At 40.8% G+C, this 288358-nt stretch overlaps 1 protein-coding gene, 1 long non-coding RNA gene and 1 other non-coding gene across 5 annotated transcripts; 2 read left to right on the top strand and 1 right to left on the bottom strand.

The window, feature by feature from the left end:
- Positions 1-48317: 48317 nt before the first annotated feature.
- On the top strand, positions 48318-48389 carry Trnaq-cug (transfer RNA glutamine (anticodon CUG)). Its single transcript has one exon. It is a non-coding gene; the product is annotated as a tRNA-Gln (tRNA).
- A 27116-nt stretch (positions 48390-75505) lies between these two features.
- Positions 75506-241385, bottom strand: LOC126457005 (triokinase/FMN cyclase-like). Of its 2 annotated transcripts, none has more exons than XM_050092973.1 (14): positions 241291-241385; positions 162513-162644; positions 156717-156786; positions 151060-151170; positions 149232-149320; positions 144529-144630; positions 122610-122727; positions 120587-120672; positions 111192-111351; positions 110544-110773; positions 103983-104148; positions 98071-98318; positions 81511-81647; positions 75506-75804 (listed from the first exon to the last, which is right to left on the bottom strand). In XM_050092973.1, exons 2-14 carry the CDS (start codon positions 162636-162638, stop codon positions 75651-75653), a joined length of 1797 nt encoding a protein of 598 aa, XP_049948930.1. In that variant the 5' UTR covers positions 162639-162644; positions 241291-241385; the 3' UTR covers positions 75506-75650. The 2 variants fall into 2 exon arrangements, with proteins under 2 accessions (XP_049948930.1, XP_049948929.1); XM_050092972.1 differs by lacking the exon at positions 241291-241385 and adding an exon at positions 216945-217088.
- Positions 241386-241518: 133 nt separating this feature from the next.
- LOC126457006 (uncharacterized) lies at positions 241519-273902 on the top strand. Of its 2 annotated transcripts, none has more exons than XR_007585426.1 (3): positions 241519-241615; positions 242987-243042; positions 273373-273902. It is a non-coding gene; the product is annotated as an uncharacterized LOC126457006 (long non-coding RNA). The 2 variants fall into 2 exon arrangements; XR_007585425.1 differs by having other exon boundaries at positions 242987-243075.
- The last annotated feature ends 14456 nt before the right edge of the window (positions 273903-288358 follow it).

The raw sequence follows: 288358 nt of genomic DNA, 5'->3' as shown, positions 1-288358 counted from the left end.
CAGGTGGGCCATATAATATAGAAAACGAATTCTTTCTTTAATTAAATTCCACAGGGACCAACTTGAGCTTAAAAGCATTCAGTTTTTCATCAAAGTTCATATTCAGATTTTGTGGTAACAATAAGTTTCATAAAGGACATGATTTCCTTAGAATTCTCGCAGTTAGATTTCTGTAAGCATTCTCGCAGTTGACCCTGGCCACCAACAGTTGGCATTACACGAGCTGTCAACTTTAAGGTCTGGTATGCACACCACTCAAACAGTAAGCCCAAACTTTAGCATTAACAGACAATTCAAAATTCAAAACACAATAAACATTACAGATCCACTTTCACTAAAATAAATTTTGAGCAGATAACTTTCATCCTAATCTTACCTTTCTACAACTGTGGAAATTAACAGTTGCTTTTGTGGTATCTCCTTGCAAAACAGCAACTGAATTTCACATACTGCAGTCAATAATGCGTTACCACATTAAACAAGATGTGAAAATGAAAGTATTTAAACCAGTTACACCTTCCAGCTGTAAAAATGTTAATTACATAGAACTGGCCATTTTATTGTGATGCTGATGAATATTACAAAGAAAACTGAAACTTACTATGGAATAGTCGCAAAAGTAAATAGATAATCTTGTTGAAACTTGGGTGGTATGTAGAACATTCAAAATAAGCTAATACACATTTAATCGTTTTTGCCCAGTTTCCTCCTTAAAAGGCGAAACACACTCCAAAACCTAATTTGGCATATTGGGTTTAGAGGGAATATCATTGAAACCATAATGTGTAAAAAATGTGTTTCATATAGAACTTGAAATGTAGTTAACTTTCTTAAAAGTTGTGTAATCAACTTTTCTAATAATTTTAAATTTTGCAAAATACTGAATTAATGTTATTTAAGTATGAAACATGAGAACTTCTATTACAATATAATTTGAAGAAGCAATCATTTGGCCCCATCCATATGTCATAAAGCTTGTTCCTATTTGGAAGATAAGCTGTACACAATGTACTGTTGGGATATTTTCAACATACCTAATTAAAATATCTAAATGTTCATTATTATTTTAATATTTGTTTTACTTATTTTTGTTTTATGCTTTAAATTGTTATTTTACGTTATAAATTTATGTTTTTTGGTTTTTCAGTATATCATTTCAAATACACATATTTTGTTAAAAGAAAATAGTACATAATTCATTATTACAGTACAAAATGAACACATTAATCATAACTTGTAAAGAAATGCTTAAAACATAACGTTTTTAACACCATTCTCATAGAATTAACGAAGTTTCTTCACATAATACACATGATGGACAATGGAATATAAAACAAACTCATCAGGATTTTACATAGTTTTAAAGGAAACTAATGGAAGGTTAGACTGAGAATTCGAGAATCTCTTTTTGAAACCCCAGATGTTCTTGTGACATCACTGAAATCTGATAAGTTTACGTTTTTTCTTCAAAATGTAGATTTTTATCGATGGTTTTGTTGAGATTAGAGTCTATCGTTTTTTTCTTTATTTATGTTAATAAAGAATTTGGTGTTAGAGGAATTTTTGAGAAGATCTAATTCTGTGGAATGATTACAATGTCGTTCTCTGCTTGAGAAACTATAAAATCAAACTGAAGTCACAAGTACATAAGCAGTTCTCTTCAGCAAGATTTTTCGATTTACTGAAATAGAGATGATACAAATCGTGATATTTAGGGGACTGAATGCCACAATTTGCAAATGCTAATGAGTTTTGCTTTATATTGTGTTGTCTGCCATATAGCAATAATGGATATTTAGACATTTTAATTAGGTATGTTGAAAATACTATGGCAGCACAATGTGCACAATTTATTTTCCAAAAACTATATTTTGGAAATTAGATTTATTGCACAAGGATGGATGTAGTATGAAAATGTATTTAATTTTTGTCTTAAGTTTTCATTTTTCAAAATTAATTAATGGTAGTGATGTATTGTGGAATATTTCAAATTATCACAAAAGCTAATTATTCGGTTTTCAAGAATGTTAGTTACATTTCAACTTTTATATGAAACACAGTTCCTATGTTTTATGGTTTTGAAGATTGTCCTCTAAATTTATTATGTCAGATTATCTTTTGGGCTGTGTTTTACCCCTTAAAATTGCACAAAGGAATAAACATCTGTTGCATGATTTTGACCTCTCTATATATTAACAATATTACAAACAATCCTGCTGGAAGAACATCCGCAACTGAGCATTATAGCAGAGGTTGAAAATACCACTTCAGTTGTAAATTTCCTTATTTTCACACAACCGATTTCGGACTGTTATAAGCCTGTCTTCACGTGTCACAGCTGTGCTGCGGTCCCAGAGTGCCATGTGTACCAGCCGCGGTGTGCTGCTTATGCGTGCAGAACTCCCTGTTACATAATATGACAAGAATGAAACAATGTAGTAAAAATATCATTCAGTCATACCAGTTCAGTGCCTTACTTCAGTTAGTTTTGTAAGTGGTAGTGGCTGAAATTTATCCTTGAGCTTTGTTATAATGTAATTTGTATACAAATAATGACAAATTTTGTAAAGAGTATGAAACACGAAAGTGAGGTCTACTCAGGAGACAAATTCCCACAACTTAGCGAATGAAAAGTTAAAGAGGGTATCTTCATTGAACTGTAGATTTGACAGCTTATGTTAGACAAGCAATTTAATAAAATATTGCATGGTGATGAGATGGTCTCCCAGGAAAATAATAAAAATGTTTGTTTATCATAGAAAATAATACAGCACAAGATTGTAAGGAGTAAGTGTGAGATTTCAGAATAAAAATCAGTGATCAGTTGAGATTTCGGAATAAAAATCAGTCATCAGTTGCAGAGATATTTTCAACAAATTAATTTGTTCAAAATTGTACATATTGTATGTGATAAGATTTATGATTTATAGTAAACGGATCACACCTATGTACATGTCAAGCTATCATGTCTGCAGCAAGAAAAATACGTAAAAGCATATGGAAAGTATAAATAAATTATATAGGAAAATTATATATAATACATTTGAAAACATGGCACATAATTGTATTATCTGAAAGAAACGGGCTGATTTTCACATTTTATAATGGAAGCTGTATAACTAAAATAGTGAGAGTTGTTGTCACGTTATGAGGAACTTGGCTGCAACATGTATTTGAAAAACAATTCCTTCGTGCCCATTTTGATTCCTTCCCTGAAAATAGGAGAGATGTTCATGACGAACATGGCAAGCAATTACATGGTGACTAATTTCGTCAAGATTTGCAGTCATGGAGAAGAGATACGATATTTTGGCTGTCTGCTGCTGGGCTATAGTTAGAATGCACCAGATGTAACTTATAAGCCAAGTGGAAACATTTGTCTGATGAATGTGCGACGCATCGCATTTCACAAAGGAAAAATGTCGTTTCGTGGCCTAAAAAAATCCCCCTTACCTTTAGGAGGTGAAAAGTAATTCGCCTAACATTGGGATGTGAATTGGGATATCATCACAATACCTGTGATGATAGTCGATAATTTTTTGAAGGGTGTGTGAACAGATCTGTTGCAAATGTTGTTAATATAAAGGAATCGTGGACCATTTTTCGTTAAAGTTGGATGGAACTTCAGGATCCTTTACTGTTCAGGTGCATGAATTCCTTGACGACCAATTTCAAGATCATTGGACTGAGTAGGTTTCGGCATCATTTCCAGAACCATTGAAATGGCCACACTGACGCCTGAACCTTACTGTGGTAGGCAACACATTTTGGGGATTAATCAAGGCCCATAAAACTCAACGTCAGCACAACACTAAAGGAGAACTGAGAAAAATCTTGGATGTGGAGAGATTTTATAAGTAAGTAATCCAATACACAGTATACTGATCTCACCTATGGGTATGGAGCTTCTCAGACACATTGTTCAAACGATGCCGCATAGCAGTTGCAATGCTATGAAAGCAGCATGCAACAAACGTGAAACTGGCATGAAGTAAAATACATGCTTGAATATGCATTTGATCAGCATTTCACCACAACTGCACGAAGTATTAGAAACAGCGCCATCTACAGTATGTATTTGAGGGAAGGTTATGGAGAGGCTATCTCACTAAGAAATCGCCTTATAACGTGCATTTTTGTGAGAAGATCGCGTCATGCTTTGTGTAAGAAGTAGAAACGTCTTCTAGCATGTGTCGAAACTAAATAGTGCCAGGAACATCGTGGACTGTCGAGACATGATTTATGATATTGTGATATTGCTGCCGGCGTTTCCCAGGATCTGAAATTGATGGGTTTAGGAGGAGCTTAATGGTCCCCTGCAACTAGCGCCTGCGAACACAATTCACTTGGTCTTGGAGGATCAAACAGCCATGTTATGTACATTGAGTCGGAAAATAGGCTTGTTTGCAGCAAAACAAGTAACCACAGCAGTAGTACGTCTGAAGCACCTCGAACGTCTGAAGCACCTCACCTAGAGTTGAAGTAGCATGGAATAACATACCCATAACTGTCATCCAAGCTTAGTTCAACTCAATGCCCATGAGAGTAGAGTCATTTCGTTTTTGCTGCCAGAGGTGATAACACAGAGTAGTAAATTTGATACCATGCACACCCCCAAAATAATTACAGGTTTAAGGTACTCCTTTAATATGCTTCATAAGAACAATTAGTAAAATTATGTTAGTTGCTATCCATCGCCATGTTGTTATTTTAGCCTCCAGCTGTGTATAAAACCAGTAGATTGGTACTATTACTAACCATACTTTACACTAAAAGTCGTCTATTATTATGTTGATAATATCCTGGCAGGGTGAGTTGAATGAAAGTAGTCCATTACTTAAGAATATGTGGGGGGGTACTAAGTAAGCCGTTAGGGTGAGTTAAATGAAAGTGATCTATTATGGGAGACCATGTAAGATGTAGCTATTCATCTCTTCTAATTAGTCGATACAAGGTTCACCAGATGTCTGAGCATCAATGATTAATACAAAAATTAAGGAACGTATCCTATGGACTTTAGACTGATCGGAGGCGATCTGTTATTTAGAAGAAGATTTACACCACAGAACTGTCAAAAATAAAGTGTCCCTCACTTATAAGTATGGCTGATGTTTAATCTACAGGGTGGTACAAAAAGGTACGGCCAAACTTTCAGGAAACATTCCTCACACACAAAGAAAGAAAATATGTTATGTGGACATGTGTCAGGAAACGCTTACTTTCCATGTTAGAGCTCATTTTATTACTTCTCTTCAAATGACATTAATCATGGAATGGAAACACACAGCAACAGAACGTACCAGCGTGACTTCAAACACTTTGTTACAGGAAATGTTCAAAATGTCCTCCGTTAGCGAGGATACATGCATCCACCTTCCGTCGCATGGAATCCCTGATGTGCTGATGCAGCCCTAGAGAATGGCGTATTGTATCACAGCCGTCCACAATACGAGCACGAAGAGTCTCTACATTTGGTACCGGGGTTGCGTAGACAAGAGCTTTCAAATGCCCCCATAAATGAAAGTCAAGTCGGTTGAGGTCAGGAGAGCGCGGAGGCCATGGAATTGGTTTGCCTCTAACAATCCATCGGTCGCCGAATCTGTTGTTGAGAAGCGTACGAACACTTCGACTGAAATGTGCAGGAGCTCCATTATGCATGAACCACATGTTGTGTCGTACTTGTAAAGGCACATGTTCTAGCAGCACAGGTAGAGTATCCCGCATGAAATCATGAAAACGTGCTCCATTGAGCGTAGGTGGAAGAACATGGGGTCCAATCTAGATATCACCAACAATGCCTGCCCAAACGTTCACAGAAAATCTGTGTTGATGACGTAATTGCACAATTCCGTGCGGATTCTCGTCAGCCCACACATGTTGATTGTGAAAATTTACAATTTGATCACGTTGGAATGAAGCCTCATCCGTAAAGAGAACATTTGCACTGAAATGAGGATTGACACATTGTTGGATGAACCATTCGCAGAAGTGTACCCGTGGAGGCCAATCAGTTGCTGATAATGCCTGCACACGCTGTACATGGTACGGAAGCAACTGGTTCTCCCGCAGCGGTCTCCATACAGTGACGTGGTTAATGTTGCCTTGTACAGCAGCAACTTCTCTGACGCTGACATTAGGGTTATCGTCAACTGCACGAAGAATTGCCTCGTCCATTGCAGGTGTCCTCGTCGTTCTAGGTCTTTCCCAGTCACGAGACATAGGCTGGAATGTTCCGTGCTCCCTAAGACGCCGATCAATTGCTTCGAACGTCTTCCTGTCGGGACACCTTCGTTCTGGAAATCTGTCTCGATACAAACGTACCGCGCCACGGCTATTGCCCTGTGCTAATCCATACATCAAATGGGCATCTGCCAACTCCGCATTTGTAAACATTGCACTGACTGCAAAACCACGTTCGTGATGAACACTAATCTGTTGATGCTACGTACTGATGTGCTTGATGCTAGTACTGTAGAGCAATGAGTCGAATGTCAACACAAGCACCGAAGTCAACATTACCTTCCTTCAATTGGGCCCACTGGCGGTGAATCGAGGAAGTACAGTACATACTGACGAAACTAAAATGCGCTCTAACATGGAAATTAAGCGTTTCCGGACACATGTCCACATAACATCTTTTCTTTATTTGTTTGTGAGAAATGTTTCCTGAAAGTTTGGCCGTACCTTTTTGTAACACCCTGTATATTGAAATGACATGGGATTAATTAACTTCCAAAATTATGTTAAGAAGAATTCGACTGTTACACATTGTTTTACAAAGATCTACACAAATGGGGTAAACTATACAAAGTGGATGTATTCATTCAAAAATAACAAGAAATACATCAAATAATAAACTGTCTCCGTTACAACTGATGTATGTGTGGCGGGTCTATGAGATACCGGGAACCACAGTGTAAAAGCGGCATTATTTCCAGAGATCGTGACTGAAGCGACCCAAATGGTGTAGCAGAAATAACTGTATTACCCACGGTAGAAAGGAGAGGTTAGATATGCAACCAGAATTGATAACTGCAGCGGGCAAATTAATGAGCAAGTCATGGGAACTCAAGATTCACGGCAACGGTCGTTAAGCCCCAAGTTGTGAAAGAACTGAAGTGATGAAATTAAGAGTGATGACTACAGTTGCAAAACGCCTCTAACTTGTTATCAAAGGTTTCTTAAACTTAACACAATGCCGATCTCCGTTAGATACTGATACTGCAGCAAGAACACACCATTCTTGCTGCTGCCTCGGATCTCTAACGATCGTCAACTGCTCTCCATCGGTCTCACAATTGGAAATCTGTTCTCCACTGATCTGTGACACCCAACGTTCTCTCTGCCGTTCGCCACAACAGAATCTTCTCTCTCCCGCTCTCTGAAACTGAATGCTCTTCGCCAGCCTCTGAAACCAAATGTCCTTTGTATTCTTTCGTTTTTCTAACTCTGGCGTCCCAACAAAAATAAGTTCACCAAGTACCTGCACCACTCGTCCAGGGCTCGTGCTTGTTTTTTCACCTATCGGAAGAGAGAAAATTTTCCACACGGTTCTCTTCCTCTCATCTCATGAGCCTCTGAAAGATCTACGCCATATATTAGCGACCAATGAGAGTTCTAGTCTCGGCGTTAACCTACGAGACATCAACAATCTACAGTTAATCTGTGAAGTGTCCCCCATGGTTCATACCGCCGAGAACGGACCATAGCGAACAGTATCGGGCCTGCAAAGTGACCGACCGAGCTCTGCTGTATACACCACATGAGCTCTCTTTGTCCACCAGGTACAAAGTAGAGAGCGCGTGTGACTCGCGGGTGAAATTCAGCCATCCGATTCATTACCTCATACGAATGAAAACTGTTACTTCAATAAAAACTGATTTGCTTTCTGCTTGACTGTTAAGAGAAGTATCAAACTGTCTATCTAGATTCTGTTAAAAGGATTTAATTACGGAAGTGACTGCAGCTGTTTCTGTTCTGTTCACTCTGAAACTGCTGGTGGATCTGATCTTAACCAACTTTTAATCACAGCAGACGGATGTCTCGCTCAAGGTACAAGCAGTGAGACACGCTCCAGCAGATCCTCATGCTATTTGCCTACCTCTTTGTCGTCTGTTTTCACATTAGTTGGTTTGGGAAGGACGTGAGGAGTGCAGGCCCAGATTATCATTAATTGAACATGTACTCCTAAAGAAAACAGAACTTCCTTCTGCAAGTTTGGCTGTATTCGCAAACATTTAGCAAGTGGCAAAAGCCAGCGAACAGTTTAGAAAATAAAAAGCTATGAGAGGGATCTGGCGATTTGACAGGTATGTCTCAACTCCTCAATGTCTTCTGAGACGATTGTATGTCTGTTGCAGTACAGAGAGTTTCCAGTTTCTTCACCACCTTAAGCAAATACAGATTGTGTCACACACTGTCAAGCACTGATCATTTCTTCCACTTTTTATGAAAAATCTCTTCCCAACATGTCACGCTTTCAATTTAGATAGAGCACAACAAGAAGCAGAGTTCAGTCAATATTAAAACTGGGAAACAAGGTGAATGAGGTGTCAATTAAAACCTTGTCTGATACACTTTCACTGTTGTAGCCGTTAGCAGTTGGCCGGAGTGGCCGTGCGGTTCTAGGCGCTACAGTCTGGAGCCGAGCGACCGCTATGGTCGCAGGTTCGAATCCTGCCTCGGGCATGGATGTGTGTGATGTCCTTACGGTAGTTAGGTTTAATTAGTTCTAAGTCTAGGGGACCGATGACCTCAGATGTTAAGTCCCATAGTGCTTAGAGCCATTTGAACCATTTTTGAACCTGAAGGAACTCTCACATGTGTCCCAGTTCTAGCAATATTTATTATAACTTATGTTTCAACCACTCTAAAGATAATTGTGACAGAACCCAGCTATCGCTTTCTATTTGTTCATGTACGCTGTCAAGACACAAAACGACATGATTAAATAAATACGCTTACGTCCACACTGTGCAAGCCACCTGATGATGTGTGGCTGGTGGTGCTTAGAGTACCACTCTCACTTCCCACCTTTCCTGTTCCAACCATGAATCGTCTGCAGGAAGAACGACTGTTAGTAAACCTACGTACGAATCTTTCTGACTTTATCATCAAGGTCTTTTCACAAGAAAAAGGTGTAAGGAAGCAATTCGTTGGTTGAAACTCTCTGGCAGATTAAAACCTTGTGCCGGACTGAGACTCGTACTAACGCGATTAGAATAACTGACTAATACTGCTCTTAACACCGCCTCTCCACTATGTATGTATGAATAATGGACTAATTGTCAATGTTCTTAGCTAAAACCTGAATGGGTATTCCAACACTTGCTACTGTTCTATTGGAATAGATCAGAGTTGAACCAATGCCTACCCTGAATTAATATGCATTAATATTAATATTTATGTAACAGTTCCATTTTAAGTTGTTCGTAATTGTAATTCCTAGACCTTCAGTCGAATTGTAAGTCTTTAAAGTTGTGTGATTTATCGTGTAACCGAAATTTAAGGAATTTCTTTTTGTATTCATGTGGATGACCTCACACTTTTCTTTGTTGAGAGACAGCTGCCACTTGTCGCGTCATACAGATATCACATCTAAGTCATTTTGCAATTTGTTTTCATTTTCTGATGACTTTACTAGACAGCAAATGACAGCATCATCTGCAGACAATCTAAGCAGGCTGGTCAGATTGTTTCCTAAAACTTTTACGCAGATTAGGAACAGCAGATAATCTCCAACTCGTCCACGGGGAACGCCGGATATCACTTTTGTTTTACTTGATGATTTTCCGTCGATTAATACGTACTGTTACCTTTCTGACAGAAAATCACGAATTCAGTCGCACAATAGAGACGATACTCCATGGCATGCAATTTGAAGTCTCTTGTAAGGAACGGTGGCAAAGCCTTCTGTAAATCTGGAAATATGGAATCAATTTGACACTCCCTGTCGATAGCACTCATTACTACGTGCGCATAAAGAGCGAATTGTGTTTCACAAGAACGACATTTACTAAATGTGACTGTATATCAATAGACCGTTTATCTTCGAGGTAATTCATAACGTTCGAATTTAGTATATGTTCCAAAACCCTACTGCAAATCAACTTTAGCGATATGGGTCTGTAATTCAGCGGATTACTCTGATGGAACCTTATTAGTAAGCTACCTGGACCAGCAGACTTGCTTTTATTAAGTGCTTTAGGCGCTTCGCTATACCGAGTGTACCTACTTTGTAGTTACTCATGTTGGCTGTAATACTCGATTCGAATTATGGAATATCTACTTCGTCTTCTTTGATGAAACAACTTTGGACAACTGTGCCTAATAGCTCCACTTAACCACTGGTATCGTGCGTGAAGGTATTGCTTGTGTCTTCCCACATATACACTGAAGCTCCAAAGAAACTGGTATAGGCATGCGTATTCAAATGCAGAGATACGTAAACAGGCAAAATACGGCACTGCGGTCGGCAATGCCTATATAAAACAACAAGTGTCTGGCGCAGTTGTGAGATCGGTTACTGCTGCTACAATGGCAAGTTATCAAGATTTAAGTGAACTTCACCATGGTGTTATAGTCGGCGCACGACCGATGGGACACAGCATCGACGAGGTAGCGATGAAGTGGGCATTTTCCCTTACGAATATTTACGGGTGTACCGTGAAAATCAGGGATCCGGTAAAACATCAAATCTCCGACATCGCTGCAGCCGGAAAAAAGATCCTTCAAGAACGGGACCAACGACGACTGAAGAGAATCCTTCAACGTGACACAAGTGTAACCTTTCCTCAAATTGCTGCAGATTTCAATGCAGATTGCGAATCATTCAACGAAACATCACCGATAATGGCTTTCGGAGCCGAAAGCCCACTCGTGTACCCTTGATGACTGCATGACGCAAGGCTTCACACCTCGCCTGGGTCCATCAACACCGATATTGGACTGTTGACTGGAAACACTTTGCCTGGTCGGACGAGTCTCATTTCAAATTGTATCGAGCGGACGGACGCGTACGCTGGAGGAGGCTCTGTAATGGTGTGGGAAGTGTGCAGCTGGAGTGATGTGGGACCCCTGATACGTCTAGATACGACTCTGGAAGGTGCACTTACAGAAGCATCCTCTCTGATAACCTGCATCCATTCATGTCCATCATGCATTCCGACGGACTTAGTCAATTCCACCAGGAAAATGCGGCACCTCACACGTCCTGAATTGCTACAGAGTGGTGCCAGAAACACTCTTTCTGAGTTTGAACGCTTACGCTGGCCTCCAGACTCCCCAGACATGAACATTATTGAACATATCTGGTTTTCCTTGCAACGTACTGTTCAGTAGAGATCTCCACCCCCTCTTACTCTTACAGATTTATGGACAGCCCTGCAGGATTCATGGTATCAGTTCCCTCCAGCACTACTTCAGACATTAGTCGAGTCCATGCCACGTTGCGGCACTTCCGCGCGATCGCGAGGGCCCTATGTGATGTGAGGTAGGTGTACCAGTTTTTTTGGCTCTCCAGTGTATTTTCACAACTAATTTCGAGACGTTGTTTCGTTGTGGAAGCTATTAAAATAATCTCGCATTGAAGTCCGAGGTAACTTTCGAGCTCCAGTAATACGTCGCAAACCTTAGAGATTTTGTGTTCTTTTTAATTTTGCATGCATTTTTCGTTGCTTTGCAACAGCGTTCTGAGCTGTTTTGTGTACCATGGAGCATCGACACCATATTTTATGAATTTATTCCGTATTGTGTGTGTGTGTGTGTGTGTGTGTGTGTGTGTGTGTGTGTGTGTGTGTGTGTGTGTGTGGTTTGAGGTTTTCGGGCGCTAAGCAGCATGGTCATCAGCGCCCAAACGCATAGAAACAGGAACACATGCGGTGAAGGGGCGAAGACGGACAGCGAATAAGGAGAACGACTAAAAGACACAGACCTGACGTAGTTCCAAATCCTCACACACAGAGGCAAAACAAGAGGAGAAGAAACGCACTAAAAAAGGAAAGGAAACACAAGGAAAAGAGAACAGAAATAGAAGCGAAACAAGTAGGTAATCGTGACTGGCGGACCTCTTACCTAAAACCTGGGTGAGCCGTATTAATCTCTCAACTGCATCAGATAATATTTCTTTGAATTTAAGGTACATCCGGTCTACATTTATATAGTGATTTAGGAATGAGTGAGACTGTCTCTTACGAAGGCATTAAGCGAACTTTTATCTGCTAAAAATAGAGATGTACCGCCTTTACTTTTGGTGTATTTGGATGCTGCGGTGGTCAGTGTCACGGTAACGAGTATATGGCTACTAATACCTGTATCCGTCATGTTGCTCCTATTTGTTCAGAATTATTTGTTCCTAAGCGATAAAGTATGGTTTCGCAACCATTTACACTTCGAGTGGGCTCCTGAACTACTTGCTCAACATAATTTTCAGAGAAAGCATTTAGTACAATCTATGACGATGTTGTATACCTACCATCGTCACTGAATATGTATTTTCCGCAACATATCGAGTGTAAACTGTAGGCACAAACAACCATAATTTTGTGAGTGGTGTACCTATTTGAAATGAGACTCAAGTTTTCTTCGATCTATGCAGAAGCTAAATAATCTGAGTCGGTGATCGATAAAAGAAACCAATTATTAGTTTATTCCGGTTGTCAAATATAACCTCTACCCATACTATCTCACAGGAGCAATCTATTTCAATTTCGCTACAAGATAAACCACTTATAACACCAATAAAGATGTCGCCCTCGGCTGTATTTAATCAGATCTTTCTGAACACCGTTATGTACTTTGTAAATATTGCGGGTGAACTTGTCTCCGGCTTTGGTCATATTTCGGTAGTTATAATGATTCGAGCCTCAGTGGTTTTTTTTTTTTTTTTTTTTTCGCTTGGAGCTCTCCTCCAACACGACTACGACAATTTACAACTTCAGTAGTGATTCTGGCTGTGTCTACCCTATTCGTGTGTTCGTCCTGTCGTCCTGCACTCTGTGAAACTGAAGCCCTTTCTGCACTTTCCAGAGACCCTCTGACTTAAAAAGCCATCCAGTCTATTCCACACAGCCCCCACCACCTGTGTAGCCCATCTTGAGTCCAGTAGACACCTGGCCTATTAAGCAGAACCCGAAGCAGTGACCACCCTATGGCGCAAGTCTAGGACTCTGCAACCTACACGGTCCCGGAACCGTCTGGGCCTCTGGTTCAGACCTTCCACTCGGCACTGTACGAAAGGTCTGCTACACATGGTGAGCTCTGCCTTCTTTTCGCAAGCAAGACTGGCAGTCTTTACCACATCAGCTCTTTACCGATTCAGCTGGGTGCCATATGGGCCACTACCAGTAGTTGGCTGCACTCTGAGCTCTTCACGGCATCTGAAAACACTCGTTCCACCTTTGGATTGAGTACCAGAACGGGTCTCAGACACGTAGATTTTTAATGTGGGCAACAAACGTGCGTGGGTGGCACAAATGGTGTTGCCGTTTTTCTAAGGCACATGTTAATGAGAGCTATCCCCCCATCCCCACCTCTCCCCCCCCCCCCCTCCCCCCGTCCCCGGCGTGTTCACGTCACAGGTCGGCGCGAAACAGGAGGACTAAAAAGCATAAACACCATTTGCTGCTTCGTATCACGTTCAAATATTGTGGAATGGTTTTGAACGGTCCCTAGTGGATCCACCCCGTACACTAGAGCAAAAATTGCGGTCGCACTACACTGCAAAGAGGTCAGATTACATTCGGTGGTGTTGCTGCCCCACGATGTCCTAAGAGTAGTGTTGAATAGCTCAGAGGGTGGCAGCATTGTAGGACTTTGTCAAGGGCATCTTCCTGTTGCTCTTCGCACTACGAACTTGAGCCGTGCTGCAGCTCGCGTTGGTGCTGTTTGTAGGTTTCCGCCCTCTGTTGGAGGCCAGACGGTATCGTTTAGTTGGCATGGTTGCGGTTGTTTGTCTTCTTCTCGTGTTGATTTGCGCCACTCTATTTTGCAAGCGTTGTCTGTCCGTTAGTGTCAGCACGGCGGTTATCGATATGAAGTAACTGTTACCCTATCTTTGGGGCGACGTCGTTGTTTTTCCGGGTCGTGTGAGTGCGCCAGTTCGGTTGGGGACTCAGGAGGAGCCAGGTCCGCACAGTGCCAGAGCACGACAGGACCGCTGGCGGCACGCGTGGACTGCCAGATGGAAGGGTTCCGCTCAAGAGAGCACACGACCTCGTCGTAAACCAGATCCAGCAAGCTTTAAGTTGAGTGCATTTGAATCCAAGTAGAGGAAGCTCCACCCTTGTGATATCTCGCGATTCTACAGTGACTTGGGTTCGTGTTGCTGCTCGTAGTGTCGCCGAGGCCAAGAGCAGCGAGTGGAGTGCTTGGGGAAGGCAGATCTTATTAGCTTTCCTCGTCTTCTTATTACTATTTACTGTGTTCAGCTTGTTACAATTAAGTTCAAGCAGCGGCAATTTTTCTTGCCTGGTGGCCGCTGACGCCCCTGTTACCTGCCCTGGAGGCCGATTGGTGTTTCTTCTACTTAACATAGACAAATGTAATGTATTGCGAATACATAGAAAGAAGGATCCTTTATTGTATGATTATATGATAGCGGAACAAACACTGGTAGCAGTTACTTCTGTAAAATATCTGTGAGTATGCGTGCGGAACGATTTGAAGTGGAATGATCATATAAAATTAATTGTTGGTAAGGCGGGTACCAGGTTGAGATTAATTGGGAGAGTGCTTAGAAAATGTAGTCCATCCTATACTTGAGTATTGCTCATCAGTGTGGGATCCGTACCAGATCGGTTTGACGGAGGAGATAGAGAAGATCCAAAGAAGAGCGGCACGTTTCGTCACAGGGTTATTTGGTAACCGTGATAGCGTTACGGAGATGTTTAATAAACTCAAGTGGCAGACTCTGCAAGAGAGGCGCTCTGCATCGCGGTGTAGCTTGCTCGCCAGGTTTCGAGAGGGTGCGTTTCTGGATGAGGTATCGAATATATTGCTTCCCCGTACTTATACCTCCCGAGGAGATCACGAATGTAAAATTAGAGAGATTAGAGCGCGCACGGAGGCTTTCAGACAGTCGTTCTTCCCGCGAACCATACGCGACTGGAACAGGAAAGGGAGATAATGACAGTGGCACGTAAAGTGCCCTCCGCCACATACCGTTGGGTGGCTTGCGGAGTATAAATGTAGATGTAGATGTAGATGTACTCTGGTGGTAGTGATTCCTTTCTCGTTCCGAGCGCTCTAGCACAGTATTCTGTGGACATAGTGCAGAACACCGGTTCCGGCTTTGGCGTATTGTTCCATCGTTGCATTTGGTTTATCGGACGTCAGGTAGCTTAAGCAAGATCATCGTTAGTCATTCGTTAGACTGCCACTAGTCTAAGTTACCATCTTGTGAAGTGAATGCAACTCTTGGCTGCCTATCTCATCGCTCGCGAAAATGTTTGTTGCCGGGCCTTCTTAGAGGTCGATTCCTGGAGCACCGTCTGAGGCTCCTTGGTTCTTGTAAGACATGTGTGTTCTAAAAGGAGGTCTGATGGCCAGTAGTTCAGTATAATGCACCTTCAGTCCACGCCTTCTGCGGGTATCATTTGCCTCAGTACCCTTTAAGGGACTTATGTACTGGTCCTTGTGTTTTATTATTGTTTTACTTATTACAATACCTTGTAATGCCTACAGTAAAGGTTATATATGTCTAGTTAATAGTTCTGGTCACCTTTTGGAATAAATCGAGCAGTGTAGTGTTCAGTGGATGTTAAGGGTTGTGTTACAAAGTTTACCATCATCTTATTTCACCCGTTTGGTGATCAGTTGCTTGTTTTTTTAATTAACCTGCTGTATTTGCTGTTTTACAGCAGGTTTCTAATTTTCTTATATTATTGCCATTCTTGGCGTGTAAGGCCTTCAGCCGTGTTTGTGGTCACTTGCCTTAAAATTCTAATTTGGTATTTGTATTTACGCAGTAAGCCTTTAAAACCTTATTTACTGCCATTCCTGGCGTATGATGCCTTCTGCTGTGTTTGTGGCGACTTGCCTTTAATATTTCAATACATGTAATTTGTAAGTTGCAGAGAGTTTTAAACAATTCTTAATTTAATGCCATTCCTGGCGTGTAAAGCCTTCTGCCCAGATCGCAGTGGCTTGCTTTTAACACATTATCTGCTGTACCTGTATTTAATGGTGATTTGATAAATTGTAACTCACTGAAAACACTATTATTTACACAGTTGTTTATTCCTTCATTAATAACGTGCGGTATTTTTTATTTATTGTTGAGTCTGGAATAACTAGTTGAAAATAAATTGTGTGCTACAGTAAAAGGCAACCAATAGTAACTGATTACGGCCCAGTCCACAATCGTAACCGAATCCTGCCTTCCCTTGACTACCAGCTTTCAGAACTGTCATTTTCGATTGCGAAATGTTTGGAACTCAACGCCTCAGGGAATGTAGTGGTTTCATTGACGCCATTTATATCGCATCGTGTGGTCCTTTTATGCTGATTCTGAGCGGCGGTGTGTATGGAATGTTTTCTTCGGCTACCCTCACGAAAACCACATGATTTCAATGCTGGGCGTCGCGGTCCTAACCTCAATCGCAGAGGTGTCAAAAGAAGGGGTGAAATTTGGGTAAGAGGAGCGTGACGGTCGTCAGATCGTGTGACGCGTCCACAATGGCGTTGGGCAGAATTGTGGTGATATCTGGTGCCAATGTATCATCATTAACCCAGCTTACACCTCACATATACTTCTGAGCTGTGGTCTTTCTTCGCTTGTATCGACACCTTGCTGTTTGAAGTGTCGCCGAGCACGAGGGTGACATCGCAGGCTCCATGCTACTGCACGATTAGAGGAAGGCTGTAGTCAACTTTGAGCCAAAATTCGAATTTGTGCGGTGCGATGGCAGACAATTATGGGTTTTCGAAAAAGCGACTTGCGCACTGTAGTCACAATCTTTTGTGATATATTACCAATGTACGGAATGGACAGTGTCTTGAAAGGAGGATATAAGATGAACATCAACAAAAGCAAAACGACGATAATGGAATGAAGTCCAGTTAACTCGGGTGATGCTGAGGGAATTAGATTAGGAAATGAGACGCTTAAAGTAGTAAAGGAGGTTTTCTATTTGGGGAGCAAAATAACTGGTGATGGTCGAAGTAGAGAGGATATAAAATGTACACTGGCAATGGCAAGGAAAGCATTTCTGAAGAAGAGAAATTTAACATCGAGCATAGATTGGTTGGTTGGTTTGGGGAAGGAGACCAGACAGCGTGGTCATCGGTCTCATCGGATTAGGGAAGGAAGTCGGCCGTGCCCTTTCAGAGGAACCATCCCGGCATTTGCCTGGACTGATTTAGGGAAATCACGGAAAACCTAAATCAGGATGGCCGGACGCGGGATTGAACCGTCGTCCTTCCGAATGCGAGCCCAGTGTCTAACCACTGCGCCACCTCGCTCGCTAACATCGAGCATAGATTTAAGTGCTAGAAAGTCGTTTCTGGACGTATTTGTATGGAGTGTAGTCGTGTGTGGAAGTGAAACATGGACGATAAATAGTTTGGACAAGAAGAGAATAGAAGCTTTCGAAATGTGGTGCTACAGAAGAATGCTGAAGATTAGATGGGTAGATCACATAACTAATGAGGAGGTATTGAATATAATTCGGGAGAAGAGGAGTTTGTGGCACAACTTGACAAGAAGAATGAACCGGTGGTAGGACATGTTCTGAGGCATCAAGGGATCACCAATGTAGTATTGGAGGGCAGCGTGGAGGGTAAAAATCGTAGACGGAGACCAAGAGATGATTACACTAAGCAGATTCAGAAGGATGTAGGCTGCAGTAGGTACTGGGAGATGAAGCAGCTTTCGCAGGATAGAGTAGCATGGAGAGCTGCATCAAACCAATCTCAGGGTGAAGACCACAACAACAACAACAATATTACCAATGTATGGAATGTTAGATGCACTTTTCTCCTTATCTTTTTCTTCTGTAGTGTGGTTAGTATCTATATCTTTCTTTACTTTGCCTAGCATTGCGTCAAGCATGGAATCAGTGCAGTCATTGGTAACTGCAATCTGTTTTACTATGTTTATTTACTGTTGCACTTTCTCTTGGTTCAAAGATATTTTATTTGCCCTGTGTACAACTGGTCTACACGATATTAGTTTATGAAAATCGTGATTGGCAGCAGAAAGTTATTCTATAGACAGACCTAAAATATAGGAATAGATAATGCACTACAGAGAAAAGTTCTCAGCTACTGCTAGGAGGTTATGTACACAGTAGGTATGTGCCACAAGGTACCTAACATTTCAGTTTAGGTTTGAATAGTTGCGAATTACATCTAGTTTTCAGTTCTCCTGGGAGTCTACTGAAAATATAATCGCCGGCTGAAGTGGCCGTGCGGTTAAAGGCGCTGCAGTCTGGAACCGCAAGACCGCTACGGTCGCAGGTTCGAATCCTGCCTCGGGCATGGATGTTTGTGATGTCCTTAGATTAGTTAGGTTTAACTAGTTCTAAGTTCTAGGGGACTAATGACCTCAGCAGTTGAGTCCCATAGTGTTCAGAGCCATTGGAACCATTTTTTTGAAAATATAATCTGCTGAATAACGCACACTTTTCTTTACAATACGTAAAGAAGTGTTATCCAATTGCAAATCGTTTTTCCTTCCAATGTTCACTGAATGAATGCTGCGGTTTCTTCTGAATGATTCACTGTGGTCAAAAACGAATCCCATCATAGGGTATATTTACAGGGATTGCGGAGTTAGAACTACGAGTGAAAATAAGCAAAGTGAAGCAGCACTCGCGTTTCAGTGTCCGATAGAGTGGAGATTATTCTTATACTGAAGACAGCAGCATTCAATTTCTGAACAAAATTTCGGACGTGATAACATCCAAGAAAGATTTTCATATACCCTCAGGCCCAAAATTTTAAATTGGTCCACTTTACTGACCGTTTGGCGACTTTCGAACAAAAGCGTTTCGTCTTTACAAGAATCCCATGTCAGAAACTGAATGCATCGCGCTTTGTTGTAGTTCAGAATTAAATTGTTCTCCGAAAGCCACGTTCTGATGCTACCAAATGTCCTACTACCTAGATCATTTGCTTTTCATTCACTTCTTTCACAATAACACTTGTGTCGTCAAAGACAACTGTTTTGAATCATCTCTTATGTTTGTGTGTTATGTATTGAACCGGGGACCTAAAAACGACGGAGAGGCTTCGCCCCGCCATCGCCCTTAGTGGTTCACAGCCCCACAACAGGCCACAGCAGTCCACTAATCTCACCGCCGCCCCACACCGAACCCAGGGTTATTGTGCGGTTCGGCCCCCAGTGCACCCTCCCTGAACGTCTCACTCCATACGAGTGTAACCCCAAAATGTTTGCATGGTAGAGCAATGTTGGTGTACGCGTACGTGGAGACAGTGTTTGCGCAGGAATCGCCGACGTAGTGTAACTGAGGCAGAATAAGGGGAATTAGCCCGCATTCGCAGAGACAGATGGAAAACCGCCTTAAAAACCATCCACAGGCTGGCCGGCACACCGGACCTCAACATACAGGGTGTTTCAAAAATGACCGGTATATTTGAAACGGCAATAAAAACTAAACGAGCAGCGATAGAAATACACCGTTTGTTGCAATATACTTGGGACAACAGTACATTTTCAGGCAGACAAACTTTCGAAATTACAGTAGTTACAATTTTCAACAACAGATGGCGCTGCGGCCTGGGAAACTCTGTAGTACATTTTCCACATATCCACCATGCGTAACAATAATATGGCGTAGTCTCTGAATGAAATTACCCGAAACCTTTGACAACGTGTCTGGCGGAATGGCTTCACATGCAGATGAGATGTACTGCTTCAGCTGTTCAATTGTTTCTGGATTCTGGCGGTACACCTGGTCTTTCAAGTGTCCCCACAGAAAGAAGTCACAGGGGTTCATGTCTGGCGAATAGGGAGGCCAATCCACGCCGCCTCCTGTATGTTTCGGATAGCCCAAAGCAATCACACGATCATCGAAATATTCATTCAGGAAATTAAAGACGTCGGCCGTGCGATGTGGCCGGGCACCATCTTGCATAAACCACGAGGTGTTCGCAGTGTCGTCTAAGGCAGTTTGTCCCGCCACAAATTCACGAAGAATGTCCAGATAGCGTGATGCAGTAATCGTTTCGGATTTGATAAATGGGCCAATGATTCCTTTGGAAGAAATGGCGGCCCAGACCAGTACCTTTTTAGGATGCAGGGACGATGGGACTGCAACATGGGGCTTTTCGGTTCCCCATATGCGCCAGTTCTCTTTATTGACGAAGCCGTCCAGGTAAAAATAAGCTTCGTCAGTAAACCAAATGCTGCCCACATGCATATCGCCGTCATCAATCCTGTGCACTATATCGTTAGCGAATGTCTCTCGTGCAGCAATGGTAGCGGCGCTGAGGGGTTGCCGCGTTTGAATTTTGTATGGATAGAGGTGTAAACTCTGGCGCATGAGACGATACGTGGACGTTGGCGTCATTTGGACCGCAGCTGCAACACGGCGAACGGAAACCCGAGGCCACTGTTGGATCACCTGCTGCACTAGCTGCGCGTTGCCCTCTGTGGTTGCCGTACGCAGTCGCCCTACCTTTCCAGCACGTTCATCCGTCACGTTCCCAGTCCGTTGAAATTTTTCAAACAGATCCTTTATTGTATCGCTTTTCGGTCCTTTGGTTACATTAAACCTCCGTTGAAAACTTCGTCTTGTTGCAACAACACTGTGTTCTAGGCGGTGGAATTCCAACACCAGAAAAATCCTCTGTTCTAAGGAATAAACCATGTTGTCTACAGCACACTTGCACGTTGTGAACAGCACACGCTTACAGCAGAAAGACGACGTACAGAATGGCGCACCCACAGACTGCGTTGTCTTCTATATCTTTCACATCACTTGCAGCGCCATCTGTTGTTGAAAATTGTAACTACTGTAATTTCGAAAGTTTGTCCGCCTGAAAATGTACTGTTGTCCCAAGCATATTGCAACAAACGGTGTATTTCTATCGCTGCTCGTTTAGTTTTTATTGCCGTTTCAAATATACAGGTCATTTTTGAAACACCCTGTATAATCCGCCAGGCGAATCCGTGCTGGGGACTGGCACGCCTTCCCGCTCGGGAAGCAGCGCGTTAGACCGCGCGGCTATCCGGGCGGGCTCTCTCATATTTACTGGTAGATAATTTCATATATTGTACTTTAATACATGCACACATCATTGTGTTGGTTGTGATTTCTCTGCGTCGAACAGTCTCCCCACAAACACGTGACAAACCTTGCGACCTAATGCATTTTGCATGGTCGTACTGCACCACTAAGTGGACTACGCTTGTCGATTTAGACTCACCGTTTTGCGTCTAAGTGTCCACACGTCAACATCTTGGCTGATGGCCAGGGAAAAATAAGCATTAATGGCTTGCTCTTGCCCCATGTACTTGGAGGTACTAACCAACTTAAAAACCTACGACTAGTAATGGCTGTAATTATTATTCTGCCAATGACGTGAATACTGATGTAATGTTGTTCGGTACATCATCCTCAGTCCCCAACATAAATATTTGCACTTACTGCAGTTACACCCTGTATATCAAAAAGACAACAAACCCAGAACAGACTCCGATGGCACACTTGATTCCAGTCAGATTTAAAACTCTTCCCCATTTGTTGGCACTAAAGGACAACCTTCTGCTTTCCAGATATGAAATGAAATATTGTTGACCTTGTTCCCTGATGCCATTATGCATTGTCGACACTAGCATTTGCGTATCTTAAATCAAACAAAATGCCTTCTGTCCGTGACTCATCGTTTAGCTCTGCCAGTGGATCACACACAAAAAAATAATTTGAATTTTCTGTTCATATTCCTTTCGTGAAGTGAAACTGCGCATCTGATAACAAATTATCTGTACTTGGGTGTGCCTCCTCTCCCTATAAAGCTGTTGCCTTTAAACTAAATAATCTAGTCCAGTAGAACAATGACTTATTTTACGACACATATAGACCATTAACTTCCAGGATGAATTATATAAAAATAATGACATATTTTACGTACTGAGTCAATTTATATTTGAGACAGACCTTAAAAGGTTTTGGATAGTACAAATAGAATAATTACACAGCGATACGAAGAATACAAAAAGCAATCGACACATTTTACAAATAATTACTAGATTATCGTATTGGAGAGAAGAACAGAATAAATACGGATTTTTAAATTTTCATTCTCATTCTTTTTTCTTTTTTTTTGTATTGTGTCAGGTCTGTTGCTGAGTTGGATGTGTTAGTAATATACGATTTTTCAAACATATCGCTGGGCAAGTCAGCCTTATCTTCTAGTTTATATTTGGCGTGCCTGTCTCTAAAACTTCTCTCTTATACTGCTTCTAGCACCAAGCGAACTTTTATTGTGTGTCTTAACAGATGTCCCACTAATCCACACATCCTTAAAGTATTGATTTTCGATAGACTTCTTCCCTCGTCTATTCTCTCTCATTCTTCAATTCGCTCTTTCTCTGCCCATGTAATTTATGACATCCTTGTGCAGCACCTTTCAGGTGTTCCCAGTTCCTTCTTCTCTACGTTCTCACAGTATAAATTTGATAATACTTATGCTTCAGATGTAATGATCAGTAAAATCCTCTTGAAATCCAATATTTTATTTCATTTGAATTCATTTGTTGAAGAAAGCCTTCTTAAATAGTGTCAATCTGATTTTCTTGTCTTCTTTGCTTCGAGTTTTGTGTTGCTATGGTTTCTATTTAGTGCAATTCTGCTATGTATTTTCACTTTTGCTACTGGAGAAGTTGCTACTCCCTTTTTATTACTCTCCATCATTTTAGAATTTGCTTAGTTTACTTTTAAACAAATTTCTGTGTTAAGCAGACTTTTCATTCCCTTGAAATGTTCCACGAAGTCACCTTAATTTCGACCAGAAGAATTAAGTCTTCCGCGGTTTCGTTACCTGCTGCTACAGATACAACGAATCGGACCCTCGCTACACCACAAGGTCGCGTGAAGAGGTCAGCTGTTTTCGCCGGCCAGCACCCCGTCATCAGTGACGTCACGTTTCCTGCGAATTCACGTGCCAGCTATCGACCAGTATATCTCGGATAGTGCGCGTGACGTCAGAACTGGTGTCTGGCGCCACCCTCCGCCAAACAAAAGGCCAATGACCGGGGGTCGACCGCACTTTGCAGCGCCCAAAACGGTGTGGGTGTGCTGTTTATGAGCTCTAGGTGTCTAATAGCCCTCCCACTCAGTGTCAGTGGGACAAACTGCTTGCTGTGGTACACACGTAGGAGACCCACGTTGGCAATGGCATCCAGGTAACAAATACTCATTACTTCTATGAGATACGCCAAGCACATTCGCATCAATCTTCTGCCATATATCCCTATCCGTATTATTGCTGTATGTATTTATAAATATTTTTGCGTTTTATTGTTGCGAAAGCGTATAGAAATAACTCAAATATATGGAATTGTGAAAAAAATCAGAAAAGTTCCATCTTATGTTGGAGGCTCAATTAAATTTACGGAATCTCATTAACAGAACTTCGAAAAGCGGCATTAAAGAGACGTGTTGAATATGAGGAAATGTTTTATGGACGAATGATATACAAAAACGTAAAACATAAAACAATCTAGTACTGTGGAAATCCTGAGTAGGTAACAATTAAATGGAAGCAGCATTGATGTACTGAAGCAGAAGACTGAAGTTAAAGCCAACGTGCAAATACGTAACATTTAAGAATCGTGCAGCGTGGAGAAAGCATTTGCTTGGCAAATTTGCTGATGAGCTTCAATTAAGAGTCGTTAGCAGATATTGTGTGGATTGAATGTATGTTTAGTATGTGGTAAAAAATGAAACGAAAAATTAACTCTGTTGTACTTAATAAATTCTAAAAATGATTATTGATGTACACAGACGTAGTGCCAGTAATGAAACTATTTTCTAGGACTATGTTCTTTTATTTGATTATGTTTATTCACTAATTTTGTAATGAAATTCGAAATAATGATGCAAACTAGTGATTTTCGAGTCATTTTAGAATAACAGAGATGGCACTTAATATTTTAATAAATTGTGATAAGGACTGCTTTTTGTTAAGCTGATACAGACCACATTTGTGGATCCAATTGCAACTGGAGCTGTCGTATTCGTCATTATTGGATTACGGTTGCGTGTCAGCACCTAAGTTCTCATCATGGAGAAACTTAAATTCAAATTGACCACCACTGTATTATAATTTCAATGCGAGATATATGAAATGTGGTGAGAGATAAAAAAATGAAATTACTTCGAGGCACATCTCAGCTGCTATATACCTCTATGAAATCTCTGAAAATTAGAGGCGAGGAACAGTGCCGTAATATTATTATATCTGTATAAATAGAAAATTATTTGAATTACACTATCAGTGTATGAAATATTCTTCGACACTGTTATTCCGTTTTTTTGTCTTCTTTGTTTCGGGTCTTGTGATGCCATAGTCAAGACAGTTGACAACGGTTTCATATCCTGTTCAGCAACCAGGTAAGAGTTGTGTGAACGTTTTCCTAACTACACTGTTGATAACGTATTTCTGAAACAATATAAGATATCGTAATTCTATTTTTACTCAGTTAAACTGTAAGAAACTCCTCAATACGCAATTGATAATGTCTTGCCTGAGCTGAGTTAGTTACAGATGTATCGGTATCAAGTTCACTTTAATAAATGAAACTATAGTGATTTCTCCTGCTTGTATTGTAACACTCAAAGAGACCTATTCAGACGCATTTCAGTCTTCGAAGTCCGTTGAGTAGTTGCGGCGGAATTACAGTGAATGCTAACTTAGGATTATTTGTTTTGAACATCGAATCGATTGCTGCCGTGTATAGAAGCTAATTTTATTGCACACAGCTGTCGCGTTTAGCTGATGGCACGCTCCAGTTGACGCAGCTAAGAGCCTAATTACAAATTCGGAATGTCTGAGGAAAGCTTAGTTTAAAACAGATAATAATCTCGCATGGCTACATCTGTCTGGACAGGCTTACCAAATGGTAGACAAGAACGTAAGCTACCTTTACAGTTCTGCTCTTGTTTCTGCAACAGGGTTGTAGAAACATGAATTCCATAAACTGAATGGATTTATGAAAGGGGAGATATTGGTATAATGATTTTTAATAATAATTTCACTAGTACAAACAAAGTTTCGATGTGAACACATAGTAAAATTACACTAGAGTGACAGAAGTCACGGCATACCTCCTAATACACTGCCGGACCTACTTCTGTCGGGCGTAGTGTAGTAGCTCGACGTGGCATGGACTCAGTAAGTTATTGGAAGTCCCCTGCAAAAATATTGATCCTTGTTGTCTTCATAACCACCCACAACTGCGTAAGTATTCGCGGTGCAGGATTTTGTGCACGAACTGACATCACGATTATGTCCCACAGATGATCAATGGGATTCATGTCGGGCGATCGGGATGGCTAAACCATTCGCTCACATCGTCCTCAATGTTCTTCAAACTAGTAGCGAACAGTTGAGACCCGGTGATTTTGCGCATTGTCATCGATAAAAATTCGATCATTGTTTGGGAACATGAAGTCAATGAACGACTGCAAATAGTCTCTAAGTAGTCGAACATCCAAAGGACCCAGTCTATTCCATGTAAAGACCCACACTATTACGGAGCCACCAACAGCTTGCACAGTGCCTTGTTGACAAGTTGGTTGTGGAGTCTGCGCCACACTCAAATCCTACTATCAGCTCTTACGAACTGAAGTCGGGACTGATCTGATCACGTCACGGTTTCCCAGTCGTCCAGGCTCCAACCGACATGATCACGAGCCCAGGAGAGGCACTGCAGGCGATGCCGTGGTGTTAGCAAGGGCACTCGCGTAGGTCGTCTGCTGCCACAGCCCATTAACGCCAAGTTTCGCACACTGTTCTAACGGATACGAACAACGTACTCGCTCATTGATTTCTGTGGTTATTTCACACATTGTTGCTTGTCTGTTGGCACTGACATGTCTACGAAACGCCGTTAAGCGAAGGCTGTCGGCCACTTTGTTGTCTGTGGCGAGAGGCAATGGCTAAATTTGGTATTCTGTGCAGGCTCTTTCCGAAATGGAATGTCCCGTGCGTCTAGCTCCAGCTTGCATTCCGCATTCAAGGTCTGTTAATTCCTGTCGTATGGCCGTAATCACGTCGAAAACCTTTTCCCATGAATCACCAGTGTACAAATGACAGCGCCGCAAACGTACCGCCCTTTTACACCTTGTGTGCGCGATACTACCACCATTTGTTTATGCGGACATCGCCATCCCGTAACTATGTCACCTCAGTGTACAGCAGTAATGGCAACAAAATAAAGACACAAAGTAGAGGTGTCATATGCACTTCCATTAAAACCCATTTGCAACATCAAGATTGTGTTTGCTCCATATCCGTCGTGACATATTCCCTTATTACGGTGTGCAGTCATTTTCCATTCTTTACAGACGAATGGAAAAACTGGTGGAAGCCGACTTCGGGGAAGATGAGTTTGGATTCCGTAGAGATATTGTAACACGTGAGACAATACTGAACCTACGACTTATCTTAGAAGATAGATTAAGGAAAGGCAAACCTGCATTTCTAGCATTTGTAGACTTAGAGAAAGCTTTTGACAACGTTGACTGGAATACGCACTTTCAAATTCTGAAGGTGGCAGGGGTAAAATACAGGGATCGAAAGGCTATTTACAAATTGTACAGAAACCAGATGGCAGTTATAAGAGTGGAGGGGTATGAAAGGGAAGCAGTGGTTGGGAAGGGAGTGAGACAGGGTTGTAGCCTCTCCCCGATGTTATTCAATCTGTATATTCAGCAAGCAGTAAAGGAAACAAAAGAAAAATTCGGAGTAGGTGGTGGTGGTGGTTGTTGGATGTTTAAGGGGGACTAAACAGCGAAGGTCATCAGTCCCCCATCGGAGTAGGTATTAAAATCCATGGAGGAGAAATAAAAACTTTGAGGTTCGCCGATGACATTGTAATTCTGTCAGAGACAGCAAAGGACTTGCAAGAACAGTTGAACGGAATGGACAGTGTCTTGAAAGGAGGATATAAGATGAACATCAACAAAAGCAAAACGAGGATTATGGAATGTAGACGAATTAAGTCGGGTGATACTGAGGGAATTAGATTAGGAAATGAGACACTTAAAGTAGTAAAGGGGTTTTGCTATTTGGGGAGCAAAATAACTGATGATGGTCGAAGTAGAGAGGATATAAAATGTAGACTGGCAATGGCAAGGAAAGCGTTTCTGAAGAAGAGAAATTTGTTAACATCGAGTATAGATTTAAGCGTCAGGAAGTCGTTTCTGAAAGCATTTGTATGAAGTGTAGCCGTGCATGGAAGTGAAACATGAACGATAAATAGTTTGTACAAGAAGAGAATAGAATCTTTCGAAATGTGGTGCTACAGAAGAATGCTGAAGATTAGATGGGTAGATCACATAACTAATGAGGAGGTTGTTGTTGTTGTGGTCTTCAGTCCTGAGACTGGTTTGATGCAGCTCTCCATGCTACTCTATCCTGTGCAAGCCTCTTCATCTCCCAGTACCTACTGCAACCTACATCCTTCTGAATCTGCGTAGTGTATTGATCTCTCGGTCTCCCTCTACGATTTTTACCCTCCACGCTGCCCTCCAATGCTAAATTTGTGATCCCTTGATGCCTCAAAACATGTCCTACCAACCGATCCCTTCTTCTAGTCAAGCTGTGCCACAAACTTCTCTTCTCCCCAATCCTATTCAATACCTCCTCATTAGTTACGTGATCTACCCACCTTATCTTCAGCATTCTTCTGTAGCACCACATTTCGAAAGCTTCTATTCTCTTCTTGTCCAAACTGGTTATCGTCCATGTTTCACTTCCATACATGGCTACACTCCATACAAATACTTTCAGAAACGACTTCCTGACAATGAAATCTATACTCGATGTTAACAAATTTCTCTTCTTCAGAAATGATTTCCTTGCCATTGCCAGTCTACATTTTATATCCTCTCTACATCGACCATCATCAGTTATTTTACTCCCTAAATAGCAAAACTCCTTTACTACTTTAAGTGTCTCATTACCTAATCTAGTCCCCTCAACATCACCCGATTTAATTTGACTACATTCCATTATCCTCGTTTTGCTTTTGTTGATGTTCATCTTATATCCTCCTTTCAAGATACTGTCCATTCCGTTCAACTGCTCTTCCAAGTCCTTTGCTGTCTCTGACAGAATTACAATGTCATCGGCGAACCTCAAAGTTTTTACTTCTTCTCCATGAATTTTAATACCTACTCCGAATTTTACTTTTGTTTCCTTTACTGCTTGCTCAATATACAGATTGAATAACATCGGGGAGAGGCTACAACCCTGTCTCACTCCTTTCCCAACCACTACTTCCCTTTCATGCCCCTCGACTATTATAACTGCCATCTGGTTTCTGTACAAATTGTAAATAGCCTTTCGCTCCCTGTATTTTACCCCTGCCACCTTCAGAATTTGAAAGAGAGTATTCCAGTTAACATTGTCAAAAGCTTTCTCTAAGTCTACAAATGCTAGAAACGTAGGTTTGCCTTTTCTTAATCTTTCTTCTAAGATAAGTCGTAAGGTTAGTATTGCCTCACGTGTTCCAACATTTCTACGGAATCCAAACTGATCTTCCCCGAGGTTGGCTTCTACTAGTTTTTCCATTCGTCTGTATAGAATTCGCGTTAGTATTTTGCAGCTGTGACTTATTAAACTGATAGTTCGGTAATTTTCACATATGTCAACACCTGCTTTCTTTGGGATTGGAATTATTATATTCTTCTTGAAGTCTGAGGGTATTTCGCCTGTCTCATACATCTTGCTCACCAGATGGTAGAGTTTTGTCATGACTGGCTCTCCCAAGACCATCAGTAGTTCTAATGGAATGTTGTCTACTCCCGGGGCCTTGTTTCGACTCAGGTCTTTCAGTGCTCTGTCAAACTCTTCACGCAGTATCTTATCTCCCATTTCATCTTCATCTACATCCTCTTCCATTCCCATAATATTGTCCTCAAGTACATCGCCCTTGTATAAACCCTCTATATACTCCTTCCACCTTTCTGCCTTCCCTTCTTTGCTTAGAACTGGGTTGCCATCTGAGCTCTTGATATTCATACAAGTTGTTCTCTTTTCTCCAAAGGTGTCTTTAATATTCCTGTAGGCAGTATCTATCTTACCTCTAGTGAGATAAGCCTCTACATCCTTACATTTGTCCTCTAGCCATCCCTGCTTAGCCATTTTGCACTTCCTGTCGATCTCATTTTTGAGACGTTTGTATTCCTTTTTGCCTGTTTCATTTACTGCATTTTTATATTTTCTCCTTTCATCAATTAAATTCAATATTTCTTCTGTTACCCAAGGATTTCTATTAGCCCTCGTCTTTTTACCTACTTGATCCTCTGCTGCCTTCACTTCTTCATCCCTCAGACCTACCCATTCTTCTTCTACTGTGTTTCTTTCCCCCATTCCTGTCAATTGTTCCCTTATGCTCTCCCTGAAACTCTCTACAACCTCTGGTTCTTTCAGTTTATCCAGGTCCCATCTCCTTAAATTCCCACCTTTTTGCAGTTTCTTCAGTTTCAATCTGCAGTTCATAACCAATATATTGTGGTCAGAATCCACATCTGCCCCTGGAAATGTCTTACAATTTAAAACCTGGTTCCTAAATCTCTGTCTTACCATTATATAATCTATCTGATACCTTTTACTATCTCCAGGATTCTTCCAGGTATACAACCATCTTTTATGATTCTTGAACCAAGTGTTAGCTATGATTAAGTTATGCTCTGTGCAAAATTCTACAAGGCGGCTTCCTCTTTCATTTCTTCCCCCCAATCCATATTCACCTACTATGTTTCCTTCTCTCCCTTTTCCTACTGACGAATTCCAGTCACCCATGACTATTAAATTTTCGTCTCCCTTCACTACCTGAACAATTTCTTTTATCTCGTCATACATTTCATCAATTTCTTCATCATCTGCAGAGCTAGTTGGCATATAAACTTGTACTACTGTAGTAGGCATGGGCTTTGTGTCTATCTTGGCCACAATAATGCGTTCACTATGCTGTTTGTAGTAGCTAACCCGCACTCCTATTTTTTTATTCATTATTAAACCTACTCCTGCATTACCCCTATTTGATTTTGTATTTATAACCCTGTTATCACCTGACCAAAAGTCTTGTTCCTCCTGCCACCGAACTTCACTAATTCCCACTATATCTAACTTTAACCTATCCATTTCCCTTTTTAAATTTTCTAACCTACCTGCCCGATTAAGGGATCTGACATTCCACGCTCCGATCCGTAGAATGCCAGCTTTCTTTCTCCTGATAACGACGTCCTCTTGAGTAGTCCCTGCCCGGAGATCCGAATGGGGGACTATTTTACCTCCGGAATATTTTACCCAAGAGGACGCCATCATCATTTAATCATACAGTAAAGCTGCATGCCCTCGGGAAAAATTACGGCTGTAGTTTCCCCTTGCTTTCAGCCGTTCGCAGTACCAGCACAGCAAGGCCGTTTTGGTTAATGTTACAAGGCCAGATCAGTCAATCATCCAGACTGTTGCCCCTGCAACTACTGAAAAGGCTGCTGCCCCTCTTCAGGAACCACATGTTTGTCTGGCCTCTCAACAGATACCCCTCCGTTGTGGTTGCACCTACGGTACAGCCATCTGTATCGCTGAGGCACGCAAGCCTCCCCACCAACGGCAAGGTCCATGGTTCATGGGAGGAGGTATTGAATATAATTCGGGAGAAGAGGAGTTTGTGGCACAACTTGACAAGAAGAATGGACCGGTGGTAGGACATGTTCTGAGGCATCAAGGGATCACCAATTTAGCATTGGAGGGCAGCGTGGAGGGTAAAAATCGTAGAGGGAGACCAAGAGATGAATAAACAGATTCAGAAGGATGTAGGTTGCAGTAGGTACTAGGAGATGAAGAAGCTTGCACAGGATAGAGTAGCATGGAGAGCTGCATCAAACCAGTCTCATGACTGAAGACCACAACAACAATAACAACAACATGATAGCAACCGCTTTGATGTGCAGAACAGATAACCTCTACGGTCTAATATCGGAATTTCTCCGAAATTACTTATCGAATTTAGTAGACTGAAAAGAGGTTGAATTCGTCACTTTGATCTCTACGATACTAGTAGTAGAGATTACTATAGTTTTATTTGTAAAAGCCTAGTTGTTATTGACATCTCTGTAACCAATACAACTTTGACAAAAGACTGTATGTCATATAGTGATGACTTCCTTATTCGTCTGGGCTGGCTAGGCACAGCTGCAACGTTTCTGCTGCTGACGAAAACGAATTACATCTACGTCAACATCTATATACATACTTCACAAGCCACAGTACCACGAGTAGTCGTTTTCTTCCCTGTTCCACTCACAGATAGTGCGAGGGAGAAACGACTGTACATATACCTCCGTATAAACCCTAATTTCTCGTATCTTATCTTCGCGGCCATTACGCGAAATTTATGTTGGTGGCATCATTCTGATGTCAGCTACAAATGCCGGTAGTCTAAATTTTCTCATCAGTGTTTCTCGAAATGAACGTCGCCTTCCCTCCAGAGATTCCCATTTGAGTTCCCGAAGCGTGCTCGTAACATTTGCATGTGGTTCAAACCCTGCGATAACAAATCTAGCAGCCCGCCTCTGAATTGCTTCGAGACCTTCCTTTCGAACAAACTCTCGAGCAGCATTAAACAATAGGTCGCACTAGCGACCTACAGGATAATCAGTCTCTTTTACAGATGAATCAAACTGCTCTGAAAGTCTCCCAATAAACCAAAGTCGACCATTCGCTTCTCTATCACGATCCTCACATGTTCGTCCCATCTCATACCTCTTTGCAACGTTACGGCCACATATTTAGACAACGTGGCTGTTTCAAGCAGGACACTACTAATTCTGTATCCGAACATTACGGGTTTGTTTTTCCTACTCATCCCCATTAACTAACATTATTCCATTTCTAGAGCCATGGGCCATTCATCACACCAACCAGAAATTTTGTCTAAGTCATCCTGTGTCATCCTATAGTCACTAATCTTAGACACCTTCCCATACACCACAGCGTCATCAGCAAACAACAACTCGCCGTCGAGGAAAACATAGTGGGTTCTATTACTTAATAAGTCTCCGAGCCAGTCACATATCTGAGAACCTCTTCTGTATGCTCGTACCTTTGTTAACATTCTGCAGTGGCGTACCGTGTCAAATACTTTTCGCAAATCTAGGGCTATGGAATCCGCCTGTTGCTCTTCATTCACAGTTCGCAGTATATCATGTGAGAAAAGGGCAAGCTGAGTTTCACACCAGAAATACTTTCTAAAACCTTGGGGATTCGTGGACATAAGGTTTTTGGTCTCAAGGAAATTTATTATATTCGAACTCAGAATATGTTCTAGAATTCTGCAGAAAATCGACATTAAGGATATTGGTCTGTAATTCCGAGGGTCCGTTCTTTTATCGTTCTTATATACAGAAGTCACCAGCGCTTTTATCCGGCCGCTTGGGACTTTGTGCTGGTCGGGAGGTTCGTGATAAATGCATATTAAGTAAGGGGCGAATGCCGTACAGTACTCTTTGTAAAACAGAACTGGGATTCCATCCGGACCTCGCGACTGATATGTTTTCGACTCTTTCAGTTGTTTCTCTACGTCAGGGATGCTTATTACTTTGTCATCCACACTGAACTCTGCGATGGTCAAACAATGGTATGTTTGTATGATTCTCCTGCGTGAACGATTTCTTAAACGCGGAATTTAAAATTTCGGCTTTCATTTTGCTACCTTCAACAGCCCACGCAATGGTCAATAAGTGACTTGATGGAAGCATAAGAGCAGAATTTACTCGGGTTCTCGGTCAGATGTTTTGCTAAGGTATGACAGTGGTAGTTGTTGTATGCTTCGCACAGACATGTTTTCGCAGACGCACGAATCGCTAGTAACGTTTGCCCGCCGTCATTTGTGCGTTCTTCTTTGAACCGCGAGTGCTACAGAATTTGCTTCTTCAGCATTTTTCGAACTCCGTTGTTAAACCACGGTGGTCTTTTCGTCCTTAATCCACTTTCTCCGCACATACATGAACCACAGACCTTCCCGTTGGTGGGGAGGCTCGCGTCCCTCAGCGGTACAGATAGCCGTACCGTAGATGCAACCACAACGGAGGCGTATCTGTGGAGAGGCCAGACAAACGTGTGGTTCCTAAACAGAGGCAGCAGCCTTTTCAGTAGTTGCAGGGCCAACAGTCTGGATGATTGACTGATCTGGCCTTGTAACATCAACCAAAACGGCTTTGCTGTACTGGTGCTGCGAACGGCTGAAAGCTAGGGGAAACTACAGCCGTATTTTTTCCCGATGGTCTCCAGCTCTGCTGTTTGGTTAAATGATGATAGCATCCTCTTGGGTAAAATATTCCTGAGGTAAAATAGTCCCCCATTCGGATCTTCGGGCGGGGAATTTCTCAGGAGGACGTCGTTATCAGGAGAAACAAATCTGGCGTTCTACGGATAGGAGCGCGGAATATCACATCCCTTAATCGAGCAGCTAGGTTAGAAAAGTTGGAAAGAAAAATGGATAGGTAAACTTAGACATAATGCGAATTAGTGAAGTTGGGTGGCAGGAGGAACAGGACTTTAGTCAGGTGAATACAGGGTTGTAAATAAAAAATCAAATATGGGTAATGCAGGAGTAGGTTTATTAATGAATAAAAAAAAGGATTGCGGATAAGCTACTATAAACAGCATAGAGAACTCAGTATTGTAGCTAAGACAGACACGAAGCCCACACCTACCATAGTAGTACAAGTTTATATACCAACTAGCCCCGCAGATAATGAAGAAATTGAAGAAATGCAGGATGAGATAAAATAAATTATTCAGATAAGGGGGACGAAAATTTAATAGTCATGGGGGACTGGAATTCGATAGTAGGAAAAGGAGTAGAAGAAGAAGTAGCAGTTGAATATGGATTGGAGCAACGGAGTGAAAGAAGAAGCCGCCTGGTAGAATTTTGCACAGAGCATAGCTTCATCATATATAACACTTGGTTTAAGAATCATGAAAGAAGGTTGTACACGTGAAGAGACCTGGAGATGCAGGAAAGTTTCAGATTGGTTATATAATAGTCAGACAGAGATTTCAGATGCAGGTTCTAAATTTTAAGACATTTCCAGGGGCAGATGTGGAGCCTGACCACAATTTATTGGTTATGAACTGTAGATTAAAACTGCAGAAACTGGAAAAAGGTAGGAATTTAAGGCGATGGGACCTGGATGAACTGAAAAAGACAGTGGTTGTAGAGAGTTTCAGAGGGAGTATTAGGAAACAATTGACAAGAACAGGGGAAAGGAATAAAGTAGAGGAAGAATGGGTAGCTTTGAAGGATGAAATAGTGAAGGCAGAAGAGGATGCATATTTAAAAAGACGAGGGCTGGTAGAAATCCTTGGGGAGCACAAGAGATATTGAATTAAATTGATGAAAGGAAAAAATATAAAAATTCAGTAAATGAAGCAGTCTAAAAAAGATATTGACAGGAAGTGCAAAAAGGCTAAACAGGAATGGCTAGAGGAAAAATGTAAGGGTGTAGAAGCATATATCACTGGTGTAAAATTAAAAAGATCTTTGGAGAAAAGAGAACACCTGCATGAATATCAAGATTTCAGACGGAAAACCAGACCTAAGCAAAGAAGGGAAAGGAGAAGGGTGGAAGGAGTATGTAGAGGGTCTATACAAGGGGGATGCACTTGAAGGCAATACTATGGAAATGGAAGAGGACGTAAATGAAGATGAGATCGGAGATATAATACTGTGTGATGAATTTGATAGAGCACTTAAAGCCTAAATCGAAACTAGGCCCCGGGAGTAGACAACATTCCTTTAGAACTATTGATAGCCTTGGAAGAGTCAGTCAGCACAAAATTCTTCCATATCGTAAGCAACATGTGTGATACAGGCGAAATACCCTCAGACTTCAAGAAGAACATAATAATTCCAGTTCCAAAGAACGCAGGTGCTGATAGGTGTAAAAATTACAGAACTATCAGTTTAATAAATCACAACTGCAAAATAGTAACACGAATTCTTTACAGAAGAATGGAAAAACAAGTAGAAACCGACCTCAGGGAAGATTAGTTTGGATTCCGTAGAAATGTAGGAACATGCGAGACAATACTGACCCATCTTCTCATAGAAGATAGGTTAAGAAACGGCAAACCTACATTTATAACTTTTGAAGACTTAGGAAAAGCTTTTGACAATGTTGACTGGAATACTCTCTTTCAAATTCTAAAGGTGGAAGGGGTAAAATATATGGAGCGGTAAGCTATTTACAATTCGTGCAGAAATCAGATGGCGCGAAAGGGAAGCAGTGGTTGAGAAGTGACTGATACAGGGTTGCAGCCTATCCTCTGTGTTATTCAAGCTGTATGTTGAGCAAGCAGTAAAGGAAAAAAAGAAAAAAGTTGGAGAAGAAATAAAAACTGGAAGAGAAATTGAACGGAATGGATAGTGTCTTGAAAGGAGGATATAAGATGAACATAAAAAAAAAAAAAAAAAAAAAAAAAAACGAGGATAATGAAATATAGTCGAATTAAATCAGGTAATGCTGAGGGAATTAGATTAGGTTCAAAATGGTTCAAATGGCTCTGAGCACTATGGGACTTAACATCTGAGGTCATCAGTCTCCTAGAACTTAGAATTATTTAAACCTAACTAATCTAAGGACATCACACACATCAATGCCCGAGGCAGGATTCGAACCTGCGACAGTAGCGGTCTCGCGGTTCCAGACGAAACGCCGAGATCCGCTAGGCCACACCGGCCGGCATTAGATTAGGAAACAAGACACTTAAAGTAGTAGATGAGTTTCGCTATTTTGGCAGCAAAATAACTGATGATGGTCGAAATAGAGAGGATACAAACTGTAGAGTGACAATGGCAAGAAAAGTGTTTCTGAAGAAGAGAAATTTGTTAACATCGAGTATAGATTTAAATGTCAGTAAGTCTTTTCAGAAAGTATTTGTGTGGGGTGTAGCCACGTATGAAAGTGAAACATTGACTATAAACGGTTTAGACAAGAATAGAATAGAAGCTTTTGAAATGTGGCGCTACAGAACAATGTTGAAGATTAGATGGGTAGATCACGTAACTAATGAGGAGGTACTGAACAGAAATGGAGAGAAGAGGAATTAGTGGCACATCCTGACTAGCAGAAGGTATCTGTTGGTAAGATACTTTCTGAGGCATCAAGGGATCACCAGCTTAGTACCGGAGGGAAGCGTGGGGGATAAAAATCGTAGAGGGATACCAACAAATGAATACAGTCAGCTGATACAGAAGGATGTAGGTTGCATTAGTTACTCGGAGATGAAGAGGCTGGCATTGGATAGAGTAGCATGGAGAGTCAGTCTTTGGACTGCAGACCACAACAACAACTTGTGCAGAGCATGACGTACAATCTGTTTAAACTTTGCCCATATTTTCTCTATGTCCATCATCGTGAAACTAAATGATTGCAAACCATTATATATGTCTAACATCTGCTTATTCGGTCGTTCTAGTAGAATCACTCCCCTAGCCTTTTTGATTGATTTATTAACTTTCGCAACCCTAGTAGCTATGATGACATCATGACCACTAATCCCCGTCTCTACACTGACGCCATCGATAAGCTCCGGCCTGTTTGTAACTACAAGGTCTAAATCCACTCGCGTGGCTTGCCGAACTAGCTACTCAAGACAGTTTTCGGAAAACGTGTTCTAAAGTACTTCGAAAAACTGTCTACACTTCCTGCAACGAATCCATAGATGTTCCAGTCTATACTTGGTTGGTTAAAGTCGCCTCCAGTTAGTATTGCATGATCTAGGTATCTACACGCTACCACCGTAGACTTTCTTTGATTGACTCTAGAACTGTCCGAGTGGAATCGCGTGGCCCGCAAGAACATCGAACAATTAACTTGATTTCCCCTAGACTGTTATACGTGACCAGATAGCTTCACTGTCACACTCAGTTTCAGCCTCAAAAGAGACAGTATTTTTGTCAACAGCTATGGACTCACCCGCTCCTATGGCGCCTATTCTGTTCTTCTGGTAAATGTTCCATGATTCACTAAATATTTCAGAACTTTTTATTTCGGGTTTTAGCCAGCTCTCGATCCAAAGAATAATTTGAGAGTGAAAAATTTCATGGAGGACAGCCAATTCGGTAACTTTGTTACGAACACTTCGACATATTAGTGATAAAATTTTGACAGTTGAAGTAATTTTATTGCAAACGCGATCTGATGTCCCTAAACTGCGAATCCACTGGTGAGTGTTCATCAGAGTATCTCAAACTACCATCTAGCCTAAAAGATACCCATGTGCATCCACAAGTGCTCTGCCACACGAGTACCTGATTCCTTTGCTTTCTCGCAATGTAATTTTACGGTTTCTTAAAATTTAATTCTAATGAAGACATCCTTGGAAGCGTCGAAACCTAGGTCAGTCTACCAAACAGTTATTTGTAATCTGTTGGCCTGTGTGATTCCTACGCTGAAACCTATACTATTGCTGAGAGCAGCCATGTTTAAAACTGCAGCATATGTAAATGCTAGTGAAACGAGCAGCAATTACATATTCTTGATCCTCACGAATATTTCACTGTTGATTTCTGTATACGTTGCGATTTCCGAGGGTGTGGTTAGGCAGGAACCTAGACCACACAGTGGTACGTACACCTCTCTCTTACGAAGTCAAAGGAAGCCGCAACAATGGCGAAGGTTCCGGTCGAAAATGTGCATGGTCGGAAAGTACACGGAGCCATCTCACAGACAACAGTCTGTAGTTCTTTCAGGGCCGGTTCGAGAACGTTTTTCCACACGAGCGACTTTTCGTTTGGTGCTTCCCTCCCCCTTATTCCTAGTCCACTTTTCACCAGCGTCTGACTTCGCTACTAACAGTGATATGCATTGTTTACTAATCTTGCTCCTGAATGACCCTGGCGCTCCTCTCAGTTGGGCGCCCCAAGCGACGGCTTGTTTCTAAAAATGGTTGGTTCAAATGGTTCTAAGCACTATGCAACTTAACTTCTGAGGTCATCAGTCGCCTAGAACTTAGAACTAATTAAACCTAACTAACCTAAGGACATCACACACATCCATGCCCGAGGCAGGATTCGAACCTGCGACCGTAGCGGTCGCTCGGCTCCAGACTGCAGCGCCCAGAACCGCACGGCCACTCCGGCCGGCGGCTTGTTTCTCTTAGACCTTAAACTAGCCCTGTCATTATTATCATGCATAATTGTTTACTTGTTTTTCATACGATTTTTCTTTTACCTTGACTGAACTAAACGTATTCTGAACTCAGACATAATGAGATATCTTGAATAAAGTAACCTCTTCCACGCTGAATTTCGAAAACACCTATCATGTGAAAGCCAATTACTACTCTTCTCAGATGACGTCCTGAAAGGCACGTGTCAAGACAGTCAGATGGACACAGTATCCTTGACTTCCGAAAGAGAGTCGACTCACTACCACACCAATGCTTATTAGTACAACACTATATTCATATCGAGTATCAAACATTACTTGTGACTGGATTGGTCGCAGCATTCCATCTCGGGTACGGAGCTGTTGACAGATGTAGAAGTAACTTTAGCTGTGTGGCACAGGGAGGTGTGTTAATAATAACCTAAGACTTTCGCAAATTTGAAAATTTGTGGAAGGTCGTATGGGACCAAACTGCTGACGTCATCGGTCCCAATGCTTACGCACTACTTAATCTAACTTAAACTAACTTACGCTCAGGACAACACACACACCCATGCCCGAGGGAGGACTCGAACCTCCGACGGTGGGACCCGCACGAACCGTGACAAGACGCCCTAGACCGCGCAGCTACCCCGCGCGCTTGTCTGTAGGTAAATTCTGCCAGGAGAAAGCTGAACATATATTCAGTCATATCTTGATAAGAGTTAACAGTGATGCAGAAATTAGTAACTCGTTTTAAATGTTCAGAAATATAAAGCTTTACAAATGCAAAAACCCGGTGCCGAAATTCTTTGACTACAGTATCAGTGAATCGCAGTTGGAATTGGTCAACCCATACATATGCCTGACTCTAACAATTCATTCTTTTCAAAATCATCACTCTTTTAAGGCTCGTTCTATGATTGAAAGCAATGACAACTTTTCTCATCTGCTGGCCTGCTACGCCTAATCCGAGGATTTTCTTTCAGGGTTTACTCCATCAGCTTTTGAAGATCCCTCTTCACCACAAGACAGTGGTTCCACTCCTCATTTGCCCTTAGGAGTAAAGGGTGCCTCCTCCGCCAGCTGCGCCATACCAAAGATGTTCTCCGCCGTAGCTTCCGTTAAGGACTTCGCCATATCCCTGGCAAGGATTTCATAATGGTAAGGAATAAGGAGAGGTTTAGGATAGGGGACAGGCTAATGATAGGTCATTGTGGGACACACTTCGTCTGGCTCCTCCCTTTGGCCTATCCGGCATGGGTGACCCTGCTGGTTACTACGCTACCGCCAGCATAGCCCTCCGGATCCAGAGTACGCAAACCTCCTCGCCCACACGGATAGTGCTACGTTAAGACGGTGTTCCCTGAGGAAGTCCCTCAAAGAGCCAAACAGACCATGTATAAAACTTATCTCCTGCAAATCATGATGTATAGTCTAGAGGCATGTGTCTTAAATAAAAGAGAATAGAGTCAAATACAGGCATGTGAAATCGAGAATGAAATTTTCACTCTACAGTGGAGTGTGCGCTGATATGAAACTTCCTGGCACACAGTTTTAATCTGCCAGGAAGTTTCATGTGAAATCAAGTTCCTTAGGTCAGCTCTACAAAAAACTAGGAGAGACAGAGTCAGGAATGATTATGTCAGGAGAGACCTGCAAGCGACATTGACTACAGAGGAAAGAATGAGTGCTTTGAGATTGAAGTGGTTCGGTCATGTGAAACGAATGCACCCGACTCGAACTCCACGCCAGTACTTGGAGATGGAGATGCCAGGAAGAAGACCAATTGGGCGGCCTAGGAGGAGATGGACAGACCACGCTAAGGAAGATCTCAAGAGGAGAGGAGTGGGGGTGGATGGGTGTTTTGGAGGAAGAGACTAAACATCTAGGTCATCAGTCTCATCGGATTAGGGAAGGACGAGGAAGGAAGTCGGCCGTGCCCTTTCAGAGGAACCATCCCGGCATTTACCTGGATCGATTTAGGGAAATCACGGAAAACCTAAATCAGGATGGCCGAACGCGGGATTGAACCGTCGTCCTCCCGAATGCGAGTCCAGTGTGCTAACCACTGCGCCACCTCGCTCGGTGGGAGAGGAGTAACATGGGATGTAGTGGAGAGGGAAAAGCAATGCCAGCACAGAATCCAATGGAGGCATATCGTTCACAAAGTTCCTACCTGGCTCGCTGGAAGGAAATCCTGATGATGATCACTCTTTTGACTGGTTTGATGCAGTCCACCACGATTTCTAAGTAGTGCTGCCACATTTATCTCACTCTTCCTTTTTTTTTTATTGGTACCTTTTGGAAAGGAGCCTCTCACATAGGTTAAAAATTGCGAGTGGCTGACTACACCCTTGTCTGACCCTCTTGATTTACTTGGATTTTTCAGATATTTTGATATCTATAGTTGTATTTGCGCAGTTCGTTCCAGAAGAAATGGTCAGTATTGAGGGATATGACAGGAACCATCATGGGCTCTAAAATGCATACCTTAGAAGCTAAGAGCACTTCTTCATATTTGATACTATGAATCAAAGCTCTTCTATTTCAAATTCTTTCCTTTCCATATTTTGAGATGTGGCAGTATGGACAAAAAGAAAAAGAAAAAATGTCCGGTAAACCTGGGCTACAGTGTGCATCCCGGTACCAGAACCTAGAGAGCAATGAATACTTGTTCGTCTTTGCTACAGTTAAACACGTAAACACGTATTTTCTACGGCACAAGCGCTCATAGCTCTTAAGATATTCCTATGCATTTCAGAGCCCATCTTTGCTAGACATTTTTTGTTTTGTTTTGGTCCATAGTATCTACTCCCAAAATATGGAAAGCAAAGAACTTTTAGTAAAAGAGATTTGTTTCACAATACTGGTTTGGAAGATGAAGTTTTGATACCTCTTACCGTATGCGGATTAGAGCTCATGTTTATTAAACTTTTATTTGTTTGCTATCCCTGCAAACTGACCATTCTCCTGGAACACCAAATCTTTTAAGAAGATTACGAGTACCGATACTGATAATGGTATCCATTCTTCCATTATATTCCATTAAAGTCTTCTATCTATTAGGTCAAACGCCTTCATGTAAGTATTCTACACTCCTGGAAATGGAAAAAAGAACACATTGACACCGGTGTGTCAGACCCACCATACTTGCTCCGGACACTGCGAGAGGGCTGTACAAGCAATGATCACACGCACGGCACAGCGGACACACCAGGAACCGCGGTGTTGGCCGTCGAATGGCGCTAGCTGCGCAGCATTTGTGCACCGCCGCCGTCAGTGTCAGCCAGTTTGCCGTGGCATACGGAGCTCCATCGCAGTCTTTAACACTGGTAGCATGCCGCGACAGCGTGGACGTGAACCGTATGTGCAGTTGACGGACTTTGAGCGAGGGCGTATAGTGGGCATGCGGGAGGCCGGGTGGACGTACCGCCGAATTGCTCAACACGTGGGGCGTGAGGTCTCCACAGTACATCGATGTTGTCGCCAGTGGTCGGCGGAAGGTGCACGTGCCCGTCGACCTGGGACCGGACCGCAGCGACGCACGGATGCACGCCAAGACCGTAGGATCCTACGCAGTGCCGTAGGGGACGGCACCGCCACTTCCCAGCAAATTAGGGACACTGTTGCTCCTGGGGTATCGGCGAGGACCATTCGCAACCGTCTCCATGAAGCTGGGCTACGGTCCCGCACACCGTTAGGCCGTCTTCCGCTCACGCCCCAACATCGTGCAGCCCGCCTCCAGTGGTGTCGCGACAGGCGTGAATGGAGGGACGAATGGAGACGTGTCGTCTTCAGCGATGAGAGTCTCTTCTGCCTTGGTGCCAATGGTGGTCGTATGCGTGTTTGGCGCCGTGCAGGTGAGCGCCACAATCAAGATTGCGTACGACCGAGGCACACAGGGCCAACACCCGGCATCATGGTGTGGGGAGCGATCTCCTACACTGGCCGTACACCACTGGTGATCGTCGAGGGGACACTGAATAGTGCACGGTACATCCAAACCGTCATCGAACCAATCGTTCTACCATTTCTAGGCCGGCAAGGGAACTTGCTGTTCCAACAGGACAATGCACGTCCGCATGTATCCCGTGCCACCCAACGTGCTCTAGAAGGTGTAAGTCAACTACCCTGGCCAGCAAGATCTCCGGATCTGTCCCCCATTGAGCATGTTTGGGACTGGATGAAGCGTCGTCTCACGCGGTCTGCACGTCCAGCACGAACGCTGGTCCAACTGAGGCGCCAGGTGGAAATGGCATGGCAAGCCGTTCCACAGGACTACATCCAGCATTTCTACGATCGTCTCCATGGGAGAATAGCAGCCTGCATTGCTGCGAAAGGTGGATATACACTGTACTACTGCCGACATTGTGCATGCTCTGTTGCCTGTGTCTATGTGCCTGTGGTTCTGTCAGTGTGATCATGTGATGTATCTGACCCCAGGAATGTGTCAATAAAGTTTCCCCTTCCTGGGACAATGAATTCACGGTGTTCTTATTTCAATTTCCAGGAGTGTATAATGCTATTTGAGTCGCTTTTCATATCTGTTGTTTAATAATAGATACCAATACGTTGTCTGTGCAACAGTGGCGGTGTCAGGGGTGCACCAGAGCCCACTCAAAATTTTCTTGGCGCACCCTCAGGCCCACTCAATAAAGACGGACAAATTTCATAATCAAAGTCCAAAGCCAAACGTTATTTTATAAAATTAAAATAATTTTTACACAGTTATAGACACACGACAGATCACTCCGTTAATTTGTTAAGCAATTTTTTAATATCCCATATTAAAGCCGTAAAATAAAAGAAACACATTCTAAATGGATTTTATGATGACATTGTTAACATCGACCTGTCCGTTGATCCGTAACTGTTGAACAACGCGTGAACGAACTAGTCGATCGATGTATCGAATTAACGGTTTTTCCCCTCTGTGTGTTTTGTGTTTGCGCCTGTGTTAGTTTGCATTAACGGCAAACAATAAAAACAAATTGTTTCATTGTGGTCTCCGTTTTGTTTCTACTAGTGAGTTGTTCGTCATGTGGAAAGTGAACGTATTAACGTGGCAAACTGTCCTAGAATATCAGATTTCCTTAGTCGGCAACAAAAATTTATTTAACCAGATGAGGACGTTATGTACATCTCTGTCTGTGAATGCAGAGGTTGGTTTCCACGATTTAGAAAGTGATATGGAAGAAATTGTGTTTGATGAAGAAGAAATGGATGTCGGAAAAGAATTTAAGTAGTTGGGAAATGAAAAGCACGGTGTAAACAAAGGTAAAGATTTATTTCTATTCCTAGCGATAACACTAGCAGCCTTAATCCATCTGCTTCCATTTTGTGGTATGTCTACGAAACCTACTGACAAACCAAAACAGCCTCTATAAAATCATTTTCTTTTTCGCGTGTTTGGAGACAGAAAAAGAAATTTCAAGCCAGCTTGGTACAAAATTCATCATCCAACGCTAGAACGTAGTATTGATGATGCATATTTTCCTGTCTGTCGACTTTTTCGACCCCGAATTCAAGGCACAAAAAGAGAGTTGCATAGTTTTGTAAGTGAGGGTTTTACTAAATGGAAAAGAGCACCAGAGTCTAATTCCGGCTTTAAACAGCATGAGAACAGCTTCACACACAAATATCTCTGTAGTTGCTTAGGAGCCTTTCAAAAATTTAAAATGTAAGTTTGTGTTTTTATGAGTGGGTCGGCAGTGCATCAAATGTTTATTGCAACAGAAATAAAAATGAAAAGTGGAATTAAAAAGGTTACTAGATGGGACTGTCAATATACTTCATGTCTGGATGTGAAGAAGACAACTGAAGCTATAGTTGTAACCCGAGTAAACATTAAGGCATAAATTTCAAAACGAGCTGCAGAAACATCTGGATTTGGTGCAAGGCTGAATTGTTCTTTTGTTTTTCATGTATGCCTGTTCACATGCTTGATAGAAAAGTGCATGTCACGATCTGATTTTCTTCATGGCAAAGACTTTGTGATATTGTTGCTTCAATCAACGTAGTAGAAGCTACAAGGGATCAGTTCAGTCAAATGCGTAGATCAGACTCGGATTTCACTTATGTGTGGAAAGAAAGTGTTCTTGTAGTTTAATTCGAAAGTTGCCATAACATCTTGAGTAAATAAAGACAGCCTGTAAACTATACAACCAAATGGCTTCAAATCTTTAGTATTTGATAAAGCTTTATGTATGATAGACACTGAACTAGGGAATAATTAAAGGACTCAATATAATAGTCTAAACCTGAAAAGTGAATGTTTTATGGATAAACGAAATTATTCATAGAAAACTGAATCGTTGGAGGCACAAGTTAAGGTATTAAAAAACCTTATCGTTAGACAAGAACAGCAAAACGGAGTGAAGAATGGCAATTTACTTGCATTGCTCCAGTTGTTAGAGCAATATAAATTTACTTAACATGATTTATACAAATTAAGTCAAATAGCAGTGGCTATTCCAGCTTTCTCTGCAGCACGTGAAAGAACATTTTCGCGTATGCGACGTGTAGTAAGTCATGTAAGGAATTCAGTGTCTGATTACCGCCTGAGTTATATGTGTATTCCAGAAATAGAAGAACTTTGACAAAGACTTGATTTGCAAAGAGTGGTTGATGATTTTGCTATCTGTCACAAAAGACGGATTAATCTGTTTCAAAAATAAGTAAACACCGGTTTCGTATTTGTATTTAACAGTTTTTCCATTTTTTCTCAGTGGTGTCTGTTTTCCAGCTGATCATAAAAAATATATACTCTCGAAGACGTTTGTTTTGAGGCATAATTTGTTTTTGTTGTGTGGCATATCGAAAAGGGGTTTCATTCGTATCGGAGTATGTTATATGTGGACACTATATAGTATATATAGTTCCTAAACTCACCGCCAGAGGTCGGGCCAAAACTACACTTTTCCGATACTATCAGCTTTATCAAACAATTGCCTGTGGCCCTGGCGAATGTTTTGTGCACTCCGCTTTGCTTTGTGTTGTGTGTTGATCGTTGTTTTGTGTTCACAGTTTGAAATGACTAAATATGGTCAATGATGGCGTTAGAGTGCGACCTTGGCAACACCACAAAATACTGGCGATCCGCCGGCCGAGTGGTCTAGCGGTTCAGGCGCTCAGTCCGGAACCGCGCGACTGCTACGGTCGCAGGTTCGAATCCTCCCTCGGGCATGGATGTGTGTGATGTCCTTAGGTTAGTTAGGTTACACTAGTTCTAAGTTCTAGGGGACTTATGACCTCAGAAGTTAAGTCCCATAGTGCTCAGAACAATTTGAACCGCCGGCCGAAGCGGCCGTGCGGTTAAAGGCGCTGCAGTCTGGAACCGCAAGACCGCTACGGTTGCAGGTTCGAATCCTGCCTCGGGCATGGATGTTTGTGATGTCCTTAGGTTAGTTAGGTTACACTAGTTCTAAGTTCTAGGGGACTAATGACCTTAGCAGTTGAGTCCCATAGTGCTCAGAGCCATTTTTGAACTGGCGATCCCAAATGAGCATATTTTAGTTATGCTTTCGCAGGATCCAGAACGTGGACGTAGGCTGACAGTCCTTACCCGCTTTTTTAAGAGTGGAAGGCGTGCCTTGTTCCCCCTGCTCCGCCAGCACAGCCTTAGGAGGAACTGGCTCCGACCCTCTCCTCTCTGGCCGACAAACATTCTCGTTAGTTTATGCAGCAGCCTACAACCACGATATAGTGCCCGAATATATCTATAATAGCGTATATGTGTATCGGAAAATATAGCTATTCTGTAATTCATTGTATTGTAAATCACTTGATTGTAACTTTGACGCAGTCTGTCCAGCCATGGCTGGTAGGTAAATGACGAAGACCTGGTAATAAATGGCAATGTATATAGGAGTACTATAGTTTTCAATACAAGAACGGAAATATTTTTTCAGTGTTACGCTGTTAATGAGCGATTGCGTGTATTAAAATATGGTTTATGTATACTGGTTACCGTACTGAAGTTTCTGATGGAAAGAAAATGTCAGGCTATGTAGATTAAGGGGAGGCTGGCATTTTTGGAAGTGCCCGGGTTTTATTCATCCAGAATTTGAGAATGAGAGCGCACAGGGACTTCCGATAAACTTTCAAGTAATTTCAAACTTTTCGAAACTTTTTCTCGCTGAGTTAGTAGTGAAGAGATAGCAAATTAAAACTTCATGCCTGATGCTGCCGTTGTACTGCATAGACGGTGGAAACGTTGTAGATGATAATTTTTTTTCCCATTTGGGGGGGGGGGCAAATGATGAAGGAAAAAAATTTATCACTGTCTACGTTTCCGTCGTCTATGCAGTACAACGGCAGCAGCAGGTATGACGTTTTAATTTGCAAACTCTTTACTACTAACTCTATTCGCAATGCGCTTTGCAGACAGTATCCACATAAACCACTAACTGTCCCTTCAAAATTATGATACAAACGGTTCAGGACATACGTCACAAATATTGAGATGTGTGAAAAACTAGCTTTTGCTTCAAATGTGGTGCAAATTACCCAGATTATATTCATCCAGTATTTGATAATCAGAGCACGTAACGACTTCCAACAAATTTTAACCATAATTTCAAACTTACCGTAAGCGTAGTTTTCCTTTACGTGCTTAATGTAAAATATTCAACTCATTAACTCGATTGGCAAGCGCTCGGATGTATGAAGCTATTTTATACTTGGGGGTTGATTCTTTCACAGGTTTTCACTAAAACTGAACTTTTCACTGCCACTGTGCACAGAAATTAACATAGTTCACTGTTTTTGAAGGAAAAACAATAGCATGAGCTATTTGGACTTAGTAAAAGGCATGGAGATACAATTTTCAGGTAGAAAGGGGGGGGGGGGGGGGCGTGACAAAGCAATGATGCCCTAGACTAGGAAAAAAAAAAATTAACTCGATGCAAATACATAAATGTATAAAAGAACTACAAGCATACAGCGATAACAGCACATGGACTAAATTTAATCTGTACTGCAAACCAAATATGGCATTTTATGATGTCTATTATAATGAATTTATGGGCGGAATGATGTAAGGCAGGAAATTAATGTTTCAAGTCACATTCTGCCCTTCATATTTATTCGCGTGAACTCAAGGCTAGGCCCAACCATTTTATAATGTGACGCACCTTTGTGACACATGGTAGAGCCACCACTGCTTTGAAAGACACCCCATGCCCTTCCTAAACTATTCTGCTCCTATAAATGAAGAGTTTCATTTATTATTGATACTCTATTACAGTTTATTTTGTATATATCATATATGGCACATCTACCAGGCTTATATCTCTGCAATTTCCTCCTCCTTTTTTGAGAGGTGTAACAATGACATTCTTGCCTGTGCCTGGAATTTTTCTTTGTAGCAAGCTTCAGAAACATAACACCATATTTTATGTGACTCTGCATTACCGGTACGTAATTCTGTCTTTTCCTCTTCCCTTGCGGTTTTTGCTTTTTGAAAGTGCTTCATCAAGTTTTTGAACTATAGGCAGGCCTTCTGAATTTCCTGTATAAGCAACTTTTGTTACCTCGATATCTTCTGTAGTTATAGGTATTCATCACTGGTCGTAAATAAAACGCAACGAAGAAGTATCATATTGTTGCTTTATATTTGCCGGTGTGTCACAGCACAGATCTCTTTACTGATATTATATTTATTTTGGAACTATACAGCAACCATTTGATTCTTCAACAGGTCTGTAAAAAAACACAATTAAAAAGCTTATCGAACATTAATTACCGTACAGACGAATAGCGAAATAACAGACATCTACTGCAGAAGTCTAAATAACTATCGTAGTACCTACAGTGGGAAATAACTAATGAAAACGTAGAAGTGAAAGAACTTGAAAGGCCACATTTGTAATACCCCTTAAAGCTGACGCAAAAATCTAAGGATACACACATAAAGCAAAAGTAATAATCACTACATATTTAACACAGTACTAATGTCAAGGTCCCATGGTGTAATGGTTAGCACTCTGGACTCTGAATCCAGCGATCCGAGTTCAAATCTCGGTGGGACCTGATTATTTTTTTCCCTTTCCTGCCATTAATTTCAAAGGTCATTAATGATATTCTGTACTACAAGCCGATTCATAACATGTATTCTACATCTACGTTAGCTTTTCTTACGGATGATACCAAATGAAGATTCGTCTTGCATCAGTCAATGTTCCGTTGTGATGAACACTGGGCAGTGCCTTTCAGGGATGGTATTTTAAAAGAAGGATATTAAGATGAAGAAACTGTAACACGAAAACCTCCGAAACCGAAGGTCGAAGTGACAACGTTTCTCTTTCCACAACAGTACAATGAGTACGACTAAACCTTTAACACTGCCTGATAGACATCAAAGAAAACCAGAGTATCTTCACGGTAAGGGGGGAGGTACATTCACACAACACAAGAAATAAACATTACATTGACACGCCCCAGGTAAGGCTGAAGAAAACCCAAAGGTGCCATAACTACATGGGGATTAAGCCATTCAACAAACTGCCTATAACACTGAGGGAAATGCCGGTACAGCAACTAGGGAAGAAACTAAAAAATTGGCAGATTCTGAATACAACCTACAATGTTCTGGAATTCAAAGAAAACTTGAGACGCCTCCAGAATGAATGATGATTATAGCATGTAGTGAAAATATAGGCGGTATCAGATTTTGTGACAAATTTGATCCAAGGAGATGTATAACTGTAAATACTTTTCTTTTCTGTATATTTAAAAAAAACTAATTGGTACCTTTAAAAAAACCTGTATGTATGTACTGAATTGTGTTTTGGTGCCTTTCCTTGTACAACACTAAGTTGTTTAACGACAATAAAATTTGATTTGATTCAAAAGTGCTAGTGAGCGGTAAGAGCGTGAAGTAAAATTGTGGATGGAAAACCAGACTTTTCAAAACAGACTCAGCATCTCTTTTGAATTTAGTTTGCGGTACCTTCGGAAGAAGCGACTGATATCTCAATTGGCAGAACAGACATCGACGCTCTTTTTTACTTTTATTTTAATCCGCACGTAGTTTTATATTTTAAAAAAATACCTAGCGCTTTAATATGCCGAAGTAACAAACGTTTGACATTATTGCATCAATATGCATGAAAATTTTGTTTTCATGACAATCCCTTTGTAAAGGACGAAATGTTGAACAACGGTGCTGTGAATGACAGCGCACCGAAGTTTCATTTTACGTTAGATTCTCGGTTCTCCCAGAATTGTCTAGCGTCGGAAACGTGAACTACAATTAGACACACTACATGCGAAAACTAAACTGACACTCGGTGTGGTGGTGGCTGGTGTGATCGGCCGGAAAAGTATTTTCCGTGTACTGTCGCTCCCATCAACCAGTGCGCGGTCAATTTTGCGCGTGTAGCAATAATATATTAGCCCGGGGTGAAATATTTGAGTACTTGCGCCTGCCTTGATTTGTTCAGTTCCATTCAATTTCTTTATATGCCTTGTGTGGACGTCGCCGATTCTTAGCCATCTATATGACTGCCTTGATCCAGAGCTTTAAGTATGTCATCTGAGAAAAATGTGAGTTGGGTTTGACCTGATAGACATTTTCGAAATCCATGCTGGTTGGCAAGACATTTTCGAAGTCCATGCTGGTTGGCATTGAGTTCAGTTCAAGATATATCATTACATTTGAGCTCAGATATGTCCTAAAGTTTCACAACAAGTCAGTGTCAAGGATATTGGACAATAGTTTGGTGGATCTCTTATACTATCCTTCTTGTAGACGGGTGTGACCAGTGCCTTTTTCCAAGAACTGGGCATGGTTTTTCGTTCAAGGGATCTACGAGAGATTATAGTTAAGTGCAAACTCAGTATAGAATCTGACAGGGATTCAATTGGGCCCTCGAGCTGTGTTCAGTTTTAACAATTTCAGCTGTTTCCCAACACCACTGACACTAATTCTTATTTCATTCAGGGGAATGAGGATTAAATTAGGGCAGTTCTCCTGGGTTTTCCTATGTAAAGGACATTTGGAAATGGAGTTAGCCCTAAGCATTTCAGCTTTTGCTTTGCTACCCTCAACTTCAGTTGCTTTCTCATTCACTATGGACTGGACACTAACTTTGATGCCACTAGCAGCCTTTACATACGACCAGAATTTTTTTGGGTTCTTTGAAAGATCACCTGACAGTGTTCTGCTACAGCAGTCATTGAAGGCATGCACTGCTGTCTTAACAGCCAAATGCATTTTATTCAGCACCTCTCTATATACTATGCTTTGCTGTGGGTGGTATAGAGGTACTTTCTCAGATTCAGATGAAGGCTTGTATCATGAGCACAGTTCAGCACAGTTGTAAGTGACTTACATGCTCTTTAAATGTATTCAAGAAAACAAGAATTTCATCCAGCTAGCAAAGTCACACATTTAAGATGTTGAAGCAGTTTGTACACTAGTCTTTCATAGGTGGCTAGAGCACTGCACAGACCACACAGCATGACTGAACTTATAGAGGCCTTTAGGTGTTATGAAGGCAGTCCTTTTCTTATCAATATCATCAGAGTCAAACTGCCAATAGCCAATGTACGTGACCATAGTGGAAAAGTACTTTATTTCCTTCAGATAATAAGAGTTGTCAGTTCATGGCAGAGGGTATACACCCCATTTGGTATTTCTTTTCTTATGACAGTAATCAATATAGAAATGGCATTGCATCCATTTGTCTTTTTGAGTACCATGGGAGAGGAACAAGGACTGTTAGGTAGCTGAAAAATGTAGTGTTGAACATGTTTTGCACTTCTCAACTGGAGACTCCCAAGATGAGTGCTGACTGATGAAGGATAATAGCTAGTGTTGTTTTGGTGTTACTCATTGCGTTGTCTGGTGTGCTTTGTTTCCATTTCACATTTGATGCAGAAAGGCTGACACTTACCAATGTTGGCCTTTAGTCACGACAGGACATATTGCTCGCTGGATAATAGATTCCTCCTGTGGATGGTCCATAATGGTGTTGTTCCATAATTCTCCATTTGTGGCTCTGAGTTGGCGTTTCTAGCGGACCATATGCACATACCATTTGGTATGCATAGTGGATGTTAATGGCACTTGTTGACCTAGAGCTTTTCATGCCCACTTGAAGTGGTTATGACCATTGGTGGCATATAGATTTCTTTTGTGAGGCTAAGTGCCCTTTTGCAGTTAAACTGAGCATCCAACCTGTTTAAGTAGAACTTGTCTCATTGATTACATGGGGAGGGGGCGAAGTGCATCTTCCACTGAAAACAGTCACCCACAACAATCGCTACTGTGGAAACTCCTTGAAGTAGCTTAATCAATCTAGAGCTCTAATCTTCCACAGTCTATGATTTGTCATGATGCTTGCAAGAAGATCGATCCAAGGATAACATTATGCTTGTATTCTGGTAAGCAAAAATTCAAAGGACTTTGTTTTGACAGTGATAATTATTCTTGCAAGACAGGTTCCTGTCAGCTGGACATATTATTTATCAGCATCGTGGCCCTCGAATCTCTGGACAAAATCCTCTACAGCTAGCAACAATAAGCATCTATGTCACAGAAAATAAAACCCCAGGAATCAACAAATGCCTGGACAGAATGGTTATTGGTACTAGTGTCACTATGCTTTCCTAATATATTGGAAACTGTCATCTAGTGAGGATTTTCATCTGTATTACCCCTATCTCTATAAATTGTGATCTCATTTGGTTTACCTAATTTCAGCAGGTGGCCATGGGGATGTCCAATGAAAACATACTGGTCTGTTGCTCTACAGTCTGTAAATGATCCTATTAGTGCGCTGCATTTGAATTGGTGTAGGAGCTGATTCTGTCTTGTGTTTTAGACATAGTCTGATAGCTGCAGGATAAGTTTGTAGTTTTCTACTGCATTCCTCAATGTTGTTCTGTCCTGTTATAGGTAGCCATTAGTGATCAATGAACCTATTCTGAAATTAGCTAAGTACTGAACTTTTGTAAATTATGCAAATTATTCCATAAAAATTAGTACCCAGGCATTTTTGGTTCACATTCTTTTCCTCGACGCATCCTCCACCCCTGTTTTACGAGTCTTCATACTTGGTTCTTGCTTCTCCTTGTGATAGTCAGGTCCTATTTCAATTGGTCATTACTTTCTGCTCAGCTGAGCTCGGCTGCCACAGAATCCTGCTCTCTAGTGGTAAAAAAATTCCAAATGTGGTATTCCATTGCACCTGCTTCTTTATTTTCACAAGGGTCACACTTTGAGCACTTGTCTAAATATTCAACTTAACTGGCTGCTCTCTACAAGACAAAATCTCCAAGCAAAATTTGCTCACAGATATTATCTCCTAAACTATTTACAAAACTTTAAAAAATGGAAGCTTCCCAGGTACAAACAAAGGAAATACAAATAACAAGTTCACAGGAAGAAAATTTACATTTATCTTTACATAAAGAATGTTAAATTGTCATCTTCCCAGATACATGGAATGGAAATCCATACAACTGTATACAACCAATATACCAGTATTAATTACAGTAATTCATATATTCACATAGTTATGTTTCAAAGTGATGTAAATTAATTATACTTTAACAAAATTCAAAATAGTTATGTCATGAGCTACAACCTGTAGTAACAGATTAACTACACAACACATGAAATTCATACGTACTATAAATGTGAATACCTGTGTGTGTGTGTGTGAAATTTATTCTCACTGACAGTCCCTACAAAATGATGAAAGGAAAAATGTTTATGGTATACTACTTTCCCACACATTTTACAGACAGTATGCACATATACCATAGAATGTAAGTGCAAAATTATATCATTATACAACGATTGGTTCAGGAGATGACATTTAAATGTATTGCTTCTTTGCTACTAACTCTGTTCACAGTAAACTTCACAGATAGTATCCACATATGCCCCTGAATGTAGCTACAATTTTATGCCGAAGTATGATACATAAGTCATGAGATATGACTTCATGAGCAGTGACATGTGTAACTAACTGTTACAAAAACTTGAATTCAGTGCTAGGTTATAAAAAAATTAAATTCTGGAAAACCCTCTTGCGTACATCACTTCACTTTTTTTTACATACTTTTTTTGCATATTCATCACTGTCCCATCACTTAAATTTGTCCATTAGGCATGCCATTACTCTCAAAGCATTAAATTTGCACATATATAAAAACAATAATTAAATATAATAGGAAAACCATAAGCAATGTGACATCACTTTTTCAGTAGTATTGGTTGGTTAGTTGCTGGAGTTAAAGGGACCAAACTGCGAGGTCATCAGCCCCTTCATCCTGTATGTATTGAACCAGGAATAACTCTAAGAAGAATGACACAAAAGGCAAACCCTGGCAAGTGTGATTGTAAGCAAGATACAATAAGACATAGATAAAATCAAGGAGAAGTAGGAGGGCTGTGAGAGGAGGTAAGGTGGGTGAGCCACTTTGCCAAAATTCACTTGGAGGTCTGCAGAGCATGGTATGCAGTGGAAGACGCCCCCTGTGCATTCCACCAGCACCAGCTCACCATCCATTACCCCAAGCAACAGAGACAAGATGATGTAAGTTTAGGAAAGATAAAACATTAAAAACAGTGAACATAAAAGAGCAAGGTGAATAAGAAGGTGGGAAGGATAGGGGACAGACCAGATTGCCAGGTTGGGGGGGGGGGGGGGGGGGGGGGGCTGCAATGGTACCCTTGGGCCAGAGTAGGTGAGGGATGCCCGTTCAAACCCTCAGGAAGTCTATGAGGCCCAGAGTGCCCCAAAGTAGAAACAACCTCCATGGGTGACATGTAAAAGCAGGTCAGTTGCTTTGGCAATGTTTTCTGTCACCAGTGGTAGTGTGTCTGGCAGTTTAAGATAATGCCACAAAGCAGCCAAATTTGGGCAGTCTGGTAGGACATGGATGCCACATTGGCAGTAAGGTGGATCCTCACATCGGAGAATGTGGCTGTGGGTCGTAGAAGGACTGCCAAATGGTCGTGGCCTCCTTATATTGCCCTCTGTTTGTTTGGGGAGTCCTGGGTGAACCATTCTGAGTTCCAGACATCCAAAAAGATGGTGTAAAGTCAATCAAAGGTCCAGTTGTAGGACCCCTATGACAAAGTTGGAATCCTGGTAGCCAACTTTTCCAAGCAGTTGGAATGCTCATTCCATGAAATCCCAACATGTCCAGGTGTCCGAACAAAGATGACTGGCTGTCCAGCTTGGTCAGAAAGAAGACCCTGGATAGTCGTGACTAAAGGGTGATGAAAGTAGCACTGGTCTGTAGATTGAAGGCTGTTCAGGGAGTCGCTGCAGATTAGAAGCGTCTGCCGGTGCAAGAACAAGCATGGCTACGGGCTCGTTTGATGTCAAGCAATTCAGCACTGAAGACACTTCATTCATTTGCCAAAGAACATAGTTCACTGCAACTTGATTGTGTGTATGCAAAACTGACTCATCCATTGGCCATTGAGCCATCTGTGTATACCACATCCAAACCTGGGAATGAATCTTTTGGTCCAAAGGAAAAATCAAGACAGATCCGAGGTTGGGGTACATGCCATGGGGTCACACACGAATGCTGAAACTTCCTGGCAGATTAAAACTGTGTGCTGGACGAAGACTCGAACCCGGGACCTTTACCTTTCGCGAAAGGCAAAGGTCCCAGGTTCGAGTCTCGGTCCGGCACACAGTTTTAATCTGCCAGGAAGTTTCGTATCAGCACACACTCCGCTGCAGAGTGAAAATCTCATTCTGTCTAGGCACAATTGCTTCTTGACAAGAGGCAATGGGGGGGTTAGAGTTCAGAACAGACACACTGTAGGTGTGGGTGGTGGACCTTGTAAAGGACATGGTAGTTTAGATGCTTAGGGAAGCTGTAAACATGTATAGCATAATTGAGTCGAAGGCTCCAGCTGCAAGTCGGACCACACAGTGATGTATCGGATCCAGTGACTGCAATGCTGAGGGCAAAGCCAAACCATATGCAAGACTCCCATAATCAAGACAGGACAGGATGAGGGCTTTGTAAAGCTGCAGAAGGGCAGTGCAGTTTGCATCCTGGTTGATGTTACTGAGGCAGCAAAATGTATTAAGGTGTAGCCAGCATCTTTGCTTAAGTTGGCAAAGGTGGGGAAGGCACATCAGCCTGGCATTGAATACCAGTCCCAAAAAGTGATAAGTCTCCACTACATTGAGTAATTGGTCATCAAGGTAAAGTTCTGGTTGTGGATGAATCTAATCTTGGTGGGAGAAAATGGAAAGCTGTGACTGAGGGCATGATTGCGCCTTTCAAATGGCGTTAGTGTTCAGCAACATCCACGCAAGAAGAACAATAGTAAAAGCAAAGTGTTTGGCATACAAAGAAGATAATACTGAAGACCCCGTAGATGCTATTAGACGATTGACTTCTAAAAAGAGAGGGACACCTAGTACACAGCCCTGCAAGACACCATTCTCTTGTATATGGGGGAGGGAGGAGGGGGGTGTACTATGGGAAGCACCAGCTGGAACATGGAAAAAAGTGACAAGATGATGTAAGGTAGTGAGGATGGGGTGTTGTCATGTGATAAGTCTTTTGCAATTTGAGGAAACAGCAATATGGTGTTGATGTCAGTCAAAAGCTGCCTGGTTGGAAGACTCCAAGCAAAACAAATTATCAGCAGTAGAACAACCATGGCGAAAACTACCCTAGGACAAAGCCAGAAGGCCCCGAGAGTCAAGGAGCCAACACAGCTACTGGCTCACCATGCATTCAAGCAACTTACAGAGAACAGTGGTGAGAGTAACTGGGTGATAGCTGGTCATCTCTAGGGAACACATACCTGGTTTCAGTACTGAGACAATAATGCTCTCCCTCCATTGAGATGAGAGCTCACCCTTGCTCCAGATACGGTTATAGTTGGTAAGAACATAACGCTGTCAATCCATTGATAGATGTTTGAGCACTGTGCCAATTTTCAGCACAATTGTGTTCCGGCTGCGAGTGTTAGGTTGATATTGGTCTCGCCAGAGATACTGGGGTGCCAAGTTGACAGGGAGTGGCCCTCTGGCGACAAGGAGTGGAGGGTTAGAGAGTACTGAGCGAGAAGGGCAGAACAGCAGAGTGGTGGGGTCCAGATGGTCTGAATTGTGCATTAATAATTTTGGTACTCTGTGGTAATGAACTGTTGGTGAAACCAAGACACTTAGGAATTCAACACTGATGTTGAACGAGAAGCCATGGACTCTGCAATTGTATGGACGCAATTTACAGTGAGCTGTGGCTGATGTCATTTGTGAGTGTTTTGCCATGGCAGATAAACAAGACAGCGTGGGTCTAACCTGAACACGCTGTGCTGTAGCATGTTTGCCCCAATAAGGATGTCATGATATTGAAGAAGAAAGCAGTGGAATACAGTATGTGTATTAGCCTTCAGTGACTTCTGTGGTGTTAATTTACTTAACTTGTGGAGACTGAGCAATAACTGTCACTTTTCAACAGAATTTACGATTGTGTAAAAGTGTGACCAATGCCAGATGGGTGTTGTCATAAAGTTATTGTATTTCTTATTTGTGAACATAATTTTCTGATATCAGAATTACTCATTGGTCAGATTTGAAATTGTCAGTTCTGTACTGTAGTTCAGCAGGTTATAAGTACTGGAATTTGACAAATATTATAACTGTGAGTTTTGAATATGTTAATTCTGAAGTTTGTAAGGTTTGTTTGGCCTGTTGGGAATGGTCATTGATGTAACATTAGAGGACTAGCGGCTATTTGTTAAGCTGTAGCAATGCTGATCTTACTGTTTGTTGTTCTTGTTGAAGTGTCTATTCACCCCTAAATTAAATACTAATTCCGCACAGAACTTTGGTTGTGGATCCGGTCTCATTTTGGGGCTGTATCAGGGCAAAGGGTTAGGGCACTGAAGAATTCCCATTCACTGAATGGAGCATTATAGGGCTCCAGGTTGCATGTAGAGAAAGATAAGTGCAATTGGTCTAACTGCTGTTTAAGGACAGGAAAGGCAGGTTGACAGTTCTCAGATACAGAGGCTCAATGATAATGCAGAGCAAAATGTTTGGCTGTACCATCTGGGTCAGTAAAAGCAGCACTGTTCAAGGAAATACAAGCATACCTGCTGAGGACTGGCATCCATAAAGGCATCTGATATTCGTCCAAGCCTCCAAAGGAGGTGTACGTGGTCCAATGTTTGAAATATACTGTTCCCGGCCTTCTTTTTGTCGAGGGACCCCAGAATGCCCTATCTTCCCAATGTTAAAATAGTGCTTATAAATTACATGTTTTCTCAGAAAGTATTTGAACTGGGAAGTTGAAATTTTTACAGGTTATTTATTGGAGTATTGGCTACAACTTAAGACAGGGATTTTTAAAAATTTGAATTCAGTTGTTAGACATTAATTTTTTCTCTTGTAATGAAAATTCACTACTTTTTGTGCCATTTTTTGTTTATAAATTCAATGATATGCAGATTTTCGGCAAAAGGCTGTATGAAGTTACATGGAAGAGACTGTGTAACATTTCCTGAAAATTTGAAGCAAATTTGTTTGATAGATCCTGAGAAAATATGTAATTTGTATAAAAAAATAAAGCTTTTGGGAATCAAGTGACAAAGTTTGGATTAACTTTTTGGTGCAGCCCAGGTCAGTAGGATGGATTATCTTCATCTTCTGCAAACTTCTCCTCCAGCTTCCTCCTTCTATTTACTCTGGCTTGTATTTACACGCTATTTACAGCCCTGTCAGCAGCCCGAAGATGTTCCTTGTCTAAAGCAAGCATCATTCATACCTTGTTGAAACCTATCTTCATTCTCGTATTTTGAAATACTTACAATGTTGTCATCATTGAAAGTAGCAATGGCATTATACACACGAAAGTGAAGTGGTTCTATCCCAACAAACAAAGTCTTGGGGATTCTTGACCATATAACTCTATTTACAATACCAGGGAAGGATTGTTGATACTCACCATATAGCGGAGATGCTGACTCGCGATAGGCACAACAAAAACATTCATACAATTTTTATTTCTTTTTATTTCTCTCCTTTCCGCTACTTACCCCTCCCCCCTCCGCACCTTCTCTCCTGCCCTCTGTCTAAACTACAATATTTCACTGTCCACCACTCCCACCATACTATCCCTCCCCCTCCCCGCCCCAGCCTCCTTTTTACCCCCACCCAGTCGCCACTCCAATCATGCACTGGTGCTGCTGTTCGCATTGTGGTTTCAGCTCTCTGAGACTGCAGACATGTGTGCAAGTTGCGTTTACGTGAGTGTGTGTGTGTGCGTGTATGTGTTTCTACTGCTGACAAAGGCCTTAATGGCCGAAAGCTTTAATTGTGTGAATCTTTTTGTTGTGCCTATCGCGACTCAGCAGCTCCGCCATATGGTGAGTAGCAACTTTCCTTCTCTGGTATTGTTACATTACATCCTGGATTTTCCATTGTTTGATTTTTGCCTTAACACTATTTACACTTTGATTGTGGTCATCAGTTTTTCCATGAACACATTTTTCAATAGTTCGGGTGCTGCTAAGTCTCTGAATATAGGTTTTATCACCTCCATTACCACATCAGGCAGACCATGTTTGTGAGTGTACACTTAGTAGTTAGCAATACCTTGTTATACTTACACCAACTGTTTTCTAATTTGGGACACAAGTAATGATCGGGACATTTATTGGTTGAAGAAGTATGAAAAAAAGAGCCCAAACACCCTTCTTCATGTCACTTGTGATGTTGGAGAGCCCATCTACAATCTCCAATGGCCTTGGCGATTTCTGAGTTCCACCAAGGTACTGTCTTCCTATGGGGGGATCCCAAAGAATAAAGGATCGCTAAGTCGGCTGCCACCAGAATAGCTGCTGTTGCGTTCTGCACGGCCTCATCAATGCCTCTATTTAGCGGGAAGCTCAGATGGACATTGGAGGTGAAAGCATCCCAGTCAGCATAGTGGAGAGCTCATCTAGGCATGTGCCACGGGAGTGACACTGAGGGAGGGACAGGAAGATTGGGAATCTGTTGCTACCATACAGGTCATTGTGGATCCTTCAGTGGAAAGACCAACGGTGCAAATAAAAAGATCAGTGGCAGAGTAAGTTGCACGTGTGATGCTGAGGTATGAGGAGGCACCAGTACTCAAGAGAAAGAGGTTGAGCTCTGCCAGTAAGTTTATGGTGTCTTTACTGTGGCCACCGATCATGGTTCCACCACAAGAAAGGTCAGGGGATTTGAAGATAAGGAAAGGTGGAGGAGCTGAGAGCAAGCAATGCAGACAATGTGTTCTGAGGTACTCTACCATCAGGAGGAAGATAAACATCACAGATGGTAAAATTCTGAAATGCTCTTACCGAAACTGTCATGTACCACAGTGTTGTAGCAAGAGGCACAAGTTCCCCTATACACAGAGTCCATAACATCTGTGCAGACTCCACCTATCATAAGCCGCACGATTCTTCAAATATACCTGGTAGCTACGAATGGCAGGGGTCACCTCTGCTGTAAACCACGTTTCCTGAAGGACAGCGCAGAAAGCAGGGGAGAGCTTAAGAGATTTCGTGGCTCAGCCAAGTAGTGATAAAAAACCACTAGAATGCCACTGGAGAAGCATGCTGTCAGTGTACCATGAGGGTGTGAAGGGACCAAGGAGGCAGGCTATGATCCAGGGTCACCTGCTGCTACTGGTTGAGAGGGTATAGTATCAAAGACACATAGGTTCTGACATAAGTTGCGTGGTGCAATCTGGAGTCTCGGGGGTCACCAAGATAGTTGCTGTGGCCACAGAAGCAAAACATGTGGGATCGGTGGCTTGGCCACCACAATTCCCTTTACTTTGGAAGAATTCTTTTTGTGTGTGTTTGTTTTCTTTAGGGTGTTTGGATGACTGGGAGGGCTTCTCTAAATTAGTTTCAGGGACTGAAGGACATCATGAAGCCCTATGACCAGCAGCCTGTAGCTCCTTCAGCCATTGGCTGGTATATGGTTGCAGACCAGCAGAAACCTTGGAGGGGAGTGTCCCAAGGGACCACTCCATAGCATGAGAAGCCAGATGGGGCTAATACAACTCAGGCTGGGGGATGTGAATTGGTGTCCCAGTGGGTGGGGAGCCATTACTCCCAAAGTGGGTCTGGAGGAAGTAGCAGGAGGAGAGACAGCAACCATCAGGGATGGCAGACATGGTTCAGCGACCCTGAGGGCTTGCTGTAGGATGCATAATGAAGGAGAATACCATTGTCAGAGAAGGTGACATCATCATAGCTCTAGCATACGACATTGTCATGCATGCAGGACATAGTCGCTCATACTTTTTTTGGCATCTTGGTATGTCAGTGTGTCCACATTGTCTTACATTCTTGTTTTTTTTTCTCTCTCTCTCTCTCTCTCTGAAAGACAGTGCAGTCTGGTGAGCAGGGAGAATGATGCTCTCCACGCTGACACGGACGGGCGTTCAAGCACAAGGAACATTCACATGTATTGCTTGTCTGCAATCCATACAGACTGGGCTGGCATCACAACGCAAAGGCCTGTGCCTGAATTGATCTTTTCAAGCAACGGATCACCCTTAAAGACCATGATGAATGCCCCAGTAGCAACCATATTGCCCTTTGGCCCCTATGGACACAATGGACAAAGTGTATACCACACTGCTCCCGTAGCTCATCATCAGACTGCAAGATATCACAATGGAAAATGATGCCTTGAACCATGTTCAGACTGTTATGGTGAGTGACAGTCACCAAAATGTTATCCAGCATGTCATAAGCAAACAACGCTCGTGACTGGGCAGAGGATGCTGTTTTAATCAAAACTGACCTATTCTTCAATTTGTATATGGCTGCAACTTCACCAAACTTGCCATCTACAGTCTCTACAAAGAGTACAGGCTTTGTGCAAGTCATCTACCATGGTGCCACCCACACTGACAGAGGGCTCTCCTCTTGAGTGTCACCCAGTTTCAGCAACAGCTACCTGGCCAGGAGTCGGAGTTGCTCGGAGTCCCCATACCCTAGTCAAGATGGGTACATACTCCTTGGCATACACAGGGAGGTAACAGCTCAGGCACCAACAGTGCAATACATGCATGGGCAAGGGTCTACTGCCTGCACAATGGAATGGCTACCATGTTCGGTTTTGGGCATACTACCTTATTGGAAAGGTAAAGGAAGGGTACTAAGGTGAAAAGGCACAAAGGTGGAACAAGCACCACTGTGGTCAAACTTTCCTGCACAATCCTCACCTCTGAAGAATTTGGAAAAGTGATGGCAGGTCAAATCCAGCAATGACGACCATGTAATTGTTAATGAAAAGTTGTAGAGAGCACTAGTAGTGAAGTGGAAAACCAGGGTCCTAAATCATGTACCAGATCCAAGCCGGAGTCTACATCAGAAAGACCATCTGACGGAAAGCAGAGGATGAAAGGGATAGTGGAATTAAAGGCTTGCAGCACAGAACGGGAAGTAGTGCTGCAAAGTTGGGGCTCCATGGTAGCCAAGCACATACTCACAAAAGAGTTGTGAGCCCACTGTGGGGTCTATTAGTATTTATGGAATTTTTGTACAATTTCAAATCTTCTACATGTCTCTTAGCACATTTGTTTCTAGACTTTGGATAAGCTAGATAGTAGGTCCTTACATTTTTGTCTGAAAGAATAGACTCTGTTGATAATCCAAAGCTGTACGAAATTTTCAAAATTAATTTGCTGACTGTGAATTCCTTGGCATCATCTGTATTAGGTATAAATATACTACCTAGTAGTGAGTCCCATAGTGCTCAGAGCCATTTGAACCATTTGAACCTAGTAGTGACACACAAAAATTTGTGCCAGACAGGGACTCAAACCCTGATTTTCACTTATCGTGAGTTGTCACGTTTATCACTTCAGCTTTCCATGCATGCTCCACAGACCAACCAGAACTTTCATCTGTACACTGTCTACATCCTTAATCTTGTCTGTTTTTTCAGACATTAATGTAAGTATTACGTGCCTAGACAGGCAGTTGACAGTAACAACACAGGTCTTAATTCCTTGTTGTCTCATTCTCCCTGTTGTAGGAATCCAAGTAATGATGCAAGCATTTGGTGATGAATATAGTGGACTGTGATATAAGGATGTAGACAGTGTGACATATACAGAAGTTTGGGTTGGTCCAGGGAACATGAATGGATAGCTAAAATGGTTAAGCCAACCACTCGTGACGGGTGAAAAATTCAAGTCGCACCCTGGCACAGATTTTTATATGACACTTTTGGGTAGTAGATCTATACCTAATATACACTCCTGGAAATTGAAATAAGAACACCGTGAATTCATTGTCCCAGGAAGGGGAAACTTTATTGACACATTCCTGGGGTCAGATACATCACATGATCACACTGACAGAACCACAGGCACATAGACACAGGCAACAGAGCATGCACAATGTTGGCACTAGTACAGTGTATATCCACCTTTCGCAGCAATGCAGGCTGCTATTCTCCCATGGAGACGATCGTAGAGATGCTGGATGTAGTCCTGTGGAACGGCTTGCCATGCCATTTCCACCTGGCGCCTCAGTTGGACCAGCGTTCGCGCTGGACGTGCAGACCGCGTGAGACGACGCTTCATCCAGTCCCAAACATGCTCAATGGGGGACAGATCCGGAGATCTTGCTGGCCAGGGTAGTTGACGTACACCTTCTAGAGCACGTTGGGTGGCACGGGATACATGCGGACGTGCATTGTCCTGTTGGAACAGCAAGTTCCCTTGCCGGTCTAGGAATGGTAGAACGATGGGTTCGATGATGGTTTGGATGTACCGTGCACTATTCAGTGTCCCCTCGACGATCACCAGTGGTGTACGGCCAGTGTAGGAGATCGCTCCCCACACCGTGATGCCGGGTGTTGGCCCTGTGTGCCTCGGTCGTCTGCAGTCCTGATTGTGGCGCTCACTTGCACGGCGCCAAACACTCATACGACCATCATTGGCACCAAGGCAGAAGCGACTCTCATCGCTGAAGACGACACGTCTCCATTCGTCCCTCCATTCACGCCTGTCGCGACACCACTGGAGGCGGGCTGCACGATGTTGGGGCGTGAGCGGAAGATGGCCTAACGGTGTGCGGGACCGTAGCCCAGCTTCATGGAGACGGTTGCGAATGGTCCTCACCTATACCCCAGGAGCAACAGTGTCCCTAATTTGCTGGGAAGTGGCGGTGCGGTCCCCTACGGCACTGCGTAGGATCCTACGGTCTTGGCGTGCATCCGTGCGTCGCTGCGGTCCGGTCCCAGGTCGACGGCCACGTGCACCTTCCGCCGACCACTGGTGACAACATCGATGTACTGTGGAGACCTCACGCCCCACGTGTTGAGCAATTCGGCGGTACGTCCACCCGGCCTCCCGCATGCCCACTATACGCCCTCGCTCAAAGTCCGTCAACTGCACATACGGTTCACGTCCACGCTGTCGCGGCATGCTACCAGTGTTAAAGACTGCGATGGAGCTCCGTATGCCACGGCAAACTGGCTGACACTGACGGCGGCGGTGCACAAATGCTGCGCAGCTAGCGCCATTCGACGGCCAACACCGCGGTTCCTGGTGTGTCCGCTGTCCCGTTTATATTCTTTTGCTCTCTTTGTGCAAACTATTAGTCCTAGACAAAAAATGAATAGGACCCTTTTTTTGTAGGAAATTTAATATAGTTTAATTTTGTAATGTGACACATTTTCACTGGAGGGCGCAGTTTTCCTGTTATTCACGAAAAACAGGCAAAACTGATATTACTTGTGTTCTATCTTGGAAACCATTTGGAATAGGGCATACAACTATTCATCATCTAGGCATGGCTGAACTACAGACAACACGAGCCGTGTACTTCCTTCCTGTGGAATGACTGGAACTGATCAGCTGTTGGACCCCCTCCATCTAATAGGTGCTGCTCATGCATGGTTGTTTACAGCTTTGTGCAGGTTTAGTGACATCTCTGAACAGTCAAAGGGACTGTGTCTGTGATACAATATCAAATGGTTCAAATGGCTCTGAGCACTATGGGACTTAACATCTTAGGTCATCAGTCCCCTAGAACTTAGAACCACTTAAACCTAACTAACCTAAGGACATCACACACATCCAAGCCAGAGGCAGGATTCAAACCTGCGACTGTAGCAGCCCCGCGGTGCCGGACTGAAGCGCCTAGAACTGCACGGATACAATATCCACAGTCAACCTGTATCTTCAGGAGTTTCTTGGAACCATGGTGATGCAAAACTTTTTTTGATTTGTGTATATTGAAATCTCCACATACAATCATTTCCCACTTGTTTTATAAGCCTTATTAGTAACCCCTCTATTTGCTTAATGAAGGTTAAAACCTTTCCTGTTTGGGGGCCTGTAGTCTATCCAAATGGCACCTTCCACTGAAAATTAATTGTAAAGATACTTGTCACAAAAATGATTTACTTTTGTCCATTGAAAATATCCAGCAATAAATTTAAACATCAATTAGGCCAGTAACTTGAAGAATCACTGTGTTCAGTACAATAATTATAAGTTCCATTGGTTTGTGTTCAACATAGTGTAATGGCCTGAGCTTCAAACAGATGTTTTCAACAAGCTAAGGGATATATGGGCCAGCCGCCAACACAATTTTGCAACTGACCATTGCAATAGTGCTGGCACAGCACCCTACAGTGCATCACTCTACCCTCAGTGGTTGAGTTTGTGGCTAGAAGATAAGTAACACAGCACAGTGTTTCCTTCGCTGACTACATAACTGCAGCCTGCCTCCTGTCATAACACACCTAGAAAGAGGTTATACAAATGCTTCCAGCTCAAGCAGCATTTCTTTAGTGTTCATTCTTCAAGTGCAGTCTCCATGCCCATCATCAATCAAATATACGGTCAAGCTACTCTAGGCTCGTCAACAACTTGGTGAAGCCACTGATTTATTTGCCCTCAACTAGACCTGATGGTGCCAATGGCCTTGCCGCAGTGGTAACACTGGTTCCTGTCAGCTCACCGAAGTTAAGCGCTGTCAGGCTGGGCTAGCACTTGGATGGGTGACCATCCGAGCCGAGTGCTGTTGGCAAGTGGGGTGCACTCAGCCCTTGTGAGGCAAACTGAGGAGCTGTTTGACTGAGAAGTAGTGGCTCCGGTCCCAGAAACTGATGTATGGCTGGGAGAGCGGTGTGTTGACCACATGCCCCTCCATATCCGCATCCAGTGATGCCTATGGTAGCATTGGGCCTTCATGGCCTGTTCGGGAGGAGTTTAATTTTAGACCTGATGGTTCCAAGCTTTGAACTGGATGCTCTCAGGTGAGGCCACCTCTTCTGATGCAGTCCCCAACAATCAGTCTTTTCCTTCTCATTCTGTCCAGTAAGTCTCCCCTGGCCCAGGGTACTAGGCAGCAACTTTTCCAAACTCTTCCCATTTCCTAACCCCAAACAGTCGTTTTGTTTTGTCCCTCTTCCTTCCCCTTCAACCTTTCTGCCAGAAGAAGGAGCCACTTGCAGATTTGAGTACCTTTATACATGTTTTCTCTTGCCACTGCGCAGTGAGTAGTTTTTTAAAAATGTGTCCTATTACATTATATTTTCGAAAATTGATTATTTTCTTTGATATGGATAAACAGTAGAGTTTTTAATTCCATTTAATGCGCAATAATTGAAGACAGACCCAGCTGTCTTCTTCAGTATTGTTAGCTATGTTGTTATGAATGCTCACACACTGAACTCCTACCAGACTGATTAGAATCTAGTCAGTGTGTGCACATAATACATGAAGAAGAGTGGGTGGATGATCAAAATACTATGCATAAAACGGAATCAACAACTTGGCTCTACACCTGTAAACCCATCATTAATCGAGACAGTTTGCTTGTATTTGATCTCAAAATATAAATGGTTATGTTTGCAAGACATTACGTACGGCCTTTTTTTGTCCCACACTAACATCATTGTACCACAAGAGTGATGCATCGCCAGAAGAGAGTACATGGTTTGGATTTTCTTCAGTTACAGTTCTGCTGTGATGTGGATAACACCTGCATCACAGTGTGTGAGTAAAATGGTGTGACAAGTGGAAACATACATCAAAGTTGAAATACATGGGACAGCATAATTCATGTGGACAAAATGTCTAAATTGCACACAGACTCACCATGAAACTCTGGCACTATATGGACCGAATGCAATATCGGTTCCAGCCATAGTGAAATGGTGCCAAAAATTTGACCTAGACTATACAGATGTGGGTGATGCTGATCTGCCATACAGTCCAGATCTGATAAGGAAGAAATTTTCTAATGATGAAGACATGTGCACACTGGTTCTTGAACGGCACTGTCACCAAGGAGCGGATTTCTATTGTCGAGGAATCGGTGAGTTGATTGAACATTCTGACTGTTGTTTATAAAGACTTTGTGGCTATGTTGAAAAATAGTGTCATGTGTCTGTATCACTGTGAAGTGTAGTGCAGGATTCAATAAAAGTTACTTAGTCTGCATTGACAATGTGTAACTCACTTTTTGAAGTCCCTTTGTTTATAGGTTTAAAAAACCCTTGAAGTCCTGTACTTCCATATTAAAGGCAAGACATTCATTTGGCAATGATAAACAACCCATTTCCAGCCAAAGGAGATTGTAATTGTCAGTGCTCTTATTTTATTTAGAAATACAACAAGAGCACTGTCAGTTATAACCCCCTTTGATTGGAAACAGATAGAACTATCATGGATAGCACTGTGTCAATTTTCATATTGTGCAAGTGTCCTTTGAGTAAGAACTTCTGCTCAAATAGTACCATTTGATGACATTTGTGGATAATCTGGTAACATGACATTCATTACCATATCCTTATTCCGATCATTCAAATATCATGCTTTTTCCTTTTTACATGTGAATCTGGAATGGAACAGAGAGCCCATTTCAGTGCAGCTCTAGCTAACTCTTTTCCCCCTGGGCTGCTCTGGATTCATTTGACACCACACATGAAGTTGAACTGCAGAACAGTCAAACACCGTAAAGCTGAGAGTCCAAAGTGCTTGTTTATAGAAACATTATTTTTAAAAATATTGGATAAAGGAGAAGCAGGTGCACTGTTCTGAAAAACATCAATTATAACTTTATGTGCAGGATCGTATTTTGCTACTTTGTTGTAAAAGTTATGAGAAAATAATAAATTATAAGACAGTGCAGTAGCTCTGTGACCATAGATTAGTCACATACACACTCTTATCACATCATCCAGCTTTACAACCTTTCTTTGCCAAAGGGGTGCCTAATATGTTTTGTGATATAACAAAGCCACTGGGAGACCAAGGGCCAATTGTATGAAGCAGTGATCTTAGATTAGTACAGAAAATGAACTCAGATCAAGCTGTAATATGATAATGTTGAACTAGGATTATCTTTGACTGGTGAACTTTTGTTGATCATGTCAGTTTCAACTACAATTATCAGTTCATAACCTAATGACATAAAAAACAACATTTTTGCTTTGTACAAATATAAGTTGAAAATAAGTAAATAATAGGGTTGGGTTGTTTGGGGAGGGAGACCAGACAGCGAGGTCATCGGTCGCATTAGATCGGTCGCATTAGATTAGGGAAGGAAATCGGTCGTGCCCTTTCAAAGGAACCATCCCGGCATTTGCCTGGAGCGATTTAGGGAAATCACGGAAAACCTAAATCGGGATGGCCGAATGCAAGTCCAGTGTCTAACCACTGCGCCACCTCGCTCGGTAAATAAATAATAAAGAAGTTGTTATCAATGTAAAAAATGGTAAATAAACTTGTGAATACATCACTCCCACTGTACTGAAGGGGAAGGGTGTGTGTGTGTGTGTGTGTGTGTGTGTGTGTGTGTGTGTGTGTGTGTGTACAGGATGGTCAGAAACAGTCTGAAAAGTTTGTAAGGCTGTTGCAGGGCAGCCTGCCACATAAAATTAGCATCAGTTTGTTCTCGTAGTGTAGATGATAGCACATGAGACTGTTCATTCATTGGCTAGCAGAAACTGAAAGAAAACATTTGCCAACACCATCTGTGGTAGGACACTTGTATTTTTACATTCTATGGCTTGATTGGCTGATTGCAATGCTAAATAACTTGTAAATAGTGCTATATATCAAATTTTCAATTAACATTTATTTCTCAGCACAATCGACTTTGCAACACCGTTAAAAGCTTTTGAGACTGTTTCTCACTATCCTGTACATATACACTGATCAGTCACATTAATGTGACCACCTGTCAAAAGCCTGAATAAACACAGAACCACCTTTCACAGTGCGGACTGCTGTGAGACATGCAGGAAGAGAGTCATTGAGGTTCTGGAGGACACTGACAAGGATGTAGAGCCATACTGATTCTAGTGCCATGGTTAGCTTCACCAGGTTTCTTAGTTGAGGATCCATGGTGCAAAACAGCCCAATCAAGGTGGTGCCACAGATTCTCGAGTGGATTTAAATCTGGGGAATTTGGTGGCCAAGGAGCACAGTAAAATCATCTTGGTGCTCTTCAAACCATGCATGGACACTGCAAGCTAAGTGACATATTGCATTGTTCTGCTGGTAGATGTCTTCATGCTGAGAAAAAACAAACTGCTCATAGGAGTGGACATGGTCTCCAAGGTATATACATACACTACTGGCCATTAAAATTGCTACACCACAAATATGACATTCTACAGATGTGAAATTTAACCAACAGGAAGAAGATGCTGTGATATGCAAATGATTAGCTTTTCAGGGCATTCACACAAGGTTGGCGCCGGCGGCGACACCTACAACGTGCTCACATGAGGAAAGTTTCCAACCTATTTCTCATACACGAACGGCAGTTGACCAGCATTGCCTGGTGAAACGTCGTTGTGATGCCTCGTGTAAGGAGGAGAAATGCGTACCATCACGTTTCCGACTTCGATAAAGGTTGGATTGTAGCCAATCGTGATTGCGGTTTATCGTATCGCAACATTGCTGCTCATGTTGGTCGAGATCCAATGACTGTTAGCAGAATATGGAATCGGTGGGTTCAGGAGGGTAATATGAAAAGCCGTGCTGGATCCCAACGGCCTCGTATCACTAGCAGTCGAGATGACAGGCATCTTATCTGCATGGCTGTAACGGATCGTGCAGCCGCATCTCGGTCCCTGAGTCATCAGATGGGGATGTTTGCAAGACAACAACCATCTGCACGAACAGTTTGACGATGTTTGGAGCAGCATGGACTACCAGCTCAGAGACCATGGCTGCGGTTACCCTTGACGCTGCATAACAGACAGGAACGCCTGCGATGGTGTACTCTACGACGAACCTGGTGCACGAATGGCAAAACGTCATTTTTTTCGGATGAATCCAGGTTGTGTTTACAGCATCATGATGGTCGCATCCGTGTTTGGTGACATCGCGGTGAACGCACATTGGAAGCGTGTATTCGTCATCGCCATACTGGCGTATCACCCGGCATGATGGTATGGGGTGCCATTGGTTACACGTTTCAGTCACCTCTTGTTCTCATTGACGGCACTTTAAACAGTGGCCATTACATTTCAGATGTGTTACAACCCGTGGCTCTACCCTTCATTCGATCCCTGCGAAACTCTAAACTTCAGCAGGATAATGCACGACCACATGTGAAGGCCTGTATGGGCCTTTCTGGATACAGAAAATGTTTGACTGCTGCCCTGGCCAGAACATTCTCCAGACCTCTCACCAACTGAAAACGTCTGGTCAATGGGGGCTGAGCAACTGGCTCGTCACAATACACCAGTGACTACTCTTGATGAACTGTGGTATCGTGTTGAAGCTGCATGGACAGCTGTACCTGTACACGCCATCCAAGCTCTCTTTGACTCAATGCCCAGGTGTATCGAGGCCGTTATTATGGCCAGAGGTGGTTGTTCTGGGTACTGATTTCTGAGGATCTATGCACCCAAATTGTGTGAAAATGTAATCACATGTCAGTTCTAGTATAATATATTTGTCCAATTAATACCCGTTTCTCATCTGCATTTCTTCTTAGTGTAGCAATTTTGATGGCCAATAGTGTATTTGTGTTGATCCACTGTCCCTTCAAGAATGACGAGCTCACCCAGAGAATGTCACGAAAACATTCCTCAGACCTAAAACGCTGGAAAATTGTTGCAGGGTGTTTGCTTCCAGACAATTCGTGCCATACATGCCAATGGCCACCTATCTGATAGAGCATAAAATGTGATTTGTCTGAAAACGCCATCTGTCACCACTCTGTGGACATCCGGTTGCACTACTGGCATGAAAATTACAGCCTTCATCACAGGTGAACAGAAGACAGCATGGGTGCATGAACTAGGCCACCTGCTATGGAGGCCCATACACAGCAATGTTTGCTGAACATTCATTGAGGAGACACTGTTTGTAGTAGCTTGGTTAATCTGGGCAGTCAATTGTTCAACAGTTGCACAGCTGTTTGACCTATGCATCTCTGCAGCCATCATCCACCCCTGTCACCTATGGCCCATGGTGCACTACAAATGCCTTGACGGCAGTTTTGGATAGCGCCATTTTGCCATGTACAGTATACCTTAACTGTGGTGGCATGTAAATAGTTTATAAACTTTGCCATTTCAGAAATTCTTCCACCTTTGCCCAAAAGCCAATGATCATCTCCTTATGGACATCAGGTAAATCAGTGCTTCCCCACATTAAATCAATGATTGCACTGTACTTACATCCCCCGAAATGCTTTACATACCCTCTACCACTAGTGCAGCCACCTGCCATTTCTGAGGGTTATTGCATGTTGATGACTGACATAGGCAGTGCTCACTGTGTGCATGCTTATTTTCCTCCACCTTTACAACAGAAAACATTCAGTAATAAATATAGTATGGGAGGAGGGGGAAGGTTAGGACGTTTTTCCTTTTAATCTGTTTGAGGCAAGCCTTTACACTGTTTTCAAATCTTTTTATTCCAAATATTGTTTCTTAGTTATTTCTAAACTAAATATTTATGTGTAAAAACAATTTATAACACCCTCCATTCTGTCCCAAGTCTCCCCTACAGAAGGAGACTTGGGACAGTGGGATGGGAATCTTGGGGCATGTACAAATTTCACATATGAAAATACACAGTAATCACATATAAAGTTATAAAATGAACTGCACCAATACAAACTACAATGATTATTTTCTAAGTGATTCAAAAGTTGCAATTCTCTTCTTCCTTCTTCACTGGGCTCAGAACTACATGAAAATATCGTCCTTGCTGGCATACAAAATGTTATCTACATCAGGACGCATAAACTCACAACTTGTACATTTTCTTCTCAAAAATTTATTTTTACAGTCATCACCGAAATGTTCATTATGCACCCCATGTAATGAATGTGATTTAATTTTGTGGCAAATCTAATGAGCACACACTTTTCTGTAGACATTTCCTCTTCTAGTTCTGAATCTGAGGATATTTCAAAGGGAATATCACTAAAATCTTCTCATAATTCATCCAGGCCTTCACTGCTATTTGAATAAGTCAACTTTCTTCTTCAAGCATTCTTCTTTGCACAGTTTGTTTTCCTCTTCAAAAGCTCTTCTTTTATGCTGTTTTTTTCTGGAGTATCTGTCAATACGTGACTTCTGGCTCCTTTCTGATCACTTCTCACATTTTTTCTCACTGGAGCTTTCAGAATTAATCATATCTGCTCAGGTGATACAATTTGAATGCAGTTTGGAGTGACTGTGTATCTTGATTTTGTTTGCTGTTTGCTGGTATGTGAATGCACTGATTGATAACACAGTTTTGTCACATAAAGACATTGTTTTTCATGGCTTTGACAGCATCCAAGAGTCACAGGCAGTGGTATAATATTTCTTCACAGGCCCAAACACAGATACATCCAAAGGCTGAAGTTTATGACTGCATTGAGCATGCAGTGTGAGACGAATAATGTGATTCTCTTTGCTAATATTCGAGGATTTGTTTGGAATGTGGCTATCATGTTTGTCAAATATAAGAATTGTTGGTTTTGCTGGTGTTGGAGAACCAAATTTCTTGAAGTGACACAAATAATTTACAAAATTATTGGCATTCCTCCATCATGAATGATTTGCAGAACCTCTAGATACATGCAGAGAACCATTGACCATCTGCTTTTTGAAGCGGACCCTAGGAAGAAATGTAATATGGTGGAATGAATGTTCCACTGGCTGCAATTGTTGCACAAAAAGTTACCAATGTACCTCATTTTGATGATGTTGCCTGGTTCACTTACTTCCTTTGTCTTTCAACAGTTACATATTATAGTGTTTGCACAGTAGTTAAAGCAACCTCATCACAATTATATATGAAGTGTGGCTCAAAATTGTATATTTTTAAAAACAGATCTCAAGTTATCAAAACTTTCTCCAACATTCTTTTTATTGAAACTTGCGCCGGGAGACAGACAATCAGTGACAATCATTTGTTTCGTTTCATAAAATCATTCATTCTTCTTCTCTTGCCATTTTATTGGCTGTCCAACCTTTGGGTATTGAGTGCAATTTTCCGTTTACAACAGCAGATTCATTGCAAGCTTCCAAGCCCAAATTTGAATAATTTAATTTGGAAGTTGTAATTAGATACTGAGTTAGCATGGATATCTCTTCATTTGTGAAGACTTGCAAATCATTATACAGAAAACTGGATTTCCCAACATGATTGAATTTAGGCTAGCATGATCTATAGCATACCTTTATGAGGTTGATTTAGATATTCTATACATGTTTCCTGTCTCCCTCAATCCCCTACTGCTTTTCATTTGTTCTATCGCAGATTGTTGCGTCCTCGGATCGTGGCTGTCTGATTACTTTTTCTTGTAGACAAACAGCATATTGACGATAAGCTCCCAATACAAACTGTAAAAAGTAAAGGAATATCAACTTTTAAAGAAGGACTGTGTAGTAGTGGCCAAACCCTCCCTTGGTTATCAATTTTTTTGTTTCATACTAAAATACTGGATTTCATTTACATAATGACAAAAACTTTTAGTACAGCCAAAGATAAAACAATGAGAAATTTACAGTAATAGATGCACTTCAGTAAATTTAACTAGTTTACTGCATACTGACTTATAAAAGTAGTACAATTCTCTCTCTCTCTCTCTCTCTCTCTCTCTCTCTCTCTCTCTCTCTCTCCATTTATTTATTTATTTAATTTTTTAGATAGTAAAATCTGTGTTAACTTACCTGTAGCATCTAAATTCAAGTCAGATGAAGAAATTTCTGTATGGCAGTCATAAACAGATAAAACTTAAAGTTTATAAAAATGAACTGAATCACTAACACCAACCACCGAGTTTTAAAACCAAAGTCCCAAACCTGTCCCTGTTCCAACCCTCCCCCTCATCTCCTACTGTGTGTCCTCACTGAAGAGCCAAAGAAACTGATACACCTGCCTAATATCCTGTACGTCCCCTGTGAGCATGCAGAAGTGCCACAGCACAATGTAGCATGGACTTGACTAATGTCTGAAGTAGTGCTGGGGGGGAATTGGCAGAATGAATCCTTCAGATCTGTCCATAAATTTGTAAGATTACGAGGTGGTGGAGATCTCTTCTGAACAGCATGTTGCAAGGCATCCCAGATATGCTCAATAATGTTCATGCCTGGAGAGTCTGGTGGCCATCAGAAGTCTTCAAACTCAGAAGCCATTCTGTAGCAATTCTGGAAGTGTCGAATGTTGCATTATCCTCCTGGAATTGACCATGTCCATAGGAATGCACAATGGACAAGAATGGATGCAGGTGATCAGACAAGATGCTTGCATGCATGTAACCTGTCAGAGTCATATCTAGATATATCAGGGGTCCCATATCACTCCAGCTGCACATGTCCCACATCATACAGAGCCTCCACCAGCTCGAACAGTCCCATGCTGATATGTCCATGGATTCATGGGGTTACCTCCATACCTGTACATTCCATCTGCTCGATACAATTTGAATTGTGACTCATCTGACCAGGCAACATGTTTCCAGTTGACAGTCCACTGTCACTGTTGATGGGCCCAGGCGCGGCGTAAAGCTTTGTGTCATGCAGTCATCAAGGGTGCGCAGTGGCCCTTCGGCTTCGAAAGTCCATATCAGTGATGTGTCATTGAATGGTTTCCATGCTGACATTTGTTGATGACCCACCATTGAAATCTGCAACAATTTGCAGAAGGGTTGCACTTCTGTCACATTGAACGATTTATTTCACTCGTCGTTGGTCCCATTCTTGCAGGATCTCTTTCCAGCCGCAGTGATGTAAGAGATTCGATGTTTTACTGGATTCCTAATAATAACGGTACACTCGTGAAATGGTCGTACAGGAAAATCCCCACTTCATTGCTACATCAGAGATGCTGTGTCCCATCGTTCTGTGCCGACTGTAACACCACGTTCAAACACACTTAAATCATGATAAAGTTCCATTGTAGCAGCAGTGACTGATCCAACAACTGCACCAGACTCTTGTTGTCTTATAGAGACGTTGCTGGCCACAGTGCCGTATTCTGCCTGTATTTGAGCCAGACTGGCTCCAGTTGGCAGAGACTGTCGTTTGTGTGTGTGTGTGTGTGTGTGTGTGTGTGTGTGTGTGTGTGTGTGTGTGTGTGTGTTTATTTTTGGCCTGTACAAGTTTCTTTGGTGCTTCATTGTATGATGTAAGATTAATATCTGCAGTCAAATCGCAGTAATCATATCAGTAGCTGATTTTAGCAGTGTTGCCAATGTTTTGTGCCAATTTAGATGAACTTTTAACCCCATTCCGCTGATTCAAGTTAATTGTTATACAACAGAGTGAACTCCTGAGCTGAGTTCAATTTCGTGAACTTGTGTCAAAATTTCCCTCCTCCATGGACGTTTGTACAGACGGCCCTTAGTTGCCTAAGCATCCCTTTTAGACTACACATAAAAGTTAATTCTCTCAAACACTTATCCCCCACAAAATTCACTCAAAGAATATGATCAAACAACTGTTTGACATCCTTCCTTTAAAGTATTTTGAAAACCTTATAACCTGCTCAATAGGTACAGATTTCTCACATAAAAATTTATAGATTACCAACATTATCCATTAATAATAAACCCAACACCTCACAGAAGTTTGAAGTGAGTACTTACTGAGTTAGATCGTATATAACTACTCACTGATTGAAATATTCTTGAACACCAGTTTTAAAAAATTCACAAGGTGTAGACATTGGTGATAAGTGCTTCAGTTCCACTTTATTATAAAGTATTTTGTTAATACAGTGATGGTGTGGTACAGAACAGATAAGAACTGTACAAAAAGGTTAAAACTGTACGACCTTCATACTTTTATCATTAGATAAGAATGTGTTGCATCAGTGACCAGATTTACAAAGGCATTTAGCTTTCTCTCCTCCCAATTTCTCTATCAGTACAGAGCAAACTGCTTTCAACCATAATGCTACCCCATGAGCTCCTGCATCAACATCTGTGAGAAGTGCTTCATTCACATAAGCTGCACGGCCAGCTCTGGAAACAAATGTTCAGACATAATATAATGCAGAATCAATTGAACTATAACATAAATAGACACCAGCACAATCAAAAATGTTATAATTCCAACTTATGTTTCTTAATTTTACTTCAGAGCAATGTACTGGATAGTTCAAATATATTTGTATGAGCGTGAAAATTCAAAAACACCCAATGGAATGTAACAATATAACAAAAAGGATAGTTGCACCTCACCATATAGCAGAGATGCTGAGTCTCAGAAAGGCACAACAAAGAGACAATTGGAAAGTTAGCTTTTGGCCAACAAGGCCTTTATCAGAAATTGACAAAACACACACACACACACACACACGCACTCGCAAACGCAACTCACACACACGACCACAGTCTCTGGCAGCCGGAACCAGACTGGCTACAGTTACCAGAGACTGTGGTCGTGTGTGTGTGTGTGTGTGTGTGTGTGTGTTTATTTTTGAGGAAGGCGTTTAGGTCAAAAGCTAACTTTCCGACAATCATTTTGTTGTGCCTTTCTGCAACATAGCACCTCCATTATATGGTGAGTAGCAATTATTTTTTCATTATATTGTCAAAAACACCCTATGATGCCCACCTTTTATTTCAAAAATATAGTAAACACAAAATGCACCATCGATTCATGGAAGCCATACATTAACATGTAAAAGTTGTTGTGGTAGCTATTACAGTTTGCACCATTTATTTCCCCCTAAAATAATCAGAAGACTGCAAGTCTGAAGATAAATAATGGCCAGAAATTCAGTCTCATATTTTATTAGTTTTCTCTCCAATTTAGTGTACACAATTCGAAACTTATCTCTGACCGAGGGCTGGGTGTTTGTGTTGTCCTCATTGTTTCATCATTATCATCATTCGTGACAGTGGCTTGGTTGGACTGTGTAAAAATTGAGACTTTGTACGGGCACTGATGACCGTGCAATTGAGACCCACAAACCATACATCATCAACCATACACCATCGAATCTTAGAAATGAAAGTTAGTTGTCATACTAAAGTTCAAGTTATTTTTAATCATGATCTACAAAATCTATTTAATTCCCCATCTATGAAACAATATTTACATTTTATTGTTTTGGCAAATTAAGTCGTGCTACATATGATTTACCAGTATCTCAATCTCAGATTTTTTTTTAAAAAAAAAGCTTCTCTGGGAACAACATTTATTTGAATATGAAAATTATTTAAGTTCAAAATGTAGAAAACAGTTGCTTACAACTGTATTATCACAAGCTTTCCTACAATGGACATGGCTCTTTGCACAAGGTGTGGCACGTGTTTTTAATTTTATTTTAAAGTTACAGGAATTCCCAGTTATGGTAACTTGAAAACTTTTGCAGCAGATTACAAAAGCCCACTAAACTCCCTAGACTTGGAGACAATATCAATTTGGAAATCATTTTTGTTTATTTTGTAACTGATTATTATTATTATTATTATTATTATTAGAAACTGCCATAAAGCAGCAAATGTGTTGGGAAGTCAGTGCAACTATTCCAGGATCTTTGAAAAGAACCCATCAGGGTTTTCTGTCATGTACTTAACACAGGAGTCTTACCACTCTCTTTTGAGGCATCAGTTTACAAGAGGGAGTCAAATGAAAACCTTAAAAGTTTAATTAAAATTCAGCATTTAGTGTAGTCACTCTATAAGTTGTTAGTACTGTTACCAATGATGTAAGGAATGCCCTGCTTATGACATGCACCAAGGAAGAACAGTGTTCTGTCATGTGTGTTCCGAGCAGTGAAGGCACGAAACCTATTGAAATCCATCGGCTTGCAACAAGCTTATGAGTGGACTAGAGGACATGACTTCTGTGACAGATGCTCAGTGCTCGGGTCAGGCACAGTGAGGTATGACACCAGAGTCTCTTGCAGCAGTCAGACCCATTGTGATGTAACTCCACCATATGACTGTGAATGAAATAGCTCCAGGTCTGAACATCAGTCATGGCTCAGCACATCAAAATCATTCATGAAGTGCTTAAGTTTTACAAAGTGTCCGCAAGATGAGTGCCATGCCAGCTCACTCCAGAACTGAAAGACACCTGTGAAGAAATTTTGTGGTACTCTGAAGCTTCTTCATGAGAATTGCTACAGAAGATGAAACCCGGATACACTACCACCAACACAAAACAAAGAGAGCAAGCAAGGAATGGCACCATTCCTCATCATCAAAACACAAGAAATTTTGGATGCAGCCAATGGCAGAGAACGTTTTCCTGACTCTCTTTTGGGATGAACGAGGTGTTGTCTTAGAACACTACATGGTCTGGGAAAACATCATCAGTGCATCGTATTCTGGTACATTAAAGAATCAGCTTCAGCTGCAATAAGATCAGAGATACATGGACTATGAGTACAGATGTCAGTTTTCAACATGACAATGCTCGGACTCATGCTGCCCTTGCAACACTTGCAACTGTCAATGACCTGCACTTTGATACTTTGCCACATCTGCCATACTTAAGAGACTTTGTACCAAATGATTAACAATCTCTGTACCACTCAAAGTGGCATTGGAAGGCAATAAATATTGTTCCGATGAAAAGGTGCAGCAGGTGGTGCATGAGTAGCTGCACACCTGGCTTAGGCCAGCATTAATGCAACGGCACAAGTGGCTTTGTTTGGTGTGATGCTGTGACCAGGAAGTGCGGGCTGCTGATGAAAGGCATCACATTGTGTTCAGCGATGAATCACTGCTCTGCACTGCATTCTAATGTTTTGGTGTGGTACTGTGGTGTTACTCTTGGTGTCATGGTCTGGGGAGCTACTGTGAATAACTTCAGCTCATGACTAGTAGTGATTGAGGGAATTCTGACAGCACAATGGTATTCATGGCCATCTTGTGACCTAATGTGTCACCTCTGGTTCAACAGGACAATGCTCATTCACACATGGTACATGCCTCTGTGAACTGTCTGCATAATGATGAGGTACTCCCATCTCGAGCAAGATCCCTCCATGTGTCCCCAACACAACACGTTGGGGACTGGCTCAGGTATCAGCTCCATCCCACAGCCCTGGATGCTTCATTTTCTTTTGTCAAGCATTGTAGGTTAATCATTACTTTAGGTCTCTCTCTCTCTCTCTCTCTCTCTCTCTCTCTCTCTTTCTCACACACACACACACACACACACACACACACACACACACACACACAATATGTACTTAAGATTATGCATCTCTTTCCATGGTGTCCTGAGGTTAATCCAACGACAATTACGTTGACCTGAGTAAGGTTACAATATACAGGGTGGACAGAAAGTAGTCTTCTGTTTATGTACATAATTTAAACATGAAATTGTAGTTATCAAACAAGTGGAAAATATGTACTATACAAAGATATGTACTACACACAGAACTAAAAGAGAGCAAAGCAAAATTAATAAAGACAGTTATTAAACAAGAAAAAAATGGAAACGGGGAGGCACAAGAAACTGACTCAACAGTTGTGGCAAAACTGATGACACATTGAAATCACTGGCCACCTGGATTCAGTAACTACTTTTCACAGCTGAATGCCTCATGTTAACTTACTACTTTGATTTATTGTTCAGTTTATTTTGATACAATCATGCCTAATACTTCTGGTATCACAATTTTAACAGAATCTTTGCAAACCCATATTTAAACTGCTCCAGCTGCTGCTAGTCTCTGACCAATGGTGCAGGATGACACAATGTTGCAGAGTGTCCATTACTTGTTCTTAGAAGGCAGGTGCAGATGTAAAGGCACTACAGTGTGCTTGGTGCACAATACAATGATCCTTCCTTTTGATTTTTCCTTCATGTGCAGCCACAGTCATATGGAACTTAAGGAAAGATATAACCATCATTTGATTATATGATATGCTTTACTACATGATCTAGATTTTGGCCTTAGGCCATTTTCGAGTGTTACAACTTGAAGAGATGATTGCACAATAAAAGTACAAATAGCAGAAAAGTAGGGCAGAAATATAATTAATGTTCCAGTTACATGATTTATTTTGTTGCATACATGTCAGAGATCATCTTAGGTTATATAAAGCTGATGTTTCGTAAGTAAAAGTGAGAACATTTTTGTGATATGTCAATTGGGCGGTGATGACTTGCAGGGCTTATTAACAGGCTAAGGCTGTGAAATAAAATGGATGACCAGATGACAGGTTTACACTTCATTTCACTCTGTCTAGCGGCAACCAACATAAACATAAGTGAAATGATCATCAAAGATTGTCACAGAGACATCACAGTCTGCACCGTGTAATCTATGGTATGTCAGGGAACAAGGTAGTGGAAGTGTTTATTTAACAGGCCGCTTACATTACCTTTGCAGTAGATACAAGATGTCAGTGTTTCCATTATATGGCATGCATAACCCATGTTTTAGAAAAAGGAAAAATGTCGTTCACTAATGTTGTGAACACTGTATTCCACTTTGCTGCCACCTCCCCCCTCCCACCCCCTTGTGCACATCTAATTTTTATAACAATTCTGTTCTTCTCCACCCTTCCACTCCTACGTCCCTCCAACTTGGTATTTCTTTCCTTTCTCACTTTTAGTTACAAAACATCAGGTTTATACAACCAAAGATATATATTTTAATGATTTGTGTTCCTTGTAAGCCAATTGATTTTTGACGTATTAGGAGGAAAACAAATCGTGTAGTCTAAACATTAATTATACTTCTGTCATACTTTTCTGCTGTTTGTATTTTTATTGTGTATTCATTTATTCCAGTTGTAACACTTGAAAATGGCCTGAGGTTGAAATCTAGATCATGTAATAAAGCATATCATACAGTCAAATGATGTTTTATCTTTCCGTAATATCCTCCCTTGTGGTTGTGACTTGGTTATCTGGAACTTTCATGAGTATTCCAGCCCACACAGTCCCACGTAGTCCAACATTAGGCCATTGTCACATCTGAATATCCTACAAATCTGAGTGTTGCATGATTTGACCAGCTGGCAAAATAGAGACCCATAAAGATGCTTCTTTCAAACTGTCAGGTCTCTTACGAGTACCCGGCATTTCTATGTTCTTTATAGCAGCGATCACTCAATATCCAATGCTTCTCATGCCCCTTAAGCACACTGCCAGATTTGGCAACACTGAACACAAATGACACTAAAAGCATTGTGGTGGGGAGTCTACCTTTCACAGAGAATTAAACAATGGAAAATCCAGGATGGAACGTAACAATACCAGAGAAGGAAAGTTGCTTCTCACCATATAGCGGAGATGCTGAGTCACAATAGGCACAATAAAAAGATTCACACATCATAGCTTTCGGTCATTAAGGCCTTTGTTAGCAGTAGACACACACGCACACACACACACACACACACACACACACACACACACACACAAACGCAACTTGCAACTTGAGTGTGTGCGCATGTGTGTCTGCTGCTGACAGGGGCCTTAATGACCGAATTTCAACTCACATCATTTACATACCTGCCAAGAGTATGCACACATATGGAGTTACATTGACACCTGAGTATGTCTTCTGGGTGTGTCACTATTTTTGTCAGGCAGTGTATTTAACAAACATATTTATTTGTTTCTTGTTATGTTTGAATATAAAACTGCTAAATCTTATGACTACAAGCAATATGTCCAATAGAATTTTGTTTTGGGGATGAAGTTAATTTTAAAAAGAAGGGGAAAAAGAAATATACTTTCTTATATCTACAAACCTTGCTTTCATGGACTGTGTATTTAAACAACCCTGCTCTGCAGCATCAATTGCGGCCATGAGTGCTTTTATCTGGTCACTTCTTGTTTCTTTCATGCAACAGCTGTATGTGTTGTAAGCAGGTATCAGGGCATCTAGCTGTAATTTGAAACAGTAAGTGCAAAGACTATATTACATGAACATCACAGATTTATGGATAAGCAATAAGTACAATATTCATAATTTTTAGCAATTGTAAGCAGTTGTTTTTCTTCTTGGTTCTCTACACAAGATGATGTATATCAAAGCTATGACATAGTGCAAAGCAGACAAGTTACCGAACTTTTAGTGACTGTTGACTGCATTATATGCTCAGGAGAATTTTGCTGTGAATGAGACTCTTGTTGTGATTGTTTGCTGATAATGTATAATATATAACTGAATGGAAAAGTAAAATACAATTTAGTCAAAATGACATCCAAAGTGAAGACATAGAATTCTGTAAGGTGCAGTCAAAGGAAAACAAGAGAGATCGGAAAAAAATCTGGGTAAGTGTGAGTAGGACTCAACATCAAGGGTTCTGTACAAACTTAATTATAAATATGTTTTGCCTGTAATCAATATCAATACTGGCAAGATATCCAAATATGTGACATGAATGGCTGTATCTTTTGACTGCATTGAGGTGGAAGCTTAAACTTTTTACACCGCTAAGAGGCACCATAGACCTTAGTACCATGTGACATAAATTTCAGGTTGATGTTACCTCCTGGTCCCTGAGAAAACGGGGTCTTCATAAACAGACAATCAAAAAACTTTTTTAATGTTATTTAATTATAAATCAACACTTTTTGGATTTTTTTCCTATACTTGTAGTGTGAAACCTTAGTTTTTGCCAAATTTCATGAATCTCGGTCACCTGGAAGTACCCTATAGGTTTTGATGAGTGGGTTTGTGAGTATCAAAATATGGACATAAAAGGTCATATCTTTTGTTTGCACTGCCTTAAAAGCCTACATTCATTACACGGCCAAGGGACCATATACCTTAGTATGGAACATAAATTTCAACTTGACACATCAACTGGTCCCTGAGAAAGAGGGTTTTTAACAGTTGGACAAACAGACAGACAAATGGACAAAAAAGTGATCCTGTAAGGGTTTCGTTTTTTAGCAGTTGAGATATGGAACCCTAACAAGTAAGTAAACTGTTCATTATTTCGAAAGTAATCAGCATAACTGTTAATACATTTATTCCACTGTTAGACAAGACATGCAATGCCTTCATGGAAAAATGTTTGCGGTTGCCTGTAAAACCATTATTTTACACAGGTGTTCATCTCTTTGTCCAAAGCAATTGGTGGACACAAATGTCTTTCTTCAGGGCTCAAGAGATACGGAAATTGTGTAGTGTGAGATTGGGACTGTATGGAGGATGTGTAAGGGCTTCACAGTGAAACATCTGCAGTGAAGTTGAAACAGCCTTGGCAACATGTGGGTGGGCATTATCCAGCAACAGAATGATGCCATCTGCCAACATTCCTAGGCATTTGGGCTGGATAACATGGTCCAGTCTTTTCAAGGTGTACAAGTACCACTGTGCATTAATTGTGGCACCTTGTTCCAGAACGACATTGAGCAGCAAGCCCTCGTGGTCAGAGAGAAAGATCATCAATGACTTTCTCAGAGCTGGTGTGCCTGTTGTTTCAATTGCACTGCAGAAGTTCACTGGGATGCTCTTACACGTCTCTCCCAGATTTTTGGAGTCCTGAAGAAAGACATTTGTGGCTGTCGATTTGTTTGGATGAGTAGGGGCATACATGGTTCTATGGACAACCACAAACATTTTTCCATGAAGGTATTGACCATCTTGTCTCACAATGGGATTTTTTTTTGTCTCATACATCATTTTCACAGAGGACAACAGAACCATAAATTTGTACATTTATCCACTCAGGCCGTAATATTTATTGAGACATCATATACCAGTGAGTTTTAACTTATATAGTTATTTTCAAGCGTTTACTGTCAACTGTAATAAGCATGTCATAAATAAAAATTTGAATATTACTACATTTGTCTTATTGAAACACCGAAAGTTTAAGGCTGAATGTGCACTGATAGAATATATGGTATAAGTTCAGTCATCACTGCTCCTTTAGGCTTAAAACTTGTGGTGTTTCAATAAGACATATAAAGTGTATTTGCAATTTGCTATTTGGGAAGTGCTTATAAAAGTTGTGGGTACACATTTGAAAATAGCTGCACAGGGTGAATCACATAAAACTTGCACTGCAAATATTGTAAAAATGGAAAGTGCTATTGGTGTGCTGTTTTCACAATATGGATTGGTAGTTAGGGGCTCTTACTGTTAGTCAATCAACAGATTGTAATAATACTGAGAAAGTGTATTTTTGTGCAAACCTACACCTTTTTAAATGGAACAAAGCCTCTTGACAACAACAAACTAAAAGTAAGCAAAACTGGAATGTCCATCCTGTTGTTGGCAGGATTCTAGTGCAAGTCATTTATGTGATTTCGTATTTTGAAAAGTTGTCACACCAACAATTTTACATTACCTGTGGTAGCACACACTAAAGAACAAGACAAGTGTATACACTAGTTATGTGGATTCTGACCAGTAAGGAAACAACTAACCATCACAGGTTCTGTACAAGATGACCACCAGCAGTGGCAATACTTCCTCCTAGTCTGGTATGGAATGACTACTACACATGTGCTAGCATCTCAATGGAGATGTCTGAGCAGGCTGCAATAATACGTCATTGCATATCATTCAGGTGTAATTGGTATGTGCTTGCAGACAGCATCTTTCAGCTTTCCTCACAGAAGAAAGTCTACGGGCATCAAATCTGGGGAACGGGCCTACCAAGGTACAGGTGCCTTGCATCAAATCCATCGATTTTGAAACAATGTGTGCAGACATGCTTAGCAGTTTATGCACTATGGGCTGGGCAGCCATCATGTTGGGCCACTCGTTCCTCCTAGTCTGCAGAGGAACATCTTGTAACTTCTGTGGAAGATAGTCTGTTAGGAGGCTGTGGTACTTGTGCATACTCAGTGCTCTATCTATGAAAAACTGGCCTATGAGCTGATGTTTCACTGTTCCACCACACCACACGTTTACACCCCATGGATGCTGAAGTTCCACCTGACGAAGCCAATGGGGATTATCAACAAGCTAATAGTGCATGTTTTGGGGTTTACCTGGCAATGATTGGTAAATGAGACTTCATCACTAAACAAGATACGTGATACAGCTGGAGTATCATGTCTTAATGCCCATGTACGGAAGTTAACACCATTCTTGTAATTGTCCCTATGCAGCTCTTGATGGAGAGAGATGTGATAGACCTGGAACCTATGTCGATGGAGAATGCGTAGGACACTTGCTTGACTTGTGCTACTCCCTCGTTCAATTGCATGGGAGCTAATCTGCGGATCAACTGCAATTGCAGCAAGAACATTAATTTCCCCATCTTCCGTCACCACTTGTTTCCTTCTGTTACATTGTCCAGGTGTTACACTACCACTTTCAAGTAACTAGTTGAAGAGGTTGATAAATAAGTGCCATGACGGTTGATGTCTGTTGGTATATCTTGCCGCTTGCACTGTACAAGAACAAATTGTATTCTTCCTACTCTCTCCATATACCATGGGCATATCAGCTAGGTCTTGATTGGTAAATGCCATCATCCACTCATGATACACTGCTTGGGCTGTCACATCCCCAACTGACTAGCAAGTCACAATGCACTCAAGGAATACACAAGCACACTGTACACAAACCTAACATCACACATAGAACATACACAGAATGAATGGCACAAACAAGTGTTGGTGTGGGAACTTTTCAAAATACAGTATCTCTTAAATGACTTGCACTAGAATCCTGCAACAAACACCACTAACATTCTGATTCACCACACTTTAAGTTTATTAATTTCAATAGGCACTGTTCGACTTAAAAAAGTGTATGTTTGCACAAAAAATACACTTCTGAAGTATTATTATAAACTGTTTATTGGCTGACAATATGAGCTTCTGACTGCCAATCCATTCTATGAAAATCATAGATCAGTAGCACTTTCCATGTCCGCAATATTTGTGGTGCAAATTTTAGGTGATTCACCCTGTATAATTAGTTGGTACCATATATGAGGTCTTAAAAATATTAGTCCAAGCGGCGATGGTGGTGATTCTGATAACCGACGATGATGATGATGACAATGATGAGGAATAGGCTTTTTGAGGACTTGAAATCTAACTTTGGCACTTACACTAAAATAGTCCCAGCAGTTAGACTAGTAAAGCAAATTTCTGAGGCACACAGAATAAAAACTTTAATATTTCAGCTTTTAAAACTGTAGATAAGAATTATTTAAAATGTCAAAAACCACTATGCTAAAAATTATGAACCAGCAGCGTTTGAGCACATGAAAACCTCCAAGTTCAGATTGCTGTCTGAGCAATCAACAAAACTTTAAAATATGTGCCACACTCGACCAGTCATCAGTTGAAATAAAAAACAACTCTCCATTTAAATTTGTGTGCCCTCTTGTTAAGAGTGTAAAATACATTCACATAGTGTATGGCCTATTGAAATGAAATGTATATTTCTAACACACCATAATTAGGTGAGTCCCCTCATCAGAGTAGAAACCCATGAGCCAGAAGACAGTACTCTATGGAGATGAGTCTGTGCCAGTTCACCCTACCACTATGATGCAAAGGAATAATACTATCTCATTAATTGTTGATTCAACAGTGACATAATATTGCACTATAATGGACACTTGGCAGGTTTTATTGGCAGGTGTGTCTGTCTGCTCACTTCCTTGGATCTTAATGTAAAGTGGTACTCAGCAGAATGGTACAACTTTGCCCTGTGTTTTGTAGGATGAGAACAGACCTTTATAGAAATTCCTGAAAAAAGTTGAAATTAGTTGATACCACCCTTATGCCTTGCATAGTTTGTGTTTTGTTGCTTGGAAACTCTCTAGACTGTTTTGACCACATGAAATTGCATCACAAAGTCACTTTTGTAATGGAAATACAAGTAAGCCTTATTCTCTATTGCTGTAAGCAGGAAAATGTTGCTTGTATACATGTCCAGGCTACCAACATGCCTTGAAGGGTCATTTCAAGATTAGACTGTGAGCACATTCTCACTTTATAGCAAGAAGAGTTGTCAGTATGGGTACATATCCACCAAATTGTCATAAACTACAGTGACATCATTTGAATGTTCAATTTCTATCTTAAGATAAAAAACATTGAAGAGTTGCCTTATAGTAGTTGCTCAGTCAAAAGCACCAGCTAATGGCTGCTATCTACAAATTATGGCTCTCAGGTTCCCCAAGCAGATTGCAACAGAACTGCGTACTATCTTTCTGGTGGGAACTTTGAGGACTGTATCAACACAGACAAATGCAACCATCTTTGCACAAGCAGTTTAGCCTCAAGGCATCCATTATGAACAAAAGTACGAACCCCTCCTCTCCCTCCCCATAACAACATGGACTGTAAAGGAGGTGAGCAAGAGAACACTTGGAATGGAGCCTGGATGGAGGTAGTCTGGTTCACTTTACCAACCAGTGCAGGATATGTCTGCTGAATGAAAATCATCATAGAAGATTGTGAAGGTGTCCTGGTAGCAATGCACACCTCAGGCATGTAATCCCAAGGGTTCAGCCTTGGAGGTATAATGAGGGAAGTTGTCACAATGTTACAAACTTGAAGCTATTGTCTGTCACGTGAATTTCACCAAAACATTAGCTTCTGGTGGAAGTGTTTTGATCAAAAATACCAGCTTGCACCATTTACAGGGGCAGTAACCATTCCCATTATCGGGTAAAGTATAAAGGAGTCACATTTCATTTGTAAGCCGACTTGTTCAAGTGATATTTTCTTTTATGTAGATCAATTTTGTTATTGCTGTTTACCTTTGCTGCAGTGGTTTCATTTCTGTCATTTGACTTTAGATTTCCTATCAGTCCAACTTGAAAAGCTCCCTGGGTAAACACCATGAGGAGGAGAGATTGGAAACTGACCAAACATAGTAAAAATTTGGGAAAAGGACATAGACTGAACATCAGTTCCATCAGTCAGTATTAAGGAAAATGCTAGATTGTGAAAACAGCCCTTTCACATCATATTCTTCTCTTCTTTGCTTATTTAAATTGTATAACAAAATGAAAATTTCATTAATGAGGTGAAATGTGTTGCATTACTGGATCAAATGTGCAGTTAAGACCAGAAAAAACATCTGAAATTTTCTACCTGATTTCATGTTATTCACAAAATCATTGTAACAGTTTCTTTTTAAAACATGACAAAAATTAAGAACAGGAAGCATTTGTAAATATTAGTCTACTAATGTTTTGGGGCATCCAACATGGCAGCACTGGCTTCAAAGCAATGTATGGTGTAAGCCTGTAGAGTCACATCTTCCCTTTATATACAAGCATGGGTTCAGTGTAGAGTAGGAATATCTATAGTGTGAGCATATCATACTACACTTGTTGCCAACATCAAACCAAAATAGTTGTTTATATTTTGCAATGTGAGACATAAACTTTAATATGACATCTATTGATTCAATTTTTATACATTTATTAGTAACTGCAATGCTGAATAACAGTTGCTGCTATGGATGCAGATCAAAATGAGTTACTGGAGTGAAAACAGCTCTTCATAGAAAAGTATCACAAAGACTGAATTACAGTTATAATACTAACAAGAAGCACTTTATGTGTTGCAAAATAGCAAGAGACAGTTTAGTACAGAGTTAATACTGCAGGCTATTTTATGTGACCATATGGTCATTTACTCACAACGCAATTGCTAAGTAAATTGGTAGTTTATTTTTATTTTACACCTCTAGTTCCTTAGGATCAAATTGAGAAGCAAATCTCCAAGGTCATGGAACATGTCCGTACATGAAATTACAACATAAAAGTAATAACAGACAAAATGAAATGTTCATAAACACAAAAAGACAAGCCATAAGTTTAAGTAGGCGTAGTCAACAATATAATGCAGGAATCAGCTTAATTTTTCAAGGAACTCCTCAACAGAATAGAAGGCGTGACCAATGAGGAAACTCTTCAGTTGCGATTAGAAAGTGCATGAATTACTGCTAATATTTTTAAATTTTTATGGTAGCTTATTGAAAATGGATGTAGCAGTATATATATAAAACACTGAACAATGACCTTTTGCTGTCTGTTGTTAAAGAGAGGTGAACCAATTGTGGGCTACTCCCTTTCCATAAGAGAAAAGAGTATGTAGCATTTTCAGCTGTTAAACCTGTTCTAAAGCCAAACTGTACATTTTATAGCAAATTATGCCATGTAAAATGATCAATTATCCTCACATACACAGCCTTTTCAATAACTTTAGCAAATACTGATGGCATAGAAAGAGGTCTAAAATTGTCTACATTATCCCTTTCTCTCTTTTTATAAAATGGCTTTACTACTGAGCACTTTAATCATTCAGGCAACTGACCATTCCTAAAGGAAAAATTACAAATATTGCTAATTACAGGCCTAACGTGTGCAGCACAGTACTTTAATGACCTGCTAGGGACTCCATCATATCCATGAGAGTCCTTAGTCTTCAGTGATTTAATTATTGACTCTATTTCCCCCTTGTCAGTATCACAGAGGAGTATTTCAGACATCAATCTCGGAAAGGCACTTACCAAGAGAGTTATAAGATTCCCTGTAGAAACTAAGTTCTTATTTAATTCACCAGCAATGCTCAGAAAATGATTGTTAAATACTGCACATATATCTGACTTATCATTAACAGAAATATTTTTACTGTGACCTGACTCTATATTGACCTTGCGCTGTTGACCAGACACTTGTTTCACAAATGACCACATGGTTTTAATTTTATCCTGTGTGAATTAGCTATTCTATTTGCGTACCACATACGCTTTGCCCTTCTAATAACATTTTAAGTACCTTACAATACTGTTTGTAATGGGCTACTGTGGCTTGATTGTGACTACTTCTAATATTTTGATGTAATTCCCACTTTGTTCTACATGATATCCTTATCCCACTAGTCAGCCACCCAGACAGTCTTTTACTGCTAATACCCTGTTTAGAATGTTCTAATGGAAAGCAACTCTTAAAGAGCATGATAAATGTATTATGGAAAGCATTATATGTGTCATCTACGTTATCGGCATTATAAAAATCCTGCGACTCTTGTTCCTTAACAAGGTTTAAAAACTCTCTATTGCCCTTGGATTAGCTTTACTAGATAGTTTGTAATTATACAGAACATCTGTTTGAGTACAAAAACCTTTTAGTGTTAAAATTTGTGCATCATTGTCTGAAAAGCCATTTACCCTTTGACTAACAGGATGTTATCTAGTAATGAAGAATGAATAAAAATATTGTCTATGGCTCTGTTACTGTTCCCCTGCATCATGGTTGGAAAAAAACACAGCCTGCATCAGACCATATGAGCTTAGCAGAGCTACCAATATCCTTTTTCTTCTACATTCACATACAAAATTAATACTGAAGTCACCACATATAACTAATTTTTGGTACTTCCTATAAAGTGAACCAAGAACCCTCTCCAGCTTCAGCAGAAATGCTCTGAAGTCAAAGTTAGAGGATCTATAAACAACAACAATTAGAAGTTTAATTTCACTAAATTCAACTGCTCCTGCACAACATTCAAATACCTGTTCAGTGCAGTGCTGTGATACGTCTACGGACTCAAATGGAATAATGTACATGGACACTCCCCCACTCTACAAAGAACTCCTTGAAAAACCTGTTAAAGGAAGCCTCTGAATTTTCAAATTATTTAAGTGGCATTCCAATAAACCAATAATGTCAAAAGTCAACATCTATAAGCAGCTCACTAACTTTATCTGTAATACCTCCTATATTTTGATGAAATACGCTAACTCCTTCTCTACTTGGATACCTGACCTCCTCTGAAGGTGCTTCTTTTGCTGGAGGGACTTCCTTTAAGCAGGGATACCTATCAGCTGACTTAAATCTTAAAAAAAGGTGCAGTTCTAACACCAACTACTACAGAAATTTTTCCATGAGTGATTCCTCCACCACCCACCACATTGTCACCTACCCTTCCCATTACTATTGAGGTGCAGGCCGTGCCTAGTGAAACCCTATCTATTTATAGACTCAACCGGCACCACTGCAACGTGAGCCATGCCCTCCACCATCAGTGCCTTCTCCAGCCCCATGTTAACACGCCTAACAGCAGCATTAAGATGAGGCTGATCATGATGCTGAAACAGTTGCATAAAGTGCACATTAGTGCCACCAGTTTGAGTAGCTATCTTTACCAGGTCACCACCTACTCATATTCCCCATTCTTATCAAAACTGTTCCCTACTCCACCCAAAATCACTACCTGGTCCTCTCTTGTAAAATTCCTAAATAACTCCCCTATGCTGTCAGTCACTTGAGCCAACCCTGCACTAGGCTTCACAATGCTGGTGACCTCGTACTCACTTCCCAACACTTCCTGCACCTGCTGGCCCATACATTTACCAGCGAACTTCCTAGCAGCAGAACCTTCTTCTTTCTGTTAGAATTTGCAACTCAGTTAGGCTTACTAACTGCTGAAAACTCTTGCATGTCAATTTGTTGAGTGTGAACACGCTCTGGGCAATGTCCATCTGCATGGAGGATTCATATGTTATCGTCTCAGTCATTTCCTCCATATTTTAATGATTTACATATCATTTTGTTTAAAGTAGTCACAATAGGTAGAAAAGACTTGAAATTAGGAATTCATTACATGAATGTTTTAATATTAAATAGGAAAAACACTTTCCTAGTGTTTCCTGTTTAATATTATTATCATGTTCTGTCAAATGCCGATAGAAAATTGTTTTTTTCGGTAGTGCTGTCATACTGCTGCTGCAGCTATTACTACTACTACTACTACTACTACTACTAGTACTACTAACAATAATAATAATAATAACAATAATGAAAATGAATAATCAGCATTACTGAAATTAAAGTTATGTTTTGGTGGTTGTATGCTACTCAGGTGTATTTGGGGTCTGATTAATGGTGCATTTGAAAATGACAGTGACACTGAAATTGCCCGAACATGGAATATAAATTTTTCTTAAATAAAATTCAGCCTTTACAGCAAAAAAACGTTTCATTTAACAATTTCATTATTGCTGTGGACCCCCGTGCATAAAAAAATAGAAAGCAATGCTAATCGGGTACTCGGTGCACTTAAAATGACAATGTTGTTTAAATTGTCCAATCATGTTTTAGGTATTGATTTCTGTTCAGTGGACTGTTAAAGTCTCGTTCCATTGAAGCACATGCAATGGCAAGTGTGTCAGTGACTGTGTAATACTCTAAATTTTGTAGGCCTGGCGCACCATAAGGATTTGTCACTTAATTCAAACTGTGCAGTGACTGCTCATTGCACTGCTCCTAAAGCCCCTGTTGCAATCTGATTCCCTCATGGTGTCTTAGCAACTAGTGTCTTTAGGTACAATGTCCATGTATCAGACAGTAACAAACAAAATCTGTATAATACTGGTGCTGGTGGTGGAGATTGGTCTGCTCCCAATACGTTATGATTTATGCACATAAAAACGTTGAAAATTGTGTTTCAGATTCCTCAGATGTGGCAGCCAGGCATGCTTGTTATTGAAAATGAGGCCCAGAAACTTGAATGAGTCTGTAAAAGGAAAATGGTATGTCTCATTCTAGGTTCCAGATAATTAAAGGCTATTACCAGTTTTACTACCAGCCATGTGTTGTTGACCAACATGGCATGATACACTGTGTCAAAAATTACAAGATTGTTATATTACAATACAAATAATACATAACTTTACAAAAAAATTTGAACAGATGAAGAATTTTACTATAGATACATTTCACCTGCCATTGACATTTTTGTTCTCTGACAGATTTAGTAGTTTTGGAGAAAGTTCATTGAATTTATTCACTTTGTTCATAGTCTAGACGAAGTTTAATGGACATACTTCTTGAAATTGTTTTCTGGAACATGTTCAGCGGGAGGACTGCACTTCCATGGGCAGTGATTTGAACATTCTCAGGACAGTAATCAGAAAAATGTCTCTTGTATTGGACAGTGAATAGGTTGGTATGTTTATGGTCTCTTTGTTTGGATGTTGTGGTCACATATCTCTTGCCTATTTCTGAAGGAATATAAGTTTTTCTTATCTGGAAGGAGGGGCACAAAAATATATAATGACTATAAACAGTCATTATTTCCAAATTTATAAATAATGGCCTGCAGTGCTCCTGTCTCCTACTCAATGTTATGGTCCTTTCTTTTTTTTTTTTTCTTTCTTTTAAGTTATAGCACTTTCTTGCAACCTGTAGAATGACCACACAATAACGGACCATAGATGATGTGGCTATGAAACAATGAATAATATACTATTGGCAGATATTGCCCAGTTTTCATGTTTCAGTTTCCTTAGGATATATAGGACTTGTGGCACACGTGTGCAGTGTGTTCTTGCAATGTGAGTCTGCTGTCCACCATGAACCCCAGAATTTCACAGTCCCTACATAGTTTGGGTATCCTTTGTCACTGAGGCTACATGCCAATTTTTTTAATTTTTTCTTCACTGATTTTCATTTTGTTTATAAAAAACCATTCCTTTTGTCATCTCAGACAAAGCATCTGCTGCTTCTTTGGCCTTGCTAGAATTGATGATGCCTTTCATGTTCAAAGTTGTAACATCTACAAATTGCAGAAACTGCCCCCGAAAACTAAAAATCATTTACTTTACTATGACCTGGGGGGGGGGGGCATTATTGATTGCTGTGGCACACCATATTTCAGCTTCTGGTCACATGATAGTGCTCCTTGCACTGATAAAATCTGCCTGAGCTTATCACTTCTTACTGAGGTCATAAAGTGTCAGTGCTACAAGTTCTTTTTCTTCAAAACTGTGATTTATCTTAGCAACCAGATCTAGTGCTGCTGCTATTGTAAATTTTTCCTTGCTGAAACCATGCTGTGCATCTGAGAAGAGCTCGTTGTTTTTGAAGTAATTAGAGACTGTCTTTCATTGCAGCAAAGATTGGAATTATTGAGATTGGTCTAAAGCTTGCTACCATGCCTGGGTTAACCTTTTTATAAACTGACACTGTATGGGTGCAAGTTTCAGAAATTCCAGAAATATACCATAAGCGAGAAATGTCTTAATTACCATAGTTAATTGTTCAGTAGTTTCATAGATAATTTTCTTGAGGACATGTGTGGATATCCCATGTATATCCAGAAGGCTTAGAATAAGATTTTACAATCTTTATTATTTAATTGTTTTGTAATTCCCTCCAGTTCATCATGGTGCACCTTCTGTCATTTCTTAGCCACTGCAGGCTCTATATTCAAGTCTAGGATTGCACTTCTATTGTTTTCCATGATGTCAATAAAAAAGTTGTTGAAGTCATCTGGACTAGACAAGCTTAAGGAAGAGGTAGGTTTTTTCCTGCCTTTATTGATCAGGGCCCAGACTGCGTTGCTCTAGTTCAATGAATTCACTACTGTTTTATTTTTTATTTTTTTCCCCTGCATCCTTTCTATACAGTCTTTTTGTTTGTTAATATTTACTGTAAAACATTTCCCTTGTGCTGGGATGTGCTGTGGTTTTGAAGTGAGCATGTAATGGCTGTACAGTGTATTTTAATTTTTTCAGTTCACTTGTATACTTTTTTCATATATTTTGTCTATGTTGTGACACATTTGGAGGTCATTTTGTGGTCTTGTGTGAATAGATACAGTCAAGTTTTGTTTTGATGGTCTGGAGATCTCTTTAAATGCATCAATGCTGCATTTCGTGTAAGCCAGGCTGCCGCTGTACTGCAGGTAGTTCTGTTTGGAAAGCACTCGTGTATCCTTATGTACGACCCTCCTTGTGAATACATAATTAGAATGCCAGGAAACAGTTGGTTGATTATTAGCTCGACAGTTATCTCATAGTCCCAGTTATTTAGATTTGTGATCACAGTGTCAAAGCAGGCATCACCTTTGGTTGGTAAATGCTTTGCTACGAGTAGTCCATAGCTGGTTACTAGGTTCATAAATTCTCTGTCCTTAGTGCTCTCTTTACCAAAGTGTATACTGAAATCACCACACAATGCAATTTTTTATTTCAAATACATTAAATACAAGATTCCATTTTGGTGAGGAAATTTTCAAAGTTGCCATTTGGAGAATGGTATATCAAGACAACAATTACATTAAAATCCAAATACTCTTAAGCAGCCAACTCTATATCTAGGTCTACAGAGAAGCTCTGTAAGTCAATTTCTTTAACACTGCATTTTCTGTTGGTATATGTAGATACACTAATAAAGTCATTCTGTACAATTGCCTTAGCAAATTTAGGTATTCAGTAACAGTTCTAGTACTTAGCTACATGTCTAACAACCAGTGTTCATACAGATGCATCACATGTGACTTCTCTTCTTCTGTAAACAATTCAAGTTTACTTCTAAGACATTATACATCGGCACTGCTTATAACTATGAGTGTGATATTCTGTGGAGTACTTGATCCTTTTAAAATTAGTTGCTCTTTGTGCATGTGTGTCACAGGAATATTGTCTGTTCTCTGAAAAAAATTGCTTTATCACAATATTTTTGGCCCATATAGTGTTATTCATTACTTTACCTCTTGCCCCAAAGTCAACACTAACTTTTAAACTGTTATCAAGCCCCTTTGTTTCAAGCTTTTCAGTTTTAAAGTTGTTATGCTTAGGAAGATCTTTTGCAGAAAGCTAATGACATTTACAGGAGATTGCCACTTTTGACTCAGTTCAGGCATAGGCATGCACTTTTTTCACAATACAATATTCCCTGTTTTTCTCTCGTACACAAAATTGTTTTAATCCTGCTTTTAGATTTGGAATTTCCAGATGTAACAGAATTCTGTGGTAGGGGTCCTACATTCTGTTTAATGCTTAGTAGTGGACTTTTGTATGCATACTTGTGTTATTCAGCCACAGTCTCAAAATATTATTCCCTTCAGCTCTCAAAAAAGCTTTTGTTTCATTGCCAAAGTGTTTGTTTCTTCTCCTTTTGCTGTACAATTCTTTAAAAGATGGCTCTGCATTTTTGCAGATTTTTCATCTGTGGAATCTGCAAGATTGTTAGGACTATTTAGATCATAACACTGATGTGTTTCAGTCTCTTTACTTTGTTTGCTATTTACATTTTGAGCGTATGTCACTGTAACAGTGTGTTTTTGTTTTCTTGAGCTGTTATTTGTACATACTGTATTAAGTCACTGCACACATTTGTATTCATTACAGTGGACACACATTTGTATTAATTTCACTGGATTGTCCCCCACGTCCATTTGAATCATATCCTTCTGTAGCATTTTGTTGCTGACTACCAGTTAAATGTTTGGGGAAATCACCTGAATATGTAATGAACTGTTATCTTCAGCTTGTTGTTGATGTCTTGTGAGCTCCGGTGCCGTAATCAGTAGAAGGAACACATACAGACTGTGCTGTAGAAAATTTAAAACCTTTATTTTACACAAATTTCTCTGCCCTCTTAATTGAGGAAGATCATGCAACTGAAAAACCATCCACAATTAAGAAGTACTGTAGGGGGCTCTTTGCTGTGAACGTTATATTCTTAGTAGCTTAAAAACTGAGTTACTCTTGAAATTCTGTCTGAGACACACCATTTTCTTATATAAAATGCTTGTATAGGACATCACCAACTCAATATTTACAATAAAATAAGGGGGAAAAAGAATGCATGAAAAGGAGACATCCCCAAAAGCCACCTGTGAGGATAAATCCTGTAAGATAGGATATTATATCTTTTTGAATCCACACTGAAAGTGACTAAGGATCTGTCTGTATCCTGTGATTCAGATGAGGCAGTGGTTGACCATCTATTCCCAGACCTTCACTGTACATGTAATCAACAGAACATTGTAATAGTTAGTCAGGCATATTTGGTCCTTGCCAGATTTGAGGTGAGGAACTAAAACAGCTTTTCTTCCCTTGCATCAAGAAATTGTCCAATATCCTGTTCATCTCACAGGTCGCTAATTTAGGCAGGTTTTTATCAGGCACTTCTCATTCTGCCAGTTGTATCCAAAATGGGAAGTGTCACTAGAGAGCAAATTGTTGACAAGGGCCAGTTATTGTGATGGTGGGAGAGCATACTGATAGATCAGTAGCAGGAAGCTACCTATTAATAGAGTTGAAGTGCATGTCATGAACATTAAAGTCCTTTCAAAGAAGGAGTCCAACTGATACAGATCTCTCTTCACTGAAGTGCTCTGTTTTGTGGTGGCCTTTTTACCCTTAGAAGAGTGGTGCAGTGTCTTTGAAATGAGTCACTTGGAAGTCAGGATGCAAGTGCCTACCTGTGCCAAGAGACTCAATTTCTCCATTTGAATCCTGAACTGACTTAATTATTTTATCAATGAGATTTTAACTGTCTCCTTATCCGTATGTTGTGTCAAGATGTGGTGACTCTGAATGCAAGGTGGGGGGAGTGCCTTTCTAGATCCCTGAGACAGATTTAACACCCCTTATCTTTGTTAGCTATGTCCTCTAGCAATTTACCTGTCTCTGCTAGTAATGGTGTATGGTTTGATGGCATTGGCACTTTTATGTGTATCTTTTGGTGGTGACATTGAAGATTTAGCACTGAATGATATTACTGTTTTCCCTTTTCGTACATCTGCAGGTTTTGGTGATGATTCCATTCTTCACTTGCACTTGTCTGTGTTATCTGTGATGGTCATTGTCAAGAGTGTTAATAAGGAACTTCAGAATAGGCTGTTTCATTGCTGAAGTGAATGTCTGTGGAAGGGTAGAAGTGAATATCTGTAGAAGGTAGAGGGAGGGAGGGAGGGGGGGGGGGGCTCTGACAGTGGTTTTTTGCTTCAGGGCATACACTGTGTTATCTAACTTTAATTTCTGAACATGATGCATGCCAGAGCAATTGCTGTATGCAGGTAGAATGGAACATTCTTCACCCAGTTCATAAAAAGATGTATCACAGGTTGCTTGATCTTTTCACAACATTATGGTTTTGCTGAATTTTTGGCATTTGAAACATCCCATGAGAATGGAAATACAAGGACAAATTCCAAGGAAGATAAAGCCAGCTGCAATGTCCTCTAGTAATTTTCATACATTAACAGTATATATGTATTTTTATACAAAATACCAATTAATTTATTCTACCGCATTTAATTTTTTCATAATGTTTATCTCTTCAATGAGACATTTTCTCCCTCATTCATTTTGTAGCTATTTTGCAACAAGACATATTATAACACAACCGTTAAGAATGCTTGTGCTATAAGAGCTTATTTACACATGTAGGTCTTGTCGTCTGAAGGTTAGGGTAGTCTCATTGATAGTATTGATATTTTGTCTCAGTAATGACTAGCAACTTTTCTCATAATTTGCTAGAAAAATAACATAACTTCATAAAATAACAATTTATGTTGTGTCTCAGTAACTAAAAGCAATCTACAGTTTTTAGTTAAGGTATAAATACCATTGTTCTGTCACCTTCACGGGCTGTACTGTACTTCATAACACCTTCGAGAGCACATTTCCAAGCCTCTTCAAATGCCGTGAAATGATTCAGACAACTGTCTTCAAGTTTTGCTCCAGCACTGATGAACATTAGACTATACACAGCTCCTGATGTGCCTCCCATGCGGCTTTCTGCAACATTTGCTAACTGCAGAAATACCTTTCCTGTACAACTGAGGGATGACTTCTCTATTTCTTCAAGGATACCTGTTTAATAATATTACTTTTAGTGTACTTAGGTTCATGCCATTAATACACTCTTAAAATGTATCAGCAGCTCCATATTTCAAGTTTCATAGGGAGCGGGAAAACAAAATAATTGCAATAATTACAAATAAAGAAAGAGATGCAAGCAATGGCCGAGATTCACCTTTATATGCTCAAACAAAACAAATTGTTCAAAACTTTGTTGCTAGTTGATTACAGCAAAAACTGTCATATTGTCTTCAGAGGAAGTCTGCAATCACTTGTTGTACAATACATTTTATTCTATGTCTAAATTGCTTTCATTTTTAAAATGACTGGTACAGGTGCCAAAAGAACTGTCCTCAGATCAGTATACAAAAATAAAATAGTAACAAACATATAACCTACAATATATGACATTAGCCTTTTACACATATCTAGAATCAAATTTTCCTTAATGTACTTGATTGTATAAATTACAAGAGTACACCACCAAATGCATAATCAAAATCAACATGCTACAGCACAGGATAATATAGGGCCTCTTCATTGACTTCAGGCACAGCTGACTGCTTTACATGAAATCTTCGAGGGGCCTTCATACACAACCCTGTGCACTCACCAAAGGGTAGTAGATGACTGTTCTGGTCATGGCATTACACCTAGCGAGCAACCATGAGAGGGAGCACTCAGTGAACTAGACAGTCCTACTGTGATGCTGTTGATATTGTCTGCCTTCAAAATTTGTTTTGGTGACTTTTTATAATGGTTTTACGCCTGACAAACCACGTTTGAATCAAGGATTTCCAAGAAAAGTATTCACAAAAAATATGGAAATGTATTTTTCATTCATTTGTGACATATGTACCAGACGCCACCAGATGGTAGTTCGTAAGTGGCCCAGCTGGAACATAGCACCTGTACTACTGCATGGGAAGAGAGTTTATGTTTTACAACTGCGTGCCTTCCATATCTTCCTGCCAAATTCAGCACAAGACTGCTTCTTCCACCGTAACACCGTGACTTCAACCATGTTGGGATATTCACTCAGTACAAGGTTCAATATGAAGGGAATTAATGGATGTTATACTACCAATTAATGTGGCACAGCTGCAATGAAACTTAAGTATATTCACAAGTAAATACCTCACAGGGCTGTATTGTTTACACTTTGCTTTTTACATATCGATTTGAATCACTTTCACAACTACTGATTCCAGTTTATTGATCCGCTGTTCATGATTATGTCACTGCTTCTGTCCATGCAGCATGGCAGATGTACACAGATGAGAACTTGTATCATGCACAACTTTGTTTAACCTTTTACATTCTGTGAACCGTTTCCACTGTGGGGTCGAAGAGAACATCCTGCAGAGGTCTCTTTAAGACTCTTAGGACATTTACTTGTATGAAAGAAACATTCCACATGGGAAAAATATATTAAAAAAAGATGCTGTGACTTACCAAACAAGAAAGCGCTGGTAGATAGACACAATAAAAAAACACACACACACACACACAAGTTTCAAGCTTTCGCAACCCACGGTTGCTTCATCAGTAAAGAGGGAAAGAGAGGGAAAGACGAAAGGATGTGGGTTTTAAGGGAGAGGGTAAGGAGTCATTCCAATCCCGGGAGCGGAAAGACTTACCTTAGGGGGAAAAAGGGACAGGTATACACTCGCGCGCACACACACACACATATCCATCCGCACAGAGACAGACACAAGGAGACGTATGTTAAGGCAAAGAGTTTGGGCAGAGATGTCAGTCAAGGCAGAAGTACAGAGGCAAAGATGTTGTTGAGTGACAAGTGATGTACGAGGGGCAGCAACTTGAAATTAGCAGAGGTTGAGGCCTGGTGGGCAACGGGAAGAGATGATATATTGAAGGGCAAGTTCCCGTCTCCGGAGTTCTGATAGGTTGGTGTCAGTGGGAAGTATCCAGATAACCCGGACGGTGTAACACTGTGCCAAGATGTGCTGGCTGTGCACCAAGGCATGTTTAGTCACAGGGTGCTCCTCATTACCAACAAATACTGTCTGCCTGCGTCCGTTCATGCGAATGGACAATTTGTTGCTGGTCATTCCCACATAGAAAGCTTCACAGTGTTGGCAGGTCAGTTGGTAAATCACGTGGGTGCTTTCACATGTGGCTCTGCCTTTGATCATGTACACCTTCCGGGTTACAGGGCTGGAGTAGGTGGTGGTGGGAGGGTGACCTCGACTGACATTTCTGCCCAAACTCTTTGCCTTTACATGTGTCTGCTTGTGTCTGTATATGTGCGGATGGGTGTGTGTGTGTGTGTGTGTGTGTGTGTGTGTGTGTGTGTGCACGAGTGTATACCTATCCTTTTTTCCCCCTAAGGTGAGTCTTTCCGCTCCCGGCATTGGAACGACTCCTTACCCTCTCCCCTAAAACCCACATCCTTTCATCTTTCCCTCTCCTTCCCTCTTTCCTGATAAAGCAACCATGGGTTGTGAAAGTTTGAATTTTGTGTGTGTGTTTGTTTGTGTGTCTATCAACATACCAACACTTTCGTTTGGTAAGTTACATCATCTTTGTTTTTAGATATATTTTTCGCACGTGGAAAAATTCCCACCAATGCTCTGCAACTCTGACAAAAGTCCATAAGAGAGTAACTGAGTCAGGAATAAATGTATATAACAAGCTTCCCGTCAGTATAAAAGAGGAAATTGGTAACATGCAGGTATTCGAAAGGAAACTAGAAACATTGCTCTGAGAACAATCTTATTATAAAATGAGTGGATTCCTGGAGTAATAAGGTATCCTTTTGAGTAAAAATACAGGAAATAAAATCTTTACTGATGTCATGAAGACAGAATTGTATACTTTCAACATAAATTATAGTGATTAAAATGTAAATTTATTTATATCATAATTTAAAATGTGTACTACCATTTATTCTACACTATTAAGTATTCACTTGGACTACCTATGTGATGAAGATAGACGTTTTGTATTTTAATTTAAATCACAATGACAAAATGTAAATGTCATTATTTATTTGTGGCACTGTGATAAAAATGTGTACTTCCATTCATTCTGCTATTTTAAGTATTCACTTGAACATACACCAGTAAAATGCAGGTTTTAATATTATCTGCAATCAATCATTCATGGAAAATAAGTATTTGTATCATACATAAAATGCTCACATAATTTTGTATTATTTCACTTGACTATTACTAGTACACCCTTTGTTTGATATGCAATCAACAGGACCAAATAAAAAATCAAATCATATCAACTATTACAGGACATGCATGCAAAATACATGTAAACAAGCACTTCTATGCACAAATTTCAACCTTTTCGCATGACATTCTGCCCCCTGGTTCTGACAAGCAAGCAAGTTAGCAGCACTTTCTACAGTGAATTTCCAACATTTCTCCTTTACACACCAACTCTCACTGCACGTGTGCCAAATAAGAGTAACACTAACAGCACTGCATGAGTATTAATATCAATGATAATATACAGCGTTATTACAAATGATTGAAGTGATTTCACAGCTCTCCAATAACTTTATTATTTGAGATATTTTCACAATGATTTGCACACACATACAAAAACTCAAAAAGTTTTTTTAGGCATTCACAAATGTTCAATATGTGCCCCTTTAGTGATTCGGCAGACATCAAGCCGATAATCAAGTTCCTCCCACACTCGGCGCAGCATGTCCCCATCAATGAGTTCGAAAACATCGTTGATGCGAGCTCGCAGTTCTGGCACGTTTCCTGGTAGAGGAGATTTATACACTGAATCTTTCACATAACCCCACAGAAAGAAATCGCATGGGGTTAAGTCGGAAGAGTGTGGAGGCCTTGACATGAATAGCTGATCATGATCTCCACCACGACCGATCCATCGGTTTTCCAATCTCCTGTTTAAGAAATGCCGAACATCATGATGGAAGTGCGGTGGAGCACCATCCTGTTGAAAGATGAAGTCAGCGCTGTCGGTCTCCAGTTGTGGCATGAGCCAATTTTCCAGCATGTCCAGATACACGTGTCCTGTAACATTTTTTTCGCAGAAGAAAAAGGGGCCGTAAACTTTAAACCGTGAGATTGCACAAAACATGTTAACTTTTGGTGAATTGCGAATTTGCTGCACGAATGCGTAAGGATTCTCTACCGCCCAGATTCGCACATTGTGTCTGTTCACTTCACCATTAAGAAAAAATGTTGCTTCATTACTGAAAACAAGTTTCGCACTGAATGCATCCTCTTCCATGAGCTGTTGCAACCGCGCCGAAAATTCAAAGCGTTTGACTTTGTCATCGGGTGTCAGGGCTTGTAGCAACTGTAAACGGTAAGGTTTCTGCTTTAGCCTTTTCCGTAAGATTTTCCAAACCGTCGGCTGTGGTACGTTTAGCTCCCTGCTTGCTTTATTCGTCGACTTCCGCGGGCTACGCGTGAAACTTGCCCGCACGCGTTCAACCGTTTCTTCGCTCACTGCAGGCCGACCCGTTGATTTCCCCTTACAGAGGCATCCAGAAGCTTTAAACTGCGCATACCATCATCAAATGGAGTTAGCAGTTGGTGGATCTTTGTTGAACTTAGTCCTGAAGTGTCGTTGCACTGTTATGACTGACTGATGTGAGTGCATTTCAAGTACGACATACGCTTTCTCGGGTCCTGTCGCCGTTTTGTCTCACTGCGCTCTCGAGTGCTCTGGTGGCAGAAACCTGAAGTGCAGCTTCAGCCGAACAAAACTTTATGAGTTTTTCTACGTATCTGTAGTGTGTCGTGACCATATGTCAATGAATGGAGCTACAGTGAATTTATGAAATCGCTTCAATCATTTGTAATAGCCCTGTATATAGCTATATGAATAATGTGGTTGCTGCCAAACCACTATATTATCCTGTTACAGAGATTCTTGAGTGCCCAGAGACTATTTCTTCTGAACAAATACAAATTATGAAGCACCTGTTGATGATATTCTTCTCATGCTGTTCAGCTGACAGTCACTAATCTGTTCTTTTTCTTTTCTTGTTTATCTCTTCTTTAGTGCCCCCTCCCCCCACCCCCAACACACTAGCAGAAAGTAAGTGATGCTGCATAGCCTGTTTGATGATTACACAGAAAACATTGTTTCCCTGTTCTCTTAATCTGAAGAAGAGAATGAAGAAACATGTTTGAAAAACAAATTTATGTTCTGTTATGTACAAAATATCATTTGCTACATTGTTTTATATCTCGCTCACAAGACATAAATTTCTTTTGGACAGAGACCATAAATGACCAAGAGTTACATGCCACCACAAATTACTTGAAAGTAAGATGGGGGCTCAATGTCTTATTGACAATGGGATTCTTAGAAGTGGCATGCTAGCTCACTTAGGCATGAACGAAGGAGTAAATCAGCCATGGCCTTTTTGGAGAAACCGATGCTGCATTCACATGAAGTAATTTACATAAATCACATAACATTCAAATCAGGACCTCTGCATATGGGTTTGAACTCTGCTTCTCCCAAATACAAATCTAGTATCTCAGCTAAGGGTACCACTATTTCAACATTACTCATTTACTTGCAGGCATACAGTATATTGATTTTTTTTACCATTTTGAATGGATATCACTTACACATACACTTTGAAATGCTGATAATGAGCATGAAACAATTATTCAATTACACCTGTTATATTTGTTACCACACCTTCTGCCAATCTTCGCAAAGTAGATCCACAATCTCCATCACCACATCCGCTATCTAGTTCATTTAAATGTTTTTCTGCTGTGATAATAGCATTTGAAGCAGCAGCCAGGCACTCTTTGAATATTGAAGTTTCCTCATCACCAAGAATCAAACCTTTTTCCTGTAACTGTTAATGATAACCAATTACGCATTATTGTGGTAATTAAATGTGTAAAGTTAGTGGGAGTTAAGCAGATAGATCAAGAAATATACTACTATTACATCTTATCAGTGCTAATATCAGAATATAATTACCAATTATATTACTTTTTAAATAATTTTTGCAAAAAAAGTTTATCCTTGATGATTTTGGGCAATGGATCATGGCGTCAGACAAGTTTGTTTGCCTAACAATTTATGTCGTACTGGGGGAGGGGGAAGAGAGAGACAACAAATGCTACAAGGTCAAGTAAGTTGCTTTTACAAATCATTCAGAAAACCAAAGAATTTCAGAACCAGTTTGACAGCACAGGTTTGTCAGTTACGTAGTTTCATGTTACATGTATCATTTTTATGATTAATTGTAATGATGTGGAAGGAGTCATTTTGCATTCACACTACATGCTCATACATAATTATGGCTACAGTTTTTTTAGCACTATTGTGAGTTAATAATTCCTACCAATCACCTTTCTTCTATGGAATAGGTGGAGTTATTAAAGAGCAACTTTTTCAGTTGGTTAAGACAACCTTAATGTGGTATAATGGATGTCATTTTTTTCTTCTGGTATCATAATTATGTACACCATTGTTCCTTCTAAACCATAGTGGATTATTTACAACAAACTTCATAAGGGAATAAATATACTGTAAGTAGTGGTCAAAATTCCTTAACTCCCTAAATAGATTCTACAAGATGTTTCATGAAGTTGAGTTGCTGTAAGTTGAGGTTACTTTGGCCCTTTGCAAGTAACTTTGGCCCACTGGTCAGCAAAAGTTTGCAATTTTTCTTCCCATGGAAATTACACCATTAGTGTAGAGTAATGCATTTAAAGTACCGGGTGATCAAAAAGTCAGTATAAATTTGAAAACTTTATAAACCACAGAATAATGTAGACAGAGAGGTAAAAAAAAAAAAGACAAAGTTCACAAAATGTCTGACAGAGATGGCACTGGACAGCAAAATGTCAGTGACTGCACATGACAATCGTGTATAAAAGGAGCTGTAATGAGAGAGAGAATCAGATCCGCCAGCAGTCGCAGCACGTTGATGTTACCTGAAAAGGCGCTTTTAGTGAAGCTGTATTATCAGAATGGGGAATGTGCTAGTTCAGTGTTACAATCCTATTGCCATAGGAAGAGGATTCGAACGGGTAAAGGTCCGTTGACAAATGCAGCTGTGGCGAGAATGATTTCGAAGTTCGAAGCCACGGGTTGTTTAGACGATAGACCCCGTAGTGGCCGACCGAGCACAAGGTGTAATGCTGCTGAGACAGTTCAGGAAGAAATGGAGATTGTAGCGGGATCGTCTATGCTATCCGTACAAAACCCATCGGCATCATGAACTGTTACCTGGCGATTTAGTGAAGCGGAGGGCATTTGCGGTGTCGGCATTTCAAAAGATGGCGGAAGATGACAATTGGTTGAGTAAAGTGTTGTGGATCGACAAAGCTCATTTCATGCTCCGAGGGTCTGTCAATGCCCCAAACTGCAGAATTTGGGCTACCGAAAACCTTAGAACTGTCATGGAAACTCCATTGCATGACGAGAAAGTCATGGTATGGGTTGGATTTACCACATCTACCGTTATCGGGCCTTTTTTCTTCAAGGAAATGCGTGATTCTGGTTTTGTAACTGCTACCATGACGGGTGAGAGGTACGCTGATATGTTACAGAATCGCATCATCCCCAGCCTTACTGATAAACACCTGCTGGAACGTATGATGTTTATGCAGGATGGCGCTCCACCCCATATTGCTAGACGTGTGAAAGATCTCTTGCGCGTCGTTTGATGATGATCGTGTGCTCAGCCGCCACTTTCATCATGCTTGGCCTGCCAGGTCCCCAGACCTCAGTCCGTGCGGTTATTGGCTTTGGGGTTACCTGAAGTCGTAAGTGTATCGTGATCGACCGACATCTCTAGGGATGCTGAAAGACAACATCCGACGCCAGTGCCTCACCATAACTCCGGACATGCTTTACAGTGCTGTTCACAACATTATTCCTCGACTACAGCCATTGTTGAGGAATGATGATGGACATTGAGCATTTCCTGTAAAGATCATCATCTTTGCTTTGTCTTACTTTGTTATGATAATTATTGCTATTTTGATCAGATGAAGTGCCATCTGTCGGACATTTTTTGAACTTTTGTATTTTTTTGGTTCTAATAAAACCCCATATCATTCTAAGCATGTGTGTCAATTTGTACCTCTCTATCTACATTACTTAGTTATTTATTCAGTTTTCAAATTTATACTGTCTTTTTGATCACCCGGTATATGATTTTGGTGGGAGTGCTGAGCAAAATAGTTGTTCCTGTAAAAGCAACAGCCCAGGAGTCAATTCAGCATTTACTAAATGAGGTAGCTAAGGTTAGAGCTGACAATGAAGTTTTTTTGTAGAGAAGTGAAACATTTGAAGGGTTACATAAGGGAAGGATCGTCTTTGGATGTATTTTTACCTATCCTTGGTGTTGGTATGGCTTCATTGGTGGCAATGTTTCCTGCTAAACCTGGAGACGATATTTCTGTCATAGATAATTTGCATATGACCATGAAATTAGGCTGGAAAATGAACAATTGTTAAGTGTAGCTCATTTAAAACTGGTGGGAAATGGCAGCACATACATGATGTGCAAAGAGAAACTGCAAGATGCTCAGCCGTTCAGACTTTCAAGAAGTGTTAGTGGATCGTTACAGGAAAAACAATACCTCACGGTATTATTGTGACCAACTTAATGGTGTAGTGCAGAAGCAGGGAGAATCAATGGAATGTTTTGTGGTCCACATCAGACAAATCAATGTCAACACTGTGACTTAACGAATGATGATCATGCCAATAAAGCCATTTTGCAGAAAGCGCAACAATGGGCACTTGATGGATTTTTGCAGGGCCTACCAAATGAAATGTTATGGAAAGTACAGATGAAGTTTCCGAAAACCCTGGACAAAGCAGAGCCAGCTGCATTATCTTTGACTGAAATTGCTTCTGTAACTAGACCAAAGGAGAATTGGGTAGTGTTTAATGTGGAGATTGTGTGTTATAGGTGTGGTGCTCCAGGACACATTCAACATTTCTGTATGAAAACACAATGTCAGAAGTGCAAGCAAGTTGGGTGCGCTGTTCAAAAATGTCCACAGGAACACAGAGCGTGCATTAAATAGTACAGGGGACGGTGCGACTACTGTGCAATGCTCCCAATAAGTTTGACTATGGGACACCCTGGTAAGGAATCAGTGGCAGAAATATGTCTATTCAGCTATATAAAATAAAGATAATCTAAGTTGTTTTTGGATACAGGATCACAGGCATCCATGGCTAGCCAGACTACAGTGAATTTGAAGCCAACACACTGTAGCTGGTGTGGGTGGTACAAGTGTGAATTCTCTCATCTCCATATTGTTGCATTTCCAAGTGGGAGGTAGAAACTTACCAATATGTGCAGAAGTTCTGCCTTCTGTGGGCATTAGCTATGATATTCTGGGTCTGGACATCCTGAGGGACCAAAGTTGATCTGCAGCAATGCACAGTAGAACTGAATGGGACATTGTTCGATCTCAGTTTTGTGCCTGAAAGAATCGAACTGTTGCAAGGTACACACAAGACATCAGGTATGCCAAATAAACTGCGCACAGCCTCTTATATGTAACTCACAGAGTACAGTACTGAACGGTACAGGAAGGCTGGTCTGCATGAACATAGGAAATGATCTTCTGGTTAATACTGTATGTGTGGTACATCAGTTGGTCAAATCTATATCTCTGCCAAATATGGCAACATCAAGTATAAAATGTAATTATCATGATACTTGTTTCAATGAATTTCCACTATAGTAAATTTATGGAGTCGAATTGTGGTAACATTGGAGTGGCTAGAGGTAGTAATCATGTATGTGTGTGTGTGTGTGTGTGTGTGTGTGTGTGTGTGTGTGTGTCTGGTGTGCTTGCCTGTGTGTTTTTCGCTTTCTGAAAAAGGCTTTGGCTGATAAACATATTCGTAGCAGCCTTTTCATCATACCTGTCTGTAACTCAGTGCTTCGTCTTTACTGTGAGGTTCAATCTGTCCTGTTCATAATATTGTTAAAAATATTTATATGATTTACTCAAATACATGTCATATACTGTTACACAATTCTTAAACATGCAAAGCAACAGGAATTGTTTGAAAAGCTAAGACAAGTATTTCCATCAATGGAAAAATTTCATTCTTGGCTAGTAATAGATTTTAGTTGTGGCTGGAATGTTGCAGCAGCAATTTTTACATATATTATGATGGGACTTCAAAAAGTAAATTACACATTACTATGGCAGGCTCCTACTAATCATTCAGTTTCTTGACAGAAATCTATTACTCGGTCATGGACCCATTCAAGAACAACTTTAAGAATGTACTCCCTGTTGCAAAATCTGCCATTGCTATGAATCAGTTCCTCACCTGCCTGGACACTGTCGTCTATGTCAAAGTTGGTGGCTTTTCTTCCCGATCAACATCACCTATGTCTCTGCAACTTTGGTCAAATTTTTTGGCACCATTCCACTATGATGGGTGGATGCAACATTCCATCTGGCCCATAAACTGACAGAATTTCACAGTGAATCTGTCAGGGTTTGTATGCCCCAGGACAACCGGAAATACAGGAAAATCCCAGGAATCTTTTCATCCAGGAAAACCCCAGGAATTTTTTAGAATCCTGGGAATTTTTCATTCTTTTCACTTTCAGTTAAATTTTTGTAATTTTGTCTGGTAAGAATTGATATTATAACAAAAAATTGTAATTTAGCCTGCTACATCAGAATATTACTTAACACCAAAATAAAACTTAAGTTCCAAAGAAAATGAGACATTCACAACAAAAAACCAAATTGTACACACAAGCATCTGTCGACAGCAAAATGTATCAAAGGCTTTAGAACCAAGACACTGAATACTTCATAACAACAAACTGCTTTCACTAAGTGTGAAGCTTCAAATGTTTACATTTCAGGAAAATATTGTGAATGGTGGTCTGAGAAATGTAATTCTGGAAATAAATTTCCTTTTATGCAAGATGAATAACATTATGTGTGAAACTGTGCGATGAATCTCTTACATCACAGAGCATTTGAATCTCTTCAAAACTTAATACTTCGAGGACAAGCCACACAGAAAAATTTTAGGCCCAAAAGGTCAGACATTTATGTGATTATTTAAAATTTTATTGTCACATTTGTGTTTGATATATCTTAAAGGGCAAAGACCAAACTTCAAGGTTAGTTTTCATCATTTATTTTAGTTTTTTCATAGATTAGAAAGTACACAATAACAATGGGAAAAAGTATAATCATTCTTTTTAAAAAAAATTATTCAGTGAGGCAACCCACAAAATATTCGGTGCACAGCAGTGAAATCAATAATCGTGCTTGTCAGAAATAGTCAGTTGCAGCAATTTAAGCTGTGCTCTTAGGATCCTGCCTAACCACACCCTTGAAAATAAACAGACAAAAATTTTCGATAACCAATATTATGTGTGAAAGCTTAGGTTTCTTGTAGCTATAGTGATATATATTAATTTAAATCATTAACTTTCTCTAATGTGTATTTGCCCTACTAAATAGTTTTGTTGCTGCTGGCTGACTACATCACATGTCCTATTCTCTGTACTGTCTTTGGTCAGCGAGATCACTTGACATGAACTATGATTGGCTGACAAAAAGGGCATCACAATCTTGATTTCAGTGGTTTGGAAGCTACCGTGCTGTATTGAGTGGAATTTGTAGTTATACTTTTGTAATACAAAAATATGCAGCGTATGTGTTGCCACACATCAAAGATCTTTCCAAATTGCATTGTTTTTTGCTGGGTTTTATTTCCTAAAGTGCCAGGAAGTTCTATTCCGATGTATAAAATCTTTACCATTCAATTGATTGATAAGTTTTACAGCTCTGAGGGAAAATATACTGTCACTTAACACGGAAAAAAAGTGTACATGCACCAAGGGTATAGTGCATATTCACATGATAAAAAGTGTATTTTCACCCAGGAAAAGTGTATTTTTAACCTGGAAGTCTCTGAGAAATCCTGAATTTCTTTTTTCTTGTCCACATATACACCCTGCAAACATGCAGTTTAAATGTTTTGCCAAAAAGAACCATACTGTCCTGCATACTGCAACACTAGCAACTGCACTGTTTCACTCCCATACTGTAGTGTGTCTGTTGTCCCTACTGCAGCAGACCTGTCCCTGCAACATAACTCCCTTCTGATAATGCATCACTCTTGTTGTGCAAAGCTTTTAAAATGGCACGACACGTATAACTTACTTTTGGAAGTCACCCCATGTATTCCTTTAACAGTGCGATGGGAGAAAGAATAAACACTTACCTCAATATGTTCCTCAATGTCAGACTCACTATTTTGTGGTTTAAAATGTGATGGTAACGAGAGCTTCGTACCAGGCCAAGCTGGAGCATTTGTCTCACAGTCCAAGTATCTCAACCATTTATCTTTGTTTTCTGCATCAAGTCGGAGAAGACATACTTGCATTCCAAGCATGTCAAGTGATGTCATAAGTGCACCAACATAAATTCGCTTCACGTTTATGTTCTTTGAGCCTGTGTATGAGGATGCAGACACAACAATAAAACTTAGTTATTAAGTGCAGTTTTGAATACAGAACAAAATTAAATGAAAATAAAGCTATAACTATCACTTTAGTGACATATCCTAGAATACTGTTTTATTCCAGTAAGTGAAGGTAATCCACCATGAATGCTTGTATAGTTTGAATTGATAGCAACTATTGCATTATACCCATAGCTTGAAGGCTTCTCGTGAGGAAGACGGGCACATGAAAGAAACAGGTAACTGAACATGTCTGTCTATTGTAAGGTCACAAGATTCCAATTTGTTGTCTACAACTGGGACCTTAATGAATCATGCATGAAATTTGATATTATTATTATTATTATTATTTTGTACAGTGACATTTAGAAGTGATTCCTTGTAACTACAGGGAAAGAAACTACATACCAAGTTGATTAATTACTTCATTAGCTATGATCCATTCTTCTATGTGTGAAGATCCTCCCAGGTTGTTTATCAGAGCTGCAACTTCATCTCCCTCCTTCAATGATAAAGTAATGATCAACTTATCCAACATTATTTCTACTGCCTCTGAAGCTGAACACATCTAAAACCAAAAAAAGAAAAATAATAATAACTACAGAGCACAATTTAACCAAACACTAGAGATTTGCAAATGGGCAAATTGGACTGTTTCCTCATACGTACAATTTACTCATATATAAATAAAAATGTTCAGAATTTTATGTCTCTGAAATTTTCTTCACCAATTGCTTTCAGATTCTGACACAACATTGAATACATTCCACATGCCTCCTACCCTTGTAACTGCCCCCAGTGTAAAACCTGTCCCATGCACCCTCCCACCACCACCTACTCCAGTCCTGTAACCCGGAAGGTATACACGATCAAAGATAGAGCCACGTGTGAAAGCACCCACGTGATTTACCAACTGACCTGCCTACACTGTGAAGCTTTCTATGTGGGAATGACCAGCAACAAATTGTCCATTCGCATGAACGGACGCAGGCAGACAGTTTTTGTTGGTAATGAGGATCACCCTGTGGCTAAACATGCCTTGGTGCACAGCTAGCACATCTTGGCACAGTGTTACACTGTCCGGGTTATCGGGATACTTCCCACTGACACCAACCTATCAGAACTCCGGAGACGAGAACTTGCCCTTCAATATATCCTCTCTTCCTGTTGCCCACCAGGCCTCAACCTCTGCTAATTTCAAGTTGCCGCCCCTCGTACATCACTTGTCACTCAACAACATCTTTGCCTCTGTACTTCCGCCTCGACTGACATCTCTGCCCAAACTCTTTGCCTTTACATATGTCTGCTTGTGTCTGTATATGTGTGGATGGATATGTGTGTGTGTGTGTGTGTGTGTGTGTGTGTGTGTGTGTGTGTGTGTGTGTGCGCGCGCGACTTTATACCTGTCCTTTTTTCCCCCCTAAGGTAAGTCTTTCCGCTCCCGGGATTGGAATGACTCCTTACCTTCTCCCTTAAAACCCACATCCTTTCGTCTTTCCCTCTCCTTCCCTCTTTCCTGATAAGCAACTGTGGGTTGCAAAAGTTTGAATTTTATGTGTGTTTGTTTGTGTGTCTATCAACATACCAACGCTTTCATTTGGTAAGTTACATCATCTTTGTTTTTATATATATGAAGTTATTCATCTATTGCTTTAAGACACATAAAGATACATAGTTTCATGCAAATATGCATGTGTTTTATATACCTAATTTGTAATATGTAAATGGATTTGTAATTTATAAAAGCAAATTGTTATCACTACAAATTTCTAAAAGTTCTTGGCCAATTTCCTTCAGATATTTGCAGGATACTCTAATGAATATTCAGCCAGAGACAGATAATATATTTTTTGCAAACAAAAAATTTGCTTATTTGTTTCCTTTGTCACAGCCAGTTTTAACAATGATTGTGGGGACATACAGGGTGTACATAAAATCCGGGAACCATATATATGTCATTTGGAAGAGAAACCCTGAAAGTCCCCACCCCACCCCCCACCCCCCCTCCACCCTTGTATACCGCCACAGCGATAGTCAGTGCTAGTCACAAACATGATGAATTCGGGTGCGGAGTGAATTTTCTGTATGTTGGAGTTTGACAAAAACAACAGATCTCACTCTGTGTGACGTTTTCTGTGGGAACAAATTAAAGATCTGGTGTATGTACCGCCTCTACAACGTGATGTAGCAGATCTCCGGGAGAGAATACGGGAAGTGACTGCCACAGTCGACGAAGCCATGCTGGGACGGGTATGGCAAGAATTTGATTACCGTATTGCCGTCTGCCGGGTCACTCATGGTTCGCATATTGAATGTTTGTAAAAAACTTTCAGAGTTTCTCTTCAAAATGCAATATGTATGACATGTGTACAATATAATTTCAACATTTTATGGCCCTGTCAGCAACTGTATAAATTTTAATTTTAAAAACAGACAGCCTCAGTTGCAAAGTTTACCTAGGTTTCAGTCGGGATAACCCAACCTTCTTCAGAATAAAAGTAACTATCATTTGTGCATAGTGGACATCGTCAAGCTAAAACTAGAAATCCATAAATTATTGTCAGACTGAGTTCCAGTACAGCATTTGTGGCTGCTGCATCGCGGTTGTGAAGTGGGGCCGTGGCAGTTTCAGATAAGTTTTTACAGTCTGATGATAATTTATGGATTTGTAGTTTTAGCTTAACAATGTCCACTATGGCAAACGGTAGTTACTTTTATTCTGAAGAAGGTTGGGTTATCCCGACTGAAACCTAGGTAAATCTAGGTAAACTTTGCAACTGAGGCTGTGGTTTTTAAAATTAAAATTAACATGTGTACAATGTTTAGTTCTTGTGTAATAAATAATTGAAAGTGCTCCCATACTTTATGTACACCCTGTATATCATTAGACAAATTGTTTCTCCCACATATATCCTCTCTCATTATAAATGGTGTATGAAAAATAATCATCCAATTTGTCACGTCTATGTTTCTGAAACTAATAAACATATACAATGAATTTTGTTTTTTGATCAATGAAAATCTCAAAAATCTCCCCCCCCCCCCCCCCCCCCCCCCATACCTTTACATAGGTGTTCAACATGCCCCCCGAGATGCATGGTATATGTCAATGCAGTGTTCGTGTTGTTCCCACACTGCAGCGAGCATTTCTGGAATTATAGCTTCCACAGCTGCTGTTGTGTGATGTCTCAGTTCATTCACTGTTGTTGGTAACAGAGGCACATAAACAGAGTCTTATAAACCCCCACAAGAATTAATCACATACAGTAAGATCTGGTGACCTTTGAGGCCATTAAAGTAAGACTGAATCATTAGGTCCAATGTGACCGATTCATCGTTCCCTTTGATTTAAAAATTCCGGCACTTCCAGATTCCTGTTCGTAAATTAAGTCATTCAAATCAGTCTCCAACTGTGGGAAAAGAAAGGTCTCAAGCATTTTGAGATTTGCACTTCCTGTAACAGTGTTCTTGGCAAAGAAAAAATAGACCACAAACCATTTCCTGTGAAACTGCACAAAACATGTTAAATTTTGGAGAGTCCCTCTCATGTTGTACAACTTTATGTGGTTGTTCTATAACCCATATTCTCACATTATGATGGTTCACCTCTCCTTTTTATTGCAATGTTGCCTCATTACTAAACACTAAGCATGGAAGAAAACTGTCATCCTACATCTTACCAAGAATGAAATTACAGAAATGCACATGTTGTTTGTCACTTTCACAAAGAGCTTACAGTAGCTGAATTTTGTATGGTTTCATGTGTAAATGCCAACACAGCACATGCCAGACAGACATCAGAGGGCATGTTGAGCTGTCGAGTTGCATGGCGAACAGATTTCTGCAGGCTCCTTGTGAAACTATAGCGGATGCGTTCGATATCTATGTCAGACACTCGGGGACGGACACTCGGGACAACCCAGTGATTTGCCTTTACACAAACAACCTGTTTCTCGGAATTGTTCATGCCATTGTCTACTGCTCTGTGCTGTAGGAGGATCCACACCATACCTAGTATGAAAGTCATGGTGAACAGCTATTATTGACTTGCACTGTGCAAAATGTAGAACACAAAACGCTTTCTGTTGTCCCGAACCATTTTTCTAGAACTGAAGTGGGTGCACACTGTTGCTACCTAGTGGGGACAATGTAAAACTTGAGAGAGTTTGCTCTTTCCAACAGTAAGTTGTTCAATAGTTATGATTTTTTTTAAATTGAATGATCTGTGTGTGTCCTATGTAGTTTTTGAAATATTGCTGTCTATAGAACTTACAGCTACCTTATTAATTTCATTATATTCAGGTGATTTTACTGGTACAGCAAACCAATGAACATCACTGAGAGATCTGAAAGATAATAAGAGGTAACAGAATCAGGCTGGCAGTGAAGTCTGAAATAAACTTGTAGCTTGTGGATTGTAACATAGATATTGCCCAGGTTTTTCATGTAAAATAATAAAGAATAATAACCAGTTACTCCCACTTGATGTTCTGTAAATTCATTCCAACTGCACTATGTTATAATAAAATTTTTATAGTATACGTGTCATCAAATTCATAACACAGCTTCACATATTTAAAGAATTTTGAATATAGATTAACACATACATAATCCAGAGCTTTTCACCACAGACTTGCAACTCTCTGGACTAAAATCAACAAAATATTGGACTGACCTGTTGGGTACTGAAGCTGTGCTATATATGAAGTTACAACAATCAAAGTGTTGGCAGTGTTGTTTGAATTTGCAGTTAATTAGACTAACAATTGTAAGTTGTACCATTACAGAATACTGAATACATTAATACATTTTACATATCACCTGGCTAAGTATATCAGAAAAACAACATCAAATACCATTACATGCATGTTTTTCATATCTTATTAAGTTTTGATGCAACTGCCATTACACTATGGATTGATGAATAATTATATTGTTTATCAAAAAATTATATTTAAACTATGGGCAGCATTACACGAAAGAACGCAGTTCATGCTAGGCTGAACTAGCCAGTATGTACACAGTTTCTTGTGTATTGACAAATGTAAGATGTATCAATAAAATCAAAACTGAACCAGTTCACCTATATTTGTACGTAGGTAATGTGCGGTTGCAAATTTCTAAGCTTTAATCTTCTTAACATTTATTCAGAGAATTATATGCATAATGTCCTGAAATTTTATTGTTTTAGGGATTTTGTTTGATTATTTGGCATTGAAAAACATCATTATTGTTATGGAACTCATGGCATAATTAAAGTAATATCACTCAATTGATGTAGTTATCAGCTATTTGGTTTCTTTGTTTCAATGAAATAAAATGCTTTAATGAAACTATCAGATAAAAATGTTATTTCTGTGTTCATTATTTCCTAATTTCTCTTTTTGTGTTCAACCTTCATTTTTATTTATCACTAAAATATCTGCTGCCAGGGAAAACAAGGATGGCGTCCTATACTTGCAAGGTTTGTTTTAGAATGGGTCTACTTCTCTTTGACATGTAAGTAGGGTTGACACACCCATACATCACACCAACATAGTTACAGGATGAACTACCAAAATACAAATTTAAATTTCCTACCACATTATCCTCTGCCAGATGTTAATGTTGGTGGTCCACATTGCCAATTGTTTCTAGTAAACAGTCAATATCAGATGTCCAAAATGTTGAAATTAAGTGCAAAGTATGATAAAACGACAAGAAGTGTTGAACACCTTTGTTTTGTCACTCAGCAACGGACATAATTAAATGTTTTAAATTCCCTAAATCCACAGTTTATGATGTAGCAAAATATTCAGCTTCAGAACAGTCAGACGAAAATTCCACAGTACTGGCAAGGAAGCAACACTCAATAGTCATTATCGCAAGGATCTGCAAAAGAAGTTCACTGAAAGAGTTCAAATGCTGTTTCAGGGAATACAAGGCAATTGTTGTGATCACTGGCACAGATTATCAGTATCAGCAAACCAACAATGTGTAGAACCATTAAGGAAGATATTCAATATAAATCCTACACTTTGAAAGTAAAACAAATGCTCTTAGAGACTGCTGGGGCAAAATAAGTCCATTTCTGCAAACTGCATCTGTGTTCATTGAAAAATGATGCCATGAAGCAAAACAGATTATTTTTTGATGAGAAGACTTTTACATTAGATACAAAAACTAATTGAAGAAATTACAGCTAGCTCACACATGATTGAAAGCATGCCCCTGTTGTTGCCAGAACAAAATTTGCCGCCAGTTTTGAAGTGCTAAGTGTTGTACCCAGGATACACGTGACTTTGTAACTCTCCTGGGATTACAACTTGATTATAAATTTAGTTGGGATGAGCATACAAATGAAATACTGTAACGCCTAAACAAATCCTAATTTTCAGTGTTAATTTCATCAGACACAGGTGATGTAAAAATAAAAAAGCTGACACACTTTGCTTGCTTTCGTTCCATAATGTCATAAAGTATCATATTTTGAGATAACTATTCAGGTCAACCAAAAGTTTTACCTGTTCAGAAGTATGTAATATGCATTATCTGTGGTGTGAATTTATTTACACCCACAGGAGTTTGTTCAAGTAACTGGGTATACTTAACTATTGCTTCTCAGTATACTTATTCCTAGTGAAATTTGTTGTAAATAATACAACCCTTTTTTCCAACAAACAGCTCATTACACAAAATCAATACTAAGAGCAGAAACAATCTACAAAAGACTTCAAAGCACTTACTTTAGTTTAAAATGGCAGTCATTATCCAGGAACACATATTTCCAGTAAGTTATCAGCAATCACAAAAAATATTCAACTACAAATAAAGTTTAGTTTAAGGGAACCCTGAAAGACTTACTTGTACCAAACTCCTTCAACTCCATTGGTGAATTTCTAAATAGAACAGTAAATGTAGTGTGTGTAAGTACTACTCCTCCTAATACTATTGCTGCTACAGCTACAACAACAACAACTACTACTACTATTATTACTACTACCACCGTAATTTTTTTGTTAGTGTCACATAAAGTAAAATGAAATTAATGTTCCACACCCACAAAGATCTCCTCAATATGGATCCATGGAATGAAAATTCCATTTCATTTCACTTGTTGTTGTTGTGGTCTTCAGTCCTGAGACTGGTTTGATGCAGCTCTCCATGCTACTCTATCCTGTGCAAGCTTCTTCATCTCCCAGTACCTACTGCAATCTACATCCTTCTGAATCTGCTTAGTGTATTCATCTCTTGGTCTCCCTCTACGATTTTTACCCTCCACGGTGCCCTCCAATGCTAAATTTGTGATCCCTCGATGCCTCAAAACATGTCCTACCAACCGATCCTCTCTTCTAGTCAAGTTCTGCCACAAACTCCTCTTTCCCCAATCCTACTCAATACCTCCTCATTAGTTACGTGATCTACCCACCTTATCTTCAGCATTCTTCTGTAGCACCACATTTCGAAAGCTTCTATTTCTCTTCTTGTCCAAACTATTTATCGTCCATGTTTCACTTCCATACATGGCTACACTCCATACAAATACTTTCAGAAACGACTTCCTGACACTTAAATCTATACTCGATGTTAACAAGTTTCTCTTCTTGAGAAACGCTTTCCTTGCCATTGCCAGTCTACATTTTATATCCTCTCTGCTTCGACCTTCATCGGTTATTTTACTCCCTAAATAGCAAAACTCCTTTACTACTTTAAGTGTCTCATTTCCTAATCTAATTCCCTCAGCATCACCCGATTTAATTTGACTACATTCCATTATCCTCGTTTTGCTTTTGTTGATGTTCGTCTTATATCCTCCTTTCAAGACACTGTCCATTCCGTTCAACTGCTCTTCCAAGTCCTTTGCTGTCTCTGACAGAATTACAATGTCATCGGCGAACCTCAAAGTTTTTACTTCTTCTCCATGGATTTTAATACCTACTCCGAATTTTTCTTTTGTTTCCTTTACTGCTTGCTCAATATACAGATTGAATAACATCAGGGAAAGGCTACAACCCTGTCTCACTCCTTTCCCAACCACTGCTTCGCTTTCATGCCCTTCGACTCTTATAACTGCCATCTGGTTTCTGTACAAGTTGTAAATAGCCTTTCGCTCCCTCTATTTTACCCCTGCCACCTTCAGAATTTGAAAGAGAGTATTCCAGTTAACATTGTCAAAAGCTTTCTCTAAGTCTACAAATGCTAGAAACGTAGGTTTGCCTTTTCTCAATCTTTCTTCTAAGATAAGTCGTAAGGTCAGTATTGCCTCACGTGTTCCAACATTTCTACGGAATCTAAACTGATCTTCCCCGAGGTCGGCTTCTACCAGTTTTTCCATTCATCTGTAAACAATTCACGTTAGTATTTTGCAGCTGTGACTTATTAAACTGATAGTTCGGTAATTTTCACATATGTCAACACCTGCTTTCTTTGGGATTGGAATTATTATATTCTTCTTGAAGTCTGTGGGTATTTCGCCTGTCTCATACATCTTGCTCACCAGATGGTAGAGTTTTGTCATGACTGGTTCTCCCGAGGCCATCAGTAGTTCTAATGGAATGGTGTCTACTCCCGGGCCTTGTTTCGACTCAGGTCTTTCAGTGCTCTGTCAAACTCTTCACGCAGTATCTTATCTCCCATTTCGTCTTCATCTACATCCTCTTCCATTTCCATAATATTGTCCTCAAGTACATCGCCCTTGTATAAACCCTCTATATACTCCTTCCCCCTTTCTGCCTTCCCTTCTTTGCTTAGAACTGGGTTTCCATCTGAGCTCTTGATATTCATACAAGTGGTTCTCTTCTCTCCAAAGGTCTCTTTAATTTTCCTGTAGGCAGTATCTATCTTACCCCTAGTGAAACAAGCCTCTACATCCTTACATTTGTCCTCTAGCCATCCCTGCTTAGCCATTTTGCACTTCCTGTCGATATCATTTTTGAGACGTTTGTATTCCTTTTTGCCTGCTTCATTTACTGCATTATTATATTTTCTCCTTTCATCAATTAAATTCAATATTTCTTCTGTTACCCAAGGATTTCTATTAGCCCTCATCTTTTTACCTACTTGATCGTCTGCTGCCTTCACTACTTCATCCCTCAGAGCTACCCATTCTTCTTCTACTGTATTTCTTTCCCCCATTCCTGTCAATTGTTCCCTTATGCTCTCCCTGAAACTCTCTACAACCTCTGGTTCTTTCAGTTTATCCAGGTCCCATCTCCTTAAATTCCCACCTTCTTTCAGTTTCTTCAGTTTCAATCTGCAGTTCATAACGAACAGATTGTGGTCAGAATCCACATCTGTCCCAGGAAATGTCTTACAATTAAAACCTGGTTCCTAAATTTCACTTAATGTAATATAATCCACAGCAACATTGTGCACCAGCCCACGAGTTATTTAGTACAAAATTGAAGATCAGTCTATTCTGGTATGTGTTGGTCTATGGAATTGTGTCTTGCCTACAGCACTGTTTTAAATCTCCGCATTACTATGTATGAAACCTAGTCAAAACGTTCTTCAGTAAATCTCAATACGCCACTGTAACATCATTAAGGATAATCATTGAGGCAACATTCACAGACATGGCTTCAGATATACATTATGTCATACATGTGTGCATTTCAGATTGAGACTGGAGTACACTGTTATAGCTAAATGGGAATACACCGAATGATTGTTCTCTGTAGACTCCCCCTATGCATAAAGAAAAAGAATTTTTTTAAATATTTAATGTTACTTAAAATTGTCTAAATTTTGGTATTGCAACCTGTATTATTATACAAACAGTTGACAATTAGCAGATATTAGTTCCTTGAATTGTATATACATACTTTTATTCGACTTGCCCCTGCCTCACCATGAACTCCAAGGCCTAATTCCATCTCATCGGGGGCTAAGGTAAATAATGGTGGAGAACCTACAATATAATTAATTTTTTTTACCATAAAAAATAAAAGTCAGTGGCAAAACAGTTTATAATAGAGAAAAAGAAAGAGAGAGAGAGAGCAGGAAGAAGTAGGTAGACATATGGGAAGGAGAAAAAATTTCAAAAATATTATCATCAAGAATGAAAATTCAATCTTTACTACAGATAGCTGAAAAGTTTCACATGGGAAACAGGTTAGACATCAATTGTGGAGGCTAACAAACTCTAGAAATTTACAAATAAAATGAAAGAAATGTAGAATGTTGAAAAGGTGAGAAGAACACCAGCTCATAAGAAAATGTAACAATGATTTTGATTTTTACCAGGTCATAAGATACGTTCAACATACTGACCAGCACACAAAGCAAACAATGTACAGCTTAAATGACAACTCTGATACTTACAATGATACAGAAAAAGAGTCATGCAGTGCATCCATGGATATCTGAGTTTTGCATCTGTAATAATTCCTTCATCAGACTCACTACATCATTTGCATCACATTTTCCTACGACAGAACTGTAGATGTGTATGTGAGTGTCATTAGTTTCACACCAAAACTCCATTTTGAACAGCACATTTAACCCATTTCTTCCCAGTATAGCAAACATGCAACAAACAGTTTTCAGCAATTTATTCTTTTCATGGAGTGTTAGACTACTTATGAAATATAAAGAAACAGAACTTGTGAATGCCTTTTAATGTAAGCATGGTGAGTTTTGTATAGTAAGTTCATTTTGTGAAGCTAAACTATGTGTTGCATATGGGTTAAGAATACTACCAGACCTTGGTCAACCTGGATCCATTACATCAGATGGAGAGTAAGGCAGGGATAGAAACTAGAAGGACATAATATCTACAAAACATGTATACAATGTAGTTAGATGATAGGTAAGCAGCAAAGGTAGAGCTTCCTAAGAGTACCAAAAGTGGTAAGTAAACTTTTGGCTATTCTGTTGCACTTAGACAGAAAAGCCAAAGACAGTTAACCCAAGAAACAGAATTGTCTCCTTACACTAATATGAAATCAACACTGAAATATTCACATAAAATTACTTCCCAGTTATTTCTACCATTTTTTATCTGTACTGTCTCTAATGGCTTAATGAAGTTAAAACATTGGAATCCTGTACACTGTCAGAACCACTATCATGTATGTTTAAAGCAACAGTATTACTGAAGTGTAGCATTCAAAAAGAACCATTCAATGCTACACTTATTTAAGAGTATGACTGTGGACTTGATTCCACTGTTGTGAATACAGCTACTCCCCTTTTGTTGTATTATGCCCACAATAATATGATCCTAACCAGTATCTATGTAGGTGCACCTGTTAATTTTCTTTAACTTCCAATGTCATCCAGTAATCTGTAAAACAACTTTAGATTTTTTTTAACATTTACAGTACAGATTTATCCATCCTAAAAATCCACACATGTATACCACACATACTATGCTACACTAGTAGCCACTAACTGCAAGTGGTGCATGCTTTCACTGTTGGGAGGGGTTCTACAATCCTCCACTTAATGTTAAAAAAACCTGCTTCTTAGATTCTCATAGAATCCATTGAAGCTCTGGTGTAAGTACAATTGGTTGTACAGTGCTGAAAAATGTTTGCTCAGTTTCCAGTCTGTGTGCAAGCCTATCTGTCTTCATTAGTGCAGCTATCCACCTGCAAGAACCAAGGATGGCATCTGAACTTTGGCAGCAGGTGTCATTGGTTCTATATGAAACACAATTTGCAGTCGGGTGCACCCTCTGGACCCAACAGCTGCCATTAGAGCCTCCTCCGTATCTTGGATGAAACATTTCTCAATGAGTGTTTAATGGCCACAATATAACTGAGGAGACATTCTGGTTTTAGATTAGAAAATTTCTATCTTCTTTAGATTAGTCAACCTGTTTCAAAGAACTGTTGTATTTACCTGGCAAACTGCAGGCTGATAATGCTACACCTATTGTTGCCATACTGTTCACAACTTTCGTTAGTTCATTTTTAATTTCAGTCAGAGTATTTCCTTCTTCTGACATTGCACCACCAATCTGGAAAAGACAGAAGTATGTGTTATTCAAACACTGTTTAAGTTACATACATCAGTACATACAATCCATTGTTATAAAGATCTGTTACAGCTGCAAATAGTTTAACATGTACACAAAAAGGATTTTTTGTGAAGGGGACCAGTGAAGAACAGAAAGGAAATAATAAGACATCATTGCACCATTTCAATAGTGTAGGCTATGGAAAGTCAGAGGAAGCAACTACTCTAAGTGAAGATTTGATGTTGAGCACAGCATGTGACGAACAATGGATATTGCAGTCAGTAAGTGAGGATGAAATGATCCTTTTCATTCTGGTTTCAGAGAGGGCAGGACAGCAGCCCCATTCATTACAGAGAATAATAGTCATGATTGCAGACCAGAGAAAGAAAATGTTAACAACAAGTAGTATTAGTTAACAGCAGAGGTGTATCCTGCAGAGGTCCCAAAACTAGTCTTGCTTATAACCAGTAATAATGCTCATATAGTTCTTGGAACAGAAAACTGGTTGAAATTGATAATAACAGTAGTAAAGTTTCAAATTCTGATTGAAGTGTATACCATAAAGATAGGCTAGACACTGGTGGTAGAGATATGTTTATGGCTGTAAATACTACAATAATATGTAGGTTAACCCAAATTCCAAATGCAAAATAATTTGGATGGAGAAAAGGAGTAGATTAGGATATGTGTAAATCTCCTGTTCACATTATGTTATTAGGAGGAGATTTCAGTCTAAAGACTCAGATAATTAAAGTAGGTAGTAGGGAGGGGGAATGAAGTGAAATTGTTCTAAATGCTTTACTTGAAAATTACTTTCTTGAGCAGTTGATCATGGATCAACATCTTAGCTCTGCTGGTTATAAACAGGTCTAAATTTGTTGGCTCAGTTTTCTTTGAGCATGAATCAGTGATCACATATAAATGTAAAAGAAGATAGGAAAATATTTCTGCATAGAAAATGCAGCAGGAAATATATTTCATTTTACCAGAACAACAACTCAAACATCCATATCTTAAACTGAAAATACTGAGTATGGAACATAAGTTCAAAAGTGTTACACAACATGTCTTAGACATTTAAGTGCTGAGCAAAGTCATGAGGAATGGAAAGACTAGTTATGGATATACGGCAAGTTAGACAGATGTTCAAAAAAGCAAAGAGAGTTTCACACCAAATTTGACCATTCCAAGAGACTTGCAGACAAACTAAAACTGAATGAATCCAAAACTGATGTATGGAGAGTCATGCATGAATCATTCATTGAATTTGAAAGTAAAATTCAATCTACTACTCCGGCAGAAATATCCTAAGAAGTTTAGGTCTTATGTTAAATCAGTAAATCGATCAAAGCCATCTGTCCAGATAGTTGACAAAAGCATTTAAATGGTGAAAGATGGAAAGAACGCTGAACAACAAAATCCATTTTTCAAAGTTCTTTCACTGAGGAAGACTGGCATGCTGTTCCTCCATTCAGTTGTCATACAAACAATAAAATGTTAGGTATCACAGAGACTACAAGATAAAAATTCAAATAAATTTGCTCTACAGAAGAAACGAGATATACTGAATGGGGTGGGCACATTGGTTAGCACACTGGAGTCACATTTGGGAAGACGACGGTTCAATCCCGCTTTGGCCATCCTGATTCAGGTTTTCTGTGATTTCCCTAAATCACTCCAAGCAAATGCCCAGAAGGTTCCTTTGAAAGGGCACGGCCGACTTCTTTCCCCGTCCTTCCCTAATCCGATGAGACCGATGACTTCACTGTCTGGTCTCCTCCCCCAAAACAAACCAACTTAATGAGATATGTATCATTCAATAAAGAGTAGGCAAAAGAACTTGCTCCACTTCTAGCAGCAAGAGCAATGAAGCATTTCAAGTGACTGAAAAAAACATGGATGTCACTTCTGTTTTGAAAGAAGATCATCAAACAGATGCATGCAACTATAGGCTTATATCATTAATGTCAGTTTGTTGTATAATTTTGGAACATGTTACTATCTTCATGAAGCCCAAAAACTTTCTCCTGTTAATGTAAATTACATAAACAATGATTCTTGTTTTGTTCCTCCACAACACCTAGAAGGCAGTAAATACTGGCATCCAGATTGATTTCCAAAAAGTCAAGTTCTTCACTGTTGCTTAATGAACAAATAGGATATATCATACCAGATTTGTGACTAAATTGAAGCAATTTCCATTTTTATTAACACATAACATGCCTTATACAATCAAAGATTGTGACATAGGTGACTTGTCAGTTTTACACTATATATAATAATACTAAAAATAGACAATAAACTAATAATACATACGGTGTAACATCTTCAAAGAGGTATTTTAATTACAATTATAATGCTTTGTTGCTATTCAAGAAATCTTCTGCACTATATTAACATATATCTTTCAGATATTTTTCCAGGTCTTTTTGGTACCTTTTACATTTGGGTCATCCATACCTTTCCATATTTTATTTACAAATTTCATGCCCGTATAGTATGGGGTTTTTTCATATGATTTTAATTGGTGGGTAGGTAACATGTAGCTCATTCCATATCTAATATCATATTGATGCAAGAAGCCATTGCCCTTAAAAAGTTGTGAGTTTCTTTTCGTGAAAGTGAGAGTTTCATCTTTATATACATAATTCTACTGTACGTGTGTATGTCACTGAACTCCTCCTAAACGGCTGGACCGATTTGAATGAATTTTTTTGTATGCGTTTGGGTGGTGCCTTGGATGGTTTAGATTCACAAATGAGCCTGGCAGATGGCACTGCAGTCAGTATCTAGGTTATTTATCTATACTGCAACTAAACGGCTGGATTGATTTGAATGAATTTTTGTGAATGCATTCAGGTGGGGGCCTGGAAAACTTGGTTGACGGACTCTGAATTCACAATTAGTCCAGAACCGTTGGTTAAATAGATCGGCAGAAGATCAATTGACAGACAATGAAAGTTTAAGAAACCCGGCTGCAATCAGACGTGCTAATGAAAGTCAAGAGTAACCCAACGAATGCCTTCGAGCTAATGCATTGAGACAAAGACTGGCCCGTCAACGAGACACCGACACATTCAGAACATGTGAACAACAGCATTTGCAAGTGTATCGCGCATTGACACGTGCATCACTTTTTCACCTTGCATTTGAATATGAGTTGGACATCGACTATTCGTCATATTCACAAATTATAATCGGTGCTACGAACAAACAATGCCAACACTGTCATGCACTCAAATACAAAGGTGAATCAACCAGTTTCTGCTGCGCGTCTAGAAAAGTTGTATTGCCACCATTGAATTTGCTGCCAGAACCACTGAAAACACTATTGGCTGGAGCTACATTTCAATCTCTCTCTCTCTCTCTATCTCTCTCTCTCTCTCTCTCTCTCTCTCTCTCTCTCTTTTGTGTGTGTGTGTGTAAAATTCGCAAATTCAATTCGTGCTTTCAAATGGCATCATTTGGAGCAACAAAAATCATTCGCAATTTCCAATCAACGTTTAAGATTCAGGGCCAAGTGTATCATCAAATTGGTTCTTTAATGCCGATGCCTGATACCGATTCAAAATTTCTGTGAATCTACTTCATGGGTGATGAGGAGCAGCAAATAAACGCAAGCTGCCAGTACAACCATATTGAGCAGATGGAGGAGCAAGAAGTTGTGGGTATTTTAGAACCATTTTTACAAAATCACAACCAGTTGGCCCAGTTGTTCAATACCATTTCAAACAGACTGCAAAACAACTATACGATTGTCATTGAAGCACAGACAAAGTACCACCTGGGCAGCACGTGGACTGATATAATGCACTGACCATTAATGAAGTTGCAATTGTTATGGTTGACGACATATTTGAACATTGAGATATACAAATCCAACGCAGGGATAACACAGTGCATACGATTGAAGACAGTCATCGCTCTTACGATGCTTTGCAATATCCATTGATATTTTGGGGAGGATAAGATGGATATCATTTAAATATCAAACAAAGAAATCCAGCAACAGGTACAATCTACACATGTCATTACCCAATATTTTATTTTTATGCACAATTAATTTCTTTTTGTCTTAATTATATTTTTACTTTGCAGGTGCAGAAAGCAGCAAGAAAGTGAGCACGATGAACTTCTACGCATATCGGTTGATGATTTGTGACCATGAAGACAATAACATTCTCCGATGCCACCAGCTGTTTCATCAATATATCGTTGATATGTATGCGAAAATTGAAAGCGAGTGAATACGATACATCAGGTATAATCAAGCGAAACTTCGAGCTGAGGAATACATTCATTTGTGCGATAATATTGTTGGTAATGCAGATGGAATAACTAATATCAATGACATCGGTACTTCATATATTCTTACATCATCATATATTGGTAGCCCATGTCCTATTCAAGAATATATTCAAGACACCATGACTTTTGTGCACACGTACGGACGACCAGATTTGTTCATTCCGGATCGGAATATCGATCAAGAATTGTATGAGATTCTTACCGCTAACATGATCCACGGTCCATGCAGTGCTATAAACATGATGACGCCATGCATGGACAATTGAAAATGTACGAAACGTTTTCGAAAAAATTGTATAAATGATAAAATTACTAATATCGATGGTTTTCTATTGTATCGTCGTAGAGACACTGACCATGGTGGTGATCACATCAATTGCGCATGCCAAACGGTACAGCAGTTGACATTGACAATCAATGGGTGGTTCTGTATTCACCATTGCTGTGTAAAATCTACAAAGCACACATAAACATTGAGCTCTGCAGTTCGGTGAAGTCCATAAAATATATATGCAAATATGTCCGTAAGGGCAGTGAGATGTCTGTATTTGCTGTTCACAATGGTAACGAAAACAATGAAATAACACGGTATCAATTGGGCCGATACATCAGCAGCAATGAAGCATTTTGGCATATTTTGGGTTTTCCGATACACGAAAGAGACCTTGCTGTTATACATTTGGTCGTGCACCTTGAAAATGGATAGCATGTTTATTTCATGGAAGAGACTACTCTACAACGTGCATCAATTGCCCCAAAAGCCACATTAACTGAGTTTCGATCTATGCAACCAACCAGGTATTCCTGGTCAATTCGCAAAGACATTAATGTATACTGATGTGGCACTATATTTCACATGGAACAAAAAGTCAAAAACGTGGGAACCACGAAAGCAAGGTGTTCTGGTTGAAGGATACAACAGCATATTTGTGGGAAACACATTAGGCTGATTATACACAGTCCATCCAAAGCAATGCGAATGTTTCTTCTTGCGTTTATTGGTGGTTAATGTTCCTGGACCAACACCCTTCCAATACTTGCGAACAGTCAATGGAATTTTGTACGACACATATCATGACGTGTGTCGTGAATTGCATTTGCTGGAAGATGACCACGATTGGTATATTACACTTGCAGATGCAGCATTGAGTTCCTGTCCTCATCAAATTCACCAGTTATTTGCCATATTATTGATGACGTGTTTTCCATCTCAAGCTTCTGTCCTCTGGGACAAATACAGGGTGATTCAAAAAGAATACCACAACTTTAAAAATGTGTATTTAATGAAAGAAACATAATATAACCTTCTGTTATACATAATTACAAAGAGTATTTAAAAAGGTTTTTTTTTTTCACTCAAAAACAAGTTCAGAGATGTTCAATATGGCCCACTCCAGACACACGAGCAATATCAACCCGATACTCCAACTTGTTCCACACTCTCTGTAGCATATCAGGCGTAACAGTTTGGATAGCTGCTGTTATTTCTCGTTTCAAATCATCAATGGTGGCTGGGAGAGGTGGCCGAAACACCATATCCTTAACATACCCCCATAAGAAAAAATCGCAGGGGGTAAGATCAGGGCTTCTTGGAGGCCAGTGATGAAGTGCTCTGTCACGGGCTGCCTGGCGGCCGATCCATCGCCTCGGGTAGTTGACGTTCAGGTAGTTACGGACAGATAAGTGCCAATGTAGTGGCGCTCCATCCTGCTGAAATATGAATTGTTGTGCTTCTTGTTCGAGCTGAGGGAACAGCCAATTCTCTAACATCCCCAGATACTGTAGTCCAGTTACAGTAGCACCTTCGAAGAAAAAGGGACCAAAAACTTTATTGGCTGAAATGGCGCACAAATGTACAACTAAATGAAACTTTATAGCTCCCTTAATTCGCCGACAGATAGTGCTTAGCTCTGCCTTTTGTCGTTGCAGAGTTTTAAATTCCTAAAGTTGTGGTATTCTTTTTGAATCACCCTGTATAAAGATTCCATGAGAAAAGACATTCTGCATCGCATTCGAATCGCTGATCAAGATCCCAATATCGATTTTTCGCCAGAAATATATAACGAGGCACTAATAAAGACTGAAGATATTTGCATTCTGATTTCGAATATGCCACTCATTCATTTTGGTATGCCCTCACCTAACCGCCCAGCAACAGACATCATTAACAGTGAGATTCAGCGCAAACAACAATTCAATACGGTCTCTTTAACTAATTTCGTTGAAAATAATGAGCAACTACTCACTGATGAACAAAAGAATGTTTACGATCGAATTAATTTGTCAATTGCAGAAGAACAAGGTGGATTCTTTTTTTTGGACGCACCAAGTGACACTGGAAAAACGTTTCTCATCTCACTAATATTTGCACGCATTTGATCACAAAATCATATTGCGTTAGCAATGGCTTCATCAGGTATTGCAGCCACTTCGCTCGATGGCAGGCGGACTGCACATTCAGGACTCAAGTTGCCGTTGAACATTCACACAAATCCAGATGCAATGTGCAACATAAAACAGTGTTCTGGTATGGCTAAAGTTTTGCAAAAATGCAAAATTATTATCTGGGATGAATGCACTATGGCCCACAAGCATTCACTTGAAGCTCTTGATAGAATGACGAAAGATCTAAATAATAACACCAGGCTTTTGATGGTGCCTTACTGCTGCCATCTGGTGATTTTAGACCGACATTGCCAGCCATTCCATGTGCTACATATGCAGATGAAATTAATGCATGTATAAAACAATCTTAATCATTGCATGAAGACAGACAATGCACCAAATTGCCAGACAATTTCTGCAATGTGGTAAAATACGAAAGATGCTTTGATTGAAAGCATATTTCCAGATATACAAGCTAATTATATTAATCATGCGTGGCTTCGTGAACGAGCTATTTTAGCCACAAAAAATATCGATGTTGATGCTATTAACTTCAAAATAAAACAGTCATTGCCCGGCAATGTGATATTGTTCAAATCAATTGACACTGTTACCGATCCTGACGAAGCAGTCAACTATCCTGTTGAATTTTCGAATTCGCTGGACTTACCAGGAATGCCACCACATTAAGATAAATTTAAACAAACACTATTGATTATAATGAATTGTCTTTAGAAAAATTGATGTTATTTCAAAATAAAGAATAATGAACTTATATATTATTTGTCTTTCATTTCATGCTTTGTTTAATATCCTAATCGCTTGAAATATCATGCAGGACAATGTCTGTCGGGTCCGCTAGTAGATGTATATGCTTGGAATGCTCATTAGATCTAGTCTTACAAATAAAGGTTTACAATGTTACTTTGGTTTTGCTCCCACAATTGCTCGGATGATTCTTTTTTGTAGTCTAAAAACTCTAAGTAAATTTGTTTTTCCAGACCCCCAGAAAATTATATTATACCTAATGACTGAAACAAAATATGCATTATATACAGTTTTTCTTACAGCTAAATCAGTAATACTATACAAGATATTCATAATATATACAAGGCTATTCAGTTGATTCAGTATGTTGTCCACTTGGTGACTCCATAACAGGTTTCTATTGACTAATACGCCGAGGAATTTCACACAGCCTGCAGTCTGTAATTTTTTGTCCATATACTTTAATTCAACTATAGACTGTGCAGATTGTTTTGTGGTGAAATGAACAATTTCTGTTTTTGTAAAATTTAATGTAAAGTTATTGTTTTTGACCCATGCCTCCACTTCCCCAAGTGTTTGTTCAATATGACAGATTAGGTCTAGCTCATTTTTACAACAGACTACAGTTGTTGAGTCATCTGCATAGAGGATAGTATCAGATTGGATCTGGCATGGCATATCATTAATATAATACAGAAAAAGTAATGGCCCTAATATTGTACCTTGTGGAACACCTAGTTGAGAGTGCTTCCAGCCAGAGAGAAATTTCTTGCCATTGATGTTAATAAGTACTCTTTGTTTTCTGTTTGCCAAGTATGATGACATCCTGCTAAGAGATTTGTCTTGAAAACCATAGCGTGCCAATTTTTGGAGGAGCAGGTCATGATTTACTGTGTCGAAGGCTTTGGATAGGTCACAAAAGATTCCTGACACACACATTCTATCATCAAGACATCCACTGACTTTTGTGACTTATTCATTTATTGCATGGATTGTGCTGCGGCCTTTTCTGAAACCATATTGATTGCATAAGATAATGCTGTTAGATGAATTGTGATTTTCGATCTGATCACATGCAGCTCTTTCCAACATTTTTGAGAAAATTGGTAACAGTGAGATTGGCCTATAGTTGCCCAAATCATCTTGTTAGCCTTTTTTATGTACTGGCCGAACTTCTGCATATTTTAATGGATCTGGGAAACATCCCTCATCAAACGATTGGTTAATTATGAAAGAGAGTGGATATGCAATACTGTGACTGACTATTTTTATTATTTCAATGGGGACCTCATCCCACCCCACAGATTTTGAATTTTTTAGGGACATTATGATTTTGATGACATCTGAGATGGAAACATGAGAAAACTTAAAACAAGAGCAATTACTGTCTGTCATATTGGGCTTTGTTTTTGGTGGTTAACAGACACCAAATTTGTTACAGTTCATGAAAAAGTCATTGAACGATTCACAAATGGCACTGGGTTCTGTAACAGCTCTACCATTTATCAATATTTTAGAAGGGCATTTTCTCACTGCCAACTTCACTTCTTATAGCAGACCAAAGAGCTTTTGATTTGTTTTTTGCATTTGAAATGAAGCTATTATTCACAGTACGTTCTGCCAGTTTAACTAGTTTGTCAAATGTTTTTTGTATGTGCTTACATACTTAAGAAATTCAGGGCTTTGATTTACTTTTGCGTCCATATGCGGTTTCCTCTTAGTAGCACTAGACAGTCTAATTCCTTTTGTTATCCATGATCTACTTTTATGGGACCTGGTCCTCACTGTTACAAAAAGGATGCATTCATTGAATATATCCAAGAATTCAGTTAAAAAGTTATGGTAATTGCCACTTGTGGAAATGTGTTTTCTGACTGTCCACTTGGTTTGCCTTAGTTTTTTACAAAATACTTCCATATTTTTTTGACTGAAATTCCTACATCTTTTTGTTGTGCAGACTGAATTTTGCTTCAGTAGTGATACAAATAGCGCTTTATGGTCTGATACTCCTAAATCTAAAAGAAACTTTTCTTTTACATAATAATTATAACTACTTACAATATTGTCAATACATGTTGCAGAGGTTGCTTGTATACTGATCAAAATTGAGATTTAGCCCGTCTGTGGCTACCAGGTTCTTTAAGCATGAAGAAAATTTGTCATCAGTCCTTACATCTATGTTGAAGTCAGCACGTATAACCACTTTCTTGTACAGTTTCTCATTTTTTAATTTATTTAGCAATGTATCAAACTTATCTAAAAATGCAGAGCTTATATGGTACCCAGGGGTGAGATATATGCTGAGAATTAATATGTTATACTCTTTAAGTTCTATACAACAACTTTCAAATGTACCTTTTTCACTCAGATGGCTAAAATTCTGTCTGATATCATAGGAATGAACTAGTATGCAAGAGCCTCCATACTCATTGCTCCTACAAAAGCTGGTAGCCAGTTTATAGCGTGTAAGTTTATTCAGGAGTTGATATTTTCAGATTTTAGCCAGTGTTCATTAAGACATATTACTTTCACAGATTGTTTCACACTTTCTAGCAAAATTTCTATATCATAAAGTTTCCTGATCATTCCTTCAGACAGACCTCTAATGTTTAACTGCATAATGAAATTACTACTGCATATATTATTAGGTAGAGGGTCCTTATCTTTAAAACTAATTTGACTATAAAGAAGTGGAGTGTCCACCTGAGTGTTGACTGCTTGTTCTGGATTCGTTGCATTGGGCCAAATTTGGATAGAATTGGCCCCTTTCATCAGTTTCCCTGTGTGTGTGCATCTTGATGATGAGTAGGCACAGTTTTCTTGATGATAATTTCAATCTCTGCTGTAACTTCTGAGGCTGGTTCTGGCACCATCTCATCTTCTGGACATGATGTTCCTGTTTGAGCTGGCACTGTGGGTGCGGCTATGTGTGTGATTTTAAAATTGTTTTCCGGTTTTTCAATTTCCTTGGTTGAAACTGGTTGCATGGCAATTGGTTTTCTTGCGACGTCATCTTTTTGTGTTAATTTTGCTAGCATTTTGCCAACGTATGACTTGGCAGCATTATTATAACGTAGTTTATGTTTCGTAAACAAATCTCTTGCATCAGGAAGATCAAAAAATGTTACAGTTTGATGGGACTTGCATATTCTGTAGAACTGTCTGTTTACTTTTGCAAGCTCCAGATTTACGATGGAATTGTCTTGAAGGTCGTATCAGTGAGGCAAGCTAGTAACTATGATGTTCGGAACTTTCAGATCAGGTAATGTAGTTTTTAAACACTGGATTGTATGTTTACCCTCATTTCTGTATACATCATTACTTCCACCCATGATTATGAAGGCATCATTCTTAGATAGCTCATTAAGTGAGTTGCTGTTCTTCATTATCTCAGTCAAAGGTGCACTGGGTTTCGTCATATCTGTTGCTGTGAATAACGTTCTGTATTCATTTATTTTTTCGGCAATTTTCTTGGCGTGGCTATCACCAAGTACAACAACTTGTCGTTTGATGTTCACTGGTTTATTTTTCGTATTAGACGTTTCCTTGACTGTCCACTCGATTGGAAATTTTGTCACTGATTTTAGTTCATCATTGTTTATAGTCTTATCATGATCTTCGTCTAGTCCTGTGAATTTATTTGATAGCAATATCGCTGGAACTGTACTCACTGTCTGTTTATTTGTTTTTTTTTGGCACGCACCACGTTTTTTGTGCAGAATGATGGTTAACAACACTGTCTTGTGCTAGACAATGATCTCGCTCCATCTCTTTTGTAGCAAACAGAACACAGCATGCCATTATTAACAGGGAGAACCCTTGAGATGTTAAAGTAACTAGGCATACCATAAGGGAGTGTTACATGACCTTTGCTGTTCACAATATATATAAATAACCTACTGGATAATGCTGGAAGATCTATGAGGCTGCCAACACATGATGCTGTTACATAAAAAAAAGTTGCAATGCTATAAAGTTGTAACAAAATGCTGTAAACTTTCAGAGGATTGATGCTTGGTGCAGATATTGGCAGTTGAGCCTCAACATAAACAAGTATAATAAACTATGAATATATAGGCGGAAATCCGCATTATTGTATGATTACACAATTTCTGAACAATCTCTGGAAACTGTCACATCTGATAAATATGTGGAAGTACACTTATGGAATGACAAAGGAGAAACATCACATAAAACAAACCATAGGAAAGACAGTTGCTAGACTAAGGTTCATTAGAAGAATGGCCAGGAACTGCGGTTCACTGAAGTGTAACTGCCTTAGATTTTTATTTTCAATTTTAGGCACTGTCAACAAAGCAGAACATTTTTACAACAACAAATACATTTTTTTTAACAATCTACAGTACTGCAATTAGTATACTTACTTCTAGAGCAAGATTGTTCCTTATATTATTATTCACATTAAATCCTAGTTATATGGGTATTTTTGGATAAGCCATGGCTAAAGTTGCTCTGTCAACATTTTTAACTTTATTTGTTAACAAATTGTGAAAAACAGCAGGTATTCTCTGGGATTCTTTTTTATGTGTACATTGACACATTTTGCTTTCTGTTCCAGGAAAGAAGAATTCTTTTAATATACTGGATGTGCTGGTGAGGGCAATGAAATAATTAACAGCCAGCCTGCCAGAAGAGGCCTGATATATATTCTTTTGTAGGCAATTGATCAGTGGACTGCTTGCATTGGTATTCTTATTCTGTAGTGTCAAGATGACCATCACAGAAATAAAAACTAAAATTACATCCAAAAGTGAGGGAGAGAATACATCAGACCTGAATCAATCAACAAGTAATGCTGGAGAGGGTAAGTCGAATGGCAATTGTCCAAGCAATTTTTGGAAATAAAAAGTGACAAAAGCGAAATCAAATTTCTAAGTTAGAAACTGAATTCAAAGCAGCTGCATTTAAGCAGAACAAATTAAAGTAGAAATTAATGAACTAAAATTTAGTGTCAAATCAGGGTAGAAACAGTTAAAAGCCCAGTTGGATAGCACAATAAACAAATTAGAAAAAGTAATGAAATTTTGACAAAAAGCAATGATTATATGGCATCTGAAAAACTTTTGGTTGTAAAAGACCAAAACGTTTTGTCAGAAGAAGTTGAAAGTCTAAACTTTAATGATGAAAGGTGGGTAGTAGTGGACAAGCTTAGTAAACATTTTTATTCTGATGTTATAAATGAAAATCCTATCATTTTTGGCAAAGGTAATATACAGAAAATGTAACAAAATGTTGAGAAACTCTATCAAAGAAAGTGTATCTAAACAAATGTGAAATGTTGGATGATGTGTACATTATATATTTTGCTAATGAAACAATGTAAAATTAATTAATATATCTGACTCAAACTGGAAATCAAAATTTCTTACAATCTTCTCTATCCAGTCGCTGTTGATTTGTAGTTATGTCAAGAGTTAATAATGCCGTACTTTACTTTTATTGACATAATATGACCTCACAGTTACTAAAGAATTTAAAAACTTTTTGCTAATGAGAACTAATCTGTAGATTTTGAAATTAATGAAACATATGTGTTTCTTATTTGTTATGTTTCTAGCTGAAGTGATATATATTTTGGATGGTGAAGGCATTTTGTATGCTTTTGTCAATTCATTTTTCTGGGTAGTTGGGTTACATTTACATAATTATGATCTTTGTTTGAAGAAATTATAATTATGGTAAAATGATTTAACTGGAAGATAGGGAATCAGACATGTTGTTTGATAGTCTTGTTATAGTGTAAAATCAGTGGATAATGATCATTCTTTTAGTTGAGCAGATGTGTTTTTCAGCTGTGTCTTGAAGTTAGAAAACTGTGTGGAATAATGTTATGTAGATATGATAAGATTATGATGAAATTAGGATTGCAGATGATGGTGATGATGATGCACAGAGGATGTAATATACCTGTCAATGATGCACAATACATAAAATCAGAGCCAATAAAATTTCTCATGGAGTTACATTTTTTACATCCATACTTAGCTAGAATATTATTTATATGGAATTCTTGCATGTATCAAAGTAAAATGCATAAACAAATTGTTTGTGCCCAAATGATGTAATTTCTAAATTACTATGCATGTTTTGTATTTGTTTGTGGAGTTAGTTACAACTGACTGATAATAGCAAATAAAATTTGTATTGAAAGTAAAGTTTTTTCTGTGAAAATGTTAAGATTGAAATCCCTGGAATGTTCTTGGGAGGAGAGAATGGACATGTTCTTGTGCAAGTAGTAAGTTTGACTTTGTGAAAATTGGATGTACTCTGGGAAGAATAGTATTGAAAGTATTATAAAATATGAAAAGATAAAGTCTGTAAACATTTCATTTGATGTAGAGAGATATTTATCAAAGAGGAAATCAATTTTGCAAGCAGGATCATCATACCTGAAGACAAAACTGTGCCATCAATGATAACAAGAAGTAATGGACAATGAGCAGAAGATAGTGACCATAACCACAAAAACAAACCAGAAAAACAGTAAATTTTATACAAAGTTTTTCTGTTGTCATAACAAATATCTCATTTTGCTATTAATCACTTCAGTTCTAAAAGACTACTGATAATACTGTAGCAAATGTGGTTTAACGTACCACTTCAGCGTGGTGATTTGTAACCCTAGCCATGAATGGTCGTCATGAGCATCAAGCCTTATAATTGTTTAAATATTAAGAATAGGAAGTTGTTTGGAGGTTTTGTCATCTGTTTGGTGTGTGACGCCTATAAGGATGGATGCAGCACTGTCTTCAAGATGGAACAACGACTGGAATATTAGCAGGAATGGTACCTGGGTAGGCTTTGTATGCCTCCGTGAGTCAGTATCCGTGTCTAGAGTAGCAGCATGGTGCACCACTGAGTAAATGCACACGCCATGACAACAATGCTGTGTGAGTGAAGAAAAGCAGAAGAGAAGACATCTAAAAAATTGTCATAAATTTCATTCATGTATTGGCAGTTTCAGATGTCAGATTTCAAGATGTTCTTGCAAGCACTGTTCACTGTTATGTACCATTGTAGTGTGAAGTTGTCACATTTTGGGATACAGTATATGGAGCTATTAAGTGAAGAAGTACTTTGTATTCATTTGTAGAAAATTGAAATTTTGTGGAGTTCCTCAGATTTCAGCACAAGAACAACCGCAGCGGCAATGGAGTCCACCAAACTGCAGTCACATGTTCGGAAGAAAATTTAAATACAGGTGCAACTGTTCAGAGCTTCAAGAAAACAAAAAATTTGAATCTGAGCATACAGATATCCAAAGACCAACATTGCTTATATCAGACCCATAAATTAAAAGTGAATCAACAAGCTTAGCTTAAAGTTATTTTGTTAACTGTTCTGTAAAAGTACTGCATCAGCCACAATGTAGCCCCACTCAGTATGTTGTTCTCACGCACAAGATGTGTTAATTGCTTTTCATAAGTAGTCGAAAATTGCCATAACTATTGTCAAGCAATTGGAAGCTGCTATGAATGGATGTATTATCAGGGCTACTTTAAAGAGTCGTGTACAAGAGATAAAGAAGGTACCTCATGTACTATCCTCTTCTGTGGATAATGTATCCTCTACAGGAGGTACAGGGTCTATCACTGCACATCCACTTGACCATGAGCGGTGTGTCAATAACAGGTTTAGGCAAGCTGTAAAGGGTACATGGGGATCAGGAAGAACAGAGGATGTTACACCCACCCCCTACCCAACATATTCAATGTCCTGTCTTCCAGTGAAACTGTGCAAATGAGACTCACTCCACCTGTTGGAAAATGTACTGTGTCAAGGAGAGGAAAATGCAAAAGGGTAGTGATCTACTAATCGTGAGCAGTTCAACTGCACAGTAAATAATGATGACCCTCAGGGAAATGGCAGCAAGGGATGACAAGAAACACCAGTCAGTGTGTATGACTTGGAACATGGTTCAACATGTTAAAGAGGCTATTCCAGCAGCCATTGAGGGTACAGGGTGCAACTGGAGATTGTGACACATGTTGGGACAGACAAAGGCTGTCATATGGATTCTGATATCATACTAGTAGAGAAGGTTGAGAATACAAATCATGATCACAGAGTTTCAACAAAGCTTACAGTCTGCAGCACTGTTCCCAGAACAGATCATGGCCCCTTGGTTCTGAGTCAAGTATTACAATTCTAGTCGTTAATGCCAAAGCATTGGCAATAAAGTTCCACAGTTTGAAGCATTCCTAAAATGCAGTGAAACTCATGTAGTACTAGGTACAGAAAGGTGTTAAAACCCTAACTTGACAGCAGCGAGATTTTGGGAAAAATTTAAACAAATATCAAAGGGACAGGCTAATTGAAAATGGAGGTGTGTATTTTTGTCATAACAAGGAACTCACATCCCCTAAGAGATGGAAATTGAAGCTGCAGATCAGACTGTTTCTGCGAAAACTAAGTATCAAGAGTGGACCTAAATTTGTAATTGGAACCTTCTATTGACCACCAGACTCACCTCCTGATGTAACCAAAAACTTCAGAGAAAACTTCAGTTTGCTAGTACATAAGTTCCCAAATAGCACTGTAGTCATTGATCACTGGGGGAGACTTGAACCCTTAAATCTTGAGGTGTGGTCTATCAGCACAGGTGAGAATTTTCAGACTCACTCTCCAAGGTCAATGGTGGTACATGCCCTCCCACCCTTTTCTCTCCTTATATCACATTTTATTGTTGAATGTATTATCACCTTCTTTGTTTGTTGTTGACACATGGCGAGGTTCTGTAGATTGTGCCTTGTGAACTACATACATGTTTTCTTCAGTACAGCACAAAATGTGTTTACAGGAATGTGTCAATTTTAATGAACCTAAGTTTGATGAAATTATTAGTCAGTGGTTGGAGGAAGACGTCAGTAATCACAATTCTGCTAGTGAAAGAAAGTATGATTCACAGGAAGAACTTCAAGGCAATGGGTACATTTCTATTTCTTCTGACTTAGATGAGGCAGGATCAGTTGTGCAGAAAGAATATTACTATTGCAAGAATGGTTTCAGGTAGTCAAGGAATCCTTGCTGAAGTCTATTTTCAAGGAAATTAAGACATAATATTGTCTTGCAGCTTCTTGGCCTATGTCCTGCAGCCAGAGATCTCAGGTATCATGTGGAACATGTTGTTGTTGTTGTTGTGGTCTTCAGTCCTGAGACTGGTTAGATGCAGCTCTCCATGCTACTCTATCCTGTGCAAGCTTTTTCATCTCCCAGTACCTACTGCAACCTACATCCTTATGAATCTGCTTTGTGTATTCATCTCTTGGTCTCCCTCTACGATTTTTACCCTCGACGCTGCCCTCCAATACTAAATTGGTGATCCCTTGATGCCTCAGAACATGCCCTACCAACCGATCCCTTCTTCTAGTCAAGTTGTGCCACAAACTTCTCTTCTCCCCAATCCTATTCAACACCTCCTCATTAGTTATGTGATCTACCCATCTAATCTTCAGCATTCTTCTGTAGCACCACATTTCGAAAGCTTCTATTCTCTTCTTGTCTAAACTATTTATCATCCATGTTTCACTTCCATACATGGCTACACTCCATACAAATACTTTCAGAAACGACTTCCTAACACTTAAATCAATACTTGATGTTAACAAATTTCTCTTCTTCAGAAACGCTTTCCTTCCCATTGCCAGTCTACATTTTATATCCTCTCTACTTGGACCATCATCAGTTATTTTGCGCCTCAAATAGCAAAACTCCTTTACTACTTTAAGTGTCTCATTTCCTAATCTAATACCCTCAGCATCACCTGATTTAATCAGACTACATTCCATGATCCTCGTTTTGCTTTTGTTGATGTTCATCTTATATCCTCCCTTCAAGACACCATCCATTCCGTTCAACTGCTCTTCCAAGTCCTTTGCCATCTCTGACAGAATTACAATGTCATCGGCGAACGTCAAAGTTTTTATTTCTTCTCCATGGATTTTAATACCTACACTGAATTTTTCTTTTGTTTCCTTCACTGCTTGCTCAATATATAGATTGAATAACATTGGGGAGAGGCTACAACCCTGCCTCACTCCCTTCCCAACCACTGCTTCCCTTTCATGCCCCTCAACTCTTATATCTGCCATTTGGTTTCTATACAAATTGTAAATAGCCTTTCACTCCCTATATTTTAACCCTGCCACCTTCAGAATTTGAAAGAGAGTATTCCAGTCAACATTGTCAAAAGCTTTCTCTAAGTCTACAAATGCTAGAAAGGTAGGTATGCCTTTCCTTAATCTAGCTTCTAAGATAAGCCATAGGGTCAGTATTGCCTCACGTGTTTCAATATTTCTACGGAATCCAAACTGATCTTCCCCAAGGTCGGCTTCTACTAGTTTTTCCATTCGTCTGTAAAGAATTTGCATTAGTATTTTGCAGCCATGACTTATTAAACTGATAGTTCGGTAATTTTCACATCTATTAACACATGCTTTCTTTGGGATTGGGATTATTATATTCTTCTTGAAGCCTTAGGGTATTTCACCTGTCTCATACATCTTGCTCACCGGATGGTAGAGTTTTGTCAGGACTGGCTCTCCCAAGGCCGTCAGTAGTTCTAATGGAATGTTGTCTACTCCGGGGGCCTTGGTTCGACTCAGGTCTTTCAGTGATCTGTTGAACTCTTCATGCATTATCATATCTCCCATTTCATCTGCATCTACATCCTCTTCCATTTCCATAATATTGTCCCCAAGTACATTGCCCTTGTATAGACCTTCTATATACTCCTTCCACCTTTCTGCTTTCCCTTCTTTGCTTAGAACTGGGTTTCCATCTGAGCTCTTGATATTCATACAAGTGGTTCTGTTTTCTCCAAAGGTCTCCTTAATTTTCCTGTAGGCAGTATCTATCTTACCCCTAGTGAGATAACCTCTACATCCTTACATTTATCCTCTAGCCTTCCCTGCTTAGCCATTTTGCACTTCCTGTCAATCTCATTGCAACTACTGAAAAGGCTGCTGCCCCTCTTCAGGAACCATGCATTTGTCTGGCCTCTCAACAGATACCCCTCCGTTGTGGTTGCACCTACGGTATGGCTATCTGTATCGCTGAGGCACGCAAGCCTCCCCACCAATGGCAAGGTCCATGGTTCATGGGGTGGGATGTGGAACATGAAATCTGGAATTTACTAACTGATGACACAATATTGGAGAGAATGCTATGATTCAAAACATTCAAAATTTAGCATGAACAAGTACAGTGGAAAAGTGCATATGCCGCAAATATGAGAGATGTTAATATGACTGAACTCAAAACATTCTTTGGCCTACTCACCTATACATCTGTTTTTAAACTGAACCGAGAGGACACTTCTGCTATATTGGGCAACAGATAAGACAGGAAGGGATATTCTTCATTGCATCATGAACTGTTACAGATTCGTCATCCTTCTCTCGAACTTCAATTTCAATGATTGTCAACATAGAGCAGAAAAAGTGACAGTTGAACAGCAATACTGGAATTTTTGCAAAATTTGCAGGATTATTGCCAGATGGCTTACACTACTGGTGCATGTGCTACCATCCATTAAATGCTGGTGCTCTTTGAAACCTGGGTGACTTCAAAAAAACCTTATTTTCTGAATGGCTATATTTAAATGAGCAAGGATTCTGATGGAAAGACTCTCACAGCAGAGAATAAAAACTATTCGCTCTCCACTCAAAAATTCATCCGACTTCTTACCTGAATCAAAACAATGCATCAAAATGTGCCCATGGCAATATTTTACAGAATTGTATATATTAGTTGCATTAGTCCATATGTAGCATACAAAATCAGATAATGAACTTGTAAATTGGCCTAACGTCATGAAACAAACTTGCCAAGATGGTTTTTACTCCTCACTTGGAAAGAAGAATGCGAAATATCTACATTACACATGAACTCAAGGGCTTGTATTGGGATAATTCTAGGAATTAGCATAGAGACTGTACCAATGGGTGCAGCAGGTGACTGCCTCGACAGGAAAAAACTTTATGATCCAAAGAAAAGGAGGAAAATGGCATTCCCATGTAAATCGTTAATAACGTGTGTGTAAAATATATTTCAGAGCTTCAGGTATGAAACAATAGGGCCTTCAGTATTCAGTAAAATTTTCAAAATACTCATTTCATCTGTATTCCAATAAAACAGTTAAAGTGTTAGTTCAAATCAAATGTGTTCTGAGTGGTGGCAAAGAAAAAATGTAGATCCTGACATTGAATGTCAACTTATTTTGCAGACTTTCTTTTCCCATTTATAGAGTCCAATTTTTGTGGGCAAGTTTAAACTCAAGTATTTACTTATATATGAAAAATAGCCTTTTCCACGCAGCTTCTCCCACTACAGAGATACTATAATATTTTAGAATGTTACATTCAGTTCTCTGACTGTTCATTCATTAGCACTATTTCAAAAAGTATGCCTTAAATCTCAGTTTAACCATAGGGATTCCAGAAACTGTATCTTGTGGTATACATTTCAGAAAAGTCAACTCATGAATTAAGTGTTCATCATCCAGCAATCAACTGAGATTATTACATTATGCTACACTATACTTACAAACTGTCATTGACATTTATCACTTGGCACTACTATTTTATCATTGTGCTTTTGTGTGTGTGTCATTGTTTGTGTCTAAAATGTTTCCATCAACTTTGTATCTGATCATATCATGATGGCTACACCAATGTAATAAACAAGTTCAGTCAACATCATGTGACTGTTATTAGTGACCTATTACAAATGCCCTATCACAAATGCGTATAAAAATTATAAGTACCAATATAGTTGCAAACCTGGCAGTAGTATCATCACAACTGCCAATGGATCAAAGTTATTACTTGCTTTATCCTGGTACTAGTGTATGTGAGTGTGGGTGTTCTGAGTGTGGTGTTGCTGCAGATATGTGTTTGAATTGGCCACCAATTGTATCAGTGCAGGCCAGCCCTTGGAGACCACCTGTGGAAGGCGGCTGCACGCTGCAGTCTCTGCCACACTGTCTGCTGGTGACTTGTGTATGCATACGCATGGAGCAGTGCTGACTAGCCCTCCCCATGTTATTCTAGCTTGTATTGCCCACATTAGTGGTTCTGTCTCTTGTGGAGTCCTGAGAGGCTTCTCCATTGTTGTTGAGAGGTTATGAATAATGCCATATTTGTGTGACTTTGATCTGTTTTGTGTATTACTCATTTACTTCACAATTAGCGAGGAGTTTGGAACAGTTTCCTTATATGCAATCCTTAAGTGCAGTTTCAGCAACTTAATTCATTATGGATGCCATGCTATCGGCCCTGACTGAACAACTTACTTCAAAATGTTGCTACTTTGTCAGCTTCCATTAATAGACAGGGTCTGTTCCACTGTTGCATCCACCCACTTTCCCTCCGTATGATGATTCAGCCAAGGATTGGGAAGCTTACAAAAAAAAAAAGACTGAGACAGCAGTTTTTGGCTTTCAGTGTGACAGACTCAAATTTGTGCAAAGCCTTATTCCTCTTGTTGATTCCACCTAAGATGTATCAATTACTGTGTCAACTTGCCCATTTACAAGAATTGGCAGCTCTTACTTTTTACCACATGTGCAGTTTATTTTCCAACTATTATCATAAACGAATGCATATCATAGTGGTGCGTGTCGAATTCTACTGATACCATAAGATTACCCATTAAATCCTCTAGATTATTCACTACTAAAAACAAACAATAATACATGGGATCCTTATCACATATGCATTTTGGCTCAAGATGCTGGAGTTGGCGGACATGTGTGCATGAGGTGTGCTTGCTAGTGTGCACGAATGGCGTGTGTGTGTGTGTGTGTGTGTGTGTGTGTGTGTGTGTGTGTGTGTGTGTGTCCCTTTTACTGATGAAGGCTGTGCCCGAAAGCTTTATGTAAGTGTCCTAATTGTGCTTGTCTGCAACTTAATGTGTCTTCTTTACGAGTAGAAATCGGTCTTTTTCTACATTGTTGATATTCCTACCTGGAGATTCCATTGTTTTATCATACAGTTAGGCCAAATGTGAGGAAAATACTTAACTGCCGAATTGTTACTTAATCTTTCAAGGGAAATGTGACTGCCCATGGCAATAGGAGTCATGGAGAAAGAAAACTGTAATTTATAAAAATCAAAACAGAATTCAGGGATTGAATGTCAATGGTACTGGCATAATAAGGAGATTAGAAAAGTTTTATCTTGATGAAAAACTATTATTTGTATTGTTAGATGTTTTATATATAAATAGTAACACAGGAAGCAAAATGAAATACAGCAAATGTAGGTACAGTATAATCTAGGGTATTATTAATGAACTGATACCAATTTATAAACTAACCTTAAAAGTGAATACTAATCCACACATACCACGACTCCTTGGAGGTTCGCTGTTCCTCAGTTCTGATATTGCACAGTCTTCTCCCACAGTGATAGTCTCCACCTAGAATAGGGAATACAGTGAAGTATTCACATACTCAAGCATCATTTGTCAAGATAGTAATGTTGAATGAAATGGAGGCATCAAAAAAATATTCCACAGAAGGTAACCAGGAAAGGAAAAAATGAAATTAACAACAGAAAGAGGTAGTGAAAAACAGAAATGAAGATTTATTACAGGAAATGAGGGAAAAGTGGAAAGAGGAAACACTGTCATACAATAAGGGAAAAAGATATATTGAGGGTTACATGAGGAAATCATTAAAAGGTTTGATGACAGAATTGTTAGTGTAAGGGGGAGGGATGATAAGACCAAAGTGGTGGCGTAGAGGAAGAAGGGAAAATGGTGCAACAGAAAAGATCAGTAAAATAAAACTTGTATAATGCAATTGTCAATGCAGGGCACATTTATACCCTCGGGTTTGTAATGTGGCTCATCATAAAAGTGAATATAGATATGGACAAGAAACTCAAATGTCTTTCACTGTTAAATCTTTAAGTGATGGAAAGTCCTATGTTGAATATAAATAAATTAAGGGGTAAAGATAACAACTCATTGAATAGTTGATCCGATGAGGCATCCACAGCCATATAAATAAGACAAACTGTTACTACCTGCTGGGTGCATCCTTCTTCACAGTTATATAATATACTCAATAACACACACACACACACACACACACACACACACACACACACACACACATACACACGTGTCACTGTTCACCTCATCCTCCCACCTCTACTGTCCATCTTCTATTCACCCTCTGTCTCTTCATCTCCTGCCCCACACAATCTCTGTCCATCTCCTGTGTCCACCTTCTCAGACCACATCTTCCTGGCCCTTACTCCCTGCCCATATTTTCCTACCCCTTTCTGTGCCTATTTCCTCCTGTCCCTCTTCCATCTCCATCTCCCCATTATGCCCCAACCCTTCTACCTGCCTGCTGCATCTCTCCCTTCCTGCAACCTCATAGCCCATCTTCTCCTCCCCTCTCTATGTCAATCTCCTCCTCCCAACTCTTTCTCTGCCCATCTTCTCCTCCCCTCTCTATCCATCTACTCCCCCTTCCTTCCTCCCTCCTGCCTCCCCCTTCCGCCCCTCTCTCTCAACCTCCTCCCTCTCTGTCCGTACAATATTCCCTCCTCTCTCCCTATCCATCTCTTTATCTGCCTCTCTCTGTTCTCATCATCTCCCCCCCCCCCCCCCCTCTCCCTTTCCATCTTCTCCTATCCCTTCTCTCTGTCTATCCCACCTATATCCATCTCAACCCTCTGTTATGCCCTTGCAAAACAGGTCGATGAAGCAGGCCTGTACCACTTCCACAACACAGCCTATGAGTAAGTGGCTTTAAGACCATTTCTGCCCCTGATCTGTGGGTTGTTCTGTAATGCAGGTTGATGAAGTTGCCGATGTTACTAAAGCACAATATACTTGTCATGCAGGGCACCCTACATGTCAGGGACTGGAAAAACATTTCTTTCCCGTGTCGAGGCAGGCGGATACCATTCATCCAGAACATGCCTGTCATGCACGGCAGGGGCTGGAAAAAACTCTGCTTTAGCTTGTATATCTGTTCCTATTGGAGCTAAGAGGTTATAAACCCACAGTGTAGATACTCACGAACCCTGCTGTTTCCATGCCAAATTTGGTTGAAATCTATCCAGGGGTTTGGAAGCAGATCCTGGACACACAAACATACACACTGCTCTTTGAACAGTTGGGCATACTGACAAGAGCATCACGATACATTTACCCACTTATGAAATTTGTTTCAACAACAAATCACAATTCAAAAACAATGGTAACATCCATAAATATTACACTATAAAGAGAAAAGACCTACACTGTCCATCACTCAGCATTAGTGTGTCACAAGAAGCCATAAAATTCATTGAGCACCTATTCAGTGATGCAAAGAACTTCAAACATAAACTAAAATCATATCTGCCTGACAACTAGTGCTACTGCATAGAATTTCTAAATACAAAACAATGTGTGTGTGTGGGGGGCAAGATTACATTCTTCTCAGCTTTGCAGCTGGATAAAAAAAAATGGCTCTAAGTACTACGGGACTTATCATCTGAGGTCATCAGTCCTCTAGACTTAGAACGTCCATGCCCAAGGCAGGATTGGAACCTGCGACCGTAGCAGCAGGGTGGTTCCGGACTGAAGTGCCTAGAACTGCTCGGCCACATTGGCCGGCTGCAGCTGGATCACATAGTCATATTGCAATTACATCACTTTGCCATTGTTTTCACTGAGAAAGTGTAACATAAATGTGAAACTGTCTTCTTTCACATTTTAGTGAGAGGCCACAATTATAACATGGAATGTACAAATAACTCATATGTGTCATGGTAGCCACTGAGTGATGTTTGTTTCTTAAGGTTACTTGTTTTCGACAATACTGAAGGTGCTCTAAAGCAATGCTGTAGTTTACATGTGTTTCGTACTACAGAACAGCAATTTGTTTCACTGTATTGTGTTAAACAGGGTATCATGAGCGCCAGATGAACTATAATTGGCAAAACAAGATGTGGCAGCAGCAAAAGTGACAGGAGTGAAGGACAGTGTGGACAAATGGTCATTGGCAGCAGGTAAGGTCCGACTGCCTGAGGTGGTGTTCCAGTCCCAGATAAGTGCACTGTTGCACAGCAACAACACACTAGAACTCACTGCAGAATGTCATGGACTCTGTGATGGTGGCAATCATGCACAAAATCTAGGAAATGGTGAGACATACTAGTGCTGAAATCTGATCTCTAAGGAAGTTCTTGGCTGAATGTAAGAGAAAGTCTGTCGATCAAGAAAATAAACCGTCTATGGCCTCCAATGAAGTTGAGCAATACCAAAGAAGAAACAGCTTGCACTTGTTCAGAATGGCCAAAAGTGATCATGAGAACAACGATCACTATCGCATATGAGAAATTTGAAATGCAGGTTAATACAGCTGAAATTGACAGAAGCTGTTATACTGTTATATAGGGTGCAGGCTGTCAAGTGCTACAAATCCCAGCCCACTGTGTCTTACTGGAAAAGACCATTCGTATCTAGCCAGAAGAGGAAATTCGACAAGAATGAAATTACTGTCAGGGAAGATGTCACAAGCAAAATACTAAAATTTGATAAATGTCACCATCTCAAAGTTTGTGTCTTGAAAGTGTGGGCTCAGGATGTCAGGACTGTAGTGAAGACATCAAAGAAAAAATTCTGCAACTAACATACCTGACCTGAAGACATTAAGTGAAATCTTGTAAGACACAAAGACTCAAACATTTGCTTTTGTTCCCACTATATTATTTTTATATAGTTTCCTCAATTATTTTATTTTGTTGTAATATTAATTATTCTTTAAGTTTATATGTGTATTCATATATTGCTCTAGTTAGTATTCACCTACTATGTGCTGTGTACCTACGGTACCAGAGGAGAAAATCAGTATGACTTCTACATAAATATTATTGTTTTATTTCAAACTGGACTGGAGTTTTTGGCTCTAAGCACTATGGGACTTAACATCTGAGGTCATCAGTCTGGAGTTTTTGCAGATAACTTATACAGGAAATAAATATATTATGACTTTGTTGTTGGTGTGTTTTACTACATATAATGTGTATCTATGAATTTCCATAATAGTCATCATCAGCTCTAGGTATTTTAGTACCCAAGGTGAGAAGCATTTTTGGTGCCCCCTTCCAACTTACCACTGCCTGTAGCTCAAGAACACAAAAACTAAACCTACATTTCAATAACATATTGTTTGGCTGGATGTACATAAACTTGGTGGGCAGGTGTGCAGGTAGCATTTAAAAGTGATGCGGACTTGCAAATAACATACACCCATGTTTAGAAAAAAGCTACCATATTGATTTATTTTCTTGAGAATGAAAGTGAAAATGTAAAGAAGTCTAAGCCACTTATTGTATGCTCTGGGCAGAGATTGTGAACAGAAGAGAGCTCTCTTTTGTGGCTGCAGCTCCAAGAGCCCTCCATTTCACCAGTAAGATGACCCTGTTGCACAATTTGGTTGCCATGGTGACTTTGCTGTTGACAAGTCAGCCTATTCCAGAGTGTATAAAATGCTTGTTTGACCATCAGCTGCTTTTATTTTAAACAGAAATATCAACCAGTTTCAGTCATGGACCATCTTCATGGCTAAGGGTTAAATGGTTTAAGCTACATTACATTTGTCATTTCTTAAATAATGTGTAGAGTATGTCATGAATATCAGTATATGACACAGAACTTTTAGAGGCAAACATACTAATAATAAGTGTACATGGAGCAATACCAGTTCATGAGTCATGACAAGCAGTCAAAAATCTATTTCAGTATCTAAATCTAGAAATGGAAGCTTGTACAGTGTTGCTTGACTTCAAGATATCCAGTTTCCAAAGTTATCTGTAGCTCATGAAATGAGGGCATGTGACACAGCCAAGTTGCTTCTGTCAAGACTAGAACACTGTTCCCTATCTCTGGGTATCATTCTCTCCCTTCCCTTTAATTATCAGTAGTTAATTTAATAATTTATCAGAAATTATAAATACTATATAAGCATTATATTACTGGAACTCAACAGTAAGACTTCTTAACAGAAATACCTTAATTTCCCTCTTTCTAGCCCATTCCACAGCTAGTCCAAAGTTCAAGCAATCACCTGTATAATTTGGAATTATCACCAAAACTCCACCTGAAAATTACATAATTGGAGTTAATTATTTGAGTATTCTGTTGATTCCATTCATAGTATCTCTCTATGCTGAAGAAAATGTCAACAGTTTCACAAAAACTATATTTTTTCAGTGAATGAATGACTAAAAATTAACAATTTAGATGAATGTCTCTCTCTCTCTCTCTCTCTCTCTCTCTCTGACACACATCTCTGACACACACACACACACACACACACACACACACACACACACACACACACACAAATAGTGAATATTAATTACCAGCTGGTGAGCAAGTAGCATTAACTCTATTCTGTTCTTTGACCAGGTAAAAATCAAGATTACAAGCAGAATTGAAGCAGTAACCTCATCTTTATTTATAGTCACTTGCTAGTTTAACGTTAGCTGCTACCTTAATAACACTACCCCATTAGCTGGAAATGTATGCCAAAATATCTGTTTTTTACATTCCATAGGATGACATGTGCCAAGGCAACATTGTGCAATAACAGATTTGGCTGGCTGTTGCAAGCCTGTGTGACACTTACACACAATTTACCAGTCCTTCATGGTCCTGATAGTCTTAACTAATGTATGTAATGCCACAACAGCAATGAATATAGCGCACACTAATATAACACAAATCAAGATTATCCTTTACAGACGCTAAAAGGATCCAAATCTTAGATGATGGTCAAAAAACACATTTAACGCTGTGTTTCTGGAGAGTATGATTAATCCTCTTAGAAATGCTACCTGTATAAGCCAAATGACCACAGATTTAGGTGCCACCTCATTCTTTCCATAACTCTTCCAATTCACAGTTCATTGACAATGTAACATGCATGATCTGTCATTTTAACTACAATCATTTCATCAAAGGTGACTGAGGTGGGCTAACTCAGCAGACCAACTTTCAGGATCTGAGATGGAATGGGCTATTCATGCTAAGCTGGATAGTGACATGTATCAGCTTGAAGATACAGTGAAGATCAGGGCGATGAGGGGATTCATTAACAGCATGCGCCAATGTATCATCAACTTTCCTCAAAGGCTGCTAAGATATTCTGAATCTGCTTCCTGTCACATTCACTAAGTAGAAATATCTTCCTGCCTTTCTTTACATTTCTATTTACATTTGTGATGAGTGATGCAATAATGCCATTATGATCACTGCTTCCTTGGTCTACATAAACTGGATCAAAAAGTTCATGCTGTTAGTGACCAGAAGAGCAGAGCACCCATCAAAGTTGTGTGAAAAGTGATGTGATAGTGGCATGGCAGGTAAATGGCAATGGCAGAGAATACATGTAACTCAGCATCATGTGGCACCATGTCTTCTTCCAAAGATAATGTGTTCTGGCTTTAGGACACTCAGTGTTATATGTAAATGAAGGAAAACTATATCCAGCTATGTAGTTCGTTTCTGAGTAAAACAGTACTTTTTATCTAAAAGATTAAAAACCACTGTTTGGGATTCACATGTTATTTCTGCTATGCAGTTTTTCCCATCTGATAAAAAAGTTTTATTCTTGGATAATAAAATAAAAGTTGTCTATAGTCAGAATAGTGTATTATTTTACCTCAAGTCATGATCATTTGATCCTGCACTTCACAGTTTTGTTACTTGGTTTAAAGTCTGCGCAAGTTTATGTGGATTGAAAGTGAACATTGGAAACATTTGTGAAATTTGAAAAAGTGGTCTTTGCATTACTTTGTACAATGTATTTTCATTTATTTGTCATATAACACTCACCTGTATTGTTAACACTGACACACTTTATAGCATGCAAGACACTAGAAGCAGGTGGAGATGCAAATACTGAACCAGCTGATACTGCTGTCAGCATACCTTCACCAACATAACCTGTGAAAAAATGACAATTCTCTTTTTAAATGTTGTTATAGGATTTACTTAATTCAACTAAAGAATCAGTACAGATTTGTTAATTTGCACATCATGTTCACTCATTCATTTTCTGATCATGTTCACTCAATCACTCACTCGCACTCTATGTCCATAAGCCATACCATGTAGGAGAGTTTTCAGAGAAGTGGACTGAGTGAAGTTACACATTTACAGCCAAAAGCAGCCACAACTAGCAACTTCCATAAAGCATACTGACAACAAATTATAACCAGCAACAGTAGCTGTTTTCAAAGTAGCTGCTTTTCTCCTAATATTTCCGACAAACGCCTTGTTGGCCGAAAGCCCACTTTCTGAGTCTTGTTGTGCATATCTGCGACTCAGCATCTCCACTATATAGTGAGTAACACCTATCCTTTTCATAATATTGTTGGATTTTTACTTTAGACAGACCACTGTTATACTGACTAAATAAGGAAGTATCTGATACAAATATTAGAGTTATGCAGAATTTACATTCTCGAACCCAAGTATTCCATAAACTACACTGCCTGACAAAAAGGTGGATTACTCAGAAGGAGAGGAGAAAGCAAAATGAAACTTCAAGGAGTGAAAGCATATGTGGTATTAGTTTAGTGATTACAAGGTCAAATCAAATTTACAAAGAACTAGGTAGTATGAGATCATTTAATAGTATGACAACACAACCCCCCCCCCCCCCCCCCCCCACTCGGACATGGATACATGCATTGATTTGGTTGATAATAGTGACATAAGACCTCAGTAGCCTCTCCTGAAAGAAGCCGGCTCGCAACTGTTTAACTGGTCCTTGATATCCTGGATACTGGTGCTGGGATGCAGTTGATGTCCAAGCTAGATCGACACATTTTCTATCAGGGACAGATCTGGGGATCTTGTTGGCCATGGGAGTACTGCAACGTCATGTAGACAGTTCATAGACACACATGTCACTTAGAGACAAGCATTCTGCTTTTGAAACATGGCACCATCACACTGTCTCATAAGAGGTAACAATCGAGGAATCAGGATGCCCATGACACATAGTTACACAGGCAGAGTTCCCTCAATCAGAACTAGTTATGTCCTGAAATCATGCCTGATGGCTCCCCACATCATGGTGCCATTGCCACTCCAATACATTGGAAGAATGGGACCTCTCCCCAGGATCTCCCTTTATTCTTTGACAATGGTCACCAGGATAGTGCAGAACTGTGATTCATCACTGAACACAATATGATGCCATTCATCAGCAATGACACCACCACTCCAAATGCAACTGTGTGTTGTGGTGTTAAGGGCAGCCAACACATGGGACTGTAATTCTATAGTTGGTTGGTTGGTTGATTTTGTGGAGGGAACCAAACGGCAAGAGCATCTGTCCCATTGGATTAGGGGAGAATGGGGAAGGAAGTCAGCCATGCCCTTTCAATGGAACCATCCTGAAAAGATTTAGGGAAATCATGGAAGACCTAAATCAGGATGGCCAGATGTGGGTTTGAACCATCATCCTCCCAAATGTGAGTGCAGTCTGTTAACCACTGCACCCTCTCACTCAGTAATTCTTTAGTCTGGCTACTGCTAGTCTATGACCAGTGGTGCAGGATGACACAGAATGTTAAAGGGAATTCTTTGCTTGTTCTCAAATTACAGGCACAGATGTGAAGGAGTATGATGGACTTGGTTCACAACGCTGTGATCATCTCTTGTGGTGGTCACATGTGGCCAACCAGAACCTTGATGATGATGGAGCCTGCCCTCAACTGACCCAATAGGCCCACAATGAGACCCCTTTTACCATGCTTAAAGCTGAAGAACATAAGAAGGGGATAGTGAGAGAGAGGCTGGTCGTTGGACAGATGACTCCATGGTGCACAACAAGATGAAAAGAGTACAGAAGTCACAGCAAAAAGAGATGTAGGTACAGGGAGAGGGAAGAGACAAAAGTGGAGGGGAAAAGGCGTAAAAGGTGAATATGTTGGAGAGAGAATTCCAATCTAAATATTTCTACATCTACATCTATACTCTACAAACCACATTGGAGTGCATAGCAGAGGGTACATCCCTCTGTCCCAGTTATTAGGGCTTTTTCCCTTTATATTCTCACACATAATGTGGGAAAAAATGATTGTTTAAATGTATCTGTGCATGTTGTAATTAATCTAATCTTATCCTCACAATTCCTAAGGGAGTACAATCTAGGGAGTTCTAACATCTTTGTAGAGTCATCATTTAAAGCCATTTCTTGAAACTTTGTCAGTTGACTTTCTCATGACAGCTTCTGTCTACCTTCAAAAGTCTGCCAGTTGAGCTCTTTCTCATGACAGCTTCTGTCTATCTTCAAAAGTCTGCCAGTTGAGTTCTTTCAACATCTCAGTGACACAGTCCCATGGATCAAGTAAACCAATCAAGACCTTTCGGGCTGCCCTTCTCCATATACATTCAATATGGCCTGCTAGTCATATTCTGTACAGATCCCACACACTTGAGCAATATTCTAGGATGGGTCGCATGAGCTATTTGTATGAGTTCACATATTCTACCTGTGAGTCACTGATATTATATTCACAGGATACTATTTTTTTTTTTAATTTTATGTACTGCATAATTTTACATTTTTGAACATTTGAAGCATGCTACCGACCATTGCACCACTTTGAAATACTGTCAAGCTCTGACTACATATTTGTACAACTTTACTCAGATTGTAATTTTTTGTCGATAACTGCATCATCTGTGAAAAGTCTGAGGTAGCTATTAATATTGCCTGTAAGATCATTAATATACAGTGTGAACAGCAAGGGACCCAACACACTTCTCTGGGGCACATCTGAAGCTATTTTTACCTCTGTCAATGACTGTCTATCCAAGATAACATGTTTTGTCCTCCCTACCAAGAAATCCTCAGTCTAGTTACATATTTCATCTGACACCCATGTATGAATTGGTTTTGTATTCCTGTTTGTGCCTGAGTTCATCTTCAGTTACTTGCCATGCCCATTGACACACATTTATTTTTTTCTGCATCTTCACTGTTTTCCATTACATGTGCATGCACCATCTGTTTGCAATCCTAATGAATAAGTGCTGAGAGAGATGTTAAGTAACTGGGTGGTGAATTGCAGCCCTTTTTTCTTAAAAAAAAAAAAAAAACTGCCACCCCTTTTTATTATTTTTCCTGTAACTTTATTTTGATGTATTCCTTAATTTTATTCCCATAAGAACATAAAGCTTGCACCATGAGATAGCTCTCCTAGTATCTCATTTAATTATTACCCATAACCCAGTAGTTGTTGACTGCTAATTAACTTTGCTGTTTCAGTCAAATGCATGATTGATTTATTTGCATCTCTCTTGAACTGTTCTAGTTGTCTATTTCACATACAACAGTTCATGTTGACACAGACTACAGCCTAAAACCAGCTTGTAGATGCTTATATCATCTTTAACAATGCAAAGCCAATCTTTTATTTTTGTTGACTGAGTGAAATACATTGGATATTCAAAGAAGAGTTGGCGAACATATTACTTCCACCCATCTACATCTTGTGAAATGACCACAACAAGAAATTAGAACAATAAGAGCCCATATGGAGGTTTATCAACAGCCGTTCCTCAAATGTACCATTTGTGAATGGAACAGGAAAGGGTGAAAAAGACAATGGTACCCTCTGCAATACACCATAATGTGGTTTGTGGAGTGTAGATGTAGGTGTAGATGCAGGATGTCCTATTGCGTTATGATTCTATGGATCTTTTTAGTGATCAAGCCCATGCAGGACAGATACATTACTCTTTGTTTCAGTTCAATCAAGGGATGAGATAAGACATTCCATTCATAAATACCTTTAACATCTCATTTGGCAGAACCAAGAAGACCAAACATACATTACATAGATTGCTTGGGTGTGCACTCAAAATAAAAGTGTACTATAAAGGTCATACAGCAAATGAGGTATACTTAGCAAAAGCTGGCTGAAATTAAGGCAGCAAGTATACGTTTGATCATCTGTTGCAGTATGTGACAAATTTGAATGATTAGTTGTTGAAATGATGTACATGAAAATGGAATTTTCAACTTGACTGGAAATTTGTTAGTATTCTCTCTACACATTCACATGTTTCCCTTCAATCCTCAAAAACAAATGAACTCATGATGAAGAAAATTTTTTGTTAATACAGGTATAACAAATTTGTATTACCCAATAGAAAATATGGAACAAACCAAACTGTGTATATTGGTCTCCCTGCACGTGCAAAAAACATGAAAAGCTTTGAGCCTGTTAGACATGTAGTTTGTTAATTAAGAGGATAACCTGTTTATAGCACCAATGAGACAATACTAACAATGTTCTGCTATGTTCTGTTGCTACTATATGAGGGAAGGTTATTAAAGTCCTTACACTCTCACTGTATACAATTTTATTTTAAGATGGTAAGAGTTTTCTATTGTATGCTTTCATAACTTTATCTGATCATTGTACAGTACTCTCCAGAAATGTAACAAGATACTATTTGATATACTATTTGATATAGTAGTCCCATGAAGGAAATGCGTAGGAAGTTTTAGATGCTGCAGAAGGCTATTAGTATATTTTGTCAAGAAGGATCTATCACTATACCATTGTTCAGGCATACATTGCAGTGACTACATTTCTCAGTAAAATGTCAACAATCATCTTCGAATAATGTTGGATCAGAGCAACACCAATACCATGTTTCCTGAATATTTTTAATATATTAAGATTATTACACTCTATAATGCCAGTCAACACCTGAATGATGTACCTAAATACAATGGGGCATCAATAATTATTATATGCACTGATCTTGTTAACATATTTTTCATATATCTTTCAATGATTTGGCCAAGACATTTTTAAAGAAGTATGCAATACACAGGAGCACAGAAAACACATGCAAACAATTTTTTGTGTGTTAATTATATACAAGACAATGGATGCCTCATGTCTGCTTCTTCCACATCTTATCAATTCTACACACACAGGAAAACAGATAAGCAGTAAACAGACATTAGTCATAAAACGAGAATACTTTAATACAGTTTTACACTGGAAAAAATTTTAAAACCATACCACTTCCTTTAACTGAATGAACTCTATGGTTTGAGTTAATCTGATGATTTCAGTTGCCGCACAGGATTAGCCGAGCGGTCTAAGGCGCTTCAGTCATGGACTGTGTTGCTGGTCCCGGTGGAGGTTCAAGTCCTCTCTCGGACATGGGTGTGTGTGTGTGTGTGTTTGTCCTTAAGATAATTTAGGTTAAATAATGTGTAAGCTTAGGGACTGATGACCTTAGCAGTTAAGTCCCATAAGATTTCACACACACATTTTTTGATTTCAGTTATTTTTTTATCTCCATTTGTAACACAGAATTTCATTCTTCTGTAACACATTATACTATAATTCCATTAATACTATAATTCCATATTCTCATTGGCTGAGAACAGGAGGCCATACTATTTTATGAAAACCACCCACATTAGTAGTATCCCTTTCAGCACTCACCAGCACTGAATGGCTCATGTCCTGAACCTCCTCCAGAGACCAGAGCAACTTTATTTCCTCTTTGTTCCCACTGAAAAGTAAAATAAGAAAAATCACAATGCCGTAGTATTTTCAAGCCGTAAGTGATATTTTTTATTGCAGATGATATATCATATAACTGCTATTACTATGTTTTTAAGGATATATTCCACGAGTTGGAACATCGAATGTCAGAAGTTTGAAGGTGGTAGGGAAGTTAGAAAATTTGAAAAGAGAAATGCTAAGGCTCAATCTAGATATAGTGGGGTCAGTGAAGTGAAATGGAAAGAAGACAAGGGTTTCCGGTCAGAAGAGTATCAACATTAAAGCAGAAAATGGTAGAATGGGAGTAGGATTCGTTATGAATAGGAAGGAAGTGAGTTATTGTGAACAGTTCAGTGATAGGGTTATTCTCATCAGAACTGACAGCAAACCAACAAAAACAATGATAGTTCAGGTATACATGCCAACACCACAAGCCACACATGTACTGAACTGGTAATTCAGTATGTAAAGGGAGATGAAAATCTAAGAGTCATGGAGGACTGGAATGCAGTTTTAGGGGAAGGAGTAGAAGAAAGGGTTATGGAGGAATGTGGACTTTGTAGTAGGAATGATTGAGGAGAAAAACTAATTGAGTTCTGCAATAAATTTCAACCAATACTAGCAAATATGCTGTTCAAGAATCACAAGAGGAGGAGGTATACTTAGACAAGGTCAGTAGATACAGGAAGATTTCAGTTGGATTACATCATGATCAGGCAGAGATTCCAAAATCAGATATTGGATTGTAAGGTGTACCATGGGCAGATACAGACTCAGATCACAGTTTAGTAGGGGTTAAAGAAAGCCACAGATTAAGACAATGAAGTAAATACAGTATTTCTTCACTTCCAAAAAGCTGACCACACCAATGCTTATTTTTTTAAAAAAAGTATGTTCCTATGGGTATCAAACAATACTTGTGACCAGACTGAAGGTTTTTTGTTAGGGTTGACACAGCACACTATGTTGGACTGAGAGTGATCAACAGATGTAGAACTAACTTCAAGCCCACATCAGGGAAGTGCATGGCAAACCTTATTGAACATTAATGACATGGCAAACATATGAATAGCAGCCCTTGACTTTTTCAGTGATACTGTTGTCTACTATGAATTACTGCCTGAAAAAAAGTGCCACAAATATCCAGACAGATACTAATAAGTTTTCAAAGTTTTGCAAAGTTTGTCTACTCGGTACAAATGTGCAACAATGTAAAATTATGCATTTCACTGAATCCATGACTGTAGCAGGCCTACCCCATGACTGCAATATCAGTGAGCCACAACTGGAATCAGTCATACCAGATTTGTAACTGGGTCTAACAATTGGTATCAATATGAAATTGAATGACCACAAAGGCTGAGTCATTGTAAAGCAGATGGCAGACTTCAGTTCATTGACAGAACAGAGGAAAATGGCAATCAGCCTACAAAAGAGACTGCTTAAAAAACACTTACAGGTCCCATTTTAGAGTATTTATCAAGTGTGTGAGGACCATACCAAATAGGATTCAAAAGTGATGAATCTGTTTTAGGAATGGCAGCACAGTTAGTATCTCCTTTGTCTGACCCATGGAAGAACATCATGGAAGTGCTGGAAAACCTAAATTGGCAGATATTTTAATGTAAATGCCAGTTATCCTATGTAAGTCTACTTACCAAGTTTTAAGAACCAGTATTAAGTGAAGACTCTATGAATATACATCAGCCCACAAAATATCATTACCTTTGGGTTCACAAAGACAATATTGGAGTAACTATAGTGCACACACAGACGTTTATGCAGTCTTTCCCATGTTCCATATACTACTGGAATGGGCAGAACTGTAATATGCAGTACAATGATAAACTTCCTCTGCCATGCATTTCACAGTGGTTTGTAAAGTATGTACACAGATTTAAATATATTAAGTGAGGAAGCAAGAAATATACTACAGCATCCTTCACAGGGTGATTCAGCTGCCCCTACCAATGTGTTTTATGGAATCAGCACTGCCTTCAAATACCACGTTCAAGATATTCATATTTTCTCGCTCACTACACGCACAGTGTTAGTCGTAAAGAAAAAAAATGAACAGGAGCTTTTTGTAGGAAATTTAGAGAATGCTGTTTTCGAATTATTCAAGAGAAACTTTAAAAAAATGACTTTCAAATGCGTTTTTCTTGAATAACTTTACAACTGTGGCCTCCAATGGAAACATATCCCAATATAAAATTTAACTACATTAAATTTACTACAAAAAGGTCCTGTTAATTTTTCTGTAAGACTAACAGTTTCTGCTAAGCAAGTGAGAGATATAAAAATCTCACATTTGGTTTCATATACATTGTGGGTTGCATAAAACCCACTGGTAGGGGCAACTGAATCACGTTCTATATCACTTCTGTAGAGACCAAAAAGGCAAAATTAGTCTAATTACATCTCATACAGGGGCATTTAAGTAATCATTTTTCCTGGATTCCGTATGCAGATGGAGCAGAAAGAAACCCTGTTATGTGGTATAATGGGAAGTACCATCTGTGTGCACTTCACAGTGGTCTGCAGAGTACAGATGTACATGCAGTTCTGAAACATTTATTTTGCAATGTACCTTACAGTACAGAAACTGGTAAATGAAAGTTGTTTGTTACTCTATTCTTAAGAAGATACCATATGCAAATGAGTTGAGGACATAAAAAATACATTTTGTAAGATTACAGATTTATTCGTGTTGAGGTGGACGCTCGGATGAGATACACCAAACAACACCATATAATCAGTTCATTTATTCACCTCTTTACACAAGTAAGGCTTATAAAGAACTAGATTGCGGAACTACACAAAGATAATATTTTGCTTAGTTCAAAGATGATGCTCAGATCGATACTGGTGTCGACCTCATTGGCGCCACATAGACACGCCCCTCCCCCCCCCCCCCCCCCTGCCCCCCCCAGTATGCTGCTTAATGTGAAATTTTCTGTTGCTGAATGTATATGATGTATTCTATATTTGTGGCATTGTGATCATGTAAGTGTATTGAGTGCTTCTAGGTCTGTGTTACTCCATTTCACTACTCCAAATGAGTAGGTCAAATTGGTATAGCATAAGTATTTATAGCTTTTGTCTTGTTTCTTGCTGTCAATTCTGTTTTCAGCATTTATGTTAGTCTTTGTCTATATTTTTCTTTTAGTTCTTCTTTAATATTTGTATTATCTATTCCTATTTTTTGTCTGTATCCTAGATATTTATAGGCATCTGTTTTTTCCATTGCTTCTATGCAGTCGCTGTGGTTATCCAGTATGTAATCTTCTTGTTTAGTGTGTTTTCCATTGACTATGCTATTTTTCTTACATTTTTCTGTTCCAAAAGCCATATTTATATCATTGCTGAATACTTCTGTTATCTTTAGTAATTGGTTGAGTTGTTGATTTGTTGCTGCCAGTAGTTTTAGATCATCCATGTATAGCAAATGTGTGATTTTGTGGTGGTATGTTCCAGTAATATTATATCCATAATTTGTATTATTTAGCATGTTGGATAGTGGGTTCAGAGCAAGGCAGAACCAGAAAGGACTTAATGAGTCTCCTTGGTATATTCCACGCTTAATCTGTATTGGCTGTGATGTGATATTATTTGAATTTGTTTGGATAAAAGTGTGGTTTTCCAATTTTTCATTACTACGTTTAGGAACTATATCAATTTAGGATCTACTTTGTATATTTCCAATATTTGTAGTAACCATGAGTGGGATACACTATGAAAAGCTTTTTGGTAATCAATGTATGCGTAGTATAGTGACCTTTGTTTAGTTTTAGCTTGATATGTCACCTCTGCATCTATTATCAGTTGCTCTTTACATCCTCGTGCTCCTTTGCAGCAGCCTTTTTGTTCTTCATTTATAATTTTGTTCTGTGTTGTGTCATTAATTTCTGTGTAATGACTGAAGTTAATATTTTGTATATTGTTGGTAGGCATGTTATGGGGGGAAATTTAGCTTGGTTTGCTGTGTCTGCTTGATCTTTAGGTTTCAGATAAGTTATTCCATGTGTAAGTGTATCAGGGACTGTGTATTGGTCTGCAATGTAAGTGATGAATAATTTAGTTAGATGTGAACGTGTTGAGGTGAACTTCTTTAGCCAGAAATTTGCTATTTTATCTTTTCCTGGGGCTTTCCAATTGTGAGTAGAATTAATTGCTTGGGTGACTTCATGTTGCAAAATTATCACTTCAGGCGTTTGTGGTATCATCTTGTATGTGTCTGTTTCTGCTTGTATCGACCGTGCATGCCTGTTTTGTTGTACCGGGTTTGACCATATGTTGCTCCAGAAGTGTTCCATGTCTGTTATGTTTGGTGGATTGTCTATTTTAATGTGTGTGTTATCTATTGTCTGGTAAAATTTCTTTTGGTTTGTGTTAAATTTTTGGTTTTGTTTCCTTCTATTTTCACTTGTTTTGTATCTTCTAAGTCGTTTGGCCAATGCTTGTAATTTCTGCTTCTTTTCATCTAATTGCTCTATCGCTTCTTGTTGTGAGATTTTACCTAACCTTTTTCGTTTTTTGTCTGATATTTCATTTCTTATAAATTGTGTTAGTTGTCCGATGTCTTTTCTCAGTTTTCCTATTCTGATCTTTAGCCTCTATTGCCATGCTGGTTTTGTGGGTTTCTTCTGTGTGTTGGTTGGTTCTGATCTCTGCCTAGTGTGTATATTTAGTGTAGTGAGTGCTCCTATATAAACCAGTAGTTGTAACTCTTCCATTGTTGTACTTTCATTTATTCTGTTGTGTATGATTGTGTTGATAGTTGTTATTGTTGTTTCAACATGTGGGTTATTTGGTGGTCTATGCAAGAATGGTCTAATGTCTGTATTTGTGTCTTTGTATTCTATATGTGTCAGCTGAAATTTTTCTTCTATATCTAACGTGTGTCACTTCGTGTTCTATTTGTGCTTGTTCTGGTGGCTGTCTTAAGATTTCGTTTTCCTCTGATTGTTTAATTGATGTGTGTTGTTCATTGTTTGTTTGCTCTGGGATGTTTGAGTCCATTACTGTATTTTCTTCTTCTTCTGATTGCACATTGTTTTGTTCCAGTATTTGTTGTACTTGTTGTTTGATGTTTTCTAATTCTGGCTGGGGTATCCTGTTATTTTTTATTATTACACGGATCTGATCAACTAGTCATTGTTCTGTTAAAAGTTTTAATTCTGGGTATCTGGTAATAAATGTTGTGTATACTTGTGATCTGTATCCAGTTGTGTTGGTTCCTAAGTTTGTTGCTGGGTAATAACAGAACATGAGGTGTCAGTTAACTTCATCTGACCATCTCATCCTCTGTCTTTGTTTTCCTACTAGAGTGGTTGCAGGAAGCATATCCTGCAAAACACTTCTATTTGGATGTAAATCATTTTCCGTGTGGCTAGCAGTGTCGTTACCAATGTGGACGGGCATAGGGTTCAAGCGTCATCCCCGACCATGACAGTGCTTGTCCGAGGCTTCATTAGTTCTGTCCTGAACCAACTAATCACACTAAAAGGGAGGTTAGCCCTATTAGTGGTTTGTTCTTTTCGTCGCCTTTTACGACTGGCAGAACATACTGGAGGCCTATTCTTTTCCCGGGCCTCCACTTACTATTATTATTATTATTATTATTATTAATTCATTAACTGAATAAAACTGCTCCTGTAAAGATAGAGGGTTATATAGAGGTAGTCAAACACTTTTTCTCCCTAAAATATATTTATATATATACAGTGGTACCTCTTTGACAAGTACTACTCTCCTCTTCTCATGCAGATCCAGTCCTGGATGACAAGAAACAAGTCCCTTAAGCATGTCATCAACACAACTGTCTACTGAGTTGATCAGTTTCTTTCCAGGATCCATTGTAGTCTGTAACAAATATGAGGCAAACAAGTAAATACTTGCATAGTTTTACCTTCTTATCATGAGTACAAAAACTAATTTCTAATTTACATCAACAGATAACATTACAAAATCATAAAAAAGTGTTTGTAGCAGGATAATTTACTCAATTGTGATCATAACCTGATATGATGACACATATGGAGTCATGATTAATAACATAAAAATTGTATAAAACTAGAAAGATTTGTTTGGACCATGGGAGAACACATTACGATTCTAAAAAAGCCTGAACTAGTATACAGTTGATGGCAGCTATCAACTATCCTGTGAAAGCTTACTTTTGAAGGACCAGTATTAAATGACAAACACAGAAATATACTAAAACCTCCTACTTATTGCTCCTGTAGAAAGCAGCAAGACACGATTAGCCTATTACGGTATGCACAGAGGTATTTAAGCAATGATTCTTCCCACACTGCATTCTCATTCTCTCTCTTTCTCTCTATTTAAAACACCCTCAATTTCTCATTCATTTCTTCCTCACTAAAGTGCAGCACCCACTATCCCACACCATCACTTGATAGTTCCTGTACTTATATCTTTCTGCTCTGTGTATATACACGATCCATCACATTCGTGTGACCACTGCCTTTGTTTGACATCAACATGCAATAACACTCACAGATGGTAGATGGCAGCACTGGCAGTAGAGGGTATATAAAGTGTGCCACAGAAATGTGGAAAACAGTGCAGTCATTGTCATAATGTGGAAATGGAAAATGGAGTGCATCTGACATTTAAAAGGGACATGATCAGCATCTTTCAAGCCAAGGATGACTGCATTTATGGAATTGCTAAGTCTGTAAACTGTTCACTGGTCACAGTGGTTGGAGTATACCATGCATGGCAAGATGGCACTATCCAAAACCTGCACCAAGGCAACTGTAGTGCTCTAAGGGCCATAGATGGCAGTTGTGAATGACGGCTGCAGGGGTGAGTACAGGCAAATAGACATGCAACTGTGAAGCAACTGACCACCCACATGAACCAAGGGGCTACCAATAGTGCCTGTTCAGTGAACGTTACTGCATATGGGCCTTGCACCAGTTGCTTGATTCATGCACCTATGGTGATTGCTCATCAGTGACAAAGGCCAGTATTCTGCCAGTACCGCAACTGGACATCCAATGAGTGGCAAAAGTGACTTCTTCAGAAGTATCATATGTTCTGCTCTGTCAGACAGATGGTCGTTGGCATGTACAGCCCTGCAACAATCGTAAGATGGGTCCAGGCTGGAGGAGGGAGTGTTACAGTCTGGGGAATCTTTTTGTGGGATTCCCTGGGTGATTTTGCCATTCTGAAACACACAATGGATCAACACGAGTACACAACTATCCTTGGGACCATATCCACCCCTATATACAGGTTGATTTTTCCTTGGCATAATTGCATGTACCAACAGCACAATGGATTACGTTAAACAGCTTGCAGTGTATGTGTGTGGTTTGAAGAGCATCAGGATGAGTTTACCATACTCCTCTGGCCACCAAATGTAAATCCAATTGAGAATCTGTGGGACCTCATTGCTTGGGCTGTTCATGCCATGGATCCCCAACAAAGAAATCTAGTGCAGCTAGCCAAGGCACTGGAATCAGCACAGCTCCACATCCCTGTTAGTACGTTCCAGGACCTCACTGGCTCTCTTCCTACACGTTCGCTCTGCAGAAGATTGTTGTTTAGGCTCTTGACAGGTGGTCACACTAATGTGGCTCGACTGTGTATAAAGTTAAATGCAGTCTTTGCATTCAACTGAACCACTGTCTCATCTATTTTGGCATTTACACTCCACCTACTGTCTCTCAATCTGCATTTTCCATTTCTCATCCCTGCTCTTCCTCTTACTCCTTAATCTCCATTCATATATTCTATGTTCCACCCATGTTCTACAAACACATTTCTGCAGGAAATAATGATCTAAAGGTAGGAGAAATAATTTCAATGCATTGATCATAAGACTGTACCGCTCTTGAAAAACCAGAATGACGTGAATGCCATATAATTAATTCAGTAATACCATATTTATAATACACATAAATCTGAGAAGGCTGTTGACACTTAAAATTCATACCATATTGGACAGACATTTAATTACCAGGTAAATGTGATAATTTTAAACATCAGCAGATTATCACTCAGATGCTAAGGTGTGTCCACAACTTTGACACTCATATTTTTGCTTCCTGTCTTGTTCCCTTGTGTACACTTGTTTGGTTTTTACATGGGTTTGTTACATTCCTGTCTACACTACCACAGTTACTTGACAGACTTACTGTAGCAATGGCCAGGTGTGCTTGAGCTATTATGTTTTTAGTGAAATATAATATCACATTTTTAATTGAAAAGTTAAAGTTTCAATTTTAACTATAATTTTAAAATTGACATGTTAGTGATTATTATGAGTTACCTGGTAATGTGGCTGATAGTTCAGTAATGGAAAAGAAGAGAAAATGTATAAGCAATAACAAAGTTGTTATATAACCACGGTTTTAAATTATATAAAAAACAAATGGCTTGAATGATTCATAAGTTGGAAATTTATAATTAAAGAGAATTTTTCATATGTTCCAATCCAATACGTAATAAATTTGTTAGGACCAAAAGTAGTACACACTGACCATTAAAAAAAAAAAAAAGCTATACCTGAACAGAGAAACAAAATGCTTAGCAACTAGTGATCTTATCCTCCCAATCTCAGTTTTTGCTGTAAGTCTTCAAGCATACAGTATTAATAGTTCTGCACTTACTGAGAGTATGCTACAGTTTGTAAAGATAAAGTGAACTTTAAACCTCCAGAAAAATTTTCATAGTGTGACGAGAGGAATTAAAATGAGTTTTAAGTCACACTCATAGCCAAAACTACAAATCAGTTAAATGAAGCAGCCCTAAACTACATGTCTATTAGTGTCAGGAGCACAAAAAAATGTCTGTTGGTAAATCAGCTATTGTTCACCCCTCCCATGACAAAATTCACCAACAACTGGTTCAAAGGATGTCATTCTGCTTTGAAAAGTATGTCTGAGAATTCATATTAAACAAAAGCAAATTATGGTCTATCCTAAAACCTGCAGTGAAAGAATATTTGCCATGCATTCTTCATAGACGTTGAACTGGTCCACCCATTTCATATGTATTAATTATCTAAGTCAAAACAACCTGTTGCCATCACCACTCTTGATTCCTCAACTTTTTATCACTCTCACAGGTCTTTCTGCTGTATTTGTTTTGTGTAAGATGTCTGTCCTTCCCCATGAACCATGGACCTTGCCATTGGTGGGGAGGCTTGCGTGCCTCAGCGATACAGATGGCCGTACCGTAGGTGCAACCACAACGGAGGGGTATCTGTTGAGAGGCCAGACAAACGTGTAGTTCCTGAAGAGGGACAGCAGCCTTTTCAGTAATTGCAGGGGCAACAGTCTGGATGATTGACTGACCTGGCCTTGCAACATTAACCAAAACGGCCTTGCTGTGCTGGTACTGCGAACGGCTGAAAGCAAGGGGAAACTACGGCTGTAATTTTTCCTGAGGGCATGCAGCTTTACTGTATGGATAAATGATGATGGCGTCCTCTTGGGTAAAATATTCCGGAGGTAAAATAGTGCCCCATTTGGATCTCCGGACGGGGACTACTAAAGAGGACGTCGTTATCAGGAAAAAGAAAACTGGCGTTCTACGGATCGGAGCGTGGAATGTCAGATCCCTTAATCGGGCAGGTAGATTAGAAAATTTAAAAAGGGAAATGGATAGGTTAAAGTTAGATATAGTGGGGACTTGTGAAGTTCGGTGGCAGGAGGTACAAGACTTTTGGTCAGGTGAATACAGGGTTATAAACACAAAATCAAATAGAGGTAATGCAGGAGTAGGCTTATAAATGAATAGGAAAATAGGAATAAGGGTAAGCTGCTACAAACAGCATAGTTAACACATTATTGTGGCCAAGATAGACACGAAGCGCACGCTTACTTCAGTAGTACAAGTTTATATGCCAACTAGCTCTGCAGATGATAAAGAAATTGAAGAAATGTATGACGAGATAAAAGAAATTATTCAGGTAGTGAAGGGAGATGAAAATTTAATAGTCATGGGGGACTTTAATTCGAGAGTAGGAAAAGGGAGAGAAGGAAACATAGTAGGTGAATATGGATGGGGGGTAAGAAATGAAAGAGGAAGCCGCCTGGTAGAGTTTTGCACAGAGCATAACTTAATCATAGAAAACACTTGGTTCAAGAATCATGAAAGAAGGTTGTATACATGGAAGAATCCTGGATATACTAGAAGGTATCAGATAGATTATATAATGGTAAGACAAAGATTTAGGAACCAGGATTTAAGATGTAAGACATTTCCAGGGACAGATGTGGACTCTGACCACAATCTATTGGTTATGAACTGTAGATTAAAACTGAAGAAACTGCAAAAAGGTGGGAATTTAAGAAGATGGGACCTGGATAAACTGAAAGAACCAGAGGTTGTACAGAGTTTCAGGGAGAGCATAAGGGAACAATTGACAGGAATGAGGGAAAGAAGTACAGTAGAAGAAGAATGGGTAGCTTTGAGGGATGAAGTAGTGAAGGCAGCAGAGGATCAAGTAGGTAAAAAGACGAGGGCTAGTAGAACTCCTTGGGTAACAGAAGAAATATTGAACTTAATTGATGAAAGGAGAAAATATAAAAATGCAGTAAATGAAGCAGGCAAAAAGGAATACAGATGCCTCAAAAATGGGATCGACAGGAAGTGCAAAATGGCTAAGCAGGGATGGCTAGAGGACAAATGTAAGGATGTAGACACTTATCTCACTAGGGGTAAGATACATACTGCCTACAGGAAAATTAAAGATACCTTTGGAGAGAAGAGAGTCACTTGTATAAATATAAAGAGCTCAGATGGAAACCCAGTTCTAAGCAAAGAAGGGAAAGCAGAAAGGTGGAAGGAGTATATAGAGGGTCTATACAAGGGTGATGTACTTGAGGACAATATTATGGAAATGGAAGAGGATGTAGATGAAGCTGAAATGGGAGATACGATACTGCGTGAAGATTTTGGCAGAGCACTGAAAGACCTGAGTCGAAACAAGGCCCCGGGAGTAGACAACATTCCATTAGAACTACTGACAGCCTTGGGAGAGCCAGTCCTGACAAAACTCTACCATCTGGTGAGCAAGATGTATGAGACAGGAGAAATACCCTCAGACTTCAAGAAGAATATAATAATTCCAATCCCAAAGAAAGCAGGTGTTGACAGAAGTGAAAATTACTGAACTATCAGTTTAATAAGTCACAGCTGCAAAATACTAACGCAAATTCTTTACAGACGAATGGAAAAACTGGTAGAAGCGGACCTCGGGGAAGATCAGTTTGGATTCCATAGAAATATTGGAACACGTGAGGCAATACTGACCTTACGACTTATCTTAGAAGAAAGATTAAGGAAAGGCAAACCTACGTTTCTAGCATTTGTGGACTTAGAGAAAGCTTTTGACAATGTTGACTGGAATACTCTCTTTCAAATTCTAAAGCTGGCAGGGGTAAAATACAGGGAGCGAAAGGCTATTTACGATTTGTACAGAAACCAGATGGCAGTTATAAGAGTCAAGGGGCATGAAAGGGAAGCAGTGGTTGAGAAGGGCGTGAGACAGGGTTGTAGCCTCTCCCTGATGTTATTCAATCTGTATATTGAGCAAGCAGTAAAGGAAACAAAAGAAAAATTCGGAGTAGGTATTAAAATCCATGGAGAAGAAATAAAAACTTTGACGTTCGGCAATGACATTGTAATTCTGTCAGAGACAGCAAACAACTTGGAAGAGCAATTGAACGGAATGGACAGTGTCTTGAAAGGAGGATATAAGATGAACATCAACAAAAGAAAAACGAAGATAATGGAATGTAGTCGAATTAAGTCGGGTGATGCTGAGGGAATTAGATTAGGAAATGAGACACTTAAAGTAGTAAAGGAGTTTTGCTATTTAGGGAGCAAAATAACTGATGATGGTCGAAGTAGAGAAGATATAAAATGTAGACTGGTAATGGCAAGGAAAGCGTTTCTGAAGAAGAGAAATTTGTTAACATCGAGTATAGATTTAAGTCTCAGGAAGTCGTTTCTGAAAGTATTTGCATGGAGTGTAGCCATGTATGGAAGTGAAACATGGACAATAAATAGTTTGGACAAGAAGAGAATAGAAGCTTTCGAAATGTGGTGCTACAGAAGAATGCTGAAGATTAGATGGGTAGTAGGACATGTTCTGAGGCATCAAGGGATCACAAATTTAGCATTGTAGGGCAGCGTCGAGGGTAAAAATCATAGAGGGAGACCAAGAGATGAATACACTAAGCAGATTCAGAAGGATGTGGGTTGCAGTAATTACTGGGAGATGAAGAAGCTTGCACAGGATAGGGTAGCATGGAGAGCTGCATCAGACCAGTCTCAGGACTGAAGACCACAACAACAACAACAACAAGATGTCTGTAAGGTCAACATGTGCATGCACACACACACACACACACACACACACACACACACACACACAAATAATCTTATCAAGCATATTATCTTGATTTGGTCAGAAAAAAATTCACGAAAACAATGTAGAAAACAGTGGAGGTGGGACATGGAATACCGAGGTCAGAGGTTGGAACAGGAAAAAGCTAACCCAAACTTTACCAGTTTCTGCCACTTTTCAGAAAAAAATATTTTCTAAATATGTGAAGAATGGAGATGAAATGAAGTACGGTATTACGTTTTCCGTTTAACCATTGACCACTTACAGTGGAATAGGTTTTCACATTAATATACAATATATTAATGTTTACAGGGAAGTTCTAAAAATCTCTATTCCAATTTTTAAAAATATTCTTAAATGAATGCTGACAATGTTTATTTCAAATAGTTCTTCTATTCCACAATTTTATAAATGTGTGTTTCAGTAACCTGTCACAAATATTAACTCTGAAAACATTATGGGGCAAGGACTGATATTGGAAGCCTACTAAAAAAATTTTAGGAATATTATTTTATGCGAGTCCACAGTCTTTGTCAAGTGGTGTCTCAATACATCAAATTCCAGTTTGCCTCTAGTGCTGTGAAGGTGAAAATTTTCTGCGGTGTTGAATTACCTTAAGATACCTGTGATTGGTTGGTTTGTTGGTTTGAAGTGAAAGGAACTAAGCTGCAAGGTCATCAGTCCCTTCATCCATTAAGTGGCAAACCAGGAGTGATCATCGAAGGCCAAAAATCCCTACCTAACATGGATGAATAAAAACCACCTTCATGGGGAAATATCTAACACCAGTAGAGCTGATTTGGCGTCTTCTGCTAGCACCAGACGTAGCTTGTCAGGAAGACTAATGTGCACCTTAAAGCAGCCAAATTAGAGCAGTCTATGACTAAGTGGGCCACAGTCACTCGGGCTGTGCATCGGCAGTGAGAGAGATCCTCATGGTGCAGAATGTGGCCAGGGGTCAGCCAAGTGTAGCCAATACAGAGTTGACAGAGGATGGCAGATTCCCTGCAAGAAGTATGCTAGGTAGACTGCAACGGGGTTGTGGTCTCCTTAATTGTCTTCAGTTTGTTTGGGGAGATTAGGGCAGATTGTTTGGGGAGATTAGGGCAGATCATTTTGAGTTCGATAATCCCAGCAATCAATGGTGTATAAACAAACAAAGGTCCGGTTCTGGGACCCCATTTCCAGAGTCAGCTCATTCATTTTCAAAATTTCAACATGACCTGGGCTCCAAATGAAAACAACTGGCTGTCCAACTTGATGGAGGCCAGAGACAAGAACCAGGGTAGTCATAACTAGTGGGTGAGGAGGAAAGCACTGGTCTATGGCCAGCAGGCTGCTAAAGGGGTCACTACAGATTAGGATATTATTGCCAGTGCAAGAAACATGGCTAAGGGCTAGTTTAATGGCCATTAATTCAGCAGTAAAGACACTGCAGCCATCTGATGCAGAGTGGAATTCACTGCACCATGCACATGTGTATGCAAAGCCTGTTCTTCCATCGACTGTTGAGCCATCAGTGAATACCACTTCTGAACCCAGGTACATATCAAGAACAGGCAACAAGAAAACAAGGGGCCTATGGCATCTTTTGGACCAAAGGCGACTTCGAGACAAAACCAAGGTTGAGGCACAAGCCATGAGGGTGGACATGATGCCTCTCTGACCAGAGGTGATTAGTGGAGGAAGTGAAGTTTCAAACAGAGACACTGGAGGCGTTCAGCAATTGTAAACCTAGTTCTGGGTGGCCATTGTGTGAGGAGGAGCTCCCTTACAGGGAAAAGGACATTGTAATTGGGATGTTCAGGGAAGCTACTAACATGTATAGCATTATTCAGCAGCTGTTATTGGAGTGTGATAGGTAATGGAGGGATTTCAGCCTCTATTAGCAGGCTGTTCACAAGTAGCAAGCTGTTTACAGGGCCAGTTTGGAAAGCTTCTGTCACAAGTCAGAGCCCACAATGATGAATGGGATCCAGTATCCACAAAGCTGAGGGTGATGCTGAACCATATGCAAGACTCCCATAATCAAGATGGGACAAAATCAGGGCTTTGTAGAGCCACAAAAGGGTAGAGTGATCTGCATCCCAGCTAGTGCTGCTGAGGCAGTGAAATGTATTGAGGTGTCACCTGCACTTTCACATAAGTTGGTGAAAGAGGGGAAGCTGTGTCAACTGGTAATCAATGATGAGTCCCAGAAAGTGGTGTGTCTCAACTACAAGAAGTAATTGATTGTCTAGGTAAAGCTCTGGGTATGGGTGGGCAATATGATGGTGACAAAAGTGTGCGACATGAAAACCGAAAGCCATTGGAGAGTGTCCCCAAATGCACCTTTTGTAAGGTGCCCTGTAGGCAACACTTAGCAACACCCATACTATGGGATCAATAACAAATGCAAAATCATCAGCACATAGCAAGGGCAATATCAAAGATTCCACACCCTACATTAGGCCATTAATGGCAACCAGAAAGAGGAGTATGCTCAGTACAGAGCCCTACGGGTCCCCATTTTCTTGGATTTGGGGAGGTACTGAGTGAAGCAGCCACTTGAATACAGAACACTGACACTGACTCGATGGGGCTTGAGGGGGCCCAAGCCCCATCAAAAAAAATTTTCGGGGTGCGGGGAGCAGAGTGCCCCCCCCCCCCCCCTCCCAAATAACTTAAGAAAATTATTTGTTATATTATGCTTTGTAAAATCACAAAATTATGTTAGAATTTTTTTATTTTCCTTGTTTGATGATAGTAACCTTTTAAAATACATTGGGTAATGAGTTATGGTAGTTAGCAGGTTAACTGAAAATGAATGGTGTGAATCATGATAGTGTTACAGTCCTGTGGGCACACTTAGAATTTGTCCCAGTGCACAAACCTCTGGGTAAAGTCTGGTGCCGGCGGGTCAGCGCTGTGGCCACAGCGACATCAAAAGGTCTGCCGCAGAAGCACCTGGACCCTCCGCCTCATGTTGCCTTAACGTTTAGAGACATTACAACTTCGTGGCTATATAAAGCCCACGCTGCTGCCAAAGTCGCTGTGGTTAGTTTCATTCAGTGCATGCAGCAGATGTGTAGTATTCCGACTTTAGTGTCTAGTGGACTATTTTATATGACTGTATTTTATTCCTTTACTTCAGTCTCTTAGAGTATTGTGAATTAATGGATAAATTTGTTACCAAAAAGGTGCACTTGGAAGTTGATGATACTATAAGTCAACCTCCGACAATTACTGTGTCATCAATTGCTTCGTCGTCTTCAGGCAAGAACAGTTCACAGCCAAAACCTGGACAATCCAGTGAGGGAACATTATTTCAGAAGTCTTGGTTGATCAAATATACATGGCTAGAATATAAAACATCTACCGAAAAAGTTTTTTGCAAAACCTGCAAAGACGCAGCTGCTAAAAATCTCTTACAATTTTCTGCAAAAAAGAATATTCATTTACTTCTGTAGGGTTTTCTAACTGGAGAAAGGCTTTGGAAAAATTCCGTATTCATGAAAATACATTTACGCATAAAGAAGGTGTTCTGAAACTAAATTCTATCACTAACCAAAGTGTGGCCTTCCAGTTGAATGAGCAGTTAGATAGTGATATGAAGAAAGGCCGTTTAGCTCTTGAGACAATTTTTACTCCCGTGCAATTTCTATGCCGACAAGGACTAGCAATTAGGGGGCACGAAGATGTAAACTCAATTTTTTTTCAATTGTTGGAACTCCGAAAGAATGACATACCTGAGTTTAAAGATGGGTTACGGCGTTCAGGGTATAAGAGGACACCCCATGATATTCAAAACGAGATCATTGATCTACCAGCAAAGTCTCTGTTGATAAAGGTATTGGCTTCATTCAAGAAGACTAAACATTTTTCTATTATGGTTGATGAAACAAATGATTTTTCGATTTACAAGTACAAACAAAAACATGTTATTGTTGTGACAGTGCCACGACATTTAACAGTGCCGCCATGACAGTACGCGCAAACGGCGATAGAGGCCCTCCGCAACTCGGCTGAGTGCGGGAGCGCCACCTAGCTACGAACGGCGCCGGCCGCATGTCACGGCACAGCAGTCGAATAAGAGATACTGAGTTGTTATCATGTAACCAGCTATTGTTTCTAAGTGAGTGTGCTTGAATATCCACGCAATTATTGGTGATTAAAGGTTATAACACTTTTTGGCGACGAGGTCGGATATTTTCACTGCGTTGTGGATTTGTGTGTTCGTGACAGGGCAGACATGGAACAGCTTATGCAAGCGCTCATTGAACAACAAACACACCTGACGGCTGCTATTCAGGTGTTGTCGACGTCGCTTACACATCGTCTGTCTTCCTCTTCTCCGCCTCCATTCTCTCCTTAAGACGAGGCCGCTGAAGACTGGGAGGATTATGAGAAGCGTTTGTGGCAACACTTCTTGGCTTTCGGCGTTGTCGACACTCCTATGTGTAAGTCGTTATTTCTATCTTGGATTTCCCCACGGATCTATCAGCTGCTATCTCAGTTAGCCCCTCTGCGGGAACCTGCCTCTCTGTCCTTCCAAGAAATGTGTGACTTATTGTCTAACTATTACCGAAAAAACACCCACGTCATTGCCGCCCACGTGGCGTTCTACCGGTGTCGTAAACAGCCCCATCAATCTTACCGGGCTTGGGCGGCGGTACTACACGGTCTGAGTAGGAAATGTCAGTATGTCACGGACACTCATCATGAGTCTTATTCTGATTCAATGGTTAGGGATGTTATTCTACGGCTTGCTCCTGATAAAGAAGTTCGGCAACGTGCCCTACAACTGCCAAACCCGTCGTTGTCGGAAGTTCTAAGCTCGCTCAATCCTTTGAAGTGTCTCACACTGCTGGCGCACAAATAGACGCGTGGTGTGATGTAGGCACTGTACAGTCAACTTTCGACATGGACACTTTGCCTGTTTCACAGGAGAACGAAGATGTGGCGGCGGTTCACTCGTGTAAACAATGTCGCGTTGGGCCGCAACGCTCGCAGCGAAAACAGCAACCACAGAAGCAGGTTCGTTCCGCACTTCCTTCTTGTCCATGTTGTTTCGTACAGCATGACAGGGCCGCATGTCCAAAACGTTGGGCCACGTGTAATTCATGTAGGAAAAAAGGCCACATTGCTTCTGTGTGTCAGTCCCCTAAAGTTCCTGTTGACGAGGACGAGGCATCGGACATGGATGTTAACTGTGTGCTTTCTCAAACAAATAAGTTGTTTGTTACTGTTCGTGTTCTTGGTAAAGACATTTGCATGCAAGTGGACACTTGCTCTGCAGTAACTCTCATTAATTCTCGCACGTATTTGGAGCTGGGCTCCCCTCCCTTGTCTCCAGTTACGTGAAATCTGAGAACTTATAATAAACAGAAAATTCCTATCATTGGCCAGTTTGATGCTTCCACTGCCTACAAGTCTGTTGTTAGGCCCCTCACGTTTTAAGTGGTGGATCATGTGGGCACTGGAAACCTGTTCGGTTATGATGCTTTCCAGTTGTTCGGGTTCTCCATTGATGATGATGTGCACCTCATATCTGAGGATATTCCGTATCAACAGCTGCATGGATTGTGTTCTGAATTTTCGTCCGTGTTCTCTGCTGGTCTGGGTCGTGCCAAGGATTTTGAAGCCCACATTACTCTTAAACCTACAGCTCGCCCTAAGTTTTTCCGGGCACGCCCTATTGCGGTGGCATTGCGTGCACCTGTCAAGGCTGAGATAGACAGGTTAACAGCTTCAAGGATTCTCCTTCCTGTTACCTCCAGTGAATGGGCATCGCCAATCGTGGTGGTTTCTAAACCAAATGGGAGTCTGCGATTGTGTGGTGATTTTAAAGCCACTGTCAATGCTCAGAGTCTCATTGACACTTATCCTCTTCCCCGTCCTGAGGAGTTATTTACCAAGCTCGCTGGGGGCCAGTTCTTTTCCAAACTTGACTTATCGGAGGCGTACCATCAGTTGCCGTTGGATGCTTCTTCCAAGGAATTTCTCATCATCAACACTCCTTGTGGGTTGTATCAGTACCAGCGGTTACCATTTGGCATCGCTAGCGTGCCGGCCATTTTTCAGCGGTTTTTGGAACAGCTCACGGCTTCCATTCTCGGTTGCATAAACTATCTGGATGACATTGTTGTCACGGGGTCCTCCACTGAGGAGCACCTTCGCAATTTGTGTTCACTGTTTCGGGTTTTGCATTCGGCTGGGTTGAGGTGCAATCTGGACAGGTGACAGTTCTTCCAACCCTACATTGTGTATCTTGGTTTCCACTTGTCCCTTGAGGCTATATGTCCTCTACGTCAGCATGTTGCGGCCATTAATGCTCTACCCCGGCCGTCTACGGTCAAAGAACTTCAAGCGTTTCTAGGCAAGATTGCTTATTGTCACAAATTCATTCCATCCGCGGCAGCTGTAGCTCATCCTCTGCATCAGCTGTTACGCAAAAACGCCCCTTTCTGTTGGTCCGACGAGTGTGAGCAGGCTTTTGTCCGCCTGAAGGCTCATTTGCAGTCGGCGCCTTGTCTTGCCACATTCCGTCCGGGTCAGCACTTGGTTCTGGCGACTAACGCGTCACAGTATGGCCTAGGGGCTGTTCTCGCCCATCGGTATGAGGATGGGTCGGAACGACCCATCGCCTATGCTTCCAAGACCCTCAACGATGTGCAACGGCGTTACTCTCAAATCGAAAAGGAGGCGCTCACTATCATTTATGCTTAAAAAAAGTTCAGCGTTTATTTGTATGGTTCTAAGTTTCACCTCATCACCGACCACAAGCCGCTGGTCTCTCTGTTCAGCCCATCGGCGTTGCTTCCGGATAAGGCAGCTCACCGCCTGCAACGTTGGGCCTTATACTTGTCTCGTTTTCACTATGAGATTTACTATCGCCCCACGGCCCAGCACGCCAACGCTGACACATTTTCGTGATTGCCGATGGGCCCCGACCCGGTTTTCGATCGTGATGAACTACTCTGTTTCCACATTGATGAGGAAGAACATCGTGCGGCCAAGGGTTTTCCACTTACAGGTTCGCAGGTCGCGTCGGCTACTGTGTGGGACCCGGTCCTGCGTCAGGTGATCGGCTTTGTTCAATGGGGTTGGCCGGACAGGACCAAGGGCCGGGCATCGGATCCCCTTCGCAACTACCATGCCTTGCGCCTTCGTCTGTCTGTTCGTGATGGTGTTGTTCTTCTGGCCACGGATGGCGCATCTCCACGGGTCGTGGTGCCAGCCTCTCTTCGCAAAGATGTTCTCAAACTGTTGCATGAAGGCCATTGGGGTATTTCTCGGACTAAGTCCCTGGCCCGCAGGCACGTTTATTGGCCCGGTATTGATTCGGACATCGCCCACATGGTTGCTGCGTGTGATCAGTGTGCTCAACAACTGGCTGCACCTCGTACAATGCCCTCTCCGTGGCCTGATCCGGCGCAGCCATGAGAACTGGTGCACGCTGACTTTGCCGGCCCCTTCCTCGGTACTTATTGGCTACTGTTGATTGACGCCTTCTCGAAGTTTCCGTTTGTTGTTTGATGTCCGTCGCCCACCACTGCGGCGACAACGCTGGCTTTGTCCAAAATCTTTGCGCTGGAGGGTCTTCCATCCACGATCATCACGGACAATGGCCCTCAGTTCTCTTCGCAGGCCTTCCATGATTTTTGTACTGGACAAGGGATTCATCATGTTACAGCACCGCCCTTCCATCCGCAATCAATTGGGGAGGTCGAGCGCCTTGTCCGCACTTTCAAAAGCCAGATGAAAAAATTCCTTAGTGATTTTTCCACAGATGACGCTCTGCTGCAATTTCTGAGTTCTTATCGCTTCACGCCTCTGGGTGATCGCAGCCCTGCTGAACTCTTGCATGACCGCCAACCGCGCACTCTACTGCACCTGCTTCACCCTGTCAGGCCTTGTGCTGTGTCCCCTAGTGTGGGAAAATACTCGGTGGGCGCCAACGTGTGGGCACGAGGGTATGGATCCCGCCCTAAATGGATTCCAGGGGTGGTCAATGCTCTTCGCGGCCGCCAGCTTTGTGAAATACGTACAGACGACGGCATGGTTGTTCGCCATTATGACCAGATGTGCCCACAAGTGGTGGCCACGCCGGTGCTACCGCCCCTTCCTTCGCCTCCACCAGCACGAGAAGCCAGTCCTGTCGCTGCTGCCAATCTACCGTACGTATTGATGCAGCCGACGTCACTACCGCTTCCGAGTACGCTAGAACCGGCCCCAGTCGCGACGCCGCCTTCACCGGGACCCATCTCGCTGGAGCACACCCCCAGGTCCACGACACCTATGGATGCTGCTCCGGAGTTTTCACCCATCATCTCGTCCAGGAGGCACGTTCCGCGCACGAGTTTCCGTCCTGGACATTTTCGACCATACTCTCGTGTCTCTCTGCGGGATCTTCTCGGGGCCTCACAAGAGGCCATGGATGTCTCCGCACTGTCCATGTCTCCAAGGAAGTGAGTGTTTTTTTTTCAAGGGGGGAAAAGTGTTGTGACAGTGCCATGACATTTAACAGTGCCGCCACGACAGTACGCGCAAACGGCGATAGAGGCGCTCCGCAACTCGGCTGAGTGCGGGAGCGCCACCTAGCTACGAACGGCGCTGGCCGCATGTCACAGCATGGCAGTCGAATAAGAGATACTGAGTTGTTATCATGTAACGAGCTGTTGTTTCTAAGTGAGTGTGTTTGAATATCCACGCAATTATTGGTTATTAAAGGTTATAACAGTTATGTGCACTGCGCTGCTCACAGTTTATACTTGGCAATTGTAGACATTCTCCACCATCTTACATCTATGGGAGATATTATGACTTTAGCCAAGGACTTAATTAACACCGTAAGGGAATCCAACAAAAGGATGGGACTTTTCAGAAGCATACGCTGTGAGAGCACCAATGACCAAAGAGGTATACGACCCCTTTGTCCAACTTGATACATCATGCAAGCTTCTAGCATCTTCAGAATGTTGAAAAACTTTGAAGAACGTCTAGAGTTTTTTGAAATATTTTCTGCAGAGGACAAAACAGAGGCAGGTTACAAATGAGTGTGCTACTTTGAGTCAATGTTACAATTCAAGGCTTATGTCTTTTTATGTCTTTATTGCCATGCAATGAACCCAGTAGAGGATGTCAATGAAAAAATTCAATGCCCTCATCTAAGTGCTGCTTATCTGGAAAAAATATATGAGGGCCTGATTTGCATATTGAATGGAAGGCATGATAGTTTTGAACACTTTTGGGAATTGTGTTTAGAAGAAAAACCCTTCACAAGTTGATGATGCTTTGCTTTCTTAGAATCAATGTATACCAAAGAAGTATGAAAATAACAAAGCCAGCTCACCGCACACTTTCAAAACCCCAAAGGAATACTAAATACTAAGCTATTTACATTGAAGTTTGTGAAATGGTGCAATCTTGCATTACTGAGCGGTTTGCTTCAACTAGACTCACACAGGTCATTGCAGATGAACAAGAGTGCTTGCTTTCAGTAAACAGAGGTTAAACAAATTTGGAAAAATCAACTGAGTTTTTCAAAAATGACCTAGACATTGAGAGATTGTGCTTACACTTGAATATGTTAGCCAATATCACTAATAAAAAACAACTGGTCTTAAAAAACGTGCGTGATGTAAGAACGTACATTAGACAAGAGCATGCAGTTGGAGAAATTTTATGTGAGGTAGTGCAGTGCATTAAGCTTCTCCAAGTAGTTCCAATCATGACAGCAACAGCAGAACATAAATTTAGCGCCCTTAGATGTTTGAAGTCATATCTCCGATCAACAATGGGACAGAAGCGATTGAACAACTTGGTTGTTCTTCATGCCGACGGAAATGTTTTTGGTTGAGTTGTTTGGGGGAGGAGACCAGACAGCAAGGTCATCGGTCTCATCGGATTAGGCAAGGACAGGGAAGGAAGTTGGCCGTCCCCTTTCAAAGGAATCATTCCAGCATTTGCCTGGCACAATTTAGGGAAATCACAGAAAACCTAAATCAGGATGGCTGGATGCGGGATTGAGCAGTCGTCCTCCCAAATGCAAGTCCAGTTGGCTAGCCACTGCGCCATTTCGCTCAGTGAAATTTTTTGGATCAATTGGATATCAGACCAGTCATCAATGACTTCACATTCAGTAATTCAGTCAGACGGTCGACATTTGCACCTTTCTAAAGACACTCTAGCCCTAGTAATGGCATTTAGAGCAATATCAAAAATCTTTATAAAATAGAGAATTAAATACATACATAATGTTAAATTTTCAGTTTTGAAATATTAGTACCAGTTTAGTACTGTATTACTATAGTACTGTATCAGTTCTTTTCAAATACTTGAATATTTTTAGGGTTTAAGACCCAATTAAAACCCGCTATTTACATACTTTTTGGCTGAAAGTATTAGGCACACTGTATTAACTTTATTAACTGTATTAAAGCATTAAATCTGAGATATTGTTCTTAGTTAATGAACCCTGGGCCTTATCAAAGTAAGCTTAAATTTGCTATTTCACTTATTAATCAAAGTGCTATTATTGTGCGACAGCAATATTTTATGTTTTATTCCTTTAATGATAGTTTAGGATCTATTTAAATGTAATTTCAGTCTTTTCTGGGCTATATATTCACTGCTCAGTAATAGTCTAAATGCATGATTATTACTGTAAATTAAATTAGCTTTTTATGAAAATACCATGTGTGTTTATGTTTTGTTTCTTTTTTCAAAGCCAAAACATGTGTCAGGCTTGTCGAGTTTCCCAGAGTGTTGAGTTATCGAGAGTCCTGTTTTTGGAGTTCTAATGTTTATCATATGACTCTAAAATGCTTAAAAAACTTTAAAACTCACTATTTTTCATCTAAAATTTAGAAAATTTTCTGGGGCATGACCCCCAGTATGGGCACTCCCAATATTTTATATCAATCGGCACCCCTGACCCAGAACGTATGGTGTGACAGGAAGTTCTGGATAAAAATTGGGAGTGAACCCCAGAGACCCCACATATGTAACATAGTGAGGATGTGGTGACACCATTTCATGTCATAAGCCTTCTGTAAGTTGAAAAGATATCTATGAGGTGCTGACAGCAAGTAATGGCTGTCCAGATGGTGGACTCCAGCTGAACCAAATTATCAGCAGTGGAGCAGTCTTTGGGAAAACCTACCTGAGATGCAGCCAAAAGGCCCTGAGACTCAAGGAGCCAACATGGCCGCTTGCCTACCATCCATCCAAAGAACTTACAAAGAATGTCAGTAAGGCTGACTGAGCGATAACTGTCCATCTCTAGCATGTTCTTATGCGGTTTCAGTACCAGAATTATTGTGATTTCTTGCCACTGAGACAGGAACTCATCTTCATTTCAGATCCAATTAAAGGGGGCAAGGATGGGACACTGACAGTCTACTGAAGAGATGTCTCGGCATTTGGTTGTGGATGCGGTGTCCGCATGCTTACCTGAGGGGTAACATGTTTGCCTACCATGCAGGGGGCCTGGGTTTAATTCCCAGCCGAGTTAGAGATTTTCTCTGCTCGTGGACTGGGTGTTGTATTGTCCTCATTATCGTCTCATTACCAATGGTGTGCAAATCGCCCAATGTGGCATAGCCTGTAATAAGACTTGCAACCCGGCAGCCGGACTTCCCCAGATGGGGCCTCCGAGCCATCAATGCAACATGATTATTTCATTTTTTTGTGGATGTGGTCTGGCCCTGGGGCCATATCATGGCAATGGGCTAGGGCACTGGAGAGTTCCCATTCACTGAATGAAGCATTATGTGGCTCCAGGTGGCGGGCAGTAAAAGGTAAGTGCAATCACTCAACTCACTGCGTAATGAACCAAAAGACGGGGTGGTAGTTCTCAGATGGAGATGCGTGAACATAATTCTCAGCAAAATGTTCAGCAACAGCATCAGGATCTGTATAAACAGCACCATCTAAAGAAATACATGGTACACCTGCAGGGTACTAGAAGCTGTAAAGGTGTCTTATTTTTGCCCATACTTGTGATGGAGAGGTATGTGACCCAATGGTGGAAATGTACCATTCCAAGGATTCTTGCTTTCATCATTTTATGAGATAGCAGACATGGGCACAGAGTCACTTAAAGGCAATGAGATGCTCCAGTGAAGGGTGCTGCTTATGGCATTGGAGAGCCTGCCTACATTTTCTAATGGCTGCAGAGATCTCTGGGGTCCACCAATGGTGGGATCCCCAGGAAGAGTGGCTGACTTGATTGGCTACCAAAAGAATTGCTGCCATTGTTTGCTGATCAACCACATCAATACTGCCTTGTTGTGGGGAGCAGTGGTGAAACCACCCCAGTCAGCATTACAGAGAACCCATCTGGGTGGGCATCCTGGTGAGGAATAGTGCTGAAGGAGGGGCAAGAAGATTGGGAAGAGGTCACTACCACAAAGGTCATCATGGACTCCCAAGTGGATAGATGGCAGGAGACCAGGGCCACAGAAGGAGAGATCAATGGTTGAATAAGTTCTGTGTGTCACACTGAAGTGTATCGTGGCACCAGAGTTCAAGAGAAAAAGATAAAGCTGTACCAGTATCGACTCGATGTCTTTACCACAGCCAGTGAACATTGTACCACTCCACAAAGAACACTTAGAAGATGTGACAAACCCACGAAAGAGACAGCCTACATTACACTTGTCTGTCCTCTGCTGGAATATTGCTGCGAATTATGGGATACTCACCAGGTAGGATTGATGGAGGACATCGAAAAAGTGCAAAGAAGGGAAGCTCATTTTGTGTTATCACGCAATAGGGGTGACAGTGTCACTGATATGATACACGAGTTGGGGTGGCAGTCACTGAAACAAAGGCGGTTTTCTTTGCAGTGAGATCTATTTACAAAATTTCAATCACCAATTTTTTCTTCCAAATGCATAAATATTTTGTTGACACCCACCTACGTAGGGAGAAATGATCATCATAATAAAATAAGAGAAATCAGAGCTCGAACAGAAAGATTTTGGTGTTCCTTTTTCCCAAGTGCCATTCCAGAGTGGAACGGCAGAGAAGTAGTATGAAAACAGTTCAATGAATCCTCTGCCAGGCATTTAAGAGTGAATTGCAGAGTAACAACGTAGATGTAGTTGTAGAAAGCGTTATGGCCATTGAAATTGCCCATGAGTAGGAAAGGTGGAGGAAGCTGAGAGAGTAATGCATTCATCACAACAACAGGACACAGCATTGTCGGGAGGGAAATAAACATTACCGATGGTAAAATCCTGATGAACCCTTACCTGAACGGCCATATCCTTCAAACGTGTATCACTTTATACATAATGAGGATTGAGAAGGTTCCTTTGAATTGGTTTCAGGGACAGAGGAAGAATGAGAAGTACAATGGCCAGCAGTCTTCGGTTCCTTCAGACACCTGCTGGCATCTGGCTGTGGACCAGCAGGAACCATGGAAGGAAGAGTCCCAATGGATCTCTCCCTAGCTAGAGAAGGCAGAGGAGGATGAGGTGCCTCTGGCTGGGGGATGAAGACTGGTATATCTGGCAGGTGGGGAGGCAATGCTCCTGAAGTGTCAGCAGTGTGGTGGAAGCACCAGAAGGACCCCAACCACGTGTGAGACAGGTATTAGCAAAGAATTCTGAGGGCTCACTGTAAGAGGTACAACAGAGGAAAACACCATTGATAGATAAGTTAGCAGCTGTAACATAAGACTGAGTCATTTTTGTGGCATTAAGATGCTCATACTTTTCCTGGCCTCTTGATGATGATGATGATGATGATGATGATGTGTGGTTTGTGGGGCACTCAACTGAGTGGTCTTCAGCACTCGTACAAAGTCCCAATTATTACACAGTCCAATGTTCTACACAGTCCAATCTAGTCATTGTCATGAATTATGATGATGGTGAAACGATGAGGACAACACAAACACCCAGTCCCCAAGCAGAGAAAATCCCCAACCCGACCAAGAATCGAACCCGGGACCCGATGATCCAGAGGCAGCAACACTAGCCACTAGACCATGAGCTGTGGACCTGGCCTCTTGATATGTGAGCTTGTCCAGGGTCTTAAACTCTTGGATTTTCTTTTCACACTCAAAAATGGAGCAATCTGCTGAGCAGGGTGAGGGGAGCTCGCTACAGTTTACACAGATGGGAGGAGGGCACAAGGAAGGTTCGTGTGCAGATGATGTCCACAATCCCTGCAGACAGGGATGGCTGTGCAATGGAAAGACATATGTCTGAACTTCAGACAGCTGAAGCATCTCATAGGAGGAACACATGGGGTTTCTTGTCAAACTGGTAGATCATCACCCTGACCTTCTGAGGCAATGTATCACCCTCAAAAGCCAAGATGAAGGTCCTGGTAGCAACTCTATTTTCCCTTGGTTCCCTATGGCCGAGATGGATGAAGTGCACATCCCATCACTCTACGCTGGTCCGCAATTCATCGTCAGATTGAAAAAGAAGATCACGGTTAAAGATGATCCCCTGGACCATATTAAGACTCTTGTGCCGAGTGACAGTCATAGGAATGTCAGTCAACTTTTCACTAGAGAATAGCACCTGTGACTAGGCAGGAGATGATATTTTAATCAGGAGGAAACAGCTCTTCATCTTAAAGATGGCTACAAACTCCCTGCATTTGTGCTCAATGTGTTCAACAACAGATAAAGTCTTTGTGGCAAAAAAGATGTCCCTGTCAGTACAGGTACAGATTAGCTATTGGGGGAGGATTTTGCACCTTGTCGTCTACCGTATTTACTCGAATCTAAGCCGCAATCAAATCTAATCCACACCTGAAAAATGAGACTCTAAATCAAGGGAAAAAAATTTCCCGAATCTAAGCCGCACCTGAAATTTGAGACTCAAAATTCAAGGGGAGAGAAAATTTTAGACCGCACCTCCAAATCGAAACAAAGTTGGTCCATTGTAACATGAGACACAATTTAGGTTGAATGGATGAAGATACAGCTACAGTAGTTTGGTTCGAGTCATAATCTTAACTGTTAAGCTTTACCAAGTAGCCATTGCTATGTGTCAGGTGCTCCGTCCGTATTTATACAGGTACCCTTCCTTGTTCAGGTGCTTCATCTGGTTTGAATCTATTGCTTATTTTGCTTTGAACTAATAAGTTCCGTTCTTTTTGTTATAGGTGTTTACGTCACTCTAAGCTGAAAATGAATTATTGTACTGTGTCATGCATTGTTTGTCGCATTCTGATAATGAGTGTCCACGACCTGTCGCCGCTCGCAGTAAGGCTTGCTTTTGTGCGTGCTTGTGCCGCTTACAATAAAAAAAAGAGAGAGAGGAATTGTCTCATAAGTGAATCAATGGCAAGAGACTGTTATTTGTTGTTACTTACACTGCTGCTTTCTTTGATAATGATCAACAAGAACCAAATAATAGACTGTGTATGATAGATGATGTTCTGAACGAGAATATTGCGAAAAATTTTCTCCGTTTGAAAATCTTTGCAAACACCTCTTTAGTACATTACATGTTGTTGTTGTTGTGGTCTTCAGTCCTGCGACTGGTTTGATGCAGCTCTCCATGCTACTCTATCCTGTGCAAGCTTCTTCATCTCCCAGTACTTACTGCAACCTACATCCTTCTGAATCTGCTTACTGTATTCATCTCTTGGTCTCCCTCTACGATTTTTACCCTCCACGCTGCACTCCAATGTTAAATTTGTGATTCGTTGATGCCTCAAAACATGTCCTACCAACCGATCCCTTCTTCTACTCAAGTTGTGCCACAAACTTCTCTTCTCCCCAATCCTATTCAATACCTCCTCATTAGTTACGTGATCTACCCATCTAATCTTCAGCATTCTTCTGTAGCACCACATTTTGAAAGCTTCTATTCTCTTCTTGTCTAAACTATTTATCGTCCATGTTTCACTTCCATACATGGCTACACTCCATACAAATACTTTCAGAAACGACTTCCTGACACTTAAATCTATACTCGATGTTAACAAATTTCTCTTCTTCAGAAACGCTTTCCTTCCCATTGCCAGTCTACATTTTATATCCTCTCTACTTCGACCATCATCAGTTATTTTACTCCATAAATAGCAAAACTCCTTTACCACTTTAAGTGTCTCATTTCCTAATCTAATTCCCTCAGCATCACCCGATTTAATTTGACTATATTCCATTATCCTCGTTTTGCTTTTGTTGATGTTCATCTTATATCCTCCTTTCAAGACACTGTCCATTCCGTTCAACAGCTCTTCCAAGTCCTTTGCTGTCTCTGACAGAATTACAATGTCATCGGCGAACGTCAAAGTTTTTACTTCTCCATGAATTTTAATACCTACTCCAAATTTGTCTTTTGTTTCCTTTACTGCCTGCTCAATATACAGATTGAATAACATCGGGGAGAGGCTACAACCCTGTCTCACTCCTTCCCCAACCACTGCTTCCCTTTCATGCCCCTCGACTCTTATAACTGCCATCTGGTTTCTGTACAAATTGTAAATAGCCTTTCGCTCCCTGTATTTTACCCCTGCCACCTTTAGAATTTGAAAGAGAGTATTCCAGTCAACATTGTCAAAAGCTTTCTCTAAGTCTACAAATGCTAGAAACGTAGGTTTGCCTTTTCTTAATCTTTCTTTTAAGATAAGTCGTAAGGTTAGTATTGCCTCACGTGTTCCAACATTTCTACGGAATCCAGACTGATCTTCCCCGAGGTCCACTTCTACCAGTTTTTCCATTCGTCTGTAAAGAATTCGCGTTAGTATTTTGCAGCTGTGACTTATTAAACTGATAGTTCGGTAATTTTCACATCTGTCAACACCTGCTTTCTTTGGGATTGGAATTATTATATTCTTCTTGAAGTCTGAGGGTATTTCGCCTGTCTCATACATCGTACTCACCAGATGGTAGAGTTTTGTCATGACTGGCTCTCCCGAGGCCATCAGTAGTTCTAATGGAATGGTGTCTACTCCCGGGGCCTTGTTGCGACTCAGGTCTTTCAGTGCTCTGTCAAACTCTTCACGCAGTATCTTATCTCCCATTTCGTCTTCATCTACATCCTCTTCCATTTCCATAATATTGTCCTCAAGTACATCGCCCTTGTATAAACCCTCTATATACTCCTTCCACCTTTCTGCCTTCCCTTCTTTGCTTAGAACTGAGTTGCCATCTGAGCTCTTGATATTCATACATTACATTCTGCACAGAAATTAGTCATCTTAGATTTAAAAATCTAGTCAGTTGCTGTGCTTCATTTCTGACTGTATCACTATTCAGCATAAGAATAATATGAATATAAACACGATATGATAAGTATATTCTTCTGCATTTGCTATTGTCTCACTCTAGTTTCGTAGTTTATTAGGCAGAAAGGATTTAAATGAGATAGCAGCAAATACGAGAGAATACATAGCATAATGTTTACATTCTTCTACCTTTTCTTTTAATTTATTTACTGACGCAGAGGTTTTGGCGCCAGTATTTATCTTTGCGCCTGCAAAACATGCCTGTATAGCGGTACATATATTCAACGGCAGAAGTTAGTTGTGGCGGCACCTACCATCATTTTTCAGAACTTCCACTTACTTTGCAATTGATTCTAAGGTGCAGGCGGTTTTTTGGATTACAAAAACCAGTAAAAAAGTGCGGCTTAGATTCGAGTAAATACGGTAGTCCTGCATTCCTCCCATAGAGTGCCCAGTGGAGGGAGCACATTGGGATCACACTTCATTGTATCCACGTGAAGAGCCTGCAGGGCCTGTGTGACCACCAGTGGGAGAAAGATTAATTCCCTTCATGTGCAAACTATCCGCCATGGTGCCACCCATTCTGAAGAGGGTGGCATCCAGCCACAGCAATGGCTACTTGGCCAGTAATCCTTTGCCAGGAGGCCCCGTGCCCTAGTTGTGGTGGACACACACACCATGGCATACACATGGAGTGTGCAACGCAGGCACCAACTGTGCGATCCCTGCATGGTCAGGGAGCTACCGCCGTACAGGTATTTGATGACCCTCTGACAGTGGGATGGCTACTGTACTGGGGTTTGGGTGTATGACAACAGGAAGGAAAGGTGCCAGGATAGAAGGGCATAGAGGTGGAGTATACACCACAGTGGGCGACCTTCCCTGCATGACATGCACTTTTGTAAAATTTGGAAAAGATGGCAGGTCAAATCCAATAATGGGGACCATATAATCGTTAATGGAAGGTGAATATACAGCTGAGAGTGAAACCAGAAATCAAGAATAAAATCATAAACCAAGTCCAGGCAGGGTCTGCACTGAAAGGCCCACCTGACAGAAGATCAGAGGAGGTTTGCAGACAGAAAAGAGGAAGTAGTGCTGCAAAAGCTGGAGCCCTGTGGTAACCAAGCATGTACTCACCAAAGAGCGGTGAGTCACCTGGGGGGCAAGATGCTTTTGACAAAGCAGTCCTGTATAAATGTGGATGTTAACAATAATCATTATCTTGAGCTTGATAATGTTCCTTAGGATTTACTTTGCTCATTATTCTGATTTTTTTTCACTGGCACAACAGGAATGTTGCCATATCAGTATGCTGTAGGAAATGTGTCTCTGGAAAATGTCAGAATATGCCATATTCAGATACTCATTAGTAACTGCATCTGTGAGCTTTCACATGAGGTAGTACACTCCTACCAATCTGTTGCAGACATGCCTAGCATGTCCCACCCCAGTATAATTTTGAGTAATTGTGAAAGCCTAACAATTTTACTGTTATACTTTCTACAGTTTTATTTAATATCAGAATTAGTTCCTGTGTTTTATCAGGATAACAAAGGAGTTCATTAGAAGAAAACCAATTTCTTGCTAATTCTTATTTTCCTGAGTTGATGCATTTCCATGGTATTGGGGCAGTGTGGAGCAGTGTTATGTTACCTGCATAACACACAACTGGATTAGCTCCTATTCGGTAAGGTAATTCATTAACTGCAATGATGAACATAAATGGACCATGGATCGAGCCCTGCAGCACTTCAGTGGAACTTCCTGCAATGAAGAGAATGTATTTTTACCTGAGACAAACTGTCTCCCATTGTTTCAATATGTCCTGATTACCACTAAAGTTAGGTTGTGTATGTAAAGTTACGGTGTGTATGCCATAAAATTCCAGTTTGGCGAACAGGGTTTTAAAGAGTTCTTAGTCGCAGGCTTACTGAGATCAGACTACAAAAGATATCAAATCCTTATTTTCAAATACAGTTAACACCTGGTTAATGACTACAGTGACAATGGTGTTAGTATTTTCACCATGTTGGAATGGAAACTAACTGTTGGAGAGATCAAGATTTTTGGAATACTTATTTAGTTGGTTGTACATAAGAGACTCAAAAGGTTTGGAAAAAACTGAAACATTAGTAATTGGTCATTAGTTTTGAGGCAGATATTTATCTCGTTTTTTAAAGTAGTTTTGAACAAGTCATGAAAACTTAGATTCAAAAAATGCGTTAAAAATGACGTAAGAGGTTGACACAGAAAATGTATCTTTTTTTAATTATGTACATAAATTGAGAACCAATAACAGTAAATACTTTTGGAGTTAGAAAACGTTGACACAGTTTTTATAATTTCATTTTGGGTGATAACTCTCCAATGGTAGGCACCCCTCCTATGCAGCTCAGTCACTGATTTCAGAAAATAATCATTCCCTTCTTCTGAGTCGAATACTGTGTTGGTTTGGGAATTTTCTAGACTGATAATGTCCCACACATCTTTGCATTTTTTGGGAGCACCTTCTATGTAATATCCCAAAGTGAAGTTTTTGGCGGCTAGGAGTCGGCTTTTCTTTCTTTCTTTCTTTCTTTCTTTCTTTTTTTTTTTTTTTTTTTTTTTAAAAAAAGAGCTCTATAAGTAGAGTCATTCAGCTTGGGACCTTGTTTACAAGAATTTTTATGTATTCTGTACAGTATGAGCATCTCCATAGTGACAGCCAGCTCATCTGTAAATCAATTTAATCTTTTGCTTTTCAGTTTATACTTGGTGCTGCTTTTGATTAATGATTATAACATTAATATTATAACTCAGTGAGTTTTTCAGAAAATTATCAAAAGCTGTTTAAAAAGCACTCTTCCAAAGATGCATATTGTATACAAAATCCCAGCCAACAATATCTAATCTGTCAATAAATAAAAAAATTATTCATCTTGTTCTCTCGTATCCATGTAGCACTAGACTTGCTGTTGACTGATGTGTGTGACTTCAACAATTGCTCTCAGTATATCATGCATACCTCTTGTAAAGCAAGCATTATTCTGTGTTGGCTGTAGCTTGTACAATGCAAGTTTAGTGATCTCAAGCTACTAAAAAATGTTGTTGTAACATATTCATCAGAGTTTGCCATTTCTATGTTGAAAGTTCCACAGAAAATGACTTTTCTTTCAGATTTTGCTATTCTCCCCAACAGTAGCTCATATCTTTCAAAAAATGTCTTTACTTGAACTGCAGATCTATATAAGCTAGCAGCTGTGGTATTATCTGCATTTAGTCTTCTACAACTAAATTCTCCATCCAGTCCAGCACACTAAAATCTAATAGCCATCTTAGAAAACATTACAGTATTTTGTACCACCATTCTACCTCTCTCAGGCCAACTTTGCAGGGGAAGTCACACCAGGATGATGAAAAAAGCCACAATATGAGAATAGTTAGGTGCTTTTGTGTAAGATGCTGTAAGCAGATTATGGTTACACTGTAAAAACCATTCCTAAAGGGCTAAGTTACTACACAGTAAGAGCTATGAAGTTGCTGACACAACAGAAAAGCTGGGGCAAAGATGTCATGGTCACTCAACAGTTGTGCCTTGGTGCTCTTGTGATAGAGCACAGAAGGGCTGCCATTTCAGAAACAGTAGCATATCAGGCTTGCATATCTATCACCAATTTTAGAAAGGCTTCATCAGTCACTGACAGGAGCCTGGTAGGATGGGAAGACTACAACTGACATTGCTAAAACATGGATCAACAAGCTGTCACTAACAGATATTCTCTCCTCTAGATGCAGGCCTGGTATCTGCACTAAGTCTGAGTGCTGCTGACTTGTTACCTCCCAGCTGGCCAACCACATTCTGGCTAATTTCCATCTGCTACTGGCCACCTACCTTCAGGAACGATTGTTCATGCCTGGGCCACCTACCCATCCAGCCATCATTGCCTGTGTGAGCTCCTGTTCACTGCATGTATGGGCAAATGTTGTTGCCATCCAGCATCACCTATGTGGGCAAATCTTGCTCCTGTCCACCACTGCCTGTGCAGGCACACTTTACTGATGCATGATGCATCCATCAGTGCTATAGACTACCTGCATGCCTTGGCACATTGTGCTGTAAGGGATGTGCCAACCCAGCAGCACTGGTAGCTGACCCTGGACCACCACAACTGCCTATCAGCAGGGCCAGGGCCTTTACTTGGTAGTTCCTCACCACCACACTGTTGAGAAGGTATGCTTCCCCTATGGCCTGTTTATTCCATGGCTGACCATGCAGCCGAGGCTCCTTACTAAAACCAGCACCACTGGGACTCATCCAGGGCAATGCCCAACTCCAGCACTGTTGTCTTCAGTGATGCAGAATAAATGAGTGTATGAAATTGCTGTCTGTATGACTAGATGTCAGACAACCACCTCATACCCACTCACCATACCACTGCAGCTATGCCTACGGTGGCTAACTGGAAGTCGTCCTGACCACTAACTACCCAACTCCACCACTTATTCTAGAGGTCATCCACCTCTGATCTGTAAAAGTGGTGCCAGAAGAGTTGTGCCACAGATGGCTGGTCCAAGGGAAACATCACCAGTCCCAACTTGCAGCATCAAGAATAGAGGTGGGGTGAGTGGACTGATTGTTTTTCCTGCTCCTATTTCTTGTGCAAGGGGAATGGTTGGGAGAAACGTGCTGCCATAGGAGCCTGAGGATGAAGTATGTGAGGCCTGAGGAACCCACTCATCTGTCAAAGTTGTGGGGGAACACTACGGAGGATTTTGGAGAAATGCACCTGGTGAGGTGCACACAGTGCAACCTATTAGGCCATAGTGCTCTCTTGTGCAAAGCATGTTTCCACACAAGAAGTGATTGAATCTGTGGTAAATCAACCACTAATGTCAGTCGTAACTTTTCATAGGTTGTTGCCCAGTTTTGTAATCTAGGGCTGCCCTCAGACCCTCATATGATAATGGTCAGCAATTTGTGTCAAGAGAGTTTGAAAACTTTGGAATTCCCAATAGTATCCAGCATCTGACTACCACCCAGTTCCCTGCAGCTAATCTGAGTTGGAGTGCTTGATGTGTACATTCAACACCCAAATGAAGAAGTACATGTCTCTTGTCTCAACACAATTCAGTGTCAAATTTCCTAGCCATGTGCCATGTGACAATGGCTGAAGGGTGTAGTCTGGTGGAATATTTGCATGCGCGTCAGCTGCAGGATCATTTGGATTTATTACAATGTGACTCACATTCCCTGGACTGTCACAGCCAGCCATGTTGTGGTGGCTGGCAACATGGGTAGCTGCTGGGTGTAGTGGTGTACCACAAAGGTTGGCAGCCATTGGTGGTGGATGCCAGTTGGGAATAGGTGATCTGCCATTCCAATCAGGTGCAGGTTCGATCTGCTGGACCTACAACACTGCCATCTCCAAGCCAGCCAGGTGATGGGGTCAGTCATGGCATTGTTCCAGAGGAAATTCCCATTTGAGCCAGTGTGCTCACCCACTGCCACTCCCCCCTCCCCAATGTGCCCTCTGCTGTCCCACCTTCGACCTTGGAATAAGCTGACAGTGGGTATGGCTCCTACATCTACTGCTGTGGAGCCCTTGGAATTTGAACTGACTCCCTCTTTTCCCTACTTGCCAGTGGTAGAGTCCTTGCTGCTGCCCATGCTTTTGGACTAACCATTACCCAAGCCTCAATAACCTTCCACTCCTCAAGTGGTGCACTCCGACAGTGGTCGATCTACTGCCAGGGAATCTCACACCCTTTCCGGTTTGTGACACAGGTCACAGAACAGACATGGTCATTTTTGGGCCTACAAGACTTCATACATGGAAGGAATTTAGTATCCCCACAAGCAGACATTGAGATAGATGCAGAGGAGTTGGCATGGTTATCACAGCAGCGTAGTATAGATCGCTGTCACAAAGGATGTGTGGCATAGCTAGAGCTGCTGACCTTGGTGTCTACCTGCAGGTGGTGATAGGCCTGGCACAGGAGTTATAATGATGGTTCCAATGCCCATGTACCAAGCCTTCACCTCGTGCAGTGCTCTGCTTACATGTGCTCAGCTGCCAGTCACTTGCACTGGTTGCTTTTGTGTTCTCCTCTGTGCTTGTTCTCAACATGTGTTCAGACTCCCTTCTTCCCATAGATTGTCTTGTACACTGAGATTCATTCCCTCTTCTAGGATTCAGCTCCCCAACTTGTAGTCAACTCACTGTCAGCTAGTATAGTTACATTCATGCTGATAATGACTACTCTATGGTGTTGTCATGCCTGTGGCAGTACTAAAAAGGTTCTAAGGAATTAATAGAATTTCAAAGGTAATCTCAGGAGTTGTATCAGCACATTGAAAACAGTTACTGGCCCTTTAAGGAAGAACCAATTAATATTTTATGGTTACATTTGCAGAATGAATGATGCCTGACTGACAAATCGAATTCTGAGTCTTTTCATCCCCACGAATCTTAGGAAGAATGGGCTGTTTGACACTGAAATTGTACGTGACTTGTTTCAGGCTGGATCTATATTCAGAAGACTTTCTGAAAAATATCAGTCTGAAAACAAACAGAGAACTGGAAATAACCAGACAAGGATAGAAATTCAAAGAGAAACTTTAGGGAGAAACTGAAGAGACAGAAGATTCATAAGCAAAATAAGTTCAGCCATACTCCTCAGTTGAGCACAATAATGTAAAAGGGTTAAATATTTTTACACACCGCCCACCTCTTTCTCTATCTTGTTATCATGCCTTCAGATTCCTGAAATAAAGTTTTTAAGATAACCAGTACTTATCCAATTATGAGGTGCTGGGAAACAATGCATTTAGTGAGAGTAATTTTGCATCCTTCCTTGAATAATTATGTGGATTTAACATTTTATTCATTTTTTATCTATTTAGATATTCATCTGCATCTCTAATAACTATAGGTGATTCACTCTTTCCCCAATTGTGTGCTATCTATCCTACCTAGGAGTTTTTCTAGCCTAAACAGTCCTCAAGTGCCCACAACATGCACTATCGTAAGTTGAGTAGCTACTTTCTGACTAGTGCGTGTGTCATCTATGCAGTCGGTCCACCCAACAGTGCAGGTAAGAATATGTGTGCCTGAGAGCATCAAAGAAACAAAAGATCTCCGTTTAAAGTATTCCTCATATCTCCAAATCAGATGACCATATACAATTATGAGGACAATGTTAAGTCTATCAGCCTTCGCCACACCAATCAGCTGTCACAAAAAGCTGAGAATGGCCTCAGAACCCAGGTATCATTGGTGCCAACATGACTGTTCAACAGCTGTCAGTACAGCCTCCTACATATCTTAAAAGATTAAGTCGTTCTATCACCATATTGAGTTCACATTGACGTCCCAGCTTGACTATATTCAGTTTTGTTAAAATTTGTTAAGAATATTCCCAACGAGCACACATGAACTTCTGCCAAATTTCAGCTACATCTGTAGCGTAGTGTACATCCTAAAAAGCTTTTTTCACATGGGGTCCTTTTTCAGAAACGAAAATGTGGGTAAAACTGACCTAATTGCACTATGATCCTGCAACTTGTCACCCTGGCACAACTTTTTGTACAGTGTACAGAAATAACTTAAATCCAGAACAGAAATCACGCCTTGGCACAGCGTCTCTTCAAAGCTTATGATAAACTGACACAACTAATTTTTGCCCTGTTTTAGCAAGGAATAGGTAGTATGCCTTTTGTGTGTTTGTAGTGTTCCCTATATCTGCTGAGATTTTATCCGTTTTCTGGAAACACAGTCTGGTGGTGTTCCAGTTCTGCCTGCAAGTAATTGGTATCCCAGATGATACGGTGGCTGGTGAATCAAGTTCTTATCACACGACAGACAGCAAAGAGCCCTGATGTGATTTGTTTTGTTTGAGTGCGGCTGCCTGTTTGGCACGCCGCAGCGCTTTCGCTGGCCACACGGCGGCTCTCATGTTTGGCGCAAGGCTGAATAAGTTGGTGTGCATGAGGCGAGAGCAGCTCGGCTCACGTGGAATTGTCAGACTTGGCTAAGGTCCAGAGGTGACGTCGTGAGGGAAGTTGAACTTATCACAACAGGTAGCCAGCATTATACAAATTTGCGTAAGCGTAACGTTGGATTGACCACATGGCCTGGTTTTGCCGGAAGAGTCCGGATTTCACGTAAATGTCCTGGTGTCCCGAGTAAATGATTCGGGACATAACTGCCGCGGTTTTTAGTCGAGAAACAAAATTCGTGCAATAATATTTTTCATTTAATTAAGTATTTGTGAAAAACAAGTTTCCTAGAAGTAGAACGTTATAGAAATATATATTTTCAGAGCTTATAGGCCTCCCGCATTTGGTTGAACTCGTCTTATGCCTATGGAAAGGGTAGGAGATGCATTGCAAAGAAAAGCGTATAGTACGTACTCCCGCCTCTAACTCGCCGATCTTCCACTTTATGGTCCTCAAGTCAAGTAAAAACAAAACCAGGGGAGGTATAAAGGAGCATACTTTACTTAAACCATTTCTCCTAACGGGACTACAGCCGTACAGAAGTTCCAGAATGAGATTTTCACTCTGCAGCGGAGTGTGCGCTGATATGAAACTTCCTGGCAGATTAAAACTGTGTGCCGGACAGAGACTCGAACTCGGGACGTTTGCCTTTCGCGGGCAAGTGCTCTACCAACCAAGCGTCTGTGACGGTGAGAAGGTAGGAGACGAGGTTCTGGCCGAAGTAAAGCTGTGCGGACGGGGCGTGAGTCGTGCTTGGGTAGCTCAGTTGGTGCCGGCACGGTGGCTCAGCGTGTTCGGTCAGTGGGCTAGCTGCCCTCTGTAATAAAATAAACATAACAACATAGATCAACAACGAACTGAAATGGGTGTCTTTCGACGTCCGCCCAGAGCAGATACAACGAACGAAAGCGAACCAACTGAGATTTAAAATAAAAAAAAAAGTTGGTAGAGCATTTGCCCGCGAAAGGCAAATGTCCCGAGTTCGAGTCTCGGTCCGGCACACAGTTTTAATATGCCAGGAAGTTTCGTACAGAAGTTAATTTTGTGGAGAACATGAGCAATGTGGCGTGTGTTAGCAGTGCTTATTGAATATTGTTATGTTTGCACGCGCCCCTAACAGACTGCAATCTTAAATTTTAATATGAAGTGCATAATTTGTATCTGATTACTGATATTATATCATTTTTATGTTTAACAAACAGTGCTAAGTGCCTAGTAAGTGACTAATCAGTGCAGAAAATATATCCTGGCTATTACTATAAAAAGTGTAACCTGTACGAGTGTTTGTTATTTCTGAATAAAATAATTTTATTTGTATGTAATGTACGTACGTACGTTTTCCTTTACAGTTCACAAAATCGACGGTAGGTTTTCAACTGCTCCAGCATAGACCTCTTATCGATTTCAAAATATCGCGATAATTGACGAGAAAGGTGAGTGTTAGTTGTAGTGATGAAGTTATGTATAAACACAAGTGTTCCGGCTTTTTCTCTCTGAAATCTTGTCATCCTACGTAGAGTAAACCTGAAAACTTACAGCAGAGTGCGATACGCCAACTTCGAGAGCTCAGCAACCACTTCTTCTGTTATACAGACTGGCTGTGCAAGTAATGTACCCAATTAGTTACTGGGCCAAGAAGGGATTTGTACCAACTTTTTACACTATCCATAATAACCGGCACATTTATAACAACTTAACCAAAGAAAACATCGACCTACAACACGAAAGCGTTCAACGAGAGAAATCTAGTTAGCTATTTACATGTTTATTTATATCACTGATTAGCCAATGAGAGGCGATCGAATCAGAGAATTAGTTGAAGTCAGCGTCATTCACTGCACAAGACAGATAAACGTATAGGACGGCGGCATGTGGCGACTAACATAAGCACAAATCGTCAACAACATTTAGATCGTAAGTTTCCCATGTTTAATTACCAATTTTAATTAATTCATTAGAATTTTCCGTGGTTCGCCCATAATTGAAACTGTATTAGAGATACTTAAATTTGTATAGCAGCAGTGAAAATAGGAGGCCATTTCCTACGAGACTGGTGTGCCATTTGTATGTTTATTGTAAATGTTCGATGCACAGTTACAAAAAGTGATACTTTCCTCATCGTACGGAAAGGGCAATCACTTTTGGTAATAAAGATTGTGGGCCAACCAAAAATTTATTGTAACCTATCATTTTAATCGGCGTTTCAGCGCACTTCTTCTTTTACGGTAGCATATACGAATCAACAATTTTATTTCGAACTGTTGAAAATTCTTAGTAACTGACTAACTGAATCCCGTGGTTCAGTCGACCGTACTTATAAATGGCAGTGAGCTCAAGCCATCTTTTCCCCCTTTGATGGCAGTGGTTCAGACGCAGTTGGAGAAGCAGGATCTATGCTCGTCTGGCGGTGATTTATCCGCACGATTTTACGGAATTTAACTCTCGCAGCACCATGAGGGTGGGCATACTTCATGCCAACCTTTCGAAAATATTGTAACCTAATAAGTTACTTTACGTTTAAAAGTAAAATATTAATTGTTTTTAGTGAAATATTACAGCAGATTCCATAAATGTTTCAAATTTTTCAGATAAACTTAATCGAAAAACATTTAAATTTAATCAGCTGTAGATTCTTGTTGTAATATTGTAAATCAAATGAACACTTTTTTTGCCTGTACTTGAAAATGGTCTTATAACCAGAAACCTAGGTTGTGCAGTAGCCATAATAAAATTTGAGAAACAAGACAAACATCAGTGTGTGTTTAGTTAATTAACCCAAAAAATTAAGTCTTTGTAGTAGAAGTCAATTTCCCTAAAGAATGTCATATTTTCATGTTCACTGCTTCACTTATACTTTAATATCTCTTTAAAAAAGTATGTTGCAAGTAAAAGTCAAAAACAGATAACAAAGTTTGCGTCTTAAAATTTTTTTCATAATGTACCCTCTTTCCCACATCCCTTCGTCGTACACGTCATTCGAAGTGTGATGATATTGCTAAGAGTGCGATAAATGATATTTTCAGGTTCTGGGCCCTATTTACGCGTCAGTGCCCGTTTGAAAACTGTTGTTAATGTAAGTCAACAACAACGAATTTTGTATTTAAAAAAAATATGGCGAGCGTAAGTACCTCCCCACCCCATGGTAATGCGCGTTATGGAAAACGTATTGGTATATCTGCATTAAGGTTTCGCGACAGTAGACACGAGAACTTGAAAGACGACCGCGCCTACTTATCACCGGTTTGGTCCAGATTCATGGTATATGCAGGACGTGGCGGAACACAGTGTGGCAGATGGCCATGCATTTAGAAAAAAACAGCAATTTAGGGGCGGTTAGGGTTACGCATGAGTCATTTATGTTAGCATAGGTCCCAGGCAGCAGATGGCGCATCAGAAGTATACGAACGATTATCTGAGGATCGTGGGATCGTATCCCTTTTTTCTCATTTTCAGTTTTTATGCCACTAACACTGCAGGTAAACCGAAATAATTATCAGTAAATGCATTTACTAAATTTTCATAAAAAACACGAAAAGGAAAGGCAAAGGAAAATTTGGGATTGCAAATAAATTTCCAGGAAGGTATTGTAAGACTTGCACGAGAACTTCATTTAGAAGCTTAGATTATTTTATAATTTTATACAATAGTATATGATTTACACTCCAAACTGCCAATGGGCTGCAGGAACCTTTTGTTCACGTGCCACTGCCAAGGGCTGCTTGAAGGTCGAAATGAAACAGTTGAATACAAAATCCTGAATGCTTTAATTACAATACCTTCTTGGAAATTTATTTGCAATCCCAATTTTTTGTCTTTACTTCTCATGCCTTCTACGAAAATATTAGTAAATACAACATATCTCGCATTATTTCGGTTTATCTGCAATGTAAATAGAGTAAAATTGAAAATAGAAAGGTCCCACACAGTGGTGTACCTTAGGTATGTGGCACCCCTGGCAAGAATTTAAAATGGCGCCCTCTATAGAACCCCACCAGGAAGCAAAGAATGCACCCCCTTATCAATACAGAGAGATTGATATTTTCCCTTGTTACAAGAAAATGTGAAGGCGTTTCTTGGCAAATATATATAAATATATGTATTTATCTTAAAAGATAATACCGGCCACGGCGCACATTCTGTTTCGAGCAGACTGCACATCTACGCCATAGTCTGCGTTTCTTGGACTGGTCACTTGGAGTGACATGAGGAAAGTGCCTCCCAGTAAAGCGGATTCTCTTCATCAGAGCATCTTCCTTTACTATCTCTTCTCCGTTCTGTAGCACGCTCTGTCACATCATCGTCGGTGGCCTTTGAAATTTGCACCCCCCTTGCTCTTGCGCCCCTGGCGGGGGCCACTCCTGCCGACCCCTAGGTACACCCCTGGTCCCACATACGAACACGACCCGACAGTGCACTCATTCTGCTGCTTGGAAACGACGCCAACATAAATGGATCATGCTTCGCCCAATCCCGCGAAAACTGCTACTTTTTCTAAGTGCTTGGCCTCTGTCACTTTCATCTGTGGCCAATCCCTGACATGCCATATAAATTTGGACGTGATCTGTGATGATTAGTAGGCACGTCCCCTCGTTATAAAAATTAAACAGGGAGATGGGCTACCTCTGACTCTTCAGTGTGGACTTTGATGAAAATTTCACATCTGTCGACACTTGGATAATTTCGTCAAGTGTCAGACGGACACAGACCAGCAAGACGCTTCGCTGGTATAATCCGTTCAGCATAAGGCTCAACCTGATGTAAAAAACACAAACGCAATGATTGGTCATAAGCCATAGCACACGTACATTGGTTTGTTACACTCTTGGAAGTAGGTCCTACTTATATTTTAGATATCTTATTACTAAGTTACAATAATTAAAACTTTAAGATATTCAAATGTATTAATAGCCATCAACGTTTTTCTTAATCACGCTTTAGCTACGTAGATTTTATTTCAAAAATCATGTACAGTCACAGCCACTCCAGCGCTGTGCTCTGATTATTCCGCTGATAATGCGCAGTATGAAAATGGCTGAGGCTGCTTTCTGTACCGTAATCCTAGTTTACACGACGACACCAGGTTGCAGGCAACTGCGCTGCCTTCCACTGCGCATGCACGCCGCGTGTTTGCGCAACTCGTTGGTGAAACTAAACAACGACCAATATAAACAACGTAGACTGGCTATGGCACCGCCATCTTTGAAGCAACTTGAAAATTGAGCTGCCATGTCTTGTAACGTCAAGGTGCAGCCAACACATGTCTGCTAATACTGAATGTTGTTATAGTTTACTACGCATGGCGTTAAAAAAAAAGCCAATCTGCACTGAAATCTGATTTCTCTACTGTAAAACATATAGTGATGAAGGCTAAGAGAAATGAAACACACTTCTGACATCGATTAATTGAAAAGTTTATTTCGAAATGTTACAGTTCATTTCGCTGCAATGCCATATAGATTAGGTCAAAAACAATTTTAAATAGTTCAGTAGGCCCAAAAATGATCAATTGGCAGCGGCGCAGTACCTATCATTGTCGCTTAAACAATGTGAGTTTGTATATATTTGCCAAGTATGTTTCCCTCCTTCTTCCATTGGCCTGGTTTTTGCACAAATGGTGGAACCTACAATTAAAATACTATTTTAACAGCATCCTGACTAGAAAAGAGTAATGTGACTCTTCTCCAAACTCAGCTGGCACCATTAGATGGCCAAAATCGAGTGAATAAATTCGGCCTGTTACCCAACATTCTGAACAATTCCACACACAACTACAGAAGGAAGTTCTTCTTCCATATTAAGGTTTGACAGTCCCTGAGAACCCTTTCTCCCACTGTTAACAATTTGAATACACCCTTTGGAGCAATATAAAAACTATTTTCGATGCATTTTATTGCAATGAAACCTGTTTTCCATCAGTTTCCTCCAATTTACGGAGGTACTGCTGCAGTAAGTTAACTTTCACACTTGCTGTTAAACCACTAAGAAAACAATAACCAACAGGAATTTTCCAACTCCTATTAATCCCAGTGACCATAAACACTAGTGCCTCTTTTGCTATTTGGATATCATCACTTTCCTCACATCCTTGCCCTAAGTCAACATAACCCCAGACCTTATTACTATCCCATATTAAGTCTTTTTTAAGAGCCACCTCATCGAACATAAGTGCAGCTAAAATAGATCCTGAACTACGCTGAACCTCATCTGCAAATTTTTTTAAGCTTTCTTCTGTAAATCCAGGACTGCCATTTACTGTAGTTGCCCACCTGCGGAGTGTTCGAGGATGGGGTAATTCAACAAACTTCCTCAAATAATTATAAGCTTTGGAGGAGTAAAAATTCAGTGTAAGGGCAAACTGCCTTAGTTCTTTAGGATATTCAGGAATTGAACATTTGTTTTGCATTGCAAAAAGTGCTTCAAAATATCACTATTTTTGCCACATCCTGTCACTTCAGAAGCACAGTTTTGAAGTCTCTTATTTAGGCCTACAGCTACTGTTTTATATGTCACAATTTGTTTCTTTTTTCTTGAAACACTTTGCCTTGCATGTTTCGCTTGCTTCCTCAGCTTCTCGGTCCTTTACTGTAGTGCCTCATAATTCTGTTTCAATGTTTTGGGGCTAGGCAAACAATAAGAATGATCTGTATGATCATTCTGTATCACTCTTTCACCTACAAAAATGAAGTATTATCATTAAGCTTTATTTTTCTTATACATACATTGATTAATAGTAAAATTCACACATAACCCATATAGCAAATAAATAACTGGAAAACTATTAAGTGGTTCATTTGATAAGGAAGCTGATTCTTCACTGACAAGCCGTTTCCTTGGTTGTCTCTATACTATAGTTGTTTTCTGCAGATGGTCAGGAAATGTAAATATTGTCGGATCTGCATTTGCCAGAAGTTGCCTTTTCTCATTTGTACGATACATGTATCTATCTTCAAAGTGAAATGAGCATATGTAGCTATATTGAATTGGCTGCCACTTATCTCGCCTCATATTGGCTACCCACCGACTTAACAGCTCTTTCTTTCAGAGGAAATATGAAAATAAAGAGACGTGTATACAGTGTGCGATTTGCAGGGGGGGATGGGGGGGATTTCCCCCCCCTCTGCATCAGACCATCCCCTCCTCTGGTTTTAGTTTATGCATCCCAACCTGGGATGTTTATTTCCCACGCACTGGAGTAAAACTTTACATATAATTTAAATTTGTGGAACCGAACACTTAAAGTTTTTAATAAGTCTTACTATTAATACGTTTCAGTTTTCTATCATCAAAATAGGTACAACTTTTCACAAATGTGCCTCTACTTTTTGAATTCCCCTCGTATAACTGTACCCGTATGTAGATGATTTTGTAAATAAGATTTACCTATAATGTACTTTTAAAGATATAACAAGGGATGGCTTTTCTGATAGTGCATACGCGTCAATAGTGAGTTTTGGCATTAACATCTATTTATAAATAGCTGTTTAACCATGCGTAACGCCACAGTCCAAGCTAGTAACATATATAATTCTACTAACCCCCTAAGACATCCCCCCCACTGGTAAAAGCACAAATCGCACCCTGCGTGTATACAGTAGCTTATTTACATTTTGTATACAGCTTGAACACGAAAATGATGCACAAGACGCTAAGTACAACTCGCATTTAGATACTCACCTGAAATATGATATTCCAGTTGTTTTCACTTCTATTAGCGCAATTGTATGCCGCAAATACACTGGGCATGATTCGCGATCGGTCAATAAGACTTTTAAAACAAATTACAACCGGAAAACAGTGATTTTCTGACGCCAGTACTATACACCAAATGTAAATATACTGACATGCAGACATTTCAAAAAAAGGCGGCCGGTGTTGCTTTTTGCTGCCGCTGGGAGCGCTGTTACCTCACAGATAGCCACTCTATGCAGTTTATATACCTCCTTGAAACTAAACACTTCTGGTGTGTTCCAACTTTGGCGACACTAATTGCGTGAGTTTTGAGGTTATATGTCTTCGTAGAGAGTAGACAAACTGAAATATGAAGTGGGGAACAGAGAATAATGTCCGCTTTTTGGATATCTGTGCCTTGTATAGGTGTTTGTGGGATTTCAGTGACGCCGATTACAAAAATAAGCAACATATTGCTGCCGCTGAGGCTGTCATGTGCGATCATAACATATATGCTTTCACAATATCTGAGGTACAGGGTAAAATTCATTGAGTTAGCAGCACATATACAACTGACATAAGAAAAATACAACCAAGTGTAATTCTAGCTGTAGCAGTGCTCTTGTCTACAAGATAGCCAAGTTGGCCAACTCTTTGTTAAAGAATATTGTTGAGAGGAGGGAAGGCTATACCAGTTCAAGATGCTGCATTCTTTATTCAATGTTCATCTATTTAAAACGTCGCTGCAGTGCTCCCCATTCACATATGTTAGATCTGTACAGTGGCAATATTTCAAAATTCTATCTTCAAGACAGTACGAGGTGCATTCAAGTTCTAAGGCCTCCAATTTTTTTTCTCTGGACTGGAAAGAGATAGAAACATGTGCATTGTTTTAAAATGAGGCTGCGTTCATTGTCAATACGTCCCAGAGATGGCAGCACTGTACGGCAGATGGAATTTTACCGCCAGCGGCGAGAATGAGAACTATTTTAAATACTTAAAATGGCGACGTTTTCCTTACTTGAACAGCGTGCAGTCATTCGTTTTCTCAATTTGCGTGGTGTGAAACCAATTGAAATTCATCGACAGTTGAAGGAGACATGTGGTGATGGAGTTATGGATGTGTCGAAAGTGCGTTCGTGGGTGCAACAGTTTAATGAAGGCAGAACATCGTGTGACTACAGACCGAAACAACCTCGAGCTCGCACAAGCCGGTCTGACGACATGATCGAGGAAGTGGAGAGAATTGTTTTGGGGGATCGCCGAATGACTGTTGAACAGATCGCCTCCAGAGTTGGCATTTCTGTGGGTTCTGTGCACACAATCCTGCATGATGACCTGAAAATGCGAAAAGTGTCATCCAGGTGGGTGCCACGACTGCTGACGGACGACCACATGGCTGCCTGTGTGGCATGTTGCCGAGCAATGTCGACGCGCAACGACAGCATGAATGGGACTTTCTTTTCGTCGGTTGTGACAATGGATGAGACGTGGATGCCATTTTTCAATCCAGAAACAAAGCGTCAGTCAGCTCAATGGAAGCACACAGATTCACCGCCACCAAAAAAATTTCGGGTGACCAATAGCACTGAAAAAATGATGGTGTCCATGTTCTGGGACAGCGAGGGCGTAATCCTTACCCATTGCGTTCCAAAGGGCACTATGGTAACAGGTGCATCCTACGAAAATGTTTTTAGGAACAAATTCCTTCCTGCACTGCAACAAAAACGTCCGGGAAGGGCTGCGCGTGTGCTGTTTCACGAAGACAACGAACCCGCACATCGAGCTAACGTTGCGCAACAGTTTCTTCGTGATAACAACTTTGAAGTGATTCCTCATGCTCGCTACTCACCTGACCTGACTCCTAGTGACTTTTGGCTTTTTCCAACAATGAAAGACACTCTCCGTGGCCGCACATTCACCAGCCATGCTGCTATTGCCTCAGCGATTTTCCAGTGGTCAAAACGGACTCCTAAAGAAGCCTTCGCCGCTGCCATGGAATCATGGCGTCAGCGTTGTGAAAAATGTGTACCTCTGCAGTGCGATTACGTTGAGAAGTAACGCCAGTTTCATCGATTTCGGGTGAGTAGTTAATTAGAAAAAAAATCGGAGGCCTTAGAACTTGAATGCACCTCGTAGTTTGCAAACCATTCTCTTCTTAATGCGGCCTGCTTCGAATAATTACTGTTGCTAATGCTAATAATTATTAATGTTAATAATTATTGATGTTAATGAAATAGCGTCATCACCAACTAAAACCACATCTTAAAGCATGCCGAGTGTTCTCGATTGTAATGCACGCAATATGATAATGTAATTTCAATTCTGGCGACAGTGCTTCATGCATTACAGTATCTTTATTCCTTATCGCATAATTAACTCTATTTAGAGGAAACGTGAACAGTTCTGGTGACATTCTAAGATAATTAAAAGAACTTCTTGGATATTCCGTTATAAATTACTTCAGCAAGGATGCTGAGCAACCGAGCTGACGGTCTTTTCTTCATCCAATCACGAATCGAAACACGTTTCTTAACATTATTTTTTTTTCTTATGCAGCGATTCCACGCAACAAGCTTTAACTCCATCACAACTAGTGCGACGTGCAGCTGCCAAAACTTCCATTTCAGACACGGCTCAGGAACCCACAAAACGACGAAACTGAAGTGTATACTGATGTCGCCGTGTCTACAGTCACATGTGAAACCACTTGCGTGGAACTCATTGCATGCAACGAGTGCCCAACTCAATGTCGTTGTGTAAACTAGGCTGTAGTGAAACACGCATGTGGAACACGGTTAAAAAGTGCTGGTAAATAGGCTGTTCTGAATGTTTTTCATTAATTTACGAAGATAATCGGCTTTGAAGTTTTCTGTGTTGTACGATATGCACGAAACAAATTGGCCTTCAAAGTGTAGTGCATCGGTAGTGTAATGGAATGTGAAATTAATGCAGTTGTTCGTGCTGTGGTTCAAAACTCCATGGTATCATTTAGTTTTTCTCGTTCAATTTCAAATACCTACATCTCATAAATATAAAACTCATAATCATTTTTTTATGAATAATGCACGACTTCTTGTTTCTAACTGCATATTGGACGCCAAATTCCTGTTTCCATTTCCAATAAAAATTCTTAATTATCGATGTTTTATGAGAGACTGTTCATAAGTTTTTAAAATTAAGAAAAAATAACCATTTCATTTTTAAAGCAAAAATAAAAAAAACAAATCCTCTTTATTTGGACTATGTCCATCGTTTTATACCACAGAGGTAGATACATATCGTAGAAACAAGAAAAACAATCATTTTCACAGCATCGAACACATCCTAGAAATGCTGAATTTTTACATTTGCAACTGTACCATTACAATGTGAACCCAACAGAACTGATCTGGAGCCAAGCTGCTGGATCTGGCCCGAGAAGTAACAAGACTGTTAAGCTGCCAGACGTACTGGAACTAACGCACGCAGCTTTTCACACGTCACTGCCGAACGCTGGGGGGATATAGAATGGCTCGTCATAAAAGAAGAAGGGAAGCTGCTGCGCCTGGTAGGCTTCGTGGATTCTGTTATTGATAGGCTCGTTAACAACGTAGCAGTCACACTTTCAGAACTGAAATGTATTTCTCTGTTTCGGATAAGGAAGGAGCCAAGGGATTACCAGACGACTGACTGTAAGTAATACCTTTAGTGGCTTCATTATTTAACTATACGGTTAAATCCTTCAATACTCTCTTACGTTACACACAGCTTATGCAGAAAAATTACTCTGTGGTTAAGTCAGGAATTTTCATCGTTCTTGTTTTTAATTACAATAATACGTTAGCTGAAAACAATAACAAGTTGCGGTTTTCGTCTAGTTGTCTAAGAAGCGTATTTTCAGTGTATCATTTCATTCTGCTTAAAAATTAAATGACATTCGAAATGTATTGCTCCTATACTCGTCTCTTTTTACGTGTGAACTGCAGCTGGCCACGCCACTACGCAGGCTAGCTGTACCAGCCGAACGGCCAGTGTTGTTCAAGTTAAATGCGCCGGTAAAGCTGTTGTCCCGTATTACCGCTAAGTCGGTGTGCAAGTAAAGCAGAGTGCAGAACGTACCCTTATTATCGTACTTGACAGTACTCGAGACAGCAGAGGCCGAGCGGTTCTAGGCACTTCAGTCCGGAACCGAGCGACCGCTGCGGTCGCAGATTCAAAGCCTGCCTCGGGCATGGTTGTGTGTGATGTCCTTAGGTTAGTTAGGTTTAAGTAGTTCTACGTTCTAGGGGACTGATGACCTCAGATGTTAAGTCCCATAGTGCTCAGAGCCATTTGAGCCAAGTACTCGAGACAGCTTGGCGGCAGTCCCACGTGAAACGGAAATCCAATGAGGTTCCAGCAAACGCGCAAGAAGACATAAAGCACTGTTTACGTCAGCGTTATTCTTATAGTGAACGGATTATAGTATCTGTAGACATGCCTCCTCCAAGTGCTGTCGCTATTTTTTGCAGCTGTGTGTGTGTGTGTGTGTGTGTGTGTGTGTGTGTGTGTGTGTCTGTGTGTGTGTGTGTGTGTGTGCTGCATTTTTACTGGTCATTTGATGAAATACAATGAAGCAAAAATTGTGGCCCCTACCTCAAACTTTTGGTTTGTATCTGTGGCGACTGACTGTTATATTTTCAGTTTCCTTGTCCGTCAAAGTATCATTTCTCCAAAATGTGGCAACATTGAAAGCAAATTGACCGCGTGGTCTAGTGACTGTTGCAAACAAAAAATTACACAGAAAGTTACGAAAACAACAACCATGCAAAACCTGGTGTAAAAGTATGTGCAGTTTTAAAACAGAAGCTACCTTCAAGAACACATCCGACTTCCAAAGCAAACAACGCTAAACAAAAAGGAAAAGCTGAAGTTTTCCTGGCAAAAAAGGCGTGACTCAAGTATGTAGCCAAAGGGGTCTCTGGGGGTTCCGAACCACCTCCCACCTATTACCTAAATGAAATTATGCACCCCACCTATTACCTAAATGAAATTATGCACGACCTGTTGCCGTGCAGTTAAATTGAAAAATATATTGAGTTTTAATCATACGACGAAAAAAAGGGATAAGCACTTTCGATATTCATCACAGCCATCGATATTTTAAACTATCGATATATCTATAGCACTGTCGGCAATCGTCCCTCCCTACTTTTTAGCAAAGACCAGCTACTGTACATTGCTGACTTACTCTAACACCCTCGTTTGTGTTCAGCTGTTGCTTGCTGTTGAATTTAATGTAAGTGCAGCCGTTTATTGTTTTTGTACTGTGTGTTGTTGTCAAATGGTTCAAATGGCTCTGAGCACTATGGGAATTAACTTCTGAGGTCATCAGGCCCCTAGAACTTAGAACTACTTAAACCTAACTAACCTAAGGACATCACACATATCAATGCCTGAGGCAGGATTCAAGCCTGCGACCGTAGCGGTCGCGCGGTTCCAGATTGTAGCGCCTAGAACCGCTCGCCCACTCAGGCTGGCGTGTGTTGTTGTGATAGTTTTTAATGCAACAAGAAAGAAGTGGAAAACAGATTCTGATTCGTCCACTAGCGTAATGGTAAGTTGAAAATACAATATGTGTGCACTACTATAATCCGTTCATCATAAGAATAAACCTGATGTAAACATTGCACTATGTATTCTTCCGCGTTTGCTAGAACCTCATTGGTTTTCCATTTCACGTAGGGCGCTGCCAAGCTGGCTCGAGTACTGTTAAGTACGACAATAAGGGTATGTTTTTTGTTGTACGTTACGCGCACATCGAGTTACCTATAATAGGGGACAACAGGTCTACCGGCGCATTTAACTTTGACAACACTGGCCGGTCAGCTGGTACAGCTAGCCTGCAGTGACGTAGCCAGCTGCAGTGCACACAAAAACAGAGCAGAGGCGCAATACAGTTTCGAATGTCATTTAATTTTTAAGCAGAATGAAATAATACACTGCAAGTCTCCCACAATACGCTCCATAGACAACTAGACGAAAATCGCAACATGTTATCGTTTTCAGCTGACGTAGTATTGTAATTAAAAACAAGATGGATGAAAATTCCTGACTTAACCACAGGGTAATTTTTCTTCATAAGCTGTGTGTAACGTAAGAGAGTTTTGAAAGATTTCATAGTGTAGTTAAGTTAAATATTGAAGCCACTTGGCTCCTTTCTTATCCGAATCCTTGAAATACATTTCAGTTCTGGAAGTGTCACATACTACGTTGATAGCGAGCCTATCAACAACAGAATCCACGAAGCCAACCAGGCGCAGCAGCTTCTCTTCTTCTTTTATGACGAGCCGTTCTATATCCCGCCAGCGTTCGGCAGTGACGTGTGAAAAGCTGCGTGCGTTAGTTCCAGTACGTCTGGCAGCTTAACAGTCTTGTTACTTCTCGGGCCAGATCCAGCAGCTTGGCTCCAGATCAGTTCTGTTGGGTTCATATTGTAATGGTACAATAGCAAAATGTAAAAATGCAGCAGTTGTATGATGTGCTCGATGCTGTGAAAATGATTGTTTTTCGTGTTTCTACGATAATTATGTACCTCTGTGGTATTAAACGATGGGCATAGTCCTAATAAAGAGGATTTGGTCTTTCATTCTTGCCTTAAAAAATTAAACTTACATTTTCTTAATTTAAACACCTTTTATGAACAATCTTCCGTAAAACATCGATAATTAAGTATTTGTATTTGAAGTAGAAACAGGAATTTCGCTCCCAATATGTAATTAGAAACAAGAAGACGTGCATTATTCATAAAAATGATGAGTTTTATAAATATGAGATGTAGATATTTCAAATTGAACGAGAAAAAAATGATACTCTGGAGATTCGAACCAACATACGAATAATCGCAATTGGTTCACATTCCATTGCACTACAGCCTACACCAAATGTTCAGTAAGGGGTTTCAGTATTGACTGCATATATACACCGCTGGGAAAACTTCAAAGCCTATCATCTCCATAAATATATGAAAACATTAGGAACAGCTTATTTCTCGGCACTTTTTAATCGTGTTCCACGCGCGTGTTTCACTATGGAACAGAAAGCAGCGCCAGCCATTTTCATACTGCGCATTTACAGCGCGACAATCATAACTCAACGCTGCAGAGGCTGTGACTGAACACGATTTTTGAAATAAAAACTATGTAACTAAAGCGTGATTAAGAAAAACGTTGATGACTGTTAATACATTTGAATATCTTTAAGTTTCATTTAACGTAACTTAGTAATAAGATATCTAATACATAAGTAGGATCTACTTCCAAGAGCGTAACGATACCAGTGTACGTGTGCTACGACTTCTGACCAATCATCACGTTTGTGTTTGTTTACATCAGGTTTATTCTTGTGATGAACGGATTATATAACAGTCTAACTATATGCTGCAGTTTAACGTTAGCACTGCAATCGTTATTTGGAGACTGGTAGAACTTAGGGGCTGCAATGTTTCAGCATTTCACAAGGCAGCGGAGCGATAAACATCATAAAAAAACGTTAAATTAAAATCACTGAATAAAAATGCTCTTGGATTTTCCAGTATCGCCCAAAAACCGTGTTGATCGACAAAAATATCGCCCAAACGCAATGGTTGCATTTCTTTAAAAAAGTTTCCCAAAATACTATCATTAATAGCTCAAATGGCATAATATCGCCCAATCTAGTCATCCAGGTGGTATCAATTATGAAAACTAGTTCCGATACGGAATGATGGCTGACTTTGTGGAAAGCGAAAGGGATATATTCTGACAGCACATATTTTTTTCAGCGGACTGCTTGAATTCTTCCGAGCCGACTGCGCCGTGCATCCTTCCCTCCCCCCTTTCTCCTAGAACCTGTTTAAACTCTTATAACGCTGTAATTACTGAAGTCAGGAATTCCATGCACGAGTAATCTTAAAGTATGCATGCACTTATGCACTGTCAAGTGATTAAACATGCACAATGCAGTATCAGAATTACATCATTTCCTGGCTGACTGCAATTCCTTCAGAGATACAGTCTCACTGTTGAATGAAAAGAGGTGCATTGAAGGCCCCATTTGACAATATCCTGGCCGCGTCTTTGGGTGACTGCATGCAATTTGGAACAGGTGCCAAACATATGATTATGGGAGTCGAGTACTAAGTTCCCTGTCATTTTCTTCACTGAAACTGAGTGCTCCAGAACGGTCAGGACAGAAGAAATGATTATGTACAGATTCTTTGTTACCAATTAGTAATGAGTTTTCCTAAAATTCAAGTCAATGTTAGAGGGCATTATTAAATTTCGCTACCAATGTACTGATGCATGATGATCTTGCGTTTTGTATAGTAACGCCAAGGCCACAGGATCGATTCCCATCGACCACTTCAACTTTTTCTCCAGTGGTAAGGTCTGGAAGGAGAGCCCTTCAGTCTTGTGAAGTCTTCTGAAGCGGCTTGAATACAAAAGCAGGTAAACAGATACGCAAGTCACCGAAGAAACGTTTTCGTTAGAAAGCTTGCACCAGATTAGGTTCAAAATGGCTCTAAGCACAATGGGACATAACATCTGAGGTCATCAGTCCCCTAGAACTTAGAACTACTTAAACCTAACTAACCTAAGGACATCACACACACCCATGCCCGAGGCAGGATTCGAACCTGCGACCGTAGCAGCAGCGCGGCTCCGGACTGCAGCGCCTAGAACCGCACGACGACCGCGGCCGGCCCAGATTAGGTGACATGGCATTTATTTATTAGCAGCAGACACATAAGCTGTTATTTTGTCCTGTTAGGGAGCGAGATACTTTATGTATTACGACTACGGACTTAATCCATTTACATCTACATAGTACTCCGCATGTCACCGTACGATGCATGGAGGAAGGTGCGCTGTACAACTACTTGGCATTTCCCTTCCTGTTCCACTCGCAAATAGAGCGAGGGAAAAACGACTATCTGTATGCCTCTGTATGAGCCTTAATTTCTCGTGTCTTATCTTCGTGGTCGTTACGCACATCGTATGTCGGCGGCAGTAGGATCGTCCGGCAGTCAGCTTCAAATGCCGGTTCTCTAAATTTTCTCAAAAGTGTTTCTCGAAAAGAACGTCGCCTACCTTCCAGGGATTCCCAGTTGAGTTCCCGAAGCAACACTTGCCTGTTGTTCAAACCTAACTGTAACAAATCTATCAGCCCGCCTCTGAACTGCTTCGATATCTTCCTTCAATCGTACCTGGTGTGGATTCCAAACACTCGAGCAGTACTCAAGAATAGGTCGCACCAGCGTCCTATATGCGGTCTCCTTTACAGGTGAAGCACTCTTTCCTAAAATTCTCCCAATAAACTGAAGTCTACCGTTCACCTTCCCTACCGCAGTTCTCACATGCTCGTTTCATCTCATATCGCTTTGTAACGTTACGCGCAGATATTTAAACGGCGACTGTGTAAAGGAGGACACTAATAATACTGTATCCGAACCTTACATGTTTGATCTTCTTACTCAGCCTCATTTACTTACATTTTTCCACATTTAGGGCTAGCTGCCATTCATCACACCAACTGGAAATTTTGTCTAAGCCGTCTTGTATCTTCCAACAGTCATTCAGCTTCGACACCTTACCATACACCAGGGTATCATCAGCAAACAACCGCAGATTGCTACCCTCCCTATCCGCCAAATAACTTACGCATATAAAGAATGCCAGCAGTCCTATCGTACTTTCCTGGGGCATTCCTGATGATGCCCTTTTCTCTGATGAACACTCGCCGTCGAGGGCAGCAGATTAGGTTCTATTATTTAAGAAGTCATCGAGCCCCTCACATATCTGTGAACTTATTCCATATGCTCATACCTTCGGTAACAGCCTGCAATGGGGCACCGTGTCAAATGCTTTCCCGAAATTTAGAAATATGGAATCTGCTTGTTGCCCTTCATCCATAGTTCTCAGTATACCATATGAGAAAAGAGCAAGCTGAGTTTCGCACGAGAGATGCTTTATAAAACAATGCTAATTTGTGGACATAAGCTTCTCTGTCTCAGAAAAGTTTATTATTGTAAGATTCCAGACCAGTTCTATAAAATTTAGGTGTAGATGGTATAACAGAAGTAGGACGGGAACCATTTTCCTGCAAAATTTTGTCTACTGAATAAACAGAAGAGGGCTGGCACTCCTTAGTTAATGCCAAAAGTTCGACTTTCTTTGTCTCCACATAATTTTAATATTTTTCCTCACCGTTTCTACATGACAATCGACGTGCTTCTCTTATAGCCACAGAGCAGAAATGAACGCGAAATGGAACTCCATTTACAACAATGAAACATCGACCGGCACTACTATTTGATAAAACTCTATCACTCTGCAACATTTAATCACAGTTTAGTGTGTATGAAACTACGGTTCGTTTAAATAAAATACTGGTCGTTTCAATTCTGAGGCTTCAGCTATCGTAAAAAACTGACTACATCTGTGCTCCACAAGCCACCTGACGATGTGTGGTGGACGCTACTTCTGGTACCACTTACTGATTTCGCGCCACCTCCGCCCCCCTCCTCATCACAGTTCCATTCGTGAATTGCTTTGGTAAGAATGATTGTAGGTACATCTCTATATTAGCTCTAATTTTCTCGTTGTGGTCATTTCGCGAGACATATATGAGAGAAATTATTATGCCAGAATATGAGGATAATATCCGATTAATCGTCGGATGTGCTTTCGACATTACAAGTTGTAGGATAATATTTTTCATAGATACATGGAAAACAAATTAAACGGCATCGAAAGAAGGCAATTTTCCCTCATGCTCAAGCAATCATCAGAGTTTCTAAGAAAACAACAAGCTCTTTGACATTAGATATTTTTTTCCGTCCATTTGGATACAAACCGAATACAAACCGAAAACGTACGGTTGAAAGTATTTTAATGGCATCTTCACGAGAAGCAATTTCTTGTTTGTCGTCAGTCAAATATGAATACGTATGAAGGCGCGTGAAAAGTTTTTAAATTGCCAACAGAAATATAAGTCGCATAATATATGTTATGATAATAAAGATTAGTAAACAGCGAAATATAATTGGAAATATAATAAAATTTTATATGAATACATGTGTCGTTTCATGATATTACCTTTCAGATGTTGGACTGATGACCTGAGATGTTAAGAGCCTTTCAGATGTTGTTGTGGTCTTCAGCCCAGAGACTGGCTTGACACAGCTCACCATGCTACTCTATCCTGTGCAAGCTGCTTCTTCTCCCAGTACCTACTGCAACCTACATCCTTCTGATCCACTTAGTGTATTCATCTCTTGGACTCCCTCTATGATTTTTACCCTCCACGCTGCCCTCCAATACTAAACTGGTGATCCCTGGATGCCTCAGAACATGTCCTACCAACTGATCCCTCCTTCTAGTCAAGTTGTGACACAAGTTTCTCTTGTCCCCAATTCTATTCAATACCTCCTCATTAGTTATGTGATCTACCCATCTAATCTACAGCATTCTTCTGTAGCACCACATTTCGAAAGCTTCTATTCTCTTCTTGTGCAAACTATTTATCGTCCATGTTTCACTTCCATACATGGCTACACTCCATACAAATACTTTCAGAAACGACTTCCTCACACTTAAATCTATACTCGATGTTAACAAATTTCTCTTCTTCAGGAACGCTTTCCTTGCCATTGCCAATCTATTTTTTATATCCTTTCTACTTCGACCGTCATGATTAGTGTTGAAAAAATTATAACTGAAAAAAAAAAGGATGAGCGAGAGTCTTATCTGGAGAATGATCGATTTCGAAGCTAGAACGCTAACCACATGACCACCGCCATCTACTGCTCAACGTCGCGTCGCACTGATGTGTAAAACATCTGTTGCAGTTTTCGCGAAATCGCCTAAGTAATACGCCTTATTACTTGCACATTATGTTGTCCCAATGGGCTATTAAAAGTGCACAAAGTGTGAAGTGAATCCGTGATCCGACCGTCGTAGCTTCCCTTTGTAAGCTGGTACATTAAGATTGACATTGTAGCGCAAGTCGACGGGATAGAAACAGAATATAGTAAAATTAAACTATTGCGAACCCAAATGACATTATTAATTACCTAGCTTTATTTTTACATTAGTTAACTGCTCTAGGCTTCCATATTTCAAAGTGTTCTTTAGTGAAAATTGTACACGTTGCTTAATCTGAAGCAATGAAATTGTTTACTAAAATTATGCAATTTCTCGATCGGTTTACCACGTTGGTTAGCACTTTAAAGTATTTGTAAACCACCATATTATCTGTCATTTAACAGTAACTGAAGTTGTGGTTTACATACACCTTGAACTACTTAATGGTACCCGTCTCAATGTTACAACATAAAAAAGACGGATGTATTAGACAGAAATGACGCGGGAGATAGAGATCTTAGTCCCAAGCATTTCCTTGATCCCCAACAAGTTTCCATTCTGTTTTAAACATCTAACAGTCCGCAGTAAGTACTCGCTGGACGATGTTTAATAAAGCGCAAGCACAAACGTTGCGCTACGTGGGCCTGAAATGTCACAGGAGGATAAAATGACAAGTTCGTTGTCTATTGAACATAGAGGGTGAAAAGATATTTTTAGTCGTTTGTACTTTTGTGATGCCTACATTTCGTTGATCAAGTAGATCAACTGCAAACTTGCTCAAACGAACTCATATAGGGAGTCTCAGTCTGGCAATAGTCGTAAGGTTTTGATTACTCGGAAAAGATGTAATACCTTCTCGCTCGTAAAAGCACAACACAGTTCTTTGGTTATGTTAAGGATCAGCCGACAGTTTTTGCACCAACCGCTGATTAGGTTTTCCTGTATTTCTCAACAGTTGCCTAGTGACGCAATTTCACTGTATACAGCTCCCAGTTACGTCGCCAGCAAAGAGCTGCAGAGCTACCGGTGTTACCTGCCAAATCATTTGTTCAGTGTTTTAAATTTTACTACAAATTCCTACAACGTTTAAAGGGCGCGCGGAAATAAACGATCTGAGTAAGAATGCACGTCCGGAGAGGAACTGTTTAAGTAGGCAGGAACAAACGTGAAAACAATTTTCCCCTTTCCCGCTTCTGGCGGGTGAGAAGCGATGTAATTACTGCTGTTGTAAACAAAGAACTACTGTGGTAAAAATACACAGCACTCACGTACAGGTTTCACGTATTACTCGAGACATTCGGCATATCCTCTATCACAGATGGCCCCCATCACTACCATAACACTGATTAGGGTTCTACATTTTGAAGTAGTCGAATGACGTTGGAGGCGAAGGAAGTACTGGCCATCTTTTTTACGTAGAGAATGGCCGAACTGATATTTGAAGTCTCCCACAACACATCTTCTATCCAGAGCCGCGAAGCTATACTACATCGCATGAAACTGGGGTGGGAACACTGTTGATTTTGAAAAGTTAAGAGACCAGGAAAAAAGATTATATTACTCTAGTACTTACACTCACTGTGCTTGATGCGTGATGTTGTGGGAAACTAGTTAACATTTACATAATCAGACGAATGAATACGAATAATCCCACAATACTTATCGTTCCCCAAAGTGAAGTCATTCAAATAACGATATTCAAGCTATTTCCCACATTAGCCTATAGATGACCTCTTCAACATTCATAGTATGTCTGTATAAATCTATAGTATTACACAGTGACAGAAAAGTATTCCAACAGCTGCGGATTTCAGCGTTTGAGCTTGACCACAGAAACACTCACGTCTTGCAAAAATACAAATTAGATATTGCATACAGGTTACTGTAATAGGTTAGCGAGGTAGTGGCGAAAAGAAAATTAACAACAAAAGGAATTCAGTATCTTCAGCTCCAAACCTAATTCTGGGAAGTGTTTCAGTTCTTGTTGGGGAATCTACAAGTGTGATCATAATTCAATATCTCATTGTATGCACTATAGAAAAAGATGTGCCGCGACTATCCGAGGGTAAAGTAAAAGTTTCACAAAACAGTCTTAACTTACTACAGAATAACGATCCGAAACACGAACTACTGTAAACTACAGGAAAACAGAATATGCTTAAACATAATACATCGCACCAATCTACTACTTTGATTGCAATTAATGTTGTATAGACCCGAAAACATGAAATTTCAAACAACGAGGCATGAAGAAAACACTACAGGAAAAAGCATCAATAACGGAAAACGTGGAATATGCCTACAGTCTAACTGAAAGCTGATTATGATTCCCATTTGCATCTTAGTTAAAAGTATTTAAGTTATTTATCACGAGTAGGATTACTTCCCGCAGAGCGGAAAGAGAGCCGTGACGTTTATGACGACGATTTTATGACATAATATACTTCAGTTTTTAGCTCCTTAAAAGTGTTCAGATTTTCCTACATATTTACGCTGTTCCAAAATCAGTTCGCAGACATCCTCCTAAATCCAAAATATCAGCATCGCTACATAGTTTTGGTTCATTAACCGAAACTTTATATGCTCCAGAAATAGGATGCCATTTGTGATTTTGCAATATTTGTACTTCATATAAGAAACTTTACGAGGGGAGTGCGTAAAAGCTCTACTCTATGTTCGCGTTGTCAGATCAATTTGTTCCACAACAGGCCTCAACAGGCAACACCTAAGTATATTTTTCACTCGTTGCACGTGCATCCTGCACCGAAGAAAATACAGAGATGAAGGTGTTCTGTTCCTAAATTTTCTTACCATGTACCATTATCATTTATTGGCTTAAGGTCTAACAGAAAAACGATATCACCAGATAATCACGCATAGAAGCTTCCAGGAACGTTCTTAACTGACTCTCTGAAAGGAGGGGGATCTGTTAACAAAACATTCATTGGCACAAAAACAAAAATTACGGCAATCATGTTGTACTGAGTAAATATAGGAAGTAGCAAACCTGTTTCACTGTTTGTCTACCATAGCGCTGTCATAATGTTTGCAAAGCGGTGTTTACTTACAGTCATGGTTGTGCGAAGAGGCCCGAATATCAGTTAAACGCGTTGCGTCGTAGACTGCACAGTAGCGGTTGCAGAGAAGCTGTTCCAATGCTGCCGGCCACTAACTATGAATGGCTCGCGAGTGGCCAGCTGTTATCGTAATGAGCCACCGACCTTGGATCGTCCGCGCTTGACCCCATCAGTCACTGCACCACGCACGAGTGATATAGTGTGCTAAGTATAACAGAGACCATCTTACTGTTTACATAACGGAATTACCATAGCCTCGCCAAACAAACACAGTGAAAAACACAGTGAGCTGGTGCTGTTCGGAGTAGGGTCTGGAAAAGTTTAGACCATTATTCAGTCATCGGATTTAAATAGTAGAGCGACACTTTGAAGACAGCATCTTAGATGTGGCGCCTACAGTTCGTATTTCATGACGTGTGTTATTTGACGTGAACTACACTACTGGCCATTAAAATTGCTACACCACGAAGATGACGTGCTACAGACGCGAAATTTAACCGACAGGAAGAAGATGCTGTGATATGCAAATGATTAGCTTTTCAGAGCATTCACACAAGGTTGGCGCAGGTGGCGACAACCACAACATGCGGACGTAAGGAAAGTTTCCAACCGATTTCTCATACACAAACAGCAGTTGACCAGCGTTGCCTAGTGAAACGATGTTGTGATGCCTCGTGTAAGGAGGAGAAATGCGTACCATGACGTTTCCGACTTTGATAAAGGTCCGATTGGAGCCTATTGCGATTGCAGTTTATCGTATCGCGACATTGCTGCTCGCTTTGGTCGAGATCCAATGACTGTTAGCAGAATATGGAATCGGTGGGTTCAGGAGGGTAATACAGAACGCCGTGCTGGATCCCAACGGCCTCGTATCACTAGCAGTCGAGATGAAAGGCATCTTATCCGCATAGCTGTAACGGATCGTGTAGCCACGTCTCGATCCCTGAGTCAACAGATGGGGACGTTTGCAAGACAACAACCATATGCACGAATAGTTCGACAACGTTTGCAGCAGCATGGACTATCATCTCGGAGACCATGGCTGTGGTTACCCTTGACGCTGCATCACAGACTGGAGCGCCTGCGATGGTGTACTCAACGACGAATCTGGGTGCACGAATGGCAAAACGTCATTTTTTCGGACGAATCCAGGTTCTGTTTACAGCATCGTGATGGTCGCATCCGTGTTTGGCGACATCGCGATGAACGCACATTGGAAGCGTGTATTCGTCATCGCCATACTGGCGTATCACCCGGCGTTATGGTATGGGGTGGCATTGGTTACACGTCTCGGTCACCTCTTGTTCGCATTGACGGCACTTTGAACAGTGGACGTTACATTTCAGATCTGTTACGACCCGTGGCTCTACCCTTCATTCGATCCCTGCGAAACCCTACATTTCAGCAGGATAATGCACGATCGCAAGTTGCAGGCCCTGTACGGGCCTTTCTGCAAACAGAAAATGTTCGACTGCTGCCCTGGCCAGCACATTCTCCAGATCTCTCACCAATTGAAAACGTCTGGTCAACGGTGGCCGATCAACTGGCTCGTTACAATACGCCAGTCACTACTGTTGATGAACTGTGGTATCTTGTTGAAGCTGCATGGGCAGCTGTACCTGTACACGCCATCCAAGCTCTGTTTGACTCAATGCCCAGGCGTATCAAGGCCGTTATTACGGCCAGAGGTGGTTGTTCTGGGTACTGATTTCTCAGGATCTTTGCACCCAAATCGCGTGAAAATGTAATCACATGTCAGTTCTAGTATAATATATTTGTCCAATGAATACCCGTTTATCATCTGCATTTCTTCTTGATGTAGCAATTTTAATTACCAGTAGTGTAATAAAGTGAAAAGACTGACAGACTGTCTCTACGCATTCGTCAACTGTTGCCGTAGTGAAGCAAATGATTCATGCAAACTGCAAAAAAGGGATGATCATTGGCTTCCAGGCCAGGGAACTCAGTATTTCCCAACAGGGAAGATTGTAAACAAAATTAACGGTGGTCAGTCGATTGTATTTTCGTTCAGTCGCTTTTCTCTGTCGAATGAAATTAGTCTCAAGAGGCCACGTCAGCTAAACGAATGTTTTCACTCACTTTCCGGGTTTGAGTAAGTTCACTTATACACTTTAGGTAATTCATGAACCATGACTAAAGTTGCCAATTTATTTAGAGACAAACAACGTAATTTATTTCAGGGATAGGTGAATAAAAAGTATATTTTCAAAATGAAGTATTTTCAGAATTTATGTATTTATTTGAATACTAATTCTTCGTACTCCTGGCATTAAATATGTATTTTAGGTTGGTTTCAAAAGATTAATGACTGGAGCTACATTATCAATGTATGTTTCAACAAATGAACATTACTTTTTATTCAAATTTATTGGAGATCTGCCTCTCTCTTCCTGGTGGTTTGCACCCATCACCACACGTCTGCTGAAGTGGACGAAAAGTGTGTAAGATACAATTTCTTCAATTCCCTCACTCACTTGCGTTTTAAGCATCTACCAAAACGTCTAGAAGCGCTATGCATATACTGTCAATTGTCGGACGTCGTTTTTCGCGATAAAAATTTTGTTGTCAGGCATTAATTTTTTTGAATTTCTTTAATTACATACTTTCAGAATACAAATAATCCTTGCAGATACTGTATATCGCACTGAATTAATCTTCGGAATTACTTTTCATCCAGTCATATATTATTTCTTTCATTCCCACGCCAGTGAACGTTTCAGCAATTTCCTGCAGACTCAAAGTTCACTATTAAGTAAACATCTATACATAACCATAGACGAAAAACTGAACCAAAATCTACTCATTGGCAATCAATAAAAAGTAAATACGAGAACGGCAACGAAGTGACGAAAAACAATAATATAGTACAGTAAACAATAATGGTTTAATTTCCAGAACTGAATACGCCAAGGATCAGGTGAGTCCAGTTTTCGCTTCCAGCAGTCCAGTATACTGTGATCGTGGCTAGTCAGTTTACTATTACTATACCAATTTTGGGTTATTCTGCTATACATCGGATATTTATAAAATAGTCTCAGTATTCTACCAAAAATTTTTAAGAGATTTTTTAAAAGTATTGTTTATCTCTCTAAAGTATGAAGGGAGTTTTTCAATGGTTTTTAGACCTGCATAGGATGGCTTTGTTTTGAATTTAGTGGTGTTATGTCTGGGCTCGTAGAATAAGTTCCGCTTCCTAGCGTTGTGTTTATGCTGGGTCTTGGTATCTTGAGTATCGGATACATATTTGAATTTTGTCCAGTGGAAGAGTTCATAAAGGCAAATGCTTGGTAGTGTTTGTATTTTAGTGCTTTGAATGCTAACCGACATGATTCTCTCCGCTTACGGTTGGCTATTATTCTTGTTGCTATTTTCTGCATTTTGAATACTCTATTTACCAATAAATAAACTTTCTTATGCTACTTTCTATAAGACAGAAATATTATAAACGTATTCCGCGGTTTATCTAAGGGCTGCTTTTTCTGATGTCTTCTCAGTCCTACTAAGAAAACCTTTATTTCCACATGGAAACACAACAATGGAGTTCTGAACCAAGCGAGAGCACTTGTTTTGCGCATGCACCTCGAGCAAAAGCTGGCCATAACCCTTTGTAGATCCCTCGACCCATCTTGTCCAAGGCCAAACATGTGACATAAGAATTGTTGAAAAAGCATTAACTATGACGTGGACTATATGCAAGCCCTTAAATATCATATTTAATTTTATGGTAAAACTGTATCTTACAATATTTCTGTGCACCTTTTTTCTAAAAATTTTGTGCCCACCATGGCATCCGCCCCACTGGCCCCATGCACAGTACACCACTTGCGGGGGGGGGGAGGTCTCTTAGCGTGCTGCCACTGCGTGATACAGGAGTTATTGTTCAACAGCGGAAGCATATCCATAAGCACTACTTCTAAGCTACAGCTAGGCAATCTGAAAATGATCGTGTTAACATGTTACGCCAGTACAACCAGTAATTCAACAAGTTAGTACTTTCTGACAAGACTACAGTAGTAACGGATGCATAGAACACATATGCCACACGGATTTTTGTTGGCTCTGGGCCTTCTAAATTCTTCATGTGTGTGGCTGTAGTGTCCGTAGTTGCTTTATAATTCATGAGGGTATTTTTGATCCATCATTGCAACTAGAAAAATGCGTGATTTTTTTCACCAGACGCGTTTCGCTTATTTGTGCCTTCTGTCTTCAATACGCTTGAAACCTGTCCCTTTAACGAGAAAGATTTCGCTGTTAGATGAGTGGTGAACTGAGCACTGACTTCATGTAATTGAGGTCGTATGGGTGCTTTGACATACCAGTATTGCATACATATACTGATACACCAGACTCTGAAAGCCAGTCTTTATTTATCGTATGAGTTTTCCTGATCATATGTCATTAACCTAGTGGGTGCACGCATTTGGAATCTCTACGTCAGTACAAAAAGATGGTCTCATAGACGTCGCAATTTCCATAGCTTTCAGTTTGCATTTTTAGGTACATTATTAAGGGAAGTGTTAGTAAATGAAGTAGTATTATTACCAATCACTTTTATGTATCTATTTAAAACATAAATTTTATATTTTGATGAAAAGAATTTACACATAATGGAGGTACATAAAAATGAGCTCCTATCAAAGTAACGCACATATTCAGTGAGTTACTTTGTCGATAGTCTTGATACACAGTACCGGAATGTGTAAGGTAAATGTATCTCTTACAGTTTTTTCTGTTTTTACTTTTGCAGCCCACATACCGTCCTCATGAGCTCGCAGTTGATTCCACTTCAGGGCTTCTCATACCACAAAGCTCTCCTGTCCTCTCAGCTGTCTTTTCTTGGCAAAGTTTTTGACATTTCCCTTTGCTGGAGATGGTCTTGCAGAAGCGCAAAACAAGGCTGCCTCAAGAAATCTCTTCTTCTCAATTATTATGTCTTTTTTGTGTTGAAAATAATAGCGGCATCTAATCCTCTCCTTTCCTGCCGTGATGCAATTCCAGTAGTTACAAGATAGTAAAATTAGGTACCAAGCAAGAAGACGTCTGTTCTGACCAGTGACTAATACAGAAAAATCTCAAGGAGGGGGCGCTAAAGGTATCTTGAACTACCTCTACTTTTACCGTAATAAAAAACAATCAAGTCACATGCAAAGTTTAAGGAAGTCTTATTTAAACTGATTATACACATATACAAGATAATGCCATCTTATGATATAAAAACTTATAATTTTGGTTCTCTTCCTTAAATGATGAATTCTGTGCGCCTATTCTTCCTGGCAAATTGGTTAGTTACATCGTCAATAGGACAATCAATGTCAAGGTGAGTGTTCAAAAGAGCTAAGCCATTAACACCGTGGTTCAGGTCGAAAAAAATCGATTTTCGGTTTTCATCATATTTCGATAGATTAAGGTTTTATTTAAGTACTCTGAAAAGAATTTTGCTGAACAATTTTTTTTTCGAGCATTTTCCTACCACGTGTGTTTATGTGCCAAGCCCACTTTTTTGTCACCCACTTTTCTGCATATATTTTAGATCTTTATATTCCCTACACTGCACGTTACGGATTTTTTTTTACTCCCGAGTGTGTTGGCTATCCTTGGAATGCAACGGTCGGTATTCTTTTGTATCTGCTGTTTGTAAACCACACGCTTCCAAACACGCGGTTAGTTTTGTTCCAGTGTGATTGCGAGTAGTTGTTATATTTACGTTTGCAGTGCTTGTTTACCAGTGTTTTGTTGTGTTTATTGAAGATGACGAAACGTAAATGCATTTTCAAGAAACGACAATTTAGAGGAAACAAGTTCAGAAAGTTTTCTGTACAAGAGGTTATGTTACCTGGCAACTATGTTTCTAATTGTAATTCTTCAACAAGTGCATCATCAAAGAAGCTCTCACCGTTTCAAGAGAGTTACAACGAACTTACTGTAAGTGACAAGGGGTGAAGTAACGTTATTATAAATTTGAGAATATTATCAGATATAATTTCTAAATTTGTACAATGTAGACAGTGGGGTGAGTCACACAAAGTGTGAAAATTTGTGAGAGTGCCAGTGGGAGAAAAGCTGTAATCTCATTTATGAGCTTTTCAAAACCAGATGCAAGTGGCCCTTATGAAATCAATAATAGATTAGTTTATGCTTTGCGATCCATTGGCAAGGGCATGGCTGCAGGGAGAACATTTTGTTCAGTGATGAACTTACATCAACCACCAAATAAATTTGAAACACTGACTGCAGTATTAGAGAAAGCTGTATGTGAGGTCAGTGAGGAAAGCATGAAACTGGCTGCTAGGGAAGCTGTGGAAAAAAATTATGGATGTTCAGATATTGCAGTTGCACTTGATGGAAGTTGGCAGAAAAGAGGACATACTTCTCTGAATGGCGTAATGGCTGCCACAAGTGTAGACACTGGCAAAGTGTTAGATGTGGAGTTAATGTCTAAATATTGCAAATGTTGTAAAGTCAATGAACATAAATAACACAACTATGTGGGTAATTTTAGAGGAACAAGTGGTGGTATGGAAGTTCATGGAGTACAACAAATATTTCATCGCTCCATAGAAACGAGGCGTACGGTACACCTAATATTTGGGCGATGCTGACAGAAAGACATACAACAATGTGGTGAACTCTAAGCCATATGGAGATGCCATTATTAGCAAAATATAATGTATAGGCCACGTTCAAAAACGTTTGGGAACTAGGCTGAGAAAACTAACTCTTGATATAAAAGGAAAAAAATTAGAAGATGGAAAATTGTTGACCGGACAGGGTCAGTTAACTAAAACTGAAATAGAAAACTTCCAGGTATACTATGGGCAGGCAATTAGGAGAAATAAAGAAAATCTGGAGGCAATGAGAGAGATGTTTGGGCCATATTCTTTCAAAAGTCCTCTACTGATGATAAGCCATGTCATGGATATTGTCCATCAAGAGAAAATTCGTGGTGCAAATACAATGGGGCTCAGGCAACTGGAGAATCTTATTCTCACCAGCATTCTCTTCCTGCTGCTGTTATTACAGCAATTAAACCTATTTTCAGAGACTTGGCTCATCCTGACCTTCTAAGGAAATGTCTCCATGGGCAGACACAGAACCCAAATTAATGTTTCAACAGCATAATTTGGAACTGTCTTCCTTAAACTGTATTTGTAGGCATGCATACAATGAAACTATGAGTTCATGATGCTGTTATTACATTCAACTGTGCTAATACTGGAAGATGTTGGGTACTGAAAAAGCTGGGAAATAATCCTGGTGAAAATATGATCACTGGGCTGCAACATTGAGATAAAATGAGGACAGCCGATGCAGACAGGTCTGCATCTAAAATGGCCAAGAAAGCAAGACAAACATCCAGGAAGGTGAAAAAGAAGCTGGAAGACCTGCTAGAGGTCAAAGAAGGGTCATAATATGCAGCAAGACACTATTAATTAACTGTAAGTAACAAATATCAGAAGATTTTTCTTTAAAGTCAATTTCCCACAAACTAAAATTTTCAGTACATGTGCCCCATTATATCAGAAACTATCATAGAAAAATGAATGAAATTTTCAGACTCTGAATAACATAAAAAGCCACCTCTGGCAGTACATTGGGGTATTTCTTAAAAACTATAAAATGGATAAAGTAGATTTTAGTACAGTTGACTCTATTAGCATCATGTAACATATAGTAAAAATATTAAGGTCCTGTATCAAATAGTTTTTTTTTTCAGAAATGGGTCAAATACTTGCCTAAATTAACATGGATGAGGTAGGCAGGGTGTGGTCCCCTTAAGTCGATCCTCCTTCATTGTCATGCTACATAGGAAAGTACAACTGCTCGATAACTCGATTCAGTCGTGTCGACTTATGAAAGAAACGAACGAGTAGCTGACTGGCGGAGACGGCGCGCGTGGCAATGCGGGCGCCCCCCCCCCCCCCCCCCCCCTTGATGTTCTAACACAAAATGAATCCAATACTGCATACATGCGTGCAGGAAATGACCTAAGTGGAGCAAACAAACTGACACCAGTGCACACGTTTGGCCCTTGATACCCTAGGACTGTTAGTGTAAGTTAATCGAATGTGCTTCTGTTAAAATACTAGGTACATCACACCAATCGATACGTGTTACGGTCACCGAGAAGACAGCATTTTGAAAGCAGTTGTCAGATATTGGATTAATGTGAAAATATTCTCCATGGTCTCACCGACCAACTGCGTGTACACGGAATACCTGCATGTAATTACGGGTTAAAAAGTCTTTATTATTACTGGTAAGTGCTTTAGCGTAAGGTTTTTCCATTCTCTTGTTTCCACTGCTACAATTCTTCGCTCTATGCCCATATTTGTTGCAGCTGAAACACCAGTGCCCAAGACGTTTTTAATAGGACCATGGATTCCAATTCTTAATTTCCAACATTTGTCATATTGGTGTGTGGTTTTGCACTGAGGTGACAGTCACATTATTATTATATAATCTGTTCAGCACCGTAATTAGTATTGATATTCTTAGTGTGCATTTTACGTAAATGTGTACAAGGAATATACTTGTAGGGCTAAAAGTCCGAAAACCAATAAAATACAAATAACAATAATAAATGACAGTGACCTAGAGCTTGATATCACTGTTTTATGGTGATAAGCTAACTGTATCTCTGCTGCTTTGAACTTCTCGAGTCTGTGGGATCTCGAACTCCGAACATTTATTAACTAATGTAGCAGTGCTGTGCACGTACCGTAGATAATTACAGTTATTGTAACTTAACAGCTGAAATCTGAATTTGCTGTAATATTCTCCCTTAATTCAGAGCCACTGAGTGATTGTGACACGGAAATACACTCCTGGAAATTGAAATAAGAACACCGTGAATTCATTGTCCCAGGAAGGGGAAACTTTATTGACACATTCCTGGGGTCAGATACATCACATGATCACACTGACAGAACCACAGGCACATAGACACAGGCAACAGAGCATGCACAATGTCGGCACTAGTACAGTGTATATCCACCTTTCGCAGCAATGCAGGCTGCTATTCTCCCATGGAGACGATCGTAGAGATGCTGGATGTAGTCCTGTGGAACGGCTTGCCATGCCATTTCCACCTGGCGCCTCAGTTGGACCAGCGTTCGTGCTGGATGTGCAGACCGCGTGAGACGACGCTTCATCCAGTCCCAAACATGCTCAATGGGGGACAGATCCGGAGATCTTGCTGGCCAGGGTAGTTGACTTACACCTTCTAGAGCACGTTGGGTGGCATGGGATACATGCGGACGTGCATTGTCCTGTTGGAACAGCAAGTTCCCTTGCCGGTCTAGGAATGGTAGAACGATGGGTTCGATGACGGTTTGGATGTACCGTGCACTATTCAGTGTCCCCTCGACGATCACCAGTGGTGTACGGCCAGTGTAGGAGATCGCTCCCCACACCATGATGCCGGGTGTTGGCCCTGTGTGCCTCAGTCGTATGCAGTCCTGATTGTGGCGCTCACCTGCACGGCGCCAAACACGCATACGACCATCATTGGCACCAAGGCAGAAGCGACTATCATCGCTGAAGACGACACGTCTCCATTCGTCCCTCCATTCACGCCTGTCGCGACACCACTGGAGGCGGGCTGCACGATGTTGGGGCGTGAGCGGAAGACGGCCTAACGGTGTGCGGGACCGTAGCCCAGCTTCATGGAGACGGTTGCGAATGGTCCTCGCCGATACCCCAGGAGCAACAGTGTCCCTAATTTGCTGGGAATTGGCGGTGCGGTCCCCTACGGCACTGCATAGGATCCTACGGTCTTGGTGTGCATCCGTGCGTCTCTGCGGTCCGGTCCCAGGTCGACGGGCACGTGCACCTTCCGCCGACCACTGGCGACAACATCGATGTACTGTGGAGACCTCACGCCCCACGTGTTGAGCAATTCGGCGGTACGTCCACCCGGCCTCCTGCATGCCCACTATACGCCCTCGCTCAAAGTCCGTCAGTTGCACATACGGTTCACGTCCACGCTGTCGCGGCATGCTACCAGTGTTAAAGACTGCGATGGAGCTCCGTATGCCACGGCAAACTGGCTGAGACTGACGGCGGCGGTGCACAAATGCTGCGCAGCTAGCGCCATTCGACGGCCAACACCGTGGTTCCTGGTGTGTCCGCTGTGCCGTGCGTGTGATCATTGCTTGTACAGCCCTCTCGCAGTGTCCGGAGCAAGTATGGTGGGTCTGACACACCGATGTCAATGTGTTCTTTTTTCCATTTCCAGGAGTGTAACTTCGTGCTCGTATTCGATTAACTAAAGTACTGAACATAGCGCTTTGGAAACAATTGTTGTCTCGATCGAAATTTTTTTTATGTGCCGGGACTTTGTTGTTTGTGTGTTTTAGTGTCCACTAACATATCTAAATTTACATCTATACCCTGCAAACCACTGTGAAGTGCATGGTAGAGGGCACGTACCATTGTACCCTTTGTTAGAGTTTTTTCCCGTTCCATTCACGTATGGAGCGCGGGAAGAATGACTGGTTGTGTGCCTCTGTGCATACTGTAATTATTCCAGTCTTGTCCTCACGATCCTTTTGTGAGCGATACGTAGGGAATTGCAGTATATTCCTAGACTCATCGTTTAAATCTGGTTCTTCAAATTGTGTTAGTAGACTTTGTAGGGATAGCTTACGTCTATCTTTAAGAGTCTGGCAGTTCGATTTCTGCAGCATCTCTGTGACACTCTCTCACGCGTCAAACAGAGGAAATTAGAGAGATCACCGGATCCCAGGCCTTGTCCAGTTGAAAACCGCCATCACGATTTATAAGATTTTGTGCTAGGCGTATCTCCACAGATTCTTTAATTAATGAATCCTAACAATTTTTCGCTGGAGACAAGATTTTTGTGGCAGAAAAATCCATAGCGTGTCCTGTGGTAATACAGTGCTCAGCTACGGCCGACTTACTGGGCTGTGAAAGGCGAGTATGGCGTTCGTGTTCAACGCACCTTTCACGTACTGTGCGTGTTGTCTGAGAGAAGACAGTTTTTTCAAAATGACACGTCTGGCGACATCTGACGTCTGTTTTTAGCGATGTGGGCGCGCATTCCGACAGCGGGCGGACATATCGTTTTCACCTTTACGCATGCGCCTGCACTCCACAGATAGAACAGTAGCTCCACAGGGCGCGGATTTAGATAGATGACGCTCCTGTGACGGAGGCAAATGCGCATGCGTTTACCCGCCAATTTTTTGCTATAAACTGGACTCCGGGAACTTGCAGTCTCCAGTGATGGACACTCACCTGAAGATGGCTGGACGATTGCCAACCGAAATATCGTGGCAAGAAGTCAATGTGATCCGGCTGCAATCCCGAAATCTCATAAAACATTCAGTACGCCGGGAAAACTTCAAGAATCACAAATCTGTGACTATTCGTGCTGCTCTTATCTGTATATGTTAAATGTTTGCTGTTAGTTCTATTTGGTATGGGAGGAGAAGAAGATTCGTTTTTAACGTCCCATTGACAACGGGATCTTTAGAGATGGAGAAGCTTAGATTCGGGCAGGATGGAGAAGTAAATCTGCTGAGCCCTTTCAAGGGAACCATTCTGGCATTTGCCTGTAGCGTTTTCGGGAAATCACGGAGAACCTAAATAAGGATGGCTAGATGCGGGTTTGAACCGTCATCCTCTGATTGCGAGTTCAGTATGCTAACCACTTTGTACGAGCTGACCAATTACAACTGAGACACTGATACAAATTTTGGGGGCTTGTTTGTTGCCATTAGATCTAATGTATTTCCTTCATGAATGGAGTTCCAAACTATCTGTTATAGGTAGTTTTCAGAGAAGGCATTTAGTTATGTTTCGCAGGATATCTTACCACGCTCTCCACTAACGAAACTGTAATTTTCCCAGTTGACTGTTGGGTAATTAAGGTCTCCACTTGTGATTACATTACGACTGGGGAACTTATTTACACGACAACTGAGGTTTTTTTCTAAAGGTTTCCATTACATGAGGAGATGAGTCTGGTGGGCGACAGAAGGATACCATTATTTATGCCCGTCCCTGATACTGAATCTTGCTCAAACAATCTCTCATTCAGCTTCAATTTATTTCTCGGTGGGCCTGAGTTTCTTGTCCACTGCGACAAACACATCACGTCCATTTCCCATTTGCCTATCCTTTTGATGTACACTTAAATTTTCCCCAAAAACCTCGTTCATATCAATTTCAGGCTTCAACCAGCTTTCTGTACCTAGTATTCTGAAACCTTTATTGCTTTTCAGGCGCACTTCAATGTCTGGCATTTTGTTGACTCAGGACCAAGGGGCCATGGTCAGTTTTGGAGACAATGCTGCAAATTGTAAACTTCGTTGAAACTCTGTGCGCAAGGCTGGTTTTCTTACACTTTGCTGCCAGTCACTGGAATGATCCAAGTATGATCTTAGAGCCCAGAGGACAGGCATAGTTTGTTTCATCATGCATGACAATCTGCAGTTGGTTGCACACTGTTCCCTCATTGACTGCTGGAATAGCTTCTTAAACATGTTGAATGAGGCCCCCAGGCATACACACTGAGTATGCCTGGTGCCCTTTCTGGTGCCTTGCTGCCATTTCCCCAAGACTACATTCACAGTGGCACCGACTAAGGTCGTCAGATTCCATCGTTAGATGTCGCTCAATAACAGGGGCAGACAGCTTGGCTGTGGTGCTTCCGATCTCCTTTGTCAGTTGGCGGCAGGGTCAAGAAGGGTAGGTTAGGCCAGAATCTGTTCTGTGTATGAAGTAGGTTAGATTTTAACCTCCAAGGGTAGGTTGGATAGAATGACACTTCTGTGCTTGGAAATGAGTGCTGCAGTTCGGCGTTTCATTTTTTAAACATGGCAAATATGTAAATAAGCTGCATCTGTCTCAAAAGAACGTGACGAGTACTGGTACTGTGCACCGTCATCAGTTATTGGAACTACCAAACAAGAGTTACGAATATATTAAATGGAGGGAATATATGAGATTAAGGGAAAAATGCCAAGGCACAAAAGTTAAAAAACGCTTTAACTTTGTGACACTACTTTGCTTCTCCCACCACTGATAAGCATCAGAAGGAACCACTACCTTTGAATCAAACATACTGTTGTTATTTTTTCCTACTCAGACCTGTATATTACGAAAATATGTAGTTTCAATGATACAATGCATTACGTATCTATCCCAAACACGTTCCCAATATGGTTTATTATACTACAGTGGGAGGATGTGCGACTTCGGTGTACACAGGTTATGCCAGTGAGGTTATGAGCAAATAAAAGTTCAGTTACATGGTGAAAGTAGATGCTGTTTTCTGCTATATGATGCTTGGATAAAATTTGTGTGACAGTAAGCAAGTATTATTTAATTAATGAAAGACAGATTTGTGATTTCACAGCAGCTCACTTTGTTGCAACAATAGTGAAAATTAGTGCAATACTGGTAGAAAATTCAGATAATCAGATTCTAGTATTGAAAACTTCAGTACTCTCTAAACACTTGCTTGGCGAATTTGAGAAAGAAAGTAACAAGGTTTTTGGTGCCAGTATTATTTCAGACTGAGTGTAGCTTTCAATAAAGGAAATTATTTATATCACAGTGTCTTTTTATTGCACTTGCACAAAGCATACCTTCAGAATGCGGCATTGAATAAATGTAGCATTTCGCAGTATTTGGGGTGCAAGACTGAAGATATTAGCTTTTAAATTAGTCTTCAGGGCATCGTAAATAGAATCCAACATATCACACTAAAACTTGTACTTTTCAGAACATTGTATACACAAGAATATTGGAAAGATGTAATCGCCAGATTTCAAATACCGAAGTGTCACTTCTAGTTTTAGCTGAGGTAGAACTTCATCTTTTATGAGGGTATCGCATTTCTTAACAGAGCTCATATCGCACCTCTACAAGTACTTGAAATAAGCTTTCGTTATCTGAAACCGTTTCGCAAATGAGTCTTCGGCTTTACATACTCAAGATAATTAGTGGTGGCCCCGAAAAGCAAGATTACAAACACGGTGTGTTGCTGAATTTATTTGAACTTGTGCAGACATACACTAACTAATTTTCAATGTCTGTCAGTTATCATATGTGTGAAAGATAAAGTTTTGATTTAGAATAAGATACTCCGAACACTTAAAGCACTGAAAGTGGACACGAGTAATACCCACATTTGCAAGCTGCTTCACGTAACAAAATCACCGCCCTTCTGGCATGAAAACGCCAGTAAACAATACTAATAACGCGTAGACAGCAAATGCCTACCTACCTCAACCAAAAAGCGAATCACCACAGTAACTTTAAGCATAAGATACATGCCTTCTCACTTGAACGAAATATTTTATGGGATTATAATTCACACCTAAAATTTCCGATGACGATTTTGAGATAAAAGAAATTATTCAGATAGTGAAGGGAGACGAAAATTTAATAGTCATGGGTGACTGGAACTCGATAGTAGGAAAAGGACGAGAAGGTAACGTAGTAAGTAAATATGGAACGGGATTAAGGAATGAAAGGGGAAGCCACATGGTAGAATTTTGCACAGAGCATAACTTACACATAGCTAAGATTTGGTTCAAGAATTATAAAAGAAGGTTGTATACACAGAAGAAGCCTGGAGATACTGGAAGGTCTCAGACAGATTATATAATGATAAGACAGAGATTCAGGAACCAGGTTTTAAATTGTAAGACATTCCCAGGGGCAGATGTGGACTCTGACCACAATTTATTGGTTATGAACTGTAGATTAAAACTGAAGAAACTGCAAAAAGGTGAGAATGTTGAGGAGATGGGACCTAGATAAACTGACAGAACCAGAGGTCGTAGAGAGCTTCAAGGAGAGCATTAGGGAACGATTGACAAGAATTGGGGAAAGAAATAAAGTAGAAGAAGAATGGGTAGCTTTGAGAGACGAAATAGTGAAGGTTGCAGAGGATCAAGTAGGTAAAAAGGCGAGGGCTAATAGAAATCCTTGGGTAACAGAAGAGATATTGAATTTAATTGATGAAAGGCGAAAATATAAAAATGCAGTAAATGAAGCAGGCAAAAAGGAATACAAACGTCTCAAAAATGAGGTCGACATGAAGTGCAAAATGGCTAAGCAGGGCTGGCTAGAGGACAAATGCAAGGATGTAGAGGCGCACATCACTAGGGGTAAGATAGATACTGTCTACAGGAAAATTAAAGAGACCTTTGGATTAAAGAGAACCACTGGCATTAATATCAAGAACTCAGATGGAAACCCAGTTCTAAGCAAAGAAGCGAAAGCAGAAAGATGCAAGGAGTATATAGAGGGTCTATACAAGGGCGATGTACTTGAGGACAATAGTATAGAAATGGAAGAGAATGTATATGAAGATGAAATAGGAGATATGATACTGCATGAAGAGTCGAAACAAGGCCCCGGGAGTAGACAACATTCCATTAGAACTACTGACAGCCTTGGGAGAGCCAGGGTTAACAAAACTCTACCATCTAATGATCAAGATGTATGAGACAGGCTAAATACCCTCAGACTTCAAGAAGAATATAACAATTCCAATCCCAAAGAAAGCAGATGTTGACAGATGTGAAAATTTTCGAACTATCAGTTTAATAAGTCACAGCTGCAAAATACTAACACGAATTCTTTACAGACGAATGGAAAAACTGGTAGAAGCCGACCTCGGGGAAGATCAGTTTGGATTCCATAGAAATGTTGGAACACGTGAGGCAATATGGACCCTATGACTTACCTTAGAAGAAAGATTAAGGAAAGGCAAACGTACGTTTCTAGCATTTGTAGACTTAGAGAAAGCTTTTGACAATGTTGACTGGAATACTCTCTTTCAAATTCTGAAGGTGGCAGGGGTAAAATACAGGGAGCGAAAGGCTATTTACAATTTGTACAGAAAGCAGATAGCTGTTATAAGAGTCAAGGGGCATGAAAGGAAAGCAGTATTTGGGAAGGGAGTGAGACAGGGTTGTAGCCTATACCTGATGTTATTCAATCTGTATATTGAGTAAGCAGTAAAGGAAACAAAAGAAAAAGTAGGAATTAAAATCCATGGAGAAGAAATAAAAACTTTGAGGTTCGTCGATGACATTGTAATTCTGTCAGTGACAGCAAAGGACCTGGAAGTGCAGCTGAATGGAATGGACAGTGTCTTGAAAGAAGGATATAAGATGAACATCAACAAAAGCAAAACGAGGATAATGGAATGTAGTCTGATTAAATCAGGTGATGCTGAGGGAATTAGATTAGGTAATGAGACACTTAAAGTAGTAAAGGAGTTTTGCTATTTGGGGAGCAAAATAACTGAGGATGGTCGAAGTAGAGAGGATATAAAATGTAGACTGGCAATGGCAAGGAAAGCGTTTCTGAGGAAGAGAAGAGAAATTTGTTAACATGACGCATAGATTTAAGTGTCAGGAAGTCTTTTCTGAAAGTATTTGTATGGAGTGTAGCAATGCATGGAAGTGAAACGTGGACGGTAAATAGTTTAGACAAAAAGAGAATAGAAGCTTTGGAAATGTGTTGCTACAGAAGAATGCTGAAGATTAGATGGGTAGATCACATAACTAATGAGGAGGTATTGAATAGAATTGGAGAGAAGAGAAATTTGTGGCACAATTTGACTAGAAGAGGGGATCGGTTGGTAGGGCATATTCTGAGGCATCAAGGGATCACCAATTTAGCATTGGAGGGCAGCGTGGAGGAAAAAAATCGTAGAGGGAGGCCAAGAGATGAAAACACTAAACAGATTCAGAAGGATGTAGGTTGCAGTAGGTACTGGGAGATGAAGAACCTTGCACAGAATAGAGAGGAGCATGGAGAGCTGCATGAAACCAGCCTCTGGACTGAAGACCACAACAACATCACGATTATGATACTTTTATCATCAGGATGCCATAAACACACTCTTTCTTGATTCAAACCTACAAGTTTTCATAGTACGTGAGAACGTCGTTGGATTTGACTGAAGAAAACAAACATCTGAATTTCACCGAATATCGTCCGAAGTCTATACGTTCGGGCAATGAGATTGGCTACAGAGTGACAGCGCTCATAGTGGCGCACTGATTTGAAAAGATCGGCCGTTGGCGGAATAGACCGACAATTGTGCTACTGTGACTGCAGTTTAAGAGGAGCCATCATTCATCATACGTTTGAACTTCCGACGATTAACAGACCCTTACGCTTCTGCGTTTGCCACCTCTTGACACTGGACAAAACAGCTTTCCCCAAAACCAGTGAAGTGAGTCCCTCTGGTTCAATTTCTGTTTGAGCACCTCGAACTTGTTGGGTAGAGGGACTGGTGTAGCACCTCGAGTCCTCCTTGGTCCCCATCCACCCTGTACAGGTAGCCTAGATCTACCATTGAAACGCCAGCTGCACTCTAGTGGATGACTAATGTTAGATCCTGAACTTTCCGCACAGGAGACAGGATTCACAGGACAGGATACACTAGTGGAAATCAGTATAAAGGTATGGGTATTTGTAGGAAAATTAAACATTGTCGGTTGGATATTTGTGCACAGTGTATGTGACAATGCCACACTGAAAACAATTCTCATGTGATGAGAAAGCATAAGTCAATGCGTACAATCAAATGAAAGTCTCTAATCGTCAGATCGCCAAGTTGAACCACTGAAGTGCAATGATTGACAATTTCGTTAGACTGGGTGCACGATAGGGACAGAGAGGAAAACATGGGCAAGGTAGAAAATAATCTGACGCATGGAAAGTGTTACTTTTGGGCAAAGCAAGGGCCACAAACCATTATCCTTTTCAACTTGTTGCTGATTTACAGTTGCCAGTAACTGTCAGGCATCTACGACAAATTCTGTGACATAACAAATATCTAGCATTCAAGAAACGACTGCAGAAACCTGCAATAACACCCAAACATAAACAGGCTAGATTGAAACTTGTTGAAAAATATATATCATGGACTTCAGAATGGAATAACGTGACCTACACTGGTGACAAGAAGTTCAGTTTTTGATGGGCTGGATGAATTACAATATTGTTGGTGTGATCTGAGAACAGAACAGCAGGTAAGACTAGCAGAAATTTTGGTAGTAGAAGAGTTATGACTTAGGCAGCCTTCTGCGCTAAAGGCAAATTATGCATTACTTGGCTGGACACTAGAATGAACTCTAACAAGTACACTGAGATGTTAGAGACGGAACTGATTAGAATTTATGACAACCTAAGGGACGAAATCGTTATGTTTCAGCAAGATATATTGTGCATGTTGATGGTACAACCAAAAAGTGTTTTGAAGATAAAGACGTCGATGAACTGCCCTAGCCTGCACGTAGCACGGATTTGAGCCCCATGGAAAGCCTTTTGGGAATATTTCCAAGACGTGTTTATTACGATGGAAGATAATTAGAGGCCGTATGTAAACTGGAATGAGTGATATGAGAAGAGTGGGGACAGTTTCTCTCCAAGAACTACAAACCTTAACCAATGCCGAAGAGAATTTCTGACGTAATTAAGAAGAACAGAGTTTGGAAAGTGTAGTAACAATGCAATAATACGACACGACAGTGAGGACCGTTACGCCAATTTACATCCAAGAGATGCTAAGCCTCATTTTGTTACTCGTGTTACGAAATAAATTATGTAATTCCGTCGCGATTGTTTGTGTCTTACGTGTATCTACTACCTTCATAATAAACTCGATACATGTTGTTCCAGACACTGTAAATTACTTCCGTGGTATCCCTGCTTTTATACTGATTTCCTTTAGTGTAGCACTTGAGGCTTGAGGTACCTTTGGTGTTGTTGATTTCCGCCAATCAGTGCGCGTCCTAAAAGTCTACCCCCCCCCCCCCCCCTCCCCACTTTTCCAATTTTCGCAAATAAGCAAAAAGTACTAGACACCTTGTATAAATATTTGGTAAGTGCTTATCAAAATAAGATAGGAACATAATTTTGTGTGTGTCTTCTACGCTTTCCATTATGGTGAACAAATCGTTTCCGAAGGTTATTTATTTGACTTATTTGTACGATTTGTTCATAACAGCAAACGAAAATATGTATTTAAGACAGTTTCAACAAAGAAAATACATACATTCATCCATTAAGAGTAAATAATTTGTAACATTTGAACCTACATGGAATGGGCTTTCACAGAAATAAATTATGCTGCTGTGATTTAAGTTTGGGGAATACTTTTACGTATATTAAGACTATAATAATCTCTTGTCAATATGACCTCAGCAGGCATTTCTACTGCCCATTAGACGAGGTCTATCTAGTCTGCATATGGTCAGCCACACTCCAGTTCGCTGGCTTACCACAATCTGTCGGGCTGGATCCAGTTAAACCAGGGTTAGTTGGTATCAGGAGAATTCTACCATTTACAAGGGTCTATCTTGACTTGTAAACTTTTCGTGACGTTAGGATGAAAATAATAGTAACGAGTAGTTATCCAGGAAGTGACAGCAAGTAGGAACATACTGCAGTATCATCATGAATGAACAACTGCAGCTCAGTAACACGTTGATGGCTTCAAGCTCCCGTCACTCATGGCCCTTAACAGCTGTTTACAAACTGCGCGTATTGCGTGGAGGATCTCATTTTCCTCAAACACACTCTCTTATGTCACTTATGCAGCACTATATGTTTAGAGTACTGTCCAGTTGTCACATCGTAATGAAAGTCATCCAACATGCATAACCCTTTTAGATGTCATGTTTTATTTTACATCAGAGTTTTTGTTTACAGTCTAAATAAATTTGGTAGCTACGTACTACTTTTCATATTCTTGAAGCAACAGTCTCTGTTCCTAGAGAAAAAAGAATTATGCATTGTGCCTGTAATTGTTCTAACGAAGTTATGCTTTTTATAGAATTTCTGTTGTAATGTACTTTACGACAAGGGCTTTTAAATAACTTGATTATCATTATGTAATACGTAAAATATTTCGCGTACTAGATTGCACTGTTAAAGGTAGGCATACAATGTTTGTTTAGTACGCATTACTTCGTAAATTTTTATATATAAGCCATGCGCAATTTCTGCCAGTTCATTTTATGTAAGCCGCTCAGCATGCTTTTGCACATTGCTTGTGCAGAACACATGTAGTGCCCTATACGCAGAAGTTACCTTAACTTACACGAGTCTAGTACTTTAGTCAGTTGACAAGTTATGTCTGTAAACTTAACGTTGTTTTTATCTGAACTTGTTATTTTATTGACTCGGAGGTGAACTTAGACAAGAGACAAGCGGCTTTATTCTAACGTACCTTTTCAACGCTTTATGTAATGCGCGCGCGCTTGTGTGTGTGTGTGTGTGTGTGTGTGTGTGTGTGTGTGTGTACTCGTATAAACCAATGTGTAATTTCTAGGTGGTACAATCTTCTTCTGAAGAAAATAATTTCATAACTATCGAAACCTATGTTACGCAACGGGTTGGCTGATTCCTTCATTCTTTCCAATATTATCGCTTCACAAATGGTGTTGACAGCCATGTTCAAGATTTTAAAATGGAATGAAGGGTATTAAACTCGTTTTGCAACGCTTGTACGAGGTGTGGCTAGAAAAAAACCGGACTAGTACTGGTGAAACAATAAAACGAATGCAATAAGGCTCAAAGTCGCGTGGCCTGTCACGTGACTCCCGCTCCGCCTACTGCTCGAGTTTCATCTGCCTCCTGCACTCAGTCTGCCCGTGGCGTCTGTTTTAAGTAGTTGACGTTTTGTCTGTGCGTCGGAAAATGTTGAGTGTACAGAAAGAACAGCGTGTTAACATCAAATTTTGTTTCAAACTAGGAAAATATGCAAGTGAAACGTTTGTAATGTTACAACAAGTGTACGGCGATGATTGTTTATCGCGAACACAAGTGTTTGAGTGGTTTAAACGATTTAAAGATGGCCGCGAAGACACCAGTGATGACACTCGCACTGGCAGACCATTGTCAGCAAAAACTGATGCAAACATTGAAAAATCGGTAAACTTGTTCGACAAGATCGCCGTTTAACAATCAGAGCAGTGTCTGAGTTAACAGGAGTTGACAAGGAAAGTGTCAGGCAGATTCTTCATGAAAGTTTCGACATGAACAAAGTGTGTTGAAAAATGGTTCCAAAGTGTCTCACAATTGAACAGAAGGAACGCCGAAGAATGATTTGTTCTGACATCCTGGAAAACATTGAAAGTGATCCCACCTTCTTACAAAATGTTATTACTTGCGATGAATCGTGGTTTTTTACTTACAATCCCGGAACTAAACGCCAATCGATGCATTGGAAACCTCCTGGTTCTCCACGACAAAAAAAGCACGAATGTCAAAATCGAAATTCAAGGCAATGATGATTGTTTTTTTTGACATCAAAGGGATTGAGGGATTGTGCACATTGATTGGGTACCAGAGGGACAAACAGTGAATCAGCATTACTACATTAGCGTTCTGGCTACCCTACGTGAGCGAGTACGGAGAAAACGGAACGATTTGTGGAGAAAAAAGTCATGGATCCTTCACCAAGACAATGCCCCAGCTCACAGTGCGTTGTCAGTGAAGACGTTTTTGGCAAAACACAACATTCCCATCTTAGATCATCCACCCTACTCACCTGATTTGGCCCCCTGTGACTTTTTTCTTTTCCCTAAAGTCAAGTCAGCTTTGAAAGGAACTAGATTTGAGACTGTTGAAGCAGTAAAAGAAAAAGCGACGGAAGTAATGTATGGACTTACCGAAAATGATCTGCAGCATTGCCATGAACAGTGGAAAATTCGTATGGAGCGGTGTAGAGACCGAGGAGGAGAGTACATTGAAGGAGGTAACATGAAATTGTAAATAATTGTAACAAAATGTTTTTTTCCAGCATTAGTCCAGCTTGTTTCTAGCCGCACCTCGTATAGGGAAGCGTAGGCTATATTACAGAATACATTACATTTCTCACTATCACCAAGTGTGTTGTATAGATCTTCACAGTCTGTATTCTGCAAATAATTTTAAAGTCTTAACGCCTCCTACTCCCGTTTTTAACTAAACTGAATACACGAATAATATACCCGTAGTGAAAATACCATGAAAATATTCCCCTTTTTGCACAAAATTCTGAGCCAAGAATGAGTATCAAGCGATCTGACTTCCAATCGATTTAGGGTATATTCAGAAGTAAGATGTGTTTAGAGAGCAACAAAAAATATAAAAGGAGTTTGAACATATGTGTGTCTGAATGAAACATTATAATCACACCTTTTAATTTCCTAGGATATCTATAAGCGACTGTGTTTTCCTCGAAAGAAAGGATAAGCGACGTGAGCATGTAAGACGTTACTTCACTTCGTAAACTGCAGAAAGTATTCACAATGAACCTCAAATACACTAACAACTCTAAACATGTATCCAGCAAGAAGTCTCGACGTTCACATAAGCACTAACTTACCTGCTGTAAAATCCAGCCAAATAATTTAAAAGAAAAAAAAAGATCTGTTATAGTCTGTCACTATTGCAAATGGATTCCCAATAAAACGTCTTTTTCAAATTAAAGTTTTATTGTGTGTGTCTTTTGCAACGCTAACTCTATGATACATTCGTAGATGTCAATTGGACCACTTGTTCCATTTTCAAAATAGCTTCATTTGTTAATCTTAACGTGAACAATGCAGATCTTAAATAACTTTTGATCGATTTCAATTGTAAATTGCTCTCTTGACCTATCCAATATCATATGTACAGCTGTACAATACTATGATTGTCTGGATCAATAAAAATACAATACAATATAGAGAATGTTCTCTCACAACTCCTTACAGAAACTGTGAGGAACATTCACAGCATTATGACTATATTGTGTAACCCTTCTGTAAGTTTGGCCTCAAAACTAAACCATTATAAACCCAATGGGCAGGAAACAATAATTTCCTTACAGTCTGTTGTAGCTGCGAAAGCTCGTAGATGCATGCACTGAAAGTCTTCTCTGTGAACACCTTGGCTGCATTTCTCATCGTCGTCGCGCAGCACTATTGCAGGCCTTAGGAAGACATATTTTAGTCCAAATTATGGAGCTAGTGCAACCTGTCTCGAATTTCAGCAGTTTATCTAATGAAGCAACAAGTTCTCGTTTTAAATCGTCTTCGCACGAAAAGTCTTCATCTCTACTTCCGTCGCCAGAAAAGTATCGCCTCCTAATTCGTCTTGGATGTTCAACAGAAATGCCAAGTTCTTGACACATGCTTTTAGCCAACTTAAAGCCTCATCTACAAATTCCTTTCGTTTCTCTTCCAACATCTTCTGTAAGGCATTTATTTTCTGAGCCCACTAATATGCGGTAAGACCCTCTGTTTGCAAATAATTTTGGGGACCGTTCACTTCACGTAGCATCAGTTGCCAGCAACCCAAGAAATGTAGAAACGAAAATGATTGTTTCGCGACTAGCAAAATTCCTTGCTTCCGTTTGTGAGTTCAGGCTTTCGTCTATTTCTGTTAGGTTTTCTAGCGTTGTCAACATTTCTTTGCAATGATTACTGCATTGCCTCCTGCACTCCAGCATCGTCTTCGAACTCTTGCCTGTAGAAGCAATCAGAAGATTCCATCGGTGTGTGGACATTGAAAAGAAGCATAACAATGTTCCAATGTGACGAAGTAAGTTACTAAAATCAGCCCTACCGAAGCCACATGAAAGCAAACTAGGTTCACCTGCATTAGGACTGATCTGTTTTATTCGTTGCTGCACACCTGTCTCTCTTCTGCCCATTGCAGCAGCATTAAGCTTCCCCTCTACAATTCATAATGACAAGTCCATCAGAGTTGAGCTTGCTTAGTATCATCTCACTAATACCTGTTTCTCCAGTTCTAAAAAGTTGCCTCTATTGGCTCTGGCATCACTTCCCTGTGACTAAGTAGCGCAAAATTTTGTTTTGCGTGGAATCTTATTGTATTAAACATTCTGGTAAGAATTCAATGCCATTTTTAATATCCTTTGCCACTACTTCATGCTATTTTTTTAATAACAGTCTGTCCTATTTGAAGCGTTGCTTCCAGCTCCTTCCATTTGGTAAAATTTTGGTTGATTGTAGCACTTGATATGTGTTTGGCGGCTTTGGGGTTCAACATTTTACAAACAGCTATCTAGTTTTGTGAATTAAAGTATTTTATGGACCGTTTGAGCCCACAGTAATATCTCATTTGTTAGTTAGAAATTTGATTTGGGGTCACTTGAACCCAATCACAAGAAAAATCAGTGGGCTCAAGAAAGCCCACTTTTGCATGTCATGTTAACAAGTTTTTAATTCAATGTGTTTATAAGGTTTACTTTATAAAAATATTAAACTGACTACGGATAAAATTGTAAAAGGTGTGAAATATGAAAAATAAGATCGCTTACCAACAAGCTATCCTTTGATGGTGCTCGTACACAAGAAAGTTGAGGAGTAAACGAAACAATTTTTCAGTGTAACAAACGAACCGGAAAAGAGCCTCTGGTGGCCAGTATATGAACTAACTAACCTAAATATACTAACGACACGGCTGCTACCTATCGGAAAATCATACTACTAACTCTCTCATCCGTATGTCTCTGGCAACAGACCAAACCTGTTTTTCCGTTTTGGACTGAAGATAACCCTTAGCGGTCAAGTAACCATAGCTTAGGTCAAATATTACAACTTTATTGAACCACTTCCACTTGCCCAGTTGCCTTGAAATACTGCGTAAGTATCTCTGTAGTCCCAATAACAATATAGTTACCTGATCTAATAACTATTCAGGCAGGAGTTTCAGCTTGTTCATCGGTGTTTATCAGCACCAGCATAATCAGAATTGCCATGCCTGGTGGGGGCGACATAGAGCAGGCGAAATTGTGTGGGTTAGCCACTCATTTAGGATAGATAGCTCAGGGATGAAATTTTTGAGAACGTACGTTTGGAGCACAGCATCGTATGTTAGTGACACTTGGACTGTGGAAAACCACAACAGAAGATAATTGAAGCATTTGAGATGTAGTGCTACAGACGAATGTTGAAAATTATATGGACTTGCAATGTTTGTATCATCAGCAAACAAAACGAACTTGGCATCCGATAATGTTACTGATGGAAGGTCATTGATGTATACAAGAAAAAGAAAGGGCCCTAAAATGGAACCTTGTGGAACCTCATATGTCATTAGTTCCCAGTTGGATGATGCCTGATAGCTTGATACATGTCTCTTTCCTAATAACACCCTTTGTTCCCTGCCAGAGATATAAGATGTGAACCATTTTGCAGCATTTCCTGTTACACTATAGTGTTCTAATTTACTTAAAAGGATATTGTGATTTACACAGTCAAATGCCTTTGACAGATCACAAAATATACCAGTTGCTTGCAATTTTTTGTCTAATGAATTAAGCACATTTTCACTGCAGGTGTAGATAGCCTTTAGAAATCTGAACTGTGACTTTGAGAGTATGTTATTTTAGATAAGATGGTTATACATCTGATTATACATAACTTTTTCTAAAAATTTTGAGAATGCTGGCAAAAGTGAATTTGGACGGAAATTTGATGCTATTTCTTTATCTCCCTTCTTAAACAGTGGCTTAACTTCAGCATATTTCAACCATTCAGGAAATATTCCACTGATACATGACTGGTTACACAGATAGCTTATTATGTTACCTAACTCAGAATCACATTCTTTAATTAATCTTGTTGATATTTAATCATACCCACTAGATGTTTTTGATTTTAAAGATTTTATGATGGACATTATTTCTGCTGGGGTAGTGAGGGTCAAATTAATATTATGGAAGTTACTTGAAATGTCTGGTCTGAGGTATTCCATAGCAGCATCTACAGAACCTGACAAACCCATATTTTCTGTAACTGTTATAAAATGTTTGTTAAAAAGTTCTGCAACACTATACACATCTGTCACCAATGTATCATTTACTCTTATGCTATTTGCCCCTCTTCATGTCTGGTTCTACTGGTCTCCTCCTTCACTGTATCCCATATTGCCTTTATTTTGTTATCTGATGTGACTATCTTTTCCATGTAATATATTTTTTGACAGATACAGTTTTCTTTTTGTTTTACAAGATACCCCTACTCCTTGAGTAATCCATGGCTTCTTCGTAGTCTTTGCTCTAACCGTGGTAAGTTTTGGGGGAAAACAGTGTTCTAATAAGGTAAGCACAGATTTTATATCCTGTACAGTATTAACATTTAACAGAAGGAACTGCATGTCATGGTCTGAGAGGCCATTGACTATTGGTTTTGTAATATAATTTTGTTCATTGGACTTTTCTGTAAAGATATTATCAATGGCTGTTTTTGAGCCATTGGTTACCATAGTGGGGAACTTTACTGTGGGACTGAAGTTGAATGATAATGTTACTAACTCAAACAAGTTCTTATTGGGAGAGTCTTCAAGGAAATCTACATTGAAATCACCAGCAACCACTATTTTTTTTGTTTTTGGTTGTTAAATGTGCCAGTACAGCTTCAAGGTGGTTTACAAACATATTAAAGTTATTATGAAGGATTTTTTGTGAGCTGCTGCCAGCTTGTCTCTGTCCCATAGTATAGGTGTCACAGAGCTTTTCCCCTGGAGGATGACAGATTCACACCTTCCCAGCATATGATGATGAAGGTATCATTATTCATTAGAGCATATTGAAGACACTCACCACAGCACTCCTCGAACACCCACCAACTCTTTCCGCTGCCAAAATGCTCGTGCTAGTCCTCTGGGTCATTACAATCTGCCTTTGGTGAAACTCAGATAGATTGCATGCCTTCCCCATTTTATGCACAGACAGCATGCTCACTAATACTGCATTCACTTTGCATGTGTCTTACTAGCAGTCATTCCACACCATGTGATGCTGCTATCGCCTGGAGGGATGTGTATCAATAGGAGGTCTATGGTCATAATGTTCTGGCTGATCATTGTATACCATTAATTATGCCATGGATACAAAGATTTCATACTAATCTGACTTCACCTCATCCTAACATCTGTTTTTTAAATGTTTGCATTTTCATGATGTACAAATGTTTTAATTACTTTTAATACATGTTTCATATTGTAATTAGGTACCTAATACTACAATGGGATCATATGCATTTTACAAATATTAAGCAATATATATACCATGGGACAGACTTCAATAAAGCATATGACAGCATAGTGAGAGAGGAGATTGTAGGATAATGTCAGAATATGGGATACTAAACAGTGTGTGCTGGAATCAAAGTGTAGAGTGAAAGACAGGAGGAGTTCTCAGAAACATCTGAGGTAAAAACAGGAATGAGACAGAGAGATATTATATCACCAGTCGTGTTGAGTTTGGAACTCAACAACACCATGATGAGAGTAACACGAGAATGTGCAGGAGTCACCGTAGAGGAAACTATAAATATTCTGGCTTTCAGGATGATGTTGGGGCGATAGGAAAGAGCATGGAAGACCTGGAGAAAATGGGAACTGTACTGATGGAAGAAGCTAAGAAAGTAGGTCCAAGCATAAATGAAAATAAAACAAATTTCATGGTAATAGGAAGAAGAACTCAATTAGGACCAAACCATCTAACAATCAGGAACCTGACAATACAGGAGACAGATATGTTCACGTACCTCGTTATCAACATCAATGAACAAAATCTTATTGAACAAGAGATCGTAATGAGAATTCAAGCTAGGGGAAGTTACTATCTAGGAAGGCAAAAACAAGAATATACCGAGCTATCATTAAACCAGTAGTGTGTGCTACGCAAGTGAGACATGGACCCTGACAAGAAAAAGAACACAGAAAAAAAGCTCATCACTTTTGAAAATAAAGTTCAGAGAAAAATATAGGAATCAGTGAAAGAAAATGAACACTGGAGAATAAGGAAAAACAGAGAACTAAAGACAGTTACACACACTACCTGACATAATAGCGAGTGCAAAAACTGAAAGACTGAGGTGGTACAGACATGTGAGGAGGAGAGATGAGAACACAGTAATAAAGGGAGTGATGGATGGTGGAACTGAAGGTACGAGACCACTAAGATGGCTGGTAATGAGATGGAAGGATAATACCGTGCAAGACATGAAGATACTGGATCTGGGAGATGAAGATGCAACTGACTGGAAGGTGTGGAAGGCTGGAATAAGTGAGGCCACGGACTGGCTGCAGTTTGTGTGGCCTGCAGCATAAGTAAGTAAGGGATAAGCCATGGAGAGATAGAGGTTGTATTACTCACATCCCCATCCCCCCCCCCCCCCCCCCCCCCCGCTTTTTAAACTCTTATACTTTTATGGTGCGGGAATAATTTCTCAACTAGGGTCATTTTGTTACAGTCACAAATGCGTACATATTTCCTGGTAGTTAAATTCAGTGATAGATTTTTCATTTTGCTGCTCTAGACTAATATAAGGCTTTTGGGCATATGCCAGTTTCATATTACTGGTACATTAGTTCAATAAAACTGATTAGTGATTGACAGTCAAATCACACATGTTGCAGTAAAATAAATAAATAATTACAGTTTTGTATGACACAATTAAGCCGGGTGATGCTGAGGGAACTGGATTAGGAAATGAGACTCTTAAAGTAGTAAAGGAGTTTTGCTATTTGGGGAGCAAAATAACTGACGATGGTCGAAGTAGAGAGGATATAAAATGTAGACTGGCAATGGCAAGGAAAGCGTTTCTGAAGAAGGAAAATTTGTTAACATCAAATATTGATTTAAGTGTTAGGAAGTCGTTTCTGAAAGTATTTGTATAGAGTGTAGCCATGTATGGAAGTGAAACATGGACGATGAATAGTTTAGACAAGAAGAGAATAGAAGCTTTCGAAATGTGGTGCTACAGAAGAATGCTGAAGATTAGATGGGTAGATCAGGTAACTAATGAGGAGGTTTTGAATAGAACTGGGGAGAAGAGGAGTTTGTGGCACAACTTGACTAGAAGAAGGGATCGGTTGGTAGGACATGTTCTGAAGCATCAAGGGATCACCAGTTTAGTACTGGAGGGCAGCGTGGAGGGTAAAAATCGTAGAGGGAGACCAAGAGATGAATACACTAAGCAGATTCAGAAGGATGTAGGCTCCAGACTGGGAGATGAAGAAGCTTGCACAGGATAGAGCAGCATGGAGAGCTGCATCAAACCAGTCTCAGGTCCGAAGACCACAACAACAACGACAAAATTAGAATGATTTTACCCTTGGTGTCTCAAATTGTTACACTGTGTGTATCCTCAAACTTCTCCCAGCCCCCCACCCCCTGTGGGTCAGGGGTTAGAATAGGGCCAAGTTATTCCTGCCTGTCATAAGAGGTGACTAAAAGGACACTCACTTGTTTTGGCCTTTATGTGATGGTCCCCAGTACGGTTCGACCTCCATTTTTCAAAATTTGTCTAAGAGTGAGCCAATTGGGGAAGAGTGCCTTACATGGTGTATAGTGTTTATCATGTGCTGAGACCTCTTGCATCCTTCGTTGACGTTGATCTGCACTTCTGTTCGTTCTCCAGCTGTTGGGTGAGGTCACCCTCCTGGGTGCGCTGTTGACTATAATGGACTCCTTAGCTTGTTTGCACCTGATATCCAGCATGGCAGCCAGTACGTTGTGGTGGGGCCGCCAAGTTCCCTGTTGATAGTAGCCCCCTGAGCACATAGGGATCGCTCTGTAGATGCCTGCGCCGTTAATTCCCCATGTATGTCAAGGAGTAGATGCCCATCACCCTGGGGCATTGGGACTCCTGTCAGTGGCCAGGCTGCCAGGTGGCCTTTACTTCAGCGGGGTGGCATCCGCTGGGAGGGCCCCTGGTTGGAGTGAGTGGCATCAGGGCAGATGACATGCCATGAAGTGTAGTACATCATCTCTTGCTGGTGGTCAAACACCAGCAGTCTCTAAGAGGTCAGGGTATAACTTCAATGCCAAGAAATATCACCCCAAATCATTACCCCCCCCCCCCCCCCACCCCGACCCCGGGGCACACCATAGGAGGAACACCAGGCTAAGGATAGGAGCAAAGCTTATTCAACCCGGTACTTTATATGTACGAGAGTTGATGGGGAATCTTTCATGTTCATGATGCCTCAGTTTTTTGTGGAGCATCTGGAGGACAAGTTTGGGGAGCTGGAGGGCTTGTCCAAAATGCAGTCAGGGTCGGTCATGATCAAAACAGCATCCTCTGCCCAGCCACGGGCATTACTTGCCTATGACAAGCTGGGTGATGTTTCTGTTTCCATCTTGCCCCATAAGAGCATAAATATGGTCCAGGGTACCATATTTCACAGGGACCTTCTTTTGCAGTCTGACGATGAGCTGCACACCAATTTAGAGAGGCGAGGTGTCCATTTCGTGCGGCACATTCACTAGGGTCTGATGGATAATCAGGTTGCCACCAGTGCCTTCATCTTGGCCTTTGAGGGTGACACCTTACCTGAGGTCAAGGTGATGGTCTACCGCTGTGACATAAGGCCATATATCCCTCCCCCGATGCGGTGATTTAAGTGCTGGAAGTTCGGCCACATGTCTTCCAACTGTACTTCCAGCATCACCTGTCGGGATTGTGGATGTCCTTCACATCCCAGTAGTCCCTGTGCCCCATCTCCCATCTGTGTCAACTATGGAGAGCACCATTCACCTTGCTCACCAGATTGTAGGATTCTCCAGAAAGAAAGAAAAATAATGGAATACAAGACCCTGGACCAACTGACCTACACTGAGGCTAAGAGAATATATCAGAGGTGTCCTGTGCATATCATGTCAACCTACACCGTCGCTATGACAATGGTTCTACCATCTTCCGTTCCACTGCGTACAGTTGGCTCTTAGAGCCGTCAGATTCCACCTGCCCCCTTGATGGTGGGGGGCTCTTCCCTCCCTGTTGCTCCTGCACAACCTACTTCAGGAGCAACACCCCCAACCATCGGGGATGTCAGTCCCCATTTCTCAGCTGGAGTGGCTCCTCTTGCCAGGAAGGGATTTCTTGCGTCACTCCCTTCCCAGGTTCCTACCAGTGGCAAAGCTGACACCCTCCAGCGGCTGTAGCAACCACAGGTAGCTGGTTGTAGGTCTTCATGGTCCCTCTCAGTCCCTGAGACTGAATCAGTGAAGCCTTCCAGCTTGACAAACCTAAGGAGCAGTGACAGAAACCTAAAAAGAAAAAGACCCCCAAGGACCAAGACACTACGGTGGCACCCACACCACCACTACCTACAAGCTTTGTGTCTGAGGATGAGGTGGAGATTCTGGCACCCGCTGAGGACCTAGATTTCGCTGGGCCCTCAGACACAATAGATGTCGATCGCACAGGTACTGGTGGCAGCAGGTGACCCTGAGGCGTAGAATACCTCATTGAGTGTATGATGCCTTCCCACTCTCACAATCACGTAATCCTACAGTGGAATTGCAGTGGTTTTTTCCACCACCTGGCTGAGCTACAGCAACTGTTAAGCTTTACACCTGCTTTCTGCATTGCCCTCCAAGAAACCTGGTTCCCGGCAATGCGGACCCCTGCCCTCTGTGGCTATGAGGGATATTACAGGAACTGTAGGACTATAACAGAGTTTCGGGTGGAGTTTGCGTCTATGTTAACAGAGTTTCGGGTGGAGTTTGCATCTATGTCCTGAACTCAGTATGTAGTGAACCTGTGCCTCTTCAAACCCCTATTGATGCTGTGGTTGTCAGGATAAGGACGACACAGGAAATAACTGTCTGCAATGTATATCGACCTCTAGATGGTGCAGTTCCCCTGAACGTATTAGCTGCACTGATTGATCAACTCCCTAAACCTTTCCTACTTTTGGGACATTCTAACGCCCATAACTCCTTGTGTGGTGGGGTGGCGCCATGCTTGCTGGCCGAGGTAGAGAAGTGGAAAATTTACTGTCACAACTCGACACCTGCCTCTTAAATATAGGTGCCCCCACATTTCAGTGTGGCACATGGCACATATTCGGTCATTGATTTCTTGGTTTGCAGTCATGGCCTTCTCCCATCTATACACTGGAGAGCACATGATGACCTGTGTGGTAGGGACCACTTCTCCATCTTCCTGTCACTGCCCCGGCATCAGGCCCACGGATGCCTGTCCAGATGGGCTTTAAACAAGGCGGACTGGGAAACTTTCACCTCTGCTGTTACCGCTGAATCTCCGCCATATGGTGCCATCGATGTTGTCGCTGAACAGGTCACTACAACAATCATTTCTGCAGCACAAAACGCAATCCCTCGTTCTTTAGGGTGCTTGCGGTGAAAGACAGTCCCTTGGTGGTCGCCAGAAGTCGCTAAGCCAATTAAAGAGCATTGGCAAGCTCTACAGTGACATAAGCAGCACCCCTCTCTAGAGCACCTAACAGCCTATAAGCGGCTCTGTGCTTACGTTCACCAGCTTATAAAACAATGGAAACAGGAGTGTTGGGAGAGGTACATGTAGACCATTGGGTGCCATACGTCACCTTCCCAAGTCTGGACGAAGATCAGACGTTTTTTTGGGCACCAGACCCCCAACAGGTGTCCCTGGCATTAACATCAATGGCATGTTATCTACTGACGCAAACGCGAAACTGATATGGACTGAATGTTGGAATTGTTCCAGCTGTTGTTTTGCTTTTATGCTCTTTGTTTTTAGTGGTATTGTCTCGATAATGTTTCAACATTACATGTCTACGTATATTTTTCTCATGTTGTAGTTCTCACCAAATTGTTGGTTTGTTGTAGTATGCAGTTCCTCATTTGGTTACACTATTCGTATTCTCGAACCTCTGATATGGGTATGACATTCAAATTGTTTTGTTGCTGCTGGCAGTTCAATTGTCTCATATGTCTACATATATTTTCATATGTTGTAGTTCTTACCAAACGACCAGTTTGTTTCTCTCATGTGACGTTATAATGTGATGTGACATTACAACAGCATCATGTGAATGTGATGTTACATAATATTGTACGTATATATGCATATTTTCATATGTGGTAGTTTTCACCAAATGATTGGTTTCTTTTTATCATGGGACATTATAATAGTAATACGTGACTATTAAATTACATAATATTGTACAGAACATTAAAAAGTCATGTACAAATGTATCTTATGTTACTGTATTTCTTTTACTGTATTGTGAGTGCATGTATATCTCTTGTGGCTATACTATAGTGTACACATACTTCATAACTTGTTCTTTGACCTATGATGTCTGATTACAGCATTTAACTCTTGTGTTTTAGGCCAATGGTTCTTGTTGTGCCTAAGCATTGTTGCTGTGCAGTTACTAATCTTACAGGTTTTCATGTTTTTAACATCTTTTTCTGATTGGTTAACACTTTGTTATGGCACTAAGTATAAATTTTCATATGCTTTCAAGTCAGCAATGGTGTACAATTTCCTGGTCAAATTGCATGTATGCCATTTGAAATTGTTACAATAAATATTTTTCGTAAGTACACTTAATTTTTCTGACGAATAATTCTCATGAAAATGTAATGTGTTTAGAGATTTACAGTTTTCACTTTGTTCCGGTTTTGTGCTAGCACTGTGAAGATGATCCATAGTCAAAAATGGTAGTGAATGAATGTACTGTAAGACAACAAAGTCTGTATCATGCATTTCTGCAAATAGATTGATGTTGTTGAAGTTACCTGGAATAAAAAAAAAAAAATTGTTCTTAGTGTTTGTATGGTTAGGTTAGGTTAGTGTGTTAACGTCCTGTCGACAATGAGGTCATTAGAGACGGAGTGCAAGCTCGGGTTAGGGAAGGATTGGGAAGGAAATCGGCCGTGCCCTTTCAGAGGAACCATCCCGGCATTTGCCTGAAATGATTTAGGGAAATCACGGAAAACCTAAATCAGGATGGCTGGAGATGGGATTGAACCGTCGTCCTCCCAAATGCGAGTCCAGTGTGCTACCACTGCGCCACCTCGCTCGGTCAGTGTTTGTATGTTTAAATTTTAGGTAAGCCATGGTAGAAAGACATTTGTGTGTATTATGTATTAAACAGGGGACTTAGAAATGATGGAGAGGCTTTGTCCTGCCATAGACCTCAGTGGTTCACAACAGGCCACAGCAGTCCACCAACCCCACCGCCACCCTACACTGAACCCAGGGTTATTGAGTAGTTCGGCCAACAGTGGTCATCCTCCCACCCCCCTCCCCCGGAAAGTCCCATACCCCCTAATGTTTGTGTGGTAGAGTAATTATGTACGTGGAGACAGTGTTTGCGCAGCAATTGCCTGCATGGTGTAAATGAGGCAGAATGAGGGGAACCAGCTCGCCTTCGCAGAGGCAGATGTAAAACTGCCTTACAAACTATCCGCCTGCTGGCTGGCACACCAGACCTCGACACTAATCCTCTGGGTGGATTCGTGCTGGGGACCGGTATGCCTTCCTGCTCAGGAAGTAGTGCATTAGACTGCACGGTTAGCCAGGTGGGCTAACGTCACATTTGCTGCATCACAAAGATATGTAGCTCATTTTACGAACGTCACTAGAAAGTAGAGAAACAATGGATTCAGATTCAACTTTCAGTTTTCTCTATGACAAGTAGTGATTTGGATAGCTCTAATATAGACTTAAATGAGTCTTTAGTGTCGGTTAATGTACCATGGAATGTGCTAAAGCACCCCCCCTTTTAAACTTCAGTGGCCGCAGTATACCAGATGAGTCGACAATGCGTAAAAATTATTTGAAACAGTTGTATAAAAACGAAATTGCTGATACAAAAACAGACATTGGCGACCATTAAATTTGACTTTCAATAGACAAGAGCAGTGACAGCTGTGGAAGATTTATAAATAATGTCGTCGTGCGGAACTTAGATTCTGCGGCACCAGGTAAATCTCACATACTCCTTTGTAAAGAATTGGAGCAGACAAGTCATAGTACTGTACCCGACACTGTCAGAGATGCTCTACAATGGCCATGACAACATAGGGGTGAGAAATTTTTGCTGTTGGTGACATACTACGCTACCTATATGTTTAAAGCGCAATCAATACAGACAGAATTCTATTCCAGAATGATCATACTTGTGCAACCGCAAAGCAGTATGTATCATTAGGAAACTCGTACCAATCAGAAACCAAATCCATCAAATATGGAGTGCCGCAGGGTTCGGTAATGGGGCCATTGTTATTTAATGTGTTTGTTAATGATATAGGTGTTGAGGAGGAAGAAAAGAAAATATTGTATGCTGATGACATGACAATACTAAATAGTGACCAAAATATGGAACAGCTTGAGAGAAGAGCATACATATCTGCAAATGTCACAGCTCAATGGCTGTTGGAAAATGAACTGGTTATAAATCTAAAAAAGACTATGTATGCAGTGTTTAAAAACAAGGAAAAGGCTGTAGACATGGATTTAGAGGTTGATGGAACAAGGCTGGAAGAAGTAGAATCTGCTAGATTCTTAGGTATTCTTGTGGATAATGAACTGAAATGGAAAAAACATATTAATAATGTCTGTAAGAAACTGAGCTCTGTCATATTCTTAATGATGCAGCTATCACAGTATTCAGACAAGAACCTTCTGTGTACAGTGTATCATGGACTTTTCGAACCATACTTACAGTATGGAGTGACTGTGTGGGGAAACTCAAACAAACAAGAGACAAAACGAGTGTTCACATTACAAAAAAAAGCAATTAGGACCATTTTAAGAAGAAAGACCTCTGAAACATGCAGAATCTGTTTCAAGAATTTAGGTATCTTACATTTTTTATCATTGTATATATAAAAACAATAATGTACATCACAAAAGGTAGTGAGGACTGGATTACAAATGCTAGTGTACACACCCACAATACAATAAGGAAGAATGAAGTACGGAGTATACCTCACCGACTGACAATGCTAGAAAAAGGACCCCAGTACTCTGGTATCAGACTACTAAGAAGTCTGACAAAAAACCTGCAAGACAGTGTACTTCACAATGACTTTCCAAGAAACTTTAAAGACTATCTCATTGAAAAAGAGTTTTACCATGTTGCAGAATACTTATGCCATTAAATTTGTATATATTGTTACTCATTATCATTGATGTAAAAATGTAAGCTAGAAGTGTAGAAAAATAAGTGATAAAGAATGTTAATACTATGACATGTCCTATATTACACGTACATTTACTGTACACAATGTAATCTTACAGGATCAAATAAAATTCAATTCGATTCAAGCTGCCTTCCCCATGTCCTATACCGTCTATAGAGGAAACCAGAAATAATTTTCCTGAGGTAACAGTATCATTTCCTCTGTTAAGAAAGTATTTCTGAAAGCTTCTATCTGCATTCAGTCCTTTAAAGAAATAGCCTTTGTGCACCTGTTTCTTGGCTCTGGCTGATGCCGAACACTAGCAAAAAGTGAAATACATAGTTGACACATTTCAGTATAGTCAATCAGCTTTTATTGAAAAAGGCAAGCTGGCCCTTAAAAATAACAAGAATCTTGCATCTTTGTCATCTTTAAGAGCTAACTTCCAACATCTATCTGTTGTAGTTCTATGAACAGACGGTTCACCACTGCCAATGAAATATGCTGTAGACTTTCTCTCTGAGGTGCCGACATATTTGGAAAAAATACCTGTTTTACTGAGTACAGCATGCATCACTAAATTAAGGAGAAGACCCACATATGAAGAAAGTGTCCACCATTATTCAGGGGGTCAAGTTCGAAGTTGGGTTGTATTTGGTGTCACAAGCAACTGCATCGGTGAAATATGCTCTTCACTGATGATGTTTTGCACAGCTATGAGAATCCCTTATGAAAGTCAAATTGACTGGTAGTTAAAAAGTTTGGCTTAGTTGAATGAGGCAACTTTCTCATACATTTTTGAAGACTGGAAGCACTGAACAGGTCTGTAATTACAAGTGGGTTGCTGATCTCCATATTTTTTTATATGTATGTTTCTATAGCATATTCAAGAATGTCAGGAAATGTGCCATGAGTCCTTGACTGATCACAAAGACAACTTACAGTTAACCCCATCATGCGAACACAATATTTTAACCTTGTACTAGAGATACCATCAGCAGAACTGCTACTTTTTGTGCTCGAATCAATTTAATAACATGTATTTTAAAACTAATGTCTGTTGGCAGCTTATGCAGTTGTCTGCACAACTGAATCTAATGCATCTGTATTGAGAATTAAACTGTCTGTTTTCTTTTCAAATGAAAAGATCCAGTATATGGCTTCACTTGTTTGTAGAAACAGCAGAAAAATTGAATCTGAATGGTTAGAAAAGAATATGAATTCTAATGCTCCCAAGTGAGAGACAGACTTTAAGTTAATACTGCACAATACACACTAAAAATAATTTACTGCAAGTAGTGACATGAAGTAGGGTAGACTACTGCTCACCACATAGAGTAGGTACTGAGTGGCAGAGAGACACATATAAAATTAGACTGTATAAGTTAGGAGAAAGGTGACCACTCACTAAAACATTGAGACATTGACAGGCAAACAGAAAATAGTAAGTAAAATTGCTAGCAGGGCACCTCATTTTTAGGGCCAGAGGTATCAGACTCCACCATACTCTGAGCTGCCAATAGCTGTGCTAGGTCTTGCCACTACTCTACCCTCACCCCTCCCGAGCATAACCTCCCAAAGTGATGAATCTTTTTTCCTTCCCCACCCCATTCAGCTAATGCTAAGGGTCACTGTCAGGTAGCTTGAGCTCCAGGCTTCCAAACCTGCCCTCTTAGTGACATGACCAAGCTGTTTTCCTTTCTCCACCTCGCCCCTTGCTGATGCATAATTTAGGGCCACCTTTGGCCCAGTGGGCAAACCAGCTAACGCATAGCACTCTTTCCCCACAACCCAGTGTACCCTACTGTCTGTCACGTTACCACTCTCCCACCTGTTCACGTTCACATGGCATTTGTTGCCAGTTGGCTTGGGCCCTCAGCCCAAATTTTCACCTGCATCATTTAACACACTTACCTGTAGTCGCTGTCATTTGGCTTACTGCACTCATTTCCCCTTTATAGCCATTTGTCAATGAGAAATGTCACAAACAGCAAACAGAGACATTACTCAGTAGTGTTCTATATTAGGGAGATGTGTGGTTGAAACTCAAATATCCTTACAGTGATTTTAAAATGAATAAAGTAGGCCTACATTGCTTACTAAAAATGCCATTTAATTTATTACACTTCAAAGAGAAGCTAGAAATCATGTGGTTAGGTACACACGAACCCAAACATTTTTTAATGTCTCAACTTGATGGAAAGAAGACGAAAACTTTCTGTAAACATGGTTTTCCAAAAAGTCGCAGTTAATACTGAGTTATGAAAAACAAAAGTTATTGTATTTCTATCGTGAATTATTTGGTGGTAAATAATTGTAGACAACAGTTGGCTGTAAGAATCCAAAGCAGTGGTTCCCAACCTGGGATTAATTATCTCTGGAGGGGTAAAAGCCAAAAGCTTTAACTGTGTTTCACTCACGAAACTAAATTATTTTTAAAATTCTCACAGTTTTTTTAAGACTCTAATACTGATTATACACAAGTTAACTCTATTTACTTTCTTCTCGATTACTCGATGGGGTGGATGTTACAGCTTATGAAACAAATGTATGGACATCATCTTCCTCACACAGTCCATCCACCACATGTATACTTTGTGCTGAAGGTAAAAGTGCAACATATATGCAACAAACACAAAATATCTCATGAATGTCCCTGCCAGTTCAGAAGAAAAGACTAACAGTCAAGTGATTTACCAACACTAAGTACAGTGCCCATCTTGATGTGTCTGCTCGTGTCTGTACATGTGCGGATGGATATGTGTGTGTGTGCGCGAGTGTATACTTGTCCTTTTTTCCCCCTAAGGTAAGTCTTTCCGCTCCCGGGATTTGAATGACTCCTTACCCTCTCCCTTAAAACACACACCTATATATACACCATATATATACATATATATATATATATATATATATATATATATATATATATATATATATATATGGTGTAACAAAAAGGTATGGGCAAACTTTCAGGAAACATTCCTCACACACAAATAAAGAAAAGCTGTTACGTGGACATGTGTACGGAAACGCTTAATTTCCATATTAGAGGTCATTTTAGTTTCATCAGTATGTACTGTACTTCCTCGATTCACTGCCAGTTGGCCCAATTGAAGGAAGGTAATGTTGACTTCAGTGCTTGTGTTGACATTCGACTCATTTCTCTACAGTACTAGCATCAAGCACTTCAGTACGTAGCATGAACAGGTTAGTGTTCGTCACAAACGTGGTTTTGCAGTCAGTGCAATGTTTACAAATGCGGAGTTGGCAGATGCCCATTTGATGTACGGATTAGCATGGGGCAATAGCCGTGGCGCAGTACATTTGTATCGAGACAGATTTCCAGAATGAAGGTGTCCCGACAGGAAGATGTTCGAAGCAATTGATCGGCATCTTAGGGAGCCCGGAACATTCCAGCCTATGACTCGCGACTGGGAAAGACCTAAAACGACGAGGACACCTGCAATGGACGAGGCAATTCTTCATGCAGTTGACGATGACCCTAATGTCAGCGTCAGAGAAGTTGCTGCTGTACAAGGTAATGTTGACCACGTCACTGTATGGAGAGTGCTATGGGCAAACCAGTTGTTTCCGTACCATGTACAGCGTATGCAGGCACTATCAGCAGCTGATAGGCCTCCACGGGTACACTTCTGCGACTGGTTCATCCAACAATGTGTCAATACTCATTTCAGTGCAAATGTTCTCTTTACGGATGGGGCATCATTCCAACGTGATCAAATTGTAAATTTTCACAATCAACATGTGTGGGCTGACGAGAATCCGCACGCAATTGTGCAATCACGTCATCAACACAGATTTTCTGTGAACGTTTGGGCAGGCATTGTTGGTGATGTCTTGATTGGGCCCCATGTTCTTCCACCTATGCTCAATGGAGCACATTATCATGATTTCATACGGGATACTCTACCTGTGCTGCTAGAACATGTGCCTTTACAAGTACGATACAACATGTGGTTCGTGCGTGATGGAGTTCCTGCACATTTCAGTCGAAGTGTTCGTATGCTTCTCAACAACAGATTTGGTGACCGATGGATTAGTAGAGGCGGAGGACCAGTTCCATGGCCTCCACGCTCTCCTGACCTCAACCCTCTTGACTTTCATTTATGGGAGCATTTGAAAGCTCTTGTCTATGCAACCCCGGTACCAAATGTAGAGACTCTTCGTGCTCGTATTGTGGACGGCTGTGATACAATACACCATTCTCCAGGGCTATACGCCATTCTCCAGGGCTGCATCAGCACATCAGGGATTCCATGCGACGGAGGGTGGATGCATGTATCCTCGCTAACCGAGGACATTTTGAACATTTCCTGCAACAAAGTGTTTGAAGTCACGCTGGTACATTCTGTTGCTGTGTGTTTCCATTCCATGATTAATGTGATTTGAAGAGAAGTCATAAAATGAGCTCTAACATGGCAAGTAAGCGTTTCCGGACACATGTCCACATAACATATTTTCTTTCTTTGTGTGTGAGGAATGTTTCCTGAAAGTTTGGCCGTACCTTTTTGTAATATAAAGCGCTGGCAGGTCGATGACACACAAACATACACACAAAATTCAAGCTTTTGCAACAAACTGTTGCCTCATCAGGAAAGAGGGAAGGAGAGGGAAAGACGAAAGGATGTGGGTCTTAAGGGAGAGGGTAAGGAGTCATTCCAATCCCGGGAGCGGAAAGACTTACCTTGGAGGGAAAAAAGGACGGGTATACACTCTCACACACACACATATCCATCCACACATATACAGACACAAGCAGACATATTTAAAGACCAAGGAGACTATCAACAGGGCTAGTAGGGAAGGCACCGGTGGCCAAACGGATACCACGATGGTGGACTGGATCCAGCACGTGCAGTGTGGAAGGAGCAGCTGAAACATAAACTTGACAACCATAGTCCAAGCGAGACAGAACTAGAGCACGATAAAGACGGAGAAGGAGGGAACAGTCCGCACCCCAAGAGAAGTGGGCAAGGAAGCGAAGAACATTGAGTTTACGGAAACATCCTACCTTCAGATGTCTGATATGGGGCAGCCAAGTGAGCTTGTTGTCAAAAAGAATACCCAGGAAACGAAACTGTGGGACCACAGGCAATCGGTGGGCATCGAGATAGAGCTCTGGATCAGGGTGGATCATAGTACGCCGACAGAAGTGGACCACCTGCGATTTTAGAGGAGAGAATTGGAACCCATGTGAGAGGGTTCATGCAGAGGCACGCCGTATAGCTCCCTGGAGCTGCTGCTCTGCAGATGCCATCGAAGAGGAGGAACTAACCCAAATGCAGGAATCATCCACATACAGGGCAGGGGCGACCAAAGGACCGACAGAGGCCACAAGTCCATCGATAGCAATGAGGAAAAGAAGGTTCAAATGGTTCAAATGGCTCTGAGCACTATGGGACTCAACTGCTGCGGTCATTAGTCCCCTAGAACTTAGAACTAGTTAAACCTAACTAACCTAAGGACATCACAAACATCCATGCCCCAGGCAGGATTCGAACCTGCGACCGTAGCGGTCTTGCGGTTCCAGACTGCAGCGCCTTTAACCGCACGGCAGGAAAAGAAGGATACTCAAGATAGAACCCTGTGGGATGCCCATCTCCTGGGTCCGTGGAGAACTAAAAACAGTACCAACTCGAACTCTGAATGACCGATGGAACAGGAGCTGGCGGATAAAAATCGGGAGTGGGCCCCGAAGACCCCACTGATGAAGGGTAAGTAAGATGTGATGGCGCCAGGCCATTTCATACGCCTTGCAAAGGTCAAAAAACACTGCAACCAAATGGCGGCGCTGGGAAAAAGCCTGCCAAACTGCGGATTCCAAGCGAAGTAAATGATCGATTGGAGACCGTCCCTCTCGAAAGCCACTCTGGTAAGGGGACAATAGATCCCGAGATTCGAGGACCCAATTGAGCCAACGGGCTACCATCCGTTCAAGTAACTTACAAACAACATTGGTCAAACTAATTGGCCAATAGCTGTCAATAGATAGGGGGTTCTTACCAGGCTTAAGGATAGGAACCATGATGCTATCCCTCCACTGAGAAGGGAAGTCACCCTGGAGCCAGATACGGTTAAACACCTGAAGAAGATGTTGCCGTTGTGGAGCACTGAGATGTTGAAGCAGTTGGTTATGAATGGAATCTGGGCTGGGGGCTGTATCATGAGAAGAAGAAAGTGCAGAAAGAAATTCCCATTCAGTAAAAGGCGCCCTTGACCGGCAGACGCCACAGGAGTGGGACACTTCTCCAGCTGGGGAGGGGGAGCAGCACCCAGAGGAGAAGGTGTGGGAGCCGCAGGGGAGGGGGGAAGGAGAGGGGTCCGGGATGGGGGTAAGGAAGGGGGAGGAAGGGGTGAAGATGTAACCAAGGCGTAACTAGATGTCATGGACACAGGGTGAAGACGTGTATATTTCTTACGGCCCTCTGTGTAGCTTAAACGATCGAGGGACTTATACTCCTGTATCTTCTTTTCCTTCTTATATACTGGGCAATCTGGTGAACGTGGAGAATGACTACCATGACAATTTACACACACGGGAGGGGGAACACAGGGACTTCCCTCATGGACTGGACATCCACAGTCACCACAGAGAGGGGCCTGTGAACAGCGGGAAGACGTGTCCAAAACGCAAGCACTTAAAACACCTCATAGGAGGTGGGATGTACGACTCCACATCACATCGATAAACCATAATCTTAACTTTCTCAGGTAGGGTATCCCCTTCAAAGGCCAGGATAAAGGCACCAGTATCAATGCGATTGTCTTTAGGACCCTTCTGGACACGCCAAACAAAGTGAACACCCCGTCGTCCCCGAACAAAGTGAACACCCCGTCGTCCGAGATTGTCCCGAAGTTCCTCATCAGTTTGAAGGATGAGGTCCCTGTGTAAAATCACACCTTGTACCATATTTAGAGACTGGTGGGGGGTAACGGACACAGGAATTGTGCCAAGATGGGTACAGGCACGAAGGGCCGCAGATTGGGCAGCTGAAGCAGTTTTGATCAGTAACGAACCCGACCGCATCTTGCTCAGGGAGTCTACTTCGCCAAACTTGTCTTCAATGTGTTCCACAAAGAATAAAGGTTTGGTATTGGTGAAAGTATCTCCATCAGTCCTGGTGCAAACTAGATAACGGGGGAAAGGTTTTGCCCCTAGCCGACGGGCCTGACCCTCTTCCCAGGGGGTAGCTATAGAAGGGAAGGCTGAAGGGGCAAGAGAAGAAGCACTTGAAGAATCAGTTCCACGCAGAGAGACGGCCGCAGAAGAACGGCCAGAGTTCTGGACTCGTATGCCTTTCATGTGCATAGCGTCTGCCCTGATACCACCCACTCCGATCAGGGGCTCTCCTCACGGGCGCCACCCAGCCACAGCAAGGGCCATCTGGCATGGCGGCCATTGCCGGGAGTTCCGATGCTCCAGGATGATGAGCAATCACTCCAAGGCATGCATGAGGTCACAGCTCAGGTATCAGAAGTGTGATCCCTGTGTGTTCAGGGGGCTCAACCAAAAGGGTACATAGCAACCCCACCACATGGGCTGGCTACCGTGCTGGCTATGCACCCTAGCATCAGACAACGACGTGAAAGAAAAGGTGGAATGTACTAGGAGGGCGCACGTCAGAGACACTAGGTAAGGTGCTCTTCCCCCAATGGCTCACACTATGGAGGAGAAATTTTGTAATGGAGGTCAAACCCCAGAGGGGGACCAAGGAATGCCAAAAGGAGGAGATGATTACGCAACAAAGCCGGATTGTAAAACCAACAGAACCAGGAGGATAGCGGGGGCCAACACAAGCAAGAGAGGGAGAGGAGAGGGCGACGGGAAAGGAGCAAGGAGGGGAAAGGAGGGGAAGGGGAAGGAAATGCAGCCCTGGAGAGAAAGAAGGCTGCAATAGCTCGGGGCCCTGTGTGAGGTCATCCACATGGGTACTAAAAGAAATATGATAAATTTAGGGTATACAATAAATCGTACAAATCTAAGGGCTGTCAATTTGACTAAATACCAAGCAATTACAGTTATGAGCAACTTAAATTGGAAAGACCACATAGATAATATTGTGGGGAAGGCAAAACAAAGACTGTGTTTTGCTGGCAGAACACTCATAAGATGTGACAAACCAACTAAAGAGACAGCCTACATTACACTTGTCTGTCCTCTGTTGGAATATTGCTGTGCAGTATGGGGTCCTTACCAGGTAGGATTGACGGAAGACATCGAAAAAGTGCAAAGAAGGGCAGCTCATTTTGTGTTATCGTGCAATAGGGGTGATAGTGTTGGCTGGTTCAAATGGCTCTGAGCACTATGGGACTTAACATCTATGGTCATCAGTCCCCTAGAACTTAGAACTACTTAAACCTAACTAACCTAAGGACAGCACACAACACCCAGCCATCACGAGGCAGAGAAAATCCCTGACCCCGCCGGGAATCGAGGTGATAGTGTCACTGATATGGTATGCGAGTTTGGGTGGCAGTCAATGAAACAAAGGCTGTTTTCTTTGCGGTGAGATCTATTTATGATATTTCAATCACCAACTTTCTCTTCTGAATGCGATAATACTTTGTTGACACCCACCTACATAGGGAGAAATGATCATCATAATAAAATAAGAGAAATCAGAGCGTGAACGGAAAGATTTAGCTGTTCTTTTTTCCCAAGCACCATTCGAGAGTGGAATGGTAGAGAAGTAGTATGAAAATGGTTCAATGAATCCTCTGCCAGGCACTTAAGTGTGAGTTGCAAAGTAACCATCAACATGTAGATGTAGATATTAGTTAACTGCAGACATGTACACTATAATGTTCCACAGTTACTTTCCATTAACAGTAATTGCACAAATTTAATGTACACTTGGAACTGGAAGTTGGCTGACACCAGAAATTAGCAGTAATACAATATTAACTTCTGAATGAAATATATAAAGGAAGGGTAGAAAGGCCATGAGTGGTTGTGGTGTATTTATGGCATAGCTGTTTCAGAAAAAGCTTCAAAAATATTGTTTGTAAATTCTTTTTCCATGCAACAGTAATAGTAGGGATTTAAATCTGCAGTCTGTAGACTGGAAAATATATTTGTTAAGAATTTGAAGCAGGGAAAAATGCTGTAGTGACAATATACTAAACTTAAACGCCAAAAACTTGATGTGACAAGCCATTTGCAAGGTAAATTTATTGAATCTGGTGGAAACAAACAGGCCTGGGCATTTTGATTTGGTGAACACCAAGATGTAACTCAGCAACCATTAGGCTTTGGTCATTAGTGTTGAATGAAAAGTTGAAAAAGGAAGAACGATATTTTTGATTAATAAGTGCAACAAGGAAATGATTGGTGTGTGCCTGAACAGTCAACACTTCAAGGAGGAGACTGAGTAAGGTCTCTGGCACAAATTGAGGCATACTATACACCATGTGCTAGATAAGACAGTGAGAAATTGGGAAAAACATCACTTAATAATGATATCAGTACGTCTGCCTGTCACCAGATTTCACCTCTGGCCTCAATTTATGCAAACCAAAACTCTTCTTTTCATCATGGAAAAAAAAGAAATTTTCAGAGTAGTAAGTCAGCTAAGCCCATTAGAATACTTAACTTCATGGAGGAGTTACTTTAAAACTTTTAAAAGAGCCAACAAACAGAAATAACACAGTTTAATGCACTCTTTTGAAGATATAATTCCTTGGTCTCTAAATAACACTCATACATCAGGAAGAAGTGCTCTGACAAAATAAGTTCAATTTCACTTGCAGTCAAAACAGATTAAGTTGTTTGTATCAAATGTATTATTATTGTCCAAATTTATTGTTCCTGAAGTAAAATGGCAGCACAGATAAAACTCAATCATGCAAGATACTTTAACTGATAAGTTGGAAAACAACAAAAATTTAGCTCTTTCATAATGTATAAAAACATATACAGGGTTATTACAAATGATTGAAGCGATTTCACAGCTCTACAATTAATTTATTGTTTGAGATATTTTCACAATGCTTTGCACACACACATACAAAAACTCAAAAAGTTTTTTTAGGCATTCACAAATGTTTGATATGTACCCCTTTAGTGATTCGGCAGACATCAAGCTGATAATCAAGTTCCTCCCACACTCAGCGCAGCATGTCCCCACCAATGAGTTCGAAAGCATCGTTGATGCGAGCTCGCAGTTCTGGCACATTGTGTCTGTTCACTTCACCATTAAGAAAAAATGTTGCTTCATCACTGAAAACAAGTTTCGCACTGAACGCATCCTCTTCCATGAGCTCTTGCAACCGCGCCGAAAATTCAAAGCGTTTGACTTTGTAATCGGGTGTCAGGGCTTGTAGCAATTGTAAACGGTAATGCTTCCTCTTCAGGCTTTTCCGTAAGATTTTCCAAACCGTCGGCTGTGGTACATTTAGCTCCCTGCCTGCTTTATTCGTTGACTTCCACGGGCTACGTGTGAAACTTGCCCGCATGTGTTCAACCGTTTCTTCGCTCACTGCAAGTCGACCCGTTGATTTCCCCTTACAGAGGCATCCAGAAGCTTTAAACTGCACATACCATCGCCAAATGGAGTTAGCAGTTGGTGGATCTTTGTTGAACTTCATCCTGAAGTGTCGTTGCACTGTTATGACTGACTGATGTGAGTGCATTTGAAGCATGACATACGCTTTCTCGGCTCCTGTCGCCATTTTGTCTCACTGCGCTCTCGAGCGCTCTGGCGGCAGAAACCTGAAGTGCGGCTTCAGCCGAACAAAACTTTATGAGTTTTTCTACGTATCTGTAGTGTGTCGTGACCATATGTCAATGAATGGAGCTACAGTGAATTTATGAAATCGCTTCAATCATTTGTAATAGCCCTGTATAGCATTACACCAAGATCAGGGGGAATGGGACACCACAAAGTAGTGGCAACAGCATGGCAGTTTTAAAGGAAGACACACCAGAACGATGTCAAAACAACAGCTGGAACAATGAAGCATGTCACACAACTAAGCAGTTGTAGGTGTTCCCATTTTATAAGAATCACACAATACATGCAAATAACTATAAATGTATTAACAAACTATTGTAGATTTATGGAATACATTTTGTGCTCATGTTTGATAGCATAACAACTCTGTTACAGTCAACTCGGTCTCCACAGTCACTGCTTGTATGAACCTAGCACGCTCTTTTTGTTCATGAGGTAAAGAAGATAGTGACAACAGAGCTCTGATTGATGATGTGTGGCTTGACTTTCATATATAATTTGATACAGTTCTGCGGTGATGCACTACAAACAAAATAGGTTCTTATGATAACTTGTGTCTGTCTATATCTGGATCCTGCTCCAGCTACTGCCGGGTCTGGGTACTGACAAGTCCTTTGCATTTGGCTCAGTCCTCCCACCTCTTTTCTTCCTCCACTTGCTGCCAGGTCACACCTCTCCTTTCCACAGATATTCCCACTCCCGTTTTCCACCGTGTTCTTAGGGTCAAATCCTCAGTGATTTGTTCCGAGGCTCGCCTGTGTTTTGAAAGCAATATATAGAGGCTTTCCTACTGGCTTGCTACGCTTAACGCAAGAAAGGATTTTCTGTTGGGATTGTCTCCCTTAGCCTTTGGAGTTTCTCCTTCCACAAGGTAGTGGTTCCCTTCTCATTTAATTCCCAAAAAGCAGGGTTGCCTCATCTGCCAGGTTCGCCATTCCAAAGTCTTTCTTCTCCGCCGTCACTGCCATTAAGGTCTTCACCCGTAATGCTGGGCATGGGTTCCATGTTATACTCCACAGGATTGGGTCCCTGCCTGAACTCAGCCATCCTATCACTCCAGCCTACTGAAGTGTAGGATGCCTACCCCCGCAACGTGGATGCACCAGACAGGAATGACCTCAGTGGAGGAATGGGGAAGGGGACCCTACCTCCATGGAGCTGGGTTAATGATTGTGTATGGTGTCACAATCCAAGGTTATGATAACTTCAAATAGGCAAAATTACTTATAATATCATTTTTTGTTTTACCAGATGCAAAAGAAGCAACTGAAATACCTTAAGATATAGAATAGGATTGTTACTGTTCAAAACATATTTACAAACAACCTAGCTGTAGCTTTATGAAACTTTACTCAGATCTTGCAGTTTATGTACAGGGAACTGAAACTGTTAGGGGATTGTTATGAAATGTATGGAGACAATCAGCGACACACATGCAAAGATCGGCAGCAGATCTTCAACATAAAGGAATGTAATGCAGTACGTGTAAATGAATGAAAAAATCATATATTGTTCGATTGCAGGATTAGCACTATCACACGAAGTATCTAGTATGCACCCAGCATACTTTTTGATTAAAGACCACAAAAATCTAGTTGTGATGAAGGTAGACGTAGGATTCACATTTATTGCGAGTTTGCCAAGATGTTGGTTACACAACCCTTGTTTCTTTTAGTATTATTTGGCAGCTTGTGGCTCTTACCATAATATAATGTCAAATCATGGTATTAACCTTCCTTGTAGGATTGTACCAAAATACACTGTCAGTCACAGTTGTTGTGTCATATTTCTACCTCTTAACCATGATTTCCTTCATCTTCCTCTTTCTCTTTCTCTAAGGTGTACTTGATACTCTCAGTTCTAGACTGACCCGAAAGATAAATTTGTAGAGACAAAAGAAGAGGTCCAGCATGAATGACATTTAAAATTAACCTGCTCAGCTCTCTTTGCAGGCTATGTGCAAGTACTACCCGAAAGCTCACTTGAATGACTGGGAGTATTTTTTTTAGAGATGGTGGTCTTGATGTTAGTTCTGCAGTAGGGTGTAGTAGTGGTAATTGTATCCAACGTAGACAACACTTTCGGACGAACTCAAACTGAGTCACAACTAGTTGGTTGGCTGATTGTTGGAGTTAAAGTGACCAAACTCAGAGGTCATCAGTCCTGTCATCCTGCCTGTATCGAATCAGGAATAACACTCAGGAGGAGGATACAAAAAGCAAATCCTGGGGAGCTCAATTTTAAGCAGGACACAATACGACAGAAATAAAAGCAAGGAGAAGTAGGAGGCGAGTGAAAGAGGTAAGGTAGGATAGCCGCTCTGCCCACATACAGTTGGAGGTCCCCGGAGGGGGGAAATGCACCCTCTGCATCACACACACCCTCTGTATCCCACCAGCACCATCTCATCATCCATTACCCCAAGGATATGAGCAACTCAGACAAGATAATAAAAGATTAGGAAAGCTAAAACATTAAAAATGGCCAACATAAAAGACCAAGGAGAATAAAAAGGCTGCCGAGTAAAGGCCTCCATGAGACCCTGGGCCAGAGTAGGCGAGAAGTACCCATCCACCTTTGCAGGTGAAACGTAAAACCAGATCAGCCACTTTGGCATTGTCCACTAGCAAATGAGGTGGTGTGTCAAAAAGTTTAAGACATCACTGCCAAACAGCCAAATCTGGGCAGTCTAGTAGGACGTGAGCTACCATAAGACAGGCACCACATTGGCAGTAAGGTGGTTCTTCACATCAGAGAATGTGGCAGTGGGTCAGCCAAGTATGGCCAATGTGCAGCCGACACAAGACAGTGGGCTCCTTGCAATAAGCACATGGTTGTCGTCTCTTTTATTGCACTCAAGTTTGTTTGGGAGCACTGGGCAAACCATTCCTAGTTCCAGAGATCCAACAACTGATGTAGTAGAATTGACCGAAGGTCCAGCATTGGGACACCCATTTCCAAAATCGGCATTTTGGCAGCCAATTTTGCCAAGTGGTCAGCAGAGGTCCCACCATGTCCAGGAGGCCAAACAAAGACAACTGGCCGTCCAGCTCGATGGATGTCAGACAGAAGATCCTGGATAGTCGTGACTAATGGCTTATGAGAGTAGTACTGGTCTACAGCCCGAAGGCTGCTCAGGGAGTCGTAGCAGATTAGAAGCAAATTGCTGATGCAAGAAAGAGCAAGGCTAAGGGCTTGTTTGATAGCCACCAGTTCAACAGTGAAAACACTGCATCCATCAGGCAAGGAACATAGTTCACTTCATCTAGCACACGCGTAAGCAAAACTGGTTCATCCATCGACCACTGAGCCATCAGTGTATACCACTTTTGAACATGGAAATGCAACGCAGACAGCCAGTAATAGGGGCCAAAACAGTAATGGGGTCAACTGAATCTTTTGGCCTGAAGGATAAATCAAGACAGATCGGAGGTCAGGCTACATGCCACAGGAGCATACACAATAGCTCCCTGACGAGAGGCGACAGAGAGAGAAGTTGGAGTTCACAACAGGGACACTGTAGTCGAATTGCATTTGTGATCCCTGTTCTGGATCTCTGCTTTGGGAGGTGGACCTCCCTACTAGGAAAAAGGACACTGTGATTTGGATGTTTAGGGAAGCTGTAAACATGTATAACATAAATGAGTAGCTGTTTTTGGTGTCTGATCCACAGTGGAAGAGACCTGCCTCTGCGAGTAAGCTGTACACAGGGCTAGTTCGAAAGGCACCTGTTGCATGTCGGACCTCATAGTGGTATGTCAGTCCAGTTCCTGCAATGCTGAGGGCAATCCTGAACCATATGAAAAACTCCCATAATCAAGATGGCACAAGATCAGGACTTTGTAAAGCTGCAGAAGGGTAGTGCAGTCTGCACACCAGCTGGTGCTATTTAGGCAGCATCTTTGCTTAAGTTGGCGAACATGGGAGAGCCATGTCACTAGGTATCAAAGACCACTTCCAAAAAGTGATGTCTCCACCACATTGAGTAACTGGTCAAGATAAAGTTATTGTTGTAGATGAACTGTATGACAGTGGCAGCAGAGCATGATGTGAGTCTTGGTGGCGGAAAACTGAAAGCTGTGGGTGAGGACCCGTGACCACACCTTTTGAATGGCAACCTGCAGCTGGTGTTCTGCAACACCCACACTAGAGCAGCAATAATTTAAGCAAAAATCATCAGCATATGGTCATACTGAAGATCCCACAGCTTCTGCTAGACTGTTGGTGACCACCAAAAAGAGAGGAACACTTCCTCTAGAGCCCCAAGGTACCACATTCTCTTGGATACTGGGGGTAATGGGGAAGCACCAATTCAAATGCGGAAAGTATGGTGTGATGAGAAGTTCAGGATAAAACTTGGAAGTGGACCCCAGAGGACCCCCCCCCCCCCCCCCCCCCCCTTTGGAGTGGAGTGTCTGCGGTATCCCTTCCTGCACAAGAAGTCAGAAGAGGATGATGTTTCTCCAGATGGGGAGACATTGCTCCCAAAGTGGGAGTGAGGGAAGTAGCAGGAAGAGAGGGGGCACGCATGGTCGAGGGGCCCTGAGGACTAGCTGTGGGATGCATAATGGAGGAGAGTGCCATTGGCAGAGAGGGTAACATCATCATTGCTGTGGTTTATGACTTTGAAAGACAGCACAGTCTGCTGAGCACGGACGATGATGTTATCCACAATTGATGCAGACAGGGGGAGGAGCGCAAAGGGACATTTGTGTGCAATGATTGTCCAGTCCCTACAGACTCAGCTGGCATTACAACGTAAAGACATGTGTTCGGATTTCATATACTTGAAGCACTGAATCATGGGGAACATACAGTTACAGTTTCACGTCACATTGGTTTATGATCACCCTGACCCTTTCAGGCAATGCATCACTCTCAAAGGCAAGGATGATGGCCCCAGTAGCAATCTTGTTGTCCTTTGCCCCCTATGGACAAAGGTACACACCATTGCTCCAAGTTGGTGCATATCTCATCATCAGACAGCAAGAGGTGGTCATGATGGAAAATGATGCCTTGAACCATGTTTAGACTATTATGGGACTGACAGTCACAAGGCCTGTGACTGTGTAAGGGACGATGTTTTAATCAAAACTGACCCACTCTTCATTTTGGAGATGGCTACAACTTTCCCAAACTTGTCCTCTATAGTCTATAAAAAGAATAAAAGCTTTGTGGCCAGAAAAGAATCCCTATCTGTCCTAGTACAAACTAGGTATTGGGGGAGTATTCCTTTGCTTGTTGCTTAGCCTGATGTTCCTCCCAAGGTGTAGTCAGGGAAGGAAACATTTTGGGGTCACTTCTCTCTGTGTTGAATGAGTTTTTCCTTCCCATGTGACCACCAGCCGGAGAAAGCTTCATCCGCTTCATATGTATGTCTTCTGCCATGGTGCCACTGACTGAATGGGGGCTCTCCCATGGGTGCCACCCAGTCTCAGCAATGGTTCCCTGGCCAGCAAACCATTGCTCGGAGTTCCTGTGCCTCTCATGAAGGGCACATACACCTTGACATATGTGCAGAGGTATCAACTCAGGCACCAACAGTGCAATCCCTGCATGGCCAAGGGACCACTACCTTGCAGAACATCTACTGTGCTGGCTTTTGGGTGTACTACCTTATTGGAAAGAAAGGGTGCTAAGGTGGAAAGGCACAAAAGTGGAGCAGACACCACACTGAGTGACCTTCCCTGCACAATCCAGACTTCTGAAAAATTTGGAAAAGTAGAGGCAGTTCAAACCCCACATACAGGCCTATTTATTTATTAACGAAAAGTGGCAGACAACACTGGAAGTGAAATGGAAACCCAGGGTCCTAAATCATGTACAAGTTCCAAGTGTGGTCTACACCAGAAGGACCATCCAATCGAAAGGGAGAAAGGAATAGTGGAAGCCTAGCTCGCACCACAGAGAGGAAATTGCGATGCAAAAGCTGGGGTCCCATGGTAGCCAAGCACATACTCACAAAAGAGTTGTGAGCCCCATGGTAGCCCACCACTAGTGCCCTAGATGTTGCTCATAATGGTTTTGATAGAATGAGACAAACTCTGAGGATATGTTGAAAAGTGTCTGCAGAAGTGACAATTATAGACATGGGTCTTGTACATGCTCCCCCTCCAATATTTATCTGATTGCGAAAAACAGTGCTAAACCAGGTCAGTTTTAAACCAGGTATGTTGGCTTCATAACATGCTCAAATTGGGCATGCTACTGTGATAACGTGGATTTATAAAAGGGTCAAACATGGTGGTAGGTATTAGAGCATGTGATGTGACCACAGCATGGGATATACCTATAGGTTCAACTACAATGTTGACTGTCTCTAGGGCCTTATAACGTGTTGGCTTGCCGGTGTTGATGATATAGTGCTGTATGCTGTAAGACAGATTTATGAAGAATGTGATGTCATGTTGGCTCTCACTGCCCAGGAACAACAGAATTACACAGATTGCGATAGATATGTGAATGCTGTCACTGACAGAATATGGCATTTACCAATGAATCCTGCTTCAACCTGCCCTAGACACCCTTAAATGCTACAAGTACCATGGTGACTAAAACCTAGCTATTGCAATGAGGGCTGCAGAACAGACACACAGTGCGATGGTTTGAGCATCACTGGATACGATATGCAAACTCTTTTCCTGTGTACTGAAAGCAGGCATGACATCAGTGACACCAGGTAGGGTTTAGAAGCCAAGACACGACCCCCTTCTTCAGGCAACTCCATACGCTAAATTTCAGCCAGACAATACTCATCACAAGTGACGAGGAACCTGCAAATTTCCTTCAAAGGAAGACTGGTAACCTTCTCCTCCAGCCTGATCTTAGTCCAACACATTGTTCATACTTTGAATGTGATTGGACTGGCAACTTGTTTGTCACAGTATTACACCAAACACTGCTGTCTGTTTATGGACTCACACACAAACTCTGTGAAGAGAGAAAATGCCCAGAAACAGATCCAGGTGGTCTGTATCCTTTACGGTGGTGCAACTTTCACTGGAGTTAGAACAGAAGGTTTTGCAATTTTGCAATCTAAGCTGCTAGGCAAAGATCTCCACTGTTTGGAACACACAATATTACACCATTTATTCTGAAGATGGCTTCTGAAGCAAATCTATGCCTTTGCATTGTAAAAGAACAGGCAGCACAGTTCCTCATCTCACCAAACTCAAAAATTGCTGGCTGTGCTACCTGAGGCAATCAGTCAATTGAAAATGGAAAAAAGAAAGAAAACTGTTTACTATTTGAAAAGTGATCACCATAATGGTAATACATTTATCTCCCACTGTGACACAAGACGATCAATGATTTCATGGAAAAATGTTTACAGCTGCCTCTGGAACCATGATTGTAGCCAGGTATGCACCTCTTCATCCGAAGCAAATTGACATTCACTCTGAAGCGGAGTGTGCACTGATATGAAACTTCCTGGCTGATTAAAACTGTGTGCTGGACCGAAACTCGGGACTTTTGCCTTTCGCGGGCAGGTGCTCTACCATCTGAACTACCCAAGCACGACTCACGCCCCATCCTCACAGCTTTACTTCTGCCAGTACCTTGTCTCCTACCTTCCAAACTTTACAGAAGCTCTCCTGCAAACCTTGCAGAACTAGCACTCCTGAAAGAAAGGATATTGCTGAAGAGTGAAAATTTCATTCTGGAAATATTCCCCAGGCTATGGCTAAGCCATGTCTCCGCAATATCCTCTCTTTCAGGAGTGCTAGTTCTGCAAGGTTCGCAGGAGAGCTTCTGTAAAGTTTGGAAGGTAGGAGACGAGGTACTGGCAGAAGTAAAGCTGTGAGGACAGGGCATGAGTAGTGCTTGGGTAGCTCAGATGGTAGAGCAATTGTCCGTGATTTAAAGCTGAGTTGCAGTATCTTGGTCATCTCATTAACAGTCAAGGTGTACATCCTCTGCAGTCACATGAGACTTGCCAGTTACTCGTAATATTACAGATTTGCAGTCAGTTTTAGGCAAAATGAACTATTATATTTGGTTCATACTAAATACTGCATGAATCGCAGCTCCACTGCATCGCTTGCATCACAAGAATGTCCCCTTTGTTTGGACAGATGAGTGCCAAGTAGCTTTTCAAAAACTTAAAGATGCATTGCTCAGTGATTGATGTTTAGCTCACTTTGTTCCTGAAAAGCCAGTTGTATTGTAAGTTGAAGCTTCCTCTTAAGGAATCGGTGCAGTGTTTTCGCACAGAACTGGTGATAAAGACAGACCTATTGCTTTTGCATCAAAAGTGTTATCCAAAGCTCAGTGCAACTATCCACTATAGCATTAGCTATAGTGTATGGTGTCACCCAATTTCACCACTATTTGTATGGCAGAAAATTCTGCTTAGTTATGGATCACAAACCTTTACAGTCTTTGTTTCATTCAACAAAACCGGTTCCTGTATGAACTGCCCAAAAATTGCAAAGATGGGCTTTGTTGTTGTCTCACTACCAGTTCAAGATGGTGTATCATCCGACAGCTCAACATGGTAATGCATATGCACTTTCCACACAATCTGACTGGCCCTGACACAGACTTTGATGCTTCTGCTGCATGTTATTGTCACATTGATGCTCAGGACTCTGAATTGCTTCAGTCTTTCCCGCTGAACCACAGGAAAATTGCACAGGCCACAGAAGCTGATCCTGATTTAAACATTTTGCTCAATTATATTCACACATCTTGGCCTCACTCCTTGAATAGCATAAAGAATTTGGTAGTGCACCGATACTTTGCACATCAGCATAGCCTCACTGTACAGAATGGTGAGATTCTTGTTCAAAATGACAATGGACAGTCATGTGTATTGATCCCTAAAGTTTTGCAGAAAGAAGTGTTGCAGTTACTTCACCAAGGACACTGGGGAATTGTTCGTACAAAACAGTTAGCGCATTGACACTATACTTTGCAGGGCATGGACACCCAAACAGAACAGATGACGTCATAGTGTCACACACGTGTGGAAACTCAATTCACTCCACCAGAAAAAGCCTGAGTCGCAATCGCCATGGCAACGTGTGCGCATAAACTTTGCAGGACCTTTTTGGAATACTCGCTGGTTAATTGTGATTGACTCATACAGCAAGTTTCCATTTGCCATGCCAATGAACTCAACATTGTCACGTAGCACAATTCAGGTGTTGTCTTCGATGTTTTACCTGAAGTAATAGTGTCAGACAACAGACCTCAGATCACGTCACATGAATTTGAAACATTCTGTGAAAACAATGGCATACTGCATCTAACTAGTGCACCATTCCTTCCACAGTCAAACGGCAAAGCAGAACGTTTTGTGAGAACATTCAAGCACCAGAGAGCCAAACTTCACATGGACATACCAGGGATCAAGCCTTGCAACTGTTTCTTGCCTTGTATCGTTTACACCCACGAGATGGACTATCGCTGGTGGAAATTCTTCACGGCCACCGCCATCAGACACTTCACCCTCCTCAGCATCCAGCATCGCATCAAGGTCACAAGTATTGCTTCGAGTGACGTGATATTGTATTGCTTCGAGTGACGTGATATTGTCTTTTACAGGGTTTTTAGCAGCAGCAGACGGTGTGCATGAGGCGAGATCGCCTGTCGACTAGGCGGTTGCATGTATCTTGTTTCAGGTCCAGATGGTTTTCAGTGCCGCCATCAAAATCAACTTCCCTCTGTCACATACATGATGATCTTTCAGTCTCTCTTCCCCCAGATTCACAGATCCAGAGGACAGTGCGGATGCAGCAGCCGCCAGAGGGTGTCATCACGACATTGTGGGATGACCCGATGGAGACAGAGCCTTCGCCTCCACTCGTCTTACTCGTGGAGCTGGACCCGACCACACTGCAGCTGTTGTCACCTTCTTCATCTGGTTCATGGCAGCAGGAGTTGGACGCTACCCTTCTGGTCATTTTCCAGGAGACGTTTCCGCCAGAGTGCAGGCCGGATGGCGGGGTACTGCCGGAAGCTGGTCGTCCCCTGCAGCCCCAGCTTCCGGCCCATCCGAGCGTCCACCCTCTTGCATCCCCTACCATTGTAGCACGCCATACACAATGATGGTTGCATATAAACGCTGCTCCTGCTAGCCTCAGCTGCACAAGTCTGGCCCGAATCTGCCACGTGATTAGCGCTACGCTGTCAGTATCAAGTGTTTCCTTGGACTCTGTGTATAGCAAAAACTGCACTGTTTTCATGTCATCTTTTGCTAACAACATTTGCTATAGTCAAGTATTGTCAGTTTGCTTTTTGGAAATAAAACAACTAATGTTATTTGTTTGAAATTGTTGTATAGCATTCCGAGAGCACTGCATCCTGTAGGCACCCTATTAGCGAGGAGTGGGCAAGACCCCACAATTTTGCACCAAAAGTTTCTCTAAATTTTAATATGTCACAACAATTTTACAGTATGAAAATAAAATAACCCACTGAAAATAGCACTGAAAAGATGTCTTGCTTAAGACGGAATTCCTCGTCCTATTTTCGTAGTAAGCACAGACATAAGAACTGCAACACCACAAGATGATTATATCTGAAAGTTGGAAGTTGACTATTAACATCTGTCAAGTAATGTATAAAACACATGTTTGACCGTCAGCTGCTTTTTTATTTAAAGCCCAAATATCGACTAGTTTCAGTCACAGACCATCTTCATGGATTTTATCCAAAGATACAAAAAAAAAGTAGTCTATAGGAGATGTTACAGACGTTATGGTACAAAAATATCTTGATAAGTTTATATACATTTCATTGAATATATGCAAGGATTAAGCTACTGCTACTGTAAACATTCCAGTTCCCGTGAGATCACTAAAGTTAAGCGCTGTTGGACATGGCCAGCACTTGGATGGGTGACCATCCAGCTGCCATGCGCTGATGCCCTTTTTTGGGGAGCACTCAGCCTCATGATACCAATTGAGGAGCTACTCGACCGAATAGTAGCTGCTTCGGTCCAGAATACCATCATAACAACCGGGAGAGTGGTGTGCTGACCCCATGCCCCTCCTATTCGCATCCTCCTCTGAGGATGACATGGTGGTCAGATGGTCCCGGTAGGCCACTCGTGGCCTGAAGACGGAGTGCTTTTTATACTGTAAACATTAGAGTTTTACTATCATTTCTACCTTACATTGTAAGACCGATGTTATTCTACATTTTGGGGATAGTAACTTTGTTTTTCTGTTTACATGTGAAACTATACAAAGACACTCGTCAAAGGCAGTCCATGCATGCCCCTGCATTTGTCAAGAAATTTATCAAGATGTTTTTGCACCATATGACAAAAATACTTTCTAAGGATCTTTGGCCAATTCCCCAATATTTTGTAAAATTGTAACATTGATATCTCCGATATTCTCTTCAGAACTGGTCTGTTTAAACATGTTATTAATACGTTTGCCTTTAAAAGTCCTGTATGGTATAATAGAATTCCTGATATGCTTTACGTATGAGACATGGCCATTATTTAAGTAATGACATATGATGATGTGGCTTAAACTGTTTTAACCATGTTAGTATTCATGTATATTTTGCACTTCTTTGGAAAAGAATTTGTAACATTTCCTGTGTACCACATGTATTTTTTTGTATCTTCGATAAAATCTGTGAAGATGGTATGCAACTGAAATTGAACAATATTTGGGTTTTAAGTAAAATAAGCAGCTGATGGTCAAACACACATTTCTGAAATAACATTAAGGTTCAACTTGAATGATTTGGCAACTCAAGCACCTTATTTGGCTCTCCACCATGGTGAACTGTTGCTCCTAATGTAGTGGCACCACTGTTTAGGATAGGGAAAGTTAGTTTTGTGCAATATTCTGAGCACAAGTTACAGCCAGGTGCAGGCCGGATTGCAGTGAGTTACGCATACCAACAATTGCAAAGTAGAATAGAGGGCACAGGGCCGTCAAATAGCTGAAAGAGTATATGTAGTGGTTTTGCATGTCGCAAATCACAGGCACAAGGGGCCCACTGATCAACCTAGTGTGTTGTGAGTACGTGATGTGAAGCAGCACGTATGGCAAAACAGAGGAGCACAACTGCATATAAATAGGTGCAGGTTTCTAGCGAGATTCATTCAAGTGTGTGGCGGCTCTCCTGGAAGGTGGGGAGTATCACACCATCAGCTACATGCAGCAGCAGATGGGGTGCCAGTGTTCCAGTCCATGGCGGGTCGCTGGTTCGACTCTTTGAGGCCAACGCAGGGTCCATAGACAGTCAGCGGTGGGACACTCCACGGGTCGCTACCGAGGGCAGTCGTCCTGGATTTCAACACACGCCGGAGGCATCCTGAGGCGAGTGCCGCAGATTCGGACTCTGGATCGTGGGCGCTCATTGTCGCCCCAGTCTCAGCCACGCTGGCAAGAAGGATGCAGCTGGCTGTCCCCGGCTCACACCGAGTGGTGCTGAGTCAGCAGGGACACAGACCACCGAGTCAACGCAACAAGGCCGGTCGACACAGCATTGCACCCCCTCTGGGGTGCTTCCTCAGCATTGCAAGGCCCTGTGACGCAGACGAGGTGTATGAGGGCACTGTGGTTGGAAACAATAGATCATTCGGAAAGCTCTGACGAGTCTTAATACGGCACCTCATGGCACTAGACACTACATTTGGTGTCAGAATAGCGGACGTCATCTGTCCAGTACAACGTTCAAGCTTACTGCCCGCAATACATTCACAAGATGTGGTGAGTTTTGACCAGTTTTCTTTTGAGTATTGGACGTTTTCTTACCTTTGTGTGTTTTTGAGTATGGCTCATGGCAGGCCATTTTAGATGTTTCGCATAGGCATATTAATTTTTTTTTTTTGTCAGAATAAGTCTTAGTGTATTTGGGGCCGTAAGATCTATTATTTTTCTTTTTGTGACATTTAATTACTTTTGTATTAGTTTGAGTATGATGTTACCAAGTATGATGATACTGAGGTGCAGGGAGTTGAGTTATTCTTGTACTTAAATGTTTTGTTTCCGGACTAACTGGGAACGAAAGCAACACAATGGCAGAGTTAGGGACGTGAGGTGTGTCGGAACCAGAAGCGGTATGGATTTTGTTGGAAAAAGTAGCACAATTGACAGCAGACAATACCCAGTTGAGAAATGAATTAACATCTAGAAGTGAGCGGGAAACCGCATCTGATCAGTCGTTGTTGCCTAGGGAGCAGGGGATTGATCCAGCCGCCGCAAGTTTGATTACTCCTTTTTCTGGCAAGGCATCTGAGGATGTGCGTTCATTTGTGGAAGACTTGGAAATTTCAGCTGCGATGAATGGTTGGTCTGATGAGCAGTTGTTACATGTAGCCAAGACTAGACTAATGGGTGAAGCGAAAACATATGTAAGGTGTTCTGAGGCCTTAAGGAAGGTAGGACAGTTTAAGCAGTTAAAGGAAGGGCTTTTACAAAGATACAAGAAACAGAATAGTGATTGGTACTTTAGGGAGAGGTTAAGTACAATGATGAAGGTACAGGGGGAGACGGTGGAGAAATGTGCGGACAGGATAAGGGAAATTAATGAGTATACTTATGAGTTGGGACAGAGCAATGAAGTGAATAGTGTTCTGTTGCAGGAGGCTGAGCAAAGGGCACTTGATGTATTTTTGAAAGGGTTACTGGCATATTTGTCACGGAAAGTGCGTGGGAAGATTTCTATTTGGCCATTCAGCTGGCAATTCAGTGTGAGGAAATAGACGTGGCAACAGGAATACGCGAGAGGCAAACAGTATTTGCAGCAGGTATAAAATGTTATAAGTGTGGTCGTACGGGACATGTGCAGAGGCAATGTACCCAGTCACCAAGGAATAGAGGAAGGGGTGGAAATCAGCAGCTTGGAGGACGGAGAAATGGAGATAGGAGAGGTGGACAAGCGTTAAACGACAGAGGGGGCCCAAGACCCACCTAAAGGAGCTCCCGTTTAATTTCAATGCTACGAATACGTATACAGAGGTGGAATGTTCAGTGGTAAGATCCGTAGGACCTAAAAAATTTAAGATTTTGTTAGACACAGGGGCGTGTCAGTGGCTACAAGAATATAATAGGACGAAGGAAGTTAGGCCCGCCACGTTATAGGTTGCGTGGAGTGGGGGATAAGGAGGTCACACTTTTGGGGTCGGTGACAGTTGACTTTCGCATAGGGAAAGTCCGATTTAATGCGTGCATGGAGGTAGTACCATGGGTAAGCGAGGCCTACGAAATGATCCTAGGAGTAGATTTCTTTCCTCAACATCATGTAAAAATTGACCTTGGACAACGAATTGTGGAATGTTATTTCCACTAGGGGAAACTGTTGTCAATGCAGAGCTGTCGTGAGGGGCGTTCACTGTAATGAACAAACCAATTTAACCATGTACATTAGCATTATGGCTTAATTCGCATGAGTGTGTGTTTAGTGGCACCAGGAAGTCACTTTGGGTAAGTGTGGAGTCGAATCTACCTGTGGGTACAGTATGTACAGTATGTGTTATTGAACCAGTGGAGGATAATGAAGATTTGGGTTCGCTGGGTTGTTTTGTGAGACATAGTGTTGTACGACGGGCGAGTAGTTCCCGTGAATGTGGATAATTTTAGTGTTGTAGACGCGAATTTGAGGAAAGGAGTTTTAGTAGCAAATTTGGATGTGCCAGATGACGAAGACTGGTGTTCGAGAGGTAGGCGAAGCGATCAACCACTAACTGCCGATAGAACTGCATTGCGTGACAAAATTAAGCATTTGAAAGGACAAGAAAGGGAGCAGATGGAAGAATTATTGTGGGAATTTAAGGATTTGTTTTTTTTTCCACAAGGGCCGTTACCAGCAACTCCATTAGTTCAACATAGGATACCAACAGGGAATGAAGCACCGGTTTACTGTAAACCATACAGAATACCGAGGTATTTGCAGCCGATTGTGGAGGATTTCATCGATCAGCAGCTTGCGGACGGTATTATAGAGCAGAGAAATAGTTGCTGGGGAGGGGCATTGTTGACGTGCCTAAAAAAAAATCTATGGATGGAACTAAGAAATACAGGTTCTGTTGTGGCTACCGACACCTCAGTAATAAGACAGTAACAGACGCACACCCCATTCCAAACATATTGGAGACTTTGGATTACTTAGGACAGTGCCAGTACTTCTCTACGATGGATTTGACAAGTGGTTATCATAAGTTAGAGGTGGCTCCAGAGGATCATCCAAAAACTGCTTTCTCTACTCCCGGAGGCCATTACCAGTACATTAGAATGCCATTTGGTTTGCAAAATGCTCAGGCAACATTTCAGAGGTTGCTAGAGAATGTCTTGAGGGGTTCGAAACCACAGCAGTGTCTGGTTAATTTGGATGATATTACAGTGGTATGGAGCAACATAGACAGCAGTTAAGGGAAGTCTTTGGAGCAGCTCGTTTGACGCTGAGACTGGAGAAGTGTCATTTTGCATTAGAAGAAGTATAATATTTGGGTCATATTATCAGTAAGGACAGAGTGCGAACAGATCCAAGGTTGGTACAGGCTGTAAGGGATTTTCAGGAACCGAAAACAGTTAAGGAACTGCAGTCATCCATCAGAATTTGCAATTTATATCAAAAGTTCGTGAAGGGTTTTGCAGATTTAGCACAGCTGTTGACGCAATTTTTACGGAAGGGTGTGAACTTTGAGTGGACAGAAGAGTGTCAGAAAGTGTTTGACAAACTGAAAGAAGTGTTGACATCAAGTCCGGTTCTTGTGTTTCCAGATTTTGAAAAGGAGTTTACACTAGCATACGATGCATCAAATCAAGCATTAGGATGTGTTCTTATTGTTAGTCAGGAAATTGATGGGAAAGAACATCCTGCAGCCTATGCGTCTTGACAGTTAAATGCAGCAGAGAGGAATTACTCAACAACTGAGAGGGAGATGCTTAGCGTAATCCATGGAATCAAATATTTTAAATGTTATTTATATGGGAGAAGATTTCGGGTAGTGACAGATCATGCTGCATTGAATTGGTTGTTGGGGTTGAAGGATCCATCCACTAGACTTGCTAGATGGGCTGTAAGGCTTAGTGAACTTGACTACAAGGTGGTGCACAAGCCTGGGAAGAAGCACGGTAATAGGAAGGCGGTGAAAGTAGAAGTCATAGGTTATGACCTAGCAGTATGGCAAGAATTACAGGATGCGGACGATTGTAAATTGTATTGGACACAGCCACAATTTAATATGTATGATGGTCTTCTGCGCAGGGAAACAAAGTTAGGACCAAGGGTAGTAGTGCCAGCGAAGTTGAGGGATGAGGTTTTAAAGAAAGCACACGATAACATGTTGTCTGGTCATGGCGAGTGTAGAGCGATAAATAGGAGAGTTGTGGAGAAGTATTGGTGAAGAGGTAGGAAAGGAGATGTGGATCAGTATGTCAAGAATTGTATACCATGTGTGCAAAGAGCAGATTTGAGCTGGGAACAGATACAGCTACAATGATTACCAGAAGCGACATGTCCATTTTCTCTGTTGGGGATCAATGTCTTAGGACCTTTCAGGTGAACACCATCGGGGAACAGATTCGTTCTCACAATAATAGACCATTTTTCGAGGTATGTGGAGACAGATGGTGGCTATGCCAAATCAACAGGCAGCAATGGTCACGCAAGTGTTGGTAAACAACTGGACTTTGAAGTTTGGTGTACCAGAAACAATAATTACTGACCAAGGGACCAACTTCATGTCGGATTTAATGAAGGAACTGTGTAAACTGTTGAACATAAAGAAGTTGAGAACGAGCGCGTTGCATCCACAGGCAAACGGTAGGACAGAACGGGTGCACAGAACAATCGGGAAAATGTTGAGTTTTTATGTGGATTCTCATCACTATCAGTGGGACGAGTATATGAAGCATGTTGTATGTGCATATTATGCAAAAGTCCATACAAATTCCGGTATGTCTCCAAATGAGGTAGTGTACGAGTGAAAAATGCCGTCACCATTTGATTTAGTGAACCTACAGAAAGGGAAGACTGTCAATCTGTATGTCAATTTGCAAGGACAATTCGGGATGTTTGGAAACAGGTACAAAAGGCGAATATAAAGGCTTTGGAAAGGCAGGAAGATGCAGTAAAGCAGAAAGGAAGTTTAACGCAGTATAGAGTGGGGCAATGGGTAATGCTGTCCAGCCCCTATACGCAAAAAGGGAAAATGATGAGTTCCTCACGAGGTCTCAAGGGCCATACCAAGTTGTTGAAACCACATCCCCCATTAGTGTTAAGCTTCAGCTGCCAACTAGAACAACAATAGTACACATTGGGTGGTTACGGCCATTTAAGTGTTGCCCGAATAAGATTCCAGGTGTGTCACAGGAAGGAAAGAGGATGAGAGAGAGAAGAGAGGTGCTAAGCACAGAGAGAACCAGGAAATTGGAGTACAGCATGAAGTACCGTATGCTTTGTGATCCAGAAAGTAGTAGAGTATTTGTAGTTTTCTGTTTGTTTTCATGTCATGTATCATTGGGTTTGCGTAGAGTAATTAGGCATTGTATTTTCATATGTTGTATGTATTTTCGAATAAGCCTGCTGCGGACAGCAGTCCTTTTGAAGAGGGAGGAAGGCTACTGGTGATCCCTGTCCTCAGGTCACTAAAAAGGGGAGCATTGAGCAAGTTTGTGGAAGTGAAAACTGAAGAGGTATTGCTGATCTCAGCAACTAGAAACTGGTACGCCGAGATTGCAAGGTAGGAATTATGAAGCTGCCATAGAGAGAAGGTAAAGGTATGTCCAGCCAGGGTGGTAAGTACCAATCTGGACATATGCACAGTGCAATTATATTTAGCCAGGGGAAAAGGAATAGACTGTCCAAGGGACATTGTGGAGCCAAAATTGAGCTTGCAACAGGTCGGGATGCATTGGATCTTCTCCACCTACGAGAATTTGGTAGTAGTAGCAGCAGGTTGTCTTGAGCGAGGAGTATTTGCAGAAGCGAAACACATAGAGCTCGAAGGGAGCAGAATTTTAATCAGTGGAACTAAGTGTAACATAATAGGACCAACCTCCCACCTGCCAGCATCAATTTCAGGAGTCACGCAACTGAATGTTACGCAGCCACAGCTGTACTGGTCAGAAGCCACTTTAAGAGTTTTTGCCAAGGCAGAATCTGACCTTGTTAAATCAAACTCTGGAGCCAGGTCTGTTGAGATCCATAAACCAGTTCATTTTAGAGCAAGAGGGGCACATATCAGCCAAACAGCTTGTGCAACATGTCGCTCAGTATAGAGAAAGGCAACGGCGAGTAACAACCATTTTGAGCACCTCTGTGCCAAGTGTCATCTCAGGCTTCACTTTGTTATGTGTTGTTTTCTTTCTGATCAAGCAGAGAGCTAATTCCACGAGGGAACCAAGGGTAGTCAAAATCCCAGTGGATTGGATACCGAGGACGTGATATGAGTAGGTAAGGGGTTGATCAAGCAGTGGTCGTCCAGTAAGGAATTTTTACATTTTGTGTCATGGTTTTAAGAGGCACTAAACCACATTTAAGTTTTCTAATAGTAAGGATATATGCCATAGGTGCCGACCCAAACAAGTTAAGAGCTACTTAAGGGTCGACCCAGGGACCGGGTCTTTCTGAAGAGGGGAATAATGTAGTGACACCACCGTTTAGGACAGGAAAAGTTAGTTTTGTGCAATATTCTGAGCACAAGTTACAGCCAGGTGCAGGCCGGATTGCAGTGAGTTAATGCATACCAACAGCTGCGAAGTAGAATAGAGGCCGTCAAATTGCTGAAAGAGTATATGTAGCGGTTTTGCATGTCGCAAATGACAGGCCCACTGGCCAACCTTGTGTGTTGTGAGTACATGACGCGAAGCGGCGCGTATGGCAAAACAGAGGCACACAGTCGCGTATAAATAGGTGCGGGTTTCTAATGAGATTCATTCAAGTGTGGCAGCTCTACTAGATGGCGGGGCATGTCATGCCACCAGCTACACACAGCAGCAGATGGATACCAGCGTTCCAGTCCACGGCGCTCGCTGGTTTGACCCTCTGAGGCCGACGTGGGGTCCGTAGCCAGCCAGCAGCGGTCCACTCCACGGCTTGCTACCAAGGGCAGTCGTCGGAGGCATCTAGAGGCCAGGGCCACAGATTCGGACTCCGAATCGCAGGCACTCGTCACCGCGATCTCAGCCACGCCAGCGAGAAGGATTCAGCTGGCCACCTGTGGCTCACACTAAGCGGCGCTGAGTTAGCAGGGACACAGACCGCCGAGTCAACTGCCGGCATCCTGACAACGACGCAACACCGCTGGCATACGAGGCAGGCTCGACACAGCATTCCATTGCACGGGCCGCTGGGGTGCTTCCTCAGCATTGCAGGGCCCTATGACGCAGATGAGGTGTATGAGGGCACTGTGGTTGGAAACTATACATCATTTGGAAAGCTCAGACTAGTCTTAATATGGTGCCTTCTACCTCTTCCTGCTACATTTTGGTCATCCTTGATACATTCAGTGGCCGAAGTTGCCACTGCACTAAGGATTTAGCTAAGGAGGTCAAAGAAAGGACACAAATACTTGGCAAGCTTGTACTCTCAGAGTCGTGTCCTAAGCAGTACACTCCTGTGAAAAGGACATTACACCCACACGCATTGAAATGTGGACACCAATACAGGGAGTAAAAATTACTGGCGTATAAATTCAAAATAACGGGCATGAATATAAATGCCAGGGGTGACTCAAAGATAGACTAATCCACTGCAATTTAGGTTTTACACTGATGCGCTAAAACCTTATGACTACCAGCATAATAGTGTGTTGGTCCAGTTTTTAAATGCAAAGTAGCAGTGATTCTGAATGACTTGGATTCAACAAGTCCACATACATGGCACCAGATGTCTATGCACAGGTCACGCACTTCCTATGAATGTGGCATGTGGGTGCACAGCTGGCACCCAATAGCATCCCAGATGTGTTCCATCATGTTCAGATCAGGTGAACTCGGTGACCAAGACATTATGAGTTCACCACTATGCTTTTCAAACCACTGCAGCAAGATTTTGGCCTTGTAACATCCGTTTGCTTGTTGGATGATGGCATCGCCAGTGGGGAAGATGTCAAGCTTGCCCAGGTGACTGTCCCCAAAACACAATACTGCCCCCCCCCCCCCCAATGGCCTGCACTCATGGTGCAGTCCACGTCTTGAGCAGCCATCTACCTGGATGATTATGTCCTGGTCAAGACCACAGACCTGGTGTAACAAGGAATGTGATGCACATGACCACGCAACACATTTCCACTGAGCCACAATACAATCTAGACGATCCCAAGCCCACAGAAATCTTAATTGATGATGATGGGTCAACATGGTAAAACGTAAAGATTGTCTTTTGTGGAGCTCCATGATCAGTACCATGCACTAAATGCTGTGCCTGCATCAAATCTTTACCTATCCTGCTTTAAAGAGTGGGCTAGCCTCTGTCTTCCACATTACGTGATGAAGTGCGGACATCCAACACCTTGTCACCTATTCATGGTTTCACCGTCCCTCAAGCATTTTGTATAGATGCTCATGGCAGTACCATCACCCTCAGGGACTTCCTGTCAGAAAGATCACAATTTGTAGTAATTGATGTAAAGTCATCAAGTAAAACAGAAGTGTTATCTGGTGTTCCCTAAGGAAGTATTAGAAGCCCTCTGCTGTTTCTAATCTATGTAGACGATTTAGGAGACAACCTAAGCAGTCATCTGAGACCGTTTGCAGATGATGCTGTCATTTACTGTCAAATAAAGTCATCAGAAGATCAAAACCAATTACAAAATGATCCAGACAAGGTATCTGTATGGTGTGAAAGCTGACAGTTGACCTTAAATAATGAAAAATGATGTCATCCACACAAATACTAAAAGGAATCCATTAAATTTTGGTTACATGATAAATCACACAAGTCCATTAAACTAAATATAAATGCCTACAAATTATAATTACAAACAACTTAAACTGAACTATAATGCAGATAATGTTGGGAAGGCAAACCAAAGACTGCATTTTATTGGCAGAACACTTGTAACTACTAAAAGCCTGTCTATAATATGCTTGTCTGTCCTCTAATAAAGTACTGCTGTGCAGTATGGGATCCTTACCAGATAGGACTGATGGAAGACATTAAAAAAATTCAAAGAAGGGCAGCTAGTTTTGTATTATCAGGAAATAGTGGGGTGAGTGTCACGGATATAGTACACGAATTGAGATGGCAATCGTTAAAACAAAGGCATCTTTTGTTGCTGTGAGATCTTTTCACAAAATTTCCATCCCCAATGGTCTCATCTGAATGTGAAAATGTTTTGCTGACACCAAACTACACAGGGAGAAATGATGACTATAAAAAAATGAGAGGAATCTGAGGTTGCACAGAAAGACCTTTTTTTTCCTTTCCTGCGCACTGTTTAAGAATGGAGTGGTAGAGAAATAGTGTGCAAGTGGTTCGATTAACCCTCTGCTAGGCACTTAAGTGTGAATTGCAAAGTAGTCATGTAGATGTAGCAAGCTCGTACTCTCAGAATTGTGTTCTATGCATTATATTGCTATGAAAAGGGCATTACACCTGCACATACTTAAGTGTGGACATCAACATAGGGAATCAGCTGGCTACTTTCACCATATCTGAGATGCTTGCTCCCAGGCACTGGGCCATTCCCTTTGTCAAAATTGCTCATCGTGGATTTCCAATTTGTGACCCATGTCATCACTTTAATATTTCCAATTTATCTCTGCTCTGCTTATAAACTTTTCTTAATGTGCCATATGCCCACAATGTCACTAGATGGGATTCCCTGTCACGTGGCTCGTCAGTGCCGCCTGTTCAAGAACTACAATCTCAACAGCTGAAAACTAGTCTGGTACTCCTCTTGCACTTCTTTAGTTGTAGGGATCACGAAATTATCTTCAGCTACACACACATACTCTGCAGACCACTGGGTAGTGCACAGCAGAGGGTACTTAGCACGGTACCACATGTTAAGGTTTGTTCTGATGTGTGTGAATTCCTGAGGGATCAAACTGCTGAGGTCATTGGTCCCTAGACTTACACACTACTTAAACTAACTTATCTTACGAACAACACAAACACCCATGCCCGAGGGAGGACTCGAACCTCTGGCAGGAGGGGCCACGCAATCCGTGAAATGGCGCCTCAAACCATCCGGTTGTTAAGGTTTCTTCCCTTTCCAGTTGCATATGGAATGTGGTAAGAATGACTGTGTAGACTAATTACAGCATGCACAGAGGCATTTAATTTTGTCTTCATAATCCCTATGGGAGCAACACATATGGGCTGAATAATAAGTCTAGATTCTACATTTGATACTAGTTCTTCTTGTCCGCATGAAAATTTGCGTCTAAGAGTCCGCCAATTCAGAATTTCATCATTTCCATGACGCTCTTGAATGAATTAAAAAAAATCACTGGCCATTCATGCCACCATTCTTTGTACACATTCTTATTTGGCATGGGTCTTACACACTCCAGCAATACCCTAAGACTAGATGCAAAAGTGTTTTGTAAGCTGTCTCCGCGCCTGGACTGACTACATCCTGCCAATGAAATGAAGTCTGCTATCTTCCATACTCAACAATTGAGCACATGCCATAATTCCATTTCATATCCCTACAAATTACTATGTCAGTTACTTTTACAAGTTCATGTTCCCTGAAATGTGCAACTTTGCATTTCTGCACATATAAAGCAAGTTGTCAATCCTTGCATCACTTTGAAATCTTATCAAAATTTGTTGGAATATTTCTGTAGCTTGTTTAAGACAGTACTTCATTATAGATAAAAGCACCGTCTGTGAATAGTCTGAGGTTCCTATTAGCACTGTCGCATGGTAACAACAACCAAGTACAAATCTGACAATCAAGTACAAATTTGGAAGCTGGGTCATCAATGTAGTACAGCACTTAGCACTAAAAGCACATATGTTATGGAAAGCAAAATATAGGCATTACAGAACTGCCTCCTGGATAGAGTGTACTGCTATCAATACAAACATAGAATATGCAAACATTACAACATAAGAAATTTTGAGAACCACCTAGAAAAAATAAATACTAAACAACAAATGCTTGCTAATGACTGGATTTGAACTGGTGACCTGCAGCACACCAGCCAGCAACACTAACTGATACTCCACGCTGAAAGCATCACTGATGGTGACAATATTGTCTGCCAGTTCATTTATACAAGGGTGAGTCAAATGAAAACCTTAAATATTTTTTTAAATATTATTTATTGTGCAGGAGTGGTACAAAGCTGTATTACTTTTCAACATAATCTCCCCCACGGTCAACGCAAGTCCTCCAGCACTTACAAAGTGCACAAATTCCTTTAAAAAAAATTCTTTTGGTAGTCCGCGCAACCACTAATGCACCGCGTGGCGTACCTCTTCATCAGAACGGAACTTCTTTTCTCCCAATTCGTCTTTGAGTGGTTCAAACATAAGGAAATCACTTGGGACAAGGTCTGGTCAGTATGGTGGATGTGGAAGACACCCAAAATACAGGTCTGTGATTGTTTCAACTGTTGTACGGGCAGTGTGGGGCCTTGCATTGTCATGTTGCAAAAGGACACCTGCTGACAGCAATCCACATCGCTTTGATTTGATTGCAGGCCACAGATGAATTTTTTAGGAGATCTGTGTATGATGCACTGGTGACAGTGGTCCATCTAGGCATGTAATGTTCCATAATGACACCTTTTTTGTCCCAAAAGAGTCAGGATAACCCTCCCTGCTGACGGTTCTGTTCGAAACTTCTTTGGTTTTGGTGATGAGGAATGATGCCATTCCTTGCTCACTCTCTTCGTTTCCGGTTAGTGGAATTGAACCCAGGTTTTCAACCCCAGGAACGATTATTGCAGGGAAGCCGTCACCTCCTCGTTCAAAGAGCCGAAGAATCTTCACAAGCATCAACATGTCGTTCTCTCATTTCAGGAGTCAGCTGCCATGGCACCCATCTTGCAGACACTTTGTGAAACTGGAACACATCATCATGCACAATGTGGTGTGCTGACCCATGACTAATCTGTAAACATGTTGCAATGTCATTCAGTGTCACTCGGCAGTTTTCCTTCACTATGGCTTCAACTGCTGCAGTGTTCTGTGGAGTCACAACTCGTTGTGCCTGACCTGGACAAGGAGCATCTTCCACTAAAGTCACACCATTTGTGAACCTCCTACTCCATTCGTAGACTTGCTGCTGTGACAAACATTTATCACTGTACTGAACCTTCATTCATCGAAGAATTTCAATAGGCTTCACACCTTCACTATGTAAAAACCTTACTGCAAACATAAGTAGAGTGCAAGCCCATTTACATCACTCCATTTTGTATTTGTTGAAAATATAATGACTGAAAAAGTTATACAGACAAGGTATCTAAATTTGAATACCATACTAAAAAATGGTGTCCCCTTGGGTAAAATATTCTGGTGGTAAAATAGTCCCCCATTCGGATCTCCGGGCAGGGACTACTCATGAGGACGTCATTATCAGGAGAAAGAAAACTGGCGTTCTACAGATCAGAGCGTGGGAGGTCAGATCCCTTAATCGGGCAGGTAGGTTAGAAAATTTAAAAAGGGAAATGGATAGGTTAAAATTAGGTATAGTGGGAATTAGTGAAGTTCGGTGGCAGGAGGAGCAAGACTTTTGGTCATGTGAATACAGGGTTACACAAACAAAATCAAATGGGGGTAATTCAAGAGTAGGTTTAATAATGAATAAAAAA

Source organism: Schistocerca serialis, chromosome 2 (assembly GCF_023864345.2).
Source record: "Schistocerca serialis cubense isolate TAMUIC-IGC-003099 chromosome 2, iqSchSeri2.2, whole genome shotgun sequence".
Classification (NCBI taxonomy): Eukaryota; Metazoa; Arthropoda; class Insecta; order Orthoptera; family Acrididae; genus Schistocerca; species Schistocerca serialis.
Note: the sequence above shows the minus strand (reverse complement) of the source record. Positions and strands in the feature narration are given on the sequence as shown.

Excerpts from the sequence above, each read along its gene's own strand:
- LOC126457005 (XM_050092972.1), bottom strand. Across the intron at positions 149,321-151,059 it reads TGTCAGTGTTAACAATACAG|GTGGAGTTTTGGTGATAATT; the intron begins GTGAGTGTTATA and ends TGTAATTTTCAG. Across the intron at positions 75,805-81,510 it reads ACACAGTCCATGAAAGCAAG|AGCTGGCCGTGCAGCTTATG; the intron begins GTTTGTAGATAT and ends ATTTGTTTCCAG.